Source organism: Astatotilapia calliptera, chromosome 5 (genome assembly GCF_964374335.1).
Source record: "Astatotilapia calliptera chromosome 5, fAstCal68.1, whole genome shotgun sequence".
Classification (NCBI taxonomy): domain Eukaryota; kingdom Metazoa; phylum Chordata; class Actinopteri; order Cichliformes; family Cichlidae; genus Astatotilapia; species Astatotilapia calliptera.
Genome location: NC_137426.1, coordinates 9,816,561 through 10,082,500, shown reverse-complemented (window position 1 = coordinate 10,082,500; position 265,940 = coordinate 9,816,561). Strand labels below are relative to the sequence as shown.

Below are 265,940 nucleotides of genomic sequence, written 5' to 3'. Positions count from 1 at the left end.
CCACAGCCTCAAACAGTCAGACTCCAAACTCCGCCATGGCCAAGACCAAAGAGCTTTCGAAGGACACCAGGAAAAGTATTGTAGACCTGCACCAGACTGGGAAGAGTGAATCTACAATAGGCAAGCAGCTTGGTGTGAAAAAATCAACTGTGGGAGCAATCATCAGAAAATGGAAGACATACAAGACCACTGATAATCTCCCTCGATCTGGGGCTCCACGCAAGATCTCATCCCGTGGGGTCAAAATGATCATGAGAACGGTGAGCAAAGATCCCAGAACCACACGGGGGGACCTGGTGAATGACCTGCAGAGAGCTGGGACCAAAGTAACAAAGGTCACCATCAGTAACACACTACAACGGCAGGGAATCAAATCCCGCAGTGCCAGACGTGTTCCGCTGCTGAAGCCAGTGCATGTCCAGGCCCGTCTGAAGTTTGCCAGAGAGCACATGGATGATACAGCAGAGGATTGGGAGAATGTCATGTGGTCAGATGAAACCAAAGTAGAACTTTTTGGTATAAACTCAACTCGTCGTGTTTGGAGGAAGAAGAATACTGAGTTGCATCCCAAGAACACCATACCTACTGTGAAGCATGGGGGTGGAAACATCATGCTATGGGGCTGTTTTTCTGCCAAGGGGACAGGACGACTGATCCGTGTTAAGGACAGAATGAATGGGGCCATGTATCGTGAGATTTTGAGCCAAAACCTCCTTCCATCAGTGAGAACTTTGAAGATGAAACGAGGCTGGGTCTTCCAACATGACAATGATCCAAAACACACCGCCCGGGCAACAAAGGAGTGGCTCCGTAAGAAGCATTTGAAAGTCCTGGAGTGGCCTAGCCAGTCTCCAGACCTCAACCCCATAGAAAATCTGTGGCGGGAGTTGAAAGTCCGTGTTGCTCGGCGACAGCCCCAAAACATCACTGCTCTCGAGAAGATCTGCATGGAGGAATGGGCCAAAATACCAGCTACTGTGTGTGCAAACCTGGTAGAGACCTATAGTAAACGTTTGACCTCTGTTATTGCCAACAAAGGTTATGTTACAAAGTATTGAGTTGTATTTTTGTTATTGACCAAATACTTATTTTCCACCCTGATTTACGAATAAATTCTTTACAAATCCTACCATGTGGATTCATGGATTTTTTTTTCACATTCTGTCTCTCACAGTTGAAGTGTACCTCTGGTGCAAATTACTGACCTCTGTCATCATTTTAGGTGGGGGAACTTGCACAATCGGTGGCTGACTAAATACTTTTTTGCCCCACTGTACATCTCCACACATTACAGTTATTTCAAGAAATGTAAGTAGAGAGGAGGGGAAAAACAAATTCCTCACCTCACCAAAAGTGCTAACCACTGTAGACCCTTCCACCCTAAGCACAACTGATATTTACTAATATACCATGACATGGAAGTGATTCACATTATGGCACTGCCGAAGTGTTACTGAAGCCTAGGTTGCTTTGATAGCTGTCTGTCCTCTTTGTACTTGTTCGCACTAGTTTTGCCACAGTCAGCAGATGCCAAGCCCTCCTGAAAAATAGACTCAACATCTCCACAACATTTATCAGCAGATGGAAGCATGAAATGCTCCAGTCTCTTGGTAATTTAGATGGTTGTGTTGATTTTGGACTTAATAAAACAAGTGGACCAGTCACCACTACCACCAACCACCAGTATTTAGGAGGCAATCTGTGAGAACCAATTTATGGTCCCAGAACAGAGGTCTGCACTCTTTAATATTCAGAAAATCATTTCCTGTTGAGTTTGCTGCTCCTCCATTTAAAGATTCTTCATCTAAATGTAACCTGTTCTCTTCATAATGATGTTAGTTAACATAAATGTCAATGAAATCTTGCTTATTATTTTTCTTGATTTGAAGGGAACCACCACATGACATGCCATTATTTTTGTAATAATTTGGTGCAAAAACAATTTGGATATGGCAAACTGTCATCTTCTCTTCAAGTGCAGAAATAAAACACAAGCTTATAGTTTTTCTACAGTAAACTTATTTTCTCTCCACTAAACTCCTACTTTGAGGATTAGAATTTACACAAACAGCCTTCATCCAATAACTCTAGATGGGGAAAGATCCCCCACCCACAGTCTCATTACTTGGTAATGCCTTTAGTCATATTTGATTGCTTGCCGCCATCTCAGATCCTCATTGCAGATGGGCCTCTTTGTCTTACCCTGCGCTAGGCACTAAGCGATGGCATTTCAGACCACAGTTCAGAATATTTCTTATTGTAAAAAGCACATGTAGATACCAAAATGTGTTTTCACTGTTCCAGATAAATAAATACATTTTAAAGTAAGTGAGATAATATTAGGCCGTACACAATTAGCATAAACCTCATTTCCATGTTAAATGGGTACATACTGTGCTCATGCTGTGGCAAAATACATGCTAATTTGATCAAAACATAAATGAAACATAAATGAACCACATTAATGCAATCATTGTAGCTTAATAGCACAAAATCAAATTGGATTGCTCATAGTTGATACAGGTGGAAGATCCCTATGCATTTGGAAAAAAAACAACAACAGTGACAACAAGAGCAAAAGCAATGTTTGTAGTCAGTTTGGATTCTAACAAAATAACTAATTGGATTAGGGTTTAGATCTGTCTTTGCCTGACAGTTCTCTCATCTGTATGCTGCATGGTTATAATTCTCTCTGCAAGTCTGTCTTTGCCTACCTTTGACAATGTATGTTAAAATACATGCAACAGTAAATACATGCTGATCATAATGCACTACTATCAATTAAGTGCCCAAAGTCAAACACATCAACGGTTTGATTTTTATTATAGAAACAACTGTGGCAACATTATCATGCACTGGTTAGAGCTATCACTTCACAGCAAACTCAAACTCTGACTCGGGCCAACTTAGGTGATGTTTACATTGACCTGGCCTACAGTAAATTCAGTAAACTTAATTATCTCACAAGAAGCTATGTGCCATTAATAATAATACTACTATTCAAAATTTAATATAAAATCTGGTAAGAGAAGAGAACAGCCCCTGAGCAGGTGAGACTTTTATTAATCAGCCAAGTTCCTTTGAACAGATTCAAGCCTGCTGGTTCTTCTTTTCTGTCATTTTTTTTTTAACTTAATTTGAGTTCTTTATTTTCAGTTAGAGGAGCAGTAGTTTGTTTGGAAAACCTGAAGAATAATTAGAATTTTTGACAATTTTGCAGCCAGTCATTTTCTCTTTAAACACTGCAACACTGTTAGGGGAGCATATGTTTTTGATGAAGCATGTTAAAAAAAATCCCTGTAGTTTACTACTGTTTTATTCTACGTTACTTTCTGCCTCCTGAGTTTGAGACATTTTAATTTAAAGAGCACTGACCACAGATGGGAAGTGGAAACATCACTTCCTAAGGAAGATGGATAGCTCCTTCCTTAGGAACTAATTAGCCAGTGTCTTCCAGGGCTCATGTTCAAATGCCAAGTCCTGAAGTTCCATAACTGTAGGGGACAGCCAAATAAGGATCCACAGAGCAGACAGATAAACAGATGATACTAATTGTCTATTATGAAAGCTCTGTAGAGATCATTTGACTATTTTGAGGCCATTAGTGCAAATCAACTTAATTTGGATTTTTTTTTTTAACCAAAAAGTCTGAAGCATTGGTCCAATTTTGCACTGCTAATACACTTTATGATGTGGTAGTGAAATGATAGGAATTCACAGTGTGCAACAGATTTTAGGTAGCTTTTAAGAGAAAATTCCATGATGTAATCCGGTGAAATTTTTAATGATCAAATTCAGGTCAGAGTGAAAGGATGTTCACATCACCTATACTTTCACCCTTCATTTTGTTTCTTCATATAAATGTCTAAAATTTTACATTTATCCTCCACTTTGCCTTTCCTCATCATGCAGTGTGAGTATGCCTGATGATCCCTGCACTGTAAGTGGATTTGCTGCTTTGCAGAATAGTGAGGTAGGCTGCAGCAATAAATTATAGTGTTTTCTGACACACTCCATTTTGATTTCACTCTAGCGAATTTGAATAGCACGCTGTGAGATACAATGGCTAATTGGCTGATCCATCTCAACATTAAAGGCAGTTTAAAGCACACTTAGTGTCTTTTCAATGGCGTTCAATGTTTCATTACAAGAATTCAATTCAAGGTAGAAAAAGTAATGGAAATGCAGAGATATGAATAGTCATCAAGTACTGAAAATCATTCATATGCACTCTTTGACAACTGTCAGTGCAACAATAAGCATAATTTGTGTCTAAATTATCCACTTCTTATTGTGGAAAGCGTGTAATGATGCTCTTGTGTAAAATCCAAATTTTTTTGCATAAATAGCTTGAAGTAAGCAGTTGGTGATCAAAGAGTAAATGTATACAAGTATACACATGCATACATGCACACACGCCAACACATGCATACACCCACACATATATGTAGTACATTTGTATGAATAAAGCATGGCAGTTATGCGAGTTAATATTTTACTGGTGCGTAACACATTACTTTAGTAGTGGTCGTAGGAAGACTTTCATCAGCATCGACTCCATAGACAGACAAAATGTATGTTTAAGGAGGGAGATGAAACCTAACCTTGAGTATTTACCAGGTGCCTCTTTGCTTCCTTTGCACTCCTCTAGTCTGCAGCTCTCATTCATTTTGCCCTGAGGCCGTGTTGATACTGAAGGTGTATAGAGCCCCAGAGACAGTCACGGTACTTTTTCATTCATTTGTGGTCTGTGTACAGATTTTTATCCCCGAAGCTCTGACTTACAGAACAGACATCTAAAACTTGGCTGCTGAATATTCAGGAGGTTAAAATAAGAGGACAGAATGAATCTTTGTTGATATTTCTTAATGTTAAAATGTCCAGCAGTAGACTGTGTTTGCAAGCATGGCACAAGGAGTCTTTAAAAGTTCATTATAAGAGTGTCAGTATGTTAGATGATGATGATGATGATGATGACCATGGAGTAAGAGGTGATCCCAATTTCTTTCTTGCAGATGAACAGAAATAGCTGCTATGTAGCGGCAGTTTTTGGATCTTGGTAACATATGATGTTTATGTGTGTTCTTCTGCAAAAGTTTATATGGTATGACAGCATGAATGGATGCCTGTATTTGCAAACATGCACACAAGCGTATGTGTGCACAACGATGTGGGTGTGAGATGGATTAGTTTGAGTGAATACTGCTTCGCACGGTGTAGCTAAACCCTTAAATTGGATTAATTCAAGGTGGGCTCTTAAAATAAAAGACTGCATTACCTTAGGTTGGTGTTTCCACCCAACTTTGTTGCCTTCAACAAGCCCCTTTGTTAAAAGTGATCTATTTATATATTAAACAGTATGTATTTTCTTTTTACATACTAACCTTACTGTATTGTACACAATAGCCAAATTACAGTGGGGCAAATAATTATTTGGCCCCCTGCTGAATTTGTAAGTTTGCCCACTCAGTCTATCATTTTTGATAGTTTCATTTTAATGGAGAGAAACAGAATATCAACCAAAAATACCAAAAAAAACCAACCCCACATTACATAAAAATGATAAATTGATTTGCATGTGATTATGTAAAATACGTATTTGATCCCCAAACAAAATAGTACTTGGTACTTGGTGAAGAAATCTTTGATGGCAAACATTTCTTTTTAAACTTGTAGCTTTTCCCTATGGTTTCGTTTGTTTCCAAATCCAAGTGAACCAAAATGTGTCACTATAAACCACATGAGAAAGGTTCTCATTGTGATTGTTTTGGTCCGCACCAGAGTGCGCTTGTGGTTTTGACACCTGCGCAAAAGAACCGCAGCCAGAGGGAAAAAACAAATGAGAGTTTGATTTAAAAGGTTTAAACACCACAGGTGTGAAAACACCTTTATTGTGCTTCTTAGTAAGCCATTTCTTTGTTGCCTTGGTAGTGTGTTTTGGGTCATTGTCCAAGATTCCAAGATTTTACGGTACATGACTCTGTCCTTTGTCCCCTCAATGTGGTGAAGTTGTTCTGTACCCTTATCAGAAAAACAGCATTTGTTTCCACCTCTGTGTTTGACTGGGGAGATGGTCTAGATGTGTGGTGGTCTAATGGTTTCTTCTGACTACAGCACTGTGTCTCAGGCCTTCTCTACATTATTTAGATGTTTGATTGGCAAACTTAAACCTGTACATGCGCCGTCTTGAGCAGAGAGACCTTACAGGCACTGCAAGATTTCAATCAATTAGGCCATAGTTTGGTATTAATAGTGTTCTTGGTGTATGTGGTCCCACTTGCCTTCAGCTCATTATTGGGTTAATCCACCACCCACCACCGTCCTATGACAAGATTATACAGTATTGATAGTCAATTTATATTTCTTCCATTTCCTTATAATTACACTAACAGCTGCTATCCTCACACCAAGCTTCTTTCTGATGGTCTTGTGCAGGTCTATATTTTTTTCCATGGTGTCATTTGACAGCTCTTTGTGGTGGAGAGGTTGGAATGGAAGAAATTGATTCTATGTACAGTTCAGATCAGGAGTATCTGTAATTGATTGATTGATTGCTTGCCACATGGTCACAAAGCCAATCTGTGGGAGACAAAATTGAGGCAGAGTTGTAAGGGATCAAATAGTTATTTTACTCAGTGACATGCAAATCAATATATAATTTTTATGTAATGTGTTTTTTCTTGATTTGTTTGGCTGTTTCTCTCCATTAAAATGAAATTACCACAAAAATTAGCAGTACGGGATCAAATAATTATTTTCCCCCACTGTATCTGTGTTTATGGTCTGATACTGCACCATACTGTGTTAACGAAAATCTCTATAAATAGCGGGGAAAAAAGTAAACTACAGTAAGTATTTAGTAGCATGCATTGCTTAGACAGTGCAAGGCAATAAACACTCTCAGTTTGATGTTTAAACACTGTCACACTGAATATAAATTCACACATACCTTAGAAATGACCTTCAGGGCCTGTTTTAAAATATTTATTGCCAGACAGAGGGGTCGGCTAGAGGCAGAGGTTTTAACAGCCCCACTTACCATGAATAAACTCTACCCCTTCAGAATGACTAATGTTATTATAATATTTGTGTCTCTTCTGCTCTCTTACTTGACCAGCTCCTTTAAACCTAGGGATACCCTCAAAACTGACGAAATGACTGTGAGAACTGAAACCCAAGCCAAAGCTCAACCAATGCTCGGATGATGTAAACCAGCTGCAGTGAAGAGTGAGTGCTCTCATTTACATCACCATTAATCCCCACGGCATGTTGTCAGCATGAATACAGATATTAGTATGGCCTGTGGACATGGATGTAGGGGGTTTTTTTCCACTTGATTGAATGGTACTCATCTGTGATGTTCACAGTGGAATCCTTTCCCACAATATGGCTAAGTTAGCTTTTATATAAGAGCATTCAAAGGAATCAGAATGTGATTTTTGTCATTAGCTCTGTTATTCTTTCCCTTTCGTGAAGAAATATGGACAGCATATGGATAAACACGGACACTTTTGGTGGGAAGCTGCAGATTATATTTGATGAGAGTCAGTCTCTGCGTGATTCCACTACAGGGAGTAATAGTTGTGCTACATCTGCAGTATACTGTAGCTTTTGATTACAGTGACAATGGAATTTCTTTCCACAAAAATGTGCATATCACCAAACCTTCTGATTAAGTATGACAGACTAACTTCTGATGATGTGAGCTTGATGTATGCAATAAGTCATTTCCCCGTGTAATTTATTGGCAGCTGATTGTGTAGAGGTTAAGCGATTAATTTCATCTACTGAAGTCTGACTTCATCTCTGGTGAGTGACTTGGCTGCACAAGGGAATGTAGATGAGGATGATACATACAGTGTCACTGCTCACAGAGCAATCTGAGTCAACATCAGCAACCTAATCTTAACGTAAGAGGAGTTGTGAAAGATGAATGTCTTGGTCTCTTACTGCACTATATGAAACGGATAGCAAATGCTTAAATGTCTGGGAAGTATTAACAGGAACAAATGTGACTATTATAATTGCAAATGTAAGGCGAAACCTACAACTTAGATTTGATTCTTGAAAAATAAGGCATCTGTTTTTTTTTCTCCTGCTATATATAGCTTGTAAGATGAGTGAGGTAAGGAAGATTATCACCACCTTTTCTGAAGTAGTTCTTCACTGAGGGAATGTTGGTTGTAGACTACAGTGCCTCATGTTGGTGCGCTGTGGCCCTTGCATGGACACTTTGACATTCACATAAAGGACACTCTAGGTAAAAAAGCTATTGCTTTGCCTTTGCCAGCAATGGTTGCATTGCTGGTATTGAGGATGTGTCCTTCAGCTGTGTTTGCGACTCACTTATACTGTAGACAGAACAAAGAAGTCTCCTCAGGTGATAGGTCTCTTCATAGAGTCTGCGACAGGTGAGGGATGGTTTAAAATCCACTCAATATGTCTAAACAGATAGATATGACAGATGCGCATATGTGTCCTTCCCACTTTTTATGATGTCTAAATATAATGACTGTCAGACATTGCGTAGGTATTTGACCCTGACTGCTCCTTAAACAGTAGTTGACTGTCTAGAACAGGGGTGGGCAACTCCAGGCCTCGAGGGCCGGTGTCCCTGCAGGTTTTAGATGTGTCCTTGAACCAACACAGCTGATTTAAATGACTAAATTAGCTCCTCAACATGTCCTGCAGTTCTCCAGAGGCCTGGTAACGAACTAATCATGTGATTCAGGTGTGTTGACCCAAGGTGAGATCTAAAACCTGCAGGACACCGGCCCTCGAGGCCTGGAATTTCCCACCCCTGGTCTAGAAGATGCGGACATGAGTCAAATACACTGAGACCATACTAGAGAGAATTCATGTCTATAAGTTTACTAGTACACAGTAAAAGTAGTTGGTGGTCTCCTGCTTATACTGCCCATGAGGTCATTCTTTTATAATGCATATGTCACCTGAAATTCATAATCCTTGATCTGTTCAGAAATAACTTTTAGTTTAGGAGAGTTTATATATAAGGTTAATCTACCCTGGAGACGACCTGTTCCAGCATGTCTGCCAGTGCAGTGCTGTTAGTTCGTAGTTTATAGACCATTGTCAGACACCTACTGGATGCCTCTCACAAGCCTTCATGGTTTTTTTAAAGGTGACTATCATTTCTCCTACAACCACACTAAATACAATGTTTGGCTGTTCTCTTGGAGTCTAAAATAGCCCAGACCTTTACATGTGCTTTTATTATGTGATATTTGATTCCTCCATAAGTAGCTATAATGTTTTGGCTCAAAGGTACAAAAAGTTCTTCAAGTTCCAGAGTGAATGAGGGAAGGAAAAAAAGTATTACCTACTTTACATTGTTTTAATGGTAAGTGTATTAATAACAACTACTGAATGCAACAGAGAACTTTTTTCCTAACTAGAACTAATATTTACATCATTGCAACTACTACAATTTGTACAATGTCTTTTTAAAATTCTTTTTATTTTAATATATCAAGATGTAAAGTCGTTTACTTTACGTCCTTTAACATTACAATCATTTTTCAAGAATGAAATATGTTCTGCTAGGAAACTTAATTGAATTGTAATTTATTATTGTCTTGCAATAAATAGCAATATATACTGGCATATGTGTGATATGAACAGGCTATAAGCTCTAATGCTTTCCTGTGCAAATGACGAAAAGAGTGCTTTTGTTGTCAAAGCCCTTGGCTTATGAGCCTGTGTACTGGATGACTGCTCAGAAAAGAAAAGAAAAAAGAAAAGAGAGCAGACATTTTGCTATATATCTTCAAAGAAAAGGAAAGCTTGAAGTTTTTAAATGAATTCTGGGGAATTGAGAGACATTGCTGCAATGTTTTAAGGGAACTTAACTTCTTCTTTCAGTAGTACTGTAGTTTTCCTTGTGCATGTGTGTTTAATATGTGTGAAAAAATGAGAAAGAAGCAAAGAGGAACAGAGGGAGAGATGGGGTGGGAGCATAATTACATGCTTTCAGGCATAAGCAAGCAAAGTACTTACAGTATGGCTTTGGTGGCACTGAATTAAAAATTCTCTCTTTATCCTCGATCAGCAACTTGACACACACAAAATGATTTCTTTTAAGATGTGAAGTGACCCAGATGTTGTGGCAGTAAGCAAAATCATTTAGACACTTGGAATGGAAGGCTGTCAGGCTGTACGATAAGTCTAAAATACTGAGATAAAATATTTGCCTCAATCAACAAATGTGGTTATATTTTCACTCATCTGTTTTGTGACTTCTAGAAAGATAACCCAGAAGTTAATCAGTGGATTTGGATGAAATGTGGTGACAGATGGCCAAATGCCCAAGGTTCAGTTGATCAGATTTTGGTGATTTCTGGGTTTGGGATGACTGCCACAGGGAAATGATCGTTTTTAACTCGCACGTATTACAGCAAGTTAACCTGTTAGTCGACATAGTTTAAATCAAAGAGCTTTTGAAAATAATTTGATTTATACTCTACAAGTATGTTCATATACAAATGCAAATTGATGACAAAATAACATTATTGGATAAAACTCAACCTTGCTTGGAACAGTTGAAATTATTTTTGATCAAAGTATGCCTACCAACAAGTGAAAACATGCAAGTCCTGTAAGTGATGTCACATGCATAGTAATTATAAAACATATGGAACATAAAACAGTATGTGTGCAGAAGCAACTAGTGGCTTTTTAGAGGGAATAAGGTTTTAACCTGTGATTCACAGTAATAAGTAATCAACTGATTAAAAAAAACACTTAATAATACATAGTTGTGATCAAACATTTACACACACTCATTATGGGTATGTACGTCATACTAATTTTGGACTTTTATTTCTTTGAACTGTTCTTTTCTTTTTCCTGGGTGGAATGATTGTACATTATACATCCTTAATAACTTTACAAAACAAGCATTTGGTGCGAATGTTTGAATCTATTTCAGATTTTCTCTAATCCAAAGAGGAACAAAAGTATACACATAGGCTCAAATGCATACACTGATAAAAATAAATAAATAAATAATTAAACGAACACTTTGAAAATACATCTCAATGGAAAAACTCGTGCTGACAAAAGTGGCTGACAACAAAAGACAACAAAAATCCCAACATTGTAAATGAAAGGATGGAGCTGAAAAGGTAAAGGAGAAAAATGAAAAGAAACTAGAAATAGATGCAGCAAAATGTGTCAAATTTATCAACGTTTTTGCTGTCGGGGTTGCATCAGTCATCAACCATCAACAGTAGTACCAGCCACAACTAGTAACTGTTGCTAGCACTAGGTTTGCAGTGCATCGCAGGAGGAGGGACAGCAGTCCCAACAACAGAGTAAGGAAGAGACGAAGGATTTCAATTCAGCTCAATGACATCAGACTCAGAATCAGAGAAACTTTATTGATCCCAGAGGGAAGCTGAGTTGTCATAGCAGCATATGCTATATACATACAACAGAAAACAAAGCAATTGTATAAAATAAAGTGTAGAAATGGAGATTTTAAATATTAACATAAATATATACATAAATATAAAAGCAACAAGTAATAACACTGATTCTGGGATACTACAGATATTATATTGTGTTATCACATAGTTGACTAGTATTTGGCCATATAAACATGAACTTTAAACTTTATTTCAGTTATGTCTCAATAATGGCTTGACATTTACACTATGGGAAAAAGGATAAAGCAAAGTTGAGTTAAGCCATTTTGAGGGTATTTCTACATATAGTTTTAATATGCAGATTTAATATCTGCATATTTTTGGTTGATTTAACAAATCAAACCAAAATCCCACCTAACTAAACAGATGGGTCTCATAAGAAGTAAAGTTTTATTTTGTATATTCATAAATGCAAAAATAAATTAATAAAATTAAACTAAAAATATAACATAATATAATATAATATAATTAAAATTGATTTATTTAGAAATTGTCCTTCAGATTTCTTTCACTCCTGTAATGTTGGATGAGTTGTGATCTAGCTTTTGGGACCTTGTAAAGTCACAGACCTGTGTGACATCATGACTTTGATAGAGGGTACGGCAGTAGTAAAACTGAAAATCCATATAACCATTAGGCCAAAGGAAAGTCAAAGCAGTCACTCCCTGAGATCCTAGAAATGAAGAAAAAATACACGTGAAGTTCTGTGTATAGCTCTTTTGTAGAACCTTGCTTAGGAAGCAGGTGAGTAACAATAGTATTACAGTACATCAATATTTCCAGGAAATTAGCAGTACTTCTGATTAGACGGGTAGCAAGACTATGTGTGGTACCTAACTTGCAAGTAAATAGCAAAGGCATATTTATTAGGGCTGGGTATCATCACTGATTTCTAGAATCGATTCGATTACGATTCAATTCGATTTGAATCTGGGAAATTTTGCCTCAGACAGTCAGAAATATTATAATTCAGATCAGTACATTTACATATTTTTGTATCTATAAAAAGGAACCTGATACTTTCCAGACTTTATCAAAGGTGTGAGCATCACAGCAAATGCCTTTGTGTCAAAGTAGCTGAAGATAAAACCCAGAAAAACATCAAGGTGATTTTCCTGGCCTGGGATTTTATAAAAATATTCTGCAGTACATCAAATACGAAAGAAAACCATTAATCAACTTATGAACATTACCTCTGAAGTTACAGCGGTTTTATTAGAGAAACGGCTAAGCGTGTCTCTTCTTTTGCTGCTGGTTCGGTCAATATTGTTTGGAGATGAAACTAACAGCTTTAGAATCAGCGCAAAAAGGGCGTAAACACAAAGCGCGGAGCCGCCGAAACATCAGAATCAGCGAGCTGTCAGCTTTCAGCCCCGACTGTGTCCGTGCCGTCGGGTGAGAAAGGCGACATCTCACTGATTCTGATCCGCGGGTCCGCGCTTTGTGTTTACGTCTTTGTGCAGAAGCCGTGTACCTGCTCTCATTTACTGTTTTGTGTTTGGTGGTTGTCAAAATTTTGTGATGTTTCACCTGCGATTCTGGAATTTTGGGCAAAATACATTTGTATAAAAAAATCGATTCAGGATTTTATTGAATCGATATCACGTTATCCAAGCCAGAATCGATTTTAATCGATGAATCGATTATTAAAACCCACTCCTAATATTTATACCTTTTATTTTAAATGGTAAATGAACGGATTCTTATATAGCGCTTTTCTACTCTCCCAGAGTACTGAAAGCGCTCTTTACAACACGCTGCTTTCAACCATTCACACAATGGCTCTGGTTTGCATGAGAGCATTTGGATTTTGAATTTAAGATGTAGATAGGAATTTGAGGGTGTCAAGCCCCATCGCGCAAGTGACTTTGCAGAAGCAAAATTGTAGTGATTTATGCTATAATTTCCCAGTCAAGCAGACTTTTTTATTTGGCTTTCAAACTTTTCTTCTTCTTCTTGTAACTCATTTTCAGAAAGAGTGGCATTTAAAATCAAGTACACACTCTATATGACTTTTCGTTTCTCTTCTTCATCAGTCTATTAAAAGATTGGTGCTAAAAACTGATATTTTATTAAACTTTTTTTTTTTTAATTATACCTTAAAAAATTGACATATTGTATTTCCCCCCCCCATATTTCTGTTCCTTTTATAGAAAGGACAATCCCACCTGTTCTTTACTCCAAACATTTAAACTTCCGCTCAGGCAAACCTGGAATGCTACATTTGCAACTTTGTATACATGTGGATGTATGCTCCATAATAACCAGGCAATGCTCTAATGCAGTCTTGGTTGGAGAGGGTTTTTGTGCTGTCCACTCTTATATTAGAAATAATCAAATCAAGACGAAACAATTTCAAATCAAGAGCTACAAATCATGTTTATTTTAAATGCCTCCACATAGCAGGTGGTGCTAACAAGCACCAGGTGCTGAAGCCAAGCAAAAGGAAACCAATCAGAAATAAAAAAAGGGGCTTTTAGGAAAGATAGTAAGGAAACAGGATATAAGACAGCTTGTTTCATACAGAGGATAAACAGAATGGCCAGTAGAAACTAAATAAGAACTTTTTTACACTGTTAATCATGCAAATCTACTCTGTTAAAGCGCAGGAATAAAAACTTTGAGCTTGAAATGATCAAAGCATGCCCACTTCAAATAATTAAATTGAGATACTATCGCATAATCTTTCTCTTTTTTTTATTTTTTCTTTATTTGTTGCTATATTTGAAAAGCTATGATAAGTGTCCTTTCTCCCTGGTCTTATTTTAAGTGTATACTCTGATTTGTGTTTGTGTGTTGCATTACTGTATTAATAGCCACAAGTAAAGCCACTGCAGGGTATCACTCTTTTCAGTGAGTCATGTGAGGCCAATTGCTTCAGGAAATACTTGTAGCTGACAAAGACGTTTTATTTCTGCCTTTCTACGTGTGCTGCAAATAAAGTGAAATTGTGCAGCTAAAGCACGTCTACAGCTGGTTCTAACCTGGTCAACCCCGCAAGCCTGGTCTTGTCCCATTTTAAGAAGTCACCCCTAATCTCTGTTGATGGTTCAGGCACACTGCAATGTGTTCCCCACTGGCAGACTTCTGAGTTGTCCCCCATGCATAATATCCATGCAATTCTGCTTCTGACAGATATGTGTTGTAATCTCTTTGAAAATGAGCATTTGCAACATGTAAGAGCCTCAAAGCTGCGGGTCTGAGGAGTGTGAGGGAGAAAATGACATAGAGAAACTGCGGTGTAATAAAATCCCTGCCTTGAGTCTGGCCTTTTATCTATGCTTGGTAAAGAGTTAGTAGCAATTTCTTTGAAAACAGTTAGCCTAGTGACTTTTTTTAATAGATTTATTTTATTCAGGATAATGAATGTTGTGTTGGCATGCCACTAATGTGTGTGTTGGTAATATAACAGTCTGTTTTCCTCATTTATTTTAACACAACTGGTGAGCTGGTCGTAGCCGGTCTGCTTTGTTAAGACATTATTTCAGATATGCATGCTTCGACATAGATGTGCTATGACATCTGAAAACATGGGAAGTCTTGTTTTGATTTTTTTTTTCCATATGACTATGCAGTTAATGTTTAAATATATTTTAGAGATAACTTGTTTTTTTATGTTTCCAAAAGACTTAACCCTACATTTAGAAGATATTGACTTAATACCATGTGAAGTAATGTAAATTTGCTTTCTCAGTATTGAATTTCTTCCCATGTTTTCACTAGGGCGTGAAGCACAGTAATCAAAAAGGACTGACTTCTGGTTTTGGTAATGGTCAGAAAAGCAATATTGATGATGATACTCTGCCTTCGCTACTACTTTGCACTGGCGAGACTGTCACATTTTGCTAATGGAAGTCTAAAAGCTTCCTCAGATGTGATTGTCTTATTAAAAATTCTTCACATAAGACTCTAAACATGAACGTCATTTGGACTGAGTAATGGAGATAATTAAAATCAATCTTGGTGTACCTAAGTAATTAAACTGGTCAAAACTGCAAGATGGTTAATAGCTGACTGGTCATTTACTTTGATGACAAGTTTACATTCAGGTCAAGGTTTCAGAAGATGAAAGGCAATTCCATTACTACACATTTGGATAGTAATTTAGCCTAATTAATGATTTAAGAAATACATACAGACTATTGAAAGAGATGGCATCATTAAGCTGTGCTATCTGATGTTCCTCTAGGCTCTGTCCTCCCTCCAAAAACCTAATGACTAAGACACCCTTTGAGAGAGTTTATCATAGATGAGCAAGTCCGTGGCCTTGAAATTAAGCTGTCAGGGCCTTTGCACACAAAACTCAAAATCAGCCACTGGACATTGCTGGATTGTGAGTGCGCTTTACTCTTGTCTATTTTGTTGGTGTAACCAATAATATCATATATTGACACCATTGACTGCATAGCCAGTCAGAAAGTTGAGCAGGCAGTCAGAGAAAGCATGCATCTAAAACTTCATGTAACTTTAAAGGTATAATATACTGTATTTGGCAATTCAGAAGAGATCCTGTCACACCACAATTGTCTTTCCTTTCCTTTCTTGTATTTTCTGGTTCCTTTTGGCAGCTTAATGCTTAAAAGCTAGGCAGTCTTTTCTACTATCAGTCCTCAGATGAATTCCCACATGACTGCACCACTACTGTTTGCAGGTGTCTGACAGAAAACAAACACAAAGGTCGCATCACTGGTTTGTGAAACCACCCTGCACAATTGATTCATGTCATCTTGTTAGATGGTCCTAGTGACAGACCTGTTTAAACCTTTTGTGAGGTTTCATACAACCAACTTAATGCTATATGAAAAGGTGGAAGCAAGTGAGGCAGGCTTGTTTTTAGCTCTTAGATATGTATTGAGCAACATACCTTGAAATCAATGCCATAGTTTCTACTCATAAGAAGGCAATGCCAAAATCACGGCGTCACCTTAGTTTCTGTCTGACGCTGTTTTCTGTGTTCCCTCTGTCTGTGTCTAGCTGTTTTTTTTTCTATGTTACTTGTTTTTCCCTTTCTTAGTTAATGTTAGTTAATCCTTGTGTTATTTAAATGGTCAGTTCCTCATTTTCTTTTCATTATTTGTACTTTTATCTGTATGTTATTCTTTTCCCCACTCAAATTGTTTTCAGGTTAGGTTTGCCAATGTGTTACTATGCTTTTCCCTGGCATGGATGCACACACACCCACATACATACAAATATATATATATGTGTGTGTGTGTGTGTGTGTGTGTGTGTGTGTGTGTGTGTGTGTGTGTGTGTGTGTGTGTGTGTGTGTGTGTGTGTGTGTGTAGTCAAAATTACACCAAAATTCAAAATAACTAATTATTTGAATTTTTTTTTCTTTTAAACAGTATATTTTGAGGGCATTTAGAGGTGGTGTGGGTGATTTGGCAACAAAATGGTGAAGAGGGTGCAGCTAAACTATTGCAGTGTCCAATATCTGAAACACTAACTGAATTTTTGGACAGCCAGACTGTAAATGCAGCTATGCTACGCTATGCTATTCTTCGTTGGCCTGTTTTGTCTGTAGGACAAATTGGACAAAGATAACGGAATAAAGATAAGGCATTTATTTTTTCCCTGACAATTTTTTACAATTTTTTCTTCTTTCATCAGCACTCAAATAAGCCAAACAGAAAGGTCATTCTCCTCCAAGGTCAATGCCACTGCCCTATCCTGCAATTTTAATGAAAAATATCAAGATCTGCACTACAATTTAATGTGTCCTTTCTTTTCCCATCCACACCTCTCCAACTTTTCTGAAATTTGACTGAGTAGTTCTTATGCAATCTTTTTTTTTTTTTTTTTTTGTGTCCCGTTTGGATCTTTAGCTATCAGAATTGTTGTCTTAAGGCCAAGAAAGATGCTAAGCAGATTTATTTTACCAAGTGGATCATCATGGCCTTGCCATATTGGTCCATTTGATTGACCTTTATTATAATTATGAATTTATTTTATTTTCGGTTGCTACAAACGGGACAGACATGACTGGGGGATAGGACAGAAAGAGAGAATGAAAGAAAGAGAGGGAGAAAAAGAAAAACAGAGGGGAGAAGAGACGGTGAGAAAGGGGGGAAGAAAGAAAGAAAAACAAACAAAACACCTGGATCACCTGTATGGAGAAAAAAAAACAGAAGAGAAAGCAAACAAAAAAAGAGCAACATAATAAATACAGCACCATCACAATAAACTAGCTAGCAGTAGATAACAGTAGATACTAAATATTAAACGCTATTGTGCAGCACGCAAGATAGACAGCGCACAATGTGCTTTGAGGCAGCAGCCAAGAAAGGTGTAGTCCGCGTCTGTGAACACCCGTGTGTACACCTGTGTGCATACCTGTGTGGATCAGCATGCTTGCATTCCAAAGGTTTCTCCATGTAACGATCTGCTAGGGAGTGTGGGGAGCCATAGCCCCGTCCCCCAGGGCATGAAGTAGGTATGGAGGAGATCCAGGCCCCAGACATCCAGAGGCCCCAGAGTACGAGGACCCGAGGAGGACCACCAAAAGGGGGGGGAACTGTGCCACCCTCCTGGGAAGAGCTGAGTAGAGCCCCAAAGGAGAGGTCACCCCGCAGCTACAGAGCAGAGGCCAGAGGGGGTTGCAGTGGCATGCCCGCGGGCTCTGCTGGCAGCCAACTGCGCCAGAGAGGACCAAGCTTCAGGCCCAGAGGCCAGAGGCCTGAGGGCACCCCACCCCACGGAAGGGGCCCAGCCGGGCCACAGGCGCCAGGCCCCGCCAATCGCCCACCAGGAGTGAGCCGGTACATACATGAGTGCCCAGCCCCAGTCGACAAGAACCACCAACACACCAACGTCTGAGGGCATCAGCCACCAGCAGGGAGTGTGGTGAGGGGAGATAGGCCTCCGTACTTTGGAGGGCCTGAGATGTACCCAGAGAGGTTGAGTCTAAGACCCAACCTGACATATAGACACAGACGAACAGGCGCACGCGAACACAAACGTGCATTCCCACCCCCATATACACAACCAAATACTCGGCACTCACCCAGCGTGTAGACAGACACAAATAGACACTGCACAGACAATCACACTCCCCAAACATACTCTATATCCCAGGTCCAGGTACCTCCGCCCCCAGAGGGGCAAGCTGCACCTAAACCCAGGAGATGTAACCCTTCTCTCTGGGGTGGAGGCAAGTGGACCACCTCCTTATCTGCAGTAGCAGGGAGGCCCCGCATCCCAGACCCCAATCTGACGGCCAGCACCTCCCAGCCCCCCAGCAATGCAATCTTTCTGTAAAGATGATAATCACATACATCCAGTTGAGCTTAGTTGGAAAATTAAAGAGGTAACAGGAAAACAAGCACATTTACTTAATGAGTCACCACCCTGAATCACTCAGAAAGAGTACTTGATTCAACAGGACTGGACAGATTTTCCCCCCACTTGGAAAATTGGCAATACTGAGGAGGGGGAATTCAAATTCCCCACTGTTGTCCTAAAACAAGAGTAGATTTCCCAGATATTGCATCAGCTGGATACATACATATTTGCACTTAAAGGGGCTTCTCATGGTGTCAGCTACACCCCCCCCCCCCCCCAACCCCCCAAAACCATATGTTGAGCCCTAGATTTGTATGAGTTTGGAGGTATGTGTGTCAGTGTGTCATATGACTGTGGATTGTATAGGTGGGGTTGTCTGTATGCATGTGTCTGCGGTTATATATATATATATATATATGTGTGTGTGTGTGTGTGTGTGTGTGCGTGCGTGCGTGCGTGCGTGCATGTCCCCACAGAACCTACATTATGTATTAGTTGTAGTTAAATAAAAAAAATAAGTTAGTACTGAACAGCATTATATTGAAAATATGTGTGTGATTATAGCTGTTTAGAATTTTCTTCTCTGGACATGTGCAGAGAAAGGAGTGGAAGGATGAGGAGAATGAATCTAATCCATCCATCCATTCGCTTCCGCTTATCCTTTTCAGGGTCGCGGGGGGCGCTGGAGCCTATCCCAGCTGTCATAGGGTACACCCTGGACAGGTCGCCAGTCTGTCGCAGGGCCAACACACAGGGACAGACAACCATTCGCACTCACATTCACTCGCACATTCACACCTAGTGACAATTTGGATTATCCAATTAACCTATCCCCACAAGTCTTTGGACGGTGGGAGGAAGCCGGAGTACCCGGAGGGAACCCACGCAAACACGGGGAGAACATGCAAACTCCACACAGAAAGACCCCGGCCTGATGGTGGGATTGAACTCAGGACCTTCTTGCTGTGCGGCAACAGTGCTAACCACCGTGCCACCGTGCTGCCTAAATCTAATCCCTTGTGTGAAAATTATAAATATGTTATACTATAGGCCAATTGAACAGTGTCACTCAAAACTGAATATTATTTCTTTAATTTATTGGAATTAACAGATTTAAACTCTAATAATGTGTATTCAATAAGCAGCTGCTGACTGTTTGACACACCCTTTGGCAGTCAACAGACAGAATTGTTAATGTTTAATTTGGGGTGAGCAAGTCCTAAACGATAACTGGAAAGGCAAGAGGATTCAGGACAATCGTCATTAATGAAGTCAAGTCTATCTGTGTCGGGTTTCCTCTTCCTCTCAATTTCTCAGATCCCAAATAAAAGACTAAAGACCAGTTTAAGAGTCAATGACTGAACAAAGCATGTGGACAGAATTTGGACTCTTGAAACCCTACATACAGAGAGTAAAGACCCCTCTTTGTATGTAGGGTTAGATGCCATATGGACAGCAACACGTTCAGCTCTGTTACCCCAATAAATTGTTGTTGACACTGCCCTCTAGAGATGTGTGATAGTGCATTTGTGCTGCAGACCTTAACCAAGAAACCCTCCAGCCTCCTCTCTATCCTACGAGCAGTGAGGGGTAGCACTGTGGGACGGTGCCTAGCTCTTCATTTGCATGTTCATAGGTGTTTGAATATACTGGTGCAGTGTCTGCTGTAACAGGCATGTTAACATCAGTGAAGTTAAATAAAAGAGTCAATTAACGTTTTTTTGTTTTTAAAAAAAAAACCATTTTAACCACTAGGATTATTATGAAGTCAAATTGATAAAAATGAGACCACCACATATCTCAAAAACTACAAACTCAGCACTGCATTGATTGTATTACTAGTCTCCAGCCATACACCCACCACATTTATAGCAGATCAGAGATGTAAGGACAGGTGAAGAACAGACCTAATCAACCAGTCACATGAGAGCAGCTCAGTGCATTTAAGCATGTAGACATGGTCAAGATGAACTGCTAAAGTTCAAACCAAGCACCAGAATGGGGAAGAAAGATAATCTAAGTAACTTTAAATGTGCTAAGGTTGTTGGATATTCTGAATGTTTGTGAAACTGCTGATATACTGGAATTTTCACACAGAGTCTCCAGATTTTAGTCCAATAGAGAAACTTGGAGATGTGGTGCAACAGGAGATTTCCATGGCTGATGTCGAGCTGACAAATCTGCAGTCACCACGTGATGCTATCATTTCAATGTGGACCATAACAAAACAAAATTGAATCTATGCCACAAGGAATTAAGGTCGTTCTGAAGGCAGGACAGAGTCAAACCCAGTACTAGCAAGGTGTATCTAATAAAGTGGCCATTGAGTGTACATGCATAAGTTAGTATTCCTACCTAGTGCTTTGTAGGTTGTAATAATAAAAGTGTATCTACCACTAAGCCTATGCCTTCTAGAACACACCTTTACTGGGGTTCCTGCATTGGTAAAGGTCTTACTGTTTCGCTGCTGCACAGATCAATAAAAATATATTGTCTTGATATATTGAGTCGGCTTTGCAGAAAATGGGAAACCAATGACTTTATTCAACTGCATTCATATTTTTTTGAAGAATGGATCTGCCATGATGGTGGCTGTCTTCCCTAATAACTTGTTGCCTGCACTTTGAATGAAAACCCAGAGGACCATTTCACAAAAGGTTGTATTGTCAGAAACATCCTTTCGGAGTAAAACAGAAAACCAAAACTGACCATGCTAAGGTGATGCTGACAAGAATGGCACAGCCTGAGGCACTCGTCAAACTTTTCCAAATCTTGGAGTATGTACTTGCAGTGAACTCACTCTTGAGCATGTCTAATGATTTTTGGAAATGATCAAAATCTTAGAAAATACCAGATTCTTCAGTCTTCATCTTATTTTCAAAATTAGCCGTAAAACTGATCCAGCTCTATGACAGGAAGGAAATGCTAATCAAGGTATCATTGTTATAGTTTGTACCATACCAAAGCATGCAGTTTTGGTAAAAGCGATATGCTTTTTGATGTCGGTAATGTCAAAGTATTAAAAAAAAAAATAGCACAGGAACTGCTGCTTGCATGACAGATGTTCCCTAATGATACAAATGATTGCAGACAATTTGAGAGAGAACGGCAACTTTTACCAGTCAGGCCAGTTCAATAAAACAGGCACTTATTAAACTCAAATACATCTTTGTGGATTTGCTCCAGCAAAATACTCTTAATATGTACACTTATTATCTTCTCCAGTAAGTGGGATTTTGAGCACTAATCGTGAGCACCCACATAGTAAGAGTGTATGACAATAACAAGATTTAATACATCATGTAATGGTCCTTTCACTTGATTAACGGTTTACTTTTTGATGCATAACACTGGGTAGAAAAGAAACATGTTTTCCTGATAATTAACTCATCAACTAGATGACTAGGAAGTGCATTTATACGTAACCTATGCATATTCTTGTACGCTATATACTATACGGAGCACAAGGATCTCTACAAATGTTTTTTTTTTTATAAAAAGAAAAATCCAACGGAAGTAAATCGGCTTAATGGGCAGAATTAGAGGGGTCTGAATCCAGGGTAGGATTAAGGAAAATTGTGTGAAATAAAAGAGCGAGTGATCAGGAATGACTGTGCGTCTGTCTGGAGGGGGAGGGCGGGAGGAGAGAGAGGGAGAGAGAGAGAGAGAGAGAGAGAGAGAGACATTTTCATCCAAACCGCTCCGTTTTTTCCACAGCCTATCTCTTCTGCGCGGCTAAGCGCAGCTCCCTATTGTTTAAACTGTGAGGGGGGGAAAAACATTCCGCTTGTTCTATAAGCGCACCCAGTGAGTCATTTTTTTTTTTTGATGTGATGCTCGTTTATGACTGCTCTGAATGCTGCATTCATTTTCAACTTCTCCGAATTCTCCACTTAGACTTGAGCTGCATCATGAATAGTTTGGGGGCACCTTTGAATCGCATACCTCTGGAATGGTGGGGATTACACAGCCGAAACCTGGAGGGCATGTAAACGCAGATGGAGTTTGGGATTTATTGCAAAATAAGGGAAAGATGACCGTCTTCTCATTGTACTTGCTTTTGTGCGCAGATCTACTGGATTTAGCCGTCGGTAAGTGTGACCCTTTCATGCCATTTTCACGCAGTGGGAACCTCTCACAGCTTTCCGATCTATGCGTGGGGTCTAACAATATCCGAACTGTCAGTGAGTTGAGGCATTCGTTATGTGACAGCGAATCAGGACTACTAACTGACCATTAACAGGACAGCCGGGTGGAGGCGATCGGTACCATTCTCGCCACATGCCAACTTTCACCCTACTGACTAACCAAGTCGTGGAAGAGTGAAACCAACGAATAATGGTCGGATTCAGTTCAGGCTGCAAGATGTGCGGTGTGCGTGTCTATGTACTAAATGGAAACGGAAGAAGAACGGTAGCAGTAGGCCTAGTTATGTAGTTAGTCTTAATTCATCTGCATCGACTATCACGACCAGCTTGCATGACAGCACCTACTTCTGAGTACCGCACAAGTATAGCTCCAATGCTGAAGCGCACTCCAAGGCGTTTGTTGATCGTGGGTTTTGCACACCAGATAGCGCCTGAGCTCAACAGATATTAAAGTTGATGCGCTGAAAAACATTGAAGTGCGTCTTTTAATGCAGATTTCCGCCTTCAGCGCGGTCTGCACGGCACAGCGGTGGCATCATTGTCGCGTGTTTTTATCCTCCGTTGATGTGTTTCGATGTTGGGGGATGAGAACACAGCACTGATGATATTTTACGCGAATCCTGAATGTTAACCAATATATATAAGCTATGTTTTACAGAATGCTAAAGCTGTGAGCAATAGGATTGTCTTTTTAGGGCAGAGAGTGGAGTGGTGATGGGACTAGGATGTTGCACTGGAATTTAGGAAAAACACATTCAAATATGTGCTGCAGATAAGAATCTGCCCTGACATTTAAACATGTCCCTTTATTGTTTTGATATTGCTTGTCACACCTATGGACCCAGTGGCATTTGTCAAAGGCTTTTTTGCCTTCTGCATGGATATTTATCATGGAGAGCTTGCACTAAAAAACAGAACTATAAGCACTCTTTTTTTTCCTTACTGAAGAAGCAAAGTATAACCCTGCTCATTCGGCTGGAGTTATAGGCTCAGAGTCAGTGCTAGCACGGTGGTGTTTGAAGGGCTTCAGAGGAGAGTTCACCCTTGGCTACAACATCACAGCAGCAGCATGCTGTACAAACCAAGATGTTAACCTTTCTTGCATAGCTGAGGATTTTGTTATTTTAAAGTGTTCTGACCTTTGCAGACGTATAGGAAATCATTATGAGCCATTTGGGCTTAACATATTCTTAGATGTTTAAAAGCCTCAGGTGTTTGCTCAGATGAGGGTGAACTGCACAAAGGTTCTGCGCTGCAAGTAGGGTACTTCAGGAATGGAATCATACTTATTTGAAATGGGTTTTTCTTTTGGGGTTTTATTATATCGCTTAGGAGAAATGTTACATGAAGGTGTTAATATTGTTAACCGTGTCAACAGCAAAAGGCAGAATTTAATTTTAATAAATAGCAAGAATATGGTTGTACTGACTAATGGTCATGCTGGTTTTCTGGTTTTTATTTGTATTGTTGAAACTAAATTGATTGACACTGACACACACACACACGCTTACACACACACACGCTTACACACACACACACACACACACACACACACACACACCTCTCTGTCTCTTTCTCTATTTATATAAATTTTTCACTGATATTTAGTCAAAAAGTGCTGTAAAACAAAGTCAGTTAATAGTATTTCAAAACAAAGTTAAAATGTAGAATTAAGTTAAACAAGAATAAAATAAAATAGACAGTGAAAAAATCAGACAATAAGAATCTCAATAGAAAGCCTGGTTAAACAAAAAACACACAAACAAACAAAACAAAATGTTTTTTCTATTCTAAGTGCTTTTTTTTTTAAAAGATGACAGAGAGACAACTAAACAAGGTTGGAATGGGAAGCAAAGTGTAATTGTCACAGATTGAAAGGCTCTGTCCTCTCCAATCTTCTGTCTCATATGACTAACAAATAAAAACAGTATTGGTCATTTAGTCCATGCACCACTCCTGTCTGTTACACGTGTTTCAGAGTCTGCTACAGTTCTACTACACCTAGCTTGCACCTACAAGCTAACCCTTAGTAAAATTTAATAGTTCAAGCATTTGTTTTTTTGTTTGTTTGTTTTTAACCATGTTGCAAATTCACGGTATGAAGAGCAGGCTACATAGTCTATGTCTGGATTCTTATTTTTGAAGAGTTACTTTGTAATGCATATTTTATGCCGCCATAGAGCTACGGAATAGAGTGCACTGTGTGAAGTGTGATATCCCAGCATACATTGTTTTATCACATATGCTGCTGTATTGCATAACACATTTTTCCTTGTGTTATGAACTATGGCCTTAAAGCAAGGCTACCCTGGCTGTCAAGGCTAACAAACAACAATTAGACTATTGTCAATAGCTAATAATAGTTTGCTGCTACCATCCCAAGGATTGTTTTTTTTTTTAAGTCAGATATAAAACTTTGCTAAGCAAAGAGAACCAATTACTTTATGTATAAAAAAAAGTACCTTTTCAACCTCAGAACTTTATAAGATGCTACCTGCCTTGATCTATACCCTCTCCAATGAGAAAGGATTTTCAATAGTATCTTGAAATCTGTCCAGAAAATCATTAGCATATTCCTTGAAATGGGAATTTGCCCCGAGGTGTTCAAAACCACTGTTGTGAAATTTCTGTTGAAGAAGCCAAATCTAGACTTTGGAATCCTAAATGATTACAGGCCGATGCCAAAAATTCTATTACTGAGAAATATATTATAAAAACCTATTTCTAGCAGATTTCTACATTAGAAAGAAAAAAGTTCAATCAGGTTTCAGAGCTAATTGTAGCACAGTGACTGCACTCATAAAGACTTTCAGTAACCTGAGGCATAGTGCTAGAAAGGGCTTGGTTAAGGTTCTCTTAGATTTAAGTGCAACATTTGACACAGGGGATGTGTGTGCATTTGTCTGACTGAACAAACTTTTCTGCTCAGCCACTTCACTACAAGGTTACAATCTGTGCATGTGTCCTCAAAGTGGACTAGAAAAACTGTATAATAAGATAACCTATGCCTCTGCGGTGTCTACAGCTGTCCATATGTGTGTCTGCAAGAGAGTATAATCCTAGCCTTAAGCTCCCTCATTGACTGCCTGTCGGCAATAAATAAATGGATGAGTAATAACTTTCTGAAACTAAATGAGTACAGGAGAGAAATTCTATAAGTAGGCCCAAAAGCCAAAACGATGCAATATCTCAAAAAACTATTTTAGACTCTGTCCTAGGTTTTTCGCCCTGTATAAGTAAAATATGTGGTATTTGTACAGCTGCGAAAAATGATCAAAGTGTGTGCATTCCAGACTAAGCAAGATATTGAAATTCAAAATCATGCTTTCATCAATGAAATGAATTTTTGACTAGTCTTTCTTAAAAGTCCACTGAAAAAAAAGTAACTCATTGAGGATTCTATGGTTAGACTTTAAATGATAAAAAAAAGAAAGAAGAGTGAACCCGTATTCTACTCTTCCCAACATTGTAAAACCAGCCTACCTCAAAGATGCATGATGTCCTTTTACAAGCTAGTAGATCCCGTAGCTTTCAAGCTACCCAAAATCCAACAAAATAAGACTGGAGACATAATTTTTCATTTATGTCTGGAAACTGTGGCATTGCCTCTCCAAAGATATAAGAGAGCTGGGCTCTGCTTTAATCCTTAAAAACACTTAAACTATCCTACTCTTGGATCCAGTTAAAGTATCCAAGAGATACTTCTTTCTTTACGATTTTTTCTTCTTTAATATAATTCACATTTACTGTTTCTATTAGTGTTTATTTTATTACTTATTCTGTTAATTTGTTTAGATATTTCCTTCTTATTAGTCTTGAGGCACTTTTCATGGACAAAAAAATGATTTGTTGATTATGTTGAATGAATGGCATCTTCTGTACCGAGAAAACGTTTGCATCAAGAAAAATGTACTTCTCACAGGCCACATTTCCAATGATTCCAATAATACTCGCAGAATCTACTCCACTTCATAAGCAGCAGAAATCTTCTTCCCTTTCTTCAAAGTTGAGGTTGTAGCAAAACTAAAAGCTGCCTCAGTGGTTTACTGTAGCAACAAAATAATTCCCCCTGCCTGTTGTGGGGCTGCTGTGCCAAGTTTGGAGGTATCCTTGATCAAATTTGAAGTACAGCTGTTGTCATTCCTGTCCTTTTCATCTACAAAAGCCTTCAAAATGATGAAAATACTTTCACCACAGAAAAAATTCTACTACTCTACTGTTTTTGTTTGTTTGTTTGTTTGTTTTTTTCCTAAGCTACCTAGATGTAATCAGACTTTGAGTAAGTTACACTTCATGGAGTAGATAGAACGGATTACACTGGGAATTTCCTATTTTGTTTTGTGACAGCTAAAGAAACCGCAAAGAGAGGCAAAATTTTAACAATAACATGTTGCTTTTTTTTAAAAAGTAATTTAAAAATTGATTAGTTTGCTTGAATTGCAGACCTAGCATGTTAGGTAAGTCATTATAATAAAAATCTGGCAGTCTCATAAATAATATAAATCTGTTTGTTTCTTGTTAACATGTAACTAAAATCGTACTCGTTAGAGTACTAAGTATAACAAAGCTAAAGCATGTCAGTGAGTTTCATTTTGAGGTGTTAACATCACTGCTCTTAGCGCTAGCATGTTTGCTTGCTTGTGTCCTTCAACTCCAAAGTGTTGCCAAAAAGCTGTTTTATTTTTCTGGTCTTGGTGGTACTGACTTTTTCATCTTTCTAAAACCTGAGCAAGAAGCAATCATGGTGCAGAAGAGTGAGTGAATTACTGACAGGAAGTCTGGCTCTTAGTGTATGTATCTACATGTTTTTCTGTTGTGTCTCATGTAGTAAAGGTACAAAAATGTTCCCAATTCTTTGTTTTATTTTCAGTGGAAAAACACAACATTAAAGAACCAGGTGTTAGCCAGTTTGTTATAACATTGTTAAACTATATAACTACAGGGTTTAACCATTCAGAAACCTGATAGTCGAGACCAGCTGTTTCTGAGATGAACATTGGTCAACTTTTGTGTGTGTATTTTATTCATTTATTTATTTTGCCCTTAAGCTACTGACCTCACCTATGACACCATCTAAAAATGAAAGAACTTTCAAATAGGTTGGTACAACATGGTATTACTGTCTGTATTACAATGCCATTTAGGAAAGAACAAAATACTTCACAGAGCCTCAGAAATTTCATTCAGAGATTAAGAACTAGAGATAACAGTGTTCAAAAATGAAATTATATCAAACTGCAGCCTTTTGAAGTTTTTTTTTCCAGGCAAAAAGAGTTGGCTTAGTATTCATTTCTGACCTAGACCATTTCCTAATAGAAATTAGATCGTCTCTAATGCTTTAACACATTCCTGTTTTAACTTTTTAGATCAAACTAAGGATGAAGTTTCTTACTAAACAAATCATAAATATCATTTTAATCCATACTGATGTGAGGGCTTTTTTGAAAGCTACATCTTGCGCAGTCTCACAGTTTGTGACATTTTTCTGTCCGATGAATTTTACGTCTTCCTTCTGAGTTTTATATAGACTGTTAGAAGTGTATAAAAGAAACATTTGATATGTGCATTACTTGTGTGCCCTTGGCTGAATACAGATTTGTTGTAAAATGTTTTAGGCTGATGTCTGAACAGCTGCTTTTAGGTTCACAGGTTTTCCTGTAAAGTACTAGATGTTCTGATTTTACGTAGATCCAGAAATGGGGCAGGCAGGCTCAAGTGATTTGTTACCAGAAGACTCAGTCAGGAAAATTACAAGGATAAAAGAGCAGAATAATTGATGTTCATGTGTTACGGGTCAAAGGGATTCGGTGCAATATCAAAAATAGGTTAAAACAGCACTATCAAACATACTGATTCAGTTGATAGAGTCGCTGTCAATGAAAATAAAGAAACTCAGTCAATATAAAATTGTGTCAGTACAGCAGGCTGTGAAGTGGCAATTATGACATGACCTGTAGGCTATGTTTTAAAATCTGAGGGAAGGTCATCAGTTTTTGATGTAATTTCTTTAAAAACGGCTTCTTTTAAAGCCTTCTGTTAAAGCACCAAGGAGAATGTGTTGTCTCAGACCACAGTGGTGAAGGCTGGTTTGCAGATTGTGTATCATAGCAGTGTTAACAGATTTAACAAGCACTGGATCTCAGATAGGTTTCCGGCGCACTGTGACTGCCTGCTACTGATGGCTGGTCTTGACTCACAGGAAGTGAAGAGAGATTTGGCCTGGAAAATGGGTTGTTGTCATGCAACTATCTGACAATCACCAAGCTTTCCATCACACTGCAGCTCTCAGCAGTTATATAAAATGATTATGCCCAGATTAGAAGCCATTTTCATTGTTTCATTTCATTTGCTATTGTTTGCTTGACTAGTCAGTGTGACTGTGTAAATCATTTTATATACACTATATATACTGCTAATAGTGTATGGGCCTTTTAGCAGATACACTTAAACCAGATTGCTGTGGAAATACAAAATAGCCCATTTGATTCTATTGCTGTAAAGTAGCAGCTTGAAGAAAAAAATATGAGTGCATGTCATTTTGACCCAATAGCATGCAGCTTTATCTGGTTTGACTCCCTTAGTGAGCTCATGCTGAACATACTTACTGAAGTACTTCAATTACTGAAGTACTTCAATGAGCAATTTAATCAAAAGGTGGCAGATTCCATCTAATAACTGTACTGAAAAAAAAAATCTAAACTTTGGAACCTATGAACACAAATGCCATGTGTAAAACTAATAGTAACAAGAACAAAATGCATATTTTGTAGGAAACTTGAGTTTTTATTTCACTACCTTCTGTCTCTAATTGGTGAGTTCAATCAATTACAAAAATGGAAAATGTATTAAATATTTCAGTTCAGTTAAAGTCTGTTTTATTAATATAGTGCCAGTTCACCTTAACATTCATTTCAGGGCTGTTTACTTTGTAAGCACAATGCTTAACAATTGTTTAGAGAGAAGTCCAACAATTCCCTTTGAGCACTTGGCAACAGCGGTTAGGAAAAAAAAAAACCCTTTCAACAGGAAGAAACCTCAGACAAAGCTAGGCTCGGGGAAGGTGGCCATCTGCCTCCATCGGTTGGGGTGGGGGGAAGGTGAAAAGAGAAAAGAGGAGCGCAGATAAACAACAAACAACGTCAATGCAGTAATAACCATTCAGCAGGTGTATCAGGTCAGTAACCACAGAAAAACATATGGCACCGGAGAAATATAGAAAAAGTAGACATATAAGAGCACAGAGACGGAAAAATATATAATCACAGCATGCACTATAAAATTATAACAGAGGGAATGTGCTAAGTGCGCCATTTAAGGTTGTCTGGGCATATAGCAGCATAACTAAGGGATTGTTCGGGTTAAGTTGAGCTGTACCTAACTATAACTTAATCAACTATAAACTTTATTTTGAATTTATATCTGTAAAGGAAGACCTGTTTTTTTTTGCCTTCCACCTCAGCATTGGGTATCTTTTGTCTCATGAAATTTCAAAAGCTCTGTTCCTAAAATTTATGATGAAATATCCATGCACTGAAAGTAAGAAATCCAAAATCTGCACACAGCAAGATATGATTATCTAAAGTAACTCCTGCATTGTTTTCTGACACTGCTTTTCAGATTTTCAGACATAACTGTAAAACTCTTAGAGCACACAGAATTCCCACATTGTTGTGTTGATAAAAGTCTGAGAACAATGTGCTATTTCACAGATGGATTCTGCAAACTTTTGCTTTTATCTAACAAGGCTCAAACACTTATATGCTTCAAGTTTTCCAGCAGCATGGCTGAAGAGGTTTACCAGTTTCCTATGACGCTTGCATTTGCTTTTCACACTGAAGTGCAGGTGTTTTTGAAAAAAAAAATGCTGGCCTTGAGTTTTTTCAAAGAAATCTATGCCAATATCACAATTCCCTAGAATGGCTGAAACAGTGGCACAAGAGTAAGAACAACACATTTTGAGAATTAGCATACACACCAGCTATCTGCTTTTGGGGTGAAACCAAAATCATCTGTCTGACATTTTGGACAAGCTAAAGTGTGGTTTTTGCAGTAGTCCAGTCACTGAGAAGCCATTACCATATTTTATTTACAGCTAGCATCTTAGCTATGGGGTCTGCATCCAAGATGACTTGTTGCCTAGTAGCCTCGGGCCCTAGGAGTGGACCACAGTTTTTATGAATGTCTACTGCAATTCAAATAATGCAACAGAATCTGCAACCATCATGACAAATTTGTCCTCCCCCACTACCACCACGACAGCCTCTGGCGTGGAAAGTGGTAAGAGGCAGAATCGAGGAAAAATGAACCTTCCTTTGCCTGTATAGCTGAAATACGTTTGTGTTTTCAAGCAGTGATGTTAAAATGATCAAATGAAAATGGCTCTGATTAGTGGAGACAAGTAAAGGCTTGGGGCAAGAAGTTCAAAGAGCACAGTAACTTTCTTTACTACCCTTGTGGACCTTCATACACAGATGTAGGCTGGCTTGCTGATGTCTTTGGCTTGTGTGGGAGTTTGAAGTAACTCGGATTCCCTCAGCAGCTGGTGGTTTGCAGAGATAGAGAAAATACAGAAGCAAAGTGTCTGTATTTTCTCCCAATGTTCTCCCAATGATCTCCCAAATGGTTACATAGAAAGGGAGTATATCGTTCCTGTTCATGATCTTTAGTAAGCAGTAAAGTTTTGTCAAATAGTATAATATGTCCTTTTACCAGAACTTTTAAAAATCCCATTTTATTACAGAAACTTGTGTTTCTCAATTTAGCAGCCAGCATAACGAGGGATTTCTTGGCAAGCTTTATCAGCACTTTTACAATATTCTCCTCCCACCGTTTCCTACATGCTAATATGGATTATGTGGTTTTGCTTATCGTGTTCAAACATAGGTGCTGAGTAATATCAATTGGTCCGTCACTGTGTCCCAACATCAGTCTATTTATTTAGGGCTGTGAAACTGAATTGTATATGATACATGAAACATATCAGCATCCAAAGTTTATTGCAAGACAGCTGAAATGTACACTGCTGCGCACAGTCTTTTGTATACAAACATTCTGTTTCTTTCTGCTAGTGATCTGACACAAATGGAATTATTCAAAGTCATGGTGACCTCAAAATCTAAGCTTGCGTTTTTGTTACAGTATGTACAGTATATCAAGATTATCTTAAGAAGAAACAGTTGTATTGCATTAGCAATAAATTATATTGACTCAAAGATAAAATGCAATATAGAGGGAAATTAACATTAAAGTATATTGTGAGAAACATTTTACTTACTAAATTGGCTCAAATATACATGACAGTGCTTTAACCTAAAAGGAAAAAGCCCTTTTTATGCTTTCATATACACACATTGTGTAGTAACTGTAAATATTCTAAATCACTGCTTTGCTTTCCCAGTTTGATTCTTCTGGGGGTTTTTTTTTAAAAAAAAATGTTTGCAGCTATTCAAAGCCATCTTCAAGCCAGTGAATACAACATTGCAGAGGTTTCATGAAAAGTTCAGATTAGGCATGGAAAAAGGAAGAGATGGCAGAGGAGGGGGGAAAAACAGCTCTAATCGACGCACTGACGTCACTCTGGAGCTGTGCAGATGGGAGTAAAGAAGGATTGTGTGGGCTATGAATCTTGTGCATATTGACTTCCTCCATATAAGCCACCAAAATAAAAAAATAAAAAAATCATAAAGACATCAATCTGCACTCACAGGAGTAGGTATTAGTGAAGTTTCACAGACAGTCAGAATATGATAGGACAAGGCTGTGTTCAGCCTGTAACATCTGTCATTTCTGATAACATTTATCAGCAAACCTTTGATCTGCTGTAGAACTTGTCATGCAAGTTCAGAGAATTAATCTTCTGAATATGCGACATGAATTATACAATAATAGAAATTGTGGGTGCATATGGATTATAACTTGCTTTAAATATAATTATTTTACTTCAGTTTTTTTCTCTAAAGATTATGGTTAAAATTGCAAGGAAGCTTTATCTTTTAGGATGCTTACATGCAACTTTGGCGCTCGCTTCTGAATTTTTATATAAAGGAGGACTTGTAATGATTAAATCTATTCTTTCCCAATAAAACTGCCAGCATTAATTTCACATATGCCTGGTACCAGGTGACTCTGGTATAAAAAAAATTATTTGGAAAGTGGAAATAATAATGTGAGGGAGCTTGTGTAATGACTCATCACTGTTAGTTTCTTGTACTGCTGTTCTTCCTGGAGGAAATAATATGTAAAAAGAAAGTACACGTGTGAGGTCTTGGTGTGAGTCTATCCTTTTCTGACTGTGATCTCTTAAGGCAGGCAAGCAAGATGTTCCAGTCTGTTCAAATTATAAATGCTTGTGCTTAATCTTTATATGGTAATCTTCCTATTGTATTGTTTTACTGTCATAACAACTTGTGGATTACTCATCTATTCTTGTGTTGTTATAAACACGTTTTATCAACAGGGAAGTTGCCCTCTGGTGGACAAAATATAGAACGTCAACACTCATTACATGGTTGACTGGTGTTTCTCTGATTTTAATTTATCGCCCATCATAAATGCCGATACAGATACATCAGCAAATAGATAACATTGACCAATATTTTGGAAATGTGAAGTAAGAAAGTCTTTAGTGTGGCTGTTGGCAAAGAAATAAAATCTTGGATTATCACCTAATGTTTCACAGTTTGGCGTAGTGGTACCAAAAAAGAGAGACTCAAGAAAAAAAGGTCTTTCTGCACATGTACAACAGGACTCCATTCTGTAGTATACTTCAGTTAGATACCTACTTGACATTGCAGAGGTACACATAAGGTATCCCAAAGTTTCAATGCCTCGATAAAGAGCCTTGAGCAATATTAGCTGCAAAGTAGAAAGTTGGATGGACAGTATTATATGTTCCATTTCGAAGATTTTTGTGCTTTGTTTTCATTTATTTTGTTGTTTGCTATTCACTTTTACACTATTTTTTTTTTTTTTTTAGGAAAGAAAGCACTTTATTGGATTTAGGAAAAGCTTCTGGCTGGCAAATATTTTTGTAGATATGGTCAATGTCTGATTGCAGTCTGTCTACTGTTTTTATTGTATCACTTTTGTATATTTTACGCCAAACAGAAGTTTGCAGGCAGTGTCAAAGCTCACAAATTGTAATTACATTTAATTAAAAGTCATCTGTTTTTTTAACTAAAACAAGTGAGCCAGAGATGAATAGTAACTGCTAATTGGTATGCTTTCAAATGATACTGCCTAAGGGAGGTGCGTATAATGTAAATAGAATTTATTCTAGGACGAAACCTTGTGGCACTCCATAATTAACCTTAGTGTGTGAAGAGGACTCCCCATTTACATGAACAAATTTGAGTATGTTAGGTAGATATGATCCAAAATACTGCAGTGCAGCTCCAGCGCGTGCTCTAACCTCTGTAATAAAATATTATGGTCAATAGTATATCGAGCGCTAGCAAGACAAGCACAGGGTTGCTCTTGCTATTGATACCATTACACCAATTCGTCACAGTATTGTGTTGGTCCTTCTTTTGCTGTCCAAACATGACTGACACATTGAGCAATGGACTCTACTAAACTCTTAAGGTGTGCTGTGATATCTGCCACCAAGATGTTAGCAACAGATCCTTTAAGTCCTTTAGGTTTAGAGGTGGGCCCTCCATGGATTGAATGTGTTTGTCCAGCACATCGCATAGATGCTCAGTTGGACTGAGATCTGGGGATTTTGGAGGCTAAGTCAACACCTCAAACTCACTGTGCTCCTGATACCATTCTTGAATCATTTTTGTTTTGTGGCAGGGCGCATTATTTGGGGCACATCATTAAGAGGTCACAGGCAGCCACAGTGACTACTATTTTTATGACAAGATGTGCATGATCTGCAATAGTGCTTGGGTAGATGGTACACGTCAAAGTACCTTCTGCATGGATGCTGGAATCCCAATTTCTCAGCAGAACATTTCCCCAAACATCACACAGACCAGGGAATCTTCTTTCATTGCTCCATGGCCCAATGCCATGCTCATTGTTGGTACTTTCGGTATATTGCTGGTTTATCACTGTTTGCTCAGTGGCTGAAACAGTGGCACTTTTGATAGGTACTGACCGCTGCAGATTGAGAACACCCAATAAAAGTTACAGTTTTGGAGATACTCTACCCTAGTTCTCTAGCCCTCACAATTTGGCCCTTGTCAAGCTCAAATGTTGACAATTGCCCATTTTCCCTGCTTTTAACATATCAACTCTTTCAAAATATTCACTTCCTCTCTTATATATCCCACCCACTAACAGGTGCCATGATGAAGAGATAATTAGTGTTATTCACTTCACCTGTCAGTGATCATAATGTTGTGCCAGATTGGTGCATTTTTACAGTCACAGATGATGTGTTGTTAACAGCATGAGCACTCTTACTATGAACCTTCTTACAATGACACTGTCAAATTCCTATTGCGTATATTGTTTGTTGTTTCTAAAAATGCACTCTTTATCTACATTCAGTGTCTAATACAAATCATCTCGTTGTTGCTAAAAGACAAATGTCTAAAAGGGAATTATGCTGTTGTTTGTTTTTATCTTGTGGATTACAAAAAAAACAAAAAATGAAACATGTAGTCAAACTGTAATGAAAGTGATGACTATCAGGTGGGAATAGGGAAAAGGAAACCCTGTGCAAAATCATTTTGCTCTGATGCGACAGCGTGAAGTTAGCCCTCGGCCATGGATAAAGTTTGTGCCGAAACACCCCCAGTGGATTGTGATTAATCAATCTTAGAGAGCGGTATGGGGAAGTGATGGTAAGAGGGAAAAGGAGTAGGTGGAAAAGTGCCTGTGGGGGTTGTGCACTTTTAAGTGGGAAATAAGTAGATCAGCAGACAAAAAAACCTCTTCATGAGGTTTCATCATGAGTCTGAATTAACTGTTGAATCAAAGATGCTGATGAAAAATTGAGATGTTCCATCTGCTCTCTGGGTTCTGCTGTCAAACCCACTTCTCCAGAGTACAAACAGTATCCTGTCACATAAAGGCGAAAAGGCCATAGAAGTCCCAACCATGTTTGAACCCCTCAAAAGTAGTGTGTACATAAAGATATAACATTAAATATAAATTGACAGCGTGACTGTTGTATTGTGTTAAAACAATGATTTTCATTCATTAATGAGTTGATTAACAGGAGTATAAATCCATCCCTTTTGAACCTAAAAAAAAGGGTCAAAGTTTACTGACTCAAACTGACACTTGAGGTTGGCTGAATGGAACAAAATACGCCACAGGAAATTGTTTGGGCTTACAGCTGTGTTATGCAAGACAGTTACTTATTATGTATGTATGGAGTTAATTGCATATTGGCAGATGCTTTACATTAAAGGATTTAGGTGTGATTGAAGAAATTATAGGGAAATTAGTGTACTAATAGTGTTGGTTACAGAAATTTGTAGCAATTCTGTTTTTGATCTAGTTTCTAACACTTCAAAGTAAAGATACGTTTACATTCATGACATTTAACTATTTATTCTGTCTAGCATGCATTAGTTTAGTACCTGTTTGGGAAAAATAGGAACAAAGTGGTATTGAATTCCTTTCCTGTCATTTCACCAGTCAGATTTTTCGTACCCAGTCAGCTGTTCAGATTCCTCATGTGGCTGCCTTTTCCAAGGGGAGTCGAATGTAAGAGAAAGCTCACATTAGTTCTCGTCACAGCTGACTGAACATTTGGATACATTCTGCTGCATACTGAGACCTTCATCATTGCAGAATAGCACAAGATAGAATATGGCAGGTTTAGGATGCAGTTAGTAATAAATTCAATAGAGTGTATTATCAGTTTTGTTTGCCAGTTTATCCAATCCATTTTTATTTGCAAACTCAACAAATATGTATGTCTACCTTCAATTTCTGTGCTGTAGAAGAACAAAAAGTGAGGAAAAACTCAAAGTACTTAAACCTGATTGAAATTCAGCGAATTGTCGTTGTTATCAGACATCTGATGCTACAAAAGCAAAACAGATGTCATGTAATTAAAAGTAACCCTGTGGTGCTTTTCTATTTTTAGGGCAGAGCTGTATATGACAGTTGCAGATCAAAATGACACCCCTCTGTTTTTGTGTGTTTTCTTTCCTTCTTTCTTTTTTATGTGAAAGCTAAGGTCATCACTTTAGATTTCTTCACTAATATCTTCATCATAGCACAGATAATATGAAATCATTGTCACTGTAGTATATAAGTTACTGTAGTTATGAGTTAGGCTGACTATTCACTCTTTTAATGTATTGTGTAATAGACATCTGTCACCCTCACCGTACTGCTAGTTTCCACTCTATCCACCCATCTTCCTGATGGGACAAATCCTAAAGTTATCAATATTCAGGATAATAGTCTCAGAGGAAGAGTAATATGAATGTGTCAGTAGGATTGGAGTATTCATAACTCCACTTCCTTATAATTCCATCCACAGCACTGAATATTAATCCTATCATTTTAGCCCTACCTATGAGGAAACACATCAGATAACAAATGGATTAAATTGTACTGAATCAAGAACAGGTCTGTCTGAAACAAAAAATTTAGTATTTTGTTTATCTTGAAACACAAAGTTAAAAGAACCTGTGTTTGATAATGATACATTCATAAGTCATTAGGTCGATTGTTAATCTGAGTTTAAAAGACGAACCTTTGTTGCCTTTGTTGTTGCCTTGGAAAAATCACTTCCTGCAGTGCTACAAACACCTTATAGACAAATGACATTCAGTAGTGGAGAGTCAAAGGAAGCAACCTTGTGCTCTGCTAGTTATTAGACATCGCATACTGTACATGCTGACAAAATAGAAAAAGAACAATGAAAAACATAGACTAACAATTTCAATTTAAAGATACAATGTCTCTCTTTTTAAACTTGGCTTATCCAGCCAATGGGGGAATTTTGCTAGAATAGTTTATGTCCACTTTTCTTCTTCATGAAATTAAGGGTCTTTTCAAATCAATACAAAGATCTTTTGAGGGATTACCTTTATCCCATGGTGAAACTTTCTGCCCTAATATGAGTGCTCTGTTCCTAGCTGACAAAACTCCATCTACCCATCCAGTAAAGATTTAGAGGTTTGCAGAATCTATGCATTGAAGCTCTAATGACATAAGGGTCACCTATCACCTTGCAACGACATTTCATCAAGACATCCATTCATCAATCTGTTGTTAGCAATTCACAAGAATCACTAGTCCTACAGTAATGAGTTTAACTGAATGTGGATACAAAAATCCCACAATGCGTGGTCACCCAAAGGTATCATGAGCTGAATTAGGGCTGGGCGATATATCGAGTTTTTTTAAAATATCGATATATTTTCATACGAGATATAAGATGTGACAATATCGTTTATATCGATATAGCCTATGTTATGTTATAATTATACTTGTGGGGCCGCAGGTTTGCCTCTCTTTCGTCCACTTTTGTCTCTACGCAACGTTACTCGGCCTCGCCTCTCCTTCACTGAACACAACTCCGCCTCCCCCATAGCTTCACCTGCAGGCAATGACAAGATGAAAGCGGAAAATCTCCGTTAGCGAGTTACCGCGGATCGTCCCGTGCGTGGGGCTGGACGGCGTCAACGTGTTAGCGAGCTAACCACGCTAACGAGCTAACCGCGCTAACGACATGCAGCCCGGAGGAGCTGCACGGCCTAAAATCCTTTCATTTTCTCAAAACTCGACAGTGCGCCTTATGTATGAATTCTGGTTGTGCTTACTGACCGCGAACCGATTTTATGTGGTACACAGCGCTCAGCAATCTGTCAAAAAATGTTTTAATATGACTTTGCTACGGAGCTGCACTGCTTGATGGATTGTCGGAGGATTACGGCTACCGGGGAGGAGCCTCGCGGAGTGATACGTACTGTGCTTCAACGTAATATTACCGTACTGTGTGTGTATAAGGACCACAAATGGCACCTGTTCAGAGACGTGGTGCAGCTGTGAAATCTGTCTCTTTGTTATTATGCTCAGCGTCTATTAGTTTACATTTTGACTGCACAATTGTGAGCTTTTTGTTATGCACAAAAACAACATTGTTTTCTTTTATTTATGGACCATGATTATTTAATAAATGCTGATAATTTATTTTTAAGTAATTTCTTCATGTACATCTACGCCGTATGTAAATAAAAGTGCCCGTGTGACATCTGGGACACAGTGTGACTAAGAACTCTCTTTTTGTTCTTAACTTATGGCTTTTTTTAAAAAAAATCGAGATATATATCTTATATCGCCATCCAGCTAAAAAATATCGAGATATGAATTTTGGGTCATATCGCCCAGCCCTAAGCTGAATGTCCTACTGTTGTTTTTGTTTTTTTAATTTTGTGATAAATACAACAAAATAAAACTAGTACTGGTACCGAAAAAAAGAAGATTTATTCATAACACATGTGAAAAGACCCAGGAAAACCGAGTTAACGATAAAAACGATAACAAAATAACGCTGAAAACCGATAAAAACCCTGAAAACCATACATTTCACACCTGAGCCTCAACTCTCGCGGTCCGGTACCAAACGACTCACGGACCGGTACCGGTCCGAGGCCCGGGGGTTGGGGACCGCTGAATTATGGGACAGAGCTACTTCTTCTTCGGGGTTTAACGGCAGCTGGCATCCTTGTACTTGCAGTGCTGCCATCTTCTGTTTCAGTCCGTTATTACACTCTTAAATCCTACTACTTATTCCTGCGTCTTTTGTGATCTTACAAAGCTTCAAACGACGCGTCGACTATTAAATTAGTCGTCGACGATTTTAATAGTTGACGTAATCGTGACTAGTCGACTAATCGTGGCAGCCCTAATAAACATGAATGTCTCTGTATTGTAAGTATGCTTTGACATTTACAGTTGTATGCGTGTATTTGCTTTCTGCTCATTCAGTCAAATACTGCACATTCAATAGATTTTTAAAAGCATCCATTATGCTAAATACATACATGGATAGTAATGTTTGGAATGTATAATATTACAGAATGTTTAACTAATGATGTGACATTTTTAAATGTTAAGGTCATGCAGATGTTGAGTTTGGAAAGTGTTCTAAAGTGTGCATCATTAACTGTCAGAAATCATTACAATTTCTCAACAAAATCTCTTCTGTCATTTTCTTTGTGTTGACTGTGCCAAAGCAGGCATTGCATATTCATTACATTACAACAGCACATAATTATGACAGCAATTACAACAAATGTTGGGGCTGGATTCATTATGGAAAGTGTGTGTGTGTGTGTGTGTGTGTGTGTGTGTGTGTGTATTGTTGTTAATGTTTCTCTGTGCTTCAAAGGTTTTGGGGAATGAGATGGTCCAGTCACAGAGGAAATGGAGTGGAGAAACATTAAACCAGCTTTATCCAATAAAAGTGTCTCTTTAACAAAACAAAGCAAAAAATACATAAATAAACAATAAAAAAAAATTTAATAAAAAATATGCTTGTGTTGTTTACTGGGATATTTAGTAATGCTGATGATTTTTAGTTAAGATTCTCGTGTTTGTCCATTCATATATTCCTTTGAAGGGACTTTCAGTTGCAAAGCTGATTAGAAATACACCAATTGCAATTTTTTTTGGCTGATTTTGAATTCTGATTTTTATTTTTTATTTTTTTTTATCAAAGTATGACCTATCAAGACCACTTTTGCTAATTATGATTTTCTTTTCTAAGAACTTCAATTGATGGTGTATACAAGTACAAATCAAGCTTTATTCATTAAAAAAGTAATTTTCATAATAAAATATTTACTTGCTTATATAAAAATTGAAAATAAAATCTTCTGCTCTGGAATGTTTAATGTTATAATTTTACCTTACCAAAAAATAAAAAGCAGGTACAACAGATTTTTATAACAAAACACATGTCATTTATGTGCATCATTTCCCATATGGTTTCCAAGATGTTTTCAGCACAACTTTACCAGATAACAAGACATTGATCCTTTGTTTTTACACTCTTCTCTAAAATTTTAGTCATATCTACTTTGATCCTTTGTTCACATTGGGGGCTCTGGCTTGTGTCTCGCACTAAGCTCTGGATTGCTTTAGCTACTTTGGACTACATTTATGAAACGGGGCAAAATAGCATGTGAGTGTAATCCCCCAAAATTAGTATCATCTCTTTTATTAATGATAATCAACAATAATAAGCATGTGCGGACTGAATTGATATTTGTTGGATTTTTTGGGATTCTATCTGCTCAACAGTCATGGGTCTTCTTTGACATATTGTTTGTTACATTTCAGTGGGTGAAGTGCTATGACTGCAGGGAGTCCATAGTTCAGCAATTCTCTACTTGTGCTGTTGTACTACTATGTAGTTTATCATTGTCTTGCGGAAATAAGCAAAGCCTTCCCTGAAAAACACATCCCCTGGATTGAAGCATACATTGCTCTAAAACCTTTGCATACATTTTAGTGCGTTTCTATCATCCATTTTATGCTGCAATTTCCGATGCACTCTGGACCGTTAGAGTTGCATGACCCCTCTCCTCCTTAGTTTAGAGAATGTAGTGTCAATGTTTTCCAAAAAGAATTTCAAATTTTGTCTGACCACAAAACAGTTTTCCTATTTGTCTCAGAGCATTTTAAATGCGTTTTGGCCCAGAGAAGATGGTGTTTCTGGATTATGCTCACATATGGCTTCTTTGCATGATAAAGCTTTAATATGTGTTTGTGGATGCCACAGTCAAGTGTGTTCACAGACTGTGGTTTCTGGAAGTATTCCTGAGCCCATGCAATAATTTCCATGACAGAGTCATGCCTGTTTTTAATGCAGCGCTGCCTCAGAGCCAGAAGATTGTGAACTTACAGCACTGATTTTCAGCCTTGTCCCTTGTACACAGAGGTTTCTTCAGATTCTTTGAATTGTTTGGTGACATGATACACTATAGATAGTGAGATATTCAAAGTATTTAAAAAATTTTTTTATCCAGGAACATAATTCTGAAATTGTTCGATAAATTGTAGACAGAGTTTTTTGCAGATTGGGTAACTTTTGCCCCCCTCAGATGCTCTTTTTATACTCAGTTTACTGCCCTGGAAAAAAAGGGGAAAAAAAGGATACTGCCCTGTTGCACATTACCCTAATTAGCTAAGAAATGTTCCTCAAGTTAAATCTTTTTAGTAAAACTTACTTTTCAGCTTGTTATCACCCTGTCCAATCTCTTGTGAAACATGTTGCTTCCATAAAATTAAAATCAGTTCAGTGTTTGTTATATGACTGATTAAAATCAGCCGAATAACTGCTATTTATAGTCGCCGCAGTGTGTGGAGTCATAATAAACACTTTTCCCTTTCAACATCTGTGTCATCCTTTTCCTTTTTTAAGTGTGCAGTTACTTCCACTGCATTGATTTTATAATCATTAGGTGCCTACATTTTCACAGGTAATGTGTTCCATTAAACAGTTGTATCTTGTTCCTTCACTCAGTATACTATTTCAGTATAACTAAACAGATTCTGTTTTGTTTTCTGGGCTTAGTAATGACTCCATTTTTAGTAGATTCTACCACTGTTTGGCATATTTGAGCTCTAATTTAGTTTGCCCAGAAGGCAGCCTTTTTGCATGATTAGCTACTGTCTTGATAAATTAGATGAGCATAAATTCTGTGAAAACTACAGTAGCTTCCTCTAAACAGAGAATACTGACCTTTATTTTATATTCTCAGCAATAGCTTTACAACAACTATCAGTAGTTAAACATTTTCTTCTGTACAGAGAGATTGCTTTTGCATCTTCAATTGTTATTGTAACTTTTGGCACATGCCACAAATAAGTAAAGGAAACCAGATCAAACTAAACACAATAAAAATGGAAAGGATGCCGATTTATTGCTCTGGTTCTCCAGTAAACAAGCAGCACAATAAAAAATAAACATTTTTAAAAGAATGCAGAGTTCTCCAAAGGAACATTTGGGTCTAGTTAAGTGGCTCAGGATCATTGAAAAATAAAATCTCATTTATAGCCTCTCTTGATCTGTCACCTGTTCTAGATATGCACACTACTTCTTAAATTAAGGATTGTGGTTGTCACACAGCTAGACTTTGGGCAAGCGCTGTGGTCATGGTGAGTTATCCTTATCAAGTAAGCAGAAATAATTAGTTCAAAACCCACTGCTCTTTCATCTTAGCCTCTTCTGAAGCTACTCACACAGTTCACTCAGCATGATGCAAGCTACAAAGTAGTTCATTTACTGTAAGGCTTACATAGTGAACTGGCAGTGCTGAAGCATTCCTGATAAATGGCCCTATTAAGGGAATAGAGTGGGATCTAATTATTATTATTATTGGTTATGTTGTTATGCTGCTGCAAGATACTATGCCAGGAGAGAAAAAAAAAAGCTGTCACCTGTATTTGAGTCTCATCAGTGGTCAACTGTGCTGACAGCAGAGAGACTGTAGAACTGTAATCTCATATAAATTCCATGTTCCAAGGGTGTGCTCAGACAACACTGTGATGTATGAAGTCACTGGTAGAGAAAAGGGCAGATGACGAAGCTGCAGACTGTTTGATATTCAGGGTATACTTCCTTAGGCTGACCTGAGTAGTAATGCCCTTGCATTTCAGTCACTAAGGAGACAATATACAATGAAAAAAGTCTCTTTTTTTTATTAATGTATGAAATATCTAATGATTTATTAACTGAGTTTATAGTATATAATATAATAGTTGTTCCTTCCCTTCCTCACTGCATTATATTTTTTAACCTAAAAATCTTCACAACACTGACACTACTTGAAAGTTGTGTTTATCCTTTAGGATAAATTTTTTTATTTATTTATTTATTGGTATTTCATGTGGTTTTCGTTTTTGGATAGTCACAGACCTTGGTATTGATCTCTTAACATCAAAAAATCATGCTGACTTATTGAATGCCAGCCAGGGCAGAACGGATTTTTAAAAAAAAGAACAATACCAAGAATTTCAAAGCAGGCTGAAATTAGTGCAAAATCTCACTGTTGGGTTCTCTTTTAAAAAGGGAACAAGTGTTACTTGGAATGATGTGCTACAGGGAACACATTGGTCTATCCGGTCGTTAAGTCTGGCATCACTAGCCGTGTCTGGTCCTAAACTCTGCTGCAGGTCCATATATTAAACGATCACTGTGGCATTACTGAGAGTTGAAAAACTGTCTAAAGTCTTTCATCTTTAATAAAATGATCAGCGTTCTGCTCTACCAGGTGTAACAATTGAGTTTAGCATCCAGGCATCCATGAAAACAGAATTTATGACATTTAACGGAGTTAGAAGTTAGCAGGAAGTTAGCTCGCTAGCTTCCATCTAAATACAATATAGCATGTCCTGACTGCAGGGTTTTGGAAACAAATTAAAACGTACAGCTCTGCACTTCCAACATAAATGAAGACAGAAAACTAAACAGCATTGACGTTTGTAGGGTTACTGAATTTTGGCTAGCTGGTATATAATGATGTGCTACGTGACCGCTAGCGACACAGCTATGCTAGCATAATATAAACAAGCTAACTTTTTTTCCACTCGATAAAAGTTAACGTGAGGGTTCTCGGTGGTCAGGAACAAATGTAATCGCATGGCAGGATGCTCTAAACGGACCAAACTTCAGCCAGGAGAACAACTGAGAGGAATCCATCCACAATACGAGGTTAGTCATTCATATACTGCTGCATGGGCGGGCTGTAGTTACATCGTAAGGTTTTAAAAACTGAGCTTAAATAAATGATTAGCGGTAATAAAAGCCGAGGGAGGTCAACAGTGATCACTGACAGTTTTTAGGAGCTTTTTGAGATTAAATAGAAGAAAATACAAAACATTAAACATGTTAACAACACAAAAGCCATATTAAACACAGACTACTTTAGGCCCGGAAGTAGGATTCGTCACGTCATCACTTAAAGACCGGATAGCCAGAGCTACCCTGTTTGGCTTTGCAGGCTGTTCTCACTCCAAAATACCATCTTAGGTCTGCCCCCCCTAAAATGCTCCTCCATCATCAGATGTATTTCTGCTTTGAACAGCACCCAGACAAAATCAACCTCTTGCCAAGTGCTCTGTGGCTGAGAGCCAGCAATAGGTAATCAATAGAGATTTACAGGAGAACTTTTCCAAGTCATCAGTGCATGACATCTTCACTGTCACTTGACTACAAACATCAAAGTTCAGCATTAAGGGGGGGGGGGGGGGGGGGGGTGTAATTTCTGTCTCTTGTGTCTCTTAACTGAGCTGGATTATGAAGCAGCTCTCAACCTCTAACTATCCATATTTGGTCAGTTAAAGCAAATGTGTGTACAAGGAATATAAATCACTCCCTCTTTAGCACTGTATTAGGAGTTGTTAATGTACTTCATCTAGGGGCCAATGGAAATAAATTATGTTGCTATATTTTGTTGTTCTTGTTAATATGATGTTCTTTATTTGGTCTTGATTTATATACTTAGAAGGGATTTCATTAACCATCATTATATTGCTAAGTGGCTAACCAGATGCATTTACATGTATAAATGAAATTTGAAGCTGCCTTAAACACTTCTGTATTAGCAAATGCTGAATTATGCTGCAGGTCTTATTGCTTGGGAAGGCTATAAGATAAGAACATTGTGGTAAATTACATAAACAGTTCGACACATCTGTTTGAGGAATATTCATCAAATTATTGATTAAAGTTTAGGTAGAGTCTGGTAGTTGACTTCAATGGCACATTCAAATCTTGTTTCCTGGTTTGCTGTCTTTTATGGACCCTTTCAAATACATGTACACCAATGACCAATAGTATGGAGTATTCATTCACAAAAACAGTGAACTTTAAGATTACATGAATTCACATAAATTACATAAATCAAGTCATCAACATTCTAGCATATACATTTGGATATGGATTGAACCGATTTTGTTTCAAGCCACTATGGCAAGGAATACATTTAAGAGAAATTGGGAAGCACTAATATTATCCACAGTGCTTTTGCAACAGGCCAGAATATTTTGTTGAGAATTACAGTTTTTGGAATTTCAGTAAGTACACTGCCTCGGGCATTGTGTCCTAAACCCTTTTTTTTTGCCCTTTTTATGTAAAAAAATGAAAATAAATAAATAACAAGACACATCGTAATTCCATTATCCACTAACATGTTAAAAAATACTGCATAAAAAGTCATGACCCACAGGTTCAGTTCTGCCTTTCTCAAAGCTTGAAGCATTTTGACAAGTGACAAAGAACATTAAAAATACTGAATAACAGGTATTTCTAATAAAACCCTGAGAAACTATCAGCATTCATTTCTCTACGTATGTTATAATTGCATTTATCTAAATGTCCAAGACTATGAAAAATCACATTGGATCTTTGATGGAAAAACTTTATTTCTCATCAGTGCTTCACAACAGTAGCATAACTAAGCAAATTAAAACTTTGTACCATTTAATGTTTTTTAAAGGAACATAATTGAGCAGTTCTGTACTGCAATAAAATGTGAAACAGTACAAAAAGCTTTCATAATTCATAAGCAACGATTCCTCACACGGTGTCACGTTCACATTTCTCATTATCCAAGCTTGAATCCATTTGGAAAAATCACTTTGATATACAGTAAATGGGCATGGATTTTAATATCAGTATTTGATTTCCATTCTTCCTTTTTTCCACAGTGTTCTGATTTGCTGATTCGTATCAGTGCTCCATGTTCCTTTTAAATTTTGCTTCATGCAGCATGCTGTAATGATGCCAGTTGGAGCCATACAGCATCACTCTTATGGAGAAGCTTTGGAATATCATTAGCTGTCCTTTTGCTATCTCAAGCAATTGCATGTGAGCGACATGGAAGTCTCAGCTTTCCGTTATGCAGCTAAACCAATGGGAAGTCCATGTTCTTTAGTCACATGTATCACTTTTATATAAGCAGCTTAATCATTTATAGTGAGTTTTCTTAATGACTTGTTTCTAGATCTCCACCCACAGTTTACATAATATTGATACTTTGAATTAACTCTGGTTAAGTGTGACGTCTACTATCATTTTGTCATTGCTATCATATTCTCTTGGAACATCAATTTATAGAGTTAAGAATACATCTAAAACATTTGTTTGTTTTATATATATGCAACATGTACGCAAAGTAATAGTTAAACTATGACATAACAATAACTTAACAATGGCAGTGACATAACATACCTAAACTAGATACCTTTTGTCCAACTTTTTTTGACCTTACCTGTCAAAATAAAAAGGTCAACAATGGTGACAAAGGTGAAGTTTTAATGATATGTGAGCTACAATGTAGGGTATGAAGTAGGGTTTGGGATGTCTGTGAAGGTTCTCTGTCATCCAGGTTATCGTAGTTTAAGGAACTTGGAAAGGAAAGCGTCTGGACTTCTATAGGTTTCTTGAAGATTTTTCACATCTCATCTGAGAAGCTTCTTCAGTTCTAAAAGCAATTGGTGGTGAGTCCCAGATTTTAAACGATGAGAGGTGAAACAGCTTCAAGAAACTTAAAGAAGTCCAGACGTTTTTCTTTCAGAGCTCCTTAGACTAGGGTTTGAGATGTTTTTTTGCTTTATTACTTTAAACTTATCATCGTATAATATAAGAAGCTTTGTAAATAAGTTCCAGCACAGAAGCAACTCAGCTCCTGCTCCAAAACTGCATGATTTTTGTCAAGAAAAAAAGAATAAAAAAGGCTGTCAAGATGGACAAAAGACATCAGTCTTTAAAGCGAAGATTAATTTATTTTTTAGATTACGTTTTTTGCAAAAATTCATCCGCAACCACGGAATTTGATTGCCTTTTGAGCTGAGTTATTTTTTCTTTAAAAGAAAGACGGTAATCTTAAAAAGATAATGTGTTTCTTTCAGATGTCGCTATTGGCAACAATGACCAAACTGATATATCTGACTTTGGTGTATTTCTTTCTTAATATAATAATAAAACATACTCTTATATTATAACAATATAATTAATAATATGACAGTGAAAAATTTTACCCCATGAATTTTTTTAATTCACCCAAAAAATCATCAAAAAATCCACCAGTGGCTCTTTGTCAAACTGCCCAGGGACCCATCTGCGGCATTCTCACCTCCATACAGAGACTTGACCTGCTGGAAGTCTCCAGCATGATGCTCCCTTTGTTTAACCCAGTCAGAGAGCAACATTTTTGATTGGTGAGTAGCAGAGGAAGCGATTGTTCATCAGGAAGACCCAATCATTTGAGAAGCACCTCAGAAAACTAATAAAACCCAAGCTTAATCTTAAATACTTATTTTTGTTTTAAGTATAATTAGGAAAATTAGATGAAAATTAACAACTTTTTTAACCTTTGTCATTACTGCTGCTGTTGAAGGATCAGGTAAAATACATCTGTAAATTCTGCTGTAGATGCTATGAGAAGCCTTATTTACATCAGTGTGAAGGCGACTGCTCTTTATGTAGTGACCCTGTCTGTACCCAGCAGGACCTTGCACCCGTGTTCTATAATGACTGCCATAGATCATGTCCCACATTCTGGTGTTTTACCTAACAGAAAGAGACCAAATAAAGGTGTCTTGCCAAAATGCACATCAGCAGCTGATGTATAGTGAACAATTCAAGAGGGTTTGATAGATACTCGATCATCATAGGTATGGTAGAGCTGGGATTAAAGCCCTCTCTTATTTTACAGGGGAGCAAAATGCTGTTGTATAGACCCGGACTATAATCTAAAATGTACTCCCTCTCATTCCTAATAATGCATTTCAGCTTAATGCTCAAAGCACTACACTTCTGCGATCAAAGCAAGGGTTATTTCCCTCACACTTTTAGCTCAGAGGAACATTTAAACCATATCTGGCCCTACCCCCCACCCATCAAATATGGCACGAAGTTGCATGTGTTCAGTAGATAGAATGAATAGCTCAGAGTCAAAGTGTTTTATCAGGAACACTTTGTTTTTTTTAGGTTTTTATCAACCAGTGAGTTTTATGTTTATATATATTGTCCACTGAATTACCTTCTACAACTCCGTGAATCCCATACTACACTGCTCATCAGTGTATAGCATCAAGTCAGTTAAACTTCTGGAAAGTTTTCAAACCTCTAAATCACTAGGACACATGAACCTCCTCCTCTACTTTATCTGTAGACTTCTTAACCTATCCTTGAGGTAAGGCGCATTTCAACACTCCCCAGTCATTGGGAGTCGGCTTCACCACAAAATACCTTCAGTGTCTCCTTTTCTTTCAGCTGGTACAGGCAGAGCTCCCTGTAGCATACTTAACAACATACCACTCGTTCCACAGGACTCCAAGGACCACTCATCCTGATGAGACTAGGGTTGTGGCACCTGGGTATGACAGAACTACATCACACTCCTTGTAGCAACAGGTGAAGTTTCTTGGCAGATTGCTTCAGGCGTCTCACTAATCAGCAAGTTGAAAAGCGTCATATTGAGTTTTATGCTCCCCTTGTCAGTGTCAGCTGGTTCACACTCGCTTGGAGACGGTGATCAAAGTTTTTTTTCCCCTTTTGCTTCTTTTGTTTTTTTCAACCTTATAACACTCATAGGTTGCATATGCTTTATTTTGTCACCCATTGATGTCATTGTCACCATGATGATGTAACACCAACCCCAATTTTTTAAGTTGGCTTCTTTGGTCTTTCATGAAATTTTGTTGCCTTAGCTGCCAAAACAAATTTTGAAAAAAAAAAAGGTGTATAATTTTGGTGTGTGAATAAAGGACAAATACTTTATTACAGCATACAGTGACACGAAGGCCTACATATAGATAATTTGAAGTTTAAAGTCATAGCATACAGCAATAGATACACAGGCAAGAGCGTTGTCACAAGAGGTCAGATAAAGGTTATTACAAAACATTAATTCAAACAGGAAATGTCTCTCAAAGATTGTGTGCATGTAAATACAGCCAATGTCAAAGAAGAGGACAACAAATGTCATTGAAACTGGCATTAAATAAGCTAGGGACAGTCCTTCCACCACACAGGGTGACTTGGCACGATATAAAAAATATGTCCTCTGTAGGTGATGATTCAATAAGCTTAAGAGGCTGAGGATGAATACTTACCTCTTGATTAACCTTTTAAAACATTTTTTTTGATTTATTTAATCTATGCCGATCAGTCTTAGCAGATTTCTTTCATATTTGATCTGATCCAGTATTTTTTTGGTGGAGAAAAAGAGATAATATGAATAATCTCAGAATATCTTTGGGCCAAGATGGAGATGGATTTCTCTGAAACACAATGTTTAATGACTCATTATTGCGGTCAGCCACTGAAAATAGATGAGATAGACATTTTATCCTGATTAACGCAGCTAATGGGTTTGCCCATAAAGCCAAACTGTTCCTTCAGTGATGCATGCTGAGACTGTCTCTCTCACATAATTTCAGGTCGATAATGCATACACCAATCCATCAAGATTGACAGCAATCATTAGAATAATAAGGAGAGCAGATATTTGATATGAACTCTCTTGGTGGCTGTTGCCAGTTGAATAAAATTGTCTGAGACAAACTTGCAACACTGACAGCAGTAGCCCCCCAAAATTGTGAAATTCATCATTCATTCCCTAAAAGTTCGTTCCTAAGATAAACTTTTCCATTTGCAAATAAATGTAGATGTTTTTCTGTAACTCTGGCACACAAGTGCAAGACTGTTTTTGGTCCCAGCCAAAAACTCCACAGATACATAGACACAGCTGAGACTTTGTAATATACTACCTATGAACAATCTATATTTACAGAAGTGTTATCAACCCAGTGCTGAAGGCATAAACATAATTTATTATGCAAGCAGCAAAGGTAACGTGTGCTCGAATGTGTGTATGTACTACTTATTTTTATGACTGCCAGGTAAACAAACCTGCCTGGCTTAGAATAATGTGCCAAAGACACCTAACAATTATTTACCTACGCAAAAAATCATTATTCCATTATTTCAACAAATGTTAGTTGAGCATGTCTGTTTGTTTGCAACTCTGCCACAACTCTTAGAACTCTTAGAAATTCTGTAAAATACAAACTGCTTCATCTAAGTGTGTAATGAGAATGTGTTCTAAAGAAATCACACAAACCTATTCGTTGAGAAGTTATACTGAGACTCATACTAAATGATTCAGTAGCCAGAAAGCATGGGCCATCTTTTCATGAGTAAGTTCAGCAGGAGAGCTATATTGGTAGTATAATGGAACTAATGGAACCAGCTGCTATCCATCTCTCACGTACTTGTACTTGGATCAGCAAATGAAGCTTATCATGATACAGATATATTAATGAGCTGTGCTTGAGCACAATGGAGTGTTGCAAATGGAGAGGTTAAAAATCCACTTTACCCCAGTTGGAGACGGAATATTTTGTGAACTATGGTATTTCATTCTTCAAAAGAAAAACATACAATTGGCTGCTGTCTCTGGGCTTCCCCTAATGACCATGTAAAAAAAACAAAAAAAAAATGCACGTCTCATGAATGTGACATATCAGTTACACTGTGCAGGGTCTTCTTTCACCCTCTGTCAGCTGGGATAGCCCCCTACTCTCACTCTTTTGAGACTCACTATGCTGGTAATGCAGGTAAAATCTCTCCTGTTCATTAAGAAATACCACATTTTCAAAAATTAAAAGTAATTAACACTTGGAAAAGGTCTTTGTTATTGCAATTGCTATAATGTGAGGGTGTAATGTTATGCGGTATTGGTTCTGTCTTAACTAAAAGAAAGAGGAAGATGAAGCCAGATAACTTTCTTGGCAGTGCCTTTACCACATTTCATCAGCACAGCCACACACAGGTTCCTTGTTCTGATCCCTCTGTGACTGAATTAAAGAAAAACAGAAGTTGGAAGATCTTAGATTGAGGTAGATGTGGGAAAACCCCAGAAGTATATTCAGTAGGTTATCACAGCAGTTTTAAAATATGCATATGTAAATATAAACACTAATAGTTAGCCGTTAATAAATACTGAAATAAGAATTCACTTCTACACTTCACATTACTTTGCTATTGTTAAATGAGTTCAGTTAAGCAGCTGCAGCTGCTTGTTAACTTTTTGATTTTTTTTTGTGTTTATGCAACATGCTTGACATCAAAACGTCGTTTTGTGAATCATTCTTCAGCTGAGTACCATATCTAGTGGAGGTCATTAAATTTCAGGCCACACACACTGATTAATTTAGGTCTGTTGGCATTATGTAATTGAAAAACTAACTGCATATTCTTGTGAAAATTAGGTTCTAATATGTGGTGATTAAAAGAAACTCCTAGCTAGTTTAAAAACCCTAAAGAAATATTTAGTTGCACTTTTGCAGGTGAATTAAGGTAATAGAACAGTTGTAACTCAAGTCAATAACAAGTCAAGAAATCTTTTCTACAAAAACTTTTTTAAATCTATTTTTAAAGCACATCAGGACATAGCTTCATTATCTATCCCTACCCTGTCTTTATCGGTTCAGTTCATTCATTTTAAAACAACAAACATGAATGCGTTCGTGTATGCGGCATATCCACTTGGTTCTGAGTTGGTTCCACAATACTTCTGGTTAAGATCCACCTTCCCAACTACCAATTTGTCAGTCTAGCTATCTATCTGATTTTGTAATGAATATAGACTATGTGGGTATTGAATTATGATATTTTTTCACATTTTTAGTAATGCTGCTACATGGCAGCCTATATATTGTCTTTGGTTCTTAATTACTAGTTTTTCTTGCTTTGTGGTTGTAAATTGTCTGATATTCTATCAATGTAGTATTTGAGATGTTTGTATAATGGTGTATGTTTACACTTACATTATTATGGATTTTGTTTAATCTTCTGTTAAAAATACATAGATAGTTTTAATCAGCTAAGTTTCTGCAGTTTAAAAAATGTCATCGTTTTACTGATAAAATGAACATGGCTCGAAACCATACTGCAATTTATTAACACACACCCTTCCAAAAGTCAGTGACAAAAATGTCAAGCTCCCAAAGATGCCAGAAAAGGCCATGCATTTCACTGTGCTCACTTTTTCAGCAAGTGTCACATGCTGGTGTTGAGTCTCCTTATTAGGCCATATAAGTAGAGTAGCTGTCATGGCTGTCATAGGTATGAAGAGTCCACGAAGACAGAAATTCTGCTTGTTCTACCGTCCTGTCTTCAGTCACTGTCACCCAATCAGGTTTCTCGTTGGGTGGCGTGGTAATGTGAATGAGTGTGGTACTAATCGTTAGGAATGATCACATCTTCACAGAGGCCTGTCAGTCACATCAAGATATGTCAATGTCTTTATATACCATAAACAATGCCTAGGTAGGACACTGCGCCTTCAAGAGGATACCATCTGATTGATTGGCAGATGTTTAAATGTGGACTCGCACCACTAACTCCCAAAGTGTTCCAGCCTATTAACTTTAGTTAAGAGTGATTTCCTTGGAGACGCAGCAAAAAAGCTGCTTTTTGGCAAGTGAGCAGACATGTCAAATGACTCAATTAATCAATTCCAGTGGCAAATTGACAGCATTTAGTGTATGTTGTTTTATCATAGTTCTCCTGCCGTTTCTCATTACATTTACTTCCACACCTTGAAATGCAACTTGAATCCCAATTGTAAGAGGTTTGCATGCACTAAGAGTCCATTAGACTCTGCGAGTAGTAGGCCAGTGTTATCAGAATCCTTGCTTCATGTTGTGTGCTATCTAAAGCAGGTTATTATAATAGACCTTTGTGTATGCCTTGAAAAAGCCATTGGTTTTTCAGGGAGTCCTGAGTGGCCAGTAATGTAATGCATCATCATTTCCGGCTCACTGCTCTGCAAACATGGCATCTGAAGATGCTATTTTGGATAGTGGCTAATAGTGAGTGGAGCTTCAATTATCTGTTATCTGTTCATTACATTCATTTGTCCGTTCAGTGTAAACTTTGCTTACACTTGGGCAAACCCGATGGCATTTTGAACATACCGAAAAGTAAACTGTGGCCATTTTAACAATTCTAAATCGTACATCCATGCAAACATTTTGAGCAGAACACTCTAGTAATGCTTTGTTTTTCCCCCTTTTAAAGCATTTAAACAAGTCATCATATCATATCAGCATATCAGTAACATCAGCATAGCACCTCGACTGCTTACCTATTTGAAATCCTGTATACAAATATTCTGCACAGCCACAAACTAAGATGGTTACAGATAAATTCAATAATCTTCTGCCCAAGTGGCTTACTGTATAAGTAATTTCTCAGCATGGAATTGTAATGCACTATAGACTCTTGGTCTAAACGATGATTATTCTATATGAGTCATGAGCAGCGTCAGACAGCTTAATCCATCACTGAGTTCAAGCAACCACTCTCTTCCTCTAGTTTTTTGCTGGCCTTGATGAATACACACCACCTTTTCAGGCTAGGAGCCCCATAACTTAGTGGCTGTAATGTTAAATTCTCCCTTCACAGGCCTTGTTTTTTTATTTCTTCTTATTTTTTTTACATGGCAGTTGGTTTAAAGAATGTACTCTTAACCACAGAGCATTCAACAACAATAAGTTAGCATCAGCTAGTGTGGAAGCTCGAGCTATTCAGCACTGAGCAGATTCATCAAAAAAAAAGAAGAAGAAGTCATTGCTCATGCAAGACAATTACTTTTACCACTGCCACGCTTCATGCCACAATCCAACTGTTATGCAATCTTTAAACTTTTATAATAATCTTCTTGTATAATAATCATTGTCACACACTGTTCCTTTCAAACACTATCTAGATGGTTTGATAATCTGAATCTCCAAGGTTTAAAGCTGTATCACTGTAATTCTAAATATTAGTTTATAATTTACTGATTTATAGACAAATTATTAAAAGAAAGCAAATAGAACCTAACCCATTTAATTGAGTTAAGCCCAGTGTAGCTTTGCAAATGAAACATCAGAATGTAAGTCTAAAATTTGTTTCGATATTCTACATGTCTAATCAGCTTAGGCTTTTACCCAATTAGGGTAAATCGTCCAAAAGTAGGAAATGTTGTTGATGACACAATATGGGCCTCTTTTATGCTTGACAAAATCCAGCTAATACACAAAACCAATAAGTAGCATAAACATTAATACATATACAGCCTGACTAGTCAGAAATTTCACCAGCTAATGTCCTGAGGACCACCAACGGGGTATTTGGAATTTCTAAATTATGATGCTTTATCTGCCTGGACATGTGTCTGCCCTGTTTTTCTAATGTCGGAAAAATCTAACTTTAGAATTATTTTTACACAGAAGTTCGTTAGCATTAGACAACAGCAATATTCTTGATCAGATCAACAGATTTCTAGATTTTTCATGAAGAAAATGAAGAGAACATTTCAGTTGAAGAAAACTGTGGCCCCAAATATACAAGTACCAAGGAGCCAGCACAGACTTTATATAAAATAACTAATGCATAACCTATTTCTGAAAAAGTGCTTTGAATCTGCTTTCTTTCTACTGATAAAGAAATCATGATCATTCCTTTGAAAATGACCCTAGTGATCACTTGAATTGTGACCTAAGTAAGGGAAGTAATGAGTTTGTGGTCAAAATCAAATAAAACATTTGGCTTTTGGAAATTTGCAGACCTCATTGATTGATAATTTCAAGTCATTCAGTACAAATGATTTGTTGGCTATGGAGCGAGCGTTTAGGAGAGCGATCTGAAGCAGAGGTGACAGGCTGATGTCATCAACAACTGATTGACGGGGAATTGACAGCAGACACCTGGAGTGAGGACGTAGTCTCCTGGTACCCCTAGCTGTGGAACTGTGGTCTTGTAGAGTGACAGGCCAAGGTGAAAAAATCTCCAGACATGATGCCGATCCAGGTAATCGTTCTGTACGCCTGTGATGAAAAGTCGGGTAGGCGGTAACCGATCGGCATTTTCCGCGTCCTGGAGGGGAACTGGTACCATATACCGGAGACGTTCTCTACCATGGAGCAGGAAAAATCCCCTCTGTCGGGCACTTTAGGCACTTTTCCTTTTAGCCTGGACACCAGACCTACACCCCCTTCTAGACGATCTCCTTAACCTTGTTTTTGCTCCTGGGTTTTTGCTTGGAGCTTTCTCAGTCAAACCATCCGTTTGTTAAGTTTCAAAACATGAAGATGGTGGCCAAAATACTAAACTTTACTAAAAAGTGGGTGTTGTTAATATTGCCATGTCCATCTTTTATAGTTAGCTCCATATGTTTTTTGTTTCTTTTTTTGTTTTACTGTTATGTTGAATCTGCAAACCAGTAAAGTTCAGCTTAAATTCAAGTTCTCTATTTCAGGCTGTTGCTGCTTAAAAACATATCAACATATTTGTATATACACATATGTCTACGGGATTATTAAAACCATGTTTTTCATAGAAAGAAAACCCATAAGTGTTCCTTCTCTTTGGTTTTCTTCATGAAATATAATTAAAATGAATGAAACTTGCAGGCTTTTACTTAGAAATCACTAGCAACTCAGGGAAAAGGATTCTGCAATCTTACATAGGTATGTGTGTAGGCTTGTTTAATACAGATATTTTCCACATACATTCTTCAGTGTACTTCCAAAGTTCAAACACAATGTTTTCTTTCCCCTTTGTTTTTTTAGCTTGTTCCATTTGTAGGCAGCAGATCCAGTTTTTAAAGGTTCAGTTTGAATGAGAGATGCATCTAATGTTAAAAAGTCCTGTGACCTGACATTGTAAGCAGTGTGTTTAAATTTAATCCAAGAACAGAGGTAGGGAGGCAGTCTTTCTTTACAGTAGGATCTTGTAAATAAACATCATACAATGCTGCGCTCCTCTGTTACATAAGGAAGACCGTCTCACTTTTTCATAAAAGATACAGTGGCGAGTAAGAAAATAATCACCTGTAATAAATCACAAGACAGTAGCTGCAATTATTCTATTGCTCACCCTGCGGATTGGTGAATTGTACTTTTGCTCAGTGCTTCGAAAGATAGGCCCGTCCCCTGTCCTGTCCCTAAATTTTAAAAGGAGTTTTACAGAGAAGATGAAGGTATGAACAGCAGAAAGATTCGCTCCCTGTCAGGAGAAATGCTGAACCACTTGAAAATACTGTCAAAAGAATTGTATAAGAAAGGCTGTCCCACATTTATCCTGACACTTAACTGAATTATGTAAAACCACTAGAGCCCCCTGCTATGGTCATGCACCCTTTTATTATGCTAACACAAGAGGAAAACCTGTCTCATATATTAAGCGTGCTATTGCATAGAGGCACATTTAAATATAACATTGTGCCAGGGACTTTAAGACAAACCTATTTAAGGTTTAAGGCCGTTCACACATCATGTTTTGTAGATGAACAGCATTGCTCATTTGAACTCCCTCTGGCAAAATACGTTATAAACAAAGGAGTGTAACCGTTTCCGTAAGCATTATCTGTTTGTGTTGTAGGTGCCACAAAAAAAAAAATCTTGTCAAAGGCTTTCATTCTAGTGGCACATACCTTTCTTTAAAGTTGCTTCTTTGTTGCTATTGAGGCTTTCACCCAAACTAAATGGCTATCCATGACAACAGCTTTGTGGATAATTAGTTGAATGATATAATTAGGGCCTCTTAGGCCCTTTTGGTCCCGAAGGACTCAACAGAATGCTCGCTTCTGTGGAGCACAGAGATAGACACTGCCCTAGCATTGCTGTGCAAAGTAGCCTCTTGTATCTATTCATCTTGCCCACTACACAGAAGCTTTTTCCTGCTCATTAGAGGTTTACTTATGCTCCAGTGAGGAAGCAGGAGGGGTGTTGGCCATGGGGTGGAGACACGCAGCGGTCATTTTATTTTTGTTTGAAGGTGACCACGGTATTTAATGGAGGAGTACAACTCACTGCATGTGATCTCTCTCCCTTCAGTTGTTAATCTCTTCATCACTTTGTCTCTCTTTGTCTACACATCTCTGGTCGTTGGCTCTGTCCTGGCTTCCTTCTCGTTCTGCCGTCCACCTTTTGTCTGCCACTCACTCACTCATGCTCCCTTTAGGTCCTCTGTCTCCTTCACCAGAATTGAGGTGCACGTTGGAGCTCTTCCTGTCGTGAATAACGTACATCAACCGCAGAGGTCAAATGGAATAGGTTTTGCAAGATAATGGCTGGAGTGATGGTACCTGGGCGCCACCAGATTGTGGAGTGTCTGAGCTTGTCATAAAACGACAGGGGAGGAGGACGCTGGATGCTCACTGTGTCCTTTAAGCATTATGAATGTCAGAAATTGCAATGTCAGAATGGCCCTGTTTTTATACCACCCTCATCATCTAACACCAGCAATCCCTATATCATTTTCTTCTTCATCCAAGCATAAAAAATACCTCCTCAGTTCATCCATAGTTCACACATCCATGTACAACATTTACAAACTAAACGTGTGGCTGAGTGACGGGTATATTGGACAGCTCCTTGTCATCATCTCCTCAAAGCTAGTATTTATTGCATCTGTTTTCTTGTCATTGAATGACTTTGACGGCTCTCTCCTTGCATAGTTGAGTTTGCTACATCTTTGCGTTACCTTCCTCATCATCGTGAGGATTTACAGCTCCACTGAAAGTTTCCCTTTTTCACCTCCTACCACCATGTTTAAAAGCCAAGGAAACATCACAAGTTAAGGGAATCGATGGCCCTCGCTCTGCTGTCATCTTCCACGTTGCTGCTTTAAACACTGAGTTTCGGCTCAAATTGCATCCCATTAAAAGTCAATGAGCCGCTGTCACATTATTACAGACCCTGGACTTGACAGCTCACAAGATAATATATTAAAGCCCAGGAGTCACTGTGATGTGTTTGTAGCTGGTGAGCGACATTAACATTGATATTTGGGACACTGGATATCACCTGTCATTGGGGGTGTGGGGCCATCATTGAATAATAATTAGATGAAAAATCAAATGAATACGTTTACTAACAGGAGGCTTGAAAATGCAGAACATTTTTCATTCAGACAGCTGTATGTGAATAGTGTCATTGTAGACAGGGGAATGAAACAGATTGACAAGAGAAAAGATGTGTAACAGGATCCGTTGGTAACCGTCAGCAACGTCACACAGCTGCATAGTTTTCCAAACATCACTGTATTATTGCAATAATGCGCTAACACTTGAGAATCAGCACATTGTGAAGAACTTTCCAGTTGGAAGCAAATTTTAAATTTTTTTAATCACGTTTTCCTTTAGGTAAAGTCAAGACCACGAAGGAGAAATGTGCACATTAGGGGTGTTTTTTGGTTTTAGAAGAGCACCCTCTACTTTTGTGTGATTTACATGAAAATTGATATATTGAGGGCAGCAAATTCATGTCCAAGCATTGTGTCATTGGAATGGCAAATAGATGTACTGATTCCACATGGGCTGATGCAAAACAGCAAGGAACTTTAAAAAACAAACTCCATTAGCTTTCCTGTTTGTCTCCTTTCTGACAAACAAAAAGCCTGGTCATGCACCTTGAGCTTTGTGAATAAATGACCAAACAAACATTCACAGGAGATAAGCACACTGCTACAGTTGTTTTGCACTCTAGACAGCTAAGTAGATGCTCAACAACACCACATTATACAGCACATAAAGATGCCTGCAGATCTCATATGAGTCTTGGCTGAAGCTACTGCTGTGAATCTTTGTCTTTTCTTTAGTAACACTAACAGTGGTCTAGCAGAAGTGTGGTTACTCATATCTCATTTTCTATAGTTTAACACAGCACTTAGGAACCCTGTCACTTGCTGTCAATAAAACACGCACTCTGACATTCTCATCCAGCCAGCTGAGACACAAAGGAACACTTGAGATCATATCATAACTTTTTCCATCCTTACAAAAACATAAAAATAAATGCGAGTACATTAAATACTACACTTAGAACATGAACAAAATGTGATTTCCATATCACTTCATGTTAACATTTGGTGCTAGTGTCCTTTCCTTCTTGTCATGAGCTAGCTTTTTTAAAGTCTAAATGAAGTGCGATAATCTCAGTCTCTGTCAAACTACTTGAATTACAAGATGCTGAAATTTTGTAATGGATCTTTGTTCAAATATTAAAAAATGTTGGCCCACGCTTTAAACCTACATCAGTCAGATTTCCATCCTGCTGTTTCTCTGTAGGATACCCTTGTAGATCCTCTGAAACTGTTGCAATTTCAACTCAGTTGTACATAGAGTTGAATTAGGCTTTATTTGTGCAGATGTAGTGATTGTCTTTATTCTTGTGCCATCCTTGTCCTGTAGCCTACACAAAAAAAATCATGCTTCTTCTGTCTTTATAGGTTAAACCCCTTTACTGAAATGATGTGTATAGATTAAAGGCATGGTTTGACAGAAACAGCCAATGCTGTTTTCTCAGAAATGTGTTAGGAATTTCTCTATTGCCTTGTCAAAATTTTGTCAAAAAGAGACAGAGTCTTGTCAAGCCTCGGTCTAGTTCTCACTGCCTCTAGTGCAAGTGCCTTACAGAAGTGCAGGCTCCCTAAGTGCAGATGTTCACACCTGACTGCGCCAGACCCCCATGATAGTAACACACAGCCCGGGGGGATAGCCGACCTTGTGGACAAGTTCAGGGTTTTGCCAAGGATGTCTTTCGTGTTCCTTATTTAGACAGCTTTGCTAAGGTGTGAGGATAACACAGATGAGCATCCTTTGTGAACATGCTGCAGGGACAGTGGGTGACAGCAGGGATTTCCATCATTTAGCTTTATACCTTCATTACTCTGCCCCTCAAACAGTCATCATCCCCTCCTCTGCTGGTTTGTGATTAAACAATCATGCTTACTCCTAGCATAAGATTGAAAAATGAAAAGTGACACAAAAAAAAAGACCCATGGTATGAAAAAAGTTATCACACAGTTAACAGTTATGAGTGGACATGCAAAAAACATCATTTGTATTGTCCAGTCATGTGTACAGGAGTGTTTTGTAGATGAATTTATGTAAATAACGAATAGAAAATATTGTGAGTGTTGGTGTACGTGGAGATGGTATCCGTCTGTCACAGTGCTGAGTGACGAGCACAGATGATTCTGGAACACAGCAATCCTGAGAAATTTACCCTGACCTTTCTGGCAATTAGCAACACTGCATATTTTCTCACCAATAGCAAAAGAAGTGGGGGGTTTTTCTTGTTTTTTTTTCTGATATATGTATATATACAACATCTGAATATACAATGTTGTATATACAATGTATACATGCAACATCTGAAACAAATTCAATAATTTTTTTAACCGTCTGAAAAAAGATACATAATTGATGCACAAACACAAGTAACAAAAAAAACCAAACTGAGACAGTAACCAGAAAAAAGTATCCAAGCGTTTAGCAGCCTCTATCTGTGTGACACATGTACCTGTCTTCTGTGGCTGAAATTCTCTCATCGCACTCGCTACACACAATTATTGCCTTCTCGGAGGCGTGAAAGGAGCTGTCAGAAATAATATTGCCTTTTGAAGTTGTTGTAAAGAAAACTTTTAAGCTATTTTCTATTTACAGCTATACTCACCCAAGTAAGGGACAGTTGCAGTCTGAGCTGTCCAGATTGTGATGATTTTCATTTTTATCACACCATCACACAATTATTGGATTCAAATTGAATTGGCTGAGTCTTGTAGCCACAAAGTCATTTTCTGTTTTTTGTGATTTTTTTTTAAAGTTATAATAAAACAAATGTACTTGATACAGTGATTGTGAATGACCAAATCCATTACCCAATTTAGTAAATATATGCTGAGGCAAAATTTTATACAGACGAGGTTTGTTTTTGTAGATGATTACATAGCTATGATTTGGACCGCACCAATTGTTTCATCAGGATTCACAGCGATACAGTTTCACAGTCCCAACACACATTTGCTCATCATTTCTACTTAACTCCAAAATAATTTACATTTCTCATTGAGATTTTTGCACCGGAGTGCCCCTGCCTCTTTCAATTTGGATCAAAATTCCTTGGTTAGGTACAATAAAGCAGTTATTAAGCAGGTCTATTTCAACAGAACAGACCCATTAATTAATTAATCAAGTCCAAGTTATTGCTGACTGAACAGGTTGAGGTTTAACGCCATATGCTGCTAAACATGTCGAAGAATTGTCAGGACTGATTGGCTTCATGATGCCATCTGTAAGTTAAAAAGAGCCTTAAAAGGGAGTTAAAATAAACATTCATTTGATTTTTTTTTTGTATTTGATGTATTTATTTATTTTTACCAATATGGATCCCTACGTGTGTGAATGTTTGTGTGGACACATTTAGTGAGATGGAGCCAAGCAACAAATAAAAGTACTGTAATATAGCAGCTGGGACTGATGGTTGTGTTGCTAGAGGGTAAGTAAAGATATTTTGATGGCTTTCATATGACTTATTGATCCAGCTTCTCTTGTGGTTAACAGAGGACTTTACCTTGACTTTTCCAAGGCTCAGTTATCTCTTAGGCAAAAAAGAAATCTATAAAAATAGATAATGTTGGCTTAGGCTTCTGATGCAGATGTAAATGTGGTCTTTTAAACAAATAATGCATTGCTACTATATCAAAAAATTTTAATATTTGATTGAAGACCCTGCTGATGAGTTTTATTGCAGGTTTCCATGATTATTAATTACATTTTTTGCCAAATCATTTAACAGGTCACTCAAATCCCTCCGCTTAGCCTTAATTTTTATATTAAAAACAAACAAACCATCAGGCCACATAGACTTTAAGTAGACAACAAAAACACCGTTAGCGTAAGTAGTACACATACTAGTATAGTGTGATATGCAATATGGCTAACAGAAGTAATTTCCACTGAGTGGAGCTTGTTGCCCAGCTTAGCAAATGTGCACAAGAAATAAAAGTACATACACATGCACTGCACCTATCCTTTGATCAAATTAACCTGACAGATGTGATTCATCTATGCCCGTTTACAGCCATGCATTAATTTCCCCTCCCTAACACAGTTTATCCCAATTAACACAGTAGCTCTTTCACAAACACTGTGAGGGGGAGATGTGCATGTGTCAGAGCTGCAGTTGGCTGCAGCCAAGTACTAAATGTGATCCAAAATGGAGGGACAGCTATGAATACCAATGCTTGGTACTTCCCTTCACTCATAGGTTGTGCTCTCTAACCTTGTGCTTCTCTAACTTTAATTTCTTTATACGCTTTCATTTCACTACAGAAGTGCATCAGCTCAAAGCAGGGAATTGTAAAAAGCAACCCAATAAAGCATGCAGGAGTGCACCATTAGAAGAATAACTGAGAATCATAATGGATGTTGTTAGATTAGATGAATTTGTGAAATTCGGGAAAATCCCTTAAATCTACTTTTAGTCTTGTGCACTTTCAGTGAAACTATAAATGTAATTCTCTATCATTTTCTTCCATTCAGCCTTCCTGCTAAAGCACTTAAAAAAGAGCAGGTGATCCAAGGGATAGTTGAGTCATTCCAGTTTATGGCAGTGTTTTCTCTGAATAAGCCGCAATTTGAGGCATGAGAACTTTCAAATGTTTGACACTGGGGCATCAGCAGTGTATCAATAATCAGAGATGTATGAACGTATCTGCGCATCAATTTAATGAACGGTTTCACATAGATCTGGTGTACTGTTCTTTCATTTATGTTTCATCATAAATATCCACAATATGTTTAGTCTGATTTGTGGAGCCTGGCATTCATCTTACTGTCAGTGGCCCCTAGCTGATTTAATGACTCAATTTTTCCAGTGAAATTTGTATTTATATGTATGACCAAAGGGAAATAGCCGCAGGATAGACACTGTGACTTCTTTGACTGCCCTATCTACCACTAGCTGGCAGTGGGAATGGACAGTGTTGGGGAGTAACGGAATACATGTACCGCCGTTACGTATTTAAAATACAAAATATGAGTAACTGTATTCCGTTACGGTTACCGTTTAAAAAGGTGGTATTCAGAATACAGTTACTTTGTTGAAATAAATGGATTACACGGCGGTACTTTCCTGTTTCATTTTTTCGTGGGTCAGGACTGTTTGGGTTTTGTTTGACAGCTACGTTCTGTTGTTCCAGGCGGCAGCGTTACGGTTGCCATGGTTACAGGGCGACGCTCTCTCTCTCTCTCTGCGACTGTGTGTTTCCTGGGTGAGAGAGCGCCTTTTCGTTGTTGTTGTGCTAAGCTAACAGGCAGAATGCTACAAGCATAGCTCTAAAGAATGTAGCATCATGGGCAGTGTAGTCCGTGTTGCAGGGAGAATGGACTGCCATACTCGTTATGGGTCTGTGAGCGCGAGGAGGGAGAAAAAGGGGAGTGGAAAGGTATGAGTTGCCATCGAGGAAAAACGGGAGCTGGAAGCATGTAAATATAATAATAACCACTGCAGCCAAGAAGAGTGCCTGACGAGCCCAGTTGTAAGTAAGCTATTAAGACTCGACTGTACACAGTGTTCGTGTTTTCCTCCGAAAACAATAAGTTCCGTTGGAGCAGCCTTTCAACGCCTCTCTCTGTCTCTCGCAAGAAAAGTTGACCCACACAACAAAGTAAAGCTATTTTTCGGCTACGAGCCGACAGGGACCCCGCCGCATTAGTCAGAGGTCCCTTTACTACAGTTCGGAGTCGCGGACCTTCAGTAATAGTAATAAATCACACAGCAATAGTACATTCACGTTGTTGTAAAAAGCATGATAATATATTAAGTAATCTAAAGTATTCAGAATACGTTACTGTCATTGAGTAACGTAACGGAATACGTTACACAATACATTTTGGGGCATGTATTCTGTATTCTGGATAATGGAATACATTTTAAAAGTAACCTTCCCAACACTGGGAATGGACATATAGGCGGGTAAAATGACAGCATAATTATACACGATACCAGAATTAATGAAGCAATTAATGCTTGGTGTAACTGAAACCACAGGGGGAAAATATTGACAGACGATCAAAAACAGTGCCTGTTCAATCAGCAACAATGCCCTTGGTTCAGGTACTGACGCTAACCTGTGCACCTCCCAACTGCAAGTGCACCAAAGTGCTTCTGAGGGTAAAGTAGTAATTCAGTACAGGATAAAGTGAGTAAGAAAAAAAATTCTAAACTATTTCAGTGAGCCCTATTGAGTTGTCTGTTTTCTGCCATGTCTTTGCAGTCTGTGTTTGGATTATATAACAATATTTTTCAAGCTGATACAGCAATGAAGAGCAGATATGCCAGTCTCTGTCTTGGTATACAGTCACCAGGATGTTAAAATGCAGATCTTTAGCTGAGATATTATTAATAGTTTTGCAGGTTTTAGTGCGCAAACCCTACCACTGAACAGGAGATAAAGCTGAGGTTAGTGAGAAACTCATTAGTTTTGGTCATAATTTCAAGCAGTAGCACTGAGACAGGATATGAAGTCCTGAACATCTGTTGTGTTTAATGCCAGTACTTGTTCAAGTAACAAGTAAGATGACCTAACCTCGACACAACAGACCAACTATTTCAATGGGCAGTGACCACACCGCATGTAGAAATATACTAAAAGCTTTGTATGATGATGGCTGCAATGTAGGACTGACAGAGCATTAGGGATAATCCTACAATTCCTACAGCACTCATCTAATGTGGATGTGGAGACTCAGCACCTCACAGTGATTGTTTAATTTCAAATGCAGGGTGAAGGGATACAAGACCACAACAGCAAAACACAAACAATACTTTTTTGCGCTGTGATTTTTAAACAGATTAACTTTTTGAAATTTTAACACATTTATATTACAGGCCATGCAGTCCTCCCAACATCTAAGCATACAGTGACCTTTTTGCTGACGGCATATCACAAACTTAATGTTTGCTGTAGAGCACCTGTACACAGGACAGGAAGTCAGTGTGAAGGTCACCATTTTGGCCAGCAGGACACTCTATTCCCCAGAACGGAGAGGAGACGAGCTGCAGTGGCAGCCTCTAATCCTCTTTAATTTGTTTTCAGATGAGGCTTTGGAATACCAGCCTGCTCCCTAAGCAGAGATCACATAAGAACGTGGGCTGGGACAGCTGTCTCCTCTTCTGGCAGTTTTAATACAGGTCTAGTTGCCACCCCACCCTGCAATGAATTTTTCTGATGGTGAGCTGAGTATTTACTTTATATGGCTTTTAGTGTGACAACGGGGATGCAATTCCACATGGTACAAAAGCACAGTAGTGCTAAAATGGCTGTTTAAAAGGAGAGAAAAAAACCCAGAAAATGAATGAAGCTGGGGGTGGAAAGTGCTGCTTTGTTTTTTTTCTTTATCAGCAGTCAACCAGTGGTCTACTCATACTCAGCCCTCTAAACAACACAAACCTTGTAATTGGGTTTGGGCGTGTCCCCTTTCTCCTTTGTTTGACAGTAAAGGTTGAACTGGGAAAAAGAGGGAAAAAATGTTCACAGATGTGCGCCGCACCATTTCATCTACACCGATGGTGAGTAAGATCACTGCGTAAAGGCTTGTGCATCTTGTCGCGGCACAATTTTACAGCAACGTGATCAGATGATGGGTTGATTCTACTAAAGTGATGGTGCACGTCTTGGGAGACAGTGGGGGTTTAAAAGCTGCTGAGACAAAGCATGCAGGCAGTAGGTCGGTGATACAGGCAGGGGACTGGCAGTCCTTTAATCCTAACCACTGTGCTGATAAATCAGCATGTGAGTTTCATTTTTATCCCTCTTTCCAGTTTGCTTGATTCTTGAGTGATGAACAAACCCCCACTCACCTTTAAGGCTTTTTGATGTAATAACCACCTATAGATTACACTGTGCAACAGCCAGATTGGTGCTCATGCACTGGGCTAACAGGTGGATGGTCTCAGAGTCCAGGTAGCTTTCGGGCAGACGGCAGCAGTAGTGAAATCCCTGGGGACATCACAGCAGTCTAGTCACAGAGCTTCACTTGATATTATATATCTAAGTAATTCTCTGCTAGTAATTGAACTATGCTGGATGAAAAAAAGCATTTAGTATATTGAACTTGAGCTGATATTTCTGAGAAAAAAAAGAATAGGAGCTACATGACCCAGCAGATTTCTTTCAATTATCACTTTGATCATTCTCTGTCCATGAACACAGCTCTTTACTGTTAAACTTACAAAACCTTTGGAACCTCTTATGATAGAGAGAAGGATTTATGTAGCCTCTCTAGTGTACTTCCTTTAAAGTTTGCCACACTATAATGTTTTGTAACAGTTACACCTTGTACATTACAACTTTATTTTTCGGAGAATAGGATCCTTTCTCACGTCCATTTATTGCTCTGTATGATAATTGTATGAGAATAGATTGAAGATTATGCACTGTAGTTTTTCATTTCATCATACTCACCATGACTCCTCCACTCCACTAAATGAAGCTAGATAGATGACAGAATATCTATTTTCTGCCTCGCACACAATTGTTTGATTTTTATGAAGTACAACATACAATACACACTGCCATGAGCAAAAAAAGAAAAAAAGATGATGATACAAATTAGAAAGACTCGTTTTGAGGGCCACTAGAGTTAATAGAAATGTATAATACAATACCAGAAAGCTGGGCTGAGGCACCAGTACAACCCTGCAGGTTATGTTTGTCAGGCAAACTCAATAGTAGATGTCTTAATTGAGGTCACTATGGCAATAGTTTTTCTTCCTCCTATTTTTACCTTTTGGGACATCAAGAAAATCTCCTCTTTCTGGCCTCAACATTAAAATGGTTTGAGTAAAGAAAGAATAATAATAATAATAATAAAAAAACATCACTGCCCGTGGAAGATTGCATTTCTAGAGTGGTTGAGTGAGGCTTCAAAGTGGATAGAACAAGAGCAAACCATTGCAGAGGTGCTGTGAATAGTCACTGAAAAAAACTGCCTCCTTGTAACAGTAGCAATTCCACTATGATTAATTGAGTCTGCAGTTTATGTTCCCTGCATGTGGGATACAATTCTCAAATCTGGCCATTTGACATTCAGAATGGTCATTTTTCCACATTCTCCTCCCTCATTTCCTGCCATTGCTCACAACCCTAGGTGATGCAGAGGTCTACAGATTGAATGCACAAACAGTTACTGATACCCTAGCGAGTCTGTTTCTGGGTTACCAGGACAACTTGCTTCCTTGGTAACAACATCATGACTTCTTTGAGGCCTTTCATTAATTTCGAACCCATTTACCATATTAAAGACACACTGGAATATCTATTTTCTAGGCTCTGTGCTATTTTTTTTTCTTAGCTGTGTGCTTGTTTGTTGTATTTATTATAAACAAATGGGGAAAATCCAAACTAACAAAACAAAACCAGGTAATATTTTATGAATATTATTTTGCAGAGGTGCAAAAAGCCACGTCTTTCTCACAGTTCCATATCTTGTTAATTTGCCTTTTTTGTAAGAGATCATAAAAACGAAACAAGTATTCAAACTCTCTCGTTTATTCATCTTTTACATAGCCAGCCATTATCATGTGTTTGTTTGCCTGTTTGTTTGTCACTAAAATTGAACTGTGATTCCTGCCCTGTCAGTGATGAGTTTACTTACATACACCCACACTTTTTGTACCAGAGGCTTTTATGAATATTGGAGTAAAAAATAGTGAATAGAATCATAAATGCTATTTGATAAATTGCTTTGTTTGGGGGTGAGGTGGTATTTGGGAACACATTTGGTCTGTAATGTGGATGTCCACTTAATTTTCAGGCAAAATAAACACTTCTAAGCTGAGTAGACACTTAGGCCACTATCTGCTTCAGTGCACGTCTGCAGCTGATTCACTTACTGCAGATACCGCCAATAAAATATTACATTTTGTTATACTTCTTTATGGTCAAGTGTCAATAAGACCATTTTCTACATGGCTGCTTATATGTTCCCTAACTGACCGTTGAGTCAGTACCATGGAAGAACTGAAAATTACAGCATTACATAAAAATCCAACCTCATTGTGAAACAATGCACTTTCAGCTCTTTACCTCACCCTAAAGTAGAGGTTTTTGCTTGACATTATGTGCATCATTCAGTTTTTCTTTCACATAAATATTTAGGAGATGGTCGAGTTGCAGCTCTGAACAGAAACTCCTGGTCCTCCTACATGAGTGTATTATTTGGATTTCTAATGCAGTGAGGAGGCACATAAGTTTAGGGGAGAAACATGTTACAAAAGCATCTTATTGTTTCCTAACACACATTTCAGTCTTTATAGATGTGTGTCTTTTTGATTGCATCTGGCTTCAGAAAGCTGAGACACTGCACCCCTGCCAACCCCCACCAACTCAACCAAGAAAAGAAATTGGTTCACTTCTCCCAAAACAAAATTATTTCGATTGGCAGCCACAACAATAACAACTAATTTACACAGCTGCAATAATGATGCTAGAAGGCAGATGAATCTATATATGTGGGATGATGCAGTGTAATATCCTTTCAAAAACTAAAAAAGGCATTTTATCCTACTGGTCTGTCTAAGAATGGCTTTATCTTCATAAAATTTGCCAGATATTCCAATATAATGAATAACTTTAGTTAGGAGGAGGAAGATTTTTCTTTAAGTGCATTTTCTACATGAGTGCATTTTGTGTAATAATTTAAAAGCACATATAAACAGAAAGACATATTTCTGTCCTTAAAAACTATATATAGTAATATAGTAGTAAAATCTTATGGGGTTTTTTTTTCTTTGTTTTATGTATGTTGTAATGGCCCGGCCTCTGTGCACCCTGCTTCTTCCTTTTTTTAGGCAGCAGCAGCTCGGAGATGTGGAGTGATTAAGGATATAAAGGCTGCTCTCTCAGTCCTTTTTTTCTCTCTTTCTCAGAAGCTTCCACTTCCATCATTCTTACTTGTTCGGTTATTTTTGGTTTTTACATCCTTATCTAATACTTTGTATACATTTACCATCATCCATCCACACCATCCTCTAGTGACACCTGACACTTTCATACCTCAGTAGATTTTAAATGAAATAAACTGGGTATTTGGATTTTTCCTTTCTTGAGCCAAACAGCTAAAGGTACTTCCACTTTGCTGTCTATCATCGCATTTTTTCATTCTCAAGTTTTCCTTTCTCATCAGTTTCACTCAAATAATCTTATCTGTAAACTATCACATTTTATGTTTTGACATCTTTGGTAAAACATGTAACATAAGCACTATGCAGACTGCAGACCCCTCTTGTCAAGTGCTTTCCACTGTTGAAAGGACTGTGGAGGGTTTTTTTGTTTGCTTGTTTTTTAGTTACCCATTTTCCAGTTTTTCAGGCAGTGCTCTTCAGACATACAAATTATCAAATCATGTAAACTCCTGAGGCATTGGAAATCTCCAGTGAAAACACACAAGCTAATGGCACATTTTTCTCTGCACATACAAGTTCCCAGCTGGATAATCTACACCAGACATGGCTGTATGAGCCATTTTTCCTGATGGCATGGCCATTGAAAATCTGGTACTACTACTACTCCCTGGGGTCTACTTGCATGCTTCAGCAGTGGTCATCCTCTGTCTCTATCATGCATGCCTTCTGTGAAAGCTATACAATTTAAACCTCAAGAGTGTTTTTTTCCTTAATGGTTTGAGAGAGGAAAACATGTTTATGTGTTGGCATTTATTTTCTAAAAGTTTAAAATGAATGTAACTCAAAGTGCTTTACTGTAATAACTTCACAGCAAATAATGAGAAATATATGTACTCACTGGCTAATGTACACCAATACAAATATAGATGAGAAAAAACTAGGTATAGAGGGATCTAAGATTTAAAGTTTTTAGTTGAGTGGCTAAGAGTGGTACATAGCATCTAACTAACTCTTCTGGGAAGACTGGCTATATTTCCTCTCTAGCTTCAACTCTGCTTACCAATGACATAATAATTCCACAGGCCTGAGGCCATTCAGAATGAGGACCCACTGACATGGCTCATTGTGAGCAATATGGGCTTTGTGTGTGTGTGTGTGTGTGTGTGTGTGTGTGTGTGTGTGTGTGTGTGTGTGTGTGTGTGTGTGGATGGGTGTAGAAGAGCATGGGGAGGTGGGATTACATCTACCAAGTGCTGACACTCTTGAAGCTTAGGCATATCATTAAACAGTAAATCACTGACTGAAAAAATCAACTCCCAGATTTCTGTTAGCAAAAGAAGACCTTCCGCATGGTCACAGATTGTGTTCTTGGCAAGAATAAATCAACATCCAGTCATCGAGCTTCTCCCGCTACGCAACGCTTCCTGAGCTCAGCTTGCATGTACAGTTACAAATCACCACCTGAGGTGTGTTGAACATTCTTCACTGCAGCATTCATTCATCCATGCTGACTACCAGCCTCGTAAATATGTTAAATTTAAAGATGGAGTAAAAAAAAGAAAAACAATAAGTATTTTTGAGTATTTTCTAATGAATTGGACAAACTCTATTGTTTATTGTTAATCTGTTGCACTCAATAGGATAAGATTCAGTAATGTAGGGTAAAATAGCTTATTTTTCTGTCTTGAATCTACTGCATGGGTATCTGTGAATGTTGAAAAATAAGTATAGTTAAAAGGAAAAGCCAATTTCTCACAACCTTGTTTTGGTAGTTGGGGCCATCATGTTTGGTTTTGACACCATGACATTTGTGAAATCTGGGGGATGCAGCACCCAAGGTAGATACAGCTTAACAACAGAGAATAATAAGGCACCACAAGCTGTCAGACAAATCGCTTGGCTGCTCGGTGCGTTCTGCTTGAAATGTTTTGATTGCCAGAGATGTACATAAAAAAAAAACACTACTCTAAGATTAAGGTACGGATACACATTATTTGCATACAAATTCATATTTTTAATTTAGATGTTTAGTATTTCTCATGATACGAGTCACTTGTAAGGAAACACAGACGTTACATCCGTTTAAGGTTACTGGAGTAAGGAGAGCGCAGTTAAGAAAGTGGAGCAAGCAGACACAAGAATGCTGTTGGTGTTTGAACAAGCTGACACAGGTAGCTAATAAGGGGTTGTAAGATGGGAGCGTTGAAAGCTTGTACACTGGCAGACAGGTGACCAAGGGGTTTGGTGTGGTTGACAGGTGGAGAGCGGGTCAGGCTAGTGAATGGAGCCGTAGGCAAGAAGAGGAGTGAAACAGAGTTGGTTTGACAGGTGATGAGGTGGTGGATCTAAGCACAGGAGAATAATATTACAAAACAAAAACATGGGGAGTTAACTACGCAGCACAATGAGGCAAGGAGACCTAAAAGTAACCTGTTTTATGCAGAACAATCTAGCAGAGAGTGACCGGAGAGCTGGTATAGATTTGCTGCTGCAGATGGGTTGATGATCTACAACTAAGCATGCTGATGGTATGCGCAGGAAAGGAAGGAGAAGGAAGTGACTTAGACATAGAGGGACAACCAGGGAAACAAAATGAGAGACAAAAAGAGAAAAAATATATATAACCAGAGCCATAACCTTTTTTGTGTTGTTTGAAAGGTTCAAAAATGACTGTAAGAAACCATTTTCTTAAAATAAAAAAATATTATTGTATAATTTGTATTTTTTTATTATTATATTAGTATATTAGCTTGTCTGTGTTATAAAAATGATGTGGGGAAAAGGTTATTTTTTTCTGATATTTATCTGCATTTTTAATCTTTGATGAAAGTATACTCCTTTTTGGACAAACCTACAAGAACAGTGATTAAACGCAGATATTACAAATGTATTTGTTGCTAGCAGTACATTGTAAAACACATATCAGTCATGACATTTTCTAAGGAGCCTTCCGTCCTATTAAAAACACATCACTGCCCACAAGCTTTGAACCACTGCCTTCAAATCCAGCGCATAATTTTAGAAATGCAGTTAGCAGATGAATCGACCGATTACCAGATGGGTCCACATTTGTAGACATTTATAGCTGACTCTCTTACATGGCATATTTTATGTGTTTAATTACACTTGAATATGTGTGTGATGGTGTAAAATATTTTGTTGTTCCAATACAGTCTGTTAAATCAATCCCCAATCCTTGCTAAAATCCCACTAAAATTGCCATATTATATCCCACATATTCATTTTCTGGAAGTGATCACCTCAAACATGCTTTCGACACTCCAGATCAGTTCTGTTTGTTTACATTGCTTGGAGGCACAGTTGAGGAGGCGCTCTGAGAAACTTAGTCATCCATTTTTCTCATACATTAAGTCGCACTGACATCTAAGCAAAGGTAGGCCATAGCCATAAATCACAGAGCACAATAACAGGCACATTTTGGGCCGGTCCATCATTGGCTGTGTTTTGTTTTCTCATTGCATCTTGGCAAATTGCTGTTATTAATGGGAGAAAGCATAGTTTGCAGCCCTCATTAGATGTTGTTCCAACAGCGCCTCTGATGGATTAAGACAAGCCGGAGGCCTTGTCTGCCTCCACAACCAGCTAATATGAGCCAATTAAATGCCATGCACTCTTTGGCCACTCCACACTTGCCTATGTGCTCTTACAGGGATCTGCTAGTATTTTTCTTCATTGGCAAACACTTTTTAGTTTCAACCGGTAATTTCAAGGATTTTCTGGATGTTCTTTTTGTAGAACAATGGGCTTAACCTCACGATCAGTCATAATAAATTATCTCCCCTTAAAGCAGTTAGTTTCTCAAAGGGTGCTGAACATTTTTCTTTGATCAAGTGTGTTTTAAATGTCCGTTCACATTTCTTCAGTCTCTCCTCTCACTAATTGGAACTATTTGCAACACAAGCTCTGTTGGTTCTAGCCACCATGTGAGAGTCACTGCTGTGGTTTGGGAGTATTGGATTTCAGGCCTAGCGGTGTGTCAGATTCATGCAGATAAAGGTTATGGATAGGTGGCTGTGAGCACCGTTAGCAATATATCTGAGACTTCCTTTAGAGGCAGTGCCAAATATCGCTGAAAGGTTCAATATTGTGCAGCACAAAAAAGCAGAAACGCACAAAAAAAAAATCCCACGTGAAAAAGAGTCTCCCTACCTTTGAATGTAAATACAGCTAAAGTGAGGATGTTCATAATGCATGGCACAACTTCTAATATATATATGTATATACACACCAGTATTCACCTGATAGACAGATCAAGTGATGTGACATCCACGTAAGGTTAAAAATTTTCAAAGCAGCAAAATAACTCTGGATCAATAACTGTTTAATACAGCATATCATTGCATTATTAAACACGTTTGACTTATGTGAGGTCTCGTGTATTAAAATATTCAAAATATAATTTAAATAAATGAACTGAATAAATGGTATCGACTGTATAGTAGTAACTACAACCATGTAGTGGATTAAATACTGGGATTTATGGGTATGGGAATTAATCCGTGCACATTCAAAATGTCATCCGATATTTTGAATGCTGACTTTAAAAAAATACAAAAATAAAATATCATCAGCATTAATATTCAGCTCCAAATGAATTATAATTGAATGCCCGGCCTCTTTTAGATGGATATCCAAATATCCAGATAGCATGCCTTCTCCTTAATAGTAAAACTCCACCCCCAGGTAGCACTGAAAGATTTAACCAGGAAAGGGATGGAGGCCATACTATGTCTTATATAGGTGAAGCAGGCTGTAAATTGACAATCACTATCCAGTCATCAAACCACACTTTTTAATGTTAATGCTTTTACCAACACATTCAAGGCCACATTCCAATTTATCATTTATAAAATGTGAACGTATACACAGGTGATCACATACCTAATTGGTAAGAGAAATGTTGGTATGAAGGTTTTTTAAATGAAGAAATTCAGCATAGAACTAATGATCTCCTAGATTTTTTCCCCCCAATTTTTTCAAAAATACATCTTTTATCGCCACACTGAAGGAATAAAATAGCTAGACATGTACTTTAACTGCCTACTTAGATTTAGAAAAGAAAAATCATGGTTTGTTTTAAATACCACATTATATGATAGCGGTACCCACAGCGTTAAAAAGAACATCTTGTGGGTATCTCTGAGATGCTATTGGCTTTGACTGAACAGCAGTGTTTGACACTGTGGGAATGAAATTAGACCCATGTTCTCATTCCCACAGTAGCATGAGTCTGATTGTGAGAACAGACTCATAATTGGTAAGTTGGGTTAGAGTGAGGCATATGTTTTGCTTCAATAAAAGCAATAGCAGTGGAAACTGAAATATAGTGGAATCATAAAAGCACGAAAAACTGCAGAGAAAATGTGCTGCAGATTTTATATTAAGTGTTTCTTTGTATGGACAACGGCTGATTGGAGACTTGTATGCCCACTCAGAGCAGCTATGGTTTTGCAGACAGCTGTCTAAACAATCACAAAATTGAAATGTTTTGTGAATTTATCTCATGGGTGGTTAAGAAAAAAACTAAAACAAAAAAAAACTTGCCATTGTGGGTTTGTATTCTCAAAGTGAATTAGCACTGTAGAGTTTTCGCTCTGTGAATTTTCCTCATAGTCTGCATTTTAACTACAACATCAATCACAACAAGGGATGTAGCTTTGCTGGAACACTTTCAAGTGAGAATGGGTAAATAAAATGTGTTTAACTGATGAAGTCATTTAATTGCATGGGAATTGTGCCTTCGTGTCTTGGTGTGTTCAGACTGAAACTGCTCCAGTTTCTCATAGGGATTATATGAAATGTGAACTTCTCCGGTACGAGTGCATAACCCATGTAATGTGCTCTTTTAAAATTTTTTCATCCCTCTCCATATGCTTTGCAGCATTTTTATGTCCGTGGCTATGCTACTTTCTTTTTCTGTGCCACATAGTCAGTGAATTGTTCACAATTAATCCCTGCAACCACAAAAAAGAACCACCATTTATCACTTGCAACTAAATATGTCCATTACTGAAGGCAAGACACACACTTGTCTCCTGTCAAATGACTAACACTACATTCCACAGAATTATGATTGTTATTTTTTATTTTTTGAATATGCATTTACGCCACCTCACTGAAAAACTCGCACAGAGACATTTACAAGGCTAGCCTGCTCCTCTTGTGGGTTCATAGTAAGTGGTGAGGATTTTCCGTAAGAGCATCAGCTCTGTGTTAATGACATGCAGTCCCAGAAAAGGTTTATCCATTCAATTTGACTCTGGAGAGAAGGTCTCTTCAGCCTGCTGATTAAATTAAGATTCCTTAATAAGCATATCTAGGTGCACTGACATGCGAGACAGCTGAGTCTACCAGTGACGATACATCTTACATTTCTTTAATGTACTATACGTATGTCAGTTTTATGTACTTTTACCTATTACCTATTACATATTTATAGGAATTCATGTTTTCCAGTGTTCGAGATAGTGTTTTAGAGCAATTATGCTTTTTGGAGAAGTAGTGAGATGCAGTGTAGTTTTATCAAAGGAATACTCGAAAGATTATCACGTTGTCATCTAAACTGTGGCAAACAAGCTGAGGTGAATCATGGTGAACAAGATAGCAACTACAGTCACATGAAACAAACGTAAAAAGAAAACAGGACTCTATATAGTCCTATGAAAAACTAAGGACACCGCATGTTTGAATATCCTGTAGCACATCTTGCAGAAATAACTTGAAATAATTGTTTTCTGTGTGACCTTATCAGTCTCACCTCACTCTGCTTGAATTTTGATTCAGTCTTCTTTACTCCTCTTCAGTCTATTCAAGTTTGTGGGTATTTGTTTATGCACAGCTCTCTTAAAGACTTACCACGGGCTTTCAATTGGCACCTGGCTGCTACTTTCCCTCTTAACTCCTGTGAAAGCAGTAAGGTTGTTCTTTCTTTTCACATGACTCTATATTGGAGGAGAACACGAGTATGCCACCAAGAACCAAGGATTTCTAGTAAAGTTTTGCACAGAATTACTGAAACACATGGCTCACCTATAATGTCCCCGTGTTCATCCTATCATGTTGGTTGTGTCATGTTGGCTTATATATGATGTAATTTGACTTCCATGACAGTTTCTTTAATGGATACACAGTTTGAAGGTTGTTTACAATCTAAATCAAGACATAAAATAAAGACTCGAAGTCTCATAAACCCGTACTTTTATTCACAGTATGAGAAACTATATCAAATTGAGAAAGCGTACTATTTTAAGAATAAAATATTAGCTCATGTTGATTTTGACAGTAGAACTCACAAATGTTGGAACATAACAAAAGACTGGGAAGGTAATTGGTACTAAAAAGAAATATTTTGAAGCTAATTGGTTTAACTGGCAACAGGTCAGTAACTTGATTGGAGAACAAAAAGGCATTCAGGGAGGCAGGGTTTCTTAAAGATGGACAAGGTTAATCAGTCTGCGAAAACAGCATCTGCCAGCTGCAAACCATTTCAGAATAATGTTGCTCATTGTGAAATTGTAAAAATTGTGAAGAAATATCTAATCAAGTACAGTACATAATATCAAAAGTATGCAAGAATCTGGAGCAATCTCCATCCTCAAGGGTCAAGGCCAAAAATCAGTGATCTCTGGGCCCAACATCACATTAAAATCAGTCATGATTCTGTGATGGAAATCACTGCAAGAGCTCAGGAATACTTCCAGAAATTACTGCCTGTGAATGCAGTTCACTGTGCCATTCACAAATGCAGGTTAAAGCTATTATGCAGAGAAAAAGAACATCCAGAAATGCTGCTGTCTTCTCTGGGACATAGCCCATTTAAAATGGACTGAGACAAAGTGATAAGCTGTTCTGTGGTCAGAAAAATCAAAAAATTTAAATGCTGTTTTTAAAAAATGGACACCGGGTCCTCCAGACTAGACTGTTCTGAAAAGTTTTAGAGCAACATATGCTACCATGTATGATGTCTTATTCAGGGAAGGGAACGGTAAACTGTGTATTGCATCTATTACAACGGCCGGATTTCATAGTAGTTGAGTTTTTGAACTGGCCTAAAAAACTCTGCAGTTTAGAGTTTTGGCAAATTGAAAACATTTGGTTCATCATAGAATAAAACAAAAAAGCCAGGCAGTGTACTATAGAAAATGAAATACTCCTCTGTGTGTGTTGTAGTCAGAGCTTCTCTGTTCAGTATCTTGCTCTTCTGGTATTTACAAAAGGTTGCAGAAAATAGCAGGGAGATGGTAGAGTTCGTACTAGAGTCAGCGCACCCAAAAAATCTAAATATTAAAAAGGAAATTTATTTATTTTAATTTATGTACACTTGTTTAATTTCAGCTCAGTGTGAACTGCTCTCCCTTGTTTTCTTCATTGTGTATAAACCAGAGGAGAGCAGCAGAACAGCAGTAAAGACTCTCATCACAATGGTGGGCCTAAAATCAGTTGGCTTATTGTATTGTGTTATGGCCATTTAGTGTATGATATTTTATAATGCTAGTGTGGGCTAATGGTTGTGATGGTTTTGGCAGGAGATTTCTTTTTTCTTTTCTTTGGCTGTAGTGTCCCTAAGCTTTCTGGCAGATGATATACCAAAAGCAAGTGGAGGCATGGCTGACATGTCTATTTGTTTTGGTTTTAGTTTGATATGCTTTATGGTCTAATGCAATGTCTGGTGGTTGTGAATTTCACTTATATTTGTGAATGTCATTTACTTACCACCTTTAACATCCTCGGAGAAACAATCATCATTTTATAAATCAGTTCTAAATATCTAAATTTCCATTGTGGCAGAACCAGGTTAAGGGAGGGGGTGGCCATCTGTCGTGACCGGTGGAGGTGATATGACAAAATTACATTCTTTGCACAAGACCGTGAGCATATTTATGTGTAGTCCTTAAAAATGAAATGGATTTCTGAGATATACTCACAAGTGAGTGAGATGGATATTGAAAAAACATTCTGCCTCTGATCACTATTTTCCCAGCACGGAAGCACAAAAAGTGCTTTTTCATCCTATAATTAGGTACCTACGGTGGACTGTTCATGCTACACGTCTCTGCAGTTGTCCATTTCTTACACTGATCACCTGGGGAATTCTGTAAAACACTAATGTCCTTAATATTCTGTTAGTTATGTCAGTGTGTCAATATTATATAGAAATATTGGCCATTAAGTGCCATTTTATTCAGTTTTATATTTTCACTTTTATATCCATCTGTTTTCTGAGATATAATTCCCTCATTAAATACTGGATGTGCTGACGCTGGTGATATGTTGAGCAGAGGGTAGCTTGTCTGTCATTGGAAATGAGCCTACTAACTGCTTCATTTTGCCTTAGCCAGATGTAAAGAGATTATTGCTAATGCATAAACTAAATACTATATCTTTTAGGATTGTATATAGCTATAATAAATTCTTTTTGATTCAGTTAACCCTTTTAGTACAAATATCCTTTCCTTCAGTCGTTAGTCTCCCACCCCCCGACAGTTTTTGGATGTATTTATTTTTTCTCAGGTCTTCTCATTATCACCAGGTAATTGCCTTTGTATCACTCCATTTTTATTTGGGCGATATAATCTCACATATGCTGATGTGCTGTTCTGTTATCACCCCGTGTGTGTGTGTGAGTGTTGAATTGTGAAACTGCAGCTTTGTGTGATTTTTTTTTTGTGCGCAAAGGGCTGATGATCAGGCACAATAAAGCATTCATCTCTGAAGAGTTTGACCTTGTATTTGGCAGTTACTTTTTCTTAGATTTTTCTCGTTTTGCGTTTGTTGTTTTTCTGTGTGTACGTAGCTTTTTTTTTGTTGTGTGTTGTTGACTTTTTATCACAGCAGCTTTCATTTAATCTTCAATTACAATAAATTTAGGCAGCTTGAGGTTGCATACTGCATGGAACAAATTAGATAGTATATTTTGTGATTCTGAAGTGTAAGAAGAAAACTTTATTGTATATGGATTATCAGCCCGCCCTATCAGAAGCAATAGCAGCATTGCCCATGTTGTGCCTGACATTTTCCATCATGTTCTTTACCAACTATTCATTGTCATGATGCTGCTGAAATGGCTTTGCTTCTATTAGGTTGAAGGAGGATGTGTATTCAAGGGCAAACAACTTAAAAAAATAACTGGTGAAAAGCTTAAAACACATTGCACAACCAAATGTGCTGGATAAATCCAATGAAAATAATAATGCAAGAATCAAATAGACAACTTCTTGGCAAACCTGCAGTAAGTCAGTTAAAAGAAGTTGCACTGTAGCTCATTTGTTTGATTTAATCTGTAAACCCGTGACTTATGTAACTATCAATGAAGGGATGCATGGTAACATGTTCTTTTCTCTGTATAGGATAAAACATGACTTTTTCCCCCAGAGTGAATCTATTAATTCTACACTACTGAGTTCTTTTCTAAAGAAAAAAGAAGAAGAAAAGAACCACTAAATTATATACTGTTTCAGAAAAGGTGTAGTTATCGTATGTTACTGTACTAAAAGTTTTTGTTTCCATTCTCTTTTTTCAGGATATCTGACAGTTTCCATAGAGCCCCTGCCTCCTGTTGTTGTTGGTGAGACTGTTACTCTCAAGTGTAACTTCAAAACTGATGGAAGGCTGCGTGAGATTGTTTGGTATAGGGTGAGTAAACCTTTCTACAGTTTCAAAGCCATTAAGCATGAGTTGCTTTCTGGAGCATTTGTTTGTGTTATTTCTAGCCATTTGTCATTTCAAGGAGGTCAATGCCAGTAGTCACATCACAGGTTTATGGCTGTGTTAGAACAACCATGTGCTGTCAAACCGCAGTTGTTAGAAAACAAGCTATGATTTGAGCCAGCTGTATGAGAGGCATCACTGGATGTTGCTCAGAATTTGATTTCTCAATCTGGTGGTCATCACCATCATTTCTTAATAGTTCACAGCTGGTGACTCAACAGTTATTAAAATCCCAGTTGGTGTGATACACTGCCTAAGTGCTGCTTATAATTAGGTAGCTGTTGAAGGAGAAAAAACAAAAAGCCCTTGTATGTCCACTATAATGGTTTATATGTTTTAAAGTTCTGTATTGAAGTAAAGCAAATCTGCAAAATGTTACAGTTGAAAGAGACGAAATTTGTCTCACTTCAAGTGAGTCACTGATAAGCACTTAAAATGGAAAGCAGTAGCAGCTGCCGCCATCACATTCTTGCCCGACCATTTTTCTTTAAGCCAAAAACTCTCCAGTAATTCTTGAGAGCTATACAGATTTGCTTTGTGAAAGTGTCCGACTTTTTACATTAATGACTTTTCTGGTGATCGGATTTTGTATAATGCAGTACAGGCAAATTGCAGACCCTGAAATCTTATCATTCTAGCTTGAGGGTCTTCATTAAAATGCATTATTGCTCTGCATTGTGTCATTTATGGTGTCTTTGATGCACTTTAATGACTGATCTGTTTTCAAAACAAATGCAGGGGGATGCCGTTATTATTGTATGAGCACGACTCCCTTCACTTTATTTAAAATAGGTCTTGCTTTAAGGAGGATTCTACTGAATTTACAGTTAACTCATTCACTGCCATTGACGTCTATAGCCGTCAATTGCAGTGAATGAGTCAATGGGTTTAACTCATTCACTGCCAATGGCTGGCAGTGAATGAGTTAAAGGTTAGGCCGCTCACCATAAGCTGCAAATAAACAGCATTTCCAAGAGACAGCGTTGTATGTACTAATAGAAAATGATGGATTCTTGTAAGCTCAACGTCTGAAAATTAAAGATGTCAACACTAGAGTTGTTGTACTGACTATAGGAAAATATATGTATAAAGCATTTCCTAAGCTTAAGCAATATTTAACTAAATGTCAATATAGTTTGCCCAACTGGGTGCAGCCTTGAGATGTGCCATGGACTCACCCTCCTGTAGGCCCACCAGCTGCAAGAAGCACCATAGGGGCCTGGTGCAATGTGTGTCAGGCAGTAGTCAGGGGTGTAGCCCCTGGCGGTCCCATCCCCTGGTATAGAGGTTTGCAATTCTGACACGTCACCTCTCTGCTCAGGAAGGAGCCTGAGGTAGTAATTCAGGTTGAGCGATACAGGCTATTTAGTTTGACTCACCCCAAACTTGGTTTCTGGAACCAGTCCAGAGAGACCTGTTGGACTCTGATCCAGTCTGGAATTGCCCTTGGTAAAAGGCAACGGGAAGGGGTGGGCACTCTTGTATCCCCTGGGCTTGTGGTGAACAAAAGGGTTGCTTTTCTACACCATCAGGTTGGGGAACAGGTCCTGACTGTTTGCACATATGCACCAAATGATAGTTCAGAGTACCGAGTTTTATTTGGATCAGTGAGTGGGGTGCTTGACGGTGCTCCGTCTGGTGACTCCCTCGTCCTACTGTAAGACTTCAGTGGTCACATGGGCAATGACAATGAGACCTCCAGGGGTGTGATTGGGAGGAACATCCTGCCTGATCTGAACCTGAGTGACGTTTTGTTATTGGACTTCTGTGTAAACCACAGATTGTCCATAATGAACACCATGTTCCAACAAAAGGATGTCCAAGTAGCACCAGGTCACTCTCGTTTGGAGGTCGATGATCGATTTTGCAATGGTATCATTGTATCTGCCGCCGTATATTCTGGCCACTTAGGTGAAGAGAGGAGCGGAGCTTTCAACTCACCTGGTGGTGAGTTGGATGTGGTCTCTCCAGCATCCTCCACCTAAACGTATAGTGAGAGTACACTGGGAACGTCAGGCAGAGGCAAGATCTTGAACTACCCACACCTTCAAAACTTTGGAATTATTCCAAGGGAGCCTAGAGACACTGAGTCCAAGTGGGCCGTGTTCTGCACCTCCATTGCAGAGGAAGCTACAAGGAACTGTGGCCACAACGTGGCTGGTGCCTGTTGTGCTGGTAATCTCTGAACCAGATGGTGGACAGTGTCAAGCTGAAGAAGGAGTCCTATCAGGCTTGGTTTGCCTGTGGTATTTCGGAGCCAGCTGATGGAACGAGTTTAGGTGGTAGCTGAAGTAACAACTCGGGTGTGGGAGAATTTTGGGTAGGCCATGAAAAAAGCCGTTCGGATTGCCTCAAAGCAATTCTGGCAAACACTCAGGAGGGGAAAGCGGTGGTCATTGGAGGTGGAGTGCTACTGACTTAAACTGAGTATATAGTTGAAGTTTGGAAGGAACACTTCGAGAACCTATTAATCCCACTGACAAAGGGATTGGAAGGAGAGTCCACGGACAAGGAGGATGACTCGTCCATCACTGAGGGCAAGGTCACTGAGGTAGTTAAACAGCTCCTTGGTGGCCAGGCCCTAGGGTGGACAAGGCTCACCCTGAGTTCCTAAAGGCTCTGAATGTTGTAGGGCTGTCTTGGTTGACACACCTCTGCAACATTGTGTGGACATCTGGGACAGTGCCTGGGGTGGTGGTTCCCTTTTTTAATAGGGGGGGCACAGGGTGTGCTCCAACTACAGGGTATCACACTCCTCACCCTTGCTGGGTGTACCAGGGTGCCGGAATTGAGTTCTTCCGTTAGTTGAACCTCAGTTTTTGTCTTAGTCATGGAACACTGAGCTCTTTATCTTCTCGAGGATAATTGAGGATGCGTGGGAGTTTGCCCAAACAGTCTATATGTGTTTTGTGGACTTGGAGAAGGCATTCAACTGCATCCCCCTATGGGGGTGCTTCGGCAGTATTGGGTGTCTGGCCAGTTGCTACGAGCCATATGGTCCCTGTACGAGTGTTGCAGGAGCTTTGTCCACGTTGCTGGCAGTAAGTCAGACACGTTCCAGGTGGGTGTTGGACTGTTGCCAGGACTGCCCTTTGTCACAAATTTTGTTCAGAATTTTTATGGAAAGAAACATTTTACTTTGGTGGCCTCAGAATCTAATTTCTTCTTTGGTAGATAACGTGGTTCTGTTGGCTTAATTAGGCAGTGACCTCCAGCTCACACTAGTGCAGTTCACATCTGAGTGGGAAGTTGCAGGAATGAGACGTAACCTCCCTTTGGGTGAGGTGTGCCTTGTATGTCCCACCAGAAGGAGGCCCCGGTGCAGACCCAGGACACACTGGAGAGACCCAGGACACATTCAGCTGGCGGCTGGGGAGAGGGAAATGTGGGTTCCTCTGCTTAGGCTGCTGCTCCCACAGGATAGCCCCAAAAAATAAATGGACAGATGGATGTCAGGATAGTTGAACCTATAATGCATAATTTTTATGGATTTTTCCCCCCCTTAAATTATGTCTATCCCTCTATCTGTACAAATCTGGACAGAACTGATAAAATGTCCTTCAAATGAAATATTTAAGCGAGCAACTATAATATTAATTATGTGGCATAGGAGATACATTTTCCACACAGTGTGTAATGGAAAGGTTAAAAATCCCCCTAAATGATACAGTCATTACTCTGGGTCCACATTTACTATTGTTTATCTGTCAAATAAACTGGTTATTAAAAATGTGAGCTTGAATTTGTACAATTTAAAGTATCCAAAAACCCCACTCTGTTACTGAGGTATGCAGTCTCTGTTGGGTCATTCTGAGTGTATTTGAAGAGTCTGTAATGTACAGTACAGCATTGTAGTGATATTGTAGTGATATTCACCTTGGTTTCACCCCCCCCTTCCCAAACCTAAGCTGCAACACTATTCATTAATGAGCAAGCAGCAGTTTATTGCTTAGGCAGGAAGTGTGTCTTTTGAGCAGCTTCTGCTTTCTCACTTTTATTATTGTGGAATAAGACAGTATCTCTGGGCTCATCTGAGCAAATGCTGACCTTTCAAGGTAGGACAAAGAGATTTATGGCACTTTACACATTCACCTTGCTATCATAGATCACCTTCATTGCTGTGACAATTTAATTTAATCAAGCAGAATTTGGGGAGCATTGCTTACATTCTTTCAGATTTCTGCAGTGTCTATTGATAGCTGTACTTTAAATAACCACTGAGAGAAAAGAGCTGCCCATATTAAGTGTTCTCATGGGGAAACCAAAAAGGTTGTAACAGAAATCAACCTCAGCTCTCCGGAGGCCACTGCTCAGCACAACCGTTGATAAATTATAAATCAATTACCCACTTGGCTGCCAAAGTTTCTTTAATCTCTGCCTTTTATTTGACTAAATACTGTTGACTTCCCATTTTACCTCCTGTTCAAATGAAACTGGGGTTGATACTCACCTTGGGAATACTCGTAATCAAAGCTCAGCCAATCACAGGGAGTCCTGAATAAGCTGAATATTTCACTGATGTTCATTTGTGATGCTAAGTGGCTCCACAGTGAGGTGGTTTACACTTTTCACTAACAAGTGAAAGCTCACCGTTTTGATCATGGGAGGAAACACAAATCCCTTGGGGTTCGTGTCAAGAAGAGCGTGTGTTGTAAAAGTAAATGAAATATGTGGAGCTATCTGCTGTAATGACCCTTTGTGAAGAGGGAACAGCTGAAGGTAGCTTATTTTTATTTATGATATTAGGTCACATCATATTCTGTTTGAGGATTTTTTTTCAGCATAACGCCTCCACGCTACAGTCAGAATTAGCATGCCTTATTAGCATACCTGTGTTAAAGACGAACCTCATTATTTTCGAGGACCTTTCAAGGCATGCTAACTCAAATTCTCAACCGTATATACAGCAAGGTAAAATAAATGTATTTTATATGAATTGCTATGTGTTTCTTTTATATAAAATATTTTGTATTTGTCTTATCCCCTAATAATAAAGTTTATTCACATGACATCAAATCATTTAAGTTTGAGAAAAATTCTTTATGGCTAAAGGACAAAACATGCAACATTTTTAATATCTTAATTCAACAAGAAAGCAAAACTCTTAAACTTAAGAAAGTCTTCTGCAAGTATCCCGGGCCCTGTCTTGATTTCATGAACAGGGATCTTTTAATGGAAGAGCTTCTTAAAATAACAAACACATTGCCACCCTCCCTAATATAAATTACCTTCTCTGTTTAAATGTGCATTTATCTGCTTCTGCATCAGTGATACTGTTTATTCACATTTATTCATATGTTATTGTTTTTTCAATTATTATATCTATTAGGCTGACTTCTGGTCTTAGACTATGTCTCAGGACAGGAGTTTATTAAGTGGTTTAATTAGGCTGGTTGGTGTTATACTTCCCCTTAATCATACCAGTTTTTCAGTGAATATATTATCACTATTGTTAGTGGTGCCTAATAGTTCTAAAAACTCCATATTCCCCACATTGAGGTAATTTCCCTAGAGTCTGCAGAGTCTACCTGATTATGCATGTTGCGTAGATTTTCCGATGCACCATTAAAAACATGCAGATGGGTAGACATGAAAAAATTAGATGTTGAAAATAGATTTCAGGCACAAAAACAACTTCAATCATCAAAAAAAGGCTAAATAAAACATTTTCACCCCGCTTCCTTTTATGCCTCCCACTCGTATCTTTAATAATGATCGTTTATGGATAGAATCCCTTATAATACTCTCATTTTAGTTTACTCAAGATGACAGACACAAACAGGGTGTTGAATGCAAGAGAGCAAAACCAGTCTTCAGTAATGGATGTGCTATAGCCCTGCAGCTAATGCTTCAAGAGCCAATAAATGAGAGCCTCTCAAGTGTGTACGATAATGCACTACAGGCCACATGAATGTTTTTAGTGAGTAGTGAATGCTGGCAGGCCACAGATTAAAAACTGAGGATATGTAATACCATCAAGCTGTCTTTTCTGCTTTAACAGCATACGTAATAGTAATGATGGGTGGGCCCTCTTTGGAGCGCTGACACAATTCTGCGAGTTCATCTAATGCTGCAGTTACTTTAATTTATGTCATTTTAATGAATACATATAGTACATATGGGACATCTCCCAATGGGTACCATACTAGTGGTTGTGTAACAAGTTGTGCCTGCCTGTTGAATTCCCCTTGTAATTTTAATAGCAGGATCACCTGTCTCTATCCTGTCCACTCACCCCTCATTCTACCCATTACACAAGCCTCCCCTCTCCTTGGCATAGTTCTTCTGGGATCTTCTCTCTCACCATCACAAGTATCTTCCCTAAAATGCTTCCCTAATTTACCACTGACCTGTCAGCTTGCTGAACTGCTACTCTAATTTCTATCATTAGCTGTGTCCATCTAGTGGAATATTTCGATTCAAGATCATTAGTGTACGCAAAGAGATTTCATTTTATTCATGTTAAAATTTATACATTATTCTATTCTTTTTTGACAACAAATTACACAAGAAACTAGAATCTAATCTCCAAATGTTGAGGTGATTATTTTGCCAAATGTAACTTGTGTTTTTTAAGTCTGGAGGTCAGAAATAAATGGATTTATTTAGATTTCACAAACTCCAGCAAAGTTGAGCTTTTTATGAAACTTGTGGTTGCCATTCAAATATTCCTGTAGACTTTATCAACTTTTTTGTTTAAAAAAAAGCTGAAACTTTATACTTGCAGTACTTTGGCTTTTATAGTTTTATTGTGCAGAGGAAATTTCTAAGCATAAAGGCAGAAATGTTTTCAAATTGTTAGCAAGCAATCATCAAATTGTCCATAAATGTGCAACGTTACAACAAAAATATGAAACGCGATTTTAAGTATAATTAGCTTGTAACACTGGTTTTCTGTAAACTGTTGATTAGCTTAATAACCATTTTTTGAACACTGTGTGTCATGAGCCATAGTGTAACCCAGGCGTGGGCAATTCCAGGCCTCGAGGGCCGGTGTCCTGCAGGTTTTAGATCTCACCTTGGGTCAACACACCTGAATCACATGATTAGTTCGTTACCAGGGCCCTATTTCAGGAAGCCGGTTTAGTGCAAACTCTGAGTAAGTATACCCTGAGTTAACGAAAACTCTGGGTTTTCGGTTTCACAAAGCGAGTTTAGATTAATTCTGAGTGAGTTACTATGACGACACACTCCGTGAAGCTAACCTGCCCCTAGCAGGTTTACTTCAACTAACCCTAACTTTCTCCGCCTCTTTGTCGGAAACCTGACTGTAGGAAGTGTCAGACATGGCGTGCTCCTTCCTTGAAGAGCCAGTAGATGTTGAAGCCCAAATTCTCCGCAGAGCTCTCCGCCGGGAGAGAGTGATTAGAGCGCGTTTGGACATTTTATCATTTCCTGATGATTTCCTGTGTGAACGTTACCGTTTTTCAGCACAATCTATAATTTATTTGAATAACATCCTCAGGCCTAATATTGCTCATGTGACACATCGCGGACATTCTCTCAGTTCTGTACATATTATTTGTATTGCACTTCGGTTTTTCGCAAACGGGAGCTTTCTGTATAATATTGGTGACGCTGAGCACGTTTCCAAGGCTACCGTCTGTCGGGCAGTCAGGAATGTTACAGTTGGACTGAAACGTCTCCTGTACTCGTTTGTGTTCCCCGGTCATAGACCCACAAGATTTATCAAAGAGGGATGCCACAAAATTGCAGGTATCAGGATGAACGAAACTTAATTCATGATGTGGTGATACTTGAACTACTACTTAAATTGTACATTTATTTTCACGGTTCCCAGGCGTGATTGGCTGTATAGATGGCACTCACATTCCAATCATTGCTCCTTCAGTAAATGAAGGAGACTATGTGAACAGGAAGTCTTTCCACAGCATTAATGTACAGGTACATAGTTCCCTGTAGCATTTCAAACTAACAAATTATTTCATTATAGTAATGGATGCTAATTTGTGTTCTCTGCACTGTGAAGATCATATGTGATGCTGCCAACATTATCACAAATGTGGAAGCCAAGTGGCCAGGCTCTGTGAGTGGTGGTGGTGGAGGACCCCCACCTGTTTTTCGGGCCTCCGCTTTTTTTTTCTGTTGGCTATAACGGGTCACATTTGAGCATACAGAGTAAGCAAATATGTACTTGTAATGTGCTCAGATAATTTCAATAAGTGCTTACAGAAAGAAAATTAATGTAGCCTCTAACTGCAATTGATTTACATCGGACAAACAGACCAAGCACTATGGCTCATAATACAATTACACCTTACCTGTTTGGACTATATTTTTATATTTCATTTTTACTTGCTGCCAGGAACGTTTGGGGCCTGTTGGGTTGCACCTGCGCTCAAATCACATCACAAAATCAAATGTATGAAATAAAAAATAAAATAAAATATAATAAAATAACGTGTTAAATGGGTGGAAATCCCTAGATCAATGTTTATATTAACACTCACGCATTGACTCTGTCGGCTATGTTTTGCCATGCATGCTCCCTTTCTTTTGCAGCTGAGGCTGTGTTACTTTTTTTCCGCGGAATTTGCATGTTATCGGCATATGCTGCCATCAGAATTTCGGCCTCAAGCGCTGTAAAATACATTGACCGCGCCTTCTTTCCCTCCGTCTCCATGGTGACTCGCTTAATCTGTGCTCCACTAATCAGGGCTTTATGTATCCTCGTGTGCGCGCTTAACTTGGGGTTAAAGCAACTCCGCGTTGACTGAACTAATTGTTATCAGCCTTTCTGGAACCGAATATTCCGAGTTGGACAGTTCGGGGTTACTCAACCCTGAGTATCGTTTTTCACTCTGAGTTTTCTAAACCGGCTTCCTGAAATAGGGCCCAGGCCTCTGGAGAACTGCAGGACATGTTGAGGAGGTAATTTAGTCATTTAAATCAGCTGTGTTGGTTCAAGGACACATCTAAAACCTGCAGGGACACCGGCCCTCGAGGCCTGGAGTTGCCCACCCCTGGTGTAATCAAAGGCAGCTGCACAGGAGGTAGGTTGAGCCCAGTCGACATAACTATCTGCATAACTAAGTCTCAATTCTATGTTGCAACTTTATTTATTTTTTGTTATGAAATTAATTTTACCTGCAAATATTTATTCAATATTTTTACACTCCTTTGATCAAAACTGGCTGCCTTTTCTAAAAGGTTTTTGGAGGCGACTTTTGTTGTGATTTGGCGCTATATAAATTAAATTGAATTGAATTGAATTGAAAATTGAATGGCAGGGGGCATGCTGAGAAGTATATTACTCATACTTGCTGATCTTGCTCTTTGTCATTTGTGGAAATGTGCTGTGCTGTACAAGAGTTTGTAAGCACAGCAACAATAAACATTATGTTTAGCAAGCTAGAGGAAAAAGAAAGGAAAGAAAAGTGGTGCTCAAAGTAGGAGCAAGGGACGAGAGCAGGATGACGAAACCACCAGGATTTTGGACTTCACTTGGCATAAGGGTCCAAAAACATATGACAGATATGACAATATTCAGTTCTAGAGAGAAAGTTTTGAAAAAGTTTCCATCTGTATCTTGTAATTTAATTGAAGTTACTTTGGAAGTGGAAAAATATATGAGGGTGGATTTCCTTTTTTTTTAGTGTGTGTGTTTTATTATTTGTGTTGGAGCCCTAGCAGATCACGAAAGGACAATAACCAAAGGCATTCGTAAATTTCAGTCATCAGCTAACGACCACTGAATGCTTGTCAAATTTTAATTAAGCCATCTGCCACCACAGATTTTACTCAGACCATCTCAAGTCAGTTGGTTTTTTTTGCTACAGCACACTACAGCATTGGCATATTGTATGCACATATATAAGGATACAACTGATATCCAAAATGAAAATTGTTGTTAACTACTGCAGCTGTTTCAATTTGTTTGAATGCTTAAAATCAACCCTTGTAGACCAGACTGTAGCTCATCATTTCAAAAACATAAGAAAACGTATGACTTCTGTGTAGAACACATAAACAAATCTGTAAGTTCTTTCCAGGCAAAAAAGCATTGTTATGATATACCTGGAAGCTTTTTTACTCAACTTATGACTTAGATGTAACTGTAAATAGAATACAATAAAAATCCCTTATTGATCCTGATTGGGGAAATTCATGCATTCCAGCAGCAAATGGAGCATAAAGATTCAAAATGAGCAAGATATTAAACCAAAAACTGTACAAGAGAAGTGAATAGCTACGATTGTGTTTTTAAAGTGCTATATAAATAGATTATGATGATGATGATTGTGTCAACCATTTGTTTGGGGACTGAAGTGAGTTGTTTAGGATATTCTGATCCTTTTTTGTCAATAAGTGCTCCTGTTAGCCAGCATTAGTAAAACTGTCTTTGAAGTGGATCTAACATTGGTGGACTGCCACAGTGAATAAACACTCATATGATGTCAGAGTGTAATAAAACTGAAGGTATGTGTAATTTTTAGGACACTCAATGCTAAACTTAGTAGCGTAATATTAGCCTATATCCATATTATAAGCATCACATCTGTAATCTTCTGATAATCCATCCATCCATTCGCTTCCGCTTATCCTTTTCAGGGTCGCGGGGGGCGCTGAAGCCTATCCCAGCTGTCATAGAATTATCTGAGCAACTGGATTCAAGATGGTGGGGTAACATGGCGGACTGCTGTCCATTCTTACATATTTTAATCAATTAATGAATTAATTAGTTTATGAGAAAGCAAAGAAGTAGTTTAAAGTTGAGGTTAGTAGCTCAGGATTAAGAGAAAAGGTTTTGCCATGTCTCGTGCTTATATTCCATGTAGAGTCTTTTGTTTGTCAAGCACAGGACTGTCTGAAATCATTTCTGTTTTGCTATGCACCATTTTATTTGACTGAAATATATTCATATTCTAGAGTACTTAATAGAACAATGACACTATTTTGTTAGATAGGACGATTTGTTGCTATGGTTGCATCAAGTGGTTTCCTTCAGTAAGCCAGTCCACTCTCTCTGAAAGATTTTTAAAAAAGACTATAAAACACGACTTTTTAAAAGATATTCCCCATTCTACAAATGTGTGCTCATTTTTTAAAAAATGATTTCATTTTTATTTTTTATTGAGAAAGTCATTTATATATACCTACTTAGATTTCCATCTTGACATGCTGTCATTATCTTAACAGCACAGAAATGTACAAGTCTACAGTAGTGTTGCCAGCTGTGTTTGGACATAGGCCAGCTGCCTTTGCTTAGTTGCTTAGAGGGGAACATGATGTTTATATTTAGCAATATAGAATTCGATCTGCAGAAAGAAAAGTACTGACCAGGCTACAACTATACAATCTAACTTGTAGCAAGAAATGTGTTCACAATTAATAGCAGAGCACTTCCTGCGCTGACTCTGAGCACTTTATTCTAATACATCTTACACTGCTTCTCTTAGTCTTTTCAAGATTTACTCGTGGCCAGCATTTGACAAATCCCATTAAAGCTGCTGACAGTGTTAAAGCACAATACAATAGCAATGCAAATGACTTATCTCTTGTCATAGCCAGGCAAGAAATATAGGTAGCACATTACCTGAGGGCAGTGTGTCAGTTGGTTTACTGTTGGATGTATTTAACCAGATACTTGACTAAAAAAAAGAGTGTTTTTCTAGCCAATAATCCGCTTTCTTGACTGAGAAGAGACACAGGAGGCATCATATGTTAAAACTGAGTTTAAAACCTTCAAGACAGGGTTGCCTGGGCAACTGGAATCTCTGAGTTCAGAAGAGAGCTCACAGAGTGCGTACGCACAGCACACTCCTGTGGGGTTATTGGGTGCCTGACTTCCAACTGTTTAATCCCCAAGTGTAATTGTGTAGGTTCAAAAACTTCCCTTTTCACTCATCCATTGACGTGTATATGATTGTGTGTGTGCTATCTGTATGCCTTTTTGTTAATCTCTCTGTTCATCTGCCTGTCTATCTAAGGTGGAATTTATGAAAATAATTGTAAAAAAATTGGTAGTGCAGACAAAAGTTTCTTGAAGAAAATAAAAGCAGTACCCAGTGTTTCCTTCAGTAACATATTCTTTTTAGAGATACTGTTCCAGTTTCGGAGCAGTTATTTTTGACTAAAACACAAAATAAAGCAAAACAAAATACAACAAAGAAAAAAAAACATACTTAATCCAAATCCATGCAGTTGAGCCATAATATGTTCATAATATGTCTTCCATGCATGCCACCACAGCACTGAACATATGCTGTATTTTATAATTCATGCTTAGCCATGAAAAGTAAGAAGGAAAAAGCACATCTACTTGCATTTTTACTACAATATTGAATAGATGTCCCTTTATCTGCCACTACAAAGCTGAAGCTATCGTGAACCTCAGCTGTGGTCTTTATTAGCGTTAATTTGTTTAGGGGGTTAAGGGCAGTGCAGTCACCGTCTTTGGCATTGGGGGAAATGGCCTATAGATTTCTATTCAGGGTACTTTGAGTGGCTGGTATCTTGGCTATACGCGGTACTTTTCTACATATGTTTTAACAGTCTTTTCATCTTTGTATTTAGCCATGCTCTGCGGAACTGAGAAATTCATAAATCTTTGCATGCATTACAAGCTTCATCAACAAAGTAGTACAGATCTCTATCAAAACCTCTGGCCATGGTGCTGCTCTAAGGTTTGTGCCAAAGGGCTTTCCTGGCTTCTGTCCATGGTGCTGATTTGGCTCTAGCCTGGAGAGCAAATAACATTGCTTCCATCATCCACTAAATCTCCCCACAGGATAATTCTGCACCTGGGAGAATTAACCTACTTGTTAAACAATAGCAAACTCTCTATTTGTCTGATACTGTTTGTAGCCAATATTCAGGTTACTCTGCATCACTTTTGATGGTTATCTTTAAGTCTACCTGTTACATCTGTGCACATAGTATTGTTAGATAGAAGAGATTTATTATTAGTGGCTTTTATGTTAATGGGGCTTATGCCCAAAGTGTTATTTAGTCAGTTATCCCTACCCAGCAGTACTTTATTGTTTTACTTTGTAAACTGCTTGAGTGTATAATACCATTAAAATGACTGACTGAGCATTACCCTGCCTTCATCTTGCTTATGTGCTTGGGTTCAACCTTTGTCTATCAGAAAGAAGAATTTTACATTTGTTTAGACACTAAAATATAATCTTTTTACGTTGTTGAAAAATCAATTTGTGTTTCAAATAGGTCCACTAGAGCCATATGCAGTCTAATAATAAATTTTGCAATCATTAGTCCAAGTAATTACTTGATACCACATTTCCACGCAGTTTAACATTTTCCAAAATGCACATTAGGGCTATTACGTTCCTGATATGTTGATTGTCTTTTCTAATTCTGTATCTTCAGCTCAATGCAGTTGTACCAAGATTAGATGTTAAATGTGAGTTTTTTCAGATACATTATTATTACCAGTATAGTTGAATTTGAACTTTTCTATGTATACTGTTTTGGCTGAGCCAAAGTTTAAGGTTTAAGGTTTCTACAGCAGAGTAACTGACCTATGTTAAAGGACATCAGTTGCATTTTACTTTAAAGATGGTTACACATGCTCCACTGTTGAAAAAAAAAAGATGCACCTCTTTAAACGGTGGTACAAACCTCTGTCATCGTTATTAGCCTGCTGCTCCATGCCGAATGTGGTGCCCCCCAGGGGAATGGGAGATAAGGTGATATGGATCACTGCACAGCAACCTTCCCTTTGAGGATGTCACTAGGGCAAATAAGCAGCCTGTTATACACAGAATGATAATTACACACTTCATGTCAGCAAACTACAGGATGAGTCTCTTTTGTTATCCACAAATGCTAATAGCAACAATAGAGACTGATCATTCTTGTGCCTGTCAGAGAGCCTGTGCTGCTAGTGACAGAGGCAACAATAGGAAATTTTGATTCAGCAATGCAATGGAAGCATAATACCTCCTCGCTGTTACCATGTCCCAGAGCTCCCCAGGTATCTATAAAAAGCATACTTTGCATCTAATTAATCAGAGAATTCAACAACTGTGTGTATACAAAAAAGACCTTGTGAGGTCATTAATTTTACTGAGGTATTTTCTCCACGTGACAGTAGAATTAATGACATCCTGCTGTTACATTATAGAGTTTCATTTGAGATATATATTATACAGTGTGTCACGGGCAAATCTATACTATTTGCTTTGGTCTGATGTTGGTTGGAAAACAGTATTAACTGTTACAGTGGGGCAAAAAAGTATTTAGTCAGCCACCGATTGTGCAAGTTCCCCCACCTAAAATGATGACAGAGGTCAGTAATTTGCACCAGAGGTACACTTCAACTGTGAGAGACAGAATGTGAAAAAAAAAAATCCATGAATCCACATGGTAGGATTTGTAAAGAATTTATTCGTAAATCAGGGTGGAAAATAAGTATTTGGTCAATAACAAAAATACAACTCAATACTTTGTAACATAACCTTTGTTGGCAATAACAGAGGTCAAACGCTTACTATAGGTCTTTACCAGGTTTGCACACACAGTAGCTGGTATTTTGGCCCATTCCTCCATGCAGATCTTCTCGAGAGCAGTGATGTTTTGGGGCTGTCGCCGAGCAACACGGACTTTCAACTCCTGCCACAGATTTTCTATGGGGTTGAGGTCTGGAGACTGGCTAGGCCACTCCAGGACTTTCAAATGCTTCTTACGGAGCCACTCCTTTGTTGCCCGGGCGGTGTGTTTTGGATCATTGTCATGTTGGAAGACCCAGCCTCGTTTCATCTTCAAAGTTCTCACTGATGGAAGGAGGTTTTGGCTCAAAATCTCACGATACATGGCCCCATTCATTCTGTCCTTAACACGGATCAGTCGTCCTGTCCCCTTGGCAGAAAAACAGCCCCATAGCATGATGTTTCCACCCCCATGCTTCACAGTAGGTATGGTGTTCTTGGGAAGCAACTCAGTATTCTTCTTCCTCCAAACACGACGAGTTGAGTTTATACCAAAAAGTTCTACTTTGGTTTCATCTGACCACATGACATTCTCCCAATCCTCTGCTGTATCATCCATGTGCTCTCTGGCAAACTTCAGACGGGCCTGGACATGCACTGGCTTCAGCAGCGGAACACGTCTGGCACTGCGGGATTTGATTCCCTGCCGTTGTAGTGTGTTACTGATGGTGACCTTTGTTACTTTGGTCCCAGCTCTCTGCAGGTCATTCACCAGGTCCCCCCGTGTGGTTCTGGGATCTTTGCTCACCGTTCTCATGATCATTTTGACCCCACGGGATGAGATCTTGCATGGAGCCCCAGATCGAGGGAGATTATCAGTGGTCTTGTATGTCTTCCATTTTCTGATGATTGCTCCCACAGTTGATTTTTTCACACCAAGCTGCTTGCCTATTGTAGATTCACTCTTCCCAGTCTGGTGCAGGTCTACAATACTTTTCCTGGTGTCCTTCGAAAGCTCTTTGGTCTTGGCCATGGCGGATTTTGGAGTCTGACTGTTTGAGGCTGTGGACAGGTGTCTTTTATACAGATGATGAGTTCAAACAGGTGCCATTCATACAGGTAACGAGTGGGGGACAGAAAAACTTCTTACAGAAGACGTTACAGGTCTGTGAGAGCCAGAGATTTTCCTTGTTTGAGGTGACCAAATACTTATTTTCCACCCTAATTTACGAATAAATTCTTTACAAATCCTACCATGTGAATTCATGGATTTTTTTTTCACATTCTGTCTCTCACAGTTGAAGTGTACCTCTGGTGCAAATTACTGACCTCTGTCATCATTTTAAGTGGGGGAACTTGCACAATCGGTGGCTGACTAAATACTTTTTTGCCCCACTGTATAGCAGTGTGCATGATGCTGGAAAATAATAAACATCTTTTTAAAGAAACAACATAATGGTTGATGAGACGTTTCAGATGGTTTCCTCATTATATTTTAATAACAATAGTCATGAATTGTAAGATTTGAATTTAAACTGCAAAACCATGGCTTCTGCTTTGGCATTTTTTTAAGGCTTTCTGAAGCTCTTCAGTCTTGAAAACTCATAATCTCCCAACCAGAATCATACCAGATTTTAGAAATCCACTTTTTTTTTTTGCTATCACAGAAGTGTCAAACAAGAAAGTGATTACTTAGTGATTAGGAGTGGATCAGAGCCCAGAGCCTCTTTGTGACATTTGCTTTAGAGGAGGAAGTCGTTTTCATGCCAGTGGAATTTTAGCATTGGTCTCTGCTTTGCTGCAGCACAACTCACTGTGAGGTCCCCTGGGGGCATGAAAGGAGTAAAACAATTTAGTGTGTGATTTATTTATTTATTTGCTTACTTGTTTATTTGGGTACAATGTATTTCCAACAGAGGGAAAACAGCCAAAGACAAACAAAATAATAATAATAATCCTGCACTTCCTCCAGTGTTGTCTGGGTAGCCAGTGCCTGACTACTCTTTGTACTTTATCCAAAAATATTATTGAAAACACAGTGCTTAGTCATACTTCTAACACTACCTGACATTTTCCTTAATTACTAGAACTATGAACAGTCACTTTAGTTATATTCAAAATATAATGCCTTACTATTATAAATCCTTATAAGAGCACCAGATGTGCTTTATTCCATGTAAGCCTGAACAAATGCGCTTAGTCAAGACATATTGTGAGATCAACAAACACATTTGTGGAATCAAAACCTGACTTTAATAATGACTATTTTTTAGATAATAACATAAAAACTGTATTTTATCATCTGCTGGTTATTCTTTTAAAGAAGTTTCACTGTGGTGCTGAAACATATCTGTTATTTGAGAAGCAAAATTAATGTACAAATGTAGTTGATACAGTTTTATCCCACCAACAACTATTGTGCTGGAGTTTATGTAGTGAAAATGTAAATTAACAAAATTATATGAATGGCCCTATTTTAAATTTTAGTATTAGTCTTAGTGTATTATTCTTTTATCTTATGTATCAGAGACAATCTGTCCATGTTAATCAGACTAAAATTAATAATCATTAAAATGTGTTATCAACTGAGTAATGTCACTATTTATTGGTGCTTTTTTTTCAGTTCAGGTTGATCAGGTTGCTATTCCATCACTTCAGCAGAAATTGAGTACCTGGCACAAAAACGGTACTAATTGATCTATTATCCTATATAATATATATATATTTTTTGCATACAAATATATATATATATATATATATATATATATATATATATATATATATATATATATATATATTATATTATATTATATTATATTATATTATATTATATTATATTATATTATATTTATTAACCTACTATCAACATAAACTAAAGACCACTGCATGTGGCTGCTTAAATTGTGGATAACTTTGATCTTTCTTCAAATAGATAAAATTGATCTATTTTATGCCATTTATAAACATTTTATACATTTTCTTCCTGTATTAGCTTGTACTTCATTTCCCAAAGAGAACAATTCAGTTATGATGTGAACTGCAGCAGGCTCTGTTTTACTGTGTTTCCTCAAAATAATCAGGTCATTTTCTAGATCATAGTTTTTTGTTGATCCCTTCAACAACAACAACAACGACAAAAAAAAAGGCACCAACCTCATTTAAAAAGGGGCCCAAGGGCACACTGTCCTTCAACCGTATTCTCTTTAGCAATCAATAGTAATCTTTTAACAACGTGTACTGTTACTGAGGAATACAGCAGTACTACAAACCAGTAGTAGTTGTTCTAATAATTTAGAACTCACTGGTGACTTTTGTCGGCCTTAATTTGCTCCTTTTTCAACAGGGTTCTGGAAACATTGCTCAGAGATTTTGGTCTTTTTTGAGATCATAGCATCGCACATATGCTAAAGATTTCTTGTGGGCACGCCTATGATGCAAGTCTCCCATGCCAACACATTCCCAAATTTCTCTATTGAAATGAGATGTGGTGACTGTGAAGATCAATTTGAATACAGTAAACTCCTTTTCATGGTTAAACCAGTCTGTGATTATTTGAGCTTTGTGATTTGATTGCATTAACCTGCAACAATTGGCAAATAGGTACACTACAGTCATAAAGGGATGAACACCATCAGTAACAGTACTCGGGTAGGCTGTGGTATTTAAAAAATGCTCAGGTGGTACTAAGGGAGTGTGCAAAGAAAGTATACCATTACATACCATTATGCCACCAGCACCCTGAACTGTTGATACAAAGCAGAATGGATCCATTTAAAGTTGTTTACACTGCATTCTGACCCTATCATCCAAACTTTACAGCAGAAATCACGACTAATCAGACAAGGCAACATTTTTCCAATTTTCTATTGTGCAATTTTGGTGAACTGAGTGAATTATAGCCCCAGTTTCCTGTTTTTAGCTGACAGGAGTGACACTCAGTGCTTCTGTAACCTATCTGCTTCAAAGTCTAACATGTAATGTATTCAGAGGCGCTATTATAGTTTGTAGTTTGTAATGAGTGGTTATTTGAGTTACTGTTGCATTACTATCAGGTCACAGCAGCCTTCTCCTTTGACCTCTGGCAATAAGGCCTTTTTGCTCACTTGCTACCTTCTCTTTTTTCTGACCCTAGACATATGTACCTAACAAATTGGTCATTAAGTAATTAAGTATATTAAGTTTATATGCATATTTGTTAATTTACCAGAAAGTATGACTTCAGATTCACACACCTGATGGAACATCTGGCAGTGGTTCAGTAGATTACTCAGCAAATTATTTTGGGTAAACGTTGGTTAAGACTGACCCTCACTGAAATTTTTTTTACCATAAAGCTTTTAAGCCTTACTTTTTGTATCCTGGACAATTTTTCCCACTAAAAGAATTTTCCCATGATCTCTACTCAGAGAGATCATGGGAAAATTTCAAAGATGTATTCTAGGAAAACAAAAGCCCTTTTTATCCTGTACAACTGTTGGTGAAAACATAAAAACATTTTTGATCCTTTTGTTTCATAATGTGCCTAGAACTGTTTGACTAGTAATCCGAGTCTAAAGGATTTCCAAAAAAGCCACAAACAAGAAGACTATGGAGAAAGACACAAGAGGATAGGGTAAGCATAGGGAAGCTAAATGGAACATGTAGTTAATTGAGCCTGATGTTATTGTGACGACAGCTGAAAGAGCTGGGAATAGTGGAGTGGAAGAGCACGTCCTTAAAAACACAGGTGAGTGGAGGAGATGAATAGCAGATGTCTGTGTGTCAATGAGCTCTGCAACACATGTTGAACACCATGCCTCCAGAGTCCCCAGCAGGGTGGTAACCTGTGAGACGCATGCATACTGAGCAAAAAGAGAATGAGAGAGAGCAAGAGAGAAAAGAGCATAAGCCCTATCAGAACATGTGGGTAGGTCACATATTATTTTGCATGGCCTTCAGTGTTTACTTTCCAAATGATCCAAATGATTCTTTGATCACTTTTGAGGTTTTTATATTTGTGTTGTTTTTTTTAACCAATCCTTTCATCCTTTACACATTTTCCAGGATTATTCCTTTGCTTCTATTCTTTTGGGACGTTTCTCATGATGAGCGGAGTGAGGTGCCCTTTGCACTGAGAAAATATAGCATTTCGAGAATAGTGCAATTTACTGCGTGGGAGATAATGTTGTGTGATTGTCTTCCTGCTGAACACTCATGCAGATTCTTTTCACTGGATTTGAAAATGTACAAAAAAAAAAGTTTGCATTTATTTAAAGGAAACTGAAGACAGTTAAAATGTTGTGAAAAACATGTAATGTCAGTACGATTTATATTTTCTGGTTCAGAGGTTTGTTGCAATTCCAACAAAAAAGAATTCTATGTAAATAAAAGCTCAAAGAAGATTTCCTCATTTTAGTTAGCGTCTTTTAAAAATTGTAAATGCTCCAGCCTTATATTCCTGAACTTCAGTCATGTTCAGTCAAGTCAAGTGAAGAGGTCAAGAGGTTTCCCCACTCTTCACAAAAAATGTTTTTTTTTTTAAATCAGGGAATAATAATAATAATATTAAGATAGATAATAAATTAATAATAATTCCACTATAATCATTCTTCTTCTAATATGATATAAGAGAACCTGTATCTTATTTAGATGATGATTGTATAACAAAATATTAGATCCAGACTTGATGGCATTTCAATGTTTTGCTATATGAAAATGTAACTGAGAATGAAATTAAAATTCACATTTGTCCTTCCTGACACAGTGGCAAATGTGTTTTAACAGCCTCTGTTTAGATTGCAGTGTATCAACCAACAGTTGCTATTTAACTCACCTAAAACATTAGTTGTTAAATGTTTGTGAAAATGGCAGTTGGTAGTGGAAGGCTAGAGTTCTTTTATTTGTTGTAACACTAAAAATGTTCCATTAATGCAAACTTCAATTTCAGTGCCAAAAGCATGCTGTTTCCAGAATTTAAAAAGAACTCTATGAATAATACCACACACTACATAGCAGTGTGTAAATGATGGGCCTGAATGACCCAATCACCAATCAGAGCCTTAATGTGGGCTGGGTTCACTCATAACCAGCCCAGAACTGCAGCCAAGGAAAAACAATTAGAGAAAAGCCTCTCTTCCCCTGTGGGTTTAATGCTAGTGGAGAGAGATAGGTTTTGTAATAGATTTTTGTCCGTGTAAAATGAGATGCTGACCTCTAGGTCCAAGACATTCAAAGACATCCCAACAGTGGTACAGCACACTCCCACTGGGGCTAAAGGATATTCATGCAGGACATCATTCTCGCACTTGGTGTGAGTCACACCAGCCATTCTCAAGGCAGTTATCATCAGGGAGCCTCAAAGGGTGTTCAGAGAGTGGAGATTGTGTCTGTGTAATCAAATCCTTTTTTAATGTCATGAGACCTTAGCAATTGACTCGTGGTTTTTCAGTTTAGTTTTAGCTGTTGAGTTTGTTTTAATCAATTCTTCATCATGAATGAAGTTAACTTTTTGTTGTTGTTTAGTAATGATGAAGGACTTTTGTGTATTGTAAAGTTTTTTATCATCTACAAGTACTTTTTTATTTAACATTGTCTTCAGTTTTCTGTCATAATGTCTCAGATTAAGCAAAATGATCATTTATTACATTTCCATCTCTAATAATTTTGATTATTATTTGCCTGTGCTGGCCGTTAGTCATTTAAAGTAAAGATGTAGTTTTATACACAGTTCAGTTTGGTGTTTTTTCTCCTTCTGCTATAATAGGCAGCAGAATTATTAGTTTCTAAATGTTGAACTCCAACAAATAATTTCTTGGTCATATATCTATTTATTTTTATTTTATGAGATTATATATTCAAATAATTTACATACCATGTTACATTTCGTGTCAGCAGTAATCTGATTATTGCCCTTTTCAGTAAGGATGTAAATATTAAAGAGATTTTGTTACATTACATGGATTGTTGGTGGAAAAAAGTCATATTTACATCCAACACATTTACGTCATTCTCTTTAACAAACTATACCTCATTTAGCAAAGCTTTCCACATATGTGGTTTGAGTTCTAAGTCTTCTCTCCATCTTTCCTAAATAATCAAAATGTTTTGTGTTTGTTGTACTTTTGTCATGCTTTAACTGTGAGGAGTTCTAAGGTCTTGAGTAATCAGGGCCAGTCTTATCTTAAAGACTTCGTAGTTCCATATCACCCTAATAGAGTATTTTGCTTTTGTACTGCTGGCTTACTTGTGGTTTCTATTTAAAAGCAGAATGGGAGGCAGAGCCTTCAGATTCAAGGGCCGTATTTTCTGAAACAAGTTTCCAGTTTGGATTCATTAAACTTTCCTTTTTCATCAGGGCTGGATCAGGTATTGCTCTGCAATAGCTCTAAGCTGCTGGAGTTCCTATGATGTACTGTTTCCTCTTCAGTTACCTATTTTCCCTCTGCGTGTGTTTATATACTACTCTGCATTTAGTGTTTAGCTATCATTAACCTCTGGTTCTCTTCCACAATTTGACTTTTTTTCTTTCTACCTCCTTTCTTCCTGTTAAAAGGGAGTTTTTTCTTCCCACTGTTACCAATTGCTTGCTCAGTGGGGGTTGTCTGATAGTTGGGGTTTTCTCTGTATTATGGAATGGTCTTTACCTTACAATATAAAGTGCCCTGGGAGAACTGTCTAAATTTGATGCTACAGTATACATAATAAAATTGAATTTTAACTGAACATTATCAGCAAGTCATATAAATCTTTGCTATAAAATACAGCAATTATCGATTAAGATATAATGACCTTAAAGTTAGAAACTAACAGAGAAGCAAAAAAAAAAAAAAGTTGAATTCAGAAATGTGTGTAGGAGAGGTGGAGGAAGATCTCAGCCTGGGCGTTTACCGTCTTATGTAGTCTGGAAGATGTGTGGATGGTGGGGTGGGTGCAGTTTTCTCTGTGGTGGGATTGGGTGGACTGTCCAGGGCTCTGTGGAGCCGGAGGGCGCTACTGCACTGGGCCCCGGTCTGATGGGCCTGGGCCCCCCTTCCCTGGCTGGTCGCGAAGGGTGGGAGTGCCTACTGGGGTCAGCGGGGGAGCTGGCCCCAGGGAGGGGTTACCTGCCCCTCCCTTCCTTCCCTCCCCATCTCCAGCTGCCTCCCTCTTCCCGCTCCTCCACAACCACCCACACATGCAGGGCCTTGGAGTGGGGGTATGTCACCAGGGTGCAGAGGAGGCTACCCCCCCCCCCCCCCCCGTCCCCTTCTGGCTGCCTCTGCCTCAATTTTATCCCACAACTTAGACATTCACATTACTCACACTCTCATTACACATACATATAGGATCTTGGGGGTGGGCACAATCACGGAGTCCAAATTACCATCAGGGTGTATACCTCACCCCTGACGTCGTTGCCCACCTCTCAATTTTAAATACACTTAGTCATTGAGGGCTAGCAGGAGGGACTATGCGCTTACCTGCTGCTCCTTGGCAGGTAGCTCCATGCCCTCCTGGGTTTTAATTGCACCTTAGAACACATATGCATCAACACTACAATGAGCGGGTGGAGGGAGGTTTGGAGTCTTCTCCCACCCCCATTCTCTGCGGCCTGCTGGAGCGGGAGGGCTAGGTGGAGTTGGCCGTCCGACTGCGGTCTGGGGTGTGGGGCCTCCCTGCTGCTGCGGAGTCGGGGTGGTCTGCCTCTCCCCACCGCAGGGAAAAGGGTAACACCACCTGGGTCTGGGTGCAATTCCCCCCTCCAGGGGCAAGGGTACCTAGACCCGGTTTGTAGAGTACGCTTGGGGAGTGTGATTGTGTGTACAGCGTCTCTTTATGTCTGTCTCCACGTTGGTTGAGTGTGGAGTGAGTGCATATGAGAGCATGAGGGTGGGAATGGATGTTTGTGTCTGTGTGTGCCCGTATGTCTGTGTCTATATGTCAGGTTGGGTATCAGACGCCACCTCTCTGGGGACATCTCAGGCCCTCCAAGGTTTGGAGGCCTATCTCCACCCACCACCACTTCCCCTGCCGGTGGCGGACTCCCTCAGGTGTCGGTGTGTTGGTGGTTCTTTGTGTCTGGGGGTGGGCGTCCGGGTACACACCGGCTCACTCCTTGGCGGCCGCTTGTCGGGGCCTGGGGCCTGGGGCTCGCTCGGGCCCCTTTGGAGGTGGGGTGCCCCCGGCCTCTCGGCCTGGGGCTCGGTCACTCAGGCACAGCTGGGGGCCGGCGGAGCTCACGGGCGCGTCACTGCAACTCCCCCTGACTTCTGCTCCGCGGCTGCTGGGCGAGCCCTCATCTGGGACTCTCCTCAGCTCTTACTGGAACAGTGGCGCGGCTGCCCCTCTGTTGGTCTTCCGTGGTCTCTTGTGTTCTGGGGGCCTCTGGATGTCTGGAGTTTTGATCTCCTCCATACCCGCTTCACACCCTGGAGGACGGGGCTGTGGCCCCCCCACACTCCCTAGCAGATCATTACATGGAGAAACCTTTGGAATGCAAGCATGCTGATCCACACAGGTATGCACACATAGGTATTCACAGACGCGGACTAAAGCTTTCTTGGCTGCTGCCTCAAAGCACACTGTGCGCTGTCTATCTTGCGTGCTGCACAATATCGTTTATTATTTAGTAAATATTGATATCTATGACTAGCTAGTTTGTGATGGTGCTTTGTTTTCTCTATTATTATGTTGCTCTTTGTTGTTTGCTGTCTCCTCTGTTTGTTTTTGTTTTTTGTTTTTTTTTTTTCTCCATACAGGTGACCCAGGAGTTCTTTTTTTTTTTCCTCTCTCTTCCCCCCCCTTCTCACCGTCTCTTCTCCCCTTTGGTTTTCTTTCTTTCTCTCCCCCTCTTTCTCTCATTCATTCCCCCTGTCCTATTTATTTAAAAAATAAAAAATAAAAAAAAGACAAAGGATGAACTGAAGCTCTGCCATCACGTAATGTCGCATACTGCTGTTTCTGATGTCATTTAGAAAAAAAAGAAAAAAAAAAATGTGTGTATTATGCATTAGACCACCACTTTGATGTAGTAATGTAGTAACTTGACACTGGAGCATTGTAAACTTCTATAATACATGGAGATGTATTTGTCAGCAGCATTCTTGGTGCTTTATCAACTGAGGAACGCTTAAGTAACTTGCCAGGCTCGGTCGTCACCCTCTTTCATACACTTTGTGCTCCACTACCCACTAATTTACAAATTTACACTTTGTTTAATCCCCCTTTATCCTGATGTTATCCAACCATTTAGAATCAGAATCCAACAGATATATCTGTGTAATTTATGTTTTCAAGCTCTCCCCTGCTGATACTGCACACGTGTGGTGGCCTCTGATCGATTAACCACAGAGACAGTGTGTTTGGTCAGTTGTCCCATTATACAAAATGAAGTACTGACAAATGTATCCACATATTCTGCTTTTAAAAGCCCCCTTTGCCATAGATTGTAACGCTGTAGGTAAAGCGATGCTCTGCGTATTTGGATAAATTGACATATAGATAGAGTTAAATATACATTTTTTTCTTTTTGGCTTTTTAAACCTTCCAATGTTAATAGGGCAAGCAGACCTGGGAAAAATCTGCTGTCTGTGCATTCAACCTGCACTGTTTTGCAGCAAAAACAGATAAAAGCATGACATAGCATCAAACAGGATAGAAGCAATCTAATGGGACTCATTTAGTTGTGATATTTGGAGGTGTCTGATGGAGTCTGACACTGAGACACTGGAATCCTTTGGGTCCTATAGGTAACAAGGGGGGAAGCACTGAAACAAACCGTTTCTCCGGTGCGCAATTGGATTTGAAGTCGGATCAACACTTTGAGCTTTTCTTTGGATTCCTCGAGCTCTTTTAAGCAGTTTTTGTGGTATCACTGCCATCAGGGAGTGCCACTGCACCAGCATCAAAGTAACTTTGATGACAAGGTTTTTCCAGCATTGTAACTACATGATTATTTCATCTGGCTACTTAACCCTTAAGGGACAATTACATGTAAAGATATCTATATTTGTTCCAAAAGTGTATACTTGAAAGGCTTTGATATTTAAGGTTAAAAAATGCATTTAAGAGAAGGATGACAGTTGTTAGTAATTAGTATGGGTCACGCTCCATACAGTGAAACTATATTCTGACATGTTGTAGTTAAGATAAAAGTTTTTTGCTTTGATTTTTAACTCACTGAATTATGGAAGTTTATAGTTTCATATTTTTTTCCAACACCTGTGTAGTTGCAGTAATAAGGCCAAGCCCTTTAGATTACTACCACTCTAAATACAAGAAAGAAGCTGTTTTTCCCATATCAAGTATAATTAACATGATTTGATATTGACTACAGAGTAAAGTTTGCATTTCAGAAAACACCACAACATCTCTTGAGTCTTCCTGACATTAAAGACTGCTAGGCAGAGTTTACTAATTTACCAAAGCAATCAAATGTAAACCATTAAATGCCAATATATCATCTGAGCATTGCTTTCTTTATTTTCACAAGAACATTTGCCAGTTGCGTTTTATCATGTTAATGGCCTTGTCAGAGTCATGATTATGTGTAAAAAGAGAAAGGCTCTTATGTGAAATTATAACAAAAAACAAACAAACAAAACAAAAAACAAAACAAAGACAACATTACAGTGCATGTTATGTAAAAAACTGCCTTTACATTTGTAACTAAGATAATGAATTGTGCGTGCAAGCACAAACGATCCTGCATTTTTCTTTTACATTCTCTACTTTGGGCATTGTGCCATTGTCACAGATAATCCTTAGCTTTCATATTGTATTTTATTTTAAATTTTGGCAGTATCAGCTTTGAAATATGCTGAAAGTCCAAAAGCTCCCTTTCATCTATGGTCTTCCTCATAATTATTGAGAAAGGTGTGATACTGGGCTGCATTTGGAGGCTTACCTCTCAGCTGGAATTTTATATGGTTGAGGTAAACCTTTTTACTCACAAGCTAATGATTGATATATTCTGAACCAAGCAGCATTATGCAAAATTAAACCCTTCATTTGCCTTTTTATCAAAATCACTCCATGTATATTTTATTTGTATTTTGTTTTAGCATAACCCTAATTTGTTATCAAAAAAGCTTACATAAGATAATCCCTGCTGACATAGTCACAGCAGACTGAACACTGTCAGAAGTACAAAGAGCAGAGAAATCATAGCCAAAATTGCCTGGCAGCGACAACATTTTACTGACCATGTGTGTCTATGTTAGCGGGGGCTCTGTTGCTGTCGTGACTTTTGTGGTTGTGCTTCTTAAAACATATGTCCAGTCCTATCATATTATCTGTTAACTTTTGGTCCATGCTTTTTGATGTAAAGTAAGACATACTACTAAGCATGGCACATCTGATCAGCTATCAGATTTATGTTACTAAGTATATTCTTATGCTTTAATCTCACTGAGATAATCTAGGCCAGGGGTGTCCATCTCCAGGCCTCGAGGGCCGGTGTCCTGCAGGTTTTAGATTTGTCCTTGATCCAACACAGCTGATTTAATTGGCTAAATTACCTCCTCAACATGGCTTGAAGTTCTCCACTGGCCTGGTAATAAACTAATCATTTGCTTCAGGTGTGTTGATCCAGGGTGAGATCTAAAACCTGCAGGACACCGGCCCTTGAGGCCTGGAGTTCGACACCCCTGATCTAGGCAAACTGTGAAGTATGAATCAAAGACTAAGTCTAGGAACATACACTCTGCTGCCAAACTTCAAGTGGCCTTCAGATCAGCTGAACAACAGTGTTTAACAAAGTCAGCTTACTATCACCTCAAGAATATTTCAAGGATAAAAGATCTGATGTCTCAGCAGGACCTCGAAAAACTAGTCCATGCATTCATCTTTAGTAGGCTTGATTACTGTAAAAGCATCTTTACAGGTCTACCAAAAAACTCAGTCAGACAACTACAGCTCATTCAGAACTCTGCTGCTCGAGTCCTCACTAAGACCAAAAAAGTGGACCACATCAGTCCAGCTCTGAGGTCTTTACACTGGCTGCCTGTCCGCCAGAGGATAGACTTTAAATTTCTGATGCTGGTCTATAAAGCTCTGAATGGTTTAGGACTAAAATACATCAGTGACCTCCTGACCCAGTATGAACCTTCCAGATCCCTCAGGTCATCTGGATCCGTTTTTTTAGAGTCAGAACCAGACCCGGAGAAGCTGCATTCAGTTTTTATGCTCCACATATCTGGAACAAACTCCCAGAAAGCCTCAGATCAGCTGAAACACTCAGTTTATTAAATCCAGGTTGAAGACTCGCCTGTTCTCAGCTGCATTTGACTAAAACACAAAATCCGCACTGTTTTACTTTTAAGCTTAAATTTTAAAACATACTCTTTTTTTCCACTTTAAATCATGCTTTTTATTTGTTTCTGTTTTTTAATGTCTCTGTAAAGCACTTTGAATCACCTTGCTGTTGAATTGTGCTATATAAATAAACTTGCCTTGCCTTAAAGAGCTTTATGGAATGCTGTAAAGTATGCCACCACTGAACTCTATAGCAGTGGAGACGTTTTCTCTGTAATGACAAATTTTTTCCGTCAGGCTGATGCATGAGTCTGGGTTTGGTAGTTGCTAACAGTACTTATCTGAATGCTTTGTGCCAAGTGTAACGTTTGGTGGAGGGGGGATTATGGTATGGGATTGTTTGTTCAGGAATTCGACTCAGCCCCTCATTTCCAGTTTGCATACTAGTACACAAAGCAAGGTCAATAAAACCATGGATGAGCAACTTTGGTGTGGAAGAACTTGACTGGCCTGCACAGACTCCTGACTTCAGCCCAATAGAACACCTTTGAGATGAATTAAAGCAGAGTCTGCAGGGCAGGCCTTCTTCTTCAGTTTCAGTGTCTGACCTCACAAACGCACTACTAACCATGTGGAAAGCCTTCCAAGAAGATTTTAAATTGTTATAGCGGCAAACGGTGGGCTGACATCATATTAAACCCCATGGGTTAAGAATGGGATGTCACTTGCTATAGTTTAGCAAGGTGTCTGTGAGAATAGCTTCCTAACACTAGTCTCATTTAAAAGCTACATGTTCTAATCTTGCTTGATGCATCTCTGATGTAGACATCTTGACATGTACACTTGAGCTGTAAATCATAGAGCAGTAAATGTCTTAAAGATAAACTTCCATAGAGTCTTGACTCTGTAAGCCAGGCTCTAGATTACATTGTGTATGCTACTACAAGATAGATCATATACAAAAACTACAGATGGTTTTACTGCCGTGACCAAGTGGGAAATGCGGTAGCTTTTTAAGCTGTATGTGGAATGAATGAGTTGTGTACTTTTTAAATTACTCTTGTGAAGTTTTTTTTTTTTCATTGATCGAATGACCGAAATTACAGTCATTTCATCCTCAATATCTTTATTGAGTAAAACAAATATGTGCGTGAATGTGTTCAAACATGTAAAGTAAGTCTCAGCTCTTCTCACTTCAACCAAGTAAATACGTCATTTTGATTTAACATTAGATAGTGACAACTTGATTCACATGCAGAGTGCCTTGCCATAGCAGTTCAGGTATTTAAGATGTCTTGTTGTTTACTGGTTCAATTACACCGTTCAAATGAGCACATAAAAGGAAGTGATACATAAAAACTAGTTCAAATTTATGACATTAGATAAATCTGTCCCAGGGTTTTTTTTTCTGTGCATCTTTTCAAAGCAGTTAAGCTATCACTGAGGCAAGCCATTTTCTCCCACTATCAGAAATATGCACTGAATGTGCGGTTCAAACAAATTCTCTGATAAAATGAGTTGAGAACAGTTACATAAAGATAAACCGGATTGTAAAGCAGCTGTGATGCCTTGATAAAGTGCACTCATGGCAGTTTGCAAACATCTCCGTCGGGACAATTTTTAAAAGATCAAGACATCTGATTGGATCCATCAATGTGGCTTAAACATTTTCCTCTATGACTCTCCTTTGAAACATTTGTCAACATGCCAGTTTCAACAATAAAGCCATTCGACATTAAATAAATAAATATAAAGCAACAAAAAAATAGAATAAACTCATTTACAAGCTTAAAGTCATAGACTGACTAGAAAAAAAAATAAAAAAAACAACTTGGATTAGAGATCATAAAGTCATACAAATGTAAAAAGATAAAGAGAAATCTAAATGTGAAAGAATGCGGGTTAGTTTGTGTCTTTTTTCTTTGACACAAACTTCCATTCCTTCATGGTGCAAGGTTGAATCAACCTTAGCAAGCCACAGCTTCATGTTATTATAACAGTTATTATTAATTATTATACAGTTCTAGTTATATTAAATTTTATTGAATTTACTGGAATAACTAATGAAATTATACTTGCAATGAGATTTACTAACAATAGCTTTATTTCATGTAAATCTATAACTATACCCTTAGAGAGGATCAGGGTTTTTTTTTTTTTTTAGCTCCTGACCATTATCCACTTCCCCAGCTATCTTTTTAAAATCTATTTTACCTAGACTAGCCTTAATATGCCTATGTTGTTCCTCATTCAGTACTGCTAAGAGAACTGACCTTCTCTGCTCAAAGAAAGTATATGACTGTAGGGACATTGACATGCAAATATCCCAAAACGCTTTCTTTAACTCATGTTTGCTCATCAAATCTAAACTTTTGTAAGGTTTTAAAAATATTCGCAATGACAGAAACACGTGGAAAGGGGGGAACCTTATTTTCTGTGCTGTAATTGTTAACCAGGACACCAAAACATTTCTCCGTCTGTTGTCAGATATCTCCTTTGTGAGAAAAAGGTATATCAGAATCAGAATCAGAGACTTTATTAATCCCAGAGGGAAACTGAATTGTCATAGCAGCAAATATACAAAAAAAACGTCAAGCGCATATAAAATGAAGTGTAGAAACAAAGACATTGATAAATAAATTCTGTCAGCGTTAATCTCGCTAATACGACGTTAACGCTGTTGATAGACACAGAGTCAGATTTTGTGTGAATGTAGCCAAACCAAAGTGCATACCTGATCCTGTGCACTGTGTGCTGTAGCTCATTTACCTTGACACAGTCAGTGAACAAAGAAGCAAAGATGTAGAAAGCTCATGTAACATAGTCACTTTCATGAAAAAATAAACACTGTTTTTTAAAATGTCTGCAGATATTTTTTTCTTTCAGTTGTTTTATTGGACATGCTTTGTCATTTAGTTCCTTAAAAAATCTTGTGACAAAAATTTCAGAGTAGGCTACTTTGTATAGAAAGGTAGCTATAAATCTAAATATTTCAAGTATGCCGCCTTGTCTAGTCATTTGTTCATGTCATTTGTTTGCCAGTGTTGCTGAAAAAAGTATATATAACATCACATGAAATAAACACTTTTCCTCCACATAAAAAAAAACCAAATACCAAGGGGTATAAAAAGTACCTCCATCACACAATAGTGACCTCCAGAAAAGAAACATACATCCTATGGATCTGAGAGACCTCAACTCCCAACCCTCCATGCTATGAGACAAATTCTTGTCTTTTCACAGCACCAGTCTGTGATGTCACTGCATTCTGAAATATTTTCCCAAGGCCTCCCAGTAAGGAAACGGTATCTTTTTTCATACTTGCATTTGACAACCCTTGCTTTCAGCAGACTTGAAGCAATGCGCACAACACAGGGAAACAAACTAATGAGGGGAGATTTGTGGAAGGGGGAGTGGGAAAGAAAGAAAGACAGATTCTTCTCTGCAGCACCCAGCTTCCTCTTTGTCTTGTTATTATTGCCTTTTTCTTCATTAGGCAGCATTGCATCTGCGTTGAAATCCCGCAGCTCTCACCAAATGACCAAAACCCTACTTTAAACATGCTTTATATTGCTTTACTCCCCAGATAATAACAAGGCCTCACTGGCACAAGCATTTTTCCTTTTGTGGGGCTTTGCTGTTTTTTTCCCCCTTTGCTACAAGCAAGTAAACAGTTATGGTTTGACATGCTCACATGGCTTTCTTCCTAAGCTTCTTTACACTAATTGGAAGCCAATGTCTTCAGTGACTCTAAAGGTTCCTTTTCTGATGAACTGTGCTAACAAATAAACCTCCTTGGACGCCAAATTTCACTAGACACAAGTGGGCAGCAAGTACAAAAGCTTGAAGGGATACTCTACCTTATGAAGTGCTTTGTAGAACGCTGCTGAGCTGAGATGTATCTGGTGTTTGTCATTAGGCCAGCTGATGGCTCATTGCAAGGAGAATGTGCCCAGGAGGAAAAGGACAGAGATCAAATGAGCAGCTAGTCTCCTGAGTCTTGTCTGATTAGTCACTCAGTCCAGCCACCACACACTAAGGGGCACACAGGGTCTGGTTTCCATGTCCAGTTCAGTGCCAAGAATGATGCAAGGCAAAGACATACACTTTTCTGGCACTGAGGGGCATAATTTCCTATGCTCTTATCATTTGCTGAATACCCTGTGTTATGAATCAGGCTATCCCACTTGCTGATCATGCCAATGAAGTGTGTTTGGACACCTGGTCCAGTGGGATGCTGTAAGGTGGACCCGTTTCAGTTGTCTCATGGTTCTTCATAGGTATTAAAACAGGCTAGAGAAGAGATAACTGTTTATTGATGTTTAACATCAAAGGAAAAATTAAAAACTGTGCCAAATACTACAGGGATGTAAGAGAGAAGCCTCAAACCCAATAAATCATCAGCCATGACCAAAGGATAGCAAGACAGAGAAGCTGTGAGAACACAATATTGATAATCAAAAGTACAAATGTTAATTAAAACAATTTTAGACATATGCTCCTCTAAAACTTGACATTTAAAAGGTGTTCTTTATTTATGCTATAAGTTTTATAATGTGTGGATTATCATGATGAATTGTCACAATCTCTCTCTCTCTCTCTCTCTCTCTCTCTCTCTCTCTCATGGGGGGGGGGGGGGGGGGGGGGTCAGAGTTACCATGGATACACATTTATATGCTCATAAGCATATTTCTAAATGCAAAACAGTACTGGGAATGCCTGGCAAAAGTACTATTCGATATACACTGGGAATTATTCAACTAAATGCTACACATGGGGTGGTCTTTTTAATTAACATATACATTCTACATTAATACAGATATACACAGACATTAATAACATAATATTAATATTTATTGTTATTAGAGGAAACAGTAAGGCCACTTTGCTTTTCCTTTGACATTTTTCAGTAACGCAGTAATGTAATGCTTTACTGTACTTTTTTTATTCTTTAGTTATGTACGCCACTGCTGATAAAAAAACAAAATAACAATTCTTCCTGCTACAATCAGATAAATTCAGTTCCTATGCTGGAAGTGAAAAAGAGTGGAATGGTACAGCCATACACATTTTAAGGAATGTAGATATGGACATTATTTTTTGTTTTTGTTGCACAGAAGGACAAGAGCATGACAGTAACATGGAAATTATTGTAAATACATTCATTATACTGCTAACACAACTTAGTCTCTTTAATAGCATCAGCACAGACAGCATGCTAACGCAAAGCTAGCAATGGACTAAGAGTGGTTTTAAAGCTGAGTGCATGTCGACCCCAGTCCAGCAGCAAGACTCTGGTCTTCAAATGGTAACAAAAGCAGAGGTTAGTAGTCAGGCTTGTAGCCTCTGTTTCTACCTGTTCATGGATCAACAGTAGTGACAGTTTCTTTTAAGTCTCTTTGGGCTGGTTTGCATCTTTGCTTTGTGAGGTTTTGTGTTCAAATTAAAAGATCATACTTGTGTACTCATTAGGATAGGAATGTGTGTTGGTGTATGGGACTGTAGCCAGTAGGTTCATATTGAACTAGTAATCATGTTAGATCTCGTGTTTTCAGGTCATTTTACCAAGTATATATATACTTTGCAGGTGAAATTAATCTACAGCTATTTAACCTAATGGTACACATCAAAATGTGTTTAAACTAAAAGTAAAACTAAAATATATACATGTGAAAAGGTTGAACGTCCCCCGATGACTTTGAAGAGTTAATACGTGGGGGCTGAGCCCCAGAGAGCCCTGGCCCAATTTGACCTGGCAATAAGTCTTAATTCAAATAGCTTGAGGGAGATTTATCACAGATTCAAGTGCAAGTATGTGCATGTTAGTATAAATGCTTGTGCGTGTGTGTGTGTGTGTGTGTGTGTGTGTGTGTGTGTGTGTGTGTGTGTGTGTGTGTGTGTGTGTGTGTGTGTGGGGTGGGGAGACATGTTGGCGTAGGACACTTTCATTTATAGCACTTAAGAAAATAATTGGTTTCTGCTGTGAGTGCATGGTGTCCCTGCTAATAGACACATTATGTATAATTTCCTGTAGTACTCTCCTCGTTTGACCTTTTGTTTACGTTTAGGTAATGTTTAGACTGCTTGTCTGTCCCTCCATTCAGTGTGATGATGTTTTTCATATGTTTGCCATAGTCCCCTGTGGAACTGTGTCAAAACAGAGTCATTATAAAATTAGATTTCAGCATTCAGTAAATGTCTTACAGTAATGAGATAAACAGGTACTGATAACACAACACTACTTAATTGTTCACTTAAGTCACTGTAATGATCAAAATTTTCAATGTGCTCTGGTTTCTTATGTGTGATTCTAAATTCGCTTTGGTTAAGACCAAATATGCCGGGTCAGTGATTTGCTTTTGTGGCTAACATTCACATCCCTCAAACTTAAACTTCAGGAAATGTTAGTGACCTCCTTTTACTTTATATGTTTGCTTTTATATTTTGAAAACTGTCTTTTAGGGTGGAGTTTAGTTTTAGTCAGGAAATGCAAAACTGGAGACTTTAGGAAGCAATGTGGCAAATATCCTTATCCCTGTTGTGTTATTTCAGTCACTAAAATTAAGCCCATTAAATCGGCTGTGTAATGGCAAACATATACATTACTTTCAATAAAAGTCCCATCTCATTGTGGGAAGAAACAATCTTGGGCTATATTTTTGTCTCATGAGTCGTTATTCTTCTTGTCTAGTTTCCACAAGCAGCCATACGTCTGTCTCATTTGTACGGCAACACACATGCACAGTGTGTGTTATTGCTCAAAGTCATGAGTTCACAGAGAAGTACAGTATAGACAAAGTGAACTTCACATTTCTCTGATTGGATATTGTTTTTCTTATACTGAAATAAAATAAGTATTGCATATGTGTCTATTTCTAGAATGTGTTACTAGAATGTGTTAATGGAATGAAATACTCTTATCTCTAACACTTGATGTCTCACTAGTGTGGTTGTACTCTCTGGTCTAATTGGAGGGATTAAATGTTATAAATGTATAAGCTGTAAAGCCTATCATTTGATTTTATGTCATTTGAGATGTAAATCAGTCATCGTCTTGAGACAATAGAGTGATCAAGAAAGAATTCAGTAAAAGGACTAGATGTTATAGTCCCTGATATTGCATTGCTTTAAATGGACAGAATCTTGAGGGATGGCTGTTATGAGGAAAGGCAGCCCAGAAACCAGCAGCACACATCGTTGTGTGCCTCAACTTTCGGTCTTTTACCCAAGACAATCTGCCATTTTTATAGCAGTCACAAAGCAAGTATTTTGGTAATAAATTCTTGGTATGTCATTGAGAGCTATAAATGCAAATCTATCGGTCTGTATGTAAATTGGGACTACAATAAAGATATCAGACTCATCAAATCCTATCTGTACTGTAAACACATCAAGACAAAAAGATAAAGCACTAGAACATGAGATTAGCCATGTAGAGTGAATAAGAGAAACAGAAGCTTTTAATATTAAATGAGAATTTTTATTCTTTGGTACTTTGGTAAAAAAAAAAAGACACAAAGTTGCCCTGGAAATAAGCATTAGGAGTAAATAATATCATACAGTGTCTGCTTCTGTAATTTAACTTAAGAGTGCCTTATTAAAAATGGAAGAGCCCATGCCACATTAAGGATTAGAATTTTGTATTTAAGCATGAAATGAGCCTGATGTTTTGCACTATACAGACAGATGTTTCAATCCAGCTCAAAATTCTGCATCCATGTTTAACAATTACAACCTTCCTTACCTAGCTCGGAAACTGCCTTTGCATACTGAAACAATCAAGATGTGATTGAAGTGCAGATTTTCAGCTTTAATTCAGTGGTTTAAAAAAAATTATTAGGAATTATAGTCATTTGTATAGATATCATGGCTTTTATAGATTCTCAAAAGCAATTGGACAACTGACTGAACAAGCTTCTTTGTCAGGTAAGGCCTGTCGTGACATGACGATAAGCAGTTACATTGTTTGGAAGATATTTTGAACTTCCATGTGCTATCTTTTTGCTGGAATTCTCAATATGAAATTCAAAGAGATACAGATAAAAGTAAAGGATGCCAATATTAAGCTGAAAAACTCATATAAGCTCCCAGAATAAAGCAAACATCTTTAAAGGTGACAAAAAGACAATATGAGTTATCAGGCAAAACACATTGATTTTATTTTCAGTGGAATCTAATTAAGCAATAAGGCATCGCAGAATTGTGCGAGCTGTGGGTAGTGACCGAAAGAACGAGATCGCGGATACAAGCGGCAGAAATGAGCTTCCTCCGAAGGGTGGCTGGCCTCTCCCTTAGAGATAGGGTGAGAAGTTCAGCCATCCAGGAGGGGCTCAGAGTAGAGCAGCTGCTGCTCCACATCGAAAGGAGCCAGCTGAGGTGGTTCGGGCATCTGACAAGGATGCCCCCTGGGCGCCTCCTGGGTGAGGTGTTCCAGGCATGTCCCACCGGGAGGAGGCCCCGGGGCAGACCCAGGACACGCTGGAGAGATTATATCTCTCGGCTGGCCTGGGAACGCCTTGGTATTCCCCCGGATAAGCTGGAGGAGGTGGCTGGGGAGAGGGAGGTCTGGGCCTCTTTGCTTAGGCTGCTGCCCCCGCGACCCGGCCTCGGATATAGCGGATGAAGATGGATGGATGGATGGCATCGCAGAATTATGCAATCATTGAACAAAGCATAGCAATAACAAAAATAATGAGATTGTGCCCATTCAAAATAGTTCTTTGTACTTAATACTAATGGTTTCTCCCTTTGGCATCAGTGATGAGTACCTTCATTTTTCTAGAGGGTAGAGTTGTCCATTCTTCTTGAATAATAAAAACATAAAGCCATCGGATCCTGGAAATTCTTGGGTAGTCTTGCATGAAGTGCACATCTGATATTTCCCCTGAGAAGCTCAATGATATTGAGGTTAGAAGATTGTCGTGGCCACTCCAGAACCTTCACTTTTTTGTCCTCCTCTCCTGTCCAGTGAATGGTTGATTTGGCCTTGTGTTTTTAATCATTGTCACGTTGGAAGGTCCAAGTGCTTCCTGTGCGCAGTTTTCAGACTGATGAGTGCAAATTGTCATCAATTTTTATGAATATCCCTGTGCTTTTGTAGCTCATATATCCCCAAAACATTAAAAATCCACCTCCATGTTTCAAAGTACAAGTTGTGCACTTTTCCCATAGACTTTGTGGACTTCCCTCCAAATATAGCATTTATGGTTTTGACCATAAATTTCACTTTTGGTCTCATCACTTCAAATGACTTACTTTTGACTTACTTTTGACCAAATGACATACTATTTTGTGGCCCTGGCTCAGTAATGGCTTTTTTCTATTTTTGTGCAAGTGCCTCCTTATTGCAGATCTTGAATCTGTCATGCCACTTTCTTGCTGTTAAACCTGTATTTCAGCTGAAGTAGCATAACAATTTTTCTTTATATCCTGACCAATTTTCGTGACTGCTGAGGCTGATTTTTTGTTGGTCTACCTGACCATCGCTTGGTATCAACAGAAGCACTAATTCTCCATTTTTTAATCACACATAGAGCACTACCTGGCATTTTCAAATATTTGGATGGTTTTGGATGGGTCTTTTTTTCTTGCAGACTTTTTTTGACAGCTCTTTGGCTTTCTCCATGACTCAATAGCCAATAAAGTCAATGCAGCTCTTAGTGAAATGTCCAGAGGTTGCAATAAGAACTACAAAACGGGATGACTATAAACAGGCACTACTTAACCATCAAATACATAACAGGTGTGGTATCAGCCAATTAAACCAGGATATTTGTATGTATATTATAAACCCAACTATTTATTTATAAGCAAACTTTTGATCAGGGCCAATTGGTTTTTCAGTTGTCATTCTCTTTTATGAAGGGGGGCACACAATTATCTGATGAATTACTTCACTTCACTGTCAGATAAGTAAATTTAAATAAAAGAAAGAGTTTCTGCACGATCACATGTAATGATTTTGTCATCTTTTCCAAAAACTTCATAAGAAATTATGCCAGGATATGAAAACATGAGCAAAACTGTAAAAGCATCTGTAAGTCCGAAACAGTTATGAAAGACATGACTACAGTACTCTGGTTAAGCCAAACCACTTAAATAAAACCTGAAATTAAGAATTTCAGTTACACCTTGACTTGTTTAAAATCCCCTGTAGTGGTTTACACGGGAAAATTACAAAACAGTCTGTTTCTGTCCAAAAACATATGGCCATAGCTCTCTTCTGTGTTTAGTTTTTATTTATTTAATTGTTGAAAAGATCCAATTTCTGTAGATGAAATCTATCATTCAGTAGGATCTTGCTTTAACCTTTTAAATGTGCCCACATCGTAATCCCAATATGAATTTCTGCTTTCAACCAATTTCTGTCAGAGAACAATGCTGGTGATAAATTTTCTTGCAGTTTGAAGGCAGAAGATGCTTTATCATAATAAACTCACTCATAAAATTTATGAAGAAAACAAGAACCTTTGTCTATTTTAGCATTCTGCTAAATTCAGCATTCTGCTCTATGCTCGCGACCTGCTTTGTGATTTATGCATTCAATAACATTCCCCATATATCCATCAACTGGCAGATGCAGATGGTGGCTCCAGTAATCTGGAGGATAGGGAAGAAGAAAAAGGAGAGGAAGAGAACTGTGAAGTTGCAAACATATGCAGACTCGTTATGTCCACAGTGGCCTTGATGTCTTTTAAGACCATCTGTTTTCCAACTTGTGTGCCCTTTTGAGTCAAAACCCATCTGTGATATAGTAGAAAATGGCAAAAATGTTGTTGGACATGGGTTTGGTGGATAAAACTGCATCATTAGTCGAATCATGAAGGGAAAAAAAAAACATCTAGAATTTTCTTTAACAAGTCGGTTGCAAGAACAAGTTGCATGCAGCTGGATTATAAATGACACACATCATACATAGCACAGCAGGGTTTTTTTGTAACCATCTTGTTAACTGATAACTTACTGACGCACATAAATTGCCTGGGGTGTTGTAGTTAAAAACACTCATGCACAAAGAAGTGTGTTGACAGTTATCTTTCAAAGTAAGTAACACAGAGGACACTTTTACTTATTTCACTTCTGCCCTGCACACACGTATTACAGGAAATTATAAATTAGATGGACTTTGATACAATACATTATCAGTGTTAAGCACAGTCATACTAATTTGTTGGAATTATGTCATTTGCATATCAAGCGACACGCACATGCAGTTACAGGGACAATTAAGTGGCTCAGGGTGACACAAGGCTGCACTAGCCTGGAGGTCAGACAGGCTTAAGAGTGATTCAGGCTGGAAAAAACAGAAGCTCTGGGAGTGCAGTAAAAATGTGGCATGTAATGAATTGTCAGAATAACATAGAATTTTAAGATACAGAAAAATATCACATGTAATTAGATTCTAGGAAGTTGTACAGAATTATGAAACTGTCTCATATGATGTATGTGTATTTAGTTGACAGTCAATTATGACCACAAAGCAATATGTACACTATTATGATGAGAAACAGTTTGTTTTAACTGGGGAAGAAAGTGAATAAATCATAAACTGCATTGTATTATATTATCCATCCATCCTCTTAACTACTTGTCCAATTCAGGGTTGTGGTAGATGGAGATGTGGGGAAGGGCTTAAAGCCTATTGCATCTGTCCTAGGGTGAGACGTGAGGTACACTGTGAACAGGTCGCTAACACACAGAGACAACATTCACAGTCACATTCACACCGACAACCAATTTAGAATTATCAATTAATATGCATGTTTTTAGACTGTGAAAAGAAACTTGGGGAGAACACAAGCAGGTGTAGGGGAAACATGCAGAAGTCCAGGCCTCACTTTTTTTTGTCTGAATTTGCACAAATGTTCATTCAATGAACTTCACAGATCTTGATCCTAATGTTCAAGGCCACATCATGTTCATGTGAATACAGTATTTTGAGATCATTAGGAGGGCATCCACTCCACAAATGTTTAATTCTTTAAAGAAAAAAAAAACTTCAACAATTATTAAAGGTTTTTTATTTTTTTTTATTCATCTGTTCTATCATTGGCACCCATGATACTCTTGAAATGGTCCGCATTTGAGTGCTGCCCGGATCAACCACATTTTTCTATTGTTAGCTAATCCTCTCCACTGAGCAATTTGGTTAGAAGTGCTTTGCTTAAGGGCACCTCAGTTGTAATTGCTTAGAGAGATGAAATGGCATGCATTTTTCTAAATTCCAGCACCACTTCAGTTTGATTCACAAAAAGTCTTTCCACTTTTTGAAAGACCCCTCCAGTGAAAACTTGGAATGTTGTTAACATATCCATATGGTGATTTTTTTTTATATGCTAGCTTATAAGATAGCTCATTAGCGAAATAAGCAGTCAATGCGTAGGATGAATATTTCCCCCGTAGAAATGCAGTGTACCAATAACTTGTCAAAATTATGTATTAAGACAGCTTGTGCATATATTTGCATATTCTTAGATCTGCACATACAGTACTAAAGGATGGAAACATGTAGAGTGTATCTAAGCTATTTAAGGCATGAAGTGAATTATATTTTCATGGAAAAAATCAATATGTGTAATTTTAATGTCTTTTTGAGATATAATCAATGTCTGGAGAAGAAGTTCAAAAACTGTACTGTAATAATGCCCAGGACATGCTGCACTGCTTTATACAGTGCCTTTACAATAACCAATATACTGTAGATCAGCAGTCACCAACAAGTCTGACCTGCTTTGATCTCATCACCTCCTCGCTGTCAGCCCACAGACAGCCTTTCTCCCTCAGAATGACAGCCGTAATAACCATCTCTGGATGGCCTTGTCTCAGATGGCTTTAGATAACACGCTTGCATAACACTCAACTGCCTGAATTTATACCGTCGCTGTGCCTGACCCTCACCCTGCTACCTCTAGGGTGTAGCTGAATGCAGCTGGTCTGTTCCTGTTGGTGGCATAGTTTTCATGAAGCCCAGCTCTTATCCTTGTATGTAATCTGGCAGTTCCAGCAGCAGCCAATCACAACCTGCTTGTAAGCTGTAATGCTGGAATCAAAATGCCTGACAGTAGAGCTGGAACATGTGATACTGATAACATGCTGGAAAACTACTACAACAGTGCTGTGCTCCTATACTTTGTATGTGCATATAGCCATTGACTGAAAATTTCTTATACGAAAGGCTCACATTTCAGATATGTAAGCAAAGCCACTGACCGTAAAACACTCACATGAATAGATTTTTTTTTAAATCTTTATACTGACAACTGCCTAAGTATGATGATTTATTCCAGTGCAAACTCTGCTTGAAGACCTGATAGCATCACAAGTTTCCATTATATTTCTAGAGGTAATATGGAAGTAGCAAAAGGGACTATCACTGTATTTCCATGGCTGCTGGCAAGTGTCTCTCAAATAAATATTCGCAAATTGTATTTGATGAGCTAAAGCATTTTGAATTAGTTTTATATGCTTTGAAGCAGTCTTACTGTTAAAGGAATTGTTAGATGAACCGTTCCTACAAACTCAGGTTTTTTTAAATTTAGTGTGGCACTGTATTATCAACCCTTTTGTGCATCAAAGGTACTGTATATGTTTGCAGCGTTGCAACCTACCAGCTTGAATTAACTGTGCTTCCCCACAGAGTGTAGTGACAGACAGAGGGAGGAGAGAAGCCTGTCATTTGAAGCATGAAATCCCGTTAACCAAGTCCTCTGTCACTCAGCACCCACTAGGGAAGCACAGCATGCAGAGCTGTAAACTCACAGGTTAAGAGGCAGGGCCACCAATGCTGCATACCGAATCTTCTCACTGAGTGAAGATCAACATTATACAGTACTTAGGTTTTGCAGATCCACACTTTGAAATACGCCTGCATTGTCCCTGTTGTTATACACACAATACTTTCTATTAGCACTCATTGATAATGTCGTAGCAGTGGGATAATAGGGTGGAATCGAGAAGGCAATACTATCAAAACAGCAAATTAATATATTTTAATTACTAAAGTAATATCCAAGTGAGAGTCAAGTAATCAACAGTTTTTATAGCTGAGTAATATTGCATTGAAATTTCTGTAATTTCGTAATATCAAGCCAGAGGCTGGAGTTAATATTGTGGAAACAAATGTAAGATTATGAGACAAAATCAGTTAGTAATAGTATAGTTAAATGGGTAAAAATAATAAAACATGGTAATATCTGTGCATTTGATTATTTTATTTTTTTTTGCTTTTCTATCACTTTAAAGGCAGTTATCTCATAATATTAAGGTAATATTAGCTCATGGGATTTCCATATTAGGATACTATTGCCATATTAAAAGAGGGCATAGCTGTCCAGTTTTGTACTTTAATCCCCCAGGCTCCTTGGCCGCCAGAGTACAGGAATGGCACGCATGTACACTCCATCCATGGGTGTTGGCAACTGTTGTGAGTGGCTGCAGACTACAGTCTGGAACAAACCCGCCCAGTTTCACTAGAGTAAAATTTCTTCTTTCTTAAGCTGAGGGGCAATAGAATTTGACCAGAGGAGGAAATTAAGTATGCGGCTTCCAATGCAAATATTTCCTCACTCTGCAAAAGGGTAGACTGATTCTTTTAATTTTCACCTCATAATATACAAATTCAAAATGCAGACATGAAATGTGCTGTTTTGATCTATTTGACAGGGTGACTGGTTCAAATCAGTGGGATATGAGGATGCTTATTTTCACATAAGAATTTAAGTAGAGAACAGAAAATTTATCAGGTACGCTATTCAGGGTGTAGCCAAGGAATACCCTCGTGTTCGGGCTGGCACTCCCCCCTTGGGTTTTCAGTGTATCAAAGAAACCGTGGACCCTTCGTGGACAGTGTTCACATATTTGAACAGTTTTCTAATACGTGCTTCCAGCAGAGAGGAAGTGGCAAAAAACACCAGGTTGCTGTTACGCATCTGTCTAATGGCACTTGGCCCCAGAGGCACTGTTGAGCACATATAAATTACTTTGTGCTCATGGCAGGTTTTCTGACTTTGAGACATTTCTTGCTAATCCTGAAAAATTGTCATGTCTTGGTCAGGACAGACAATACTACAGTGATAGACCATGAGGGAGGCACTCGATCTGTGGCACTACACGGGCTGGCTTACAATCTGATGATGTGGAGCAATAAACAAGTCTATGGGGAGTAGGACTGAACCTCGAAATAACCCACCAGGTGTGGGACAGACTCTGTCGGGCAACCGAAAATCTGTTCACATTAAGTGAAAATGTGTATGGTCCTTTGTTTTTTATACGAAGAAACTAGGGCATGCCACTAAGATAGGACGTACTAGCTCACCCATAGCCAAATGCGCTGGTAACACTAGTTACCTGAAAACTGAGTAAGGCATCCCACAGATTGGGTGTGTCTCTGTGGCACACAGATAACAATCTATCAATTACAGATACTCCTGACTTCATCTTATTATGTGCATAAAGCACATCATTTACTCCATTCCAGCCTCTATGCCACCATGGACATGACCAAAGAGATGGCAAAATACATCATGGAAATTACTGTAGAATTGCAAAAGGCTGGAATGATCCTCAAGACCATTGTCAAGAAACTGTTGCTGCCATTATTTGGAATTGGAAGACATATAACACGACTATTGGTCACCCTCATCTGTGAGTTCAGTGCAAGATCTTGCCTCATTGAGTGAGGTTATCATGATAAAGGTGGTGGACCAACCAAAAACTACATGAGACGAGCTTGTTAATATCTTCAGTCACATAGACCACCATTGGTAACGCACTGCAATCATGCAGTACCGCATGGTCCCCTTGCTCAAGGAGGCACATGTGCCACAGAAGATCTAAATGATTTAGAGAAGCTTGGGGAAAGTGCTTTGGACCAAAATCAAACTCTTTGGCATCAACTTGACATGCCATGTTTGGAGGAAAGAAATGCTTTGAGAATGACCCAAAGAACACCATCCCCACAGTCAAGTAACAGAGGTGGAAAAAACATTATGCTTTGGGACTGTTTTACTGCAGAGGATACTGGATAACTTCAGCACATTGTGGAGCCAATGGACCATGTATTGTAAAACCTTGGATAAGAACCTACTTCCCTTAGGAAGAACACTGCCGATGGGTCATGGTTCTTCCAGCATAACAATGGCCCAAAACATACTGCCAAGGCAACAAAATAGTGGGTAAAAAAAAGAAGAACAGTAAGATCATGGAGTGGCCTAGACAGTCTCCAGACAGTCTCCAGACAGTCTCCAGACCTCGGTACTTGAGAAAATCTGTGGATGGAGCTGAAGGTTTCAGTTGCCAACCAGCAACCAAAATTTAAAGAGTTTCTGTAAAGAGGAGCAGACCAAAATCCCTTCTGAGATGTGTGCAAACCTGATGACCAACTACAACAAATGTCTTAGAGCTGCGCTTGCCAAGAGTTTCCCAACCAAGTACTAAGTCATATTTCATCTACTTATACATACTTATTTTACTTAATGACATGCAAGTCAATTTAAAACTTTGATGTCCTTTTATTCTGGATTTTTGGTTAATATTCTGTCTCTATCCAGTAAAGTGAGAGTACTTTAAAAAATATAGACTGTCCATTTCCTTATTAGCAAACTTACAAGTTTATAGGAGATCAAATAATTGTTTCCTCCACAGCATTGTAGAGGAAACTTATTATTTGAACTTATTTAAGTAATTCAAGTAATTTGACATTCTGGGACACAAGTTCTGTATTTTGCATTATTGTTTCGGTACAGAAATGGCAATTTTACAAGACAGTGTCTCCCAGTTTTTCTAGCCGGTTTCAAAATGACACTTTGTGACATAATAATATTAGGCAAATTAGCATGGAAATGAAGGAAAGTGCCAAGCCAGGTCATGACAATGAACTGATCATCTCTTTTGTTAGTCTTTAAATGAGGGACTGAATGGAAATAAATCTGAATGGGAATAAATCTTATTAAGATATTATTTGAAAGCCATGCTGTTGACCATCTTATGAACGTGGTAGACTTTGCATTCAGATCACAAAAAATGCTAATAAGATATGAATAAAAAATTTGTTGAAAGCCATTACCATCTAATTATTATACACCATATGAAGAACATGCTTAGTATAATTTTAATTTCATAGGTCTTCCATGGCTTTGTAAGTAGAGACTAGAAATCCTTTGGAAACTATGCACAGTTACATTTTTTTCTAACTTGTTTCAAAAATGGTGTAAAAAGACTTTCTGTAGTGATTCTCAGACTGCTGCCTGAAATTATAAAGCAGGATTCAGGTTGAATCTCTCACAGTTGGCCCGCAGTGTGTTAGCTGAATTTCCTCCAGTGGCTGCTGATGCAGCTGCAGCCTATAAATAGGCCCACCCTAGACAGGCGGAGGGGAGGAGGGCTTTGGTTAACCCCTGAGACCCAGTCCTAATCTGACCCCAATAATAGCAGACATCATTAGAGAGGCATTTCAGCTGACTGGCCAGGAAGGATACAACCTCTGTCTGGAGAGATTTTAGGATTGCAACATCTCAAGAGAAGCACAGGACTCTGGTTTAAGCACTTTCAAACTCACCTCGTTGTTACCTCTCTGTCAACCTACTCTTCTTTTGCCACTTTATGACACAATGTAGACAGGAGAGAAGTAGCAAACTTTCTACCACCCATTCTCGCCTTTCATATCTCCAGATGGCAGAGTGTTAGAAAGGTTTGGTGCTTCTGTGCCTCATGTGCATTGCATGGCCTGGATTCAACAAAGCAGTTGTAGCAAAGCTTTGCTTCCCCAACGGTGCTTTTCTGCAATCAAAGAGTATTCATCTCCCTCTTGCCCTCCCTCTTGTAGAGCCATTTTGGCACAGTTTGGATCTCTTTTCACCCTCCCACTCTCTCTCCCTTCTCACTGTTCTGTCCCTTCCATAGTTAGTCTTGGTCCTCTTGAGGGGATAGCAAGACATTCACTGATGTGTAGATTGTATCAGATTTATTACACAGAGGTTTACAGGTTAGTCTTAATTAAGAGGTGAAATCATTAAGAAGAGATAGATAAAGAGAGGGTGCCACTGAGAAGACCTGTCTTAGGCAGAAATCTTCTCTCTGGTCCTTAGGGCTTCTAGACAACCAAAAATCTAACACCTGCATTATCCACCAGATTTTCCAGGAGGAGGACTAAGCAATAGTAATGCTTGCTGGATTACATAGACTGTGAAAGAAGGCAGCAAGGAAATATCCCCAACTCAGCTCAGTCATTGAAGAACAGCTAATCATATTTGCATGAGTTTATTCAGTCTTCGAACTTTAAATTCAGCAGCACTTTGAAAGTAAAGGGAAAGTAAGCCTTCATTTGTAGGATTTGTTAATTTCTTAAAGTTGCAAATGAAAATCAGTGTAAATGATTACAGTCATGTCTTCTTTCTTTCCTATGCCAAAGTAGAAAATATCTGGTTAGATCTGAATGTCTCACACAGCTTTAGGCATGCCTATGCATCTGACACGAACTAATGAAACCCTAAAAATCTGAAGATATGCAACCCCTTTTTGGAGATAATCCACAAGTTTGTTTATCCTTTTTATTGCTTTTGTGGTGTTTTTCCAGCGCATTTCCAGGAGACTTGGCAATTAAACACTTTGATGTATTTTTTCTGGATTGTGGTAATGATGTTTGCATTTCTGTAGGTGGAATGCTTTTCTTCTTTAGCTCCACTAGATACGGTTATTGCTTCTCACATTCTACAAGGATTACAAATAAAATGATATATCCTCAAAGCTACCCGGCTCAAATTGGGTACTTATTACCTAAAGTGTCATCTCAAGCTAAGGTCATTAGATTGAGTCAAACCAGCCCTACGAACACATACAGGAACTTGGTGCAGGTCTTACCGAAACCATTCTTCATTCTTTTAGAGAAGGACTCTTTCTTTTCCAGTGTTTTAGTTTGAGCTTCAAACCATCACATGTTATTTTATTTTGCTATTGTGCTTTAAGAAGACCAAACTAAATATTGCTTTTAGTTGCAGAACTCCTGCATTTTTGTCCATTCTTTTGCAATATATGCCTAATTTATTTATTTATTTTTTTGGCTCAGTTGCTTGTCCAAGGTTAAGGCTGTCTTGTATGTTATATTTAATGACTAATACTGCCAAAACTAGTTGAACAGCTAGTTGCATTTTTACAAGGCATAGACCTACAATTCAAAACAAGCAATCAAGGAAATATTAAGGACCAATAAAAATGATTGCGCTTGCTGTCTAACATTAGTTGTTCAAATTATTTTTTGACTGACAGAAACGTGCAAATACAAATAACAAAACTCTTTTTGTAGAATTGTATTTGATCTAGTTTCACGTATTTAATCGCTTACTCAGGCACTATTGCAGTGTGAAATTGAGTGATACAGGCAAATAACTGGAAATGAACCATTCAAATTTCAGTGACAGTTTTGCTGCATAATTCATTGTTATGAATGTGTGCTTCACTCTGCATTAATCTGTAACGTATATTACTTTGTCTCAGTGGCATTTTATTTTTTTCCATTGGAATGTGCTGTCTCTCGATTTCCAATATGTGTATGGCACCCATATGAGATACCATTGTACAATATGGAAATAAAGTTAATGGAGGTATGCTTTTAAAGTCTGAAAAATCTATTTCATGTGTGGTGTTGCACAAGTATGTTAAACAAAAAATACCAGTTTTCCTCCTTAAACCGATCTTTGTAAAATAAGCATTACTGTAGCTACAGTGGTGGGACAAGTCTGACTGGTTTCCAGATGTGCTTTTGCTTTTAGAGGCTGCTCTTAATCTCCCTCTCCTCTTCTATAGTGGTCCAAATAAACTTGCTTTGTGCTATACATGTGAAGTGATATTAAAATAAAACAGATGGGCACAATCCTTTGATTTTGTTCACAACATCCGGAAAACTTCCTCTCAAAAATCTTAAGTTAGAAAGTAGATGAATGCTTGTTACGAGCAAGCATGTTGACCTTTAATATTTAAAATCTGTTTTTAAAAAAAAATCCCAGCTCCTGCCAAACCGGTGGGCCTGTAACCAAGAAGAAGTTGTTTGTTACAGGTAACTGGGGTAATTTATTTTCACACTCCTGCGCTTTTCGTTGTTTCAGCATTGCCAACTCCCTCTGCAGAACCTGTTAGCAAAATAAGCCTAAGGCAGCAAGCTTTCTCTAGAGGCAAGGGGTCATAGGAGTTACCCTACATTCACAGGGAACAATTGTTTGCTGATATAAGTACAATTTAGCCTTTTCTTTACATGAGACCATGTGTATTTTAGTATGGACTAATCATGAAATCCTTTGACATTGTTTATTCAACTGAAGTGATTTGTTTGGATCAGAACCAATCTTCTCTGGCAAACAGAAGAAGGATCCATGGCTCACCAACAATGTCCTTCTTCAAAGCAGCATTAGGGGCTGCTTTGAAGTGAGTTTAACACTCCTGTGAATACTGGAAAGGAAAGAACTGCTCGATCATCTACCCAGAAAAAAAATGAAACAAGACCAGTGTTTGAATATCCTCTTCTGCTATCTTTGTCTTGTCACATGCTATTACCTCTACAGAAAGCGGACTACTTGTCACATGCAGAACACTGTACTACGTCAGTCTTCATTAAGATTTATCCATGGCCACAAATGAAGCCGAGAGACTGTCTCTTCGAGGTTATCGTGTCAGCAGATTTTTAATCCCTTTGCCATTAGACCTTATAATGAATAAACTTATCATGAATCAATGAGGTAATTGCAGGCAGGATTACTTTGTGCACTCTCAGGCCATGTGACAACAGTTTATTCATAAGAAAAGCTCTAGGGGTAAAAAGGTTGCTCCTGTCCCATTCATCACTGGAGAATTCACCTTAGTAATGCTCTCTCCTTTTGCTTCACAGGTCACAGATGGAGGTACTATCAAGCAGAAAATCTTCACCTACGATGCTATGTTTAATACAAATTACTCTCACATGGAGGACTACCGCAGGCGTGAAGACCTTGTATACCAATCAACTGTCCGGTAAGCCTAAAAATGAATTCAGTTTTCTTGTTTTTCATAATAGATTTGTTTTGCTGCAGTGGTGAATTGTAAAATATTAAACTCACTGTATAATCAAACAACCTTCTGACACTGTGATGAAATGCACTAAGATGAATTCCTGTTCGGTACAACCCAACTTCATTCCCAGCCATCTGCTGGTGGTCAGATGAGGCCAGAAGTCCAGACTCAGTGACCGAGCAAAGGGGTTTTATTACATGAGGACAGGAGGCAGTGGCAAACTCTAATCATCAACTCTGCACAGGATAAAGTCTTTAGTGTTAAAGATTTATCTAACATCTGGTCAGGCTGCCCTATTATGTAGTGGTTTTATATATCCCAGGTAGCAAACCCAATCTCTTACACTTGGAGCGATGCAGCACATGGAGTTGAGCATGTGCTTCACCTATATTTGAAGGATCTGTTATCCACAGGATACATAGTACTGCTATGTATACATTAACAAGTTTTACTAAGTTGCCAAGAAATTGAGAACATCAGAGTAGGAGGAGTCTCATGACTTTGGTTGGCTTGATTACACATTTAAGGCACCCCAGGGACGGCCTTCTTTTACCCCAGGCCTTACAATACGGCTGGCAGCTGTCTGCATATCTCCGCATTTCTCTCTCCCTCTGCTTTGGGTCTTCTCCTGTAGATATCATTATTTGAATGCTTAGCAGCACAAAAGGAAACGCTGGCCATTCATTGCCCTTGCAACTTCATTCAAACCCAGAATGCTTCACACTTTGCATCCTTTTTGTAATGATCCCACTTTCATCATTCCTTTTCATCTCATCTTTATCCTGCTGTTTTTTGTTGTTGTTTTTTTGATTTGGCTCATGTACATTACCTCGATGTATTTTCTCTCCTTTTTCTTTCTATTCTCTTTTCTCCTGTGTGGTGTGTCTGCCCAGCTGAAAATGATTTATTTAGACAATCCTACTATCCCTTTGGGACTGTAGGCGTAATCAAAATGGAATGGCGTACACACTTATATTCACACTAACACGAAAACATGTTTGTACACAGCAACAAAAGAAATGACCAACCACATGTGGACACATCCATATATATATATATATATATATATATATATATATATATATATATATATATATATACACAAAGTCTTCTACAGCGCACTGATCAGTTGGTTGCTACCTGCACCCGTACAAGAATGCTAAGCCTGTGTTAGTCATCCAGAGAGACATGTGGGATTCTGCCACAATCACACCGTTTTTCCAGTCAAGAAAGACTCCCTGGTCACACTCCTGCTTTCATGGTGTCTAACAGAAACTCAGTGCTTCTCATAAATGCAAAAAGCTGAATTTTTACTCACTGTATTCACCCGTTTCCACTTTAGAATTGTAAATCTTCTGTACAAAGCCTTACCACTCTGACGAATGGAGCTTTATGACCAAAAATGATTGCCTCAATATTCTGTAGCCTTTATAAACATGGAACATTGTGCAGGAAACTTCAGAGCTTTTGTATAATCTAAAAGCTATATGTGATTATGGTACTATTATAGTGTAGCAATAATAAAAATAATCCTTCCTACATCTTGCAAATATTCAACAGCATCTGAAGTCACACTGATATTGGTTCATCTAAGATTTCCCAGTCTTGTTTGGCTTCAACAGCTATTACTGTAATCTTTCAAAGAACGACAGCAGCTGTGACATTCTGCATCTTCAAGTGTCAATACATAGATTAGTTCTTGTAAGGGAAACAACAGATCTTGCACATAACTAGTGACCCTGGAAATTTGATATCTATTCAGGGTCCAATCAAAAGCAGGAGTTTGCTGCTTGTCATAAAAGACTCTTTGACTTGACATCAGTTATTGGTTTAACACATCCTGTATAGGCCACATGTAATAATGTAGCTTTTTATACTGAGAACAGTACGATTTTTATGATGATTGTTTGCAGTCACAGCACTTTTTTAACATTACTAATGGTGCACAGTGACTTGAGATACAATGCATTTATCTCCCACTGCACAGCCTTTAATTGACCATTTTTCCTTACACTTGACCACTTGCTGTTTTGGAAAACCCAACCAAATTGGATGCAGGTTTCATATGTGTTCCTTAACTTTTACACATTAAAGTTTGACTGCAGTTGTAAAGTCAGATCTTCTCTTCCACTTGAGGTTTCTGTAAATTCTGCTTTAGTAGTGCAGATAAAAAAAACTAAAATCTATTTTGAGGCTGATATTGCTAAGTTATAGAAAATGGACATCTGTTACCTTGGCTCTGTTGTATAGAAGAAATGTGTTTAAAAAGAGTAGGAGTTTTAGTATAATGTTCATCCAAAAATGCAAAGCCTGTATTTTATATTAATGTATTTGATATTAATGGATGCCTATTAAGAGAACAAGTTAAAGTATAACTAAACTAAAATTCTCTTTTTACATAGAGTGCTGTTCCCATACTTTTTGTGAGGTGCCAGCAGATGTATAGTTTTCATTCATGCATTCAGCCAGCCATACAAACCCCATTTTGTTTGTATGATTACATTTCTTTTTTGCTACATCACTTTTTATACTTAATAATAAAAGTCTCGTAGTCTTGGCTGTGTCAGCCTGAAATTTAAGAACAGTTGGTGTACAAAATCATTTTATTTATTTTAACAGTTTTAAAACTATTTAGATTATTTTAACATACAATAGACTGATGATCCTATCCAGGATGTACCCTGCCTTTCACTTGGTGACAGCTGGATTGGGCAACACTGAATCAGATAAGCAGAATAAAGTGGATGAAATGGATTATTGTAGCAATTAAAAGTAAATAGTGCCCGACTATTTTATGTTGAATTACCGTTAAACACAATTTTAAAAAAATCATCTTTTGAATCTGTTCATTTAAATCAGCAGTTGCACCACTTGACATTTGAGTATTATTATTGAGTATAAAACATGAAAAAAATACATGTTTTTGAATGGATTGAAAATGTATTCAAACTGAAAAAATATAGAATAAACTGCCACAGGTCACATAATAACTGAGTCATTCATACAATCTCTCTTTTATAAAAGCAGAAAAGCAGTTAAAGCAGATTCATACTTTTGTCATCACTTATTTATTGAAACAAAAAAGAGATAAGAGTAAATAAAAAAAAAACATTCCATAAACTGTTTGTGTAAAATATTTTAATGGTGGCACACGTCTTTCTAAAGATGTTTAAGTACCCTCTCACGACTCCTGTTTTCAAAGAAATGTGCATACAGTACACTATTGTAAGATATAATTGCAGGGTGAAGTGAAGCTTTGCATTTGTGATGAAGAATGAGTAATGGCTTCACAAATTAATGCACACTGAATGGGGCTTTAGAGTTATTTTAATCAACAGAAAGTCTGTGTGTGTGTGTGTGTGTGTGTGTGTGTGTGTGTGTGTGTGTGTGTGTGTGTGTGTGTGTGTGTTCTTTGTGCGTTTCGTTTCAATTTGGGCGTTTACCCTTCTTTCAGCAATACCTCCATTCTTTCTACCTTTTTGTCACTGTGCTCTGCTTTTTGCGTTTGTGTGGATTTCAATGCATAAATCCTAAGTACTTAGGGTAGCAAACAGCAGGACTATAGTGTTGGGTAAGGACAGAAAGATGAGCTACATCAGCACTTAGTATAATGCAACCACAAAGTAGTGAGTCTGTCACACTCACCGAATCACAGCATTATCCTGATTATTTTGTTTCATGCTCATTCATTAAGGAAACAGATGACTACACACCTCACTTCGCATCCCGTTTTCAGCAGTTTATCTCTGCTTTTCACCATCTTACAACTGCCAGTCTTTACCCATTCACCCATAATGCTTCAGGCCAGAAAGAGTATCTGACAATGTGCTAGTTAATTTGATGCAGAGATTGACTGGATGAGCTATCAGACACTACTCTGGCAAGTCTTCTCTTTTTCACTCTCCATCTAGGCAGTTGCATTTTCTTGCATTTGTAGGCAGAAGAAGTTCTAGAGGAAGGCCTGCATTACAGGAAAACTCCTAGGGGACAATCGATCTCTCTTTGCGGTGTGCTGTTTTTGCCGCTCCTCCATGGGGGCCCATTGATATCGACCGCCACTGTGTACCTGCTGTTTTGTGTGTGCGTGTTTTAACATAGGACATTTTGTAGTTTTCAGAAATTGTTTTTTTTCTTTTTAATTTAATTACCTATATGTTTGGTTTGCTGATAATCTTTTTAGTTCCGATGGCTGAGAAAGACTTTGATTTAACTATCTGCTATGGTGTCATTGCCCAAACACCTTTTTACAACTGACTGAGACCCAAATTTTCACAACAAATGAAATAAATAAATAAATAAAAAAGACAAATATAAATAAATAAATGTGATGGTGCTACATTTTATTTGTTATAAACCTAGCTGATAAATGTTGTGCTGCTGTGGTTTAGTTGTAGAACAACTCAAAATAGCCATGTTTACTTAACAGTTTGTTTAAGCGCCCCTAATAATGCTGTTCACTAAACAACACGCATTTAACTGTGTTGATGGTTCTTGTGATGTATGGGTGTAATCAGAGCAGTAATATGAAAGAAAATAAATCAATACTAAAATGACTTTATTCTTTTTAAATTGAGATTCATACCAAACAAAAACTTCAAACATTAGCTGACCTTTTAATAGGAAATAAAAAAAAACAGCAATAAAGCTTTTTTAATAGCGTTGGAATCACATGTATAATTTCAGGGGGGGGGGGGGGTGTCTCAGTGGACCAGCACTTCTCAAATGCATGGAATCGAGGATTAGAGAGGATGCTGAAAATTTAATTCCACCAGTCTTAATATTTAAAAGAAGTCTCAGTGTTAGGAGTACAACCTTTCCTCTTTCCCAAGTCCAGACAGCTAGACACATGTGTCAAACTAGCTGTCAAACTGTAAGAGACTCCAAGCAGGTAGTCACTCAGAAATGGTTTGATTTGAGGTTTCTTTCTTCCACAAATTCTTCCACATCTTATCGTTATGGTCCTTCTTTTTGGACTTGGTAAGTTCCGTCTCTGTCTTGGTTTGAATCCATGTAAGCAGTACAGGGAGTGCAGAATTATTAGGCAAGTTGTATTTTTGAGGAATAATTTTATTATTGAACAACAACCATGTTCTCAATGAACCCAAAAAACTCATTAATATCAAAGCTGAATGTTTTTGGAAGTAGTTTTTGGTTTGTTTTTAGTTTTAGCTATTTTAGGGGGATATCTGTGCGTGCAGGTGACTATTACTGTGCATAATTATTAGGCAACTTAACAAAAAACAAATATATACCCATTTCAATTATTTATTTTTACCAGTGACATCAATATAACATCTCCACATTCACAAATATACATTTCTGACATTCAAAAACAAAACAAAAACAAATCAGCGACCAATATAGCCACCTTTCTTTGCAAGGACACTCAAAAGCCTGCCATCCATGGATTCTGTCAGTGTTTTGATCTGTTCACCATCAACATTGCGTGCAGCAGCAACCACAGCCTCCCAGACACTGTTCAGAGAGGTGTACTGTTTTCCCTCCTTGTAAATCTCACATTTGATGATGGACCACAGGTTCTCAATGGGGTTCAGATCAGGTGAACAAGGAGGCCATGTCATTAGTTTTTCTTCTTCTATACCCTTTCTTGCCAGCCATGCTGTGGGGTACTTGGACGCGTGTGATGGAGCATTGTCCTGCATGAAAATCATGTTTTTCTTGACGGATGCAGACTTCTTCCTGTACCACTGCTTGAAGAAGGTGTCTTCCAGAAACTGGCAGTAGGACTGGGAGTTGAGCTTGACTCCATCCTCAACCCGAAAAGGCCCCACAAGCTCATCTTTGATGATACCAGCCCAAACCAGTACTCCACCTCCACCTTGCTGGCGTCTGAGTCGGACTGGAGCTCTCTGCCCTTTACCAATCCAGCCACGGGCCAATCCATCTGGCCCATCAAGACTCACTCTCATTTCATCAGTCCATAAAACCTTAGAAAAACCAGTCTTGAGATATTTCTTGGCCCAGTCTTGACGTTTCAGCTTGTGTGTCTTGTTCAGTGGTGGTCGTCTTTCAGCCTTTCTTACCTTGGCCATGTCTCTGAGTATTGCACACCTTGTGCTTTTGGGCACTCCAGTGATGTTGCAGCTCTGAAATATGGCCAAACTGGTGGCAAGTGGCATCTTGGCAGCTGCACGCTTGACTTTTCTCAGTTCATGGGCAGTTATTTTGCGCCTTGGTTTTTCCACACACTTCTTGCGACCCTGTTGACTATTTTGAATGAAACGCTTGATTGTTCGATGATCACGCTTCAGAAGCTTTGCAATTTTGAGACTGCTGCATCCCTCTGCAAGATATCTCACTATTTTTGACTTTTCTGAGCCTGTCAAGTCCTTCTTTTGACCCATTTTGCCAAAGGAAAGGAAGTTGCCTAATAATTATGCACACCTGATATAGGGTGTTGATGTCATTAGACCACACCCCTTCTCATTACAGAGATGCACATCACCTAATATGCTTAATTGGTAGTAGGCTTTCGAGCCTATAAAGCGTGGAGTAAGACAACATGCATGAAGAGGATGATGTGGACAAAATACTCATTTGCCTAATAATTCTGCACTCCCTGTAGTCAGGACTGTGGATAAGTGAACTATGGCTTTGTTTGCAAAAACAAAGCAATGGACTACATCAGCATTTACCATAATAAAACCAATTACCCAACACCACCACAGAGGGAGAGTCACTGTGCTATTCTCATCACTTTTATTCAGTAGTGTTAAAAAAAAGTGTTGCCTGTTATATACGTATTCCTCAAGTGCTATGGGAGAAAACCTCAGTGTTCCTATTCATAGTATCTATCCATTTTTCATTAGGTTTTCTAAACACTTGAAGAACCAGAGAAATAAAACACATGTAGAGCACTTGTCTAATCAGCAGGTACAAACTTCAAATGTGGTGTTTTATTTCCTATTTCTTAATTATTCATGGATCAAAGATGTGACAAATCATACAGTGGTCAGATAGAAGTCTCAGTAAACATGTCTGAAACAGGTCTCTCTTGTAGATGAGACATTAAGTCTCAATGGGACCCCCTGTATAAATAAAAGTTAAATAAAACAAACACACACAGACACACACACAGACACACACACACACACATACATACACATATATATATATATATATATATATATATATATATATATATATATATATATATATATATATATATTTATATATATATATATATATATATATATATACATAGTCACACTGATTTGACTGCTCTCCAATAGGGAGCGCTCCTCTCCTCCAGACACGCACCTATATGCATACACACACAAAAACACAGCTGAACTCATTAAAGCCTGGCTGCTAAGAGCACCCTGCTGCTGTTCTAACAGAGGTCCCCGTCTGAAACACCCGAGCAGCAAGGACAATTGTCCCTGTTTTGTGGGCATAAATCACAGGAGCTAAATGTGACTAGTGGTGTCTCACTTTGATTATCACTGTTGACATATTAGCTGAGTACAGAATACAGATTGTGCTCTTGTTCTCTTTCAAAAATGGCCATTTGCTATTGCTGACTGGATAATCGCTGCCTGTTGTTTCTCTGCAGAATTACAGATGAAAAACAAGTATAGTGAAAGCTGTTTTCTGAAATATACTTTTAGGGTTTTCTTTTTTGTTTTTTTATAAGAACACTCTACACTTATCTTTCATAGAAAAAAGTGTCATACACCGGCAACAGGGTTGTCAAATGTACCAAAGACATTTGACAACCCTGTTGACCAAAGTCAGTGTATTTTCATTTGAAGGATGCAGACGATAGCAAAAGAGTGATACTTTTTGACTAAACTTTTTGACTTCTGAATTCTGACACTCAACTGATCTGTAATCTGAACTAAGGACTTATTCAGTCTATGTGAGACACTGATAAACTTTGTTTTGTGGGATCTTTTATTCTAACAGACATCGTCAATGTCCGATTAATTTATTAAAAAATGATGGATGAGCAAAAAACTGATACAGATGGACCCTTGGTCATTAATGGGCCTGCAAAAGGGGCTCGCTGTTCAACTTTTAGATTTGTTTGCGTGTGTGTGTGTTTACTGTCATAATCGTTCCTTGTAGTTAACTAGTTAAATCTAGTCAACTACAAGGAACCATTATGTGATGGGATCCTGACACCCTCGAATGCACCTGTAAAGTTTTGTGACTGTAACAAATCCTTTTTAAAATTTGGCCTTGTGCTCACCAGTTTAGAAAATATTACAGTTTCAGTTTAAGTAAGTCATTCACTATGTAGATAACTTCTTCATTTTCAACGATATTCTCTACCATTTTCCTGGTTGCTACTACAATAACATATTCCATAACAGAAACACTTCCTGAAGGCCAAACTTTGGTTTTCATGGTTTATGTTGGGTGGAGCACTGACGCTCTGGGTTTCATTGCTCAAGGGCTGGGCTGCAGTCATCTCTGGACTCTGGATTAATTTTGATAGCAATTATACACGTGCATTAGGGCTGTTTGATATAACGATATATATCGGATGACGATATAAAAACGTCTATCGTTTCATTTTACGCTATCGCTTGTTTCGTGGTGTCGCAAAATAAACTGTTTACAGCAATACTTTTTCAGCATTTTGATGGTCACTGTAGTGGCTATATTAATTTCTTAAAGTTCTCTCTTTCTCTTATATTTAATATAACCACACTACTGACAGACAAGCGCCTGTTTTTATGCGTTGTTGTTAGCAACAACGACGGTAACACCATCGCGTGTCCGCTTGTTTATGTTCCACGTAAACCTTTCACAATAAAGCTCAAGATCCTGTTGAGACTTTTCAAAATAAACTGAATCACGTGAAAGAGCAGATTATTTACGGATGAGAATTAAAAAAGAGCCGCCAGGTGCTAAAAAATAAACCTTAGACTCAAACGTTAGAACAGGCTTTTCCCCGCAGCACGCCGTGTAATAAATACTCACAAAGAAAACGGCGGCCTTCACAACTTATGTCTAGAAATGTATAGTTTCATGCATCTGTTAAAACACTGGACTCCAGCTACATGACGCGCAGCCGGAAATACTTTCCGCAAGTCGAGCTGCCCGAGATTCACAGAATTTACAGAAAAAAAAATTTTCACAAATTTTTGTGATTTATATCGTTATCGGGACGATAGAATTCTTATATCGGGATATAAGATTTTGGTCATATCGCACAGCCCTAACGTGCATCATGACTGAACCTTTACAAGGCTGTTCTGTTGACACTGATTGACACATTCAGTTTTTATGTGAAAGTGTCATGGTTTGCACATTTACCTGACAAGCAAGAGTGCCTTGGTTTAATCCCGAGAGGAGACACAGATCCCTTGGGGATTGTGTCAGGAAGGTGTAAAAATCTCCCAAATTAAACATGTGGCACTACCTGCTGTAGTGACCCCTAGTGAATGAGGGAGCAGCTGGAAGTAGCTTCTGTGAACACAAATAGTTATCTTCCCATGTATGTACTTGCTAATCTAATTGTTTTGTTGTCAGATGTTAGTACAAAAATTGAAACATGAGTATCAACTCACAGTGTAACCCTTTACTTTGCAGACTCCCAGAGGTCAGGATCTCAGACAACGGGCCTTATGAATGCCATGTGGGCATCTACGACCGGGCAACAAGGGAGAAAGTTGTCCTGGCTTCAGGGAATGTTTTTCTTACGGTTATGTGTGAGTATCATCATTTTAAAAGCACCAAAAGTCAATGTCTTTTTGGTTAAAATGGGATGCTCGGGTGGGACATGTATTGCATGGCGAGGGACTGTTCAAAGTCTGCAGGTCAGACAGAGAGAAAATACTGAAAAACTGGTTGTGCTGCTCGCCTGCAGGCAAGGGAGAAGCCTCTTGATCACTCAAAAGACTGAAGCTTCAATATGCGGTGCCATAGGGGGATGTTTAAAAAAATGATACAGAGATACTGTTTTCCTGTATGTCAGAAGAAATCTTTTTTACCCCAAAAAGAAACAAAAATATTAAACAAGTGTTTAAAATAATGCAAAGTAAGTATTGTTTGCAGCTCCATTTAGCTCAAATTTCTAGAAGTTAGATATAATTTTACTGTCTTTAAAAAAAGGAGTATCCATTTCATTTCTTTGATAATACAGTGAGACAATCTTTCTATTTCAACTTTTATTTCCTGAACTAACCTTAAGTTGTGTGCGAAAAATATTTGCACATGCCCATCATCCCTGATCTTTCCTTCATTTGCCCTAATTTGAAGGAAAACATGTAGCATACTCGATAAAAATGAATATTTACATAATCAGATTTTTTTTCTAACATGTGTGATCAGTTGTTTTGCACTTGGTATAATTTTGAGAATATCTGTTAGCACACTGCTGTGTGTCAGGGTTTTGTGGGATTTTCTTTTTTTAAATTTCAATTCAATTCAATTTTATTTATATAGCGCCAAATCACAACAAAAGTCGTCTCAAGGCGCTTTATATTGTACAGTAGATCGCACAATAATAGATACAGAGAAAAACCCAAAAATCATATGACCCCCTATGAGCAAGCACTTTGGCGACAGTGGGAAGGAAAAACTCCCTTTTAACAGGAAGAAACCTCCGTCAAAACCAGGCTCAGGGAGGGGCGGGGCGATCTGCTGCGACCGATTGGGGTGAGAGAAGGAAAACAGGATAAAGACATGCTGTGGAAGAGAGACAGAGATTAATAACAGATATGATTCGATGCAGAGAGGTCTATTAACACATAGTGAGTGAGAAAGGTGACTGGAAAGGAAAAACTCAATGCATCATGGGAGTCCCCCGGCAGCCTACGTCTATTGCAGCATAACTAAGGGAGGATTCAGGGTCACCTGATCCAGCCCTAACTATATGCTTTAGCAAAAAGGAAAGTTTTAAGCCTAATCTTAAAAGTAGAGATAGTGTCTGTCTCCCAAATCTAAACTGGAAGCTGGTTCCACAGAAGAGGGGCCTGAAAACTGAAGGCTCTCCTTCCCATTCTACTTTTAAATACTCTAGGAACAACAAGTAAGCCTGCAGTGCGAGAGCGAAGTGCTCTAATAGGGTGATATGGTACTACAAGGTCATTAAGATAAGATGGGGCCTGATTATTTTAGACCTTGTGTGTGAGGAGCAGGATTTTGAATTCAATTCTGGATTTAAAAGGGAGTCAATGAAGGGAAGCCAAAACAGGAGAAATATGCTCTCTCTTTCTAGTACCTGTCAGTACTCTTCCTCCAGCATTTTGGATTAACTGAAGACTTTTCTGTGAGTTTTTAGGACTTCCTGATAATAATGAATTACAGTAGTCCAGCCTGGAAGTAATAAATGCATGAACTAGTTTTTCAGCGTCACTCTGAGACAGGATATTTCTAACTTTAGAGATGTTGTGCAAATGGAAGAAAGCAGTCTTACATATTTGTTTATATATGTGCGTTGAAGGACATGTCCTGGTTAAAAATGACTCCAAGGTTCCTCTCAGCGTTACTGGAGGCCAAGGTAATGCCATCCAGAGTAAGAATCTGGTTAGATACCATATTTCTAAGATTTTCAGGGCCGAGTACAATAACCTCAGTTTTATCTGAATTAAGAAGCAGAAAGTTAGCAGCCATCCAGGTCTTTATGTCCTAATGTGTGTTATCTGGCTTCATGGATAGATAGAGCTGGGTGTCATCTGCATAGCAGTGAATATTTTTTGCAATGTCTTCTAATGATGCTGCCTAAGGGAAGCATGTATAATGTAAACAGAATTGGTCCTAGCACTGAACCCTGTGGAACTCCATAATTAACCTCAGTGTGTGAAGAGGACTCTCCATTTACATGCACAAATTGGAGTCTATTAGATAGATATGATACAAACCACTGCAGTGCAGTACCTGTAATACCTACAGCATGTTCTAATCGCTCTAATAGGATATTATGGTCGACAGTATCGAATGCTGCACTGAGGTCTAGCAGGACAAGCACAGAGATGAGTCCACTGTCAGAGGCCATAAGAAGATCATTTGTAACCTTCACTAAAGCTGTTTCTGTGCTGTGATGAACTCTGAAACCTGACTGAAACTCTTCAAATAAGCCATTCCTCTGCAGATGATCTGTTAGCTGTTTGACAACTACCCTTTCAAGAATTTTTGATATGAAAGGAAGGTTGGAGATTGGCCTATAATTAGCTAAGACTGCTGGGTCTAGAAATGGCTTTTTGAGTAAAGGTTTAACTACAGCCAGCTTGAAGGCCTGTGGTACATAGCCGATTATTAGAGATGGGTTGATCATATTTAAGATCGAAGAATTAATTAATGGCAGGACTTCTTTGAGCAGTTTTGTAGGAATGGGGTCTAAAAGACACGTTGATGGTTTGGAGGAAGTAATTATTGAAGTTAACTCAGAAAGATCAATTGGAGAAAAAGAGTCTAACTTAACATCAATGGTACTAAGAGTAGCTGTAGATAATATTACATCTGTGGGATGATTACTGGTAATTTTTTCTCTAATGATAAAAATTTTATTTGTGAAGAAGTTCATGAAGTCATTACTAGTTAAGGTTAAAGGGATGGTTGGCTCAGTAGAGCTCTGACTTTTTGTCAGCCTGGCTACAGTGCTGAAGAGAAACCTGGGGTTGTTCTTATTTTCTTCAATCAGTGATGAATAGTAAGATGTTCTGGCTTTGCGGAGGGCTTTCTTATAAAGCATCCCACTATTTCTCCAGGCTAAATGATGATCCTCTAAATTTGTGACACGCCATTTCCTCTCCAGCTTACGAGTAATCTGCTTTAGGCTACGTGTTTGAGAATTATACCACGGAGTCAGGTACTTCTGATTTGAGGTCTTAATTTTCACACGAGCTACAGTATCCAGAGTCGTACGTAGTGAGGAGGTGAAATTATTAACAAGATAGTCAACCTCTGTTGGAGTAGTATTCAGATAGCTGCTCTGCTCTATGTTGGTACAGGGCATTGAAGATGATAACAGTGGGTGGATTATATTCTTAAACTTAGTTACAGCGTTTTCAGAAAGACATCTACTGTGATAAAGTCTACTCTCCACCGCTGTGTAATCAATTATTGTAAATGTAAATGTTATCAGGAAATGATCAGACAGGAGAGGGTTTTCAGGAAACACTGTTAAATGTTCAGTTTCTATGCCATATGTTAAAACAAGATCTAGAGTGTGATTAAAGTGGTGGGTGGGTTCTTTTACATTTTGAGAGAAGCCAATTGAGTCTAATAACAGATTAAATGCCATGTTGAGGCTGTCATTTTTAGCATCTACATGGATGTTAAAATCACCCACAATAATTATTTTATCTGAGCTGAGAACTAAATCAGATAAAAAGTTTGAGAAATCAGAGAGAAACTCTGTGTAAGGCCCAGGTGGACGATAGACGATAACAAGTAAGACTGGTTTCTGAGTTTTACAGCTGGGGTGGACAAGGTTAAGCATCAGGCTTTCAAATGAATTAAAAGTCTGTCTTGGTCTTTCGTTAATTAATATGACACACTAAATGACACACTAATCAGATGGATGTTGGCTCAGAGAGAAAACAATGGGAGTAGAGGCGGCAAGTGAATTATTTACCCTCACTCAATGAATACCAAAGATATCTTACAAAGAGGTGATTTTTATAGGTTGATGCAGTATTATTTTTTCTTGTTTAAGGATGTATTTTTTTTTCATTGTCTTAATGACATCAAGAATAGTTAAACATGTTCCCTGTATTCTTGTGGAGGGATAGGTCCTTGGGCTATGGAGGAATTGATTAAATTTCATTAATGATCGTTATCTTGAATTTCTGCCATCAGACGTTTATTGCTTCCTTCAAATATGAAGTTAAAAGAAATTTGGTTCCTGAGGGTGTGTTAGCAAGGATCATAAAATTGATCCAACTAACAATTCAAGTTGATAGGAAGACATCTTTCTACTATAAAAGCAACTGTTCAGAAGTCTTACCAATTTTCAATAAAGCACCTATTTTGATTTGATCTTTGATTTTTTATATTTATTTTTATCAAACATGTTCATTTAATTCACATGAATATTTGTTTTCTTCCATTTACCTTTTTATATTGTTGCCTCTTTGTTTCAATCACTAGAGGAGGTTTTGTGGTTTTGTGCCTGTAACCTATTGCTCAGCCTGTGCTGTAATTCTTGTATTTAAGTCCCTCTTACAACAGCTGCTTTGCTTGCCTCTGATGTATCAATTCCAGAGCAAAGACATGCTGTTCTCCATGTGGTCCTGTGGCTAATTAGCAATTGTAAAATTTTTCAGTGGAACACCAGAGAGGGACAGCATTTGACAACCTTACTCCAGTATTAAGATTTTTTTCTTTTGCCCCCAGGAACTGGTGATGTTTTCTTTTTCTTTTCATTTTAGTTCTTTTAACATATATATTTAAACTAAGCCTGTGACCCTTTTATTTTCTTTTTGGTAAGCGATCGGATAATTCTGTGTAGAGCCCTCCCCCACATTCCACATTTACTTAAGAGAAAGACTTTATCAATGAGAGAGGATTTGCTCAGTTAACTCTTTTGTGTTTCACTCTTGGATTGAAAGAAGAAAATGATGTGGTTGTCGGACGGCTGGAGCCCCCTTACTCAGCTAGGTCTTAAATCACCACTCCACTAGAAAGGAAGAAGAATGGCCCCTGGCATTGTAGCTAATTGCCGTCTAAACTGAAACAGAATTATTCATAACCTATTAGTGTGTCAAGTTCAATGGGAAGTAAAGAAAAAAGCAGAGAGGCAAAAGAAAGAAAATGAGAAAGAAAAAAGTCAATTAATAGGAAGCGGTACATGGTGAGTATTTTAATTTTTAAAAGGGCTTCATAAATAAGAATTATCATTTTAATGCATCTGCTGCCAAGAATTCAATCAATGAGTTTTAAAAGGCTAAACCCTGAACTCTTGACACTCACACTGCTGTCCTTCAATTTCTTGCAAGTTTGAGAAGTCTTTTTCCTGCACTCCTATGCTGTGAGGGATATCGCTTCCAGTAGATATTGGCCATAGTGTTAAAGACCAAATTGACTCAAACTGTAAGCAGTCATGTATTACAGTTAGAGTTGTACCAGTTGCAGTTATTTTGACTGATTCGAGTTTTTAGGAAACTCTGATCAGTTGATTTGGGTTTTAATCAGTCTAGGTGTACACTGCCTCTCATCCCATGACAGCAAGCATAGGCTCCAGCACCCTGTAACCCAGAACTGGAAAAGCAGTTAAGAGAATAGATGAATGGATAAAATCCGCATTACACTGCTTTGTGTATACATTCAACAAAATGTAAAGGAAGTAAGTGGAACTTACAGTCTCTTTTGTAAGAAGTGATAGGTCAATGGTTGCAATAATTAACACCAGTTTCAGCTTCAAATGACAAAAATGATAGTATTGTTGCATATAACTCTGGTCCTGTAACAGGTGAACAGCATTGGATTTATTCAAATGCAAGTACCACTGATGCCTTCATAGTTAAAATACAGTGGTCCCTTGTTTATTGCGGGAGTTACATTCTAAAAATAAACCACGATACGTGAAATCCACGAAGCAGCCAACTTTATTTTTTACCATTATTATAACCCCTCACTACACACTGTTTACACTTTTCTTAGACAGGCATAAACATTTTCACACTTTTCTCTCTTGTTTAAACACTGTCAAAGCTCTCAATAGAATGTAACCAAAGGCACCTGCAGGTGCTTTTGACCGTGCAAAATGTTTTGTCGACATTGTTGTGTTCGTTGGGGAGAAAACTTACAAACATACAGTACAGCACTTCAGAGTCACACTGCTAGCAATCAAAGATTTATGTAAATTTCGCAAGCTGGACGCATTCTGTACTGTACAGGAGACACAACACGAGATTGACTGACAATGGTCCACAGCCAATCAGGATGCAGAACACAATGCGCTGTTAAAAAAAAAAAAATGCAATCCGCGAAACAGCGAGGACACGAAAGGTGACCCGCTTTATAGCGAGGGATCACTGTACACATTTTGAACCACCAGTCAAAACAATAAGGCCTTTTCTCTTCAATTTTTTATACCTTTGTCATGTCCCGTTCTATGTAGAATAATTTGTCTGGTAGATTTGTATAAAGCAACGACGAAAACCAGAATGGGAGACATTTTGGTGCATAAATTATAACATGTTATTCACATGTAATGAATTCATTATAGTGTGATTTTAAAACTTCACAGGACACACTTGTTTCCAGGCAGAAAAATTGATGTTTCATTCTGAGAGCAGTGACATATCCATTGCTGTAAAGCTAAGGTCATAATTTAAGGCTTTGGTGGGTGAAAAAAAATCAATATCTCTTTCCCAATGGTAAAAATCCGGTCATTATTTGTTATTACCCAAAGTGATTTCTATGCGACATTCCAAAGATTACAGGGAAAGGGTATTTGTCTCATAATAACACATCCTGACCTTGGAAAGCTCGCTCCTAGTTGATCTGTGCATGTTGCTCAAAGCAATTAGCTTTTTGTGGTGCTGTGTGTTTGAGACAATGGTTTGGTAACGTGTGACATCTCCACAACATCATGTCATGTAATGTTAGAAATATTTTCGATTAATATTTAGGATGAATAAGATGTATTTGTAATCCGTGGATACAGGGATGAAGGTGTAGAGGGACTGATTACCTTCTCTTCCCATATAACTGGGATTTGCTTCAGTAATAGACATCTACCTTTAATTAAACACTGTGTATATTTAGGTGCTCATTTATAAATTCATGGGTGGGATTAATGGTGCACAAGCCAAGCCCTTGGACAGCAATGCCTGCAGACACAGCAGTTCAGTGCACGAGTAAGAAGAGTTTAGTGGCTGTGTGTGAATGCTTGCATGCCAGTTTGTGTGTTTATGCTTGGAGAAGCTTGTTTGGGTGGCAGGGTTTGATGGATTGTTAGTGAGCAATTGTTTCCTCTGTGTCCTGGACGTTTTGGGAAAATGAGGCAAACATCTTGGCCAGAATCGACACAAAGTGACAGTGTCCTAATTCTCCTCCCTCAGAAAGAATGCCAATTTTGTCAGACTTATCACTTGCACTCTGAAGTGTTTGCTATGTCGTCTTTTAGCACGCCTCAGGTCATCATAGGGGATTGTTTGAGAGTCCTTGATATGATTCTCCTCTACTCTCTCATTTATCCTCTGTGTCACGTTCCTGCTCATCACACTTAATGTTCTGCAGAGGGGTGTCACCACCAGAACATATTCAACTGATTCCATACAAAAGTGTTATATGCAAAAAACGATATGATTTTTGCCTTTTTGGCTACAATCTTATGTCAACATTATATCCATATTTTTCAGGAATTTGTGGAATCAGAGTTTTCAATCTAAAGATTTTTGTCAATGAAAAGGAATTTTCCACCATTTTTTTCTGTCACTTTGTGTCAAAAATTGTTCTTTTGCAATAATGGTGCTGTCAAAGATGTCCTTTGACATTGGTGTCTTGACACTTATTCCTTGATGCTAAGCAATAATGGTACTCTTGTAAAGAGCTGCAAAGTATAAACAATGAAGTAAGAGGGTTTGCAGCACAGCCAGAATCAAGGTTCATATTTTATTTTCTCTCACAGATTAGTGTTGGTGTTTTCTCTCTGTTTGCTTTCACTTGGTGGTTAGGTTTATGTTACTTTATGCTGCTTCTTTTTTCAGGCATCAAAAACTAGCTGATTGGGTTTGGTAACTAAAAATTACTTGTTTAAGTTTAAGAATGAAATATGGTCTTGGTTAAAATAATCCCTTTTACTGTATTAAACCTGAACATTGTCCTTATCCAGTGAGTCTCAGCATATTGGCTATAGGTCCTTTATCGGCATTTGTATGCGATGGGTTTGGAGTGAGTCCTGTCTCAGTAAATTCCATAAAAGACTTTGTATCACAACATTGATGTTAAACAACACCCTGTCCATGTCAGTGACATCCCAGCAACTTCAACAAACAGCAAATTCAATTCAGTATTATTTATGTAGCACCAAATCACAAAAACATTTACCTAAATTTACCTAAAGACCTTTTAATAATATAGAGAAAACATAGAAAAGCTCAACAATCAGATCCCCTATGAGCAAGCGCTCTGGAGACAGAGGACAGGAAAAACTCCCTTTTAACAGGAAGAAACCTCCAGCAGAACCAGGGACAGAGAGGGGCAGCCATTGGTTGGGGGTGAGGAGAAGAAAACACGACAATATGTGAGGATAAACAGACTGTAATTTTAGTTTCCTTTTAAACTGCTCTTTGATTAGACTTAAGCAGCATTGTTACTTGGTTTGGTGTAAGAAAAGATCAAAATTTGATTTAAATGGACTATTTCACAATGCTCACCACCAGTGTTGGTCAAGTTACTTGAAAAAAGTAATCAGTAACTAATTACTGATTACTTCCCCCAAAAAGTAATCCTGTTACTTTACTGATTACTTATTTTCAAAAGTAATTAATTACTTAGTTACTTTTTAAAAACACAATTTACAACCTGAATAGGTGATAAATCGATAGACCTTTCAGCCCAATTCTACTTTTTCTACATAACCTGTCATACAAAATGTAATCTAATGGAAAGGTCCCTTTTTAAAACTTGTTTTATTAGTTTTAATCTTTTAACTTTATGCATCAAGCAAAAATGTAATTATATGCAACATTCTCTGACTGGAAGAGATTTGTTTAATATTTAAACCTATTTTCTGCACATTCCAGCACATAAAATATATATATATATATTTTTGTGTTTACACTCACTCTTTCAAATAGATGCAAGAAAACACAGCAAAAAAGAAATAAAGTCAAAAACTAGCGGTCCTTTTGCTCTATGTTCACCTGTAAAGCAGGAGTAGGGTAGGCGGAGGTTTACCCTGGTACAGGTGTGCCGCGGCGGTCAGTGGAAGAATCCGCGAGTTTCTCTGTGAATTTCCCATTAAGTCGTAGTGCACTCGGTGCTTGCTTGGAAGTTTAGGGGGTTTTTTTCGCTGTAAAAAGAAGTTTTCTTCCCACGCACGATGGACACTAATGTTTTTGTCACTTTTTATGGAACCAAACTTAAAGTAAGGTCAGTACTTCCACGCTTTAAACACTGCATGCTCATACTAGGTCTCTCTTGGAAATTAGATTTTTAATCTCAATGAGATTTTTTACCTGGATAAATAAAGGATTAATAATACTCTCCAGCACTCGATATATGAGCCACTGTTGATCCGCACACAGCTGTTGTCACGAACGTCGCACTTGCTTACGTCACTGTCATGAGACATTCTTGCAAAAAATCACGGTTTTAGTAATGCAGTAACGCAGCGTTCCTATGGGTAAGTAACGGTAATCTAATTACCGTTTTTGCAATAGTAATCCCTTACTTTACTCGTTACTTGAAAAAAGTAATCGGATTACAGTAACGCGTTACTGCCCATCTCTGCTCACCACAATGTTAAATGTTAAAATGCTCTGCTTAATAGGTTGCTAGGATGATATTTCTGATCTGAGGACATGTGGAAAAGATATATCTATGAAACATACTTACACTTGAAATTTACTTCTTTCAAAGTTTTGCTGACTGACAAGAAAAAAAGACGCATATCTCACTATGAGGAAATGCTGCAATAAACATTAGACTATCCTTTGAGGAGTGTTTTTTCCGCTTCTCTAACTTGAGCAGCTTATAGAGCCAATATAATATGTTGGCTTGGAGCCCACTGTACTAAAAAAAAGAAGAAGAATTAAATGAATTCAGTTGAATTATTAAATGTCTGCCTTTGTGAAAACCCTGTGGTAATAAATGAGGCAAAAGTAAACAACCCATGGGCTTCCTCAATGATTCTTTTAACCCAACATTGAACTGACAGTCTGTGTGTCACTAATTCAAAGTAAAGGAATTTCTCTCTGATTTTTTTTTGGGGGGGGGCTCCCTTCCATATTCAGTTTTGTCAGAAAATATCCCCTTTACGCGTTTTTGCTTTTTTCAAAACGCACTCAAACATGAAATCTTTTATTAACAGAGAAGCAGGGTTTTTAACCTTCATTGGTAAAACAGTGAAATATTTTGCTCCAATCTTGCTACTAATTAGCTTCAACTGGGTTGCGGCATAATCTTGAAATCACATTTGGAGCCATACTGTATCTCATTTGAGGCCACATTAACGACAAGCCATTTTTACCCTCTAGCTCATTCAGTGCCTCATTCAGTTGACATTCACCAGGCACTCATCAGCAGGGCGGCCAACGCATGCCAAGGCTGAAGCCTCATGAGTAAGCCTGTTTTCATACCAAGAGATTTCACACAGCAAACAAAAAACAAGCATCTGATGCTTGCGTCATATCATCTGCTTATATTCTGTCCACTAAAAGACTTTAGGATGCAATATTTGGCCTGACATAGTCTGCATGAGCTATCATGACACACCGTCTAGCTGTTTTCACAGATGCACTTAGAAGTTTAAACTTAAACGTGGAGAATACAAATGTTTTTTGCATTTGGTTCTAACATTAAACATTCTTTAATCCATGTGCAGTAATAGTCTAGTAAATTCTCACTCAGGGAGTGGGAACTGCACTCTATGCAGGCAACTCCCTCTGCTTTACTAAACGTGAACAGAATTGCAAACAAGTCTGAAGGAGGTTATTTCCCGCTATGTGCAGTTAAAAAGGGCAACTTCGTACAATATACCAACACAGTTCTCCAACATTTTAAGGAGTTTATGTGTAAAAAGAGCTGATGTAAGCCAGTTATGTGCACTGATTAAGTTTCTTTTGCCTTTGTATGCATAAAACTATAAAGCAGCAAAAGTAGAGGTAGCAGTAAAGAATCCTTTGAGATCTGATGGGCAAAAAGTATCTAAAAACTTACATCATAGGAAGTGCTATGATATTTCAAACACTAAGCTCTGCTAAAGACATGGATGGATAAATATGATAACATTTTCCCATTTTATACTGTAATTATTTTCTCAAATACAAAGTCATATGCTTGATGTGGTTACAGATTTTAATAGTAAATGATGTTATCTATTGTCACAAGAAAGGATTCCAGGATTCAGTTATCTTTTTGGGAGCACTCAGTTTTTTAATCTTTTGACTCATTCCATCCATCATTAACTGCTAGCTTCGTTTTAGTTGAATGCGGTGCACTAGGATTAGTTTGCAGATCATTGGCAAAGACAGGCAGAGTGTCTAGGAAAGGGAAAAAATATTGAGGAAAGTATAATAGCATTATTATCCAGCCAAAGCATTTCTGTGCTGCGCATCAGTCCTATGTTCCCTATATTAAATAGTGCTAAAACACAAAAGTGTGGGGGGTTTTTCAACTGCATTATTTTAGGGTATCTATTTTCATCTCCCTTGTACACACTTAATAGCATGAGACCTTGCAGGCAAAAGTTTTGCTTCTCATTTTGAATTTAGCCTGTCCTGAGTAGACCCTGCGTGACTGTAGGTTAGCACTGTTAAAGAGCCAAAACTTGGGCTGTGTCGAGTACATTTTGCCGTAAACAAATACCATTTTCCTCCATGTGACATCAAGGGATGTTTATTAAACCCCAGAAGGCACAGCGTCTTCTGCCTGTAAAGCATTAATCATTTCTGCATGCACCTCTCCCGATATATAATCCGAGCCATGGCGGAGCAGCTGTGGAGGACATCATGCAAAGATTGTTCTACTGTGCCGCATATTAACACTAGAGAGTGAAACATCACTTAAAGTAAGCGAGTTGAATAAAATAATGGTCAAGTCAAGGTTGTAGACTTGTCGGTTGCATTGAGACAGTGTTTTAGACAAGAGGAAGCTTTCAGCAAATCAGCATTTTTTTTTCAAAGCACCATGCCATAATGCAGAAGTATACATCTTCAAATGGCTCCAAAAGTCTTTAAACCATCACTTCAGAATAACCTTGTGAAGTCTTTCATGATGCAGCCCTTTCTTGTTTTCTTGGGTAGCACTCCTACCTTTATCCTAGGACATGTATGCCTGATACTGAACACGGTGCCTCCCCAGTGTCTCCTTGTGGTTCTCTGAATGCTGTGAAGTGTAAGCTTCATTCCTTGTGGTGCGTCTCCCTCATTCCCTTCACTCCCTCTCACTAAGGATGTCTTCATCACTTGCTGCGCTCTGCTCCCCACCTAGGTCCCATCTTTTGAGCATGGATGACAGAGTAGGCGACAGAGGAGAAACAGCTTCGCCTCCCCAGAGACAAACTACTGATTTTACCAAAGGATAAAAAAAAACACTCTTTGTTGCGCTACCTTTTACCCCAATATCACCTTGCTTGATAATTCTCCTTTTCTGTGGACTTATCTGCCTAAAATAGTTTTTGACTTCACAGTGTTTAATTATTTATTTCCCAAGTTTGCCAAAACTTATCATTGTTATTCTTTTCCTTGTAATTATTCATTCATTCATTTTAAGAAATGATGCTTATTTTGATTCATTTTCCAAGAGACAGCTGAGTTAGAAAAAAGAACAACTAAAAAGACTGAGCTCCTTTGTTATTTAAGTGTACAATTTGATTCATTTTTAGCCCTAATATGAAGATAATAAATGAAATAAAATAAAATAACTAAAAATGAAAGGAAATAAACAGGTCACTCATCTGTAACCGTGCCTATTTGGTTTTCTAATAGTTCTCTTTATTTTGTCAGGAATGTTTTGTAAGAATTATGCTCAACTAAAATATTTCAATCCAAAAGCCAGAAAGTCAGTGAGCTCAGGATAAGGCCTTGAAAGACGTAAAAGACATGTTTTCTTTCCATTACATCTGTAGAACATATAAAACATTTTTTAGAACATATTGATGGATGGATAATAGTGAACCGTAGGCTGTGTTTATGCTGTTAGAGGATAATTTCAATACACACTGTGGTGAGAAATTTGAACTCAATACCTGTTTTAATATAGAAAAGAGAAAAAAATGAAAGAAAAACACAATTCCTTGAATCATACTGTCATGGTCATGGGTTTGGGGACCCAGTGTTTTTGTGTTTCCTGGTTTTTTAATATTCTTTCAATTAGTTTCTGGTTATATTTGTTGGTTCTAGTCCTAGTTTTTGTTACTGTGCCTCCTCTGTCTTTCATGTGTCACGTCAAGTCAGTTATGTTCTCATATCTGTTCATCCCAGAGTCGAGTCTGTGTCTCAGCTTGTTTCTCGTGTTTCCTGTTTTATTTTAATCATCCCTAATATTGTTTTTAGTGCGTTCAATGTTCCTTCCCTGTCATGTGTCTCTGATTAGTCCCAGCTGTGTTTTCCTTCTGTTTCACATCTCCTTGTTATCCTTGTGTATTTAGTCTTCTCTTCTCCCCTGTTGGTCCATCTGCTTATCTCCCCTCGAGTTTCCAAGTTTCAGGTTTTCCAGCTCTCAGGTTTCAAGATTCAGGTTTTTCTCTATGTATCTACTGATTTGGTGTTTAGCTTTTCCCAGTTTAGTTTTGTTAGTTTATCTCAGGCTTCCCGTGCCTTATGTTTGCAGTTTTGTGCAGCCCTAAATAAAGGCTTTTTTTCTTAATATTCTCTTCCATCTCCGTCATCTGCATTTGGGTCCACACTTTCTCATCCTCGTGCTGTGACACATACAATAAGGGTATCCAGCTGCTCTGTTATGCTGTGAGAGGCATGATGCTAGATTGTTTGGGTCTGCATATCTCTAAGCGTGATTTTAAATAAATACAAACTTGTTTTAAGTGCTCACCTGGTGTCTTCCAGAATAGCACTTTCAACAGGCCGCTGAGGGGGTCACTGAATGGTTTGACAAGTATGAAACTTGTGCCAATCATATGTTTTGGCCTTCAAAGTCACCAGTTACTTGACCCAGTTTAAAAGTTATGGGAAATTTTGGTCAAACATTAGAGAACCCGATACTTTATGAAAACACCAAATAAAGAAATATCCTGAGGAAGAATGGTGTTCCAGAAACTTACATGCCAAGGACGCTGTTCTATAGACACATAGACGCCAAGATTTTACAGAAACACTGTTAGGTTTTCCTGACATTTGTCACTAAAAAGCAGATGATTATTAATATAGTGCTGCAAGGACTTGTTGTTCAGCACAGTCTGATGTTTGCTGTCTTTTTTAATGAATGAATCCCTTATTCCTTACAGTCACACTTTTCTGCCTTGACGTGGACTTAAATAGCTTATGTTGTTTTGCCTCTTTGTGTTCTGAGAGATTCTACAGTTTTTATATTGTTATGTAAATAGTTTTCATTTTATTTAAATATTACTAAACAATATTTTTGTGTTAGGTATAAGCTAGAAACACACATATGAGGTCTCCGAATGTTGTTTAGTTTAGTTAATCTTTCCAGTTTCATACTTGAATGGTGGAATGTGGCACATCCTTCCAAAAATGGTGCCATGTGTCTTTCCCTGTGGTCTCTGCACTTTGAGATTTGACACTCGTCTTTACTGCTGCACAAAGGACTGTGGGACAGGCGATAAATTTGTGGGGAAAGAAGAACTGCAGGTTTAGGCGCCCCTGAAAGCAGCCTCTGGGCATGGATCGAATTGATTTCTTTTGAGTATACCAATTTTTCTAAACTTGAATAGGAATCAGAGCTGGGGAAGGTAAATGGAAAATTTAATAGGGAAACTCATTTTATACTGGGACCCTTATTATGCATGAAATCCATCAATTTAGGGATTGGAAGAGGAAAACCTACATTAATTTTCGAAATGTCTGATCTGAATTAGTCATAGTCAGAATAAAAGGATACAGTCACCATCTTTTGAGAAATGTGTATATATATAAAAAAAACATAAATAAGCTTGTGAAAAGTTAGCAAGTTAGCTTTAGAAGATAATTAGCAGCTGGATGAATCTCTGTCACCCCAGGCTTTTGTAAATCAATTAAAATCGTTCTCTGTTTGATTGTTTAGCCAAACATGGCCCTTTAGTTTGAAGGTTGACCTAGACCTCTGTATATATTATTATCCTGGAACCACAGGGGTTTACTATACATAAATGACAATATGACTTTTTTGAGGTATTGTTGGGTTATTTTCTGATTCCAAACATGGTTTAATTGAGGAACTTCCATATTTCAAAGCAGAACTTGTGTTGATAAATGTAGAAATACAAATAAAAGCATAAGCAATGTGACAGCTTTGAAAGAGCCAAATACCTCTTTGATGATTCCGGGGGTTTTTTTTTAGGAATTAACCACTAATTGGCACCACACTCTAGTAGTTAACACTGCTTTCATTCTCTCTGTCGTCTTCTGCGCTCATCATTTCAGTACCAGTAATTGTACCATGGGGAGCTTTTGCACAAATTCTTGGGTTTTTATAGTAAAAACTATCCACTAGAGCATTTCATATAGGGATGAATAATATATCCTCATGTGTATATATTGCAAGTCAACTGACTGAAATCCCACAACAATGAATAAAATTTGTGTGTTTCATACTTTTTAAAGTTACTAAAGTGTAAAATGGTGCTGGGAACATTCCTCAGAGAAGTTGGTCCAAATTGACATGATCGCATTATATAGACGCTGCAGACTAAACTCCTTGTTATGTTTAAGAAACCAGTTGGGCATAATTTGAGACATGGCTGGAAACAGAAGATGAATACAATGTTTTTATAAAGTGATGGACATGGTCAGCAGGAATACTCAGCTAGGTTCTGGTGTTTCACCCTCTAAAGCCTAAAGTTTGTTGAGAGAAGAGAGAGTGAGTGAGTGTGAGGGAGATCTACACAAAACATATTTTATCAGGCATTTGGGTTCTTTTTACCATGTTTTTTAATTATTTTGTTTTGGCAGTTTGTGGTGTTGTTTTCTGTCTTATTTGTCAACATTTGGATGTGGCGCCCTGCCTGGGAATAACGTAATGGCCCTACTATCACAGAAAAAGCAAGTTGATGCTTTCAGGAACCGTTAGGATTTTTGTCAGTTGCACCAATGGTTGCAGTAATGTAAGCTAAAAGTTTGACTCAAAACCGACGGGAGCACCCGTTAAACAACGCTCAGTTGGTATTGAGCCACGAACCTCAGCCTGAACTGTTGACACAAAGTAGAATTGATGCATGCTTTCATGCCTTTTCCATCCAATTCTGAACCTGCTATCTGAATGTTACAGCAGAAGTCAAGACTTATTAGACCACACAACCTTTTTCCAATTTTCTCCAATGTTGGTTTACCCATACAAGTTTTATTCATTGGGTGCCGGGTGTGGCACCCAAGGTGGTCCTCTGCTGCTGTGGAACTCATCTGCTTCTAAGTTTGATGTGTTGTGTACTCAGAGTTGCTATTCTCCATAGCTAGATTGTAAGAAGGGGTTATTTGAGTTGATGTTGCTTTCCTATCAGCTCAAAGCAGTCTAAGCATTCTCCTGACCTTTGGCATCACCAAGGCATTTCTGCCCAAAGAACTGCTGTTCACTGGATATTTTCTCTTTTTGGGACCATTCTTTGTAAATCCTAGAGATGGCTATGCAGGAAAATCCCACTAGATCAGCATTTTCTGAAATACTCAGGCCAGGCCATCTGGCATCATGCCATGTTGTAAGTCATTTAAATTACCTTTCTTCCCCATTTTGATGTTCAGTTTGAACTTCAGCAGGTCGTCTTGACCATGACTATATGCTTAAATGCACTGAACTGCTTACATTTGATAGTGTGGTTAAATATTTGTATTAATGAGCAGGTAAACAGGTTTAACTAATGAAATGCCGATGTATTGTATATATCTGTAAAATAAAAATAAAATATATAGACTTAGGTATTCTGTATATAAGGCAGCATAGTGTGTTTAGTATACTAGTTTTGAATCACAGGGGCAGCTTTCTTGTGGTTTGCTAGAAAAGGGTATATTGGTTGTGGAAGTGTTCTTTACACATGCTAAATAATTCCTTTTTCTCTGTAGTATGCTACCACAGTGTGTTTGGGTGCAAGAACCTTTTTTCATGCAGGGGGAAATGGTCGTTGTCATTGTCACACCACACTAGGTAATTGCCAGAAATGATATGTTTGTAAATATGGACACAAGGCGAAGGCGAGGAACCACCTCAGTTAATTCAAACAAATTCAAGATTTTTATTTTATGTCCTGAATGCACAACATTTACCACATGACTCAATGACACAAGCAACATGAGCACATGCTGCATGTGTAAAGAATATGAAATCTTTATTGTAGTTCAAAAATTCAGTGTGCTAAAGAGTAAGAATAGAATTCAGTAAAGACTGTAGACTCAATAAAAGAAGGAAATTACTGCACTAAAGAAAAAGAGAGATGAAAAAATATATAAGGACCTTGGTTTGATGTGAAGGTCTTTTTTAAGCATTAGTTTTCTGCATTTACACTTAATAAATTCATTTTATGCATTACTAATAGAAAGAAATGACAACAAATAGAGTGATTTTTAATTAAAAAGAAAAAACTATTTGGAAATGCATGGTTTTCACTGATCGTAAGAATACAAATTGTCATTTGAAAAGTCAAGGAAATATATGTGAGACACAGAACAATTAAAAAGGTACTCAAAATAAACAAATAAATAAACTGAAGTAATGTCCAACTCCCATCAGTTTAGAAATACCTTACAATTTAGGATTGGTACATAGAATTCAACCACTCCTTAATCCATCCTTTTTGTATTTATGCATTCACACAAGTCAGCCCTGCAGTAGATCTATAGACTGACCTCAGTGACTGTTCTTAGTGGTCAAAGTTTCAATATTTAGAAGTAAATTAATTGATTAGATTTGAGAGAATGATTTTATTCTAATTATACTGCACGCTGATGCTCACCCTAAATTACTTATGTGGAGATAATCTTGCAAAATCTGGGTTGCTCATGCTCGTACAAAGGTTCAGCAGTCTTAGATGGCTTATGCAGAAACACTTAATGAAGTTCGGCTGAGGAGAATAAAGTTCAGCAATATAGGGTGACACATATAAAGGCACCACCCACTCTAAAGGTAATACTTAAAACAAGGTGTGTTTACATCTGCATGTCTGCACAGCTGCACATTCCTATGAAGTTTAACAAAGAGTCACCAAGTCCAAGGAGGAAGATAATATATTGAAAGCAAGGTTTGGTCTTATATATGAAGTCCTTGATGCCATGGATACCAAAGAAAATGCTGAATTGTGACATTTTTTCATGCCTGCATGCTCGGTATGAATTTTTTTTAAGCTCAAGAAACATGTCAGCTAGTAGAACTAATTTAGTTCTGCAGTTTAATTTCTCCTGATGGTGTCAGATGCTGTCACTAAGTAATCTGATATTTAACTATGTAGTGATACACCAAGCTAACTTGTTTTGTATTATTTTAAAACAAATATGTTAGATATTGTAAAGTTTTTTTGCCATCAAGGACTGACAGATGCAGCTGTTTTTGGCTAAGAAATAAGTAGATTTTGAGTTGGACTTGATTTAAAAAACAAACAAACCCAAAAACAACAACAAAAAAAGAAAACCTTCAAAACTGCCATTCAATCCAAGCAGACAGATATAGGTTGCAGATTTCCCACATCAGCAGTTGATTTTAAACCTCAGCTAATCCCAAATCATTTCAGGCAAATTCTTGAATAATGCAGGCGAGAGTACAGAATACGGCATTCTTTTATAATTTCACTGAGGGAGCGGTGGTAATATGCGAATACATAAAGTTTGTAATGCATATGATCTTTTCAGGAGATGGGTAATTCATATTGCACTGTATTGATAATATTTTTTTTCTGAGCTTGACAAGCAAATACTCTTCAAATCCACAATATTCAACATTTCACGAGGTGCCAGATTGAAACCTTGCAACAGAACTGAAGCTTCACGTAAATCAAATTATGGGATAATGGAAAGTAGGTGCAGACATATCTCAAACCTCATGTGTGCCAAAGTCAATATGTTTGTCAGATTGTCCCTGAACAGAGTAACAGTGCTCCATAAATGACTCCTTGTTCCATATAATGAAGATTCTTTCAGCTGGCTCTTCCTGCTGGCTGTGACTTTGCCCGAGAGCATATTCTCACTTGTTCTATCCTATTGTGACTCAATGGCTGTGGAATAGAAACAGGCTCACAACCTGACTTACAATTATAGCTTGGCTATTTCTGTCTGAACACGAGAGGTTGCTTCTGCTCAAGTGTTTCTGCTCTTATATGAGGACAAACTAAGCCAGATTTGTAAAGTCAGTAAATAATTATTCTTCTAAAAGGATTATGTCCAGTTAACTGGTTTTGTACAACTCGTTATGGGTTAAAAATTACTTTCTAATATCCATCTACATGAAAAGCAGAAAATGCTTGGTTTCAGGAAACTCCCTCACTAAGACAGACAGGCAGGCAGATAGATAGATAGATAGATAGATAGATAGATAGATAGATAGATAGATAGATAGATAGATAGATAGATAGATAGATGCATCTTGACATCAGCAGCTTTAGAGGGGACAGACATTTGGTCCTTGGAAATGTGAAATATGGATCCATGAATCTATATGTAACTAAATAATATTTTTAAAAGGTTTATGTGAAACCATGTCCTTTTCCTAACCAAGGTATTTTTTGCCCAAGCCTAGGCAAGCTGAGTAAAAAGCAACTGAAAGTTAATTTCAGTTGTGGTCCCAAACAATACTGTTTCTGTCCCACCATACCTCTTTTCTTTAAAGTTGGAAAAGCCAACCCATGTTAATGTTTGCAAAGTTAGAACAAGAGCCCCAACGAAGCTGTGAGTCATTTATGCTTTATGATTTGGACCCAAGGAGGGCAGTATAGTAGCTTTTCCCTAAGATGAAGAATTTCCCATTTTAATAGTTTGTCTTCATATGAGCAGAGCATTAACACTGGGGCAGAGGCAGCTAACAAATATTTATATACCACATTTCCTTTTAATTTTCCACACTTATTCTAAATCTGTATTATTAACGGCTGACCTAGTAATACCAATAGAACTGTAAGATTATAATGCAATAACCTTAATAATGTGTATTAAAGTGAAAATGCAAAATGCTTTACTACACAGCAGCTGACCATGTGTAATATTCAAAAAGCCACTCATAATAGTTTAATGGGACAGTCTGTCATATTTTAATCTCTTACTGTTGTAAATGAACTCAGTATTGTACACACTTCTATTTGTTTCAGTAATCCTTATATTGTACTCCTGCTCGCTTGAAAGTAGAGATATAGATGCTTGTGCATCAATTTCGCACTTCACTGACTTTGTGAAATGTTGTGCATCCTCAGCACTGAGTTGAATTGCAAATAAATCATCTAAATATTATCAAAACACACATATTTTTCAGTGTTATAGACTTATAGAAATGTGAGGGGTCTGCATATGCACATCTGTCAACAAAATGTTGAAGTGAGCTAAGGTTTTTCCAGTGCGATAGCACAGCAGTAGTGGCATTAAGGCAGACCCTTGTTGCATTGATTAGAACGTCACTGCAAACTCCCTAAGCTTCAGTTTGGTTTGAACAGAAATCCCCACAATCCCTACTAGATGACCAGGAATCTGAGCACTTTCTAAATCCAACTACTTTTAAGGATTTACATGCAAAAAAGCTATTTTTGAAGTCATAGAAAATATAGGGATTTGTGTATCGGTAGCATGTGTCCTCATCTAAGCTTGACTGAAAAATCATACCTCCATTAATTCTTTTTCAAAGCTACCCATCTGCCCCACCATGAGGCCACCATGCGTGAAATCTAGCATTTTATCTGATTTCTGGCTCTGTTGATATTCACCACCACTGGAATTTATTTATTAAAATATCTCTGTTATGTGACACTGACCTTCTGTAAAAAAAAAAAATAATATAAGTATTTGTTATGTGGTTTTTGGGTTTTTTTTCTTGCAAAGTTTCCATATATAAAGGCTTGGTTTAGTTCATACAAAACATAAAATTGTGCACTCTTTATCTGACAGAAGTGAAACTAGTTTAATATATTCAATTAAGTAAAAAAGAATGAAAAAGAAAGACAACACTACTGATGATGACTTTTTTTTTTACACTTCCCATTTAAATAAAAACACTGACTAGTGGTCTTCTACTTTCTTCTTCTTTCTTTCTAGAATTTTGAAAAAATTTCTGAATTAAACACATAAAATGATTTTTTTTTTATCCCAGAAATTCAGAGCCTGAAATGTCCATTAAATCTCTTTGGTGTATTTTAATAAAGAACTACAATTTTTAAGAACTCTCACTGTTTTTGTACAGCCTTCTGATTCTGTGACACAAAAAGCATGTGTAGAAGGCTTTTATCTTTGAAGGGGTTTTTGTCTAAAAATACTGTAAAAGCTGTGTCTTTACAGGGACAGATTTTTTTTCTTACAATTGGTATCTCTTAAAATATCCATTTCAACCCTTTTTCTTTGAACTTTTGAAATAAACTAGATGCTAAACAGATGGTCACTGACAGGCATACATATATGTGTAAACATATCACTGTACTTGCATGCACACATTTAGTGAAAATACATCCTCTCACAAATACAAATATTCATAAAAATCAAACTCCAGGCTGAATCACAGCAATTTCCAGGGTGAATCAGAGCAATCTGGTCATCAGCAATTATAGCATTCTACATGGGGAACTGGTGATGTACTCAAGGAAAACTGTAATCATGGCTTCAGGCTGTAGGGTGCTGTGATGAAGTGGCTCTCTACATGTGCAGTTAATATGAAGGCAAAATTCATGACACTTGAATTCAGTGTTCACCAGCCATGAGGTCCGTTCTAAAGCTAGGTGCATAAAACTTTATAGATTCATGACAAAAAATAGCGTACAGGTATGCATGGTTAAACTGTTTCAATCATAAATAATAAATCTCGCTTCACTGCAAAATTTGTGATGATTTCTACTTTCATCTTTAGCATTCCTCCTTTATTTCTCAGTACATACTAATGTTAAGTTTTAAATAGTCTACATTTACATTTCTTTATAAATACCAGTTTAAAATGTAATATTTTTGCACATAAATGTAGTTTGCCTGTGGTCTCTTTTTTCTGTCTCCATGCCTTACTGGAGCTGGTGAAGGCTTGCCTTGCCAGGCAATCTCAAAGACTGTATTGTTTTACAAGAACCTGGCATTTGTAGTACTGTATGGCTCATTTCAGAACTTGACTTATGGTCTCCTCTGTTTTTGTCCTTTGCAAATCCAAAACCACACTTTAATTGAGTCTTAACAAGTCTTTCATTTTGTAATTGTCTCAGCCCGATCTCTCAGCATTTCAGCACCATTTAATTCAGTAACTGCCACGTCTCATGGAATGTCAGTTAAATTTCTAATTGTTTTGGCTATTAAAGACGTCCTTGAAACAAAACCCAAAATGTCTTGAAGGAAAAACTTTCGATTAAATTGAGACTGTTTTTAAATTTGTATGAAATGTGTGAAATAACCCAAGTAAAGAATGGGAGTTTTGGGATTTGATGATAAATTGACTGAAATGTCTCGCTCAACGATTCAACTGTCTACATAGAAAAATATGAATTGTAGTGAAAGATGCCTAAAGGTACATACATTGGTGTACATATCCAGCATGGTCTACTGGATAACATTTTCAGAAGTTGTTCGCTGCATTGAATTAATGATCAAAAACTTCAGAGGTGGGAGGCAGAAAACGGCTTTCTTTATGGCACAGAAGGAGGCCAGGATCACCGGGATGTTAGTCATCATTTCTAGTTTAAAACGAGGCGCTTCACCATCACAGTTCAATTTATTTTGAAAATGAAAGCTGTTTTCACCCTCTGCATAAATCTAATATTTTCTATGGCCGAAAATCAGAACCACTGCATTCATGAATATTTAGGAACTGGAGATGTAATATGTCACCATGAAGTAATCAAGTATCATTTCAGAGCTAATGGTTGATTTACATTTGTATCTCATGTTTAAAAAAGTGCTGAGTCTTTATGAAGGTTACTATCGATTTAAATGTTATTATTTTAATTTTTAAAGTATTTGAGGTATTCTAATTATGTACATATTTATCCTCTCTCTTTTTGTGTCTATATGCTTGTGTGTGTGTGTACACACAAGCATATAGACACACACACACACACACACACAAAGATAAAAAAAATATTCTTCTCAGTGTTTAACGCGTAGGCTTTTTTCACAATGAGCTTCTGATTTGATTCACCATAGCGCTTAATGTAATTGCTTATGAAGCTGACAAACAAAACGATAAGATGAACAAAACATGGGTAAATAAGAAGAAAAAGCAGAGAAAAGTGCTCTGATCAACAGGCCTGGCTTAGTCCTTTGAGAAATTAAATCAACTCTGCCTTGTGGATTTAGTCTTTTCCTGAGGAGGAGTGTAAATGTCACTCATAATGTTTGTTGTGTCCAGTAAATATTGATAGATGCACCACAGAAATTAAGTTGAGGAATTGCAGGTGCACTGAGTAGAGGCATGCCTCTATGAATGGACTCTGGAGAACACAGCAACAGGGTAACATTTCCATCCTTCTTGACTATTTCTCTGTTGATTTTAAAAATCTTACAAGTGACAAGTAAAGATAAAAAGATCATTATAATTTTATGATGTATGGCGCTACTTTTTTTCAGAAATGTTTTGATATGCTCACTTTTAAATATTTCAGATAGTTCATTCCTGAGAGCTTCTTTGGTGATTTGCCTTTAAAATCCAATATTTGCAACAAAGAAGATAACATGCAAAGCTATATTTAGGATAAAACAAAACAAAACAAAACACACAAACAAAAAAACAGAGAATTTCCACTCGTATTATGTAATCTGGTTAATTGAAACTGGGTGCATTTGTTCAGACTGGTGAAATAAGCAGCCTTATATGTGAATTTCGATTTTGAATATCGGTAAAGCTTTACTGGATAGCTATACCTGGAGCTCAGTAGGTTCATCAGATCATCTACTAATCATAAGGTTGGTGGTTCCATCCCAGGCTGCTCCAGTCTGCATGCCAAAGTATCCCTGGGCAAGATATTGCATTCATCTGAGTGCGAATGTTAGATAGAAAGTACAAAGGTGCAACAAAAAACTTACTTCTATGAATGGACGTGAATGGGTGAAAGAGACATGTAATACAAAGTGCTTTGTGTGCTCAAGTAGAGTAGAAAGGCTCTATATAAGAGCCAGTCCATTTACTGTTCGCCATAGTGGTGGAAAAACTGAGCAGCAACTTAATGAGCAGACATAAACGCAAAGATAGATTAATGTAACAGTCAACTGTAGATTTTACCACAGTATAATACTATATGGTTATTGTTTGAATATTCAGATGCAACAGGACTACCGCAATATTTCTATTGTTGAAAAAAAAAGAGTCATACTCAGCAAAGAGGTTTGAACATTGTTCAGACATGCTAGCATTTATTTATATCCCATTCTTTTCTGAGAATTACTCATCACAAATAACCCATTAGTCAGAAACAACACAGGGAGGACATTCGCATTTGATTAACCAGTTTTATCCCTCTAGTCATGTTAGACACTCTAAACATTCCCTCTTCCTCATCTCCCCGAGGAATTAATTGACTACAGTGAGCACACTGCCCTTTGTAGCTACTTTGGGTTTTTCTCTCTTTTTTAACGTCTTCCAAAAATGGGGATGCTGGGGAACCAGTTAAAACCATTTTACAACCATTTATGCACGTGTGGCCTGCTACTACCTTTCAGCTGAGGCAAGAAAAAGAATTAAATTGTCATGACAAAGTAGTAAATATCTGCTTTTAAATTTGGATTAATCATTTGTATTATGTGAAGTACTTTTATTTCAAATGCTTTACACTTTTACACTCATTGACCCATTCTCACCTCCACACAGATACAAGACAGTATTCACAGTAAATATTTTACTAGTGCCCTGCATCTCAGTTTGATCCTAACATTACAGTTTACTAAATAAACACCTCTTCTCTTCACTCTAGGTCCAAGTAAATTCACATAGGAAATGTATTTTTGTGTAAAAACATTAAAACACACATGAAACTCTGTTAAGCTGGTGCAGGTGTACTTTCAAATATTCTCTTTGTGAAACTAAAGTATAGATCAGTGTTTCACCTGCCATTCAAGCCACGATGAATAATTAAAGCCCAGAGAGATTTTTAAACTTTAAATTCTCAGTTTAGATGCTCCCTGCGAGATCTCCTCACAAGATTTATAAAGGTCAAATTTTCATAGGGCGCTTAGGAATGCACATGTCTGAATGCATTTGTGCACTACATTGTTATATCTAGAAAACCTTTAATTTAAAAAGGAAGATCCACATATGTATTGCTCCCCAAATATTGAAAGACAGTAAAATTAGTTCGGTAAAATATATCAACAACTCAGCAATTGCACATGTTATTATTTGCACTGCGGTCAGGATATGCTATGATGATTATAAAATTAGTCTCTTGAGTTGGACGCACAAAGAAGTTTGTTATTTTCACTGATTTAATAGCAGAGATTGTGTGTCTTATAGCAAAGACTGTCATTTATTTCTTACTTTCTTAAAGTGAAATATTTAAACTGGCAAAATGACAATTGAATAACTATTCAATTACTGACAATAACTAAGAGTGAGCTGTTCAAAAGTATTTTTAATTAAGACTAAAGAAAAGGTTAACTATGCCAAGGTAATAAAAGTCATTCTCTTGTATTTCTTGCCCATTTTAAAAAGAGAAACTGTTGATGCATTGTTACCCATTTATCTTGGTCATAACTGCCCCATCAACAACCCTTACATGTCAGCTTGAAATATGAATTCTCCTCCCTGTCCCTGAATGTTGTGTATACCATATCGACATTTGCAGAGCCTGTGGCCATCTGGCTGCAGGCATTTGAAGTAGATTTTTTCAAAGACTTTATGGGGGATTGTTTATGGTCTGGGGATTATAATTGAATGATGAATACTTCACTACCTCGCTGTTCGGCTTCATATGACTACAGCCGTATTTTGATATTAAGTGTTTTAAAATTAAAATAAATGACAAATAAAGCAAAATTAAAAAATTATATTGCACCTACATACATCAAGTGAATCCACAAGATACTGGGAATTTTAAAGGTGTATCCATGTGACTTCCCTCAATCCTGAAAGGTGAGGCTGGACAAGGCAAGAGGTATAGGAGGTAAACTGTAACCAACTGAAAATCCAAACCTCTGCCCTGGAGCAAAAATGGACTTTAGGGATAAGGGTGCCAGTCAAGGCATAATTGATGCTGGGCTGGGTACAGGGTAAGTCCCATCTGCCACTGTCTGCTATTTGAGAGCCCAAAAAAGCTTTCCCTTTTGTCTTGTCTCAACCAAGCCTTCAAACTGTGCTTGTAAAATCCTCTCTTCTGTCCCCCTTGCCCTCATTACACGTACAAAGTTGCAAGTCCAAGACTGGTTTACCATCAGACAACAGCAGCCTGGGGAGAGAATGGGGAAAGAGCCATATGCAGCCATGACTTATCATATCTCTTACCATATGGAAACTGAGCAAGAGGTGGAAAAAGGCACAACTATTCCTACGCTCCACATTATTCTCTTTATCGTACAAAGTGAAATATATTTAGTATATTTAGTAATAATCCTAAACCTTTTTTTACGTGAGGGTGAGGGTGAGGTTGGGTTCAGACTGTAGATTGTAATTCTATGAGAAGAATTCTTGAGGAGCAACGGACGTTCCTCAGCAATGCATCACTTAAAAGTCTTTCAAGTCACGAATGTGCAAACATATTTCTCACAATCTAAAAACAGGCAGACCAGTCCAAACACGCAGGCATGTAATCTATGTGCTTGGTGCATTTTCAACACAACCGGTATGATTAATGGGCTTCGGAACTGGGGGACTTGTTCAATGTGACACAAGCTTTTGTCTCTGTGTCATCCCCTTCCTCTTCCTGACAGCCACCAGAGTCTCCTTCTCTTCGCGAGCAGCTACACCACTCAGTGGTTGGCTGGGGCAGGAGGATCTGATATGTACTGACAGCACAATAATAACCCGTGCAAATTAACAAGGTGGAGTGTATATGCAAATACAAAAGCACAATAGAAAAAGTGATTAAATAAGAACTTCAGTGTCTTTTTGGGACCCCCCCCCCCCACACACACACACACACACACACACACACACACACTGGAAACCGAGAACTCATGCCAGCAAACATTTCAAGATATCTTCTTTTTTTTCTTCTCAAAAAGATTTAACTTTTATTTCAGTCTGCCACTGAAATAACCCTTTATTTCCCCACTGCTACATTAATGGTCTATCCAATTGTTAGCCTTTTCAAAATAAAGAATGCAAAAACTTTTAAGAGAGTTTTATGTTTTATTCAGCTTAACTCCGTCTGGCATGCCCAAGGTGTGTCTGTTAAATAACGAAAATATAACAATTAGACTTACAAGAGGTCACAATTACACCCATGAGCTTATAAAAACGACTGTTTCACTTGCATGTGTGTGTAAGTATGTGTCTCTACACATGCATATTTTTCCACAAACATCTGTGTTAGGAACAATCTCACCCTTAGAGTAAAAGTGAGGCACCAGAGGGGGATGCTGTATGTTTTGTGCAATGCCAGGAGCTTGCAGTGTAAAATTTGTTTTGATTTTTTGGATGCCAAAATCATATCCTCAAGCCAAAGAGTGAAATTGAGATCATAGAAGATGCTCAGGGATGAAGCAATTAACTACTATTTCAGATTCCTCTGGGATGGATATTAGGTGAAAGAGTCAATTAAATTGACATTCTGAGTTTCCAGTCGCTTAATTTGCAGTAATCTGGCACGGGCAATTCTGTTTCCACTTTTCCCAGTTAAACTCTCACTTATGCTTTTGTGTTTTGGGCCAATTATAAACTACATTTAGGAGCAGCTAAGTAATATACTGGCTTACTCTGAAGAAAGATGTTTTCATAATTAATAAAATTATACTAAATGCACATAGCTTTGTCATGGGTGACATGGAAACAAATGTTGGTAACTGAATGAGTTGTGTGAGACGATGAGGAGAAAATATTAGTGCCAGGAACATATAGTGAGGAGACGGAAAATGAAGATGCTGGGTGGCCAATCTTCACGCGTTTCTGTTGGTTCTGTACGGATACTCTGACCACAGTCCAAAATCCCCACATTTATTAATGGGGTTAGATTAACTTGTTAACTGGTGTGAATGTGAGTGTGACTGGTTGTCATTCTCTCTATATTCGCCCTGTGATAGACTGGAGACCTCTATATCATATCAAAGAGTGACTGAAGATAATGTCATTATTCTGAAGCTTGAAGTGGATCTTCCAAAAGGACAATCATTTTAAAACATACTAGCAATTCCACCAAGAAATTAGTCAAAAAAAGATGGCTATGGAATTGCCTAAGTCATGATTTGAATCCCTTTAAACTTATGCAGAAGGATCTGAAGCGGCTCCATATTCGAGAGACCCCTGGATATCATGCAACTAAAATTATTTTGTTTTGTTGTTGATTTGTTTTTTGCTAAAAGGCAATGTTAGCGTCTACGGTCAGACACATACATACATACCTTTTCCACAGAAGATGACGATATACATTTTTGTTCAGTTAATGAAAATCCATAAATTATTTTCTAGTTTGTTGAGAAATAATAACTTTCTTTTTAGAGGCAGTGTTTAAAAGAGAGCTGTATGTTTGATTGTCCAAATATGTCAAATACCTCCACAATTTTTATAGGCTGTACCTGACCTCTTTAAAATGAAAAAATCTCACTGAAATGAGAATGAGAGAAATATTTTGCTGCAAAGCAGTAGAGAAAGTACTACATTGCTAAAGTACATTTAGATGTTTTTTGGGATCAAATGTCTTTCTTTCTGCTTGCATATTTAATTCAACCTTCAACTTTTTAAAACTCAGAGAGGAATTTATGTTATTTTGGCAATTTTTTATTTTACTTTTCTGTCCGTCTATCCACAATACTCTCTGTACCAATAAATGCAGGTACAGATGTTGGGAGCCTCTTGCGGCATGTGGTGTGTGAGGCACTAGTGCACCTTATTGATCATTAGTCTATAAAAGGGCTAACACAAAAGCCATACAGGAATTAAGAATGAAGTAAATCCTCTTAGCTTTAATGCTGAGAGGCAAAATGCCTTCAAGTGAAATTACATTCATTTAGTTTGCCGAACTCGTTCAAAAGTCCCACTTTGATTACTTTGAAACATTTGAATAAGTACAGTTCAGTTAATGTATTAATATCAGTAAGAGTAGAAGTAAAAGCCATGGACTGGACTGGAGAGTATTTCTTGCAACGCTCATCTTACAACCACAACCACCACACATACAACACACACACAATAAATAAACCCCCAGAGATGTGGACTCAAGGTCAGGGTGCTTAGTACAGGGGGATGTTGGGAGTGGCTTGTGAGTCCAGCTGTCTCCAGAGCTCTAAATCCCCTAATTATGAGGCAGGGAAGGCTGTCTCTATGGAGCATTAAATGTTCTTCTGTTTTGCAGATTCACCAATCCCCTTTTGCAGTTTTTTTCTCCCTTTCTGTTTTTCTTTTTTGTTAGTAAAGATAGCAGAGTAATGCTGTTTGAGGATATAGAAAAAAAGGAGGTGGTAAATAGCGGGAGAGATTGTTATTGATGTGACTAGCAGTAGTACTATTAGGGACAAAAGGAATTAAATGTTGCTTTTAATGCAGTGCTGTGCAAGTGCGGTTTTTGAAACAAAGACGGCAGGCTGTGGGACTGCAGACCTCACATTTCATAGGCTTCGGGATCTATATTTTATGATGCAATGAAACACACCCAGCATTTTATACAGTATATATTTTGCAGACTAGGCAAAGGTGTCTCACCTCTCGTGGTTTTGTCATCCTAAAACAGTAATTGCAAGTTTTCAAAAAGTTTTAATTTTAAGTAACGATTGAAGAAATAAAATGAGCCCCTGAGATTGGAGAAAATACACCGGCAAAGAAAAGATGAAAAGATCATGAAAACCACTTTTATTTCCAGGACATCCTATACTTCTGTTTAGTCAAAGCTGCTACCATTCCACATAAAATGTCTGAGTGTCATGACACACCAGGCTGCATTAGGGCAATGGGCCCTAACTCATCACATATGGACGCTTGTAAATTGCCCCCTGGAGTCACATTTAAACACACTGGGTAAGCATTATTTTTTAGTGTTGTGGAAGTAGAAACAAAAGTAGTTTTTGTTGTCCAAATCTAATAAGCTAATAGAAATGAAAAGTACAAATCTCCTAATCAGGACATCTCCTGACCTCCTACCTGTCAAAGGTTTATTTTTCTCTAACACCACCACCCTATCCTCCAACTTTTTCGTTGCTTTTTTAAAGGTTGGCAGAAATCGGTGTATCGTGGCATCTGCTGTTGCCACAGCCAGTATGTTAAAGCACTGACAGGTATATAGAGGAGAAATATTTTATGCCCATACAATGTGTGTAGATTTCATAAAGAGGGTTTTGGAATTGTTATATATCTACTTCGGTTGTTTGAGTCTTTAAAGAAAACTCTGGAAGAATGTCACATTTTCATATTGATATTTCTTATTTTTTCTGCAAGTTTTTCCTCTTTTGACATTTTTCCCAAGAGGACGTATTGTTTAGCACACTTGACTGTGACATATTTTTTTGGGGGGGGGAGTTTCAGTGCAAATATTTTTCTCTCCATGTTTTGTATGAGCGCTATCAGTCCCAAATATTGCGTTTGGCAGTAACCTTGTCAAGAGAGACATTTTAAATTATTTATATTAAAAATATGTGTATATTCTTTTCAAATAAGTGATATGAAGATCTCTGTAAGACAAAGAACTCCATCGCAGGGAAAAACAGAAAAGAAAAATCAGCTCAACCTTTAACAAGTGAGCAAAGAGACAACTTCAATTAAATGAGGTATGAAAGGCTTAGATGCAATCATTACATTCAGCCATCTTAATCCTGTTTAGGGTTGTTGTGTTTGAAAATACTGTGCTGTGCACAGTACATCTTGGTATTAATCATATCAAATATTTCACCAAGGCTTAAGGCTCGTCTTAGGCTTTGACTTCTATTAGATGCCCTCACACCTACAGGGCAGAAAATAATAGAGTATCATGATAAATGTGAAGCACCTCTGAACCAGAGTGAGGAATCAATTTATTTCTGCATTTTTAAGGTTGTACTAGTAATTTTTGTAACTAAAGAAGGCATCTTTTTTTCTAGTGCTTTAGATAACTTTCAGGGGATTATCTGTGTTTATTAGACAAATGGAGACATCCAATTTAACAGTAATTATTTTTATTGTAATTAGATTAGTTTTCATGAGATTAACTTATTACATGTGTTTGTGCTAAAGCTCTCTACAGATTGCTGGAAAAACTCTCTTGATCTCTTTGTGTTCACAGATGTTCATATTGCAAAACTAATTCATATTTTAACTGCACAGCTCAGGAAAAAAGTACCAGGAGTGTCCAGAATACATTTACTGGACTCCACAAAACAGAATATAATTTTGTTTTATAGAATACAGCAATCAATATTGTAGCCCTATAAAGTTGAATTGCTTTCTTTTATTATCATCTTATTATATGGTGTGCATATTAGTGCAGCTTCACTGTACTATATGCCATTTACATACACTGCTGTGTCAAGTACTTGAGCTTGACTGGTCAGAAGCAGACACCTCTGACAGCTTATCATATGCCAGGTTGAGACAGGCTTGTCAGTAAGCTAATGGAGTGTTCTAAGGTTAATTTACAACCATATGAATTCCATCAATAAGCAATTAAGAGGTGTGGAAACACAGAGGCACCCGAGCCAGCAGCTAAATCCCCCACCAACTCCCACCTGCTTTTAATCAATTAATTGCTGTGGCATGTCTGTTTAAAACTGCTTGATAGATTTACACATAAAACTGGCACATGAAAAAGCCACTGATCTCTGCGTGACCTTTCTTTTTGCCTTATCGGCCTTATCTGTCTCAAAAAGATTCTTCTCTCCATTCACAGAGTTTTTGAGGCATTACAAAAATGTTTCTTATTCTGATAAGAGCTCAGGCCTGTTCATGTGTTACTAAAGCGTCCTGCTGCCAAATTTTGTTGAGCAGCTAACTTTTAAATATGTGTGCACAATGTTTCATGAAATCCCTCACAGAGATAAAAACACAATTACATGAAAGAAAAATAGAAAATGTTGTGAAAACTGTTTTTGATGCTCTGCATTCCTGATCAAAATTCAGATAGTCCTTGTGTAGGTAGCCATGACTGTCACCAGGTATCTGTTAATATTTCATTTAAACCATCACACAGTGGTCTGTGAAGTATGTACGTTCATATTTAAGCTGCCATAAAAAGGACCAGAGCACTGCATGTTGAACAGCTGATTTTCTGGGGAACGTGTGAGATTTCCATTCATTACCCCCTTCCCCTCCCTGTGCTCCTCTAAAGTGCTGTGAAGTCTTGCTCACATGTTTTCCCTTTACACTACCATGACATACTTGCTGGAATCCCTAGAGAGATTCAGATAGAGGGTTAGTGATATGATATGTATGAGATTTTCTACCTTATCAGCCTTATCCGACTCGCATGAGCCCTGGGGAGTTTCGAACATATTGTCCCCGCCATTCAGTTTCCATTTAAAGCTGAGATTCTCACAGCAGGTTTTTGCTTTCTTTTGAAAATAGATATAGTAGATAGATAAAGTAGGTCTCTACATTTGTTTTAGTCAGTTTTAAATATCTGGACAGAATTGCAATTCTCTTTATCCGCTTTCCCTTTCTTGCTCTTACTTTGCTGTCAGTTTTGCCAGTAGGGTTTCCACCTACTTATATAACCCTAAGATGACATTTCATCACGAAATAACTCTTGCAATGCACAGAGAAAGTGAAAACTGATGTTTTGTAAGTGTTTATGAATTTCTCAGGTTGTGTGTTAGGATGCTGTTTCACACATCTTTTCCCTTGTCTTTCACAGCACCCCCAAACAACATATCAGTGGTGGCAGAAAACACTCCAGCCCCTTTCAGTCGGTACCAAGCCCAGAATCTGACTCTTGTCTGCACTGCAAAGGGAGGGAAACCAGCCCCATCGGTGAGTTGCTGCTGAAGATGTACCATGCTGCCAGCTCGATTGGGACTTGCCTTTACAGCACACAGATGCCTGTTGTTTATTATAGACAAACAGAAACTCTGTTGCATGTTTTTTTGTTTTTCAGTGCACAGACCAGTACTATTTATATATGCGTCCCACTGAAATTTGCTGTTATTTGCTAAATAATAATATCAGAGTTTAGAAGGCATCTTCCTGCAGTCATTTAAAATATGTGCTGCTATTACTTTCATTTCAGCTTCTTTTGGCTACTCAATTTAGGGGTCGCCACCGTGAATCATCTTCCTCCATGTAATACTGTCCCTTGCACCCTCTTCTGTCACACAAGCACTCTGCAGATCCTCTCTCAGAAACCTCCTCTGTGGTCTTCCAATTTTTTCTTCCTCCTGGCAGCTTCATTTTTTTTACTTCCTTTGTCCAGTATATCCACTCTATATCTCTCCCTCTGTTTAAATCATCTCAACATTGCCTCTCTAACTTTGTCTCTAAACTGCTCAACCTGAGCCGTTCTTCTGATGTACTCATTTCTAATCTTGTCCCTCCTGGTCACTCCCACTGAAAATCTTCAGCTCTGCCACCTGCAGCCTCCTGTCTTTTTGCTAGTGCCACATCTCCAAGCCATACATCATAGCAGGTCTCACTAATGTCTTGTGAAACTCTTGCTGCTGACCTTCGGTAACAAATCACACTCGTCTCCACCAATTCCGCCTTTCCTGCACTTTCTTCTTCACATCTTTTGTACGCTAACTATTTCTTGGTAAGGTTGACCCTAGGTATTTAAAATCCATTTTCACCACTTCTACTCATTGCATCTTCACCTTTCCACCTCTCCCCCGCTCATTCATAAACGTGTATTCCTTCTTGCATCTACTGACTTTCATTCCTCTTTTCTCCAGTACATACCACAACCTCTCCAGACTCTCTTTCAGCTTCTCACTACTCTAAATAAAGCTTACAATGTTGTCTCTGAATATAATTGTTCATGGAGACGTCATCTGTCAGCCTGTCCATCTCCACTGCAAAGACAGGGCTTGGAGTTAGCCTCTGGTGTAATTCCACCCCCAACTTCAACCCATCTGTCAGTCCAACCCCACGCTGTCTCGCTGTCCTCACACTCGTCCTTTACCACCCTCATATACTTCTTTGCCGCTCCTGACTTCCTCATACACTTTCACCATTCCTCTCCTGGTACCCTATCATATGCTTTCTAGATCCACAGAAGGCAAACTGACCGGTGACTGAGTATCATAAATATGTTTGTTGTGCAATGTAGACAATAAAATGAGTAGATCAAATTTACACGGTTCATGTAATTGCATGTTATGGAGGTTATTTCATTCGCACATAATTATTATAATTAATGTCAAGGTTGTGGATCGTGGACCCAAATGCAGGACTTGAGGAACAGGAATTAAACTCAAAATTCCACTTTAATCCCATAAGCTCAATGGAATACAGACAGTCCGAAAGCATTTAATGAACAGAAACAGCAACCCGGACACCAGAAATCTTAGGAAACATAGGGCAAGGTGACACACAGCAACAAGGACAAGAGGAGACAGTATATACACACACAAGATAACGAGGGGAGCTATAACAGGTGGGAACACAGACAACCTAATAAGACAGGAAGAAAAACTCCACACAAAACCCAGAGAACAACAATAGCCAAAATAAAATAGAAATAAGAGTAACAACAGACACGGGGGACAAGATTAACTTGACACAAATGACTAACAGGCAAATGAGAAAGATAAAAAGACAAATACAAAGACAAGGAAAAGGATGGGAACACAAAGTAAGTAAATTAACGTAAGTGTATCAGGAACTCAGGCTAAGACCTAAAGGCACGAATAACAAATCCAGAAAGAACTTATACAAAGAAGACATGTAAACACAAATAAATAACAGTGTGAATAGAAAGCTAAATTCGTATCCAAAGACGATCTTTAAATACAAAATACAAAACTAGAAAGAATCCATAGGCCAATTACTCAAAACCCTGCTTCTGCGACCACACAACCAGAACAGTACACCCTTATCCACACACATTTAGAAACAGCTGTATGCATCTGTGTTAGTCACAGTCACATTTTTCTCAATGCTTTGAAGTGCAAAACAAGGTCTTACAATATCTGAAGTATATACTCAGATGTTTGGTGGCATATGAGCTTACGGACGCTGTTTGAGAGCAGTCACTTGCTGTTAGTTCCCACTGGGTCATTAATCATTGTCCATGGGTATATGGTAATGGACTCCAGACCCTCAGTGCACCTTTCTCCAGCAATTATGAGCTCAGTGAGAGGTGAATACAAGGTGAACATGATTTCCGTCTCTCAGGTACTTCCTGGTTGATAGTGTGATGTCTACTGTGGTTCTTGCCTGTTGTGATTTCACAGGGTGCCTAAAGCCATTAAAGCTAAGCACTGCTGGGTCCTTTTTTTCTGACGCACTGGTGAAAAAAAGGATAAGTCACATTGCTTTTAATTAGCTTTGTCAGTGATGGACCAATTGAATGATTTAGTCACTGAATTGAGATTAAACCAACAAAAAAAAAGCAATGTGATTTTTCATTTCACTATCGATCACTATTAGGGATGTGTGATATGACGAAATATAATGGAAAAAGATATTAAAACAACGGTCGTTTCATATTATATCATTTATTTCATGCTGTCGCAAAACTCACTGTTTACTACAATATTTTTTCATTGCTTTAGATGACATTTTGCAATAGTCATCACACCAATACAGAAGGACCAGCCAGAACAAATCGAGGAGCTCATTTCTAAAGTAGGGGTTACCTCTGTAGCATGGAATTTATTAGTTAATGAAAAGTCTGACACAGAGCAGAAAAATGTACTGTGCAAACTGGTCCCCACCACAGACACCGACACAACAAACCTCGTCTACCACCTAATGAAGAATCATGTGAAAGAGTATTGCGAGGGTTTACGAATGTGAAGCAAGAAAGAGCCATCAGGGGCTCGAAATAAAGCTCGGATTCAAATGTTAGAACAGGCTCCTCCCTGCAGCACGCCATATAATAAAAACTCATGAAGGTAATAGCTGCCATTACAACTTATATCTATAAATATAGGGTTTTGTGCACTGGCAAAAACACTTGACTCCAGGTACACAATGCCCAGCCAAAAACACTTCATGTAAGTTCCCCCGTTTATATTGTAATTGTCGATCCAATGTATTAGAGGAAACCTGCTACTTAGTATACTACGCTGCAATAAAGGATATGTGCATGAAACAGTGCACCTTATCTTAGACTGGATCAAAAAAATTGGGGGAAAAGCAAGCAGCATTGTTCCTAATTAATATTTTGACATTTAGAAAGAATGATTGCTGGCATGTCTACAAAAAATAACATTAATGGACAAAATCATAGGTTTACATAAAAGTAACAAGCTATTTGGTTGAACTTGATTTAGACATGAAAGACCGTAAACACAGAAACCTTTCCAACTGACTATTGATGACCACTATACCTTCCACACTAACATATCATAAAGCAGCGGTCCCCAACCTTTTTTGCGCCACGGACCGGTTTATGCCCGACAATATTTTCACGGACCGGCCTTTGAGGTGTCGCGGACAAATACAACAAAATAAAACTAGTACCGGTACTGAAAAAAAGAAGATTTATTCATAACACACGTGAAAAGACCCAGGAAAACCGAGTTAACGATCAAAACGATAACAAAATAACGCTGAAAACCGATAAAAACCCTGAAAACCATACATTTCACACCTGAGCCTCAACTCACCGAGGCCCGGGGGTTGGGGACCGCTGTCATGGAGCTCCTACATTAATCATATGGGGAAACCTGAATCCAATGGCATCCAAAAGATGACATAATTTTGTTTTCAAAGCACCTTTTTTAAGCAATTCCATTTTACCACTGAGGACCTTTGCCACAACAAACCCTGAAAAAAATTGTATTAGATTTTATTAGTCCTGCACACCCACACAGGCGTTCTTACTCATTCTGTTTGAAGCTGAGTAGAGCTACAGTTTGCTGGCAGTTTGTTAAAGTCACCATACAGGTTGGTTTTTTTTTCCCCTTAAAAACACAAAGATTAAACTTGTTCCACAAATGTGTGAAACAGGGGATTTTACTTTAGTCCGGCACAGTTTGTTCAAACTCACAGTCCAGAGAAGGGGTTTAATTAGCCCATCTAAGTGAAAACACCTGGATGTGAGTACTTTAGAGTGAAGGGCCTTTTATGTTCCTAGCGCTCTCATGGGGTGGAATATAAGGCATTCATGAGGTGTCAGAATAACCAGAAAAATGCATTACCACTAAAAGTCTTTGAGCTGTGCAACCCTTGGGTAGCAGGTTGCAGAGTTGTTGATATGATCATAAATGAGCAAAGGATGTAAATGTTTTGTTAATATAAAATAAGTTTCAATAAATCATGCACATTTAAATATCATAAAAGTGACTTGACTAAGTTACAAAAAGTATTTCAATTATTTATTAGCAGTAAGCCCCATAGCAAGCCAGGTAAGTGTCTTTAAATTAAAGCTTAACAGCACAGGAGGCACAGGGTCCAAAAGCTTCCACACTCAGAATATCAAACCATCCAAAGAAGGTTAATTCATTTAAAATGAGATTTGTTTGCTCCAAATAGAAAAGCATAGGAATAAATATACCAAATATATTGTACAGACAGTAGTTTCAGTATTGCGAATTAGCTCTGCACCATATATGCGAATATTGTGTTTGGACTAGAGTGATGTAAGATATAAGGCCACGTCTGCTGATTCAAGGAACACGAGAAGGAAAACACTTTCAATTTGGACGGAAACATTGCCTCAGAGGAGAACTGATCATGACCTGTCTAACTTGCTGTGTACTCGTATAATAAACCAAAAACCTTGCCAATGTTCTCTGACAGGTTTTAAGAATAGACTTTCACACTCTAGTCTCACTGAGCCCTTTGAAATTTATATTTAATCCAATTCTAAGTCTTAACTGTGGTGCTTTTAATGGGTAAAAAGAAAAAAGGAAGAACTATTTTTTGTTTATTCAATGTCATTTGATAGCTAAGGCTGTAGCACATGCTTAGTTCTGTCATGTATTATTTTAATATTTGACACTTAAAATGTACCAAATGACATGACAAAACTTAGTAAGAAGTACCTGTTTTGAAATCAAACTATACTTATAGCTGGTAGATATAAGGTTTGAAAAAGGAAATTTACACTGGAGAAATAGCATTTTGTTGTGGTGTTGTTTTTTAACTCATATGTTGCATACACATAAGGAGAAATATGACATTTAAATAGTGTCCATTTGTTCTATTTATGCTATTGTCTACGGTCATGCTGCATAATAAAACCTCATTATTAGGTTTGTAAGTATTTGCTTGAGTGTTTCTGCTTTGGCCCAGTTATGTGGCTGCAACTTCAAACAGCTCCATTTGCTTTTTGATGAAACTCATTTAGTCTTTGTCGGTGCTACTGCCCGGGGCTTGTTGCAAAATGAGCTGTTGTCAGCTCTATTTTCAATGTCATATCATAGCAAGCCTGGTCTCAATAGGGACTCACAACTTACAAAGAAACCAACTGAATTGATTGAGCCAGCAATTAGTAACAGCTAGTAAATATGATCATTCATTGGCATTTTGTACTCTAAAGTATGGTGGTCTGTAACAATGTTTTCCACTTAGTCTTTGAAGGGAAAAAATGTTATTAATACTTTAGTCTTGGAGAATGGGCCGAATAAGATATATTCACATAGACTTGAAATAAAACAAATTTTGTATTGACTGGCTTTTCAGGCTACAATATACACTTGTATTTTGTGTCTTCAACCCAGTCTTTGTCAAAACTGAGATAACATAATATCCTTGGTGAACACTGAAAGTACAAAGATGCTAAAAATACCAAATTTTAACAGCTGTCGTTCCACATTTGCTTATTTGCTTGCAGTTGTTATAGAGCTAAGTGTTCCACTGGCATTCATACACAATGAATGTACAGGGAGTTTTTAGACTTGAAACAGCTTCCTTTAGCAGCAGAGGCCAACACAGTGAAACTGCTGTAAGTGAACCTTAGCAATGAAGTTGAGGGGCAGAGAACTAAAACAATGATCTCAGCTCCATAAAGCTGAGCAGAACTGCAAACATAGGTTATGATTCTCTGTAAGTGCATCAGCATGAGCGAAAAGCATTTCACAGTTTCACATTATTTTTACATTCATTGCCGCTGATACACTGTAATCATAAATGCATAACCTCATTTTAATGATAAGGTTATTTTAATGTGAATTCACTCCAATTTTTATGTTCTCAGGTATCAAAACTTTTTTTATGCTGCCAATAATCACATACAGTTCCTCTTATGTCTAAGCAATACTTAGAGTTACTATCAGAGTGAAGACAAAAATGAGAGCTGCTAATTATGCTGCAAAGCAGCTACTGTAGACTTCAATAGCAAACAGTAGAGTTTACTAGCTTATTTTAGCCATCGTATTTTCAAATTGTTTCATTTTATTTTGGTAGTTGCATTTTTGAATGGGAGAAAATAAACAACTGATTAAAAAATAATGAACCAACATCAAAAGGAAAGAGAGTAGAATAGCAGGTAAGAGGAAAGATCAGCATATAGTGAAAGATTCAATAATGCATTACATTTCCTTCTAAACCTAAACTTCCAAAAACAGTAAGTGTGCCTATATCTTTACTACCATAACTAAAGATATGTCTAACACCACACAGCTGAAAACCTCAACTGTGTGCTTGCAGTGAATGACCATGATTGGCTTACATGTTTCCTGGTTTGGCTTTTATAAAGCATATGATTAGCTCTTTCTGTGGCAGGATAACCTCCTTCCTTGAAAGTTTCTCTGACATACTTCTGTTCAGTATTCTTTGAATCCCAATTCATTACATTACCATATCTCTGTTTTACCCTACAATACAGAGTATGCACACATGTAATTATGCCTTTCCGCTGTTCAGCGCCAACCACAGGTACAAGCACCATATGTCAGCTCAGCGTGGACTTCTTATCGCTGTGTAGAAGAACCTCATGAGCTATAATAGACCATTCAATACAAAAAGTCTTTTGTCCTAAACAGGCATGGCTTTGTATTTGCTTTGATAAATTGTTTGGCTCTCTTAAAGAAAAGAAAAAGTCCCTGTTGCTATGCAACATCCTTTTACATCCTTTCAGCATCCAGCATAATGTCTGATACATGATTCTGGCTTAGCATAGAAATTTGAAAGTGCTGAACTTCATCCAATATACTGTTGCAAGTCTTGTTATACTAGGCAGTTTCATAAGGCTCCTACTGTTCCTTCATCTGGCTGACTATGTTCCCTTTTATTGGTTCTTTAATTGTCAAATTAGAACTGAGAAAATATGCAAATGTGGTCAACCAGTAATGTTAAACTTGTTTTTTCTTTTCTGTAAAAAGTAGACTATGCTAGTTTAAGTGTTTAGGTGATAGAAGCAGTTTACTTGCATGGCTGTATTAGAATATATATTACCCTATCAGACCTATCAGCAATGCTAGGCAAGTGCGCTACAATGTGTAGTGTATGTTCTGTACTTTACATTTATAAACTAGGTCCACCATATTTTCATATATTGCACACATTTTACTCCTTGAAGTATCTCCAGTGTCTGGAAGTTCATCCTTTTTAAAAACCTGTTTCTTCTCACCACTTTCTGGAGACACCCAACACAACAAATTCCCTACTGCAGCTTTGAGAGGGCTGAATATAATGGACGCATGAGTTAAAAGTGTCACCCATTATGTTTCAAGATCTGTCTGCATCTGAAGCGCTGAGGCAAGCTGGTGGCATATCAATAATAGCTTCCCAGTGCCACTATTAGAACATCCTCAGAGCACAAGCAAGCACTGATTGAAAAGAAGAAAGATAATGACAGTTAATAAGAAGGAAAGCTGATTAAGCCATGGCCAGGATCTCTCTCGTTGCCTCTGTGCTCTTTCTCTCCCTGTTTCTCTTGCTTCTGCTCTCCCGTTGAATCATTCTGTCACTATGAAAATTACTGGCTTGTCCTTTTGACACTGCCATGATTAATTGCAGCAACATGAAGGTGTATATGGACCAATGCATTATTGTTACATTTTTGAAAAGGTTTTGAATTCATGATGTTGGTGAGGTGGGGGCATTTTGGCAGTGAACAGAGTGCAGGTGCTCTCATCATAGTCTATTCACAAGGGAATGCAAAACCCTTCTTATGCCACTCATTACTGCCTTGGCATTGTATATGGGCTTAGAATTGCATATCTCTTTTTTTCTGGGTTAATTCATTTTAGAATGAAGTAAGTGGTTTGTGTCTGGTTTCATTGTTTGCACATATTGAACTATGAAGTATTTTGGGATTTATAACAGAGCCATGATTGATAATCACTTTATTCCGTGCAATAGCACTGTAAGAGAATAATAGAGCCGCAATGCCAAAGGCCCTCAAAAATCCTCTTTTACATGAGAGTGAACATTCCAGTCCAGGTCCTGGGGCAGCAAAATGCAAAATGTATGGCATAAGCCACTGTCATGACTACAGACTATATAATGCACCTAATCTCCTACATGATACTACAGATGTACTTTTTATCTTTTCCCACAACATGTTTGGAAATCAACCCATCATAAAAGATCAGAATTGATCAATAAGAAAAACAAGTGCATTCATCAGAACGCATAATATCCAAAAAGGTGATTCTTCTAAAGTCATATCCGACAAAAGTGCCCATGTCACTTTGTGAAGCATTATCATCTTTTGGAGGCATGCATCACAATGAGAGACATCCTCAGTGTTATTTTGGCTGCTTTATAATCACATGTAGAAAATTAATCAGTGTTTGCTCTCTCATTTGTACAGAATGAAAGAAGTGATGTGCTTTCCATTATCTCTGCCTGTCAAACAAGGAAATGTGGGAAATGGGATTTTTAGCAAATTAGTAGGTAGCTTAAAGAAAAACAGACCAAGACAGCAGCGATGGCAGATGTGTCCTTAATTGTGCATAGATTTTTAGGATGAATTAGTTGGTTCAAAATTAATATTTACAAGGACACAGGGTCCTGTTAACTTATTTTGTTGCAGCACGAATCATGCAATCATTTCAGAGAACAGTTTACAAGATGTTAAATATTGGCTTTGGAAAACTTTATTCCACTATTACAGATTATTTTAATCCTAAATCCAATTTGTTCAGCATATGATGTCTTACAAGTTAGCATTCTGAGCTTGAAATATTCAATAACGTCTCACAAATATTGGTATAAGACAGAATGTTTTTAAAGCTTACGCATTCTACTAATTTGCATTTAATATCCACAACGTATGGCTCAGCAAATCAGGCACAAGTAATGCAGAAGTAGTATCAAGTGGAAAATGTCTCAAAATTGATGATGGTAATACTGTTTAACACTGAGAAAAATTATTGTCACAATAAATATGACTAGTCTGTAATCATTTAGACAGCACAACAAATAATCTAAAAAGACTTGTGTCACTCAACTCCTCTTCGAAGACTTTCATATCGAATATGTCTATTTATATCGCTGTCTAAAGTGTTTCCATATCCATGTCCCACTGTACATACGATCTGTTAATGGGAGAGGAAAGGAGCAGAACTGCAGAATAATGAAACAGAAATAGAACTTTAGTTTCTCCCTGCAGCTACATTTGTGTCATTCATTTTATTCATGTCTTTGATAAAACATCCATTTATTCCTTTTCTTTTAACTAAACCAGACAGGTGACAAAAAACTTATTCTTGATATTTTGCTGGAAGTAACACCTCAATAATGTATTATTTCCAACATGTTGAGAGCTGACATAACACAGGGCTCAGTGCACCCTGTTAAGTCATTCAGACATTTAATCAATATTTCTTTTATGGCTATAAATGAACTTGTCTGTTAATGTTTACGGAAACAAATCAGTTATCTAGGCTTACTGAATTAATTCCCTATTATACCAATCTATAGCCAACACAGGTGTTATTGTGTACCCACACCATTTTGTCCAACAAAAGCTCGAGAACAGGTGCATAGATCTTTCTAATCCGCACTGCTCTCCCTCCACCTGCTGTGATAATTAATGAGGTGCTGCAGTACACATTGACAAAAGCTTCTTCTCTACGCAAGTTGTTGAGTAGCTGTAGGAATTAGCAGCAGATGCAATAGGGTCATTGTGGATAAGGTTGATGTTTTCACTTCCCATTGTGCTATTGAATTTTAAGCTGTCACATGAGGTAGACTGGTAGAAAAATTTGGTGGAGGAAAAAGTGCCAATCACTACAACAACCGAAAGTAAGCAAACTTTGGAGAGAAAATTTGTTGTATCTCTGTACTGTAGGTGTTGTGCAGGTTTGAGCAACATCTGCTGTGCATTAGAAAGTTTTATGAGTAAGCTATAAATACCACAAAAATCCCCTGCAGCACAACACAGCTCATAATGATATTGTGTGTCCAGTAGCAGCAGGGCCCACGGAGGCAGCCTTGTCAATAATATTCATATTACAATTAACATTGATGTAACAGTGAATGTGACTCAAAAGGGTAAAGCTGTCCACTAAGTGTAAATATTTCAATATGACATTTGAAATGCTTTACTTTTGTACTAATTACTATAGTGTTAGGAAGCACTTTCTGTTGCATTTTGATAATAATGTCATATTAAAAAGGAAACAAGAAGGTAATAAGATGGAAGTAACAAATTATTGCCAAAAATCCAAGTAATTGTCTTGTATCAACAGTGGTGCTGAGTAGTATTACATTAAAGTTTATTTAATAACAACAGGTAATAATAACAGGTCAGAAACTGGTGGTAATTAGGTGGAAATAAAATATGCCTATAAGACTAATGTGTGGTAATAACATGACCCAGGACTGCAAATTGCAACACTATTTCTTTTTAATTACATATTAGTAACCTATTAAAGCAAACTTCAAGAAGTGTGATGATTACCTGGAAACATTTGTGGTAGTTTCACATTGGGATATACTGGTAATTTAGAACTGACCTTTACCCCGATGTTGATGATGTTCTTCTTGTTGTTGGGGATGGAAAACATCCAGTGCTGTGCTGTCACTTTAAATGTAAATCGTTCTTTTTGCTGGAAGAGTCATAAAATGTAAAGTTCCCTATTGCAAATATAATAAAAATTTACATACTAAGCAATGAACTGTAGAACTACAAATAATACTTTGAAAAAACTAAATTCAAATGACCAAAGGTTCCCCAAAGAGCTGCGGATTAAAATTTCTGTTCATTAACAAAAAATACCACAGGCTGTAACTACACAACCTTGTTTCAATGCTAATATCTGGAGGTTATGTGCAGAAATGGGAGTATGAATTCTCTATTGAGAGATAAGGCAGCTGGAGAAATTATGTGATGCATGAAATGCTAAGGAAACACTTGTAATATTCAGGGAAATCCCTGACTGCAGCACTAGCTACTGCAGAATGAAATAGGGAATGAGACAATTCTCAAATTAAAACGCCATTATTCTATATGTTTAACAATTAAGAAAGGAAAGAAATAAGAATGTGAGTGGTGCTGTTATGATGATAAAACACAGAGAACAAAAACTGAATATTTTCACATTCTATACTGAGTGTAATGGCTCTGTGGCAAAACAAAATTTACTGTGTGGGCTCTCTGTTCTTAATCTTTCCTGCCGATCTATTAATCCCACTGTATGCTGCCGTCCCAGCCAACAGCCAACAGACAGCGTAAGCAATAGGCTGTAACCATTCAGCTGCATTAAGCAGGTGAAACGACCGATATTGCGCTCAGTAGTTGTTGGCACCAAAATAGAACTAAAATGAGAATCAGTGTTGAAATTAATATGTCAATATTGTGTTTACCGCGCAGCTTGTGATACCTCCTGACCACATATTCTATTAGGGCAAAATTGAAGTCATGCATTTGTGTGTACTCTTCTGGTAAAGATAAAGTATCTAGTTAAATATGTCATTTTTTTTTCTTTTTTCCTCTCAACTCCATCTGTTTTTCTCTTTCAACGCCTCTCTGCCTAAAGGTATACTTTAAACGAGATGGTGAGCTGATAGAGGTGATCTCCTACACTCTACCGTCCGCCAACGACCAGGGGAGCAGCTCAGCAGGGGTGAGAGGAGCCAGGCCACTGATCAGCAGGGACCTTGATGACACTAAGTTACAGCGGTCCCTCTCCCTCTTGGATCCCGAAGGACGATCGCCCCGCTTGTACACAGAGAGCCCCCAACGTGTCCACACTCATGGACAACAGGCCTACGAACCCAGCCCTGCAACAGAGGTCATTCCAGAGACAGTAGTGAGCCGGGAGTTCCCCCGCTGGGTGCACAGCACAGACCCACTCTACTACTTTAGCCACACTCACATCCCCCAGAGTGATGGCTCTGTGGTGGTGCAGGCCCGACTTACTTGGACCCTCAACCCCCAGTTAGATAATGATGCCCTGTTCAGCTGCGAAGTGAAGCATCCAGCACTGTCCATGCCTATGCAGACAGAGGTCACTCTAGGTGAGTAGGATGCTGTCCAACTCATTGCTTTTGCATGCTGTACTCATTCCCACACAGACCTTTTGCTCATCTGTCTGCTTTTCCACTTCCCAGCCACCCAAAAAACCGCAAGACATACACTCGTTTCTCATTTCTTTTTTCTTTTAATCTCCTGCTGTCTCCTCGTATCCCGTTGCCGCACTTGGAGACCGACTGGGCCTCCTTATGTCTTCGTTGCAAATGTACTCAGAACAACACTGATTTTCATTTGATGCTGCTTAATTGTGTTACAGCTGAGCAGATTGCAAGTTTAACACTGAATGCAAAACTCACAGTGAATGACAGAGCAATTCATCGAGCTGTCTGTTGCTAGATTGAGTTAACTCAGGAGCGTTATTGAAAAAGTCAGCCTGAATTAGAGAAGTCAGATGAGAATTTAGACACACTGACCAACGTTTTATTATAGGAAAGGCACTCACAGAGATGCTCCACTTCTTCGAACCTCAGTGAAAACCTCCTTTAAGCTCTTCAGTAATATGCTTTAGTGTGTCAGAGACATAGTGTCTTAATTTTGCCGTTTCATCAGAAGGAGAAAAACGCAGTGGCATTAGGATTATTATTGTTTGTTCATCTGCAAACGATCAAAGGAGATGGAATAGCTACACAAATACTGATTTCAGAGAACAGGAGTCACACTTTATGGGAAAACTTAGCATTAAGTTTTAATAGCATCTGATCGAAGAGAGAGACACACATACTCTGACTTTAAAAATTTTGTTTTTGGGGGTTTTTTTAATTCCAAAAACAAAGATGGCATCCAGCATATCCAATTAACACTTCAAAGGCAGTACGTTGGCATCACAGTCCTGGATAGAAGCCAGCAGTCGTAACATGATAAACAGAGACAATATCTTCCATGAAAAGTTAGCAGTGTTTGAAAGCAAAAGAGGCTCTGAATGAGGAGGCTGTGGCTGGCTTACCATTGCAGTGTCACATCCTCGCCTTTCATTTAATTAAAAGTCCCCATTTTCAGTGCTGGTGAGCAGCAATGGTTACATTGTTCATCTATAGGAAATGTTATTACGTTAAGTACTTAGAGAATGCATTTACAAATTAATTACCAACTTAAAAGTGGAAAATACAATGCATGAAGGAGATGATGTTTTCGTGTCAATATTTTTTTTAGCTTTACAAATACCCTGCCTCAATATTACGTAAATAAATAAATAAATAAAAACTAATTTATTAATTTATTGCTTAATGGGTTTATCTTTTTTTCTTTTAAGTGCTAGACCAAACCTTCCAAAAGCAGTGATTCACCCAGAGACAAGAGTGTGAGGTTGTTGATGATGATTATTATGATTAAATCCAGGCTCCATTTTTCTTTCTTTAGTAGAAGAAAGAAAAAGATGATCAGAATTGTTACTGTGAGAATAAAACTTCTACGGGCCAGAATAAAATATAGTTTTAAACAAAATGGTTTCGTAAAATCAATAACTTAGAATTGTAACTCACCTGTTCAAGTCTGAAGGAAACAGAAAATTGCTAAAGTTATACTATTAAATGTTTGTTGCTTTTTCCTCTTCATTAAGGTGTTGGAAGTCTCACTGTGAACAAGCATAGATTATTGGCTGCAAACTGGTATGGATACAGAGCAAAGAGATCTGAATAAATGACACTGATTGATTACAACTAAAGTTTTCTTAAATATCTGGGAGAGTGCAATGGGACTGTATGCAGTTCTAAAAAAAAATCTGATATTTTGTTAGTCAATACAACTGAAAGGTCTAGTATTGGGGGATCAGGCAGCATTGACTGAGGACATATATGGTACCTATAGAACAATTTTTAAATTAAAATTGTTCAAAATGTATTCATTTATAATATCTACACTGTATTTATGAACTAAATGGCAGGTCTGACACATGTAAATGGCATGTGTTGTTTGTTTGTTAAAGGGAGAATTTACAGCAACTTTTATAGCTGGTATCATGAGTTTAAAAACCCACATACAAGTAAGACAATGTTTTATGGAATAAAGGCTTTATCTTGAATTTAAACCTGACAACATCCTATGAAGAAAGTAAAAATGTACTTCTTTGAACTATTCAAGTGTGCTATTGAGGGATATCTGTAAAGACACTTGCCATATATGATAAAAACCATAATAATGAATTTCTAGCTATCTACAGCAAATTGATACTTTGAGTCACTTTCTCTCACGCTCCTCTGACTCCTGTAATGGTTAGGCAACACATTATTCCTGAGGAAAAAAAGTTTGACAAAAATGTAGTGGGGATTTTAGGTTTAGTGTTATTTCCTCACAACTTGTATGCCAAAAAGACCTTATGCCAGATTCCATATGTGTATGTGGGTAAATAGGTTGAATCTGCAGGGCATCAATTAGAGGAGATGGGACACTCCTTTCTGTTGAAGCTTTTGGATCAGTTTTCTGTCCAGATTGACAAGGGAAGTGTTCATTTTAGGCAAAAATCATGTATATAGTGTATGGTATATGGTGGATTAATAATTAGTTGTGGACTGATTTTCCTGAATTTTTTGTTGGTGAGCATGTATTGTAGTTGTGATTTGCTCATTTTACGTTATTATAGAGCTATTTTATCTGTTAGCACACTATTTAGGTTCTTTGACATTTGTTTTTGTTGTTTTTTTATTGTTTGTTTTTGGATAGCAATAGAGTTCTAACGAAATAATAGAGGCTTCACCTGTCGTTGGCACTGTACTTATATCAATTTGTTGATGGTTTTAAACTTTTAATGGAAATCATTGATATTGAGAAAAATATGAAATATTACCAGCCATATCCCTGAAGAGGATCTACTGCCTAACAAAGCCCTTTGGCCGTTATTTAAAAACCAATTGTTGCGACTGGCATTGTCACTTTTTCAAATGGGAATTTCTCATACCACAAAATCGTCTTTTAAAATGTAATAACTGTCACCCTCATCTCCCAAGTGAATAGAAATATAGTACATCACTTGCTAGAGGGAGGCAGGCGGCATCAGTTGAAGGTATAATGGCACGAGCTGTCTTCGCAAGACAAAGTATTGCTGTAAGGATTCTAACAGCTCTTTGCCTTTTTCGCATGTTGATAATACAGATGACACAACCTGGGGGAAATGGGCCCTGTGAAACTCTTGCTAAATGTCAAAAGTGTTAATATTTTGACAAGCCTTTCTGTGCTGTGTTTGAAGTCATTAATTTAGCACTACCTTTGTTCTTTTAAAGAGATGGAAGAAGCATCAGTAGAAAAAAAATGAGAACAGAAAATGTGCGTTTGTTGATTGTTGATTGAGCGTACTTGAAATTCAAAGCATTCACTGACCTGCTCAGAGCTTGATCCATCTTGGAATGGAAGAGTATTTAGGAAAAAAAGGTAATATGGTTGTGATTCACGTACCAAATTGTGTTGAATATTATTGCCAGACTAAATGGCACTAGGTTTCTAGAGTATATCAGTAACTCTAATTCAATGTGACTGTGTAAAACAGCTCACCTTAGGATTCTCATCGCTTACATACCCAGTTCATTTATTATGCAGTTGTAACTGGATAATTGCACTCATACACACACCCTCTTGGTTCTCTCAGGTGTGTTTGGTCAGGAAATGAAAGGGAGATCTTTTCAGTGCTCATAAGTAATAAATCTTTCAGAGATTTAATATCGCCACAGGAGACAGAACGACAGTCTGACAATCGACCAATGTTGTATCACACTTCATGAATATTCATGATTGGCTCTGTGCTCACCATACAAATGAAAATGAATCTGGTGCTGGTCTTCACAAGTCTAAAAAAGTGACTCACCTTTATGAGATCATGACCATTTTATTCATGAACGTCAGTTCATTCATGAACAGTGTATCCTAAAAATTAAAATAAGTTTTTGGCTTGGATTTATTAGAATATAATTAGACAAGAGATGGAAATGTCACCACACCCTACAGCAGTGAAAAGGACTCCAGGAATTTAAACAGTCCAGTCTTTGCTGTGCCAGGTCCTGATCATCAGGTGCTCCGTTTCAGGAACACATCTGTGATCTGTGTGTGCGTTTGCATGTCTGAATATTTATGAGGATTATGTGTGTGCATGTAATGTGTTGCAGTATGTCGCTATGTTGTGACTTTGTTCAACTGCAACATAATTCCATGGTCATCGGTCTGTCTTATTTTAGTGTTTTTAGCCACCTAGTGTGTAAGGTAACTCTAAGAAACACATAGCATGGGGCCTGATTCATCATGATGGTACAATCTGGCAGTCAGTCAGGCCTCTAAATTCAGCTGCAAGCCTCTTCACCTTCTCTTTCTAAACCGAACCAGTCACCCGGCTAATACGGTAGGTTCCCTTCAATGGTTTAAGTCTGGTGTACAGCTGGGCAGACCTGTTGATTCCTTCTCTTGATATTAAAGCACACCTGATGCATGGTGTGCAGTTGCTTTTCTGGGGGGCATGTTTATTCTCTGACCTCTCTTAAAGTCATAACAGTTCTTTCTTTAAGAAGTTGGGCCTTAAGTGACATTAGGTCTCATGGGACCGTGGCTCATTTCTCCTGTGATGCCCTCACCTCAAAGAAGCTGTATCATGTCCATCACGCTGCATGCTGCCATAATCAAAGATGGTGACGTAGGACGCCAACTGTCACTGCTGGAGCAAATCCCAGAAATCGGCCATCATCTTCCCAGCCATATGCCTGGCGAGCTCTATGTGACGCCATGACACCAGTATTTAAAAATACCCTTCTGTTAGTGTGTAGGAGGTGGAAATACAGTGCTTCACACTACCATGCCAAAACTAGCCTGTTAAATGCCATCCGTCTTCAGCGTGAGATGGAACACTCATGTCAAATTGCTCACATGATGTCTCCGGTTTGGATGCCAGGGCTAAGATGTGATTATTTTGCCTGAGTTTGATTTTTCTTTTTTAAGGTTGCTGTTGCCAAAATTTCTTTTTGGAATTTGCACCCGTTTACGCTGCTTGGGGTCTGAACAGATACATCAGCTTGTAGAGAATAACAAGTTTTGCTAATAACAACAATAAAAATAATGATGATGACTATGATGATATTTAATAATATCGCTTTTCAGTCGCTTCTTTTGCAAATTTTCATGGAATTAAATTGCTTTTGTTTCTGCTTTATATAACATTCCCTAGGAGAGGATGTTATACTGTGGACAGTGTCACACGCACAATCCACAGTGTAATTTCTGAATCCATTAGTCTGATACAGGCTGGTAGTCATTGACTGCCTAAGAAAAGTCTGTGATTCATTAGTAGCATTGGACAGTTTGTTTCCAGATTAATTGCCAAAAAGTATAGGTCATTTGTCTGTTTATTTATTTATGCTTTAGTTCATCAATGAAAGCAAACACCCTGTGTGATTTATATTAAGAGTTGGAACCAAATTAAACAGAAGAACTCCTGGGTTGCATTGTACAGGCGTTACTGATAGGATACTCTTAGCCTGAGTCTCATTGCATGTGATGCTCAGTCCATTTGTTTAACATATGGAACTGTGCAGCATCTGGAGCAGTTATCTTTAGGGGAGCTGTTAATCATCACAAATCGTGCAGAACCTGCTTATATTGTCCTAATGCAGCGTGCTGTGCAGTTTAGCTGCAATGAAATGACTTACCTTCATTTTTTTTAATAGCATTATGCAAATCATTCATTTTATCTCAACACTACATGCGCAGGACAATCGCTGGCCCCTCACAATTCCATGATATTAGAATCTGGCTACTCCCTCTCCTACTTGCGCCCCATTGTTTTAGATGGTCTAAATGAAAGCCATCTGGGGGCTACTGTCCGCACCAAGACAAGGGAATTAGCTCTGTGAGTGTCCCTTATCTCACTGCCTCCACACTCCACCCGTTTCACTCCCATTCTCCTCTAGTAATGAGTATCTACCCAATTTAGTTCCTTTTCTCTCCAAAGGGGAATAAATCCAGCACAGTTCTTTGGATGAAAGAACCTGAAGGTCCCTCGCCTCTCGGCCTGTGACCTTAATAGACAGGAAATTGTATTTGTATCCCTCCCTCTGCGACCAAACAGGTATCCAGCAGGATTTGCTCCCCATATTCAGTACAATGACCTTTGTCTCTCTGTCTTTTTTTCTTTTCAGCTGCTCCAAAGGGTCCTAAACTTTTGATGTCCCCCAGCAGGGCAAAGGTAGGGGACACAGTGCGCATCACTGTGCAAGGATTCCAGGTAGGATCGCCAGGGGTAAGTGCATGGGGTTTTAAGAAAATGAAAGACTAATTAAGTCTGCAATAGGAGGAGATTGGTGCACATGTGCAGTGAAGCCTGTTTAGTTTTCCTCTTTAGTGACCACTTTGCTGGGCACAGGCATATTTTCTTTAACCTATTTATTCAAGCATGTGCAATATTTATTTTGAAAAAAATGGATTTACATTTCAACATTTTGCTTAAAGTTAGTAAAGTTAGTACACCCAAAATGCCAAACATTGCAGCTTTTCAGAATGTTTGTTTTCAATAAATCTTCAAATGTAAAACTAAAACTAAAGAATTAAAATGAATAAATTCAAAAGTACATGCTTATGTTAGGTTGGAAACTATGCTATCAGCTTTGATGCTGCTTTCAGACTTCCTGATTTCTTTTCCCAAATAGGAGCAGGTGTCTTTTGTGTGAATGGTCTCTGGGTGGTCCTGATATCTTTGACAGAAATGACACATTGAGAGTCAGTCAGGTGAATCGAATATGGCTAATCCTGATATAAAACAGCCTAATGGTGCACAGCGCAGGTGCCCTTTGTTTCTTTGTAGTCTATAGGAATCATACTTCAGATTTCAAATTTAATTTAATGAAATGAAATTTGTGAAATTTTATGGAACGAAGTTAAAATTCTGCATTGTTGTTGTTGTCAGTTTAGTACACTGAGTTATTGACGTCAAAGATTTATACATGCATGTCTGCCCAGTGACCTTAAGATTATTTTAAAGCTTTTTTTTTAACAGGGTTAAGTTTGGTTATTATAAACAGGCTTGACTGTGGCACGCAGCCAGTTGGGCCCTTCGGCAGCGTAGGCATCAGTGCGTACAAATTGATCAGAAAGCAAATTTCCCTTATCCTTCCCCGGGCCCTAGGCTTTGGGGTTTCACAATAGATACGATACTGTGCCAAGACTAATAATTTTGCTGCCTGCCTTTGTGATGAAATAAGATGTTCCTCTGCGGAATTTGTTGTTGATGCTTCTTTTACAGAGGATTTTTTTTTCTGTTCCTTCTCATTGATGTGTTGTTTGTTTGTCAGTCTTGAATATGTTTTTAATTATATTCGTATTATTATACAGCAGTATTCATTACATCATTGTCTTAAAAACAAGTGCAACAAGTTCAAGTTTAAGATTGTTCTGTCTTAAAACACAGTAGACTTGCTCACATCTATAGTAGAGTATACACTGTGCTTGAAAAACTGTGGAAGAAGGGCAAACTGCAGTAGCTGAAAATGTTGTTTGTTTTGCTTCACTCTGCATTTGTGAATTTGCCAAATAAGCTAGCTCTTGAGTTCATGGACCTCTGTAGGAAAAACTACTCTTGAGCAGAAACAGCCACACTGACGGTTACTTTTTCAGCACAGTTAGTGATAGCACATACAGGACTTCAGTTCTACACTAACTTCATGTGGTATGTTTTTCTCAAAATGTGAGGTTATGGTGCTGACATTTCAATACATCCCTAAGTCGGGGCTCTGGTCCTCTGGAGCCCTGGAGACTGGAGCATGTTCTTTAGAAATCTTTTAAATGTGTCTTTTTTTGTCATGTAATTTTTCCTTTGAGGATGCATAGTTAGAGTGATACAAACGCCTATCTGTGTAAAACTGTTGTAAAGTGAAGCATGATTATTAATGCATGTTGTCAACTTGCCTTTGCATTAGGGGGAAATTGGAGCTTGTATTATTCATGTATACTTTGCTGTTAATCTCTTGGCTGACACTCACAGACTTTCTTTGTTCTGCCCTTTCAACACTATTCATCTGCATTTTTTTTCTTTTCGTTCCTATTTTTCTTTCCATTCCATTTGGGTGTTGATAGAACGAGGTTTTCCCTGAGCCACTCTTCACCTGGACGAGGGTGGGGGGCCGCCTGCTGGATGGGAGCACTCAGCGAGAGGGGAGGGAGCTGATTTTGGAGAGAGTGCCAGCTGAGCTTAACGGCTCCATGTATCGTTGCACAGCCCAGAATCCTCTGGGTTCCACAGATACGCACACTCGCCTCATAGTCTTCGGTATGTACGCTGAACTCTGCAACATACTCTGGTCCCATTCTGAAGCAGCTGCTACACTAGCAGTTAAACTGAAATCATATTTAATTTTGACGAATTATTTAGGGGACAATAAATATGAAATAATGTTTGTCACAGTTTCACAGGCACACATTTTACACATTTAAATGTCAAAGAAAATTGCGTAATTCTACAAAATTCGTTTTAATGTATCTATAATATCTTTGAAGAATACTTAAGAGATTTATGTGACCGCTTTTAGGTATAAATCATTAATGCTGTTGAGTGTGTGATTAATAAGAGATTGTAATTGCTTCCACAATGCATTCTTTTAAGGGCAGCACTTTTGAGAATAACTATTCTCTAGCAAGGGATTTAGTGACTATTCCATTAATGGCATGTCCTCAGCTGTTCTCACTTAAACACCAAAACACAACTATGGTATCAAAGGCTCATGCTAAAATCAAAAGACTTTGTTGTTGGCAGTGTTAGAAAAGTACTTCATTTGCTGGTGTTGATGTGGGAGCTGGAATGCTTACAGGTTCTGTTATGTCTGTGTGCCCTGCTCCTCTGGCTCTGTTTGCACTGGACACTCATGGAAGAACTGGGATCTGCCTTTCTGAGAGTTCCAATGAAATGACTTCTGTTACAGCTAAATGTCACTTTGCACGAGTGCATTGACAATTTAATCTGTCGGTCCCGTGTTGAAACATACCCCCTGACTCACTTTTCCCTGAAAAGTCATATTGTAAATGATATCCAGTAATTAAATTGGTTTATTTGAATGACCTCATGGCTAAAAAGGCTACAGCAGAGTTACAGCCAGAAGTAGGCAGACATTACTTGTCTTTAAGTCAGCTAAAATAATACCTTTTTAAATGTATGTTCAATGTTACCTGTAAAATCTAAGCACATCTTTCTTGATGACTGTCTATAGTTTCTCTGTAGCAGCAACGCTGCCAAGCCTGCATGCATACCAGATGCAAAAAGATGCTGGGTCATCTTTGAGTGGAGCTACTGTGAAGCATTCATGTAACAGAGACCTGTATTTGGAAGTGCGATAACTATAGATAGATACAGCCACTCCTCTTACGCAGTCCTTGTGTAAAGAGAATTTTTGACACTTGTACTATACAGATGTCAAGTTAAGCAAGAAAAACTGGGAGATTTCTTTGGGAAGTTTAGAAATGTGTAGTATGCAGCTTGACACCATTTTTGTACTTGAGCAACTCTGAAACAAAGAACATGTTATCCTCATGTTATCCTCATTTCTTTCTATCTCTGCACCTGAAACACTCCTTTGAACAGGGTTTAAGTGTGTCACAAATGTACAAATTACTGGGCAGGTCTAATAAGAAGCCACTTTAAGGGAAAAGTGCCACTTTAGGCGGGCGTTACCTTGAGAAGCGTTTTGCTAGGAAGTGCACTAATGTCTATTTAACACCCTGATGCATCCTCAGGTGTCATGGGCTATGTGCCTAGTATGGCCCATCTGTCTGCCTTCTCCTTGTAGATTGCCTTCACTCACTCTAAGGGGAAGTAAATGGTGATTAAGTGACCTTGGCACCATCCCCCATGGCCTTGAGATGAGACACCTGCCGGGGTAGGGGGGATGAAGAGGTAGAAGTACTTGGGGGCTCTGCTCACTTCACTAAATGTTCAGTATACATCATCAAGAATAATAGAGTATAATGATAGCTTGCTATAGAGACGCTCCGCCAATGACAAGCAGCGTTCACGTCTTGATGATGTACATTTCTAGCCACCCTCAGTGATAATATCCAGTCAGATTACTTTGAAGTGAGTCAGCAGAAATGAGAAACCCAGTAGGGACAAACACACAGGCAGACAACTGTACTTCACACACATGCAGAGACACGCAAATATGTATGCCTATGCAAATGTGCTGGGCAGGCAAACACAAGCGTGCATATGGAGAGTGCAGACACTAATTTCTCTGGGCATCTCAGAGGAGCTTCTATCTTAATATGGTTGCAATGAAACAAGTAAAGTTTCACACTGTGCTTTATATGTGGCTTCCACCTGCTCATATACAACATCTAACATCCAAAAATAGCTCACAAAGTGGAATTAAAGGTTGTTGTCAATGCTCTGAAAACCCACTGCTCCCTTTTTTGCAATTACTTCATCCCTATGAGGTCTTTGAAACTACATGGTCAGAGAGGATTGTGCAGGGTAGACACCAGTGCTGCTTATTAAAGGTGCAGTAGGTTTCTCCAAACGTCTTTCTAAGACTGCCTTGCCACAGCTTTAGTTCACGGATCTCAGTGCTGCTAAAAATTTGTCTAGGTTGTTGTTTTGCAGTGCTGTGTGTTCCCAGGTCCATTTGCAGCCCCAGCCTTTCCGACTGGGGACCTGCCATTTAGCATGTGCTACAGGAACTTCATAGTTCAGTGTCACTAAAAGCTACAGCTTTTGTCAGATATTGCTGCTGAAGTTTTCCTTCTTTGTTTGCATATAATTCAGTTCTATACATAAACTGTGTCTACATTAATGGTTGATTGTTTCCCTGATCTTTCTTTTTTTGTCCTTTCAACAGAAAATCCAAGCATGATGAAAAACACACAGAATCTAAACAGTAAGTATTTCAACCACAGAGCTGACAAGCATTCAGTGTATGTGTTTTTCATAATAATGCATCTCATAATTCTGGCTGTATTGTTTGATCGTCACATTTTCAGACATGCTGTATGTAATATGAGAACCAACTGTGACACTGCAGTCGGTTCAGTGAGAAAATGTGTGCAGAAACGTAGCACTGATCAAAGTACCAAATTCTTTAGCTGACTGCGGTTTCGACATTCAGCGTATTGACAGGTGGATGTTTTTTGATTCTGCCCTGAATACTTTGCCCCAGATACACTGCAAGAGAGTGATTCATTCAGGATTAATCTTTGCTGATGTTCAGTACCAGCAAGCAACAAACCCTTCCACTGACTAACCGTGCCTGTCACTTATGGCTAAGTGTGAGATTATCGGTGTTTCATATATGCATTGGTGCCTCATTTGCGGCTTCTGAGATTATCATATGTAAAGATGAGGGATTGTCAGGAGAAGCCGCAGGGCTGTGACAACAACCTTTCCATCTTTCCTGTTTTCTTGCCCCTCCCTCTCTCTTTTAGCTCTAATTTTTTTCTGTTTGTCTTTCAGTTCTATCTCCCTGGCTTTTGTACTCACTTTCTATCTCCCAGTGCCAGTTTCTCTTAGTGCTTCATCCATTTTTGGTAGCTCTTTTCCTTTTGTCACCACCTTATTTCCCTCTCTCTGCTTTTTCTATTTTCCCTCCTCCATCATATTTATTTTTCCTGTTTTTTTCTCTTGAGCCTAGCTCACAATCTCTGTTTTTGATGCAGATTTTCCATCACGTCGGCCTCATGTGGAGTGCAGATTATGCTGTAGTATAAGAAAACATTCAGAGCTGGTTAAAAGCCAGACTCTGGATTCTTGACTGGTGGGTTTCTGAATCATGACTCACCAAGACTCAAATAAGAACATAATCATATAGAGACAGAAATCAGGGTTTAGATACAGAAATAGGGATAACTCAGTTAAACATATGGAGACTCTTTCTAGTGTAATTTCCCCCCATGCTCCGAAAAGTGATGAAGTACAGCATGACACTATTTGTGGATTAGTTCACACAGGAGTGTATTTATTAGCTGTTGTAAATTGTAACTTCTCTTACTTTTAGATGCAAAAGGAATAAAGAACCTATGTTATGCCTTGCATGTATATATATATATATATGTATATATAATTATTTTTTGCAAGGATTTGATTTTGCTTAACTGGAAAACACATCTGAATGATATATTTGCCTGAAGTATAATCCTCAGTGCATGTGTGCACTGCCTATGTTTGTCCCAATAAACAGTGGGAACAGCTTCCCAAGCAGATGGCATGCAGAGCTGTCTTTAAGCTTAAAGTCAGGCAAAATTTGAACAGCCTTGTAGTCCAGCAGCACTTTACTATTTTTTTCCTGTTTCCTATAAACCTTTCTCCCACTATCCATTTTTTTTACTCTTCATTTTGCCATTTGTCCCCCCCCCCCCCCCCTCCCCCCCGCCACCCCCGTCTTCCTCTCCTGTTCCCTTCCTATCTTAAGGATGCAAATCTAGGAATGCAAATGCTATGGTAAGCACAGGAGCAGGTGTGTCACAGCAAGGACAGAATCAGGTCAGCATGGACGCGCAGACATGCCTTGCATGCAAGTCAAATTGGTACAACATAGCCCCAAGAGGTCACTACACACGTGCCGCAGCTTAATGCCTGAATGCTGGACTCCTCATCTGGTGCAAGTAGGAAGCGCCACATCTGCCAGTCAGTCAAGTCTATCATAGACAAGAATACTAGTCTCTGAAACAAATTGTCAAGCTACATGATGTTGCAATGAACGGAATTTAATAGATGAGTGAATTTTGAATAAAAATGTGACATGTTTCCTGTCACATAAAACTCTACCAGTCAGTCAAGGGTGGTAGAAGCATCACAAGTTTGGAATTGTCGCCCTATGGTGCAAAATGCATCCGCTTTGCTGAGACACAGCTGTTTAACCATAAGGCAAGATTCAATACAAGTCATAGCTGACGGACTTTGCATTCACCGAGTCAAAAATAGCAATATTGCAAGAGCCGTGTGTAGTAATCACATAATATACATTTTCCAAAAACCTTTATTAGAACACAAGTCAGATCAGAAAGGATTCAGACTGGTGGGCATACAAACGGATGCGTCAAAGCCACTGTCAGAAATGTCGAGCCGATTTGTAAAGCCAGCTAACTTAACTTAAACCTTCTCTGGAGTCAAAGTATTCGTGTGAAAAGAAAGCATTATGATTCCAGCTGACATTTTAGAGCCAGTATATCTGAGGTAAAGTCATCCTTCTTTTTTTTAAAAACATGTTGCCACAGAAATCAGTCCCAGTTGTCTAAAAAAATCAGGTTGGCAGAAATGCATTGAGGTCTGAGCCAAAAACTGAAGGTAAACAGATGGCTGGGTGACTTGCATCCATGACTGTAGACTGGAATAGAACCTCAGATGATGATCTTATGGTTGGGTGAGCTCATTACCAAATGAGATGAGGTATTTATTGAAAAGATCCAGTTGTTATTGTCTGATGTTATGTGACTTGCATAAATAAAGTGGAATTTAATGTATGTAAAATGTCAGATGGCACTCTAGAGTTCTCCTGAAATGAACCTTCAGAAGTGATTTATCATGGAATCCTGATTAATTTGTGAAACTCTTTTTGATTTAACTCTTACTAATTAACATTTGTCAGTGGGTGGAGCGGGTGGATCCTTCAGAATCGCTTGCTGTGTTATCTAACAGGCCTAACCAGATTAAATTTTGAACCTCAATCTTACCGCACACAGTGTGGTCATCCTCTCATAGTGAGAGTGATTGTAGCCACAGTCTTGGCACTACTGGGACAAATTGCCGGTTATATCAGCAAAGACACACCCACGGTCGTTCACAACTTTCCTCCCTCAGCAGCCACAAGGGAGGTTCAGAAAGCATTAGCTGCACAAAGCAAGTTTCTTTCATGACTTCTCTTCTGTAATGTAGTACAATGCTGTTAAATGAAAAGCGCAAACACTGTAAATAGAAGTATTGTTCACCATATCCAGGCATTTAATTTTTCAAGAATGAGAAATAAAGACCAATGTTTATATTCAGCTTAACTGTTAGCGAGATCAAACAGGGATTTTTGGATTTTATGTCATTGCTGTATCATATAATTTAGCACTTCAAAAGCAGGGGAAAACAGGGATTTACTATTACTCAGCTGCAATAGGAAATCATTTAACCCTCTTAAGCAGCAAGAAGTTGGAGTAATGTGTCAAAATCTAATGAATACATGTGTCAAATAAAGTTTTTAACAGTTAAAGAAGGACTAATACATTAATCTATATTTCTACGAATCTTGAAACATAATGTTGACTTTGCTAATAGTGCTAAATATAAATTGAAATTTCTCTTTAAAGATCCGATAGCAGGCAGCTTTTAATAGGATCCCTCGACTTTAGATCTCCAATAAGTGTTTCTGTGTAGTTTCTCACAGGCTTCCGGTACCTCTCTTTTTTGACTGCTAGTCCATTCTTCCTGTGCTTTTGTTAAATCCCAAACTAGTGATTTTCAAGATGATTCATATCCGGGGACTGAGATGACCACCAGGCATGTGCCTGGGCTAAATCGCCTGGTATTTCACCAAATCCGTAATGTCAGTCACAGTCGATTTTTCCCTTTTCTGCAACAGCTAAAGGCAACCACATCCATGCGTGCTTGTCTTGTTGGTGATGTCTTCTTGTCTGGGCCTTTCATGTCTTTAACTAATACACTTTGGTGAAATAACTGTTACCCTTTAAAACAATAACTCAGGTTGCCAAGTTGATTACACAGCTGGAGCACGTGCTGAGACAAGATTTTGGTACATCTTTATCACAGCTGAAGCAAATTCAGGTGCTGTTATAGCATTTTAGTTCCCAATAGTTTAATTATATCCTGACATGTGGTAAGTTTAATAGTAAGTTATTTAAAAACAACAGTTTTATGAAATAATTGAATCATTCTCATCTACATTTCTATATTTCACTCTGAATTAAACACACAGTTACGAAAATTAATGAATGGATGTATTTCAAAAATGTCATCCACCTACATAAGATGTTAAACATTTTAAACATGTTATTTTGATTACATCTCTCGACTCAAATGTGATTTATAAAAATGTATAAACATCTTTGGAAGGTTTAATAGATAAACCCTTAACAGCTCAGCAGGGCTAAATAATTTTGATTGCAGCTGTACCTCAAGTGATTTCAAGCCCCTGAGTTGAGACATTTAGAGAAGAAATGTTTTTCTGATGAAGCAAAGTCTCAGTCTATAAGCAACAATCAGGTTAAAATAGTTTATGTGTGTGCCATAAACAATTTTATAAGCTACAGCAGCATGGCCACTATTGTTTTCACCTTGTAAGTCTGTCTAACTGTCTGTGTGTCATGGCAAAATGTGGTCCTGGGGATGCCTACTATAGGTGGAACTGTCAAATAAGTGGTTTGAAGTACTTTCAGATGGGTATGTGGACAGCCGTGCAAGATACAGTCCCAAAATTTTACAGGTGTATAGTTGGGATCGGTTGTGAAGATTGGTGTCATGTCACCCGTGAGTACTGGGTAAAGGGCACCTGGAGTAGGCCTTGAGCCGCTTTAAGCTCTGATAACACAGTCTTTTGCATTCTTAATGTATTTGTAAGTCTCATAGGTGTCTTTATCTGGTTTATAAACATAAAAATATTTTCCACAATAGGCCTGGTGGGAGAACTCACTGGCAGCTGTTATGATCCCATCACAATATGGTCTTGTTTATTTAATTGTTTTCAGTTGAGTGAAAACATAGAACAGTTCAATGCCCTTAAAAATCCCTTCTTGATGAAATTCCTATTTTACTGTAAATAACATATTTAGCCACTTCAAGCACGAGTATAATTCAGAAGAATTGCTCAGTGGGATGAACAATTGCTTTGTGTTTTTAACTTTATTATTTATGCACTACAATACATCAAAACGATGAATGAAACGGTCTGATTGTCGTTTTCTTTGGTTTTGTAGATGAAGCCCCCCGCATGGATATGCTCGGATTAACGTGGATGGCACTCGTCCTCACAGTGACAGTGGAACTGACGTGAAACCTCTCATCCAAGACGTTCTCGCTCACACATACTTGCCCTTCTTATGTAACATCAACACATGCACACAGTAACACACACACACACAATCACACAAAACTTAATTCCCACAGTCCCACAAGCCTTCTCCAGTCATCAACAGACCCTGCATACGTCAGTCGATCAGGAAACAGTGCCACCACACGATGGCTCTACACTGTTTTTGTAACAAAAATAATAACCAAGATAATGATATGAAAAGAACAACATGATGAACATGACGGTAACCACCTCCTATATAGCCCCGCCCAGTTACACCTTTTTTTCGTTTCTTGTCCCACGTCTGCCTGTTGACCAATAAAATCAGTTGATTTGAAATGGAAAAGAAAAAAAGCATTTGGATTTTATTTTATTGACTCACAATATTATTGGTACTGAAATTGGTACTGAGATGTGAAAAATGGAACTGATTTTAGACTGCGACACCACATCAACCACACCTGCTACATATCCTGGGATGTACCTGACTGAGAGCAAGCTGATAAACCATGGGAGAATAAATACAGATGCTCGAAGTGGAGACGCTTTTTTATTAATATACAAATTTCTTTTTTTCTTTTCTTTTGTTTTCTTTCTGATGGCTCAGAATGTACGAGAGGATTTAAATGCAGAAACTAGAAAAAAAATCTCATTTTGAGTGTATTTTGTGTACATCAGTGTAAATACTGAAAAATAATTAAAAGAGGTTATATGGGTTATGGTGAGGGATGGTTGCTGAAATAATTGGAGTTTACACTCCTCCACCCTTGTTTGTACTTCATTCAACTCTGTTTTCAGAGATAATTCTTGGCTGAAAAGGATGGAAACATTAACAGCCTTTTTGTTTCTCATTTTGGCTTTTTATATCTATATGGCAGGTCTCCAAGGACAGAGTAAAAAGTATCTAACATATGTCTGCTGTTTTGGGGTTGTGGTGCATGTGACGTTTGAAGATTCTTTCTCCTTTTGGTGTGTTGCAAATGACAGCACTGCAACTCATTGTCACTGGCCTGTAATCCAGTTATTTACTTGTGACATACTATCTTAAGTGACCTACATTGTGTACAATACGTAACTCTTACCCAGACATTTACAGTACTAGTAGGATCATTTTAGCCGCCATCCCAGGGAGGAGTTCACCTGAGGCAGCTTGTGTAAACAGGGTTGTTGCATTTGTTTCATTTCACCTCTATTAAAATGGAGAGATGACAAAACTCAAAAGCCTTGACTTTGCTTAAAACAGTGTTTCACAAATTATTTTTATTGTCCTGCCTTTTAATGCTGTGTACAGGCGATATGCAGCATTATTACTCATACCGAAGACACATGCTAATCAAGGTGGTTGAAAGAACTGTTGAAATTATTTAAATAAAATCCCACCATAATGTATAAGAACGTGTGCTGATCGACTCTGTGGAGAAAAAGACGTCTTTTTGATTTTTTCTAATGATATGGACCTCAACGTGGTTTTAGAAGGAGATTCTGACATTGCCATTAACTCTTCTGGCCTTTCAGTGAAAGATAGCTTAATGCAATGTAATCCTGCATTTTTTGGACTTCACAAGAATTGCAATTTAAGCTATTCTAAGGACCCAACATGTATTAAGGGATTAAGGTTTAAACCAGGTGGGAGGTAAGAGGAGAGATTTTGAAGCTTAGGTGAACCGAAAGGATAGACCTATCTGTTTGGGATATCAGCTCACCTTGCCAAAGTACTATCCATATTGCACACTGCATACGGGAGATGAGAGCTGCAGAGCACAAACATTATTAACAAACAGTCATATGTGCTTTGAATGACATTTTATCTGGCAAGGGAAGCAAAGGGCACAAATCCTTGTCCACCCACTGTATAGTATTCTAACTCGGCTATCATTGTAATTTTTATTCAAGAGGCACTTCTGTGCTTTTTGCTTTCACTCACTCATTTTACATTCAAGTGAGAAAAAAGGGTCCATTTCTGAATACAATACAATGTGCCAATTGGCTTTATATGATTTAATCATCATGCCAGAAGAAGTCTGTCCTAAATAGTTTGTGGATAAGGCTGTGTTACTGTTGTCCACATCTTACCAGTAGCTATGAGTACTAAATTCATAACCATATTATCGTGGACCAGAAATATGCAATAGATAAGAAAAAAGAGCCTTTAAATGCACTGCTTTGTCACATTTTCTTTAATCCAAAAGAAAAAGATTGTGCATAAGCAAGAATCTATTAAAAAAAGGGTTTTAGTTTCACTTACTATGCTTTCTTTATTTTCAGTCACATGTTGTCGTTCTATAAGAAAGAAGTGAAAGCACATGACTACAATGCACATGATAATCGTCTTCTGAATGCTCCACCTGAAGCTAGAAGCAGTGGTGAGGATAAGAGGTTGCACAGAGCATTTGTGAATTATTCAGGAGGCAAATGTGCTTGCAGAGTCCAGTTTCCTTTTTGTTGTCTGCAGGCTGTCCTATCAGATGACTAAACATTACCAGTGTGGGCTCGGAAATCTGACACACCCTCTGTACGAGTCCTCACGTGATGCATCTTTACAATGCTTCTAAACACGCTGTTAAGATGAATACTATTTTGTTGTTGACCACAGCCTCGCTGCTGTGTTATCAACAATACAAATGGCAGCTTGGCAGCAGCAACTGAGCAACAAATCTCCCATGAGGCAGAAATACATGTTTGAATCTAGTATAGTGTAGAGAAATAAATGACACTCCCAAGGTTAGGTGTACAAAGACTTCCCATTTTATTTGCATTACACATGCTTTTATTGTTCAGATGGTGCTCTGTACACTTTATTGTGTTTATAATAGCATGTGACTGCCATTTAAGTCTCTGATACTAATCTTCAGATCATCTTAACAGAGACTAACTTAAGCATCTGCGCTGGCAGGGAAAGGACCTTTAATATGGAGCATGGCTGTGCAAACAGATGTATCCTGGTTAATAAGTATTTGATAAATGTCAGGTATCATTACTCCCCGCCCTTTATTCAAACCATGATTTCCTTCTGGAGAGCTAGAAGTATGTTTAAGCAAGTGAAGAAGAGTTATCTCTCATAATATTTTGGGGAATTGTTTTAGAAATGTACATAATACATTCTATGCATGAAAACAGCAAGATGCTGAAACTGAAACGTAACCCTGCAAAGTAAGGCTTTGTATTGCGGTAACTTTAACTCTTCCATTACACAACATAACATTTGAATAGTTGTGGGAAAAGGCTTTGTTGAGTCAACAAATTGCATAACCAAATATTGATCTATGGCGTATTTACATATTCCGTGTATGGATACTGAAGCTGCATGTGACTTGCCACAGGTGGTGCATGAAAGGGCCCCGCCTCTGCAGAGCCAGTGATGCAAATTGTGCCTCAAGAGCTATCATTTTACACTTGATCCTTTGGGCACGGAGGCACAGTCATCAGATCACAGCAGCTCTCTTACAATGACAACCAGACAGTTACTATCAGCTGAGATGCACTGACAATAACGCTCAATAGGATCAGCCAACCAACTATTGCCACCAACATTGCTACAGCTATGCCCATTGCGGAGCTTTTGGGAGTCCAGTTCGACATGCAGCTGCTGTGGAAACTTAGTGTCTCTGCGGCTGCAGTGCTGCTGGTTTCTTGGGGCTACAGGTTCTACAGCTCCAGGCATCGAAGAAGAATCCAGCTCTATGTCAAAGACAAAGAGCCAGGAAATGCAACCTGCCAAAACTGCGAGACAACACTTCAACATCAAAGCTCAACAAAACATGAGACAGATGATGCGGGCCAGCAATCCAGATCGTTGCTAGCAGATTCAGATGACCTGACACATCAGGTTAAAACAAGTGAGGATGTGTTTGCAACAAACGATGACCACGATACCAGCATGGATGAAGAGATAATCACTTATGAGAAGCAGGGACAGGTTGCCACCAGTAATGTTATGTTTGGATCTGCTCTGAAACTCCCTGATCCAACAGAGAGTGGGATGGTCAGTACAACGGGGCGGCGCTCCCCTTGCATTTTGCAGAAGCTGGAGAGAAGTGTGGGTGTGGGCCGAGAGTTAAGACAGGACCTGGAGAGCAAAGGGTCCTACTCCAGCTTCCTCTCCAAGGCAGAGGTCAAAGTGGAAGATGCAAACATAGTGCTAGAAGGGACAGGAGACCAGGTTGTGCGTGGAAAGATATATGATTACTATGTTGAGTCATCTTCTCACTCTATTACAGATATTAATACGGTACTTTCTCAGTATGAGAGGGACTTTGAATCAAAGCCAGGGGAGTTTGGAAGCCATGGCAGCAGTTTCAGAGAGTCTCCATCGTCTTTAAACCCCATCACTATTCGTGATCTGGTTTCACCACAAAGCACTGTTAAAGATGCTTCCTCACCAGGGTGCCTCAAGCTGAGAAAACCCCCAAGGCCTGTACTCTTACGCAAAGAGAGCTATCTGTCTGCAGCACAGGAGTCTGAGCTTTCGATCCCCTTTCTAACTTCAAGAGCCTCAACTCCAGTGACCCACTCTCGGGCTATAGCTGGCGATGAATCTCTCTCTGTTCACCCAATTATCAGTCCTGCTACTGACAGCAAAATCCTTAATGTGAAGGAGGGGATAGATAGAGAGACTGCAGAAGGGGCTCCATTTTTAGACTTTCAAGCAAAAATTCTTGATGACACAGATTTAGAAGTCTTAAAGAGTAAGCTTGATCTGGGTAATTGTTTGGAGACACTGTGCCTTGCTAAGAAACATGGCCAGACATCTTTGCAGAAAGCAGCCCTGGGGGTCATGTCTGATAACTACCTCCATGTGCTCAGGGATCCCAGCCTTTATGGGCGGCTAATGGCTGGTGAGCGGGAACAAATCCAGAGGCAAAGAATGAGGGGGAAGAGGTTTGTCATGGTTGCAGACATGGATCCTCAAGATTGGGTCAGCAACACTGAAGGGCGCAGAGCAACATCAGAGCAGAGGAGGACATCAAGCGCAGTGTACTATTATGATGACTACAAAGACACTTGGCATACACTCTGCCTAATCCCACAGGAGGTCATCTCTAAAGCCTGTGCTATGTGCACAATGGATAACTACTTATTCGTGGCAGTGGGCTGCCAAGGCACTGACAGAGAAATGACACCCTCAAAGCGAGTGTTCTGCTACAATCCTTTGACATCCATTTGGAAAGAGATCAGTCCTATGAATGAAGCCAGGCCCCGCTGCAAACTGGCAGCACTGGAGGGCTACATATATGCAATTGGAGGAGAGTGCCTCTCCACAGTGGAGCGCTACGACCCACGATTGGACAGATGGACATTTGTGGCTCCTCTGCCTAATGATACATTCGCTGTGGCACACCATGTGACAGTGTGCGATGGAGAGCTTTTTGTTTCTGGAGGAACTCTTAAATACATGCTACTACGCTACAACCCCAAAACTGACACCTGGAGGCCAAGTCTCATAGTAGGCAGCAAATACAAGACTGTAGATATTGTGGCTGTGGGAAGATTTTTGTATCGGTTTGATGTCAACCCAGTCTTGGGTGTCAGTGTGTACCGCTACCATACGGTGGCCCGACTGTGGTATGAGTGCAGCTCCAAACGGATTCTGCATTGCCCTGCGTTTCAGTGTGTCGCGATGAATGACACAATATATTGTGTCAGTCGCCACTTCACCATGAAGTTCGAGGCTGATGAGATCTCTCCTGCTTTCATAGATGAGGATTTGAGCATACTCTCTGCAGCCAAGGGCACACTTTTCCCCTTTATTCTTTCACTACCTGATAAGAAGCCTCAGCAGACTAGTGTGTAATGAGGATTCAATTTTCCATTGATGGTAAGATTAGATTGTGATTGAGTATCCTTACAAGAGCATGCTTTACATCAAGTTTATTGTTGCCTGGGTGAGTTTTGCTTCGGTCAGGTTTATGTTCAACTCAGCCCAGCCCCAAATTTCATTGCAAAATCGCAACCACTTTTCTATCATTTTTGAAGTGTTATAAAGATTCCCTTTCCACAAAGCAAGAAAGCATCTGTTTCTAAAAGTACTTTATTTTTATTGGATTGCGTATTACAGAAAGAATTGTGTTTTCCTCATGTCTCATTCTTGGCAATAGATGTAAATTATAAGACTCTTAATGGTAGTCAAACTACTGTTTACCTAGATTTACACAGGATGTGCTGCCATTGAAACTGTTTGCTACTTTGATTTGCAACTTCTTCTTGCTATTATGTTAGTTTTATATCATCCCAGATGCTTAATCTCTTTAATCCAAAGATAATTCATAAAAAAGCATCAGAGTAAACGAAATCATTCAGCGCTAACTGAACAAGAATTTAACAATATAATTTTAATCTATTACTGTGTCCCCTTGTGTAGGGCACAAATATATTTTACACAGTGGCCTGAATACAACGTCATTACTTACAGTTGCTCTTTAGATATGACATGATGTAAATGGGTATGCCATGCAATATAAATAGGTAAGCTTCGAAAGCATTTGTCACTGCACTGAAACACTCAGACTTGTAGTTATTTCTGTCATTTCAGTCACCTTCTATGGTGGCAAGAAAGATGTGTATTTGTTTTCAATGTGAATAAGATTAAGAACATCCTCAGCTCATTGTACCAAATGATATCTTCACTTTGTTATCTATTGTTTTATAAACATCAGAGGAATTTAGAAATTTGTCATTCAGTGAATATTAATCCACACTTAGTGACTAATTCTATTAAGATGTCTATTCTGCTGTTTGTGTGACTTGTAAAAAGTAATAGAATAATACAAGCTCAATCTAAATATGTGTGGTTTATTTTACTGTGTTGATTACATTAACAACTGAATATGCATAAGAATGATGCAAATATTAAATCCCTCATTGTTTCTTCATGTACAATTAAGTTCCTCACCGTACAGACTGTAAAGGCAAGGACTTAAAAGACAGCGAGAGTGACGTGTTGCTATAGCACCATCGTGTGGCTCAGAGGCAAATACAGCCGTTCTTTGGTAAGACGTGTTGTGTTGAAGATTTCTCATAACCCAAGGGTGTCATGTGACACACGGGCATCAGCAGCACAGTAGAGAGACTAACTAGCTAACAGTGGGTGAAACAGAGCTACACTGGAAGGCAGCAGGCAAGTGGGAAAAAGGGAGGCAGACGCAGATGGTTGACCATCAAACATAAGCATCTTTGATTCTTCCTAATTAAACACTTTGATTCTCTGTAATTAAACACCTAATGGAATGGGAGTTAGACACATCCCTTCAGACATTGCCTTGGATGACTCATTGCTTCTGTTTTACCTAAATACCCAGGTCAGTTCTGGCATCAACAGTATTTTTATTTATTTATTTCTCCCGCAGAGTATCTAGAGTAATACTAACAGCCCATTTCCAGTTTCACATACACTCTGCGCAGAGAAAGAACTTGCATGTAATTATGCTCTGAAAGGGTGGAGATAATTTATAGTCCCATCCCTTTCTCCCTCCCACACATTTAAATGCTAAAGCAACTCACCAGCGTAAATCTACAGTAGTCCTCACAAGGTAATGAGAATTGTCTTTAATTTTTTAAAATCCATTTGATTTCCCCAAATGGTCTGTTGAGTTAGGGTTTTACTTGTTGCCAACTACAGAAAAAGGGAATTCACAAACACAGCTTCTAAATTAACCAGTATTGGAGGCAGTTTCATAGCTACAATACTGAAATTAAGCCTGTTGTGATGGTGGACATAGGCTGAAATAATGATCCGGGACTTGTAGGATCAAGTGCTGTCTCAGATCCAGATCCTTGTTGTTACGATTGGCTTCATAGAGGTGGCTGGAGAGCATGTGTGAAGCCTTGGCAAAGCGGCTCTGGCAGAAGGCACTAAGTGGTTGCCTCTGGTATGCTGACCTGTACTCAGTCAGAGATGGAAGGTGTGACTGCTGTATTTCAAAATGGTGATTTGTGGTCTGCAGCGGGCCAAAGTTGTTTGGAAGTGCTGTAAAAGAAGAGCACATTAACTGCCATGTTACTGCAGCCATTAATTACATCGGTGGCTGATTTGGAACTATAAAAAGGCATCTGGACCCACCCCAGGTTAATTGTTCATGAGCTCAACTGCTGATGTATTTTGTTCATACAAGATTTAATGCACTTATGTTTGCACTGCACTCATACTCCTTGTAATGGCTTAATGTACAAAGTCATTTCCCATGTATAATCTCTGCCTTCTGGCAGTGTTGGCATGGAACTTACCAGAAGTCAGCTGGTCAGACCTCTCGGGCTTTTGTGTCAAGTTGTCTGCATGTCTGTGTTGCAGAGTGGGCAAAGCATTGATGAGGTTACGCCCGTAGCTTTCCGCATACTGTGTGACCAGATAATGTGAGGATGGCGGGTCATGGTGCCCAAAAATCGTCTTAGATGGAAGCCCCTGGATAACAATATAGAGAGATCTTAACGTAGCCTTCACACAGTGGCCTTCTCTGGATTAAGATATAGAGGGCATGACCTGTTCTTTTTCAATAATCTTCAAGAGGCTCACCATGTGACAGCGGCAAATTGCTCCAACTAACCCTATAGTATGTCCCCAGTAGGATTGATGATTTTACACATTTTTCATTGCTGCTGAGTCTGAACAGAAACTTGCTTTCATAAAGAGTTTTATCACAGGCCTTTATCTTGGCCATCAGTATTATGCAGAAGTGTTCACACTCTAGTGGGGAAAAAAACCCCTGACTTGCAGGCTTTTGACAGGCATTCAATTGGTGATAATACCATGAATGAGCAGTTAAAGGCTGACCTCAGCTCTCAGCAGGGCAGATCTTCTCTCAGAGATGTCTGGCTTGAAATCCCTGTGGGGTCGGTAGTCTACAGAACTGGTGCTGTAGGCTATCTTTGGCTTGCGAGTGAACTGTGTCGGAGAGAATAAACAGACATCACAAAGTGGACTGAGCAAGGGGGATATACAGGGACTTGAGCAATGATCCCAGCATAAGGATCAGCAGAGCTCACATTTCACAATTGACCTGCTGTACAGTATTCCTTAAGTCATTTCTCCTCACAAATCCTGAACCAGCAGCCTATGGCCAAAACTCACATCAATGCAATTAGTCTCCAGCTCTCGCCCACCAGGAGGCTGTGCTGATGTAGCTGAACTGAGGCCGCCTAATCACTTTGTTATAGATCTGACTACCAACTCAGGTTCTAAAAAAATGTTGGCGGGCTGCCATTAATGTAGTATTATGTTTTAGACACAGCATGAAAAGACATAGAAAGTCTGTGTTCTCAGGCTGAGGTGAAATTGTATGTTTAGATTGGAAAAACATGTTTTTCATACTGTGATATAGAGTTGGAAAGCCTGAATCGAAATGCTGCATTATCACACTGTAGAGTAAAGCATGTCGTAAACAGACAATATGCCTACCTGAAGTCTTTCTTCAGCCCAGTTGCCTAACAACACTTTGTTTGCATACTTCTGCTCTATTCTCCATCCGGTTTGTGCCCATTTATCCTGTGCATTGGCTTTCTGGTTCATACTTTGCCCAGTATCAAACACACCTGGGAAATCTAAAGCCCTGCTGGAGCTAGTTTAACTAGTCAAATGGATAGCATGTAGGTGTATTCACCTGACTACATAATCGCTTCAGCAGTGGAGGGGAAAAAGAGCTCTGTTGCCATGGGTACAGCAAACACTGTGGGTAAAGCAAGCAGAGTGTCCTGGAAGCAAATAGAAGATGTCTTACATCTTTGTTAAAATGAAATACATTTCCTAAAGTTAAGGAATGGCATTTACCTTTTAGTTGCCTGCTCTGTATTGTTAAAAAGGTGCCAGAATATTGTATGCAGACTTAGTTTCCTTGGGCTACTTTTCATTTTTGGAATGGAATGAATTTGGAGGGGGGGGGGCTTCTGTGAACAGTATAATGGTAATGACAAACACTGGAGGCACATTTGTTTATTCAAATGTAAGACAAGATGGGAAGTAGAATAAAGTTTATTGCAGGATCTTATTTATTACCCTCACAGTGTTTTTATATAGTGAACAGCACCATCCACAACTTGCACTGCAGAGGGAAATGTGAGCCAGCCCTGGTTAAAAAAGTTAATCATGCCATGAAAGCCATCTAGCACATGCTGCCAGGTGACATCCTTTCCCAGGTCCAGAAGTCGCTTCCTGTAAAGAATCCCATCATCCCTCAGGACATCATATTCACAGGTAAGGATGAAGGTTCGCGGGGTTTTCTGAATGAGAGCATCGTCTGCCAGTAAAGGGGAAACCTCAGGTTCCAAACCCTCTTTAATTGCGTGATACACCTCCCCATCATATTCTGGGCTTGGGTGCTTATAGAAACCACGTGTGAGGCACTCAGGAGGTAAGTTGGAAGGGGATAACCATAGTTCGTAGCGTGGCCTGAGCTCAGTGGGGACATGGTTACCTTCCAGCACTTCTTGGCACAGAGAAACATCTCCATTGAGATATTGCAGGAAGTAGAATGCCATCCGGCCACGAAACAATATGGGCACAGCATGATTTTGCTGGTAGGAAGGCAAGTTGAAATCTGCCATCTGCAGGGCTGGGTAAATGAGGACCTGAGCGCAAGGGAATGGCAGATGTCGGTCCTCACTGCACGCCAGCCTTTGGCACAGTGCTGCTGCCAGGTTAGCCCCAGTGCTGTCCCCTCCAACTGCCACTCTGTGAGAGTCCACCCCGAACTCTGTCTCAGCCACAGACAGGAAGTGACACGTTGCTTTCTCACAATCATCCAGCTGGGCAGGATACCTGTGCTCAGGGGCTAATCGGTATCTAAGAGGGGTGAAAGGAAAAGGAGCAGTATGTTAAGTTGTAGCTACATGGTGGTTAAAATAGATTTACTATTTGTATGTGGAGTGGGGAAAAAGTGTAAATACCCAACAGATATCACAGTGGTGTCAGATTCAATGGCAATATGCCGACACACTTCATCAACAGAATCTGTTCAGGATTAGTAGGATAGAGTTATTAAAAGATTTTCGTCGCAGAAAAGAAGCCATAAATAGCCACAAACAGAAGGTGACACGTCTTTGTCCTTTCTGCACCTGTGCTGAAAAATATTACACTTGGGTGCAATTTTGTAGTATTTCGGAATTTTGAAACTTTCTTATGCTGCATACCGCTCAAATGAAAATAGTTTTTACTTATAGTTCAAGCTGCTTAAAATTCAGTTCCACTGTCATAAAATTACTGACTGTAAATGTGAGGAAGTCAGGTTTTACTTGTATTTGAGCATTTTTATTTTAGTTAAGCAAGTGACTGTAACATCATATACCTATACTTCCCAATATCCATCCGCCTCCATGGAAATACATTAGACCTCTCCTCAAGCCGTCACACACAGAGGTAGGTTCATATACTCGCACTGGCACCTCTGAGAATGTCATGTCCTTCACTCGCAGACCAGCGGGAACTTGTTTCAGGTGAGAGAGAAAACAGGCCACGAACCATCGGGTAAAGCTAACCTGATGACAAATGCCCAGCCGATGTAGGATCCGAGCCTGGCAGGAGAGAAACAAAAGACTTACAACAAATAGGAGACAAAAATATATACAACCCTGATAGATAAAGTCAAAGTGAAGGTTATTTGGTTGAAAAAAAAACCCCATTCATGACAACATCAAAGAAGCGGAACACATGACTTTGTCTTTGCACCTTTGTTGGTTATGATTTCTTATCTAAAATTTCTCTGATGTAAGCTTTATCAGGTGTTGGAGGACGAAGGAAGGATATCCACATATGACCTAAAAGAGTACATTTTATTCTCCACAAGAGGCGTTTAACCTAAAGGATAAGTTGAATATTTTTAAAAAGTTAACAAAAATAGATATGATTCCATACAGGCAACATACAAAACTAAGCACTAACACTTTTGCAGATACTGATACTCACCACGACTGCAATACCAACAAACAATCCATGAACCATGCGCAGTTTCCCTCTATTTGCAACCCCACAAGGAACGTCTGAATTCATCAGCTCAGCGTACACAAGTCCAATTACCAGAAGAAGGAAGGCTGCAACAAGAGCAGCAAAGCCAATTATTAAAATTGCCGAGCCGATGTCCATGGTGTTGCTGGTCTGCTCTGCTGAAGGTAAGTCATTAGGAGTAAATGTTTTATGTACCTGCTTTCAGCCTCTTTTCACCCCTCCCACAACCGCCTGCAATGCATTCTGACCTTGCTCTCACTTAATGACATTTTTAGCTGCCTGCTGCCCAGGAAAATAATTATATCCTTCAACATATTTTATGACTGTGTAGTCAAACGAATTACATGTTTCCCAAGGAAACCATATTGTTCCTCTATGGATATTGCAAAAAATATTTTATGTTAATAGAGCAGCTTTTTAATTACTTTCATTTCCATAGTTCCCATTAAAATACCTTCCAACACCTACTAACATTTTCACATTTTTCTGTGGTTCTAATGTGTGTGTGTGGGTGTGTGTGTGTGTGGGTGTGTGCATGTGTTTTCAGGTTTATTTGAACATATTGACTCCTACATGAGCTCTGTTGCTCATGCCTGTGCGTGGCAATGAGAAGCAAATTTATTGTCTAGCGTCTAAGGGAAGAAAATACTCAAAGATGCATGAAGGCTGACTGAAAAGACCCTTATCTGAACTTTCACTGTTGATCTGTAGATGGCAGTGATAGCATGAGTATAAATAAACAGGATACTCTGAAAAACAGTCTGTTTACACTGTGGCATTCTGTGGGCAGCTTAAACATATTTGCCAGTGACTGCAATGTGTACTATGATGTTTTAGCAAATTCACTTACCTGTATTCGACATCTCTTCAGTGGAATATGCTTTGGCATAAGCTCCAGTGGGCTCTCGACTTTGAATCTGCATTTTGTAAACCTCAGAAATTTGCAAAATAAAGACAGCATCTGGAGTCGTGTTGTCTTGGAGTTTTTAGCAGCCCCCGAGAGCCTCTCTGTCTTCCCTAAGTAACTGAGCCTTGCACAAAGCAACCATTGTGAGGCTAAACCCATCCCAGTTGCTGAAAAAGTCTTGTATTCAGCATTGCCCAGTAAAAATCACAGTGCCAGGGCCAAACATCACAGACTGGAATCTTGTCTGAGGCTCGTGAATTCACAAGATTTGTTTAGGAGGTATTCATGCGGTTTTATTGTTGTCATCCTTCCAAGCTTCTGAGACCGGGCTGACCTATTTCCCAAACTGCATTGTCACATGCAGAAAAAATATAGCGTGCTTCAAAAATACTGTTACCACAACAGACTGGGTTCAAACAACTAGTGGCGCTTTATACCAACAGTTGGAAACCATTACAAATGTACAAACACACTGTCCAATCAAATAACATGTTCACTTTTTTTTAAATAAACCTAGCACATTAAAGTGGAGGAAATACATGACTTTAGATTTTGACACAATCCAGACCTGATTTTTTTTTATTGAGGTTACAAATGTGTTAGGGGCTTTATCAGCTATGTGTTTGTTTGGTGCTCAGCTGATTCTTTGTTTCCTCTCTTTATTTGTTTCATTTAATTAATTTAATAGAACTGGCATTAGGCATTGTTGACGATGGCAGTCATTCATCTGGCGCTATTATATAAGAATATTTTGTACTGACTCGCAACAGTCAGTGAGACCTGTGATTGCAACATCATTGTTCTTCTGTGACCAGCGTTATGTAACGAGGTGAAGTTCGGATCAGTGAAACTGTGAAGTGAGAGTTTGGGGTCCCAGCTGGGACCCTCGCTGCTCGGCGACCACTGTGAGGACCTAGACCACATGTTGAGAAACGCTGTTGTAGCCACATGAAGGGGTGTGGAAGAGGCAAGTGCGCAGCCACTCAGGGCAGACGGGCACTGGAGCAAAATTCATCCCTACTTAACATGTCAATCAGGATTAATCCCCTTACAAACCTCCTATTTAGGTTCATCCAGTTCCTTTCACTAGTGGAAGTTCCGAACCAGGGCAGAGGCGGTAATATATAAGGCAGGACAGGACAGGACAGGACAGAACAGGAACGCAACACCAAAGCACAGAGTAGCGCGCACTACGGAGCGTCGCCTGGACTTGTGTTTCACGTTTGTACTCCTCGACGGTAGTTGACAGGCGCAATGACTGATCACTCACTGATTTCGTGAGCGTGATGCATGTAGACTGTCAGAGCTCTTCAAGTCACACTGTTCTGTTTTTAAAAAAAAATATCTCTCGCCTGTGGATTAGTTATGCAACAGTGCAGATGATATTGTTTGCATGCGGGTAAAGTTGCAGGAGCTCAGAAGTCGCTGTCTGCGCACTCAGTTCACTGTTGGCGGATATCTGCGGTGCACGTAAACTTGCAGCGTAAACATACTTACAGACTATCCGTGAGCACGTTCCGAAATGGAGCTGAAGAGCGTGTGTCGTATGCTTCTTTTCCCGGTTCAAATCCTCTACTGTATAGTAAGAGCAAGTTTGATGTTGCTGTTGCCAAGCAGACGGAAAGACCTCACCAAGGAGGTGGTATTGATCACTGGTGGAGGACGAGGCATCGGACGACACCTGGCCAAAGAGTTTGCCAAGCATGGGGCCAGAAAGGTAAGTCGATAACTTGTTGCACATACCTTTCCTCCTTCCACTCCTTTCAGATCAGCACATTATTAACAACGAGATTAAATTACTTTCTGAGCAATTTGTTTTGGTCATATATTAAGTTATATTTTCAGCTTTTATCAAAACCACCCCCCTCATCCCTCGCCAGGTAGCCTGGTCAGTCTGGTCTCCCCTGCCCCACGTGTATTGCTGTTTCAATGTTCTATAAAAGCAGGGATCACGACCTCCAAGTAACCTAGTTGTCCAGTAAGACCGGTGACAATTTTTGTTCAGGTATTGCACAACAGCTTGGGTCAACCAGAGGGCAGGTCTGGACAGCATTTATGGCTGCTTGATATGATTGAGTGTGGTACTGAGCTGACATTCATTCTGCTTGGGTCCAGGGTGATTTTTGCGTTTTGCCTTACACAGAAAGTGCATCATCCAAAGATTTAGCTGTAAAAACTATACATTAACCGTGGCTTTACATATGTGGCTGTTTGTTTATTTTAGAGTGCATAAAATTTAACTGAAACTGCTTCAAGTCAATGCAGCTCTGATATTTCTCTATTGTAGCTTCTTGCCATTTTTGAGCAGTCTCCATAAGACTGTAGCGTCTACTAGCATGCCACAACAAAAGACTTCATAATGTTCTTAATAAATAACAGATAAGTTGTTGTTGTTTTCAAGGATAGCATGAGTTCACGAGATATTGTTTTGTGGGGTGTGTTTGCGAAACAATAACAAGGAACACATTCTGTTATCTTTTTTTGTTTCTTTTAACCAGTTACAGTAACTAAAATGCATACTTATCATGGAATATATGTGGGTCAAATCTTCCATACTCAAGACACAATGCAATGTAAACAGAAAAAAAAGATTTGTCATTGTTTTATACAGTTGGAAATGAATATTAATGTATAGCAAAATATGTAGGTTACCTGAAAACAACAAGTTTATATTGATGACATGAGTTGGAATAGTCCATATCATGACGCTTAAAGTTGCTTGGTTTACTCCTAAATAAATCACCAAGATAAAATAAATTATAAATTCAAATTTTCATTGGAAATCACCTCATCCATCACAACAATTAACCTTCCATGTCCCACCTCCCTCACTATCCCTCATCCCCTTAACAAGGAGCTTTCTCTTGTTCCTAAAATGCTCTGGTGACTACACACACACACACACACACACACACACACACACACACACACACACACACACACACACACACACACACACACAGCTTGTCTTCATTGCAGGTCAGGGTAACCTCAGTTCAAAATTTCCAGCTGTGGTTTGTCTACCAATCCTACTGAGTGAACATTACACAGCTGAGTGCCAGATGAGTCGCTGGTGGCCCTGTAGCAGCAATGTATCAATACAGAGTAGCTCTATTTTTGATCACCTCAGATGGGAGTCATCATTACACGTGGAAGAAAATTGTGGTAATTTCTACCCATGTTGAGCAGCCCAGCTGATAGCTTTGGGTTGCAATTATACATACGAGTGACACAGGCGCCACGTCTCAGATGATCTCTTAAGGTGCAATTTCAGCAGCTTGAAAACATTGCTAAAAGCTCAATGAAACACTAACTGCCTCCTTCTGTCTTTCAATGCCATCTCCTTGGGGAACGAGCTAGAAGAAACCAGTGGGTTTTAAAAGCTTCACTTTGCAGCTGCGTAACAATGGATGTCACCATGCTTTTCAGCACCCTTTTGTTGGGCATTATCAAGGTGTGAAGGCTTTGAAAACAACACCTGTGGTAATGTGTATGACAATTACTCCCTGCCTAAAGAGATGCTAAAAGGATAATTGTGAATAGGGCTGACCTCTGCGAACTTACGCTAACTCTTGTTTGAGCCTCTTTGTCAGTAGTAGCCAGAATTACCTTCGCCTCTGCTTAGGTTTTAGTTTTTTCACATTGTAAGGAAGACTGACTTCAATGTCAACGGAGGAAATTAGTCAAGATGAAAAGCTGGAGACCCAGGAGGGGAGCCATGTCTTATTCTGTACTATTAGGGGAGAGCAGCGCCAGCGTGAGGCAAAAAAATAGAAAAAGGCAACCAATAACACAGTGAGGGGTCTTTCATAACAATCCCAGTAAATACTCAGAAAATTAAAATGGTATATTTCTTCAGAGCTCGTTTAATTATTTTGCAGCCTCCCTAAAAGCACCACCAACTCGGGAGGAAAATGTTTACACGTTTTTTTTCCTTTTATATGTGGTTGTTAACATTACTTGGAGATCTCTGCAAAGAAGATGAACCGAAGCAAGTCACTGACAACAGGTTTGTGTGGGTGTGCTTGTGTTGCGCTGGAGGCGGGAAGCACACCACTCCCAGCTGGGTATTGCCCTGCAACTGACCTTGCTGTCTCCGCAGTAATTAGACAGCGGCAGGCGACTGCCTCCTGAACTCCTGCTGCCCCCTCTATGTGCTGCCTCTCTGCTTGCCCATACAATGGGTGTGAAAAGGAGGGCTCATACCCACCCATATATTCAGGCCCGAGTGATAGAGTATCACTGTAATGTAGCTGGAGCTAGTTGGGGATATCTTAAGCTGCATAGAGTGACATCTGCTGTCTACCTTTCAAAGTCTTGTTTTAAGCTTTGCAACATAGATTTGTTTCATTAAAGGGCTTTTACTTACAGCATGTGTTGACATTAGGTCTTGTTAGGCATGCCAAGTAAGAACAATCACCAGTTTATCAACAATAGCGAAGAGGGCTTGTGCAAGGTCAATTAAAAACTGTTTTCTTAACATTTCTGTCCAGATAGCAATTTGGCCAGTGCTTGTTTGCTCTGAGGATCCTGCATGTTGTGACGGGTGATAAACTTAATGAATTAAATAACATTTTAACAGGAGAGCACAATGTAAGTGCTGACTTTTAATGAGAACTGTCAGCTTTGTTTGCCTGACTCCTATTAAAAGCTTTCAGTTATTTATCAAGACCTGTCTGCCTTCACTGATTACTCAAATGGGCTTGCAAATGAAGCAAACAGAAAACCTAATCAAAAGCAATTCAAACCAGGGCCACTCACAGAGGGAGGCAAACCCAGAGTGCTCCAGATCTGATAAAGAAATGAAGCGCATAAAAAGCACATTCTAGACTGCAGTCTTTTATGTTTCTAAAAATTTTGGTGTGTTTGGTCTGCTTCAGCTGCTATTAGCCTTGGACAGTTTTTGACACATGAATACTTGGAAGAACAGAGCAACATAACAATTTGGGACTTCTTTTATTTCCAGATTGTGAATATGAAAGTTATTTTACTGTATTTGTTAGTGTGCTATGTTTGGCTCTCAACCAGTGTTGAGTGAATTTTAAATTGGCACAGTGTGAAATTACGCTGTTGCTGGAAGATGACAGGTTTAATTTGTGCAAGAGTTGCACTGTGCAACATGCTTGCATACTTTTGCACTTTTTTTTAAACTAAGTCTTAAAATATCTTTTGTCATGTTTATTAATTAGATCTCTTAGACTAATCCATCCTGCCTACTAACTAAATGGATGTTTACGCATATTCATTGGTGTAAAACAATGAGAATGACAGGCTGAACCACGAGGTAGCAAACAGACATGCTGTCTTGCGCCCACGCGCAGTCTCTGACTCTGAGATACACAAGATCACTTTCCAGAGGACTTTTTGCTCAAATATTAACCTTGGTCATGGGCGACTAGCCAAATCCCACACTGGCGTCTTCAGCACTTCACACACGCACTGTTTTCAGACTCCCTGACCAGAAATGACAGGGCTCATCTGCCCAACAGGCCATGTAATCTCTTTGAGAATTTGTGTTTGAGAGATGAGGAGGGCTCACCCCCTGATTTCATTACCTTTCCCTGACCCCAAAGACTGACAGATCTAATTGCCCAATCACTAGTCCCCCACCTCTATCCAACCTCATGTTCCCTGCTCAAATGACCAGCCTTCATTTAGTCTCCAGGTGGATGAAGAGACAGTTCATTCACCCACCAACCCCCGAGCCTTTAATCTTGCTTGAAAACTATTTGTTGGAGTGAAATTGCCCTCTCTATTCTCTGAACAAAAAGAACATTGCTATTCAAAAAACTCATTTTCACTATACTGCCAAAAAAAAACAAATTGAGTGATTACTGTAAAAAAAAAAAAAAAATTTTTTTGCACTCGATGCTGAATTTCCTACTGATTATACGTGTGTTTGTTTAGAAAATTAACATCTTGTTATTTACCAGGTAATCCTGTGGGGCAGAACAGAAAAGTGCCTCAAAGAGACGGCTGAAGAAATTACCCTCTCTGGAACTGAGTGCCATTACTTCCTGTGTGACGTGGCCAATCGGGAGGAAGTTTACAAACAAGCCAAAGTGGTTAGAGAAAAGGTATGGCAGCTTAGTGTTTTTGAAAAGATAAATCTGCTTGCACAAGAAGAAATATAATTTGCACACAACAGATCGTAAAATATTTCCCTGAGATGCCTCCCCGTCTAGTCTGTATGTATATTTGCTTTGAGCTGCTCTTTCTCCCATCTGGTGTGTATAGATTACACTTCATCTCAAATCTCTAAATATGAGCTTGGAATGTTGACAGCTCTTGTGGAGTACAACTATATCATTTCAGGAAAGCAGACAGCAAATGCTTGACATTTTTGACAGGGTTTTCTCTTCCTATTCTTGCACTTTTTAATCTCAGGTGGGAGATGTTACGATATTGGTGAACAACGCAGCAGTCGTCCATGGCAAGAGTCTGATGGACAGCGATGATGATGCTCTTCTGAAATCCCAACACATCAACACCATGGGGCAGTTCTGGGTAAGATTTGATTACATTGTAGCAGAGCCAGTTTTCCTGCAAATACAGGGAAATATAGGGAAATTCCTCTGAGCTGATTATCCTTATCATTTTTATATTTTGATTATAGCATGGCACCGTATGCAGTAGGCAGCCACAGGCTTGTCAATCATGACTCTTATTATGGCAGGTTAAGTGGGGTATTTCCAAATTGCCTCTCAGCCCCTGAAACATCAGAAGGGTTGTGAAACTCATGGCATTTTTATTTTGAATGGAGATCAAAAGACTATGTCATATGCAGACAGAAATGCAATTATCAACTAAATGGAAATGGAAATTTAATCTGTCGTTACAGTGTGGGCTTGCTTCTCTTGTCTGTTCTTCTTTCTACTCTGAATATATTTCACCTTCTATTTCTACACCCCTCACCGCTTTTTCCTTCATTCTACCTTTCACAGTCTCTTTTTCTTCTTTTTGTCTTAGACAACAAAAGCTTTCCTGCCTCGAATGCTGGAGCTGCAGCACGGCCATGTCGTATGCATTAATTCCATCCTGTCCCAGTCTCCGATCCCTGGGGCCATAGACTACTGCACCTCCAAGGCCTCATCGCTGGCCTTCATGGAGAGCCTGACACTGGGCCTGCTGGACTGTCCTGGTGTCAGCTGTACCACAGTGCTTCCCTTTCACACAAATACAGAGATGTTCCAGGGCATGAGAGTCAGGTGAGAAGACACAACAAAAGGAAGCGAGGGTGGACCATTCTTACGTCATACCATGGTTCAGAAATATGGGTTATCTAGGGTTATCTATCAGTTACATTTTAAAGTACACAAAAAGCTATCCAAATCTCCTGACAACATTTCAGGAAGGTGCCAGAATTATTATGAATACTACTGGAGAAAACGAGCATCATTTTTCCATACATCAGCCCACTAATTTGTGTCTTTTGCCCATTTTGTGTCTTTGGACAACAGTAGATCTGAAGTATCCTAGTCCCTTGAACAAAATCTTATAGGAATTTTAAGTGGAAATGCATCAAGCAAATCCAACACTTAAATTCAGACTGAAATATCTCAATAACCTTTGGATGCACTGCAAACTCTGAACATTGTTATTATTCCCCTACAGGGTTAATCCTACTGACTTTAGAGATTCCATGCCTCTCCCTGTATCACTGGTGTGAGGTTGACATTTGTGGCTCAGAAGGAAATACCTTCACAGCTATTGGATGGATTACTTTGAAAACTATTATTCAAAGTCCAGAAAGGGAAAGATCGAATGAGTTTGGTAATCTTCTGACTTTACGTCTAGAGCCAACCAGCTGGTCAGTTTTCACTTGCCCTGTATTTGATCAATGGGCACGGAGTTTTGTACAGATGCTTGTGGTTGCTATAAAATCTATCCTATAGGCTATCAACCTTTTCCCCTGTAATGATCTACGCCGTCATAGATCATGATAAAACATTCACACTACTGGATAAATCAAAAGCGAGTATTAAGATACTCTCCTAATCCACCTGATTCATGATTCTTCTGACTTACGGTACCAGAAATGATAGTTTAACATTTTAAAAGGAATTTGTATACTTTGACTAAATCAGCTAATGACTCGATATTTAACAGACGGCTAGTAATTATTTTAGGATTTTAGAGATCACATGAAAACATAGCTGCTTTAAACTTTTTTTTTTTTAAATGGTGCTGCGTCGCTTCGCATATTTGACATTGAATGTACATCCTGGGTGTATGATTGCATCAGACCTTTCACACTGTTTTGTAATAGTTATTGGGTATGTCAAAAATCCAAAATGTACAGTTTGGCGAGATAAAGTATGGCAGCATAATTTCAAATTCAGCTGCGCTCTGGCATTTGTTATGAACAGCGGTTGCACAGATAAAACTTGAAGCAGATAGAAAATATAATCAAAATTTTCCCAGAGTGTCCCAGAAACAACATCACTTTATCTCAAACTGTCATTTTTTTTTTTCCAGGTTTCCCCAGCTCTTTCCACCCCTCAAACCTGAAGTAGTTGCCCAGAGGACTGTTGATGCAGTCAGAACTGACAAGGCTTTCCTCTACCTGCCATGGACAATGCACGCTCTTGTCATTCTCAAAAGGTGAGATTTCATGTGCTATCTTGTTTTTATTGCTGTATTTTCTACTTCACGATTAACATGCTGACACTAGTGTTTTTCGTCTGTCTTTAGCTTCGTGCCACAAGTTGCACTTGAAGAAATCCACAAGTTTTCTGGGACTTACACCTGCATGAACACATTCAAAGGGAGGACATGAACCTGGACTGTGCGCAATATGAGAGCGACCTCAACAGTTCTCGGGTGTGATGAAGGGAATATGGACCTTTACACATGTGAAAGTGGAGCAGGTCCCATGATAGAGTGAAGACAAACACATGCAAGGGTGTCGCTTCTACAGTTACAAGTAATTGATAAACTGCTCGATACACCCTGATCCTATGTATATGTATATAGTATGGAGGACTCACTTTGATCTGAAGCCATGCATAGTTCTATACCAGTAGTTATTCTGGGAGTTTATTGACACATATTTTGTCGCCTGTTTTTACTTTTTCTTCTTTTTTTTTTCTTTTTTTTTAATTCTTTTAATATGTCTTTGAATCAAAACAAGGTAATAAAATCGAGTTTTAGAATTGCACTTTCTCCATTTGTACATGATGAAAATAGAAAAAGTGAACACTTGGGCGGTAGACATTGTATTCTATCAGGGTTTTGACTCCCATGGCAGTGCGATAACAGCTTTGATTTATTCCAAGCATGAGATCAGTGACTGTGACAGACGATGTTGTCAAAACATAAAATGCACTCATGGGGGCCATGTGGGGCATATTCTTGTTTGTTCTCTGCTGTCAGAAAATGGTACAGGGGGGATAGTGTAAATCTCAATAAACACAATGAACTCAAAACAAGTCAGTCAGGCCCTTCTAATGCCTGCACAATGGTTTTAATTGCATTCAATGAATGTGAACAGCCAGAAAAAACTTTATTGTACGTATTGCAGACATTCATTCATCAAGGCTTTAATTATTAAAACAAAATTAAAGTAATTTTTAATTTCATCTTAGCAACATCTTCTGTTGCTAAGATGACGTCAGGTTTGATTTCATTAGCTTGGCTTTTAACCAAGCAATCTGAAGATGTCTGCAGTTGCTGCACATTTGTGTTAGATTATATAAATGTGATTTGAATTACTAAAACCTGAGAGGCTTATATTCCAGGACAAAAATGATGTGACAGTATGGGTGCTCTTTTGTTTTACTGCATTAAACCTCAAAATGTCCCAGTGCTTTAGCACAAAAGAAAGAATTGGAGCTGTGGAAAATTATAATGGATGAGATTTGTCATTGCCAGTGTCTTACAATTACCTTTTGATTGAGGATATTATTTAAGTGGTAAAAACGCATTTCATAAAACTGGAAGGCGCTTACACTGGTGGATGAATTGCTAAACCTTACTCGCTTTGGAACTGAAAATGAACAGCATCCACCGTAAAACCGCAGCTCCCAATTTAACATTTCTGCCAAATAGGGAAGAATTACCTGTTATTCCATCATTGCTAATATAATGTGAATAAAAGCCTGCAGCAGTTTCAAAGGTGAGGAGAGGCCTTAGATTATACATCCCATTTCTGTGCTGATACATTTCTTTCAGCTCTTTTTAGCATTTCAGATTTTTCATGTTGAATAAAACTTTATTTATTCAGAGGACACAGCCATACTTCAGAAGATATCCCAGTTCAAAATAAGTGCATTAATCAGGTTATTTGATATAATAAACTGGCCATTAGCTACATAGAGATTATTTCTGAAGTGGGTAAAGGTCAACCAAACCTAAAGAGAAACAAAACTCAGGTTAAAATACTTTACATGGAAAAAAAAGAGAGTTTCTAATCTCTTTTACATCTCAGATGGCACACTATATCCAACCTTGTTATTTTTTAATGAAATGAGGCAAAGATCTGACCTCACCTAGGCTGATTCACTGAAAGGGATGTAGTAAAACTGAAAATACCATACTCTGCTGCAGTTTTAACCTCGGGTGTTGAGCCTTCTTTAAAAGGATAAACTGCTTTAAGATGTCTGAACTGTTCACATTTGACTCAGACTCAAACATGAAAACTACTCATCAAGATGAAGGACAGTTTTTATACCTCACTCCCCACTGCAACACAAAAAAAGACAATTAGTTTTAATTGACAAAAAGGTGTTTTTCCTTTTATACATTAAATAAAAGTTTGGTGTTGTCATAAAACGCGCACACCTACATATAGTCTTATCTCTGGATAAGGCCCTGCTGCTTTTATTCTTTTTGTTTGTTACTTGTGGACCATAACTAATCTTCTTAGATCAGAGCAAAGAGCAATGTTCAGTGAAAATCCAACAGAGCGCAAGCTCTTTCATAGGCTGTGCTATTTCCTTCCTTGCTGTGAGGTTAATCATGAAACCAATGCTTTTTACGTAGGACAGAGCATGTGCAGCATGATGAATTCAAATGTGGTGGTTATGAAAGCAGCGAACACTAAAATGACTTACAAGTAAAAGTGTGAAACACAGAGAATCCATGCACAAATAACTTTACCATTGCTCCTTTCAGAGCAGAGCGCTAAGCCCTAGCAATGAAAGCATGAAGGGCTACCGACACAAACTCAGAGAAAGAAACCCATATCTGTTAGAGCACAAGTCAAAGCAAGCTCAAAGAACCAAAAGCGACCCCATGAGAGAGGCTGTAAAAGTTGGGATAGTGCCTGGCCTTTTGCTGCTAGACAAGGCTCATAAACATTCATTTGAATCCCAGCGAACCATAAAGGCCCCCCTGAGCACTCACGATAGGGCCGCACATTGTGATCAGTAGGTGACCCACAGTGGGGTTGGGAGGGGGACGGGCACTGCTGAAAGTGAACCCGAGCCTCCTTCAAGGGCCTGTTTCTCATTCTCTTAGTGGGCTGTTGCGAAAGCGGGGTGAGAAGAAGAAGCATGTTGGGATGGAACTAGGTCGAGGAGGCATGCAGTGCGTGTATGCTGGAAAAGGAGGACTAAAATGGTTGGAAATCTCTTGGGGCAGGTTCAGAGCAAGGTTAGCCAAATACTGAATAAATCAAATAGGGGCTTGGAAAGCCTTTTCCCTGCTGAAGGCGCTCAGCCCCAGGGTGACTGACCAAGCGCAGGTGGAGGCAGAAGTTTGGTCACATGGGAAGAAACCCGAAACTGTAGCTGTCCCAGCTGTGACCACATTCCCAGGTGTCTTTTCTGGACATTTGATTTGATTTGAGATTGTACTGTAGTCACTTTTTTCTTTGTTCTTTTATGCTGACCGCAATTAGGTTTATGCAAGGCTATCCTGTTATAACCTCACCGAAACTTCACTTTTGAACGCCCCTAAATTTCCCTCTTCCATACTTTTAAAGTAAGCAACAAACCTGAGAATCTTTTCCTTTACTCAGTCCAAGCATTTGTAATCCCAACACAGGGGCTTGGAGAGCCAGCCTCCAATGATCCATTAAATATATTATAGGCGCCCGGATCTGGAGTCCATTTGGCTTGTTGTGCAGTGATGCTGAACGCATGTAAAACCTCAGCCAGTGTAGGATTGTGTCGTTATTCACATCACATACACTTATGGATTCTGTGACTCTGAGTTTCCTGGCAGAGGGTTCACTGTGACTTTGAGGCTTAATATGACTCTGCTGCGTTTGATAAATGTGTTTCCAAAACACATCAGATCCATTCTTACTTCACATTTATTTGATATCTCTAAAATATAGAAAATGTTTGTGTAGTGCCATGCCTCAAATAAATCACAATTTCTGTCATTTTAAAGCCAACTTAACCATAAAAGCTAGAAATATCTCCCGAGTTTGTAGCAAGATACTCAACACAAGTGTTATCAGACATGAGCACAGTGGACTATTACCTGTAATAAACTCCATAAGACTGTGTACTTTGTGGGCACAGCCCAAAGTGAAGCCAAATGAGGCTGGAGCCAGGGGCAGCAAAACGGAAGTGGAGTTTAGCGAGGCGTTATTTGTTACAACACCTTATCCCCTTCTCTGAACAACGCTGTTAGTCCTCTCGCCAGTTTGTTGCGAGGTTCATCCATCACAGGGTAGGTAGTATGATAAAAAGGCTCAGCCCTAACCCACAACAAGGGGCCAGCCGCGACGCCTCAGTTGACCTGTCAGACTGTAAGAGTTATTATACACTGTGGTGTTAAAGGTTAAAGGGAGCAGCAACCTCAGAGGGTGTCAGTCCTTAAAAACACAGAGAGACAAACAGAGCGCTGAAGATAAATGTAGGAAATTAGTGGCAATCCATGAGCAAATAAATATAATGTGCATGACATTAAACTCAGGGGGACTTGTTAAGTTCCAGCAGTGCTTGAGTGTTTCTGTCCAATTGATTCATATAGGAAGTCACAGGCAGCAATAAAAACACAGACAATGATAGATACTTTTGAAGCAAATAACTTTTATAAACAAAATTACCAGCTTGATTAATGCTGCCCTGAAATATTCAATCACTTTGGCGACAGCGGGCTATTTAAAGAATGTGGTTTTTACAAGTATATGGCTCATATGAATTAGAGGGTGTGGTTCTACAACACAAGGTCAAACTCTTGGTAGTTGGGGCATAACTCACAGTAAGTTGTATTCATCACTGGCTGCCAGCCATATCTACACAGCCGTTCCTCTACAGCCTGCAGAGAAACAGATTATCTGCATGAGGATCTTTTTTAGGAAAACGTTTTGGAGCTACACAGAAAGCTTTGTCTCTGCTATCACCTGTGTTTGGGGGCAAAGCAGCAAAGTTGTGTAGTCATTCTACCATTTCTACCTTTTTTTTATCCTGCTTTCTTCATCTTTCTGCTGTCAGTAAAGTCTGTGTGAGACCCTAAACAGAAATTTCTGAAATTTAGTACACTGACCAGGCCCAGCAACCATATTCTTTTCATCAAATTTCATGTCTGTGCATTGAAAACCCAAGTCCCACCAGTACGTTTTTAAGAAAAAGCGAAAAGCTTATTAAAAAGTCAAATTTTTTTGTCATGGCTTTGCAAAAACATTGCACAAATAATCTTCAGACCAAGCCCCATAAAAGTTGTACTGTGCATTTTGACCCATTTATACAGTAAATCTTTCACAAAAAAGAAACTAAGTAAAATTTTTGCAATAAAGTTGATGCTTGAATTGGGAGCTGATTTTGAGGAAGGAGAAATAAAACAGTTCAACAAGATAAGCAGAGGTTATATGAGCTATATACATAGTGCATCACCATAAACTTCATACAGCACAGTTAGCTTTAAATCTCCAGTGTATCAAGTGTCAGTGAGCAGTCGGTACCTAAAATAATCTCTCTTGTTTTCCTCTTGTCCTGTCTTTCCCCATCACTGATTGAAGTTATCTTCCATTCTCTTCTGCAGCTGTACCTTTAGCTAACACAGATACTCTATATGAAAAACTGCACAGAAACACTTTGTGGTTTACGAGCTGTTAGAAATGTCGCATTTGAAATTGCCTGCTACTTAAAAACCCAACCTTTTTACCCTCTATGCTTTCTCTACTCTACTAGACAGGTGCTGAAGTACCACAATTACAACTTATGGATGGACAATCTGCACAATCTGGATTGCTCGGTACTGTAAATGCTGCAAAAATGATACATTTTTGCCAATTTTATCTCAATAACCACTTGTGATGGATAAGCCAATGAGACTATCTTTGTTTTTGTTCCTTTGATTAATGGTCAGATCTGTTTGATATTAATAACTCTGCCTGACAGGATCAGATCAAGTTGCCATGGCAACTGTGTCCAGGTGATCTAATAACCTCCTTTTTGTTTCTTATGGCTATATTTATTTAAGGTTTCTTTCTGTTACTTTAAATTTCATATTAGGTCTAAAACCAGCTGACAGTGGCACAGCTTTAGTCAGGTTAGCAGCGGCACGAACATGCCCCATCGTTTTTTCTGGTTTTACTATGGCAGTTTGCAATTTTTAAACTCGCATATGGTGTGTGGAAATTTTCTTGTTAAGCCTACCAAAGATTTCCAAAAGCCAACAAGTGTCAGTTTAAGTTCAGATCTTCCTGCGACAGTAAGAAAAAGAAATCCCTCTAGGTCATTCACCTACACTGTGAAACCAGGAGCACTGTGTTTCACATGTGGTTTCCAGTGTTCTGCTTTTGAACGCTGACAGTTAACAGGGAGAAAGTGGGAGGTAAGAGTTGAGGGACAAACAAAGCAAAGTAAAGCCTCCTTTTCACTGCGAGCAGAAGGCAAACACTCACAGGGGAAGGGTGTGGGAGGGTGAAACACAGTTCACATTGCGCGGATGGGCTCAGGATATTTATAAAGCCCACTAGGCATCACGTCAGGAGAGCTCTGCTGAAAAATGTTGTTCCCAGATGGACCACTTCAGCCAGATTTATTTGTTACAGAGCAGCTTCCTCATGGATTACGCAACAGTGTCGCACAAGAGTAAACTCTCTGGCTTGATGTCTGTTGCCTGCCTTCCTCAAGGTGACTCAAATGTGGGTCATATGGAGGACAACATTCTCTCAGTGCCCTCATCTGAAGAATGAAGCAGATATCAAAAGGGTGTGCAAACTGTTAAACACGCTCATGACAAAGTAAGACATGAGATATGCTGGCCCCAGACTTTTACGTAAAGAGACATCCATAAAACTGACAGGAACAAAACAAAAGATTATATTTTGAAGCATATTTCCTGGATTATGTAAAATAACTAATAGTTAAGATGCTCTTTTTGATTTCTTTTGGCACAGAAGCTCTTGATTCATCATCACAGGGCTGTATTACACAAACAAAAGCCTCCCAAGCCCACAGCCTGCATGTAAGTCATGTGACCAGAGTTGGCGGCCTCTGTGAACTACACCTGAACTTAGTTAAATGGAAACAGACCAAACACATAGTGTGCGTCAGGATGAAAGCATCCCTCTGGAGAGCTCTTAGTGAGGCTTTTGAGTAAAGGATGTGGGTTATCGAGCAACACAGGAGAGCTGAAAAACAGTTTTCTAAGTGATTGAGCAAACATCTCGCTCTAAAACGTCACATCTCAGGACACCAATTTTCACCTCATTCTTAGTTTATTAAAGAGGAACCGTCACTTTGCTACAGAGGTCACTGGTACATGGAACCCTCATTATACTGATGTTCATAGGTTACTTGCATGTGTACAGCTTTTATGTCTGTATCTCAGGCTAACATCAAACAGAGGATAAAAATAAAACTTTTAGTGTGACTGTATTATTGTGCGGGCAGTTTCTCTTAAAGTTAACCATAAGAAAACAAAAGCTGCTTTGAAAAAAGCACTAAAAACACAATTGAAACAGAGCTCACAACATATTCATACAAAAGTCTTCTGAAAGAGTGCGTAGAGAGGGTGTGTGAGGCAAAACCACAACAACCATCATCCTACACATGACCTGCTACTGAACCATAAAGATAGGTGTGTGTGTGTTTATACTGCACTTGTATGTTGTACTCTGGAGAGTTGGCGAAAGAGTTGAAAGAGAAATGAGCATGTAAGGGAATAGCCAGTTTGTGTTTGTGCCTCTCACACAGAAGCCAAGAAGAGTAATTGCCTGCTCAACACCTCAGAGGTGAAAGGTTGACTAGGGATGTGGGGGGTGGTTGCATAGCCTGCTGTAATTAGCCTGCTAAAGGACAAATGAGGCTTTCACCAAATAAGTGCAACCATGTCAGATTTGGAGCCTTACAGAATATTGAATTATGGCTGAAGATCCTGTAGGAAACAACGTGCTATGCAAAGCTTTGACTGTTATGTCTGTGGTGCTTGTTTTTCATAATACATACAGCTTCAAGTGGCACATCAGTTTGAGAGACTGTAATACACTCTTAACTCATTCCATAAAGTATAGCTAATTGAGAAAAGGGCATCTGGGAGTAACTTGCTTTAAAGGAGGATTCATACATAGAGCAATGTGCAGCACAGCTGCCCTCATGACTGGATTTAGTGTATTGTGAATCATTTCATCAAAATAATGAAAACTGCAAAGTGACCTGTTTTCAATTGTCTCAAAGCCTCGAGGAAAACAGCGATTTTGCACAATTTCTCAATCCGACAGGCCTACCATATATGGCATCTGGACAGGGTGAAATGTACTTCTCCTGTTTGATTAGACCAGGTTTCATATAACAGTACGTTCAGAGCAACACCCCCCCTTTCTGCCACTGCTCTGCTGCTGGGCTTGGATGAGCCAGACTGGACTGAGATTGAACTGAGCCGAGGAATTCCAACATCTGGCTTGTATCTACAGCTTACGGTCATTTGGATGCAGTTGATAGTTTCCAGTAGATCCACAAAGACTGAATTGTTCTGGGTTTGGGCCTCGTCTGCCTTGGACTCAGAGGGCGTGGTGCTCTGGCGCCTGACTGCCACAGCTGGGCCTGTCTGTCAAATCCTCATGTGACACAAGACTGACTTATCCTCAGCGTGAGAATTGGGAGAAGGATTGGGGTGGTCACCGCATTACTGCAGGGGCTTTGATGAAATGGGAGAATGTGTATTTGAGCTTTAAATCACCACATTAGTTATATTAAAAAAAAGAGGCTTTGTAGAGAAATTTCATTTTTCATAGCTTTTAACTACATTAGCTGAGGCAAAGGAAATCATTACGCAGAACTCTTTCACAGACCAAGAGATGACAAACACTTGCAGTCAGCTCAATCACACTCCGGTGCCTCTCCTCCCCCACCAAGGTCCCACACTACACTGCAAGTTTGACAATTGGGTTCAACACCAGGTCAAGCTCTGGGTTTGACAATGGGCCAACCAGTCTTCAATTGGAGTAAAGCAGACAGCTTTCCCACAAAGAGCTCAGTCACACAGAGGGGATTCTGGCTTCATGGCCTCTCCTATTTAAACCACGCTGAGTGGAATTAAAGAAAACGTTGTAGGAGAGTGAAAATCTCCTATAATGTTAGGTCTGTAAGTGTCAGCGTTACTGTTGCCACTCTTACTGTTGTTGCTAGCTATGGACACTATCAGTTTCAATGTTGGAAGTTTACTAAAACTGTTCATTCCAAGAGGCGAGCCAAGTGACCTTTATTTCCTTTTGATAACTTTGTTTTTGTCCCTCTTAAACTAAACTTGGCTCGACTGATATGGAATGAATATGTCACGGAGCATGTGCAGAGAGTGTGTGAAACTCTTAATGTTTACCTGGTTGTGCTGATTCACATCCTGTCCCCCTTAAAAGACGCATTACTTTGTTAAACATTCTGTATGTTTTACAAGTGCATACATGCTTTTCAGGTGCATGCATATGTGCAATGATACATGTGAACTTTTCAGTGTTTTTGTGTATACTCCGGTACATAGCTGGCGAGTGCTGACTGAGGGACATGGATCTTGCACACTGAGTGTGTGAACTCTGGCTGAACCCCTGGGTGTACTGTTTCAGGCACGCTCTGACAACCTCGCCCCAATGACCCGGCTCGCGACTGCACAGTTCACAGGGAGGTCCTCTACTCACGCACAGCCACCCCCTTCTCCCACTACCTCTCTCCCTCCTGTTCTCCCCTGATCCCCTATCTGCTCCCCCTGCACCCTCATTTACTCCCCCATCCCACTCCACTTCCCATTTCTCTCAACTTCCTTCAATCTCTCCCTTCATGCTGTGTTTTTTTCTTTCTTTTACAACCCCTCCTGCTTTCCCTTCTCTCTACGTTCCTATCACACTGTTGTCCACAGAATCGAAACTGCATGCTGGCATCTTGCAGAAACAGGTCCTGCAGTCCTACCAATGGAGACAATATGTCTTTAATTACTACACACTAATATCCTCATCAAGGTTGTGGAAATCCTGTTGACACACAGCAAATCAGCAGCTTTGAGCACAACAAAATTCATTTTTAATGAAGGACAAATATAAGGGAACTTTAATAATGCTGAAAAAACTATAGTACACCTTTAGCTGTTTGAATTCACAGGGAGAAACAGTACAGAGTACACACACCTTTTCAAGGTTTGTGTACTTTCCTCTTTTGATGTTAGGTTATTGTACCTGCACTCTGATGCCTGTATGTATTGAACCTTTGACTACACTTCATTTATCTAGTTTATTTACATCTGTAGTTACTAGTTCCTTTTCATATTGCAATTTTACATACAAAATAAAAAGACTGCAACACTGGAATTGTTCTCACTCTATCACAGTGTAGCTGATGCTGTGGCTGGTGTTGCTTTTTGTAGACTTTATCAGCTACCAATTCAATAATTTTGTTTGCTCCGCCTCGTCAACCTGCAGTATTAAATAACTTCTTTTGTTAATGTGTTGATGTGTCAAAGACAATAATACAGTAATAAAACTGCAACACTGACAAGAATCAATACACAGGACTACTTATACTCATAGTACAGTAGTAAACTAGTTCACTGAAACTGAAACAGAGTAATTCAACAGTTATTTAAGGAAGTGATTTAAATACTAGGGTAGGTTCCAACCTTGATATAAGTATTGTTGCATTTTTATGTAACTAATGTAACAAACAAAACTGAGTCACAATTCAAATTATTTTCTATTGACTTTGAAATGATCTTGTTATGCTGTGGATGACAATATATACACGGCACAAGTTGCAGCCTCGGACAAGATTCAGAATATTGTGGAACTGGGACAAAAAGTACTCTGAGCTATTTCTTTTTAAGAACAATGCAGGTGTGATACATTATTAACAAGCACTGCCATCTGAGGTGCAAATTTCCAACACATCTGAAAAATTTCAAAGCCATGCAATACATCTGGGTATAAGGTGAGAAATGATTCTGGCACTACTGTTAATAAAAGCGTTATTTATTTATTTTATTTTTCTAACAACAATGTAAAAGATTTTTCATTAGTCACTGGGAGTGAATCGCAGTGGTTGTTTTTCATCTCCAAGGAAAGAACCGAAGTCTTCATGTTGACTAGCTCTTCTCTGGATAACATTACAGTGTTTTTCCTCAGTCAGTGAGTCATTGGCAGTTTCAACATAGCCCTCAGTTATTTTGGTCATGCAGCACAGGAAATACGATGATTCAGGATGTATTTCAGTATTATGCACATGGTGACCTATGATTTACTATTCCAGGTTTGTAGTTTTAGGTGGCAGTAACAGTGGAGATAAGAGGGAGTAATGTGTCCTTCGAATGGCTCCAAAACAAAACTCGAGCAAACAGGTTAACTGCTGCTGCAGGCTGCAGTTTAACTTGTATGTCTTTGTGGCCACCTGATGTGATAGACAATAAACAAACACTTCATAAATCTGGAAACTATTCCACCTCTATCAATGCCTGTCTTGTGTCGTGTCATAGGTCTGCAAACTTCTCTTTGCTGATCACCCCACCAGTCATCTCATTAACTCCCTGCCAACCTTTCCCTAACCCCTGGTACAAGCTTTACTCTTGACATTATGGGAGGGACCACTTATCCACTCAAAGGGCCCATGCTGTGCTGCCTGTGCAAACTGCCTGATTAGTTGGCCACCCCTGACTTGCTGTTTGGTCTGTTAGTGTCAAATGATAGATTGTCTGTCATTTGTCTTTTTCAAAAGCCTTTATATGCCTCTACTCCCTTTCCAAGTTTATCACATCCACCTGGTTTTTGTGTTATTTGAAGTTTGCCCACGAGCAGTCGTTCCTGAAGTCAAGAAGGCTGATTGAATCACGAGTGTTTTTATGGTGCATTTATGGAAGACGAAACAGCTTTCAGTTTCTCTTGTATTGCTTGATTTCACTTTATCAAGAGATTACTTTTCCTGCCTGACTCCAGAGTTTGCTTTTCACATTGCAGAGCTTTTACTGTGTCCAGTGAGAATAGTAACACGAGCCCTTACAAAGACACACAGGGATGAGAGCGTCATCTGAATGTCAGACAAATATTTATTGGAGAAGGTGGCTCTGCTTACCCTCCCATCCTCAGAATGACCTCCGTTTACGCAGGGCATGCCCCCATTCCCCACACAACCCACAGAACTCCTGCTGGAAATGGGTTTGTGTTACAGGGCCCCTGGGGGGCTCACAGCAGGGGCTGGAGGCCGTCAAGAGCAGGCCCCTTCAGCCATGGACAGCTCCTCCACTCTCGCAGAGTCAGCAAGGGAAAGACCTGAACTTGGAATGACCCCACCAAGCAAAGTCCCCGATGGGTTCATCTACAGGCCACAGCTCCGGTTCCCCTCACCCCTAAATTTTCCTGCTTTTCTATTTTTTCGAAACCTGTTTTTCCAAATGGACCAATACATTTTCCAGAGAAGTATCACTCCTCAGCACCCCCACCTCTTCCTGCTTCCCATCCTCCTTTCCTCCCCCTTCAACACCAGCAACCCCCCCCCCCTCCCCCTTACAGAGTCACCTAGTTAACTCCTTTTACCCTTTTCACTAAAAGGAAAGGCCTTTGAAGTTTATGGCCTTTCTTCTTCTTTACACCTGCATTTCTAATGTGCAGCCAGTGTTAACAGTGGCTAGATTCTTTTACAGATTTTCCACATTAACCATAGCACCAACATATGATGAACATATAATAAAGTATTAGGCAGTTCTAACTATTAGACTGCTGAATAATACATAAATGAAGTAGTGTAGTACCAGTTCCTCTTCAACTTGCTATAAAAATTAATATGCAGCAGATTTCTGGCCTCATGGTAACCACGATTCCACATTTCCATTTCATTCCATTCATGTTCTGCTTTCCACCAACTTTTAATGAGAAAATATGTGGGTAATGTGATGCATCTACAGCTTTTGAGGTTTGAAAATATTACAATCACAGAAAGGTACAACAGAAATACAGCAACATTACGACTACGAAATCTATAAATGAATGCATCCTTCCTCCTAGACAAGATTTTGTAATTAGATGAACATCCTTACTTTCTGTTTCTACTTCTGTGGAAGTGTGGAACTGCCATTCGTCTATTATTCCCCCACCCCCCTCGCACAAAAAAAAATAAAAATAAAATATGACTCACGAGCCACCGAGTCTGGGTCAATGTCACAAAGAACTGAAGTTCTTTGCATCTGACTCTGAACTCTTAACTGCTGCTCAGGCACTTAAAGTAGTGGACTTTTCCACTCAGCCTGAGCCTCTGTGAGCTCAGGCCAGAGAGGCTGGCAGAGAACCAGGCATTAGCACTGGTACTATAAAGGCTTAAAGACAGACAGTGCTCCAGAGGCACTGGCAAGCCTCCCCCCATGAATTTTGCCTAATAAAGTCCATTACACTCAATATCCTCACCTTAGTTGTCCACCATTTATAATACCAGTGAGGGAGCCTGAGGGATTTATAGGTATTAAAATGTCCCCCTGAAAATTGGATTTCTATTAAATGCTATGGTAAGGAATTTTAACAAGGAAAGCTAATTTGTTGGCAGGGTATTTTTCTGTTTTCCAATTGCAAAAGTGAGAACTTGTAGGTATAAAACACAGGATGTCTGCAGCTTAGAGTCAGTACTTTACAAATAATTCTGTAAGATTCATTTCTCATCCAAACTATCATGGATTTTACAATCCAGACAAGAGAAAAATTATGTAAACAAATGCATCTGAACGACCGGCATCAAATTACACACTGGCTGCCACTACCCTAGAAACATGATGACTTTGCACCCCCATGTGGTGAAAGTATATCATTACACATTTACAGATTAGCATAAGGAGGATCTTGAGTGTTTCTTCGAGGGCTGTTCTTTTTTACGATTTAACGTTGTAGATTGTAATCTACTTTAAAAAAAAAAATTGATTCATTTTTTAAAGCATTTTCACTTTAAATTTATTTGATTCTTCCCAGCTACCAGGAGAGATACTAAGGGAGAAAGAAAACTGAGTAGGCCTATATGAAGATCCATCATGCTTGGTTTCAAAAACATTTCATTTGTGAAAAGGAGTGATTCGTATTTAAAGACAGAACCAAAGAACTAAAAGACTTGAGCCTGTGATTGAGCTGTCACCAAGATGTAAAATATAGCACCACTCTATTCAAAGTGGCTGGGAGAGAGTTTTTTTATGGACTCAAAGCGTACTTGAGCTTTTATACCAAAATGAATTTCACTCTACAATTGTTTGCACCAGTGAACAGGAAAATGTATCCTTATATGCTGTCTTTAAAGCCTTTTACAGTAGTTATGTGCGCTCAGCAATGCTTTTATCATCACCTTTCCAATTTATTCTCTGTGGAGGAGCTCAGATATTTAGTTATTATCACGTACATTTACAGAATGACTCAGATGGGGGTAACTCATGTATAATTTATTTTATTACTTTTAAAATGAATGATCCTTTTTTCTTTATTGTAGAAAACAGTCAATCAAAGAAACAGAAAGAAACTCAGTGTGTTCTAAGAACTTAAAGATGGTAAGGAAAAATAGAAATACCACAATTTATAACCACAATGGTGAGAATCAAATTAAAACCGAATGCAAAGATTTGCAAATCTCATAAAGTTATATTTTATTTGAAACGGAACATAGAAAACATACCAAATGAATTAAGTGAGAAAATATAATTTTTATCTGGCTTTATCAGTGCTTGCAAGTGCTGATTGTAAATTAACAATGTCAGACATGCCTATCTAGTGATGCTATAAAAACAGGAGTCAAGGCAGGGAGGACAAAGTGGTCCAGCACAGTGCTTCACAAAGAAAGTTTATAACGGTACTAGTTCTAATGTCTGTAACATGGTTTTTTCAAGTGTGAAGGAAAAACTAGCAACATACTGAGACATCTTTCCACATAACATCTACATTCACTTCCTGGAGTGCCTTATATTTGTATGTGCAACTCATGTGCTACTGTTTCCCAACCAAGCAGCTCATCTCTACAGATGCTTAATGCAGTTTTATTTGACAAAGTAGGCCTGAATGAAAATGAATGCCAGACAACTATTCTCTCATTTCCTCCAATTTAAATGTTGACTGAGAGACTGCATTAGGCAGGAGTCTCTTTGGGGTTTTAGATAATAAGCAGTTGTATTGATGCCAAAAATGTCTGAAGGTGTACTTGTTTCCAGAGTCAAGAATCAATAACAGGGCTCTAGAGTGCAACCAAATTTTTCAGTGGTGCGACTAAAAAAAAATATTTGGTTGCACCTGTGCAAAAAAAAAAAAAAAAAAAAAAAAAAAAAAAAAAAAAAATCTGCAACCTTCCCTGTGGTCAACAACAGACGCACATTATGCCACTATCGTGGACTAAACCAATCAGAGATCGTAAGGGGCGGGACCTCTCTGATTGGCCATGGTCCAGTTGAAAGTGCAGGTGGAAGTGGGAGGTGAGTAGCTTGAATAAAGCGATATCAATTCATTAAATCCTGAATATAACTGTGTTTTGCCAGAAACGCCAGATTCTCAGATTAAAGCTCACAAAACCATTTCAACAACAACCAAACAGCAAATGAGAGCAGGTACACGGACTCCACACAAAGACGTAAACACAGAGCGGACCCGACGCATCAGAATCAGCTTTGTCTTTCTCGGCTTTCCCACCCGACGGCCCGTAGACGGACACGCTGTCGGAGCTTAGCGATCCTGATGCGTCCGGTCCGCGCTGTGTTTACGTCTTTTTGCGCTGATTCTGAGCTGCAGGTTTTGTCTCTCCAACCAAAATTCACCGAGCCAGCAGCAAAAGAAGCAGCAAACTGCGCTTCACATTTGATCAATGTCGTCATGAATTTTGCTGTTTTGCTTCCACGACTATTAAAATCACACTTCATGCACAGCTAGCTCTCTCTCTATCTCTCTCTGTACTTCAAGAACAGTTTCCCGTCTCCAATCTCTGTTTTCTGTGTTATTCATTCGCTTATTACCCACCAGTCTACCGTTGTTTACAGCGCTGTGGCTGCTGTCTTTTTCTTTTCCTTTTTTCACTTAAATGACCTCGGACAAGAAAGCCTATTTTTTCTGTTGTTCAATACTGAAGTAATTTAAACTTTATATGCAGAACATTGTAGAATATTTTTAAGGTTATCTGCTATAAAAAGCAATACCAGGAAAATGTCCTTCACGTTTTTCTGTGTTTTATTCTCAGTTACTTTCACACAAAGGCATCTGCTGTGATGTTTACAATTCTGATGAAGTCAGTACTGATAAATGATCAGAATTATAATATTTCTGACTGTCTGAGGCTAAGTTGAATCGAATTGGGACTTTGAAAACCGGAATCGAATGGATTATAGAAATCAGTGATGATACCCAGCCCTAGTGAGCAGCCTAGGCACGACAGAAGTGGATGTAGCTGTAATAGGAAAAGAACTATTGCTAACTTTTCTGTTAAGTTAAGGCCTGATCCTTCTGAAATTCATAGCCAGTGCTCTGACACGGTGTCATCAATCTTTGAATGCTGAAAAAGCACAGTGTATCCAGAAAAACACATTATATTATATAAATTATTATAAAATTTGTGTGCGCCTAACTTTTGTGCCGGTACGCCTAACTTTAAAAACTTAGGTGTACCGGTACGCCCATGGCAAAAAGTTAGTCTAGAGCCCTGAATAAGGGAACTGATAAAGAACCAGATCGATTAGTAGATTTAATTGGTAACTCTATCAGTTCTCAGGCATACATTTGAACATGATCGAGAAACACCACTGTCATGGAACAAAGCTCATTTAAAATGGACTGAGCCAAAGCGGAAAACAGTTCTATGGTCAAATGAATCTCAAAAAGTTGATTGTGTTCATCTGGACGTAGCGTTTTCAATGGGAGAAACGTTTCATCACTCATCCAAGTGACTTCTTCAGTCTCAGCTGAGTGCAGGTTTCCCCAATCTTATAAGCTTATAATAGGATTGGGGAAAGATTGGGGAAACCTGCAGTCATTTGTTGAGCAGCTAGAATTCTGTATCAGACAAGAATGGGACCAAAAGTCAAGCATCTAGTCTCCTTAGTTCGCAGACATTTACACACTGCTGTTACAAAAGAGGGGATGCTCCACAGTGGTAAATATGGCCCCATAGCAACATGTCCCAGTTAATGTTTTCACTTGAATTATTAAGAAAACTTTCAGTTCAACTATCTGATATGTTCTCACAGTACTATTGTGAATAAAATATCACAACTTATTTTGGAATTGGGGTTGTGTTTACTTTAGCCTAATTTATTTTTTAACATATTTTGCTCAAGCTGGTATTTGATGAAGAAAACACCCATTCAAATTGTCATCAGAACTTCATCAAGAAAATGAATGATGAATACTAAGATGGGTGTAATTGTCCATATTCATTTAATGATCATTTTGTAACTATTTCACCTAACAAGCACAACACCATTTGGAGAGCAGAGAGAGAAATGTTGTGTGTAACCTTTCCAAACCTGCTTATCCCAAGGTTGTCCCGGCACCAGGAAGGGTAGATCACAGATCTAAAGTGAGCTGATAGAAAGGGATAATACTCTAATCTCAGTTGGATCTCAGCAAAGTTAAAGGGCACATTGAAGAAAGAAAAGGATTACAATCTATTCTGACAGCTGACTTCATGATTTCGTTAATGTTCTGATGAAAAATGCAGACGAGAGAGAGAGGGAAAACTTCTTAGAGCAGAATATATACAACCCCTTATCAGGGAAGAATTGGCTTCATGATTTATCTCCCACAGGTTTCAGCAGTCATTCTCATTTTCTCTTTTCAAATCTTACACAATACAATTAGGATGAAAAATAATCAGCAGACAGAATATTGAAAAGGTGTGAAAAATGCTTAAGAATCAGAATCTCAACATATATTGAAAAATACTTACAGGATGTTCCTGAGTTTTGCGTCCATCCTGACAATAATCATATTTTTCTTTTATGGTTAAAATACACAAAGGACCCTTTGGGTTTGCCTTGCTATGATTTGCATCGCTAGTACAAAGGAACAGAACATGGTGGCCAACTAGATGCAGGGACACTGAATTATCACTAGATGGCGATGCTGACCCACGCCGTTAATAAGGGTGAAGCAACATTAATTAAACCATTTAATATTAGGACTGCTAAAATGCACCTAATTAGAGAGAAAATGTACTGTTGAGTTTACCGTATCGTTGAGGTACTAAAGTCAGCTTCATGTTTGGTTATCCACCACTAATAAATTACCAATTTCAAAGTAAAAGCCCTCATTCAAGTCATGCAATCAGTTTTTGTTTGTGTGTGTTTGGATATAATATATATATAATACAAATATACATAATTCATCAAAAACTCAAATATTTGCTGGATTATATGTAAAAGTGATTTGTTATGGAATACTGTGTCTTCAAACTGTGCTATGCAAATAGACCCAATTTTCTTTTTACCTGATGATGCAAAAATTAATTTATGAGCCTTATCTTTATTTTCATGATACAATCAATATAATGAGCATAGTGGGAAGGTGAAGTGAAGGTCCTGGGTTTGAGTTCTCCCGCCAGCCTCTCTGTGTTTTTGCATGTTCTCTCTGTGCCTCTCTCTGGGTTTTAAAATTTCCTCCCGAAGTCCAAAAGCCTTGCATGTTAGGATAACTGGTGATTCTAAATTAGCTGTAGGTTTGAACAGTTGCCTGTATATATGTTTTGGCCACGTGGTTGATCGGCAAACTGTGGGATAGGCTCCAGCCTCCCCATGACCCTGATTTTGACAAGGATAGATGGATAAAAATCTACATAATAGAGTAATACAGAATGTAAATGGTCTGTTATGAAGATGCTTGGCAGCTCATCACAAAATATCAGTAGCTGTTTTCTGCTTAATTTGAGGTTTGCAGTGATGAGGAGCTTAACCTTTTAAGAACATTATCTGCTATTGGACAACGGATAAACAAGCCAGCCTGTAACCTTTTAGTAGGACAATTTTCCAACAACAAAAAGCTCGGCAAATCCAACTGAGTGGAGGATGCCCTGTTTTCAATACAAAGTTATGTCTTGAAGATGACTCACCTTAAACACAGTTTTTATCACAGTCATTGGAGATTTGTGCACTTAGTGGTTAGATGTGTTTGGACCTATACAAAGAGGCTGCTATTCCTTTTAATGATTTATACAATTGCAGTCATTTTTAAAGAACAAAACAGTGTCATTCAAACCGCTTTTCTGTTAGTTGTGACTGTAGTTTTATAGTTTGTCAGATCATAATTATGATGTGTTTTGACAACCGCTTCAGTCTAGTCAGCGGCTGGGCACAATTTTGCACACAGTGCAGCACACAGACTTTAACAACTTTTGACAAAGAGTCCTCCCTCTTTATCAAACCCTTTAAAAGTCATCGCTCCCAAAAATCTCTCACTCAAGCTCCAAAACACAACATGTATGTGTGTAGCACTGTTTTACTGATACATCGTCTGATTTGTTTTGTTTGTCAAGGTCAAGCGTGTGCATTTCATCAGAGTCTAAGTAACTGAGCAGTTACAAAGCATCATACTGGCAGGATTCTCTGTTACAGCATGCATATCGGTTTCTCTGCAAGATGGAATCATTAGAGTATCATCTCAGGTTGCTATTGTTTTTTGAACATTGCTTCATTATTTAAGTCACATTTTAATGTTAATACTCCAGCCACCCGAAGGGATGGCTTGTCTTTCCCATTATGGCCGCTCTATACTGGCATTGTTAGGTCTCTGCTTCTTTTTGCACAGAAGAATATCTCTTGCGTGGATGAAACTTGTTTATTCTCAGACCATTGTTGCCTTCTAATAAAGTCCATGAGTTCACAAGGGAAATTGCACTCAGATTTATTCTCTAATTAGGAGACGTGAGTCGGGATTAAAGACAAGAAGCGCCCGGGGCTGGGGTTCTGCTGCTCACTTATGCATGTATGTCTCACAATACAGAAATAAACGACGGAAGAAGTATGTACAACATCATCACTACAACTGTGTATAATGAAATTAGAGAATGCTTTTTAACACATGACTTGAGAGCAGTATTTTCAGAGAGATAGAGATAGCAGTCCAAGAAGATGCATATAAGGACAGTCAGAGATATAAACATGGTAATATTGTATAATAATTTACATTCACTACTTTAAAAAATGCTCATCTTCTCATGTCTTGCATTTCAAGGCTACTGACAGTAACTGACTTCACACATTTTCTCATTACAACAGCAGAAATTCTTAACAATGTCAATTCAGCTCTCATTACCAATCATAAACAGAAGTCTTTGTGCATGGTGACAACCTGTCTGCTCCTGGAGGGCATCATGTCTTCCTCACTTTAGGATAACTGGCAGTGATCGCTGAGCATGCAAGCACTATCTCATATTAACTGGTTCCAATTAGCTGAACAATTGCCCAGAGCTGAAACCATCCCTTAAATGAAAGTGTTGAAGAGAAAAGGGTACGGGCCTGGAAGTTAACATTTGACACAGCATCTTTTCATTTTCGAGGCAAATGAGTCAGCACGATATGTAAAGGTTTTGCTATATTTAGCTTCTTTTGCTGCCTTATTCCTAGGACTCCCGTATTCAGAGCAAGCATGTGTCAGAATACTTTGAATTCAACACTGTGTCTGTAGTGCAAAAAATTACAAAAACAAGTCATCTTTCTCTAGCCACATTTCCTTCAACCTATCTTTAAATTCTAGCTGCAGTCTATTTGTTTGCATGTGTAAACAGTCAGGTGGGTTGTTATTCTTGTCAGTCCTCTCTGGAGAGATGCATAGTCTCCCCTGCAGCTTCCTCCCTGCTTGGATAATCCAAACAGATGTGGACTTCCCTCAATGGCCCCCATCAGTCCTTTGGCCCCTCTCACATCGACTAATCTCAGCCATGCCTGTGATAGCAGAGAGTGCACCATCTGCTCTCCTCCAACCCTCTTTGAGATGGGCAGACCTCCACATCTGGACCCCTGCCTGCCCCGCCTCCTTTTTCTTCTTTTATCCCCTCTGTATACTGTCACTATCACTCACATAGAGTGCAACAAGGATTTAAGAGCTCATGAGGCTTTATAGTTTTAATATATCAATGTCACAATCAGTGAGAAGTGGATTTTAAACTAATCTAAAGTTAAGTGTTCAAGCAATTTTTATTAAAATACGTTGAAAATAAAAGGAAGATTTGTCTTTTATCTTTGAATATTTTATAAAATAAAAGGTCTGATTGGTATATAATTATCACATGGAGCCTAAAAATAGTTATATTTTTAACAACTAATCCTAACAGACCTCTTCTACTGTATGATGCAAATAAGTAAAATCAATGAAAGATTTATATTTAAAGATATCTCTTTAAATATTAAAGTGTTTCATTGTTATAGTCTTTGCACAATGAGTTATCATGATGTATTATTTTTTTAGGCTTTTTTAACACAGCTGGCTTTTAATGAATCTCAGTTAACTTTAATGAATCTGTTTTGAACTTGACAGTTAATAACCATACAAACGGAATTTGAAAACAATAGTCTTGATTCGAAGTCGGGCGGCATTCATGCAGGCTTTCAAAACTGCGCTCACTAGTCCATTACTAACTTTAACAGCAGTTAATAAAGGAGCCTTTTTTTTCTGACACAATCATTAACATTCATGTTGTGTTTCAACATGCAATGAAAAATGATTGTCAGTCAGCTTCTTGCAATTAGCGATAGAGGATGCATTGATTTAATGACACTACTCTTCGCTATGTAATGAACACTAAAATGATCCGACGCTCAAGGCACAAACAGAAACCCTGATTGATAGGCTTTTATTTTGGTGTTGCGAGAAAAAACACTCTTTTGTTAATTAAACCATTAACAATAGAGGCTCTTGTGAGCTGATTATAATTAACCATTAAAATCAAGTGTGTAATTATTCATATATCTCATCTTAACACCCTTTTAATTTCCCTTGCAGGATTAATATACAAACAGTTAACCTAGCTAGGACATATTAACACTGTTATTATGAAGTGATTTATTTATTTGATGTGCAAACTGCCAATAGCCTGCAGACTATATTATCACTGTCAAGGGTAAATTGGCAGACACTCTTGCGCCAGGTATTGATTAAACCATTCATCTGTATCATCACCTCCAGACACACAATAGGGAAACATTTAGACACCCTAATGAAGTCCTTGAGGTTTCGTTTTTTTACGTTTACCATCAACGTGTCCCCTTACTACCCCCTCGTTAACTGTTCCAGGGAGAGTAAACAAAGCTGACGTTCCTAATGGCTTCTCCACCTTTTAAAAACACCGAACATGAGCTCAGAGACCAGCAGGAAACTTTTGAAGCATGCGCACAGGTCTCATTGTTTTATCCATCAGCAACTATTCATCCCATTGTGGGTGACTTCACAGGGAGAACAGCCCCGTTGCCAAAAAATGAACACTCTTGCAACCTTGACATTCACGATGTTGTGAAAGGGTTTGTAAACAGTGAGGACGTAGCACTGAGTGATGCCAGGAGGAAAACAAACGTGGTCTGTCTTCAGTCTTCTTTTCTCTGTTCCATTTGCTTTCTAAAAATGTGTTGCTCTCTCAACCTAATCCATCTTTTAGCCCTAAGTAGGCCATATGGATGCCTATATTTATTTATAGCACACCTCTAAAATAAGCTCTTCTCTCTTTTATATATTTTTTTAATATAGTATATATTACTATTAGCATTTCTTTTGATTACACATTATATAGCATGACACATGACACTTAGTGTGGCTCTTAGTGAAATATGACACATCTTTTATGTAAAAGAACGTCATCGTTCAGTTTGCTATTGTTCTCTTTTCTTTTTAAGTTAGCGCCACTTCTTTGTGTCAGAGGTTTTTGTAACTGGCATCTGAATTGCATGTGTGAGAATCCATGACTAGCATTTAGCTCTAATTGCAATCCTTCAGCTGGAGCATATTGTTTCAGTGTCTTAGTCTTTTCCATGTAGGACAAGTATTATATTACAAACATGTTAAATGAGTAATCGGAGATCCATCCAGATTTTGATAGACAAATCGTGACTTCAGCTGCTTGCAGCCTTGTTTTCTGGTGGTATAATTTAACTGCAGGCACTAAAAGTAGACGTATCTGCTACCACTAGTGGTGCTTCGTGCAAATGTAGTATTTTGTAGAGAATTTGATTAATGTGGTACATATTGACCTCATTAGGCCCCAAGTGAGTCAGGTTGAGCGATGCAAAGATCCATTCCCTCCTGCCACTTGGCGCTACCAGCTTACTCTTCCCCTCATTTATCTTTAATGTGTTTGCTGTGCTGGATTAATTTCTCCAGTTCAACACACATCAATCACAGGGTGATATCACTCCCCGCTTGGTGATTACAGTAAACACTTTTTTTCCATTATGCACTAATGTCCACTATATTGAAAATGACTTGTTTTTACACAGCTTTTTCAGTTATTTTTGATTTGGCCTTATATTTTGCAGTGTAACTTCTGAAAATTGAAAAGAAAATGAAAAAAATATTGCTTTTTTGATCTGTTCATCTGACAACTGTTTGCACTGACTATACAGAGAGTGCATAACACTTTTATCACACAATGGTGCATAATAGAACTTTGCTCTTAATGAAGGTAAGGAAGCAGTATTTCATTCACCATTCATTTATCATGTTTCACTCTTAATATTTACACATATATGTTTTTTTCTCTATACAAAGAATACAATTTGAGGGTAATTGACTCAGCCAGCCTGCCAGCCTGTGTTTTTGTGCAGTGGATGAGCAGTTCGCCAGGAGTATGCATTGATGTTCATGGCTGCCCACGGCTGCGTTGTCCCTGATTCACCTCTCACCCTCTCTGCTTTGAATGATATTTCAAAGCTTCTGTCAAAGTGTGACTGGGCAGTGGCAATACACATCATCACTACACTGTGGATTACTCTGACATTATGTTTTAAACAATATTGCAGTAGCAGTAGCAATTCCTATTTAGACTACTTTGTTCAAATACATGAATACTGTTTCAACTATTTCTTTAATTTGGCAGGTGAGAATGGAGGATGGAAGTCAGGTGGCAGACAATCATACTAAAATGCCAAGAGTAGCAGCTGTTCAAATTTCTCTTGACCACATTATTTTTCATCCTACCACTGGGGAGCACCAGAGTCAGAAATGTGTGCACAATGGTAATGGGCTTCATCAGACTTGGTAAAAGAGCACGTGAGATATTTTACACACGAGGGTCAGTTTACTCATCAAGAGGAGGGAGTAGTTTCCAGTCTGTTAAGTCAGGCAGTTGCATAATGTCTCCCTTTTCTCTAGAAGGCGCTGTCTAAAGTAGAAAAAACTCTATGATGTCATCAGAGGATTAAAATCAGGATCTATCTGCATCTGGTGCTTCAGTTCTGATCATTTTTTTAAGCCGTTTTCACACGTGAGTTCCACACAGTATCAGTATAATCAGGCTGGACAATGTCGAGAAATCCTCATAACGGGAAATAGTTCAGTTCAGTCCATACATGCTCACTTCTGAGTATGTTTGGTTTAGCCGAGACTGCTGGCTGTGCAGAGCACGCAGGAGGTGGGACACATGACGCCCACTTCCTCACTGTGAAGTCACCAAAAATTTACCTGCCTTATTCTGACATACTCACAACGGGACATCATAAAGACTTTTTAGTGCAAAATTAAATTGTACTAGACACTGTGGTTATTCAGCTGCAGTATCTATCTCTTTCAAACAGCCTGTGACTATTCCTATAAAACTAAATTTAAAAAAAAGTTTGTATTTATCACAATAAACATACGTATATTAGTTTAAAATACATTAATCTATTTTAAATTTACAACAGAGGAAATATTCAAGGCAAATTAAAGTTACTAGTTAGGGAAAAAGAGGAACATTCTGAGAATCAAAGTGAAGAGTAAAGGTGGGATAAAGCATGAGAAGGTGACACAGCGTTTGATCTAACACCACCATTTTCTCTTTCACACTCATCTCCACTAAGTCCCCACTTCTGTGAACTCTGTGAACATTCAGCATCAGTTACACCAACAGAGAAACTGATCACACACGGCTCCTTTGAACTTCGCAACCTGACCCACTGCTGCCCACTCCTTCCAAAAACCTTAACTCCACTGTAAGTCACCAGACCATTATTCATTCAGTGCTTCCTCTCTGGGGGTTGGCTTACTTTCCTTTCTATCCTGCTCACTTCCTGACTTTGTGGGTCACGAACAGACAGTAAAGAAAGACGCGGAGATAGATATCTAAATGTAAAAAATACACAAATGCTTCTTTTCCCAAACAAATTTCACCTACGTCATTTGCTTAAATAATTTATTACCATGTAATCTTTTGTCATAATTGTTAAAATTGAAGCTACTCTTATAGCCTACAGTGATCGTACACCTAACGTGTAGTGAAGCAGCTGTAACTATTGCTGAAAAAGATCAGTAATCCTTCCATGTTTGATGCCATTAATATACTCAGTGATGATGGGGGTGGGAGTGAAAGTCTAAAATGGGTTTACAGGGCCACAGCGCTTCAGACATTCTTTTTCTTTTTTCTTTTTAGATGCCAGGTCCAGTTAGCTGATGCATGGAAAGAGAGGCGAGGCAGTCGCACACTGAGGGCCAAGCTTCCCAGCATCCCTCCCTCTCCCTGTTCCCGCCTCGGCGTCCAAGAGCTCGGGCCTCCGGCTGTGTAGCCATGACAACCAAATGAGGTAAATGGTTGCAGGAGAATCCTCATCACGACCACCTTCACAGCACTTCTTTTCAGTGTAGCATGAATGTAGTATGTACAAGTCTTTCCCGCATTCTGCTCTGTATCCAGTGTAGTAATTCCCATTTGGAGTCACAATAAATGAATCTCAGCTCTTTCTTTTCTGCAGTATAGCATCCGCCTGCTTTCTGTCAAGCTAACATTACACGCCCCAAGGGTTGTTTTTATCCCATTATTCTCTTCAGACGGCTTTAAAAAAACATTACCTTGTTAGACTGTATAAAAGATTCTCACAAGAGAACATGACAAAGGCACATGCTGGGGAAAATATGGAAAAATGAATCATGAGTATGAGGGATCAAGAAAATGCAAACCTCTGTCATCCAAAGAGGTTACTCCTTTGAGCCGTGCATATAGAGGAAAAAAAGGAAAAGGGCTGCAAAAAAAGCAGTAAAAGTATGGAATTGCATTGCATGTTGAGTAATCCTCCTGACTTTTTTTTATCCTTTCATCATATTGCACAATTGTCCAAATGCAGAAAGCTCACACTGACAGATACTGTACTTGAACAAGCTGGATACTTGTTATGCAAGCATATGGTATTTCATTTTTCTCCCAAGTCTCTAATTTCTCTAACACCCTTTCCAAAAATAGTGCAGCCATTTGCATACCTGCAGTGTGATAACACTGCTGTGTGAAATAACACACTGTGCAGTGTTTACAGATGAGCCTTCCTCATTTGCTGCTGTGACAAGAGAAAAGCTGTCAGGTCCAGGGAAACGAAAGGAAGACAGTCACAATTATTATGGGGTCATTTAAAGACTTTGCAGGCTTCGTGACGAATCACATTTCCACTAAAGATGGCATGTGATTGACACAGAAAAATCCGAATGAATTTGAATGAGGTCCTCTTCCGTAAATGATGTTTTACACTAACACACCCTTCCCCTTGCTTTCTTTACGAGTGCAGGCAAACAATGTTTTAAAATGTTTATTATTTGTCCAGTACAATTTGGTTTGTATCAGAGGTATATGGAAAATTAAACATATTTCATTAGTAGCAAATGAATATCCTTTTTTAAATCTGTATTTATACAACACAGTGTCTTTACAAATACAGACCAGAAGACAGAAAAGAAAGGATTTTATTAGCAGTATTACTGTTTTTTTTAACGAAACATGAAAATACAGCTACACACATGATCTCTTTAACAGTATCTGTTTGACATTTGGAAATGCATTCAGCAGCAGTAGCATTGTCACCACTCTCTTCTGTCACCCAGTTTAGATTTAAGCCTTACTGACATTTATCTGACAAAACATAACATGGCTTTTTTTGGTATTCTAAGCAATATCGAGACACACTGTACGAGAGCAGCCACTACTACCTCTGCTTTCCAGGGTGCACAACGCCAGAATGTTATTTTGGGGACAGATTTTGAATAGAAATTGAATAGAAAAATAGAAATGAATCTGAAGTTTATACTGCAGATAACTCAACAGTGCATGCTGTAATGTGCTGATATTGTTACTTAATTAAACAAGTAAGGGAGAGGAAACTGCCATGCTAACATATGCTTTAAACTAACAATTAAGCTAAATAAATAAATTGTTAATGTACAGTAACTACATAGTAGTTGGAAATGATATGTATCAAAAGCCTCCCTCTGATTCCTTGACTTAGGTATGTGTCTGTTGTTATTAGCTGGGAATGTAGTTTGCCTTTTAACGGAAAAATGATTCGGCTAATTTAATCCCATTTAGCTAATCCGATGGTGTCATTTTTTTCTTGAATATGTCAATATGCTCATCTACAATTACAGACTCAGTTCCTTTAAAAGTCCTTCCAATAGACTCTTTTAATGTGAACTTGCAACTAATGACATCTTTCCAGTGGCTGTGAGCAATTTCAAATGTTGTTATTTAATAGAAACTGCCACAAAAAGTTGAAACTGGAGACTTTGGAAATGAAATTCAGGTGCAAAAAAGAATTGATTAGTTCAAGCCTGTCAAGCTTTCCATTGTTGCAATGCTGCTGTTTAAAGTTATGACAGCAAAAGACAAAAAATCACACGTGATCTTAATTCTGAAGGACTGGGTCGTTCACTGCACGGAAATATAAAAGTATGCTTCTCATAGCTAGCTTACAAATGTGGCTTCAGCTTCTGATTACTTGACATGTGTGGAAGATATGTTCAGATTAGCAGCACTTTGTGTACAAAGCTACTCAGAACCAATTAAAAAGACCTTTGTTACAATAAAAAAAAACACAATACGTGTTATTTGTTCTTACATAAACCTTTGAATGTTTGCTTACTATAGAAACAACCTTTGACCATGCAGTTTGATTAGTGCTATGAATTGTTGTTCCGACTTTCAAACACCCTGCTTTACTTTTCCATGAAAAAGAGAAAAAGAAGAACAGAAATTTGGCAAATGTAGCAGTAGCCAACATAAGTTTGGCTGGAGTTGATAAGCATCAAATTCCCCGTTTGCAGGAAGGAGGTGCTACCATTAGAACTCTAAATTCTCATATAGTGCAATCTTGGCTAAGTGCAATGCTGAAAAGATATGAATCTGTAAACCCACAAAAATATGTTTATTTTGTTATATTCTGCAGATATGCACTGTTGCTCATCCTGTAGAGCATGCACACCACTTCAGTATAGAAAACCAAAGCTTGACAGGCCTGCTGACATACCAAGTTACCGTTATGACCGGACAATTTATGAAAGGAGTTTATTCAGAGGTCATTTTATATAAATTTATAATAATCATATCTTTAAAGTGTACCAGATGGTGTCAAATCTAGCAAATAAACAACATCCATACAGTAAAAATCACATTGTTTATAAGGATGTGGCATTTTCAGCACAACATGTGACATTACAGGCTGGTACCAACAAACAGTATGAGATAACACAAATTTCATGAGTGTGTACCAGGATCATAGGAGTTTCCTTTGTGCTTTTATTGATGCCTACACAAATGGAAAAATAACAAAAAACAAAGAAGGCCACATTAATTTTTTGTCAGTTTCTGCAAAAATGTGCTTAAAAACGATGCACATTCAGGGCTATGACTTCTTCAAAGGGGACAGAGGCATTTAGAATTCCTTTTTAACTTTTTTTAACCACACAGAAACAATGACTATTTTCTCATGGCTCTTTTTCTATCTGCTGTTTGTTTGCATTTAGAGGCTTGACATTCTTTCTGCTACATATCTCAATTTTACTGAATTATTCATGCCTTACAAGAATGTAAGAAGCAGTACAATATACCTTCAGTTTGGGTGGCAAAAAGAGTCTAGCTTTCTGCTTTCCATATCTTAATAATGGAGGATTTAAATATACAAAATGCAAATATTGTAGCAAAAAGACATCCATGAAATTCAGGGCATAAGTTTATTAAATTTGGAATGTGCTGTACTGTTGCTGCTTTGAATACAGATCCTGTTCATGAAGCCGGGCCACGTTCACACTGCAAGCTTTAGCGCTCAATTCAGATTTAATGCTCATATCTGACGTTGTGTTGTTGTTGTTGTGTTCGTTGCTTGCGTGCCCGCTCACAAAACTACTTAAATAGCCAGTTTAAATAGTAAATACATTTCTAATTCCACGGCGAACTGCTCGCCATCCTAAACTGACCCACATTTGAAAAAGAACAAAAACAAAAATGTTGCATGCAGCATGCTGTAAAGAATTAAACACATGGGCCACTGAGGCCATAGTGTTTCTTTTATAAGCTGATGTACAGTGGAAGCCAAATAGTTCATAAGGATGACAACAAGGATGAGGAAAAAGAGAGCCAGCTTCTTAACACTATCCCCGCCAATGATGAAATATTCCAGCAATGTTTTCATATCATAAAAAATTCTAATTCTTACTTTTCCTTTTGGATTTCACTTTCTTTTAGCCTCATCTGCTCCCTGAAAAAGCACATAGAGTTGGGTTTTATCACCTGCCAACAAGGCTGGGTTGTTAAGAGTGAAATAAAAGCTGCGTGTTTACCGACATGACTGTTTCGATTGAGTTTGCATTGCAAAAACTCTTCTGGCTGGTCATGATTTTAAATTTTTTTTGAAGAGTCATTAAATTGTTAGAACAAATATGTCTTGTCTTCACATATACATTCTTTCTACTTTTTCTACCAGCTCGCTGTACTATCTAATGCTACAGCCAGAAAGTTTTGGCAGTTCACCTAGAAGCTGTTTGCCAACAACAACAAAAATTGAAGAATGCCTTACTAACTACCAGGCACTGGACTGTTAAAACGTGCGTGACACAGCGGGGTGCTACTGCAAAAGCTGGAGAAACACGCAAAGCCAAACACCACTACAGCCAGTCAAAGAATAGTCTAACATTTACCAGAGAATTTTGGTCTAAATCAGAAATTAAAAAGTTTGTATTTCAACTGATTGCTGATTTGGACACTGTTGCCTGCAGTCTGAATGTAGCCATAAGAATTTTGATATGAAATATCAAAGCCTCAACTTTAATGCAAGATATCAAACTTTCTAATAAAGGTACAGCAAGATGTAAGATATCTTTAAAATATTACTGGATGTTTAATTATTTATTACTAAAGAAGCCAAACTCTTGCTTGTCACCCTCGTTCCCTTTTTCTTTTGAAGTGACCTTCCTGTTAACGTAAGTGTTGAACACTGTCATATATATAACCAAGTAAGACAGAATGGAAGAAAATGTAAATCTTTGGAGATTATACCTGTTGAAGTAAAATGTGTGTACAGTGTGATTTGGCTTTGATTTGGGAGCTATGTTTACCTCACTAGAAGCAAAAGTCCTTATATGCAATTTCTCCTCCATCTGAACCTTTGGCAGATGAACACAGTACCAGTCTATTTGCTGTAATTGAGGACTAGCCAAAATTAGGTTCACCATTTAAAGTGCATCATTTAACACAATAATTCTACATAGATTCTATTTTTATATTGCATTTACCATAATTTATTCATTTGATTGATTATGCTGTTGATATTTTATGAATTTCTTTCTACACAGTTCACAAGTATCAATCTAAGGAAGTTACAGTATGTCCTCTTGATTTCTATGATTGTTTTACTTTACACCATTTTATTTTGTACATAAATTTGTGATTATGTAATAAATATGTGCTAGAATGTGTAGACCCACTAGAAGCTTTTTCCGCCTGCAGTACATAATTACCCAAATCCTGCTTGTTGAGCTGACATCCCTGCCACAGTCTAATTCTACATGCAGAGAGAACAACAGTATTTGCCTTCTTCAGTGCTTGTGAACAACGTCTTAATGTTAGTGAGAGTGGCTGTCCAACAGAGACTCGAGAAAATGGCAGGATATGCCAGCATATCATGTTATAGGCAGTTAAATATCGAGGTCACTGGTCAATATGACATCCTTTTTTATGGAATCAAGATCAAGCATTCTGGCCTACTCAGATAAAACCCCAGTGAAAATCATTCAAAGGGTCACACTAACTTTGAAGCCATTTTTACAGGATTTCAGATTCCAGGATTGAATGTCCTACATGACTAAATTTTGAAAGATTTTTGGTATGACTAAGACTAATACGAGAGTACTGCAGCAACACTTTTTTTTATTATCTATTTCTTTTCTTTTTTATATAAAGGTCTTGGCATATTTGTGTAGACTTATAACACTGAGCCAAGAGCCAGTGGCCATAAATGACCACAAGCGCTAACAGCCAAAAATAAGATCTCTATAATAGCATTTTGCAAGTGGTGCAGCACACACGCTAACCTTTAATAGGACTCATTCCTTTCCAGTGTCTTTTATTACCATATTTCAGAAGTCCATGTGCAAAGAAAACAACTTCAGCCTTAACAGGGCAAGATTGTACCATTGAACAGTCCTGGATATTGGCCAGAAAGGAAACGGCATGGGGCACACATTGTCTTCTATGTTCTCTCACTGCTGGAAGAAGAAGGGCCGCGCAGTTCTTTAAAAGTAAGTCCTTCTCACTCCTCACTCTCCTCTTCATCCCCCTTAGTGCCTTTACTCCAACGCTGGAAGCAATGAACAGTTGAAGCCAGGAAGAAACTGGTCATAATGGCCACCACAGACACTGAGATGCCAGAGAAAATGATGATAAGAAGGTCTGTTAGAGTCAGGGTGGCCTGGCACTCACGGAAGCTGTCCTTTGAGAGCTGGGTAAGGGATACACGTCTGCCATCCATAGGGAGGGAGCACTCCAAACCTTTGACCCCTACATAGAGAGAGTAAATGCGATTATACAAATGAACAAGACACATTGAACCTCACATTCATTCATTTCTATACAAATTCATTCTATGGCAGTACTTACATTACAGTTTACATCATATAAAAAAACTAGCACATAGTCCAGGTACTGTAGGCCTTAATACAGTTCACTATATGCACTGCACAAACACAAGAACTCTAATTTAACTCCCCACTGGTTTAAAATTAAAGGTGATGTGCATTTGATCTACTGCTCATGCAGCCCACACCTGCTCAGAACTAAAGACTATCAAAGAAAAGTGGAGAGCATAGTTTGAGCTGTCCTGTTTGTATGAAGCCCTTTAATTCTAGATAGTGGAATATCTCAGTTCAACAGGGTAACGCGGTTTCTTCCTAAGTGTGGGAGCTGATTTAATAACTGTAAGGTCGATCAGAAGTCTTCACTTATGAGTTGAAGTTGCACTGTGTATACAGTACACCCACCCACACCATGACTGTAGGTTCACTCTTGGAATACAGCTGAAATACTGTGAAGCAAAGTGATACAGTATATGCATTAGTGAGACATGGTTGATTTTATCTAGTGTGCTGTAGTGCTGTGAAAGCAGCCCATTTTCATGATCAATGCATTAGTTTCAAATGGTTTGGTGAATGAAAATAATTTTAAAAATAATTTAATTTGCTAGCTGCACAAGGTAGATCTCTTAGAATGCACACGCTGTTGAATAATGACCTCTGTTGCACTTCAAAAATCCACTGATGTACAGCATTAGCAAAGGGTACTGTCTCAGACAGGGGCACCTTGACCAAACTCATCTCAAGATGAAGCCGTGATAAATCAGTGAGTGCTGCTCTCTGTGCCTTTGTCACTTTAACGTGGTTTATTGTTCAGACATTGTTTAAATGGGAAAGGACAGTGACTGTGGCTTATTGGATTTCAAGGATACAAGCCCTTTATCAGAGTCTTCTTTTCCTCTCGTGATTACAAATGACATCAGCACTGGATCATTCGGATCAGTTTTAACACGCATGTGTTGATTACAGGCCACTGATACTATCACTAAAGACGGAAGGTGTTCATGCTGACAGAGTCAGGTATTCAAGTTATTTTAATGAGAACTTGATTAACATTTGACATTAACTTGATACAAGTTCTAATTAGGTGCTAGAAATGTTCTTTCTTTTTGTATTTCTTGACCTTCATACTGCAAATGTTATACATCAACAAATTTAATGTAACTAAATACTGGCAATGTGCACAGGTGGGAAAAGTAACGTATTACAAATATTTTGTTCTGTTCTGTGCTCTACTTAAGTTTTTATTTTTATTTTTTGACAACTTGTTACTTTTATTCCCTACATTTTAGTACAAATATCTACTCTACTTAAATTTTCATAAAAAAGGCCCAATACTTTTGGCTTAAGCCATTTGAGGGGAGTTATTGTTTCCTGTACCTCCACAAGGTAAATGGAGGGAACAATAATATATAAAATCTATCCTACTGGTGTACTCATCAGCTGTGTTTGTTGCACATAATAAGCATCAGTAAAATAGGTAAAAACATATAATTTAGACATCATTAATAGCGGTACTCAAGAATTACAGTGGGCTGGAATGATCCAGAAAAATCAGGAACGGCATTTTTGGTGCAATTATTATGATTCAGACTCCACTTAAGTCTTATGGTTGCCTCACCCACTGAATCCACTTTTCATATCCCTCTTTAGGTATGGAGGCAAAGTCACTAAGTCTACAATTTGGTAACAGCAAACAGAGACTTTTACTATCTACCTAATCTACTTAATGAAGACTGTATGTACTTTTTCCACCTCTGACAATATATTGTGTGAAGAACTAGACATATGGATGCAAGTGTTAGTTTATAGGTGGGTAGAGATAAATCTTTAGAATGTGGGTGGCTACTTTCTACTGATACTGTGCATGCAAATGCACACACTTGGCAGTACATCAATTCTGGATCTTTGCTCAACAGTCAGCACAACATGGAGCATACTGAAGATTTTCAGTACTGCCCGAGAGTGTGTTTGTTCAATTAAATACCTTAATTCTGCACCAAAATGAAATTTTTTATGTGGTGTTTAATTTATTACATTTAAATTGTGGTAAAGTATTAGAGGAATGTTAATAATACAACTAAAACATCTGTGATGATCAATTAAATAATTGTTAAATGTATACAACTTTGTTGTAAAGGAACAAATAACCTTCAAAAGTAAAGCGAGTTGGAAATATAAATGTACAAATGTAAATATAATTGGAAATATGTGCTGGTCCTTTGACTGACTCGTTAGAGTGTTAGTTACACTGTTTAAGACCTTGTTGAAACTTAGTGACACCAATCTAATAAAAACCTCCTACATGTCAGCTGACATAAATATTATGGAACATGTCATCAAGATAACAATAACCCAAAATTACAAGACACGAAAAAAGTTATGTTTCATACATATTAAATACACTATTTTGATTCAATGTTATTTTAAATAGCAACTGTCACAGTATTTGGGTTTTTCATAAGGTTCTGTCCACATCTCCATCTCCGGCAAGGGTCTTTGTCACTAAACCTTTTAACAACAAAGTACGAAATCTAAATGTCAATAATCATGCACATATTTTGATCTAGTTTCATTTCCTCTGTTTTCATCCATCTTTTTCCAAGCACCTTCTTCACTTGTGCTAGACCGCAATAGGTCAGACAAAACATTAAAAAACACATTTCTTACAGACATCATGATTAATGTATTCCAGTGTAAATGTATAAACAATTTATGAATGCATTATAGCCTGGAAAACAATGAGGTTTGGTGGTTCTGCTCTTTTTAGACTTACATAAAAATGCCACATCCAAGTCATCATGTTTGGGAGTAATTCTGACAGTACATATTAATGTATTATACCTGTTCGAACCACGACATTTATGTATTTCAATTTCATCACAAAATCCCAGCATCAAGAGGTTTCAATAAGCCAATACCATCAGTCCTTATGTAGCTCAAGAGGAGCATATTGGTTCCTGGCATCATTAAGTCCACGACATGTCGGCCATATGCTCTGGGAATCAGAGATCAAAACAAATTCATATTTCACTGCCTGTGAGAATACTGCTCATTCAAGTTGTCTGCGTGACATGCATGTGCTGAAGAGGCAAAGTTGGCCTTATAAAGGTCGCAATGTATTTAGAGATGTTTAATCTCCTTTCGTGACAAGTATGAGCTGAAACGTTTTGTTGGCTTTTAATGCTTTCAAAATCCACTATTCTAAGCATTGCATTGCGTAACCAGCCACATGGCTCACACTTTGAAATTTGCAAAGTGCAGTTTAAATCAGCTGGGCTTCTTTCTTTTTTTTAATTGTTATTTTTTTCCAACATTTCTATTTTCTCTGACAGTACTCAAAACTACTGCTTGGACCTACTTTATAGACATTAAGAGTGTGATTTCCTCCTTTAATATACAGGTTTATGAAATTAATTGTTTTTGTATAAAGAAGCATCTTGTTTTCTGTTTTATCTAATATGCACCATCGATGTATATTCCAAAAAATAGACATGGGTAGAATGCAAATTAATTTGCATTAACTGGTTAACAGCAGTCATGCTGAATGAAAAGTCACCTCTAGCATAATTATCACATACAAAGACTGCCTGTCTTGTCCATTTGCTCATAAAACAAACGATTTACATTCATATTCACAATGTGCTTTCTGCATTGCAAATAACCAGTCACCTTAGAGACTTCGCCTTTGCCTTTTGAGATATTTTTGTCTGGTCTTGCCTCTTTCAGATGCTTGATTAATGACATCTGAGACTAAAATTATCCTGGTGAACACATGGCCCCTGCAGGAGTAGCAGCATTATCACATTTATCAAAATGGATTTAGAAAACAGATCAGTGGTAGAAAGAGACGGCAAACTTATCTTCTTCCTGGTAGTACTACTTTTTACTATTTTACTGTGAGCTAACATTAAAAGCAAAAAACATTATCCCAGCTTGTTCTCCCATGGGATAAAATTACAGCCAAAATCTCACCAATGCTACAGCCAACTGACTGCAGTTAAATCCATTATAATCCATTATTTTGAAATTACGTGCAAACAAATCTTCTCTTATAAAACGATAACAGACTCTAGACTTGTATGTATGGAAATAGCCTCTTAGTTATGAAAAGTCAAGCCAGTGCAGAAGAACCTTAAACCTGCACTCCTTATAATGGCCACAAACTCCAATGATACACAAATGTAAAACAAATGATTCTTCACCAAAGTGAAGAGTTTATGGTTTCACTCTGAGATTTCAAATCTTATTAAACAGCGCAAAATCATGATTTTGTTAAAAATGATCCAAAGTGGCAAACATTGTAACTAAACAGGGTCAGCTTCAGGGTGTAGCCACCCAGTACTGTATGAGCATATCATCACTACAGCCTTTATGATAAAGAATTTGAATGTATTCCATCACATTCCTCCTATTCTGCAGTAATTCAGAGGCTTAGTAAATATCACTATAAATATAAGTTAGATGAGCCTGATAAAATCTATGAATATCCTTTTAGTAATTATTTGAGTTTGATAAGTTGAAATAAATGTCTAAAGTGTTAACGTATGTGTTTGTGTTAAATTAAGGTATTTATTTACATTTATCTCAGACAAAAAATTCAGTATGTGGTTCACAGCATAACTTCTTTGCATGTACTTAATATTTTTGTTTAAAATTGAATCAAAACATTTGAGAAATAGGTATCTATACTCATCAGTATCTTGTACTAAAATCATTAATTATTCAAATCAATATTATTTACAACTAAAAAGTGTAAGTAAAACACAATAACGTAGAGTAATTGAGTACCGTGAGCCTTTTTCATTGTTTTGTTCATTTTGTTTTTTAAATACTCTGAGCTTTTGTGTTTGCTCTCCTGGTTTGCATTTATCCTTCAAGTAAAAGGCTCTTGCCTTTTTAGTGCTTGTTCATTTCGAGTTATTTCCATGTTTATGAAAATTAAATTTTCATTTGGAAAAATGTTAACATGTGGTCATTTTTTATGCATGTATTATGAAACACACAACTACATATTAGTTTGTTTGGTTTTTTAGACTTAGACTACTAGTGAAATACAATAACATTCATATTTGAATGTTAGAGGGTGATCGTGGCTCAAGAGTTGGCAGTTCGTTGTGTGATCGGAAGGTTGCCGGTTCGAGCCCCGGCACCAACAGTCTCGGTCGCCTACTGCCTACTGGTGGTGGTCAGAGGGTCCGGTGGCACCAGTGTCTGCCAGCCTCGCCTCTGTCAGTGCGCCCCAGGGAAGTTGTGGCTACAATGTAGCTTGCCATCACCAATGGGTGGTTGACTGAATGCAGTGTAAAGTCCTTAGGGACTAAGTAAAGTGCTATACAAATACAGGCCATTTACCATATTTAATATGAAGTACAATTTTGATTACGTTCAGCTTACAATATAGATGGAACAAAGTTTTGGATTAACTGACCATCTATATTTCAGTTACATTGACCAAGTACGTCAATGTTATTTACTCATTTTTTTCATGTTTGTTTAACAACTACAATTATTCATTTCAACTTAATATGTTTAAGAATTAGTTATTTAATTGATCGAGTATATTGAACAGATTTGGCTGGTTTCCAATCTACTCAATATTTTTAAGTGTAAAAGTGTTGCCTCAAAAATTTTAAGTAAATGTCAGTTTTAGTTCTTAGAGTGTGGGTACAGCTCAGAGCAACACAAGTCTTGTATTTGTCTCACCTGTAATTAAAACACATTTAATGCATTTATCACATTTATTAATTGAACTGAAATAAATGAATACATTTTCATCTAATATAATACTCATTGCTTCAGTAGTTATTTCTCACAGTTATTTAGTAGTATCTATTATTTAAACAACTCTGCTTTTGTCACATAAGCATTGTTATAGCTGGAGTAATACAGGGAGCTGGGAACAAGCTTTGTGACAGCAGTTATCCAGGACATCCAATGTTAGGCTCAGTGAAGCCAGGAAACCCCAAGAGAGCCAGACTAACTTAAACTCACTTCTGGGAAGAGGCTCAAAGGATGAGGCTCTCTTTTGACTTTTCTATTTATACAACTAGTTTAAAGTAAAAAAAAAAAAAGTAAGCGCAATGCAAATACAGTTAACAGATACCAACTGCATAAGTGAGCGAGAGCGAGAGAGACAGAGAGAAAAAGCTTTGTTTCCTTTGCTTATACCTGTAATTGAATTTGGTACCTGTCTTGTCCAGTGTAAATATGTTTAACAATGAGGTATCTGGAAATACAGACTGCAGTCCCTGTGTTTTGTTGCCCGGGGATAACACAAAGATGCACATTATCAACCTAGATTGAGCATATGCTCTTAAATGTTTAAAGCCCAATTCTTTGTGAATCCAGCAAAACATTTAATAAAGATATGATTTCTAGTAACTGTAACTTCACACTTACTCTGGCAGAAAAATAAGATGGTGTTTTAAAGTACACAGAGTATCTAGGTCCATGCAGTGAGTCAATGACAGCTTGTTAAGTGAGTAAGCTGACGGGGTACAATTTTCAGAGTTCAAAAACACGTGTAAGGAGCAGGCTACTGTGCACTGACACAAATCAGATCCTTACACTATCAGGTATGTCGGCCCACACAGCTATGTTACATTCCTGGCACGGACAGTTGATGGATTATGTTTAGGATTATAGCCAGTCAACAGGACGGGCTATCTGCTGTCTCAGTCGTGATTGATCTACCTAGCTGTGGCAGAATGATATCAGAGGCTTGTTTCTCTTCCCTCCCTCAACACCACAGTCTTTGTCCAGATTGATCTCTGCACCAAAGGCTAAAAGCAAAATTACCCCATCAGTACATCTGCACACGTATAGTAGTTAGCTTTCATTTGGCCATAGCATACTGGTGTCGAGGTACTCTCTATGAATACTCCAGCTGCGACAACGATTAACAAAACTGTCCCCTCCCTGCTGTATTAAACGGGATGAATGTGCCATTCAAGTCCAATATTCAGCGGATGTAAATAGAACAAGGCAGGCATAATTGCAGAGCGACTGAAAAATGATTCAGTTCTAATCCTCCAAAGAATTTGAAGGAAATCTGGGAGAAAATGGTGAGATGTATGCAAGAAAAGGGCAGCAGCAGGGACTGGAGTGTGGAATGTGTGAAGTGAATGCACAGCTGCACAAAATGACGAGCACGTATGTGACAGTGGGGTGAGGGTGACTCGTTCAGAAGGGGATTCCTTCTGCATGTAGACTCAGAGACATCGTTGCACTATGGGAATGTTTAAAACATCTCATCTCAAAAACAATTGAAATTGCTTATTCCCAAACACCAGAGGTGACTGTTTAAAAGCAAATGCTAGCAGATATATTTCCACTATGTCATTGGACTGACAATGCAATGTGTCTATTGTCATGATTCATCCCGATAAAACAGTTAAATATGCAAGTCATGTATGTCATTTATGCCTCGCAGTTGGCCACATAGATGAACAAAAAAAAAATCTATCATGCACGATGTTACACACTCGCAGCGAGATAATGCTTTTGGCTTTTCACCTTTTATTTCTGACACTGGCAGATTATCCCTTTCTGCTTCTGTATGAGCTCTGTCTGATGCTATCCCACTTTGTAATCCTGTCCACCTTTCACACTCAGCTTTCCCTTCCCAGTACTCTCTCCTTCACATCCCAACTTTAAATAAACATTAAATTAGGCCAAGATAAATCAAGCTGTCCGTCTGTGTTAATGGAACAGATATTTTCTCTTCACGGTAAAGATAGCAAACGATCATGCTGGGTAGTATGGCAACATGCGAGTGTGAGCCAGTGGCATCATATTTTCAGACTGTGCTTTGGAGTGCGGAAACAGGTCTCAAAGGAGATACTTGATACGCTGTCAAGGAATATTTTGATTTTGACCCTGTCACATGAACTGCTAGTTTGTCGTGAAAGTGTTTAGGTCACGACTAGTGTTGATAGCAACTGCATGACGAGGCTCAGATCCAGTCTACCGTCGCCCATGAGAGTTGGCCTGTCTTGCCCTGTAGGCAGCTCTAGCTCCAATTACCCTGGCCAATGTGCTGTAGAACTGTGTCACTGTGAATTATACATGGCCTTTGTTCATCCTTAACCCAAGAGCACTGGAGACAGCAGTGGATCATGTTTACACTCATCCTTCCACTGAAACATTCATGAACTTCACTGTTGGCTAAAAACTAGACATTTAAATGGTGCTAATTCTTTTTTTTTTTAATGGAAAAGTTGATATATATGACTAATCAGCTGGCTGCTCAACAGGACAGTTGATGGTTTTTGTATAAAGAAATGGTAAGTCTGGTTTAACTAATTTAAAAAAAAAAATCAATAATAATTTTTATCAATGTTGCACATCAACTTTTTTTTCTATCCAAAAAGTCCTGAATTGATGCACCTTCCAAGCACTCATCATGCTGGCCTGCAGTAATCACTGTTATGCAAACACGAAATTGCGCTGTACTGTGAACTCGAAATCACAGGGGAAATCAAGAGGTGAAAAATGAAATGGGAATCCAGTTTACAGCATGGGCTCTTCAGCTGCTACATTATGCAGGTCTTAACCAAAGAAGTCATCGATACCTAGGGAAAACATAAAATAGCACTACAATTTTTCTTTATTTACAAGTTTGAAATTAGTTTGAGCTAGCGCGACAGACAGAAAGAGAGATACTTTATTAGTGCTCTATATTAATTCCGGAGAAGGATTTCTGATTTAAAATTTAGTGAAAGGCTTTTTCCTGCAGCAGTCTAGCTTCTGTGGTCTTTGTTGAATTGCTAAGAAAACAAAAACACATTCTTCAGTGTTTCTAGGTCCTCTGTTTATTGGAACAAAACCAAGGGAGCTACACTGATTTTCAGCTGGACTTTCTTTTTCACCTTCGTGTTTCATGCCTTGTTTCCCCTGCTCTCTCAACATCATTTTGTGGCTTATCATCTGCGTAGCTGGAGCAGACTATGACTTGGTACTCGGATGGTACTTTCATCACGGCTCCCGTTATCACATGGTACTAGTACACTTCCAGTAGCAGCTGCGTTTTCTTATGTCGTCATGCAAATGATGTTATCACAAGCTATTTGCATAGAGTTGCACATAATTGTTTGCTTGTTTTTCTATTCTACCCTTTTTGCAGTAACACCACTCAGTTTCAGTCTGAAGCCACATGACAGTGAATATTAAAATGAGTATGTAGTGTTTAATTGGGATACCACTGGAGTAGCCTTAGCCCTTCTGTTTTTAATATTATTGAGCTCTTGCTGGTAAGAGAGACAACATTCTCAAATTTAAAAACTATTTTTTGTAGCTACTTACCTGATTTGCTGCTTGATTAAAAAAAAGACATGAGGATGCAACACCCACAAGTGTGAAAAGAGCGCACTAATGGAGAATTTAAATTCTACTTTCTGTCTCTGTAACTGATTTTCTCTGAGATGAGTGAGACATTAAGTGGAAACGCCAACACTGATGATGGTTGTTAGAGTTGATACATATTGAAACGCTTACCAAGTCAAGCTCATTCACTAATGAGTGTCCATCTGTTTATTGTGTAACCACTTCCAATACAGCATTTCAGAGACTAGGTCATTGCATTTTTCCATGATCGAGGGCTCAGCCATTACGTTAATTAGGTCTGGCAGTTTGATTCCTGCATGTGTGAACCGTGTTTGTAAGTCCAATTCACTATAACCACAAATTCTCCTGCAATATGTTCTTAACTTCTTTATATTTGTATGAGAAAACTTAGTTATGTAAAATAAACTTCTGCTCACTTCAAAAAACACATTCAAGGTGTTAGTGACATACATGAACATAACAACACATATAATCCACAGACAGTATTTTGGTAGCTGTGTAGTTCTATCATGCGATACACAAAGCCGCTTCTATATACTAAACACAGAATAAGACAGCAACTTGTTTGGAAAGATATTTTCAGTTCAGTTACTTGTCCTGTGTGACTGGTACTAATTTGCATTGTTTTCCAATAGACTATAATAAAGTATAATTAGTATCCCTTTCACCAAGATATTATTTATCTTGGTCTTATTAACACTAGAAAGTAAATTCCAGACATGATAAAATATTACAAAAGACTGAGCATAGACTAGTTTAAAGTCTTTACTATTAGGTTTGACTGTGCGTTTTGTCCAAGCTGCTGGGGCCAGAAAACAAACACTTTCTGATGGGAATGTAAAAGCTGCTGATGAGGTGAGATAAGCATTACGAACTGAATTTGAGAGTGTGTTTTGGGGCCAGTTGGCAGTCATGACAGCAGCTTGGCCAGGCCTTTGGCTTTTTCTTTGTTGTTGATGTCTGTCTGGCCAGCTTTTGCCTTGGTCCAGACCTCTGAATCAGTCCAATCGACTGTGTTGACTGATTCATCTGGCATCGTGACATACAAACAAACAATGTTTTTTATTGAAAAAGCAAAGAGTGCCATGGGATCTCTAACGATTAACCATTAGCCCCTTAAAAAAGCATTAGATTCAGGTGGAGACATTGGTCTCTAGTGATTGATAAGGGAAATTCAAATCACCTTGTCCCACAGAAATTGGTTAGAATGGAGGTAATGTCGACTGGTGATGGAAATAAAGTGTGATGTGTGATATTAGGTAAGGCCAGCGCTGCTAATGCAATTCATTATCCCCGGGAGTTGACAACACATAGAGCCTGTGATTAATGCATTTGCAAACTCCTGCTTGGGGGAATTGGGTAATCTTGCCAGTTTATCAACTTTGCTTCCTCACAGGCCTAAACTTGCAAATTTGGGGCAAATGAAAAAAGAACACAGAAGCAGAATCAATAGCTTGGTACACCATGGCCTAAATGTATATTAGAAGTTTGCTTTTGTGAGGTGTCAGCAGTTTGTAACAGCCAGCCACTTTGGGAGGGAGCTGAATTAGAGTGTTACCCAGTCAGTTCACAATTTTAGAGAGGGTTATTTCACACATAAGGCATAAGGGCAGGCTGGCATTGATTTGGACTACATCTTTTAATAATTAACCATGGATTTCATTACAGAATAGGAATTCTGGAAAGGATATCCACTATCTGAATATCCTGTCTGCACAAGAGGGCAAGGTAGAACATCAGCTGGCAGGGTGAGGGGGGTTGGGTGTTACCCGACTGTCTGACAAAATATTAATGTCAAACCCAAATCATTATCTTTTCTTAAACCATATGAGTATTTTGGGGCTTTAACCAGAACAAACAGCAATTGAAAAATAATCTAGTTGTCAAAAATATAATGAAATGAAATAAACTGAACAATAACTAAGCTACATCTAAAATCAAGGTATACACGCAGGAAACACAATTGAGTTTCTTTTAAAACAAACTATCTAAGGTCATACTTCCTTAAAAAAGGTTCCAGCTTTGGAAATTTGAAAACACTCATGTGGATGTGCGCATGTTTTTTTCTGCAAACAATCATATCTTCTTTCTCTCGGTTAACCTATTCAAGAGACGAGAGCAAGTTTACAACCCCCATCTTGAACCACACTGTTATTCAGGCTTTTGATAAAACATGTTTCTTTGTTTATGCAGGGCAACATTTTACACCCTAACAGTAACTGTACACCTTCATTTTTAAACCCAATAAACTGTTCATGAACATTTTGTGGCGTATTCACAGGTTTGGTTGCTGTTTTGTTTTTAAATACACCCACTGTGAGCCACATTCAAACAAAGTTCTCAGAAGATGTACAGCACAGTTTAAAGTTCATGTACTGTCAGATTTGTTTATTTTAGCTTTTTGATCGAGTGCAGTAGTCTTCTCTTTTGAGAAACCTTCTGTCTCTTATGTGAGAATGTTGATTGCGATTAAGATATTTTATATAGCCTGATAAACAGAATGCCAAACAATGGTAATGTGTTCTGTTTTATCTGGGACATACCATGCAACTCCCTTTAGAATACATTAGCTCTGCTTTCATGATGTAAGAAGATCTTACCCTGCGTATAATACTTCTGAAAGGACATGGTGACCCCCTTTGTCTTGTTTTATTCCTCAGATAAGCATGCACACATGGAGATTGCCTTGTAAAGCCTCCAAAACTTCAGTCCTGTTATCTAACTCAACGCTGCAGGCTAAATCACAGTGGCAGACAGTGTGTGTATATTATGAGCCTTAAAATTCACATGGATAGAGCAATCAGCACAGGAACAGGAGGAAGAGTCTGATTGTCAGTGGCATAGAAAAAGGTTACATGGCTGAAATATTGTCAACTAAATAGCAAATATTATGCGAGAATTATATATATTTTCTTAAATATTATATAGCCAATATAAATATAAGCCACAAATGAATGCTGATGATTACATGGGATATAGGTCAGGCTTATCTACATATTCAAATGTGAAACCAT

The 265,940-nt window shown here is 38.4% G+C and overlaps 6 protein-coding genes across 8 annotated transcripts in view; 3 read left to right on the top strand and 3 right to left on the bottom strand.

Moving 5' to 3' along the window:
• Window positions 1-22,375: 22,375 nt before the first annotated feature.
• igsf21a (immunoglobin superfamily, member 21a) lies at window positions 22,376-201,603 on the top strand. Of its 3 annotated transcripts, XM_026167142.2 has the most exons (11): window positions 22,376-22,538; window positions 22,629-22,822; window positions 80,103-80,215; window positions 128,789-128,910; window positions 138,514-138,632; window positions 171,755-171,870; window positions 183,936-184,416; window positions 190,537-190,637; window positions 192,467-192,659; window positions 195,217-195,255; window positions 200,288-201,603. In XM_026167142.2, exons 2-11 carry the CDS (start codon window positions 22,684-22,686, stop codon window positions 200,362-200,364), a joined length of 1,500 nt encoding a protein of 499 aa, XP_026022927.1. In that variant the 5' UTR covers window positions 22,376-22,538; window positions 22,629-22,683; the 3' UTR covers window positions 200,365-201,603. The 3 variants fall into 3 exon arrangements, with proteins under 3 accessions (XP_026022927.1, XP_080157285.1, XP_026022928.1); XM_080301159.1 differs by having other exon boundaries at window positions 22,376-22,822; XM_026167143.2 differs by having other exon boundaries at window positions 22,377-22,822; window positions 190,537-190,622.
• A 164-nt stretch (window positions 201,604-201,767) lies between these two features.
• klhdc7a (kelch domain containing 7A) lies at window positions 201,768-207,155 on the top strand. Its single transcript, XM_026167141.2, has one exon. It carries the CDS (start codon window positions 203,924-203,926, stop codon window positions 206,171-206,173), a length of 2,250 nt encoding a protein of 749 aa, XP_026022926.2. The 5' UTR covers window positions 201,768-203,923; the 3' UTR covers window positions 206,174-207,155.
• cfap107 (cilia and flagella associated protein 107) lies at window positions 206,395-210,181 on the bottom strand. Its single transcript, XM_026167148.2, has 4 exons — window positions 209,771-210,181; window positions 209,147-209,257; window positions 208,603-208,777; window positions 206,395-208,345 (listed from the first exon to the last, which is right to left on the bottom strand). The coding sequence occupies exons 1-4, from the start codon at window positions 209,879-209,881 to the stop codon at window positions 208,071-208,073; spliced, it is 672 nt and encodes a 223-aa protein (XP_026022933.2). The 5' UTR covers window positions 209,882-210,181; the 3' UTR covers window positions 206,395-208,070.
• Window positions 210,182-210,286: 105 nt separating this feature from the next.
• On the bottom strand, window positions 210,287-213,939 carry aadacl4 (arylacetamide deacetylase-like 4). The gene is made up of 5 exons (XM_026167146.2): window positions 213,159-213,939; window positions 212,270-212,394; window positions 211,653-211,878; window positions 211,255-211,318; window positions 210,287-211,150 (listed from the first exon to the last, which is right to left on the bottom strand). The coding sequence occupies exons 1-5, from the start codon at window positions 213,229-213,231 to the stop codon at window positions 210,367-210,369; spliced, it is 1,272 nt and encodes a 423-aa protein (XP_026022931.1). The 5' UTR covers window positions 213,232-213,939; the 3' UTR covers window positions 210,287-210,366.
• Window positions 213,940-214,081: 142 nt separating this feature from the next.
• dhrs3b (dehydrogenase/reductase (SDR family) member 3b) lies at window positions 214,082-222,643 on the top strand. Its single transcript, XM_026167147.2, has 6 exons — window positions 214,082-214,932; window positions 219,149-219,292; window positions 219,603-219,722; window positions 220,185-220,423; window positions 221,694-221,819; window positions 221,910-222,643. The coding sequence occupies exons 1-6, from the start codon at window positions 214,738-214,740 to the stop codon at window positions 221,992-221,994; spliced, it is 909 nt and encodes a 302-aa protein (XP_026022932.1). The 5' UTR covers window positions 214,082-214,737; the 3' UTR covers window positions 221,995-222,643.
• Window positions 222,644-248,258: 25,615 nt separating this feature from the next.
• The window catches only part of lrrc38b (leucine rich repeat containing 38b), a 19,588-nt gene continuing 1,906 nt past the window's right edge, over window positions 248,259-265,940 (bottom strand). The window contains exon 2 of the mRNA XM_026167139.2: window positions 248,259-253,507. Within this exon, the coding sequence (XP_026022924.1) occupies window positions 253,260-253,507 (248 nt within the window). The 3' untranslated portion in view covers window positions 248,259-253,259. The remainder of the gene's footprint in view (window positions 253,508-265,940) is intronic.

Coding starts and splice junctions, on each gene's coding strand:
- igsf21a (XM_026167142.2), top strand. CDS start 22,684: ATGGTGGGGATTACACAGCCGAAACCTGGAGGGCATGTAAACGCAGAT. Junction 171,871..183,935: donor GAGGGAAACCAGCCCCATCG/GTGAGTTGCTGC, acceptor CTCTGCCTAAAG/GTATACTTTAAACGAGATGG. Junction 192,660..195,216: donor CACTCGCCTCATAGTCTTCG/GTATGTACGCTG, acceptor TCCTTTCAACAG/AAAATCCAAGCATGATGAAA.
- klhdc7a (XM_026167141.2), top strand. CDS start 203,924: ATGCCCATTGCGGAGCTTTTGGGAGTCCAGTTCGACATGCAGCTGCTG.
- cfap107 (XM_026167148.2), bottom strand. CDS start 209,881: ATGAACCAGAAAGCCAATGCACAGGATAAATGGGCACAAACCGGATGG. Junction 209,258..209,770: donor GGGCTGAAGAAAGACTTCAG/GTAGGCATATTG, acceptor TCTCCGACACAG/TTCACTCGCAAGCCAAAGAT. Junction 208,778..209,146: donor CTGCCCTGCTGAGAGCTGAG/GTCAGCCTTTAA, acceptor ATTGTTATCCAG/GGGCTTCCATCTAAGACGAT.
- aadacl4 (XM_026167146.2), bottom strand. CDS start 213,231: ATGCAGATTCAAAGTCGAGAGCCCACTGGAGCTTATGCCAAAGCATAT. Junction 211,319..211,652: donor ATGGATATTGGGAAGTATAG/GTATATGATGTT, acceptor AATCCTGAACAG/ATTCTGTTGATGAAGTGTGT. Junction 211,151..211,254: donor ACCACTGTGATATCTGTTGG/GTATTTACACTT, acceptor CACCCCTCTTAG/ATACCGATTAGCCCCTGAGC.
- dhrs3b (XM_026167147.2), top strand. CDS start 214,738: ATGGAGCTGAAGAGCGTGTGTCGTATGCTTCTTTTCCCGGTTCAAATC. Junction 220,424..221,693: donor TTCCAGGGCATGAGAGTCAG/GTGAGAAGACAC, acceptor TTTTTTTTCCAG/GTTTCCCCAGCTCTTTCCAC. Junction 221,820..221,909: donor GCTCTTGTCATTCTCAAAAG/GTGAGATTTCAT, acceptor GTCTGTCTTTAG/CTTCGTGCCACAAGTTGCAC.